The following is a 274,115-nucleotide window of genomic DNA, read 5'->3' on the forward strand; positions in this document are numbered from 1 at the left end:
CCTGAACCTATAGGGGAGTGTCCGGGTGGGCATCTACCTATGGTGGCGGCTCTGCTTCGGGGCGTAGCTCCCACTCCGCCCGCTGATCCCTCCGCTTTTGTGTCGCTGGAGGAACCAGACAGTGGATCTTTGCCGGAAGCTCCGAACCGTGGATCGTCATTGAAGGAACCGGACCGAAGATCATCGCCAGAGGTTCTGTACTGCAGGCCGCCGCTGGAGACTCTGGGCTGCAGGCCGTCGCTGGAGGCTCTGGACTGCAGACCGTCGCTGAAGGCTCCGGCCTGTAGGCCGTCTCAGGAGGCTCCGGACTGTAGGCCGTCTCAGGAGGCTCCGGACTGTAGGCCGTCTCAGGAGGCTCCGGACTGTAGGCCGTCTCAGGAGGCTCCGGACTGTAGGCCGTCTCAGGAGGCTCCGGACTGTAGGCCGTCTCAGGAGGCTCCGGACTGTAGGCCGTCTCAGGAGGTTCCGGACTGTAGGCCATCTCAGGAGGTTCCGAACCGGGGACTGTCACTGCAGGCTCCGTGCCATGGATCATCACTACAGGCTCCGCACCATGGATTATCACTGGAGGCTTTGTGCCATGGATCATCCCTACAGGCTCCGGGCCATGGATTATCACTGGAGGCTTCGTGCCATGGATCATCCCTACAGGCTCTGGGCCATGGATCATCACTGGAGGCTTCGTGCCATGGATCATCACTGGAGGCTTCATACGTGGAGCCGGAACAGGTCTCATCGGACTAGGGAACGTCGCTGGAGTCTCCGGACTGGGGAACGTCACTGGGAGCTCTGGACTAGGGAACGTCGCTGGTGGCTGGGTGCGCAGAGCAGGCACAGGGTATACTGGGCCGCGGAGGTGCACTGGAGGTCTGGATTTGAACATTTGAACATCTTGGCCATGTTCTGTTATAATCTCCACCCGGCACAGCCAGAAGAGGACCGGCCACCCCTCATAGCCTGGTTCCTCTCTAGGTTTATTCCTAGGTTTTGTCCTTTCTATGGAGTTTTTCCTAGCCATTGTGCTTTTACACCTGCATTGCTTGCTGTTTGGGGTTTTAGGCTTTGGAGCTTATGGCTGGCACAACCCGTCCTGGCTGGATGCTTACTTTAGTCTGGCAAGGGCGGGTCACTGGCACAGGATGAACTGGGCTGTGCAGGCGCACTGGCGACACAGTGCGTAAAACTGGCACAGGATATACTGGCCTTGGAGGCGCACTGGAGGTCTGGAGCTTATGACTGGCACAACCCGTCCTGGCTGGCCGCCCAGTCTAGCCCGGCAAGTGCGGGGCATCGGAACAGGTCGCACTGGTTTGTGCTGGCGAACTGGGGGTACCGTGCGTAGAGCTGGTGCAGGATAACCTGGGCCGAAGAGACGCACCGGAGACCAGGAACGGTGAGCCGGCACAATCCTTCCTGGCTGAATGCCAAGTCTAGCACGGCCACTGCGGGGAGCTTGCACAGAGCGCAAGCTCTGCGCACTGGAGACACCGTGCGCATTACCGCATAACCCGGTGCCTGACCAGTCCTATTCTCCCCATAGTAAGCACGGGGAGTTGGCTTAGGTCTCCACCCTGACTCTGCCAATCTCCCCGTGTGCCCCCCCCAAAAATTGTGCTTGCCTCGTTGCCAGGCTAGTTCCTCTTCTCGTCGCCGCTCTGCTCTCGCTGCCTCCAACTGTTCCCATGGGAGGCGATCCCATCCAGCCTGGATCTCCTCCCACGTCCAGGATCCCTTGCCGTTCAGAATGTCCTCCCAGGTCCACTCCTGATCACGCTGCTTGATCCTTTGGAGGTAGGATATTCTGTCACGATTGTCGAAAGGAGAAAACCAAAGTGCAGCGTGTGTGTCATTCCACATTTTTATTTATACTGTGAAACTATGCAATATATAAATACACTGAAATGAAAAAAAAAAAACAACCGTGATGCAGAGATGAACACATACACAACTCAAAATTATCTCCCACAAACCCAGGTGGAAAAAACCCTACTTAAGTATGATCTCCAATTAGAGACAACGAGGACCAGCTGCCTCTAATTGGAGATCATCCCAAACAAACCAACATAGAAATACAAAACTAGAACCTAACAACATAGAAATAGAAAACATAGAATACAACAAAGAACTACAAACCTCGAATGCCCACCCAAATCATACCCTGACCTAACCAAAATAGAGAAACAAAACGTCTCTCTCAGGTCAGGGCGTGACACCGCGATAAAAAAAAATAAAAAAAATAAAAAATATATATGTTTTAAATACTCTGCTTTAGCCAACTCTTTATCTGTCCCTCATTTTCATGCCTTATATTGTGGGTAGAGGCTAGGGTCCCTCTAGTCCTGTGCCATACTATATGTGTTGTAACTGACTCCTATATTTCTCGCTGTCATGCCATACAGTAAATTTTTTGGATCAAAGCCGAGTTTCCCTCTTGGTCCTGGCGATTGGGTCAAAGCCTAGTTTCCCTCCGGGTCCTGGGGAAGAATCAGAACATAGCATTTGAATGAGTCCAAACATTCTAATATATGGCATTATTGACTTACTATATATTTGAATTATATGAATCAGATCCCAGTGGCAGTGTTCCCTCAGCAGTGACTTAACTCAGTGACTTACTTGACATATTCCCATTAGCTCCTAATGTGACACAATGTGCCTCAGCAGTGTAAGGTCTCAATACCAACCCTAATCACTGGCAATAATGATCCTAACCAGTACACTGGCATTTTATCATTAACCTTTTAACAGTTAATAAAACAACAGTACCAAGCACCCTGGCTGAAACCCAAGAACTGAGTTAAAGGTCCAACGGTGTGGTAGTTAGAAGTATTCTGAATGATCTATATGTCTATATTATGTATACATATATTATATATAGCTACCAATGGTCTGGTACAGTAGTTATAACTATTCTGAGTAATATATATGTCTATTTTATCTATACATATATTATATATAGCTACCAATGGTCTGGTACAGTAGTTATAACTATTCTGAGTAATATATATGTCTATTTTATCTATACATATATTATATATAGCTACCAATGGTCTGGTACAGTAGTTATAACTATTCTGAGTAATATATATGTCTATTTTATCTATACATATATTATATATTGTCACGGTTGTCGTAAGATGAAGGAGTGGACCATTCCCTTTAGAGTACACTACTATTCCCTTTATAGTACACTACTGTTCCCTTTACAGTGCACTACTGTTCCCTTTACAGTGCACTACTATTCTTTTTATAGTGCACTAATATTCCCTATATAGTGCACTACTATTCCCTCTTTGTACGTGGGTGACGTGTACGTGGGTGACGTTTAAGTAGGTGACGTGTACGTGGGTGGCGTGTAAGTGGGTGATGTGTACGTGAATGGCGTTACGTGTACGTGGGTGATGTGTAGACGGGTGATGTGTAGGTCGGTGACGTGTACGTTGACACGCTCTTGTGAGAGAACATTACTACTCCATCCCTAGAGTTATACATTCTCCAATCCCGAAAATATTTTTATTTCTCTGTCACACAGAAGCGTTATTTGATTGTGAAGTGAGCATCCAACCCAATCTCTACCTGTGCCCTGGCTGTATCCAACCCAATCTCTGCCTGTGCCCTGGCTGTATCCAACCCAATCTCTGCCTGTGCCTTGGCTGTATCCAACCCAATCTCTGCCTGTGCCCTGGCTGTATCCAACCCAATCTCTGCCTGTGCCTTGGCTGTATCCAACCCAATCTCTGCCTGTGCCTTGGCTGTATCCAACCCAATCTCTGCCTGTGCCCTGGGAGTATATTTTCTAGCAGGCTCTATCTCATTGTCGGCAGACAGGACGGGACAGGGTGAAACAGGATGGGACAAGACAGGATGGGACAGGACAAGACAGGACGGGACAGCATTGCCTGCATTGTTATTGTCACTTCATGAGGCACAGTTGGCGGAGTGCAGTACTTGGCGGAGTGCAGTACTTGGCAGAGTGCAATACTTGGCAGAGTGCAGTACTTGCCAGAGACAGCAGAGAGAGAGGAGAGGAGTGCCGCTGAATTAACTAACAGAACAGGAATGTAAAGTTTGCCTCTGTCATTTTTAGCATCTTGAGTTGACACCTAGATGTCCAGGGCACAGAGACTGAGAGGACTATCTTTGTTGATGGGCTGTTTTGACAGTTTAAAGTCCAGCTTTTCACTCAAACATGTCTGCAGTCTTGAGCAGCTACGTCTCTCTTGCAAAGATATTATTTTGTCAACGAGACTAACTTGTGTATAAATAAAGTTTAAATGAAAAAAGGAAAACAACTGCATGTTTTTTTATAAATGTTTTCGAATGCATACAAAATGGATGCATTGCACCTTGCACTCTAGCATAAAGCAGTAACACATTGGGTTCTCGTTCTTAATCTACCAACAAAAAAAAGACACTTTCGCAAAACAGATTTGGTTTCTATCGATTTTAGCCAGGAAAATCGAAAAACAATGTGAAAGTGAAGAAAATGAGCTCTAAAACCAATCATAGTATAAGGCCAGGCCACTTGGAGGACTGGGTATAAAATGGGGGTGTGAGAATGAGAACCTATGACATCAGTAATGCTTACCAACAGATGTAACAATTATCTCTCCTGGTGTCCAAAACCCTGATAGCAAGCTAGCACCGGCCCATCGACAGTAAAGACAGCACCCCACTTCTCATTTGTCTCATTGGCTTTAGAGTGGATAACAGCTGTGGGGCAACACGAAAGCAGCATACCGACTGTTGGACTGCTGCCGGAATAACACCACATTGGCTGCAGACACTGGTCTGATATCAGCTAGCCGAATGTTGAGTTGCATCATATGGCCAGCAGTGGTCTGATTAGTGCTTGCTAACTAGAGTAGCAAGGCTACATAAGCACAACTATGGTTTATTCCAACAGACAAGTAAAAGTGAGGAGTTGGAAGCAAACAGGGAAACAGAGATGACTTTGAATTTGTAGAGACTGTTGTGTGAAAGCTCCGGGGCAACTTATTCAAATATGCAGCAGAGATAAATCTCACTCTGTGGCTGACTGGCTGAGTTGTGCTGAACGTTCTGCTCTCTTTGGTTTACCAATGTCAGTCAGATATAACACACACACACACATACACACACACATACACACACACATTGAACCAATATAAGAGTGATGCTGTAATTAAGGTCTGTGAGAAATCAGCTCACCAGGGAGGAGAGCAGTGTGTGTGTGTGTGTGTGAAGAATCTGTCCACCACGAATGACTCAGCTTCTTGTATGGCTCTGCTCCGTCTTTATTGTATTGCTGTAGCGTTACAGATTTAGCAATCTAAATGTAATGGTAATTTCTGATGAGACAACATGTGCTGCGTTTTCAGTGAATGCAGTCTCCACTAACGCGGGAACATTGCCTTTAAATTATGATCACGCTGCAACTCTGAACTTCAGCGATACAGATTGAATCGAGCCCTTAGTCTAATCACAGCTCTACTTTGACTGTAATGTTTTCCTTCAGGCCAGACTGGACACATGCTGTCTAATGGCCCTCTAGGTAGACCTAATAAGGTATATTAAATACACCTGTCTCTCTGCTTAAGATAAGTGCTCTCACAGCCAAGCAATTTGCTAAGACTTTCTTTGCTAGAGCTTTCTTTCGATTCTGTCTCTAATAGCCCTCAAGATATAATAAGGTAAATGAAATGTGTCTGCCTGCCAGCTGATTAAAGCTACTTCAGTTGCCATAGCCAAGCACTTTGCTCTTTGCTAAAACCAGGCTTTCATGTGTAACTTTCTGGTTTCAAATTGCTGTCGAAACATACACAGAGGTCAGCCAGTGGGACTAGACCTGAGATTGCCCATAACCACAATAACCTTGAAGATCCTTTTAATTTTGTGCGTCGTATAGATTCCTTGAGTGAAATGATAAGAATCTGACCTCTCTTCAACTATTGATCGTGGGAATGAAAGACGCAACTTGATAGTCAGCAATGTCCCCCATCCTCCCCTCGGCCCAGACTGAAAACACTGACGGTGACCGTGTACTGATAGAGCAGCTATTGCTAGCAATCATTCATTATTCATCTTTATACAATGGGTGGGTCTAATTCTGAATGCTGATTGGTTAAAACAGCCTTCCAGCCGGTGTCTATTCCACAAGTTACCCCAGGCTAAATTTATGACGTTAAAATGCCTATTTGCTCTACCTTTTGTTCATTACTGGATATTGAATTTGAATATTGAAACAACATTTTATTTACCTTTTCTCAATTGACATTTCTTTGTATAAAGCCATAAAAATTATGCCAGCTGATGCATGATTTTGACTGGCTGAGAAACGCTGCCTGCCTCTCTCTCTCATCCCAACTCCCAACAGGTTCATTACTGGAGATTGAATTTGAATATTGAAAATGTTTTTATGGATATATACAAAGAAATGTCAATTGAGAAAAGGTAAACAAAACATGGGAAATGAACCCACAACCCTGGCATTGCACACACCATGCTGGCATTGCAAACACCATGCTCTACCAACTGAGCCACAGGGAATAAAAAAATATAACTAGAAAACAGCTTAAACAAATGCGAATGCCAATATATCATTCAAACACTGGCTTCTCCGGCATTATCACTTAAAACCTCTTAAGGATCCACCCCTTTTTTCCCATTTTTGCCTAAATGACATACCCAAATCTGCCTGTAGCTCAGGACCTGAAACAAGGATATGCATATTCTTGATACCATTTCAAAGGAAACACTTTGAAGGTTGTGGAAATGTGAAATGAATGTAGGAGAATTACATTAGATCTGGTACAAGATAATACAAAGAAAAAAACTACCTTTTTTCTATTTTATTTGTCCCATCATCTTCCAAATGCAAGAGAAAGGCCATAATGTATTATTCCAGCCCAGGCGCAATTTAGATTTTGGCCACTAGATGGCAGCAGTGTATGTGCAACGTTTTAGACTGATCCAATGAACCATTGTATTTCTGTTCAAACTGTTGTATCAAGACTGCCCAAATGTTCCTAATTGGTTTATCAATAACTTTTCAAGTTCATAACTGTGCATTCTCCTCAAACAATAGCATGGTATTATTTTACTGTAATAGCTACTGTAAATTGGACAGTGCAGTTAGATTAACAATAATTTAATATTTCTGCCAATATCGGATATGTCTATGTCCTGGGAAACATTCTTGTTACTTACAAACTCATGCTACTCGCATTAGCGCACATTAGCTCAACCGTCCCGTAGGTGGGACACCGATCTGTAGAGATCTTTAAGAGGTTTTTAAAATGAAGTGAGCAGAACACACATTGCATAGAGTTATTGCGCTTTTTCCCTGTCTAATGGCCTGTCTGACTAGTAGACTGACTGACTAGTAGCCTGACTGACAAGTAGCCTCTGACTAGTAGCCTGACTGACTAGTAGCCTGACTGCATTGTAGCATGATCTGTTCAGTTCTGTGATCTCAACTGCTGTAGCTACGGTCATAGCTAGTCATGCAGATTTAACACTGTAGTTGGTAAACACAATCCTGGAACTGTTATTTTGTCTTGATAAAACAGGACTTTGAATGTTACCACATCAGTGTTACACAGTATATCAATACCATGCAGGAGCTATCTGTGAAACCTTCACAATAAATCAACCAAACAGTCACTTAGTCTAGTCAGGCGTAAATTGAGTTGGCGAGGTGAACAGACAACAAGGTCTCACAGTCTCACTGCAGAATTAGACGTTTTTCCATGTTCCTCCAAACATCACATTTCAGAGTGTTTTTGACACCCTGGGTTGCTCCTGCTGCTCTGTTCCATTTCTCCAAACGTCACATTTCAAAGTGTTTTTGACACCCTGGGTTGCTTCTGCTGCTCTGTTCCATTTCTCCAAACGTCACATTTCAATGTGTTTTTGACACCCTGGGTTGCTCCTGCTGCTCTGTTCCGTTTCTCCAAATGTCAAATTTCGAAGAAAAGGGTTAAGTCTAGGCACTCATTCCGAATGGATAAAGGGGAACTTCACCCTGGGGGAATCTGGCTTGTTTTCATAATGTCTGAGGCATTTCTAGGACAGTGAGATGTGTTTCACACATAATTGCCCAGGAGGAAGGCAGGTCAGGGCTTCAGGGCTTATTTTTAGTTGTAGATATGGCTAGCTATTAAACAGCAAGCTACAACGTTACAAACAGCCACCTAAAGCTAGGTTTACCAGCAAACATTAGCAAATGACTGGTGTTGGCCAGCTAGTTAGCCTGGCGGCTGCTAAATTCTTATGTGCCACACTTCGCATTTGTAACTTGTTTGCAAACATGTGTAACATCAGCAACTGTAAATAATTTTACTAGCTAGCTATGTAACACAACTGACGAGGGTTGACATCGGTTATGATTATGACCGTGAATGCATTTCAATCTCACAAAATAATAGGCACAACGCAAGACAACATTCCAAACAGATGTATATAACAAGTATTGCACATCCAGCGAGCTAGCTAGCTAAGTTTACTAGCTAACAGTAAGGAGAAACAATAATACAGCAATTTACTGTTGTAAATCTCTAAAACTGAAGCTGGTTTTACATTTTCTTTTTATAGTTGTCTAAGCATGCCTGATAGACATGGCTCTAGGTAGATACTGTCTGCCTACCTACCTACCTACCTAGGTACATTTGTACAGTCTAGGTAACTGTGGAAAGTTTGAGGGTTATGCCAGGCAGATATTGTTGTAAATGTCATCTCTGTGCCTGTGCACATGTATGCATGTTCAACTAGTGTACCATAATGTTAATGTTGTGCTGACATGGTTCAACTGTGGTTCAAACTGTACAATAGAGTATATATTTTTTGTGTGTGGTGCCTGGGCTTCTTCCTGGAGTGGATTCTAGATATAGAAACTGAATTATTTTGCCTGCGTGTGACATTGTAGCAGAACTGTATCCCGTGAACTTTATCCCTCTAGAGGGATTAGACATTATGTTGGATTTCAAGCAGATGACTCATGAGGAGACAAATGGCAGTTTGATGATGACAACAGGACTTTACAAGTATTCCCTGAACTTATTGTATGTTCCTTTAGAATGGCAATTTCATCAGGACCATCTCTCCCATCATCTGCTGATCACCAGTTAAGTTAGCTACAGACTGTTACACCAGATAATGTGATTTAATCAAATACTTTTGGTTTCCATTACTGGGAGTTACAGGATACCTACGGGTGTAACGCAGAGAATCTTGAGAATTTCATCCTCGGTGCTGTCTTCGTCCTCGATTCGGGGAAATAGGAGTCTCATAAAACATCCCTGTCCAGTTGCAGGGGGACATTTTGAATTTAGAAAATGCTTTGGTTATTAAAATATGTACTTTTTTCTTGTTTCTTAAAGTTACCCACCTGTCTCAATCAATGAGTGAAGACTTGAAATAGACAAGATGGCGTCAAATATCTTTGGGTAAATCACATTATCTGGTGTAACAATCTGTAGCCACATTTCTCTGCACTTGTGTGTCTCTACACCTGAGACACACTCGGACACACTAAACTACACTATTTGTCACGTCCTGACCAGTAGAGGGTGTAGTTGGGTCAGGACGTGGCAGAAGGGAGTGAGTGTTTTATTGTTCATTGATTTTTGGCAGTGTGACTTCCAATCAGGCACAGCTGTAGAGGGTTGTGGTTGATTGGGAGTCACACATAAGTTGCCTACGTTTCCTTTGTGTGGTGTGGGTAATTGTGCTTGTCAATGTGGTTGCACCTGACAGGACTGTGTTGGCTGTCAGTTTTTGTTGTTTTTGTAAATGCATAGTGTTCGTGACATTAAATATGACGAACCCTAACTCCGCCGCATTTTGGTCCACTTCTTCCATAGACAGCCGTTACACTATTCATACAATTTATTTGGTATGTTACTTTTACCATTCTTGCAGAATACCCAGTTCTCTTGAGCATTAAATAGCATTAAATATTCTTTGGATATCTGAATGTCTCACATCTGTTTGATTAAGACCAATAAGTGGAAACCTACAGGAGGGTAGCTCTCCAGGAACAGGGTTGGAGACCCCTGTTCTACCACAGGAGGTTGGTGGTACCTTAATTGGGGAGGACTGGCTCGTGGTAATGGCTGGAAGCGGAATAAGTGGTTTCCATGTGCTTGACGCTCCGTTCCAGTCATTTATTTGAGCCGTCCTCCCCTCAGCAGCCTCCTGTGTGTTCTATATAGTCCTATCCTGAGTCACACAGTCAGCCCAATTCTGATATTTTTTTCAGTAATTGGTCTTAATCACATCAGATATTTTTCAGAATTTATCTGATTGGTCAAAAGACCAATTAGTGAGAAAAAAAGATCAGAATTGGGCAGCCTGTGTAAACTTCATCCTGCATCGGTACACTGGCAATTGTGTTCAGCATGGTGGGCTGGGGAATCTGAGACTCTTTGTGCTTATGGCGATGGGCTTGTCCTGTCTGGATAAGCTGGATAAGACTCTGCCAAAAGTGATATAGGGCTTATTAACCACCAACTGTTTGGTCTTCTAGCAGAAGATTTGCTGGGACGTAGGGCAACATGCCTTTGTTGGTAAAGATATCAACCGAATAGGACCGGCTAGCGTATTGTTTAGGCACAATGAGGGGACATTGGGAGCTGCTTTTGAGAGGGAAGAGCTGTCAACAAAGTGAATGGCCTGGGGCTCTAAAGACGCTGCGAAAGGTCTTAGGAATGCAGTTCTTACACAGTATGAAATGTTGTTTATGGGAGATTGAGGAGAAATGTCATCTCAATCGATCTCATGCACAACAATACATTTACTTTCTAAGCACAACCCTGCACAACCAAAACCCCCCCCCAAAACCCTCCTTGGTTTTGTCTTGTTTTCCTACACACCTGTTTCCAATCCCATTCATTACATGTTGTGTATTTAACCCTCTGTTTTCCCTCATGTCCTTGTCCGAGATTGTTTTGTTTGTTATTGATTTCGTGTATTTTTGTATTGGTGAGCTACGGGTATTTTTACCCATGTTATTTTTATGGATGTTGGTTTTGGAGTTCGTGTTTGTTTATTATTTATTAAAGAACTCCAGTTATACAAAGTTGGTTTCTCCTGCGCCTGACTTCCTTGCCACCTACACACACGACGATGACAGAATCTCGGACCAAAATAGGAAGTCAGCAGGAGAGGGTACCCCGGACATGGAGGTGGAGGAGCGCGTCCAGGAGAATGAGGAGAAGCTTCACTATCTATGCGCCGCCATGGTTCGCGTTGTCCAGAATATGGACCGCTGGGAGAGACAGGGAGTTTTTCCAGCGCCTCCACCAGCCCAACTGGGGTCTATCCTGAGCGCCCCTTCTCAACCTGAACACGGTGGCATCCGTCTATCCATGCCTCAGGGGTACGACGGAAGTGCTGCCACCTGCCGGGGTTTCCTACTACAATTAGACCTTTTCCTGGCCACGGTCCACCCAGGTCCGTCTGACCGTGAGAAGAGTTTCGCCCTTGTCTGGTGCCTCACCGGGAGAGCCCTGGAGTGGGCCAGCGCTGTGTTTGGAGGAGGAGATGCGGCGTTGGACCATTATGAGGAGTTCACCTGCCGTTTTCAGGCAGTCTTTGACCATCCACCCGAGGGCAGAGCGGTGGGTGAGCGCCTCTACCATCTGAGGCAGGAGACGAGGAGCGTCCAGGATTTTGCCCTGGAGTTTAGGACCCTGGCAGCCGGTGCGGGATGGAATCACAGGGCCCTGATCGACCATTACCATTGTAGTCTGCGTGAGGACGTCTGTCTGGAGCTGGCCTGCAGAGACACCACCCTCACCTTCGACCAGCTGGTGGATCTGTCCATCCGGCTGGACAACCTGCTGGCTGCTCGCGGACGTCCAGATCGGGGTCTGGTGGTTCCATCTCCTCCCGCACCCCCTCTCCTATACCCAGGGAACTGGGAGAGGGGGTGCACAGGGAGACCGGAGGGGTTCCCGCTCGCGCACCATCTATGGCCGCAGAGGTCACGCTGCTGGTCGGTGCCAGGTAGGTTCCCCTGGGAATCGAGGTAACAGGCAGGGCGCTCTGGCACCACCCCAGGTGGGTAGGCACCATTCTCATCCAGAGCCCTCTGTTGCACTTATGTTTGTCTGTTACTTTTCCTGATTTTTCCCCGGGTTCCCAGCATAAGGCGCTAGTAGATTCAGGCGCGGCTGGGAATTTCATTGATCAAGCTTTTGCTCATAGTTTAGGGATCCCCATTGTACCCGTGGATGTGCTTTTCCCCGTTCACACCTTAGATAGTTGACCATTAGGGTCAGGGTTAATCAGGGAGGCCACAGCTCCTTTGAGTAAGGTGACGCAGGGGGGTCACAAGGAAAAAATGTGTATTTTCCTTATGGACACTCCAGCTTATCCCGTGATGCTGGGTCTACCTTAGTTAATTTGTCAACCCCACTTTTTCTTGGCCACAGAGGGCTCTCAAGGGGTGGTCGCGAGAGTGCTCAGGTAGGTGTGTAGGGGTTTCCGTTGGTGCTACTACGGTGGAAAGTCCAGACTAGGTCTCCACCGTGCGTATTACCCCCGAATATGCCGATTTGGCTCTCGCCTTCTGTAAAAATAAGGCGAATCAATTACTACCCCATCGACAGGGGGATTGTGCGATAAATCTCATGGTAGACGCTGCACTTCCCAGGAGTCACGTGTATCTCCTATCGCAAGCGGAGACGGTGGCTACGGAGACATATGTCTCCGAATCCCTGCGTCAGGGGTACATTCGGCCCTCCATTTCACCCGTCTCCTCGAGTTTCTTTTTTGTGAAGAAGAAGGATGGAGGTCTGCGCCCGTGCATTGATTATCGAGGTCTCAATAAAATCACAGTGGGGTACAGTTACCCGCTACCTCTGATCGCCACGGCGATTGAGTTAATGCACGGGGCGCGCTTCTTCACTAAACTGGACCTCAGGAGTGCGTACAACCTGGTGCGTGTCCGAGATGGAGACGAGTGGAAGACAGCATTTAGTACCACCTCAGGGCATTATGAGTACCTCGTCATGCCTTACGGTTTGAAGAATGCTCCATCAGTCTTCCAATCTTTTGTAGACGAGATTTTCAGGGACCTGCATGGGCAGGCTGTAGTGGTGTATATTGATGACATTCTGATTTACTCCGCTACACGCGCCGAGCATGTGTCCCTGGTGCGCAGAGTGCTTGGTCGCCTGTTGGAGCGTGACCTGTATGTCAAGGCTGAGAAATGCCTGTTCTTTCAACAGTCTGTCTCCTTCTTAGGGTATCGCCTATCTACGTCAGGAGAGGAGATTGAGTGTGACCGCATTGCAGCCATGCGTAATTGGCCGACTCCCACCACGGTAAAGGAGGTGCAGCGATTGAGGGGGCCCCGGCGTACTCCGTTCGATCCATCCTGGATTCGAGACGTCGGGCGAGAGGCCTTCAGTACCTCATGGACTGGGAGGGGTACGGTCCGGAGCAGAGATGCTGGGTTCCGGTGGAGGATGTTAGATTCTTCCCTGCTGCGAGAGTTCCATCGTCTCCATCCGGATCGCCATGCACCTCGTCCTCCAGGTCGTCCCCGAGGCCGGTGTTGACGCGCGGGTCGGGGGGGGGGGGGGGATTGTTTCAACTTCTACCGAAGTCGATGCCCCTCCTTGTTCGGGTGGTGCTCGGCGGTCGACGTCACCAGTCTTCTAGCCATCACTGATCCATTTTTCATTTTCCATTGGCTTTGTCTGGTTTTCCTACACACCTGTTTCCAATCCCATTCATTACATGTTGTGTATTTAACCCTCTGTTTTCCCTCATGTCCTTGTCTGAGATTGTTTTGTTTGTTATTGATTTCGTGTATTTTTGTATTGGTGCGCTACAGGTATTTTTACCCATGTTATTTTTATGGACGTTGGTTTTGGAGTTCGTTTGTTTATTATTTATTAAACAACTCCAGTTATACCAAGTTGGTTTCTCCTGCACCTGACTTCCTTGCCACCTACACACACAATGATGACAAGCTAGCTACACTTTTAGATATAACACATTTCTAATTTTGTCAGAAAGTTGTGTTCATTTCAAGTTAAAATATACTGTGAGCTAGCTAGCTAACATTAGCTGGCTGGCTAGCTAGCTAACATTACATGTATGGTCTGTGTAGTAATATTATTTGTATCTCACAGCCATGTGCATTGCTAGTTATAGCCTAATGTTAGCTAGCTAACATTGAACCTGCTTGGTTAGCTACCTGCAGATTCATGCAGGGTAGTAACCTTGAGATTATGGTTCATTGTTTCGCTAGCTAACTACATGTCTAAACAAAATACTCCACTATGCAACAAACTATTTCAGTAGAATGTTTATGATGTCACTGTGACAACTGTCGATAGACGTAGCTGGTAAATTCGCTCTGGCTATCTACTCCGATTTCAGAGCACTCTGGTCTGAGTGTGCCAGAGCGCAGAATAACTGACAAATTGACTTACCCTCAACACCTATTGAATATGGCCGGTGTCAGTAAACTTTGGTAAAAAAAAATAATTAATTGTTGCCAGCAGCACAGTTGAAGTCACCAATGCTCTGGATAACATAAAAACAGCGTAACCAGCTCTGACATGGCGAGTAAAATGCTCAGAGTGAGCTGTTCTCTCATTTGTGTTTGGAAGTAGCTAGCAAAGGTAGCCAACGTTGGCCAGTTAGCTTGGATGCTTGACTGCTGTTGTTAGGTCGGAACGCTCGTATCAACCCTACTCCTCGGCCAGAGTGTCCTGTGTGTACTCTGAACACTCCGAGAGCGAAACGCTCTGAATTTACGAACGAACAATCTGACAACTCTCTGAGTTTACAAATGCCCAGAGCACACTCAGGCGCTCCGGATTATATTTACGAACACACCTGTAGTATAAGCCAGCCTTTAGTCTTGAAATCTTTGGTTGTTTAGTACATAGCCTCACATGTGAATCCTTAAAGAGATGGGTGGGGCTAAACCTTAAGAGGGTGTGAACAATGCTGAATGGGTGTAGACAATGAGGAGCTCTCCAGTAGATACCAAAACATTCAGTTTATCAACTTTCAAAGCAGAATTTTCTAGCTCTGAGTCTCTACATTTATCCAACGTAAAAAACATAATTTCAAATGTTGCTTCATTTATTTAACCTTTATTTAAACAGAAGGTCACATTGAGATTAAACATCTCTTTTACAAGAGAGCCCTGTATACATTACAATAAAAACAGAATATTTAAACAACATACACATATGTATATAAAACAAAATAATTAAACAAAATTAAACATATTTAATAAAAGCAATCACATTCAACTACATGGCACCAGCACATCTAGCTGCAGTGAACTCTGTATATTGTTCCAGAAATTAGGGGCAAAAAAACAAAATGCAGATTTTCATAAATTTGTGGAGACTGGAGTGATCTCTAGTGTTATCCATTCCTGTGAACGGGTTTGGTAATTTATGATTCTTATCTTAATTAATGATGTTACATTAGAGGACATTTCTGGAAGATTTCTTTGTAAATAAATAAAAGAGAATGCAGCTCTCTTCTTACAGACAGAGAGGTCCATCCCACACTACAATGATGAGTCCTAAAATGGTCCCCTGTGATAAAACGTATTGCTGTATGGTAGACTGCATCCAAGGGTTTCAAAACAGAGGTTGCCACATGCATGTAAACAATATCACCAAAATCCAATACAAGGAGAAGTGTTGTTTGAACAATCTTTCTCCTATTTTTAATGCTAAGGCATGATTTATTTTCGATATAAAAAAAGTATCTTGGATCTTAGCTTCTTAGTCAGATTTTCAATATCCGTTACGAAGGACAACTTGTCATCAATCCAGACACCCAGATACTTATACTGAGAAACAAGCTCAATTTGGGCTCCATTTGTAGTGCAAATATGCAGGGCCTCAGGGTGAACATTTCATGACCTAGAGAACAGCATGAGCTTGGTTTTACTTGTATTTACCACTAATTTAAGATCTGTACGTGATTTCTGAATTTAATCAAAGTCATGCTGAAGTTCACGAATGGCCTGCTGCACTGAGGTCGCACAGGAATACAAAATCTGCATAGAGATGAATGTTAAAAGTATTAACAGTGTTTCCAATGTCATTAATATACAAAGTGAACAATAATGGACCCAAAATCGAACCCTGAGGAACACCTTTTTGAATCTCAAGAAATTCAGATTTAACCCCATCTATCAAGATGGCCTGAGTTCTGTTGCTAAGATAATTCTGAAACCATATCCCAGGCCTACTCTTGATAATTTCTTCAGCAAAACAGAATGATCAATGGTGTCGAACGCCTTTGACAGTTCAATTAACAAGGCAGCACAGCTCTTTTTAGCATCCAAGGCATTGACAAGATCATTAACAACTAGCGTGGTTGTTGTGGTAGTACTATGCCCAGGCCTAAACCTTGATTGGTTTATATTAAGAATACAATTATCAGATAAAAAGGAACGAAATTGTACATTAACCAAGGATTCAAGAATCTTAGCTAAACAAGGTAGTCTTGAAATGGGGCGATAGTTGTCAAGATCATTCATATCCCCACCCTTATGGAGTGGCAGCACATACACGGATTTCCATGCTTTTGGAATACTTCCTGATAACAATGTGAAATAAAAAATGTGGGCTACTGAGCCAGTATTAAGGGGTGCTGCACACTTAAGCAGACCAGGCTCCAAATGATCAGCACCTGTGGATTTTTTTGTTGTCTAATGTTAGCAAAGCATCCAGGACTTCTTCATCAGTGAATTTCCAAAAAGAAAACTCCTGATCAGCATTTTCAGTATCATTCAATAGATTTTCCCCATCTACATCCAAACTTCTCTTTTCAAGAGTTGGCTTTGAAATACATTCAAATATAAAGCCCGCAGAGATAAAATGGTGATTAAATGCATTAATGATATCAATTTTGTCAGTAATAGGGCCAGAATCTGCATTAATTTATTGGGGGAGAGAAGAGGAGACACAAACCCTTCAGTGATTTAACAGCGTTCCATAATTTAGCTGGGTTCCCTGTACATTCAGATAGTGTTTCAACATAATAATCCGATTTTGCTTTTTCAACTAGTTTTACCCACAGATTTCTCAATCGCCTGAAATACCGAATCGAGTCAGTCGGTCATATATGATATGTGTAGTTTGAATAATATTGACCAACTGACTAAATTATGAATGTATAGTAAATCAAATAATTATTCTTTAAAACGAAGAATGCATTTACTCAATTCAATTAATAGGATTTATTAGTCTCAAAATATTTGACACTCAAAACAATTACAATGTACATGGAATACATGAAACATTACAGAATAACACAGAGTAAATTACTATCAACTAACTAAGACTTAATATGGTTACACGTGTCTTCAGATCAGAATCATCTCTAAGAGAAAAAACAAATGTGTCTGCACATGCTTTCTAACAAGTCTTCAAAGTATGAGCGAATTCCCTGCCCTTTTAACCAAATTCAAACGGGAACTCATTTTGCTAGTGAAAACAAAAAGTCAAGAACAACACACTCAGATTCCAATCTAATCAACTCAATTTGAATGACTGGACAACAGGAATGTGCCTGATAACCCGTCAACAAAACCTTTCATTTCAATTCAGTCACTTTAAAATACATCAACCAGAAAACATACAATGCAATAAGACATATCAACATTTTGCAGCTCTTTATGAACTCTTGAAACAATCCAAACAGGACAATTTAATTCACAGTAATATGAATTTTGTCGGTTCATGTTTCCTCAGTCTTCACATCTAAGGTATTCGTGCTCCCAGGATTCTGTGGGAACGTCACACCCCGGAGAAAGCCATAGATAAGGTGTGTTTGACTCTTGTGACAGCTCACATATGTTCAGCCATCCAAACAATGTCCTAAATCGTGATTGAGTCATCACGCTGGGCCTCGGCCCATGCAAGTCGCTAGACGCGATTATTACCTTATGTAATTTTTCACACCACAACTGAGATGTCATATCTCTATCGCCCTAGAGCTTGCTGGTTTTTAACACTTGGTTTCTCCCCGCATGTGAGACAAGCGCTGTAGAGAGCCGGTCAGCAGGCAGGCAGGCACCTCAGAGCTGCACAGAACCAGTCATAAGCACCTCAGAGAGCTGGAACTGAAGGGTCTTAGACAGCCAGGACAGGGTCTCTGAGGAATACTTTAAACACACCCTCTTCCTTCCCATCCTTCTATGAGGAAATTACTGATCACAAGGTTTGATTGGTGGAAGCAATGGGGTAGAAATCATGTTTTACCCTGTCAACACATTTATAGATCAGTGATTACCTGAACGAAGGCAGGATGGAAGGAAGAGAGGGGCCAGAGTCTCTGAAGAGTACTGCCAGTTAGAACTGCCGCTGCTTCTCTCTAAATCTCACTGAGTCAGAATGGAATAATGCCAGCCTACATTATCTGACAGCTATTACCAGACCCACTGTCATGGTAAGACAAGCAAACAAACAAACTGACTACGACATGCAGGGATGATTCCAAAGAAATATGAAGAAGATAAATTCCAGCGTCAGCATTAAATTGGAATTGTGTGACCATATGACGGGACGGGACGGATTATGTAGGACCTCTTGTTCTCATTTGCTTTGAGATTGTAATTACTTTTTTTTTCTCAGTAAGAATAATCGTCACTGTTCTACTCAGTGGTTGTGTCTGAAATGACACCATATACCCTATATAGTGCACTACTTCTGACCTGAGCCCTATGGAACCCTATGCCCTATATAGTGCACTACTTTTTTTCCTGAGCCGTATGGAACCCTATGTCCTTTATAGTGCACTACTTTTGACCTGAGACCATATGAGAATAGGGTGTAATTTCAGACCCAGCAGCCTGTGTCTCAGTGGCCTTCAGCCTAATTAATAACACTCATGTCACAGGGTCAAGTTAATGCTTAGGCTGCAGGAATGTGTCTGAAGAGAGATGGAGGGAGAAGATATATTAGGGACAGAAAAGGAGCGAAAGAGAAAGAGAGAGAGAGAGAGAGAGACTGACGCAGACAGGCAGCATGATAGACAGTTGGAGAGAGACACAGAGAGCAAGGCTAGAGAAAGAGACTTAAATCCTTCCTGATCTAAACTCTAAAATTGTCCGTCTGCCTGTCAGTAAGCGCTGACTTATCATGCTGTCATGCTGCCACATCTGAAAGCAAGCGTGACCTCTGATTGGTCTCTGCAGAGGTGTGTGTGTGTATTTGTGTGTGTGGAGAGAGTCAGTGCAGAAACCAGTTGAACCAATGTTGTTTACAAATAATTTCAACAAAAACTTTCAATGTGATGATGTTGAATCAACACGGAAAACGGATTCGATTTGAAAAAAAGTAATCAAGGTGCACACGCACACGCACACACACACACACACACACACACACACACACACACACACACACACACACACACACACACACACACACACACACACACACACACACACACACACACACACACACACACACACACACACACGCCGCAGATGAAGAAGAAGACAGGTGTTCATCTCCTCTCCTCTGTTCCCTCGCTCTCTCATTCCTCCTTGTCAGAGTGACTCAAAGTGATTAAAAATGTATCTCTATCCTGCTGTTACTTCCTCTCTCAAAATATTTATCTTTCTCACTTTCACTCTCTCCCTCTGTCTCTTTCTCACGCTCTCTAGAATAATTCTCCCTCCATCTTTTTCTCTCTCTCTTTCTTCCAAACCTTCTCTCTCTCTGCCTTTCTCTCTCTCTGTCTCTCTTTCTTCAGTCTCTCTCACACTCTAAAATAACTCCCCCTCCATCTGTCTCTCTGCCTCTCTTTCTATCCCCGTCGCAGCTTTGCTTAAAAAAAAGTTAGCCATTAAGAGTGCCTTCATGCACTTCAAGTTGTCCGAGTCATATTTTATTTAGTGATAGTATGTCCCATTGAGCATCATGGTAGATTTGTGTGGGACCGACTCCGGCGGAAGTCGTGACATACTACTAATAATAACATAGTAAGAACAATAACATTTATAATAATAATACTAAAATGGTAATAATAACATCTAATAATAATAACAACATTTATGTGTCATTTGGTTGTCTATTTGTAGCACAAAACACTGAATTTAAAGTATGATAGGTGTCGTCACGGTTGTTGTATGAAAGAGACCAAGGCGCAGCGACCAAGGCGCAGCGTGCTTATCGTTCCACATCTTTATTTCTATGTGAAACTATGCAAGACAGACAAACTATAAACAAAAACAACAAACCGTGACGAAGAGGTGCTACATGCATAAACTCTAAATAATCTCCCACAAACACTAGTGGGAAAAACAACAACTTAAATATGATCCCCAATTAGAGACAATGATGACCAGCTGCCTCTAATTGGGAATCATACGAAAATCCCAACCTAGGAAAAAGAACCTAGAATACAACATAGAAAATTTAAAGTAGACAAAAACCCAACATAGAAAAAAGAAACTAGAACCAAACATAGAAATAAATAATCTAGACAAAACCCCCAGTCACGACAAGACCTACTCTACCATAGAAAAATACGAGCTCTCTATGGTCAGGACGTGACAGGTGTAGTGAAATGTGGTGTTTAACAGGGTGTGAGAGCAAAATTGCAAGATTATGTTATAATATTGCATCAAATGGAATACAGAATATAGGGTTCTTATAACTATTGTGTCTGTGTAAACTGAAAGTGGGCCTCTAGGAGATAACACTGACAGGAGATTTGCAATGTCTTTTGGGTGATAAAATTGAAAGAGCGTTCCAGAGCATGAGATAACGTTTCTGTTCTATATAGTGCCAGGAAGAGATGATCCCAGGGTCAGACCTTGGTCTCTACACAAAGAGAATGGTTGTTACAGCAGATACTGTCTGGTGTGAATTATAAGTATCTTTCATACAAATCTTAACCTTGCGACCCATTCCATACAGCTGTTGTTCGTCATGTAGACTGAGAGGGGTGTATCTTAGCTATAAAAGACCTTTCTACTTTTGTCTCGTGGCTCTCAACGAATCGTAGAGCACTCAATCGATTCACTTGATATGTGTGCGTTGTATTGACCTGCTCCCTTATTAACAAAGTGAATAAAGATTTAGTTTAAGTATATCTCTGACTTGTGTGATAAGTTTGTCTCTCCTCATTTGATAGTAAAGAAATTAGCCACCACAAGCGTCAGCCATAGTAGTATGATAGGTGCAGTGAAATGTGTTGTTTAACAGGGTCAGCCATAGTAGTATGATAGGTGCAGTGAAATGTGTTGTTTAACAGGGTCAGCTATAGCAGTACAGCACCCCTGGAGCAAATTAGGGTTAGATGTCTTGATCAAAGGCACATTGACAGATTTTTCACCTTGGGTAGTCAAACCAGCGACCATTCGGTTACTGGCCCAACGCTTTAACCACTAGGCTACCTGCCACCCTATCAGTAGAAGCATATGAACATCATAATCCGTGATTATAATGTAAAAAGTATGTACATTGGTCAGAAGATCAGTCAAATTATTCCAAATTTTGCCCTGCACCATGCAGTTGCTTTAGGATGTGCATTTTGCCATTTTTGATGAGGCAATAGAATGACAACTTTATGGGTGACCAGTCAGGGCCAGTGATTGGTTGGTATGCATGAGAGCTAGTCTTTCAGTTCCCTGCCCTTGTCTCCTGTTTCACTCATACAATGGGATTGATTAAAATGGATTGTATAGGAAACCTTGGCGATGACTGGTGGGAGTCTAAGAGATTTTATTGTCGGCAGTGTGGGTGCCATACTCCTACATCTAACAGTATACCTATAAGTTATATGACTGTAGTACTACAGTATAAGTAGTAGTGGAATAGTGGTTATCATCAGTGTGGATGGTGTGTAAATATGCTGTAGAAATGTTCCCATGAGCTCAGAAACATTGTCTATTTCAGCAGAAAGTAAACATTGTCGGCATACAATATTTCAAAAATCGCTGTGACATTCACTTGATTCCAGCCATCCCATTTGAATTGAGTGAATATAAGATTATGGAGTCCGGAAACCCCAGATGATTTTGATTCAAGTCTGTCATTACGCAATGGGTTTATCATGAGGAGGATCTGAGGACCGAGACAGATGACATAATCCAGACGTGACCAGACCAAATCAGACTCGCTCTCATCAGATATTTCACCAACAACAGATTACCGCATTATCCTCAGATTAGGAGATCTGTGTTAGGATATCTGCCTCGGAGAGATCCAGCCTCGTACTACTGTTATCCATAGATAACCTTACAGCAGTGTGTGTGTGTGTGTGTGTGTGTGTGTGTGTGTGTGTGTGTGTGTGTGTGTGTGTGTGTGTGTGTGTGTGTGTGTGTGTGTGTGTGTGTGTGTGTGTGTGTGTGTGTGTGTGTGTGTGTGTGTGTGTGTGTGTGTCACCAGAGAATATCTCTTCGGCACCTGAACAAAGAAAATCGACCAAAGCAATGTACAGCTATGTTTCCCAGATAAGTGATACCCTATGTTGCGAAGAGTATTACACTCAAAGTGAGCTCTCATACATAAAGTGATTATTTCCCCGGAATGACTTGAACCCTTTCAAGATGAATAATTTGAACCAGCTCAAGATGAATGACTTGAACCCTCTGAAGATGAACAACAGAAGTTCATGTTTCTGACTCAGATCACACATTATGTGTTTCTTCTCTAAATGAAAAGATGAGAAGTGGTTTGATTAAGAAATCAGGCACCCGTACTGTGTCAGTTGGAAACAGTCATACTGTAATAGTCTCAAGATTGTCGTCTGATGCCTCAGCTCGGGGATGGGTCAGTCACTTTCTAAATGTAATCTGTTACAGTTACTGTCCAAAATTGTAATCAGTAACGTAACTTTTGGATAACACAAACTCAGTAAAGTAGTCTGATTACTTTTTTGTTACTTTTGGATTTCTTTCCCTTTAAGAGGCATTAGAAGAAGACAAAAAGGATCCGTCAAACACATTTGGTGTGTCATCATAGTGGTCTCTGACTTGTGGTCAGACTCGCTCAGGTGGAACGAACTTAAACTTGCGCCTATGTTCAGTGCTGAATTGAATCCCATTGTGAAAACAGAAAGGTTGTGTAGTTTGGTCAGGACGTGGCAGGGGGTGTTTGTTTAAAGTGTTTCAGGGTTTGTTGGGCTATGTTCTTTGTTAGTCTATTTCTATGTTAGTTCTAGAATGTCTATTTCTATGTGATGTTTATTGGGTGGACCTTCAATTGGAAGCAGCTGCTCCTCGTTGCTTCTAATTGAAGGTCCTATTTAAGAGGGGTGTTTTTTCTATGGGATTTGTGGGTAGCTGTTCCTTGTTTAGTGTTTGTTGCACCTGACAGGACTGTTTAGTTTTTGTTCTTCTTTTGTATACATATTTAGTTGTTTCTCCTTCTTCAAAATAAAAAGAAGATGAGTATACATATTCCCGCTGCATTTTGGTCCAATCCTTACGACAACCGTGACAAAGGTATCAATGTATTTTTTTCCACAAACGTCCTTTCTGAAGTTAATAGTAATCCAAGCAGTAATAATCTAGTTTTTCAAAAGTATTTGTAATTTGATTACACTTTTTTTTTTTTTGCTGGTAACTCAATAGTTTATTTTAATTTTTTATCAGATTACATGTAAGTGATTACACATGAATGTTTGTTCGACCACATGCTGCTAAGTCTCTTATCCTGGTAACCAATCAATCAATCAATCAAATGTATTTATAAAGCCCTTTTTACATCAGCCGATGTCAGAAAGTGCTGTACAGAAACCCAGCCTAAAACCCCAAACAGCAAGCAATGCAGATGTAGAAGCACTGGGAACCAATAGAAGATAACCTGTATATGGGTATTTCTATAAACTAAAGTTCCAGTGAGGATTTACTACACTGGACAACTTGTTACAGCTGTTGAGAAGTCATTGATAATAATCTGCAAAAAAAATGTATGTCATTAAGCATTTTTCTACGGCTGGCCATGCTTTCCACCTGGCTACTCCTACCCCGGCCAACATCTCAGCACCCCCTGCAGCAACTTGCCCAAGCCCCTCCCGCTTCTCGTTCACCCTACTCCAGACAGCTGATTTTCTGAAAGAGCAGCAAAATCGGGAACCCTAAAAATCAGCTGGGCTAGAGAATCTGGACCCCCCCCCTTTCTAAAATGATCTGCCGAAATTGTTGCAACCCCTATTACTAGCCTGTAGCCCCTATTACTAGCCCCCTCTTTCGTATCGTCTGAGATACCCAAAGATTCGAAAGCTGCCGCGGTCATCTCTCTCTTCAAGGGGGGATACACTCTAGCCCCAAACTGCTACAGACCTAAATCCATCCTGCCCTGCCTTTCTAAGGTCTTCGAAAGCCAAGTTAACAAACAGATCACTGACCATTTCGAATCCCACCGTACCTTCTCCACTATGCAATCTGGTTTCCAAGCTGGTCATGGGTGCACCTCAGCCAAGCTCAAGGTCCTAAACGATATCATAACCGCCATCGATAAAAGAGAGTACTGTCTTCATCAACCTGGCCAAGGCTTTCGACTCTGTCAATCACTGCATTCTTATTGGCAGACTCAAAAGCCTTGGCTTCTATAATGATTGCCTCGCCTGGTTCATCAACTACTTCTCAGATAGAGTTCACTGTGTCAAATCGGAGGGCCTGTTGTCCGGACCTCTGACAGTCTGTATGGGGGTGCCACAGGGTTCAATTCTCGGGCTGACTCTTTTCTCTGTATATATAAATGATGTCGCTCTTGCTGCTGGTGATTCTCTGATCCACCTCTACGCAGACGACACCATTCTGTATACATCTGGCCCTTCTTTGGACACTATGCTAACAAACCTCTAAACGAGCTTCGATGCCATACAACACTCCTTCCGAGGCCTCCAACTGTTTTTAAATGCAAGTAAAACTAAGTGCACGCTCTTCAACCGATTGCTGCCCGTACCCTCCCGCCCGACTTGCATCACTACTCTGGACGGTTCTGACTGAGAATATGTGGACAACTACAAATACCTAGGTGTATGGTTAGACTGAAAACTCTCCTTCCAGACTCACATTAAGCATTTCCAATTCAAAATTAAATCTAGAATCGGCTTCCTATTTTGCAACAAATCCTCCTTCACTCATACTGCCAAACATACCCTCCTAAAACTGACCATTCTACCAATCCTTGACTTTGGTGAAGCCATTTACAAAATAGCCTCCAACACTCTACTCAGCAAATTGGATGTAATCTATCATAGTTGCCACTGCAACCTGTATGCTCTCGTTGGCTGGCCCTCACTACGTATTCATCGCCAATCCAACTGGCTCCAGGTCATCTATAAATCTATGCTAGGTAAAGCCCCGCCTTATCTCAGCTCACTAGTCACCATAGCAACACCCACCCGTAGCATGCACTCCAGCAGGTATATTCCACTGGTCACCCCCAAAGCCAACACTTTCTTTGGCCGCCTTTCCTTCCAGTTCCCTGCTGCCAATGACTGGAATGAATTGCAAAAATCACTGAAGCTGGAGTCTTGTATCTCCCTCTCTAACTTTAAGCATCAGCTGTCAGAGCAGCTTACCGATCACAGCCAATCTGTAAAAAGCACACCCAACTACCTCATCCCCATATTGTTACTTACCCTCTTGCTCTTTTGCACCCCAGTATCTCTACTTGCACATCATCATCTGCACATCTATCACTCAGTGCTAAATTGTAATTATTTTGCCTCGTTGGCCTATTTATTGCCTTACCTTCCTACTCTTCTACATTTCCACACACTGTACATAGATTTTTATATTGTGTTACTGACTGTACGTTTGTTTGTGTAATTCTGTGTTGTTGTTTTGTCACACTGCTTTGCTTTATCTTGGCCAAGTCACAGTTGTAAATGAGAACTTGTTCTCAACTGGCCTAGCTGGTTAAATAAAGGTGAAATATATATATTTTTAGATAAACAGTGCATTCAGAAAGTTTTCAGACCCATTGACTTTTTTCACATTTTGTTACGTTACAGCCTTATTCTAAAATTGATTGAATAATTTTTTACCTCATCAATCTACACACAATACCCATAATGACAAAGCAAAAACAGGATTTTAGACATTTTTGCAAATGTATTAAAAATAAAAAACAGAAATAGCGCTTTTGCATGAGACCCTTTAATCAGTACTTTGTCGAAGCACCTTTTGCACTGATTACAGCCTCGAGTCTTCTTGGATAGGACGTAAAAAAGTTGGCACACCTGTATTTGGGGAGTTTCTCCCATTTTTCTCTGCAGATCCTCTCAAGCTCTGTCAGGTAGGATGGGGAGCGTTACTGCACAGCTATTTTCTGGTCTCTCCAGAGATGTTCGATCTGGTTCAAGTCCGGGCTCTGGCTGGGTCACTCAAGGACATTCAGAAGCCACTCTTGCTTTGTCTTGGCTGTGTGCTTAGGGTTGTGTTCCTGTTGGAACGTGAACCTTCACCCAAGTCTGTGGTCCTGAGCATTCTGGAGCAGTTTTTCATCAAGGATCTCTTTGCACATTGCTCCATTCAACTTTGCCTAGATACTGAGTAGTTTCCCAGTCCGTGCCGCTGAAAAACATCCCCACAGCATGATGATACCACCACCATGCTTCACCGTAGGGATGGTACCAGGTTTCCTCCAGACGTGACACTTGGCATTCAGGCCAAAGAGTTCAATCTTAGTTTCTTCAGACCAGAGAATCTGGTTTCTCATGGTCTGAGAGTCTTTAGGTGCCTTTTGGCAAACTCCAAGCGGGCTGTCATGTGCCTTTTACTGAGGCGTGGCTTCCATCTGGCCACTCTACCATAAAGGCCTGATTGGTAGTGCTGCAGAGATGGTTGTCCTTCTGGAAGGTTCTCCCATCTCCACAGAGGAACTCAAGAGCTCTGTCAGAGTGACAATTGGCTTCTTAGTCACCTCCCTGACCAAGGCCTTTCTCCCCCGATTGCTCAGTTTGGCCCGGTGGCTAGCTCTAGGAAAAGTCCTGGTGGTTCCAAATTTCTTTCATTTGAGAATGATGGAGGACACTGTGTTCTTGGGGACCTTCAATGCTGCAGAAATGTTTTGGTACCCTTACCCAGATCTGTGCCTCGACACAATCATGTCTCGGAGCTCTATGGACAATTCCTTCGACCTCATGGCTTGGTTTTTGCTCTGACATGCACTGTGAACTGTGGGACCTTATATAGACAGGTGTGTACCTTTCCAAATCATGTCCAATTAATTGAATTTACCACTGGTGGACTCCAACCAAGTGGTAGAAACATCTCAAGGATGATCAATGGAAGCAGGATGCATCTGAGCTGAATTTCGAGTCTCATAGAAAAGGGTCTGAATACTTACATAATTAAAGTATTTCTGTTTTTTATTTTTAATATATTTGCTAAAATGTTGCTTTGTCATTATGAGGTATTGTGTGTAGATTTCTGAGGGAAACAAATATTTAATACATTTTAGAATAAGGCTGTAACGTAGCAATGTAACGCAGACGCTGGGAGTCGAAAAGCAGGTGCAGGTGGTAAGTTTAATATAACAAATAATATGGTACGATACAACGTAGGATTAGCATCTAGACATGAACAACAGAAACAAGACTGCCTGGGGAAGGAGCCTATTTTCTGTAATCTATATAAAGTGTAATATTGGGATGGAAACTCAAAATGGAATACATTTCAACTCTATATGTGACATGGTACTTTTGTCTTCTTTTCTTAAGCCCATAACCATGTGTGTGAGGTGTATACTTTTGTTTCATAGTAGATTTGTTTAAGACTACCAAGAAACACTGTGTGACCCTGATTTAGCCCACTACAGTAAAAGGTTAACCCTTTCTCATGGTTTGTGTCTTGACGGATTTGTCCAAAATTGTGTGACTTATCGCATTAATCAGTTAAATTAGACATTGAAATTGAACCCTGTAAGAAACATGGATCTAGCTGTTGAACAGTTTTTTGTATATGTAACATTTTGTGTCTCATTATGTTACGTGGTGAAAACGGTTTTCATGGGCACACAAATCCAAAATAATAAATGCAATTGCACAATCGAATGCTTCTGACCGAAATAGTCACCTTACCTTGATACTTCAAATCAAAATTGATACTGTCGTTAATGTGGTTCTTCAACAATTATGCGCATTTGGTGTCCAGCTGATTAGTTACGCTGTGATATTTTAACACATCATCATCTGATCCAGGAAATAATTTACCGAATGACATCTTTTGTGATAGCGCATGCAATAAAACAATAGCCCAAGTGCTGGAAAAAAAGGTGTTGGCAAAGAATGCCTAGAAAATTTTGGTGTCTCATTTGTTACACTGGTGAAGACAGTTGTGCCATTGGATCTAATATCCCTTTTATTTAACCAGACAAGTCAGCTAAGAACAAATTCCTATTGACAATGACAGCCTACCCCGGCCAAACCCTAAACCGGACGATGCTGGGCCAATTGTGCTCCGTCCTATGGGACTCCCATCACGGCTGGTTGTGATACAGTGGAATTCAACCAGGGTCTGTAGTGACACCTTCTAGCACTGAGATGCAGTGCCTTTGACCGCTGCGCCAATCGGGATCCCCCTAGTGAATTGAGGTCGATCATCTGTTGTTGTCTGCTTGATTTACAGCAGGGTCTTGTTAGATTTAACAGAGAAAGCATCAAGGTACACTTCAATTTGCTTACCGCCCCAATAGATCCACAGACGATGCAATCGCCATCACTCTGCACACTGCCCTATCCCATCTGGACAAGAGGAATACCTATGTAAGAATGCTGTTTATTGACTATCGGTCAGCATTCATTTACATTTTACATTTACGTCATTTAGCGGACGCTCTTATCCAGAGCGACTTACAAATTGGTGCATTCACCTTATGATATCCAGTGGAACAACCACTTTAAAGTAGTACATCTATATCTTTTTTTTTGTGGGGGGGGGGGGGGTAGAAGGATTACTTTATCCTATCCCAGGTATTCCTTAAAGAGGTGGGGTTTCAGGTGTCTCCGGAAGGTGGTGATTGACTCCGCTGTCCTGGCATCGTGAGGGAGCTTGTTCCACCATTGGGGTGCCAGAGCAGCGAACAGTTTTGACTGGGCTGAGCGGGAATTGTGCTTCCGCAGAGCTAGGGAAGCGAGCAGGCCAGAGGTGGATGAACGCAGTGCCCTTCTTTGGGTGTAGGGACTGATCAGAGCCTGAAGGAACGGAGGTGCCGTTCCCCTCATAGCTCCGTAGGCAAGCACCATGGTCTTGTAGCAGATGCGAGCTTCAACTGGAAGCCAGTGGAGTGTGCGGAGGAGCGGGGTGACGTGCGAGAACTTGGGAAGGTTGAACACCAGACGGGCAGCGGCGTTCTGGATGAGTTGTAAGGGTTTAATGGCACAGGCAGGGAGCCCTGCCAGCAGCGAATTGCAGTAATCCAGACGTGAGATGACAAGTGCCTGGATTAGGACCTGTGCCGCTTCCTGTGTAAGGCAAGGTCGTACTCTGCGAATGTTGTAGAGCATGAACCTACAGGATCGGGTCACCGCCTTGATGTTAGCTGAGAACGACAGGGTGTTGTCCAGGGTCACGCCAAGGCTCTTAGCACTGTGGGAGGAGGACACAATGGAGTTGTCAACAGTGATGGCGAGATCATGGAACGGGCAGTCCTTCCCCGGGAGGAAGAGCAGCTCCGTCTTGCCGAGGTTCAGCTTGAGGTGGTGATCCGTCATTCACACTGATATGTCTGCCAGACATGCAGAGATGCGATTCGCCACCTGGTTATCAGAAGGGGGAAAGGAGAAGATGAATTGTGTGTCGTCTGCGTAGCAATGATAGGAGAGACCATGTGAGGATATGACAGAGCCATAGTACCCTCCAAGCTTATCATTAAGGTTGAAAGCCCTGGGTCTGAACCCCGCCCTGTGCAACTGGGTCCTGGACTTCCTGATGGGCCGCCCCCAGGTGGTGAAGGTAAAAAACATCACCTCCACTCTGCTGATCCTCAACACTGGGGCCCCACAAGTCTGCGTTCTCAGCCCCCTCCTGTACTCCCTGTTCACCCATGACTGCGTGGCCAAGCACGCCTCCAACTCAATCATCAAGTTTGCAGATGACACAACAGTAGTAGGCTTGATTACCAAAGATGACGAGATAGCCTACAGGGAGGAGGTGAGGGCTCTGAGAGTGTGGTGCCTGGAAAACTACCTCTCACTCAAAGTCAACAAAGCGAAGGAGATGATCGTGGACTTCAGTAAACAGCATAGGGTGCACTCCCCTATCTACATCAACAGGACCACAGAGGAGAAGGTGGAAAGCTTCAAGTTCCTTGGTTACACATCACTGACAAAATGAAATGCACCACCAACACAGATCATGTGGTGAAGAAGGTGCAACAAAGCCTCTTCAACCTCAGCAGGCTAAAGAAATTCACCTAATACCCTCACAATCTTTTACAGATGCACAATTGAAAGCATCCTGTCGGGCTGTATCACCGCCTGGTACAGCAACTGCACCGTCTGCAACAGCAAGACTCTCCAGAGGGTGGTGCGGTCTGCCCAACTCATTACCGGGGGCAAACTACCCGCCCTCCAGGACACCTACAGCACCCAATGTCACAGGAAGGCCAAAAAGATCATCAAGGACAACAACCACCCGAGCCACTGCCTGTTCACCACGTTATCATCCAGAAGGCGAGGTCAGTATAGGTGCATCAAAGCTGGGACCGAGAGACTGAAAAACAGCTTCTATCTCAAGGCCATCAGACTGTTAAACAGCCATCACTAGAACATTAGAGGCTGCTGCCTATAGGCATAGACTAGAAATCACTGGCCACTTTAAGGAATGGAACACTAGTCACTTTAATAATGTTTACATATCTTGCATTACTCATCTCATATGTATATCCTGTATTCTATACTATTCTACTGTATCTTAGTAGGTTCTGCTCTGACATCACTCGTCCATATGTATAGTCTCAATTCATTCCTACTTAGATTTGTGTGTATTGGGTATATGTTTTGTAATTTGTTAGATATTACTTGTTAGATATTACTGCACTGTCAGAGCTAGAAGCATAAGCATTTCTCTACACCCGCAATAACATCTGCTAATCACGTGTATGTGACCAATAAAATTGGATTTGATTTGGTAATGAGTTCATGTTTTCATATGTTTTTGTGCCTCGTATTGGACACCGAGTCCACTGTGCGCAATTGTGTAGGATAGACTATTGCGCAACACCCAAGCTATTCCTATTAATTATTCTGGATATAATGAAATGACATAGTCTAGTGGGCTTATCAATATGATCTGGTAATGAAATAAGATGACAGATGTTAAACATTTCAAGGAGCTCAAAGTAGAATACTTGATCTTGAATTTGGAGTACTGGAATGTGCCTATCTTGAAAAGGACATTTCCTTAATTTGGTGCTTGAAAAGTCCTTGCAATTTATTTTAGCCAATTTATAAGTTCTCCTGCTCCCTTACAATTATCTGTGATTACATTTGTTATCTGTTTTTGTGAGAGATGTGGCCACTTTCGTTTGTTTTCCGCCTCTTCAATTGAACGGTGTTGCGCTACTCTGTTGCAGTAAATCCATATTCGGTTATTATGAGGACCACAGCATCTAATTATGGCTTCAACTTGGCTTTCCATAAGAAACCCTTCACTTAAAAAAGGAACCTGTTTTTTGGTCCCTTTCTCATTATAAAAACAGTGACAGTGAGATTAAAATGGTGAGATTAATGCATGAATCCAATCTATTTTGTCAGGTAATGGCCACATTATTCTCACATATTTTAGAATGTAAGAAAATATCAGTGCATTGGCAAGGCCAAACATTTTTACTATTCTTAAAGTGGCAACATATAATTTATATAAATTATACAATTGTATAACATTGAGGCCATTGAAAATGACTATTAAGTGCTTGAATTTGACCTGCCAATGTCTGTAAAAACCCTAAAACCCTTTAAAGAATGTACAGTATAGTCCTATGCCATGGTGTTGTATAGGTGTAGTTATGAGTCAATTTTCATATATTAGCTTTTATTCCACTAAGTACACATATGGAACTGCATGAAAATCCTTTTTCGTTTTTTCAAAACATTTTGAAATGTTGATCTCAATGTCACACATTGGCTCCATTATTTATAAGTGCTGCCACTCTTGAAAAAAATGACCTGCTTAGAGGAAATGCTGAGCTTGTTGTTGCATTATTATTGCTAACCTCCACATCTATTGGACAATGTCTGAAAACTCTCTAAACACCATTGGTAAAGTAAGAGAGAGACATTAGTCATTGTGTCCATCGTTACATTCATCACAGGCTGAATTGCAGGGGAGAAAACAGAAGCCAGGGGTAAAACAAACTGTGTTGTCACTGTGTGATCGTTAGATTCCTCATTAGACTCTCAGTCCATTACCTCAATTACCTCGACTAACCTGTACCCCCGCACTTTGAGTCGGTACCGGTATCCCCTGTATATAGCCTCGTTATTGTTATTTTACTGTGTTACTTTTTTAACTTTAGTTTATTTTTCTTAAAACTGCATTGTTGGTTAAGGGCTTGTAAGTAAGCATTTCACGGTAAGGTCTACTACACCTGTTGAATTCGGTGCATGTGACAAATACTATTTGATTTGATCCTTTATCTACCCTAAAAAAAAGCAAAGTTATCAAAACCACCCTTTGAGAAAATATCTTCAACCATTGTTGTACAGATCCAACAGACTTTAACCACTTTAACCTGCTGCTTTTTCAACTGTAACATCAGTGTTCCACGCAGGGGTGGGCAACTCCAGTCCTCGAGGGCATGATTGGTCTCACACTTTTTCTCCATCCCTAGCAAAAACAGCTGATTAATCAAATTACATTCTATACTGAAGATCATGATTAGGTGATTATTGGAGTCAGATGTGTTAGCTGGGCCTGGGGCAAAACTGTGACCCCAATCAGGCCCCAAGGACTGGAATTGCCCACCCCTGTGACTAGTGTATACACCCTGATGTTATGCTAGGGAAATGTTGTTTCCAAAGCTAGGGATGATAGTGAGTATTTGGGAAAAGCACAATCAACAACCTCTGCATAATCAAACAGTTGCTTTGCGGGACACAAAGGTGTAAACCCATGTTCACAGTTAGTCATTGTTATGTTAATACCACCCGGAAAGCCCCAGAGCAGGTCCATTGAGGCCATGGCCCAGTATGTCCCAGGAGCCAGGCCGTGTAAGTGGAAACCCAAGACTCTGAGGCTTTCAGGTCAAATACTGGGGGAACTCCTCAGTGGAAATGCATCAAAACCCGGACTCCGGCCCTGGGAGTTATTTCACACCTCTGGGCCTGGCCACACTGTTGCTAAGGGGGTGTGCTACGGGTCCCTATCACATTGTGGGGTCAGCTAATCACAGGCAGTCATCTGGAGTTACAGATCCCCAATTCCTGCTTCCCTCGCTCAGTCTTCAGCAACAGCGGCAGAGTGAGAAGATCTCTCATAAACCTCTGCCCAGCACACCAACAGCTGGGCTACAACCTCTGGACTCTTTTCCAGCAGCCCTGGACTCTCACAACACATGCTAGTATCAGTGCGTCACTGACCTACAGACCACTATCACTTCCAGTAGTCCCTTCTGTTTGTAATGCAGTGTGTGTGTCTGTTTGGTATGTGCAATGAACGTGTGAATTGGATCCCCTGTCTCCTGCTGGTCATACATGTCCTCTGGGACAGGACGCTGGAACAGTTGTACCTATATTTAAACCTGCACCTCTTTTGAGACCACCACCCATGTGGCTCAGTTGGTAGAGCATGGTGTTTGCAATGCCAGGGTTGTGGGTTTGATTCCCACGGGGGACCAGTACGGGGGGGAAAAAAAATAAAAATGTATGAAATGTATGCATTCACTACTGTAAGTCGCTCTGGATAAGAGCGTCTGCTAAATGACTAAAAATGTAAAAAATGTGGTGCTCTTGTTCAGCATCACTGGCTGTATCTGTAGTTGATGTCTGGTAGATATCTACGTAATTGATTGGTTATGCGTGTCATTGTTATAACTGGATATTAACAATGAGGACTAGCAGATAGTAGCTTGGTGGACTGCATGTTAATTGTCTGATTTAGGAGTTAAACATAACTGAACTGGATAATTCACTGCCTGATCTCCATCAGAATTAAAGAACTAACAGAGGAAAATGTCGAAATTCAACGCACCAGTGCCGTTCAATTTCTCGCAGCCGTTGGCGCTCCGGATCTAGAGACAATGTTTTTCCCATTTTCGAGTGGTATCGAATCTGGATAAGGAGACCTGTTGCAGGTGAATTCATTACTTTATACAATTGGGAAAGAAGCAGAGATTGTCTATAATGCATTCTCCTTTGATCAAATCAAAATCAAATCAAATTTATTTTTATATAGCCCTTCGTACATCAGCTGATATTCTCAAAGTGCTGTACAGAAACCCAGCCTAAAACCCCAAACAGCAAGCAAAGCATGTGAAAGAAGCACGGTGGCTAGGAAAAACTCCCTAGGAAAAACTCCCTAGAAAGGCCAAAAACCTAGGAAGAAACCTAGAGAGGAACCAGGCTATGAGGGGTGGCCAGTCCTCTTCTGGCTGTGCAGGGTGGATATTAAAACAGAACATGGTCAAAATGTTAAAATGTTAAAATGTTCATAAATGACCAGCATGGTCAAATAATAATAATCATAGTAGTTGTCGAGGGTGCAACAAGCACGTCCGGTGAACAGGTCAGGGTTCCATAGCCGCAGGCAGAACAGTTGAAACTGGAGCAGCAGCACGGCCAGGTGGACTGGGGACAGCAAGGAGTCATCATACCAGGTAGTCCTGAGGCATGGTCCTAGGGCTCAGGTCCTCCGAGAGAAAGACAGAAAGAGAGAAAGAGAGAATTAGAGAGAGCATATTTAAATACACACAGGACACCGGATAAGACAAGAGAAATACTCCAGATGTAACAGACTGACCCTAGCCCCCGACACATAAACTACTGCAGCATAAATACTGGAGGCTGAGACAGGAGGGATCAGAAGACACTGTGGCCCCATCCGATGATACCCCGGACAGGGCCAAACAGGCAGGATATAACCCCACCCACTTTGCCAAAGCACAGCCCCCCACACCACTAGAGGGATGTCTCCAACCACCAACTTACCGTCCTAAGACAAGGCCGAGTATAGCCCACAACGATCTCCGCCATGGCACAACCCAAGGGGGGGGGGCGCCAACCCAGACAGGAAGACCACGTCAGTGACTCAACCCACTCAAGTGACGCACCCCTCCCATGGACGGCATGGAAGAACACCAGTAGGCCAGTGACTCAGCCTCTGTAAAAGGGTTAGAGGCAGAGAATCCCAGTGGAAAGAGGGGAACCGGCAAGGCAGAGACAGCAAGGGCGGTTCGTTGCTCCAGCCTTTCCGTTCACCTTCACACTCCTGGGCCAGACTATACTTAATCATAGGACCTACTGAAGAGATAAGTCTTCAGTAAAGACTTAAAGGTTGAGACTGAGTCTGCGTCTCTCACATTGGTAGGCAGACCATTCCATAAAAATGGAGCTCTATAGGAGAAAGCCCTACCTCCAGCCGTTTGCTTAGAAATTCTAGGGACAATTAGGAGGCCTGCGTCTTGTGACCGTAGCGTACGTGTAGGTATGTACGCTACGCTACTTTAATGATGAGTTCAACTATGATGTGGTGATTGAAAAAATGAATGAACATTTTGTGCCACAGCTAGGGGTGACAGTGAGCCAAGTTGTGATTCACGAACGAGCATGTTTCCATAAAGGGGACAGACAGTGGAATCTGCATGAGCTGGCTGAACACTGTGAGTTTGGAACTACAAAGGATGAACAAATAATGGACAGGATTGTGATTGGCAGTATGAACAACAGGGATGTTTCACAAAAGCTACAGCTCGAGCCAGACTTGACACTGGAGAAGGCGATACAAATGGTGTGCCAGTAGATAAAGAAGCAGCATGCTCCAGTCAGAGCAGATATAGAAGTAGCACGAGGACATGAGTGCAGGAGCTGAGAACTACGTTGATGAGGTGAGACGCCAACCACAGCATCACAAAAATCATTCTAAGTAGACTGCAGGTGGCCAGAACAAACAGTTCTCAGCAAAGAAACAGTCAGTCAAAACAGGGAAGTTTGCCCACGTTGTAACCGCAGCCATGATGACAGTGAAAATTGTCCAGCACGCAACAAAGGATGCATGAAGTGTAACAAAATTGGGCATTTTGAGATTGCATGCAAAACAAAAATGGCCAAATAAGTTACAGCTGAGGATGAAGAGGAAATGCAAGGGGTGTTATTTTTAGGATCAGTTACTAAGCAGTCTGATTCTGAAGAACAGTGGCATGTTGAGCTCCCAGTGAATGGCACGTGTAAAGTTCAAGGTTGACACTGGTGCTGATAATATAGTGATGTCTCAGAGCACTTAACAGAGGTTGCCACAGAGCCGCCTGCTGGTTAACATTGAAACTGACGTTCACAGCCAAGGTGGCAGGATTGATTGTATGGGGAAATTCCTAGCAACAAGTAAAAGAAAAGTATATGCTAATAGCCTACTTAGCAGAACCGTTGCATGAAATATGGGTTTGGTCCTCAGAGCAGATGAGATCAGCACAGATGTGTTTGGAGAGATAAGGCTACTGAACTTTGAACCAGTCAAGTGAGCTTAGGCCTGATGCAGTCCCCTATTCTCTGACTTCGCCACGCAGAATTCCTTTTCCACTCCTTCCAAAAGCGGAGGAAGAACTGGACAGAATGAGAAAAAATTGCCTCATCGAGGGAGTAACCAAGCCTACAGACCGGTGTGCTCCCATGATGCTGGTGTTGAAGAAAAATGGCAAAGTGAGAACATGTGTAGACTTAAAACAACTCAACGAAGCACCGAAACAGGATAGGTTCACTTTATCCACCTTGGAGGATATAGCACCAAACCTATCTGGGGCGAGAGTCTTCACCCCATTCGATGCATCTAGCGGTTTTTGGCAGATACCGCTTGAACAGAGCTTCAGAGAACTGACGACTTTCATTACTGCTATGGGGAGATTCTGCTTCAAGCGCCTTCCTTTTGGAATAACCAACGCGCCAGAGAATCTTTCAGAGGGAGATGAGCAAGCTCCTGAGAGGACACAAGGGCACAGTCGTTGTGATGGATGACATTCTGGTCTACGGTGCAAACAAGGAAGAACCCAACAGGAATCTGAGCAAAGTGCTACAGACCATCAAAGAGTTATGACTAAAGCTGAACAAAGACAAGTGTCACTTTGGGAAGTCGGAGATCCAGTACTTCGCTCATGTGATCGGAGCGGATGGGATAAAGCCGGATGACAGCAAAGTGAAAGCCGTCTCCGAGATGCCCAGTCCAATTAACATCACTGAGCTTTGCCAAATACTGGGACTGCTGAACTACTTGCGCAAATTCTTGCTGGTTCTGTCATCAGTGCTACACCCCATCACTGAGCTGTTGAAAAAAAGAGACAGAGTGGATGTGGGGAGACCGATAGGAGCAGGCATTCCACAAGGTCAAGGCTATGGTAGTGTCAACACAGGTATTAGATAGTAACCTGCTGGTACCACTGATGTCATCAAGGCAAAGGGTGGCAACTTTGAAGAAATATATTTTGATTTGTTCGGTTACTACATGATTCCATATGTGTTATTTCATAGTTTTGATGTCTTCACTACTATTCTACAATGTTAGAAAACAGTAAAAATAAAGAAAAACCCTTGAATGAGTACGTGTGTCCAAACTTTTGACTGGTATTGGACATACATCACATCACTGCGTATTCATCACCCCCTGTGCTTTCTCCATGCACACATCCAACCCTAGCAGGAATAATGCATTTCACACATCCTAATGACTTCCTCTCCATTAATTATGTATAGCTCCCTCCCACATAGAGAGAGAGCGAGCGAGAGAAAGTCATATTTCACATTACCCATAGTTCACTGATGATCAATAAGAGGTGATAGCAGCTGAAGAATAAAACCATGATGGGTCCAATTGTTCTAATTTATGAAGGGGAAGAGTAATTACAAAATATGAACAAGAGTTGCAAAACAGTCTATTCATCATCACACCAGTGAGCATGATTTTCAACAGGATAAAGTTTTCAGCTACTTTCTCAGTGCTCAAAGCACTGAAGCGTTAAAACATGTAAACACAAGAGAAAATTGAGTTCAGGTAGGACGCAGCGCTCCGGCAAACAACAGAAAGTGCTCAAAATGAGGGGTGCTCAACAACAATGACAGGAATCCAACAATATCTTACCCAGGGAAAAAAATAAAAAATGACGACTTCATGGTAAACAGTAAACAGGTGTTGGAGCAGTCAAAAAACAGCCAGATATATATATATATAAAGATACAGTATGGACAGAAATACAGTGAGATATATACAGAGATAATGTACAGCTCCAACAGTATTGGGACAGTGACACTTTGTTGTTGTTTTGGCTCTGTACTCCAGCACTTTGAGGTTAAAGTGCAAACTGTCAGCTTTAATTTTAGGTTTTCGTCATCTATGAACCATTTACAAATTACAGAACATTTTGTACATAGTCCAACCATTTTAGGGAAACAAAATTATTGGGACAAATTCACTTTTATGCATATTAAAGTAATCAGTCAAAAGTTTAGTATTTGGTCCCCATATTCCTAACATGTAATGATTACATCAAGATGGTGACGTTACGAATTTGTTGGATGCATATGCTGTTTGTTTTGGTTGTGTTTCAGATTATTTTGTGCCCAATAGAAATGAATGGTAAATAATGTATTGAAGCTGACAGTTTGCACTTCAACCTCACTGTCACAACCTGATCTGTTTCACCCTGTCTTGTGACTGTCTCCACCCCCTCCAGGTGTCACTTATTATCCCTGGTGTATATATCCCTGTGTTTCTTGTCTCTCTGTGCCAGTTTGTCTTGTATGTTTTTCAAGTCAACCAGTGTTTTTCCCGTACTTCTGCATCTATTCTCTTTTGCTAGTCCTCCTGGTTTTTGACCCTTGCCTGTTTTCTGGACTCCGTACCCGCCTGCCTGACCTTTCTGCCTGCCTTGACCTCGAGCCTGCCTGCCACTCTGTATCTCCTGGACTCTGAACTGGTTTTGACCTTTTGCCTGTCCACGAACATCTCTTGCCTACCCCTTTTGGATTGTTTAATAAATATCAAGACTCAAACCATCTGCCTCTCATGTCTGTATCTGGGTCTCCCCTTGTGCCCTTATACTCATAGTCATTGTATTGTTTCAAATCCAAAGTGCTGTAGTACAGAGCCAAAACAATAAAAATGTGTTACTGTCCCAATACTTTTGGAGCTCACTGTATAAACAAGAGAACAGTTTTCAGGGCTCAAAATGTGTGAGAAGTCAAATCACCACTTTCAGCCAGGCTGTGCTTTGTGTGGAGTACCTGTTGCATCTGTATCTGTTTTGTATCTTTTATCTCTGTCATGTCAATGGATATGTAGCGCTGTCAGGTCAAAGTCAATGGATCTGTTAGCGCTGTCAGGTCAAAGTCAATGGATCTGTTAGCGCTGTCAGGTCAAGTCAATGGATCTGTTAGCGCTGGCAGGTCAAAGTCAATGGATCTGTTAGCGCTGTCAGGTCAAAGTCAATGGATCTGTTAGCGCTGTCATGTCAAAGTCAATGGATCTGTTAGCGCTGTCATGTCAAAGTCAATGGATCTGTTAGCGCTGTCATGTCAAAGTCAATGGATAAGTAGCGCGGTCAGGTCAAAGTCAATGGATCTGTTAGCGCTGTCATGTCAAAGTCAATGGATCTGTTAGCGCTGTCAGGTCAAAGTCAATGAATCTGTTAGTGCTGTCAGGTCAAAGTCAATGGATCTGTTAGCGCTGTCATGTCAAAGTCAATGGATCTGTTAGCGCTGTCAGGTCAAAGTCAATGGATCTGTTAGCGCTGTCAGGTCAAAGTCAATGGATCTGTTAGCGCTGGCAGGTCAAAGTCAATGGATCTGTTAGCGCTGTCAGGTCAAAGTCAATGGATCTGTTAGCGCTGTCAGGTCAAAGTCAATGGATCTGTTAGCGCTGTCATGTCAAAGTCAATGGATCTGTTAGCGCTGTCATGTCAAAGTCAATGGATCTGTTAGCGCTGTCAGGTCAAAGTCAATGGATCTGTTAGCGCTGTCATGTCAAAGTCAATGGATCTGTTAGCGCTGTCATGTCAAAGTCAATGGATCTGTTAGCGCTGTCATGTCAAAGTCAATGGATCTGTTAGCCCTGTCATGTCAAAGTCAATGGATCTGTTAGCGCTGTCAGGTCAAAGTCAATGGATCTGTTAGCGCTGTCAGGTCAAAGTCAATGGATCTGTTAGCGCTGGCAGGTCAAAGTCAATGGATCTGTTAGCGCTGTCAGGTCAAAGTCAATGGATCTGTTAGCGCTGTCAGGTCAAAGTCAATGGATCTGTTAGCGCTGTCATGTCAAAGTCAATGGATCTGTTAGCGCTGTCATGTCAAAGTCAATGGATCTGTTAGCGCTGTCAGGTCAAAGTCAATGGATCTGTTAGCGCTGTCATGTCAAAGTCAATGGATCTGTTAGCGCTGTCATGTCAAAGTCAATGGATCTGTTAGCGCTGTCATGTCAAAGTCAATGGATCTGTTAGCCCTGTCATGTCAAAGTCAATGGATATGTTAGCGCTGTCAGGTCAAAGTCAATGGCTCTGTTAGCGCTGTCAGGTCAAAGTCAATGGATCTGTTAGCGCTTTCATGTCAAAGTCAATGGATCTGTTAGCGCTGTCAGGTCAAAGTCAATGGATCTGTTAGCGCTGTCATGTCAAAGTCAATGGATCTGTTAGCGCTTTCATGTCAAAGTCAATGGATCTGTTAGCGCTTTCATGTCAAAGTCGATGGATCTGTTAGCGCTGTCAGGTCAAAGTCAATGGATCTGTTAGCGCTGTCAGGTCAAAGTCAATGGATCTGTTAGAGCTGTCAGGTCAAAGTCAATGGATCTGTTAGCGCTGTCATGTCAAAGTCAATGAATCTGTTAGCGCTGTCAGGTCAAAGTCAATGGATCTGTAGCACTGTCATGTCAAAGTCAATGGATTTGTTAGCGCTGTCATGTCAAAGTCAATGGATCTGTTAGCGCTGTCAGGTCAAAGTCAATGGATCTGTTAGCGCTGTCATGTCAAAGTCAATGGATCTGTTAGCGCTGTCATGTCAAAGTCAATGGATAAGTAGCGCTGTCATGTCAAAGTCAATGGATCTGTTAGCGCTGTCATGTCAAAGTCAATGGATCTGTTAGCGCTGTCATGTCAAAGTCAATGAATCTGTTAGCGCTGTCAGGTCAAAGTCAATGGATCTGTAGCGCTGTCATGTCAAAGTCAATGGATCTGTTAGCGGTGTCATGTCAATGTCAATGGATCTGTTAGCGCTGTCAGGTCAAAGTCAATGGCCTTCTGGCTTGCACACCTTCATAACCTTTGTCTCTGTGTCTTTTCTACCATTTTGTTGTTTTAGTTGCTAAACACCAAGGAAAAGGCTGTACTCACCTCAACAATCTTCATGTCAAACTAAACAGTTACATAATTGTCGGTGTGTTATTTTGGGCTTCGGCATTGCTCACATCAGTGAGATGACTCCTGAGCTTTGGTTCACTCTGACACACAAAACATATCAGCTTTCAATAATACTAATACAATAATAATAATATTTCTATCCACACTTATAGCATTATGGGATGAATACCTTGCCTGTGGTAGACGTAAGAGCTCTCTTTTAAGTTTGTCTTTCAACTTCCCTGGCCGGTCGTTTGATTCGGATCAATATTTCTTCCCTTTGAAGGAGCTCCAACCTCCATCCCTCCTTGCTTTACAATTCCCTTCATCCCTGCCCATTTGAAGGAGATCCAACATCCCTCCATCCACCCCTTCATCCTACCAGGATAACATGCCCTGTGCTGGACAGGATGAAGTGAAAATTCATGCCATAATATTAATGCACCACTAAATTGGTTTAGGAGCTAGTCTGATCTACCTCAGTAAGGCCTTTGATTTGGTCCGGAGGAGTCATAAATAAAGCATAGAGCGTGTCCTGACCCAGGTGTGTGTGTATGTGTATATTCTGCCCCTGCTGCTTCAGCCACAGGAAACACTGCTGGGCCCTAACCTCATCTCCATAGGACAGTACTGATTTGGTCTAGAACTGCTTTACCAAAAGTACATGACAGCCTCACTGACCGAGACAGAGAGACAGAGAAAGAGAGAGAGACATGTGAAGTGTTGAATAGAGCACATTGACATGTTCACTCCTTTCCGCACATGCACACACACAAATTCACAGCTGCTAAACAGGAGAAGTCCAACAGAGCACAAAACAGCAAGATCAGCCAACCAAGTGTACACCATAACACATATGGCTCTGTTCAACAGTAGTGCAATAGGGAACAGGGTCGCATTTGTGATTCTTTGTATTTGTTGTGTCTGTTCTGTCTGTTTGTTGGTGTATTCATGTTGTGTGTGTGTGTAAAAAATCTAAACAACTGTTCAAGTAATCATGTTTTTTTATTTTTTTTACATGGGCTGATTGATGATCCTCATAATAAGCAACAGTCAACATTTCAAGCCTCTTGTATTGTTGTTGAACCCATAGGCCTTTTCTAATCTGGGCAAAAGTCCTTCTTCTCTCCTCCGGGACCTGGAAACCAATAAGTGGTCGAGGAGATGTCACTTCGTTAGTAGAAGAGTGTCCTCAATTAGCCACCTTTCATCCTTTGTGGAAGAGTTTGGAAAACTGCCACACCCTCTTTGAATCAGCGTTTGTTTGTCGTTGGAGAAAGGAATGCACACATTTAAAAACAATATGTTACTTATCATTTTTTATCTATAAAACATCTCGCACAGCTAACTTCATTTGTTTTTATAACTTTACACATTTATTTTGGGATCCACCCCTGTAAATGTCATTTGCCTGATAACGCTCGAGTGGAGAAGGAGACTCTCATTTCATATAAGTGCATTTTCGTCCACATTCCCGCTCCTCGCCACCTCTTGACATTTTTCAAAAGGAGGCGAGAGAGGATGGAAGACAGAGGACGCAGGAGTTGAACAAATTCAATTTGTATTCATTATGTCTCCTCAATAGTTCCTGCCAAGGCAGCAGCTACTCTTCCTGGGGTTTATTAAGGATCGCCATTAGTTCCTGCCAAGGCAGCAGCTACTGTTCCTGCAGTTTATTATGGATCCCCATTAGTTCCTGGCAAGGCAGCCACTACTGTTCCTGCAGTTTATTATGGATCCCCATTAGTTCCTGCCAAGGCAGCAGCTACTCTTCCTGAGGTTTATTATGGATCCCCATTAGTTCCTGCCAAGGCAGCAGCTACTCTTCCTGGGGTTTATTATGGATCTCCATTAGTTCCTGCCAAGGCAGCAGCTACTCTTCCTGAGGTTTATTATGGATCCCCATTAGTTCCTGCCAAGACAGCAGCTACTGTTCCTGGGGTCCAGCAAACATTTAAGCTAATGAGCAAAGGCCATAGAGATACAATATGATACATGTCATAGCCTAATATAATTTCTGTTTTGTTTAATTCAGTAGTGGGACTCTTGTGAAATAACAACAGATGACAGTCAAAGCAGCATGTGAATCTGTTCTCCAATAAAGGGAACAGTTGGATGCTGAAAATACGTATTTCCCACGTACCCCAAAACAATCAATTATTCACTGCAGTGCCATACAAAATCAGGGCAACATCAATATTTCATGGCCTGTTATATCTTTAAGAAATATTTTTCTTCTACTCTGAAAGAGTGTTGTGAAAACATGTCAGCCCAGTAGCAGGGACTTGAAACGCAGGCCGCTATTGGTTGTTTCAGTTCAAACACTTTATTTCAAATTCCGTGTGAAATGCATTATATTTAGTTGAAATATGAATGTCTGCTAAACAAAGGAATTGAACACATTATCAAAGTGTGACAAAGCTGACCGATACCTTGTCAACATAAAAGGCTTCTCAAAAACTACTGAGAAATAATAGGCATAAAGTATTTTACTTTAAAACTGCATATTTACTGGATATTTTTATTGGGTTTGACAAGTAAATGAAATTTCTCAAAATCTAAAAAGGCACAACCTAGATTTGAGCCAATATCTTAACCCTTGTGTGGTGTTCGGTTCTGTGGGACCCATTTTCAATATTTACAAACAGAAAAATGAAAAAAGAAATTCAACCTGAGACTCATTGGCCTTGGCTCATTTTCTGTGAAGAACATGTAAAATAACACATTTTCATTGAATGCACACTGTGCACGCCCCTATACATTTATATTACATATGTGGTGTTCAGGTCCGCTGGACCTGAGGGTAATAAAAGTGTGGAAAAGTGTGTGTGTGTAGGTGAAAACAAGTAAAAATGAAACAAAAAGGTTTGTTGTGTGCCTTATCTCTGTCTTCCTTCTCCCTGAGCCTGCTGTTTCAACATAGCAGCAAAAACCTGTCTGTCTCCGTGCCTGTCTGCCTGTCCCGCTTTTCTCGCACTCTTTACCCTTTGTTGTGTGAAACTACACAATGTCTTGCGGGAACCTGCACAATGTTATTACAATACATTATTTTGAAACATTATTTCGATACATTGAAAAAAATACATTTTTTCCCCAACACTCTACCCCAGCCAGGTGAAAATTGGGGGAGGGACACAACAAATAAATAGCTTTGCATGTGTGGCTCCTTACCACAATCAATCAGTATGGCAAAAATGATCTCTGCTCACAGGGCAGCTTGGACGATGAAGATATTTCTGAATATGAGGGTCATTTCTCTCTCTCGGAGGACCTGAGCCCTAGGACCATGCCTCAGGACTACCTGGCTTGATGACTCCTTGCTGTCCCCAGTTCACCTGGCCGTGCTGCTGCTCCAGTTCCAACTGTTCTGCCTGCAGCTATGGAACCCTGACCTGTTCACCGGACGTGCTACCTGTCCCAGACCTGTTGTCTCAGACCTGCTGGAACCCTGACCTATTCACCGGACGTGCTACCTGTCCCAGACCTGCTGTTTACAACTCTCTAGAGACAGCAGGAGCGGTAGAGTTACTCTCACAGATCGGCTATGAAAAAGCCAACTGACTCTTACTCTTGTGTTACTGACTTGTTGCACCCTCGACAACTACTATGATTATTATTATTTGACAATGCTGGTCATTTATAAACATTTGAAAATCTAGGCCATGTGCTGTTATCCTGTTAGGGCTAGGGGGCAGTATTGACACGGCCGGATAAAAAACGTACCCGTTTTAATCTGGTTACTACTCCTGCCCAGTAACTAGAATATGCATATAATTATTGGCTTTGGATAGAAAACACCCTAATGTTTCTAAAACTGTTTGAATGGTGTCTGTGAGTATAACAGAACTCATATGGCAGGCAAAAACCTGAGAAGATTCTGAACAGGAAGTGGCCTGTCTGACAAGTTGTTGTTCATCTTGGCTCTTTTTATTGAAGAGTGAGGATCTTTTATTTTCTCTCTCTTTGTACGTATACACGCTTTCCCGGTCGGAATATTATCGCTTTTTTACGAGAAAAATGGCATAAAAATTGAATTTAAACAGCGGTTGACATGCTTCGAAGTACGGTAATGGAATATTTAGAAAATTTTGGTCACGAAATGCGCCATGCTCGTCACCCTTATTTACCCTTTCGGATAGTGTCTTGAACGCACGAACAAAACGCCGCTGTTTGGATATAACTATGGATTATTTGGGACCAAACCAACATTTGTTATTGAAGTAGAAGTCCTGGGAGTGCATTCTGACGAAGAACAGCAAAGGTAATAACATTTTTCTTATAGTAAATCTGACTTTGGTGAGTGCTAAACTTGCTGGGTGTCTAGATAGCTAGCCCTGTGATGCCGGGCTATCTACTTAGAATATTTCAAAATGTGCTTTCACCGAAAAGCTATTTTAAAATCGGACATATCGAGTGCATAGAGGAGTTCTGTATCTATAATTCTTAAAATAATTGTTATGTTTTTTGTGAACGTTTATCGTGAGTAATTTAGTAAATTCACCGGCAGTGTTCGGTCGGAATGCTAGTCACATGCTAGTCACATGCTAATGTAAAAAGCTGGTTTTTGATATAAATATGAACTTGATTGAACAAAACATGCATGTATTGTATAACATAATGTCCTAGGGTTGTCATCTGATGAAGATCATCAAAGGTTAGTGCTGCATTTAGCTGTGGTTTGGGTTTTTGTGACATTATATGCTAGCTTGAAAAATGGGTGTCTGATTATTTCTGGCTGGGTACTCTGCTGACATAATCTAATGTTTTGCTTTCGTTGTAAAGCCTTTTTGAAATCGGACAGTGTGGTTAGATTAACGAGAGTCTTGTCTTTAAAATGCTGTAAAATAGTCATATGTTTGAAAAATTGAAGTTTTTGCATTTTTGAGGTATTTGAATATCGTGCCACGGGATTACACTGGCTGTTGAGTAGGTGGGACGCAAGCGTCCCACCTAGCCCATAGAGGTTAAAATCTCCACCCGGCACAGCCAGAAGAGGACTGGCCACCCCTCATAGCCTGGTTCCTCTCTAGGTTTCTTCCCAGGTTTTGGCCTTTCTAGGGAGTTTTTCCTAGCCACCGTGCTTCTACACCTGCATTGCTTGCTGTTTGGGGTTTTAGGCTGGGTTTCTGTACAGCACATTGAGATATCAGCTGATGTAAGAAGGGCTATATTTGATTTGATTTTGATTTGATGTCTCTGTGAATTCGGAGTCTGACAGTGAGTTGGAAGAAGAGGATGAGATTGACCCTCAGCCAGCCACAGGACCAGGCCGTCAGCAGCCAGTCCCAGGACCCGCCCATCAGCAACCAAGCTCATCAGCAGCCTGCAGGAGGAGAAATATAGATGTAAAGAAATTGTGAAATTGAATAATCTTCTTGCCCAAGGAATGAGCCACCCCGCATGGCTGCCAATGTGATAAGGATGCAACCAGGGCCGATACGGATGGCTGTTACTCATGTGCAGGACATAAAGTCTTTTTTTCAACTGTTCATCCCAGACACCATCCAGAAAATCATTCTGGACTGCACTAATTTGGAGGTAAGGCGTGTTTTTGGAGAGAGATATTACTCATTTTCATGCATACTTCTGGGTTCTTATCCTTGCTGGTGTTTTCAGATCCAATGGCGAATCCACAGGATCCCTGCAGGATGCAGACACTGGCAGAGAACTTTTCCGTGCAACAATGTCTCCAGGATTATCCGCTTCGATAACCGAGACACCAGACCAGCTCGGCGGCAGAGAGACAAGCTAGCTGCAATCAGGTCAGTGTGTGACAAGTGGGTGGACCGCCTTCTCCTGTTTTACAACCCTGGGCCCAACGTTACTGTTGATGAGCAGCTTATGCCATTTAGGGGCCTCTGCCCCTTCAGGCAATACATACCGTCTAAACCCACAAAATATGGAATCAAGATCTGGGCTGCCTGTGATGCTTCTTCATTATATGTGTGGAACTTGCAAGTGTATATGGGGAAGCCAGATGGAGTGGTCCCTGAGAAGAACCAACGTGACACAGGGACTCCGTGGCCACAACTTCATATGCAATAACTTTTTTACTTTGCACAAGCTGGGACAGAAACTCCTCAAGGGGAAGTTGCCTATTGTAGGAACAATACGAAAAAAACAAGCCAGAGCTCCCACCTCAGCAGTTGAATATTGGGGGCTTCTGAGGCTCCCGAGTGGCGCAGTGGTCTATGGCACTGCATCTCAGTGTAAGAGGTGTCACTACAGTCCCTGGTTTGTTCCCAGGCTGTATATCACATCCGGCTGTGATTGGGAGTCCCATAGGGCAGCTCACAATTGGCCCAGTGTTATCCGTGTTTGGCTGGGGTAGGCCGTCATTGTAACTAAGAATGAGCTCTTAAATGACTTGCCTTGTTAAATAATGGATAGTTTAAAAAATACACAGAACAGGCCTATCAATTCCTTTTAGTTTGTGTTCATGGCCAACACGTCCCTAATGTCCTACTTGCCAAAGAAAACCACAAATGAGTACGCTGAATAGAGATGGGAGAATCTCTGGCCAGGAATATCAAAAAACAGAAATCGTAATGGATTACAATGCCACAAAAGGAGGGGTGGACTATTTAGACAAGCTGGTGACAGCTGCAAAAGAAGAACCCTACGCTGGCCACTTGTGATATTCTTCAACATCTTGGACATCTTGGCACATAACTCTTTTGTCATCTGGATGGCGTTAAACCCAGATTGGAACAGATGGAAGCTCCAGAGGAGACGACTCTTTCTCGAGGAGCTGGGCAAGGCATTGGAAAGACCTCAAATCCAGAGGAGGCAACATATCCCAAGGACCCCAGCTTCTGCAGCCATTGTGAGGAGGATTCAGGAGGAGGATGCTGGTGCCCCATTTGCCTGACCCACAGAACCAACAACTTCAATACCGGAGGTAAGTGTGAGTGAAGCTGTTGCATGTGTGTGTGTGTCTGACTCTCCTACCTTGGCCTGCTGTAACTATATATGTGAGTGAGTGAGAGACATGTTAGTAAAATTCCTGAACTAAGTTTTTCCATCATTCTAGATTGCAGCCGGTAGAAACAAGAAGAAGCGTTGCGATGTGTGTGGACCCAAGAAGGACAGGAAGACACAGTACACATGCATCAAGTGCAAGAAATACATTTGCAACACACACAGTAAAACTCTATTCCTCATGTGGTGTCTAGACCAGCCTTAATTTGTGTTCAATTTGGGTCATTTATCATTTGCGTAAAATACTGTATATAAAATGTGTCCTTCCAATTTTTTCAGTTCAAGCAATAAACATCAATAGTGATGAAAACCTTGTTTCATTTATATTTGTTCAAGATAAACATGATTCATTCCACCGATGTCTTGATTAGCCCATCCAACTACTTCATCCCCAAACTGCATTTATTTATCTTGCTCCTTTGCACCCCTGTATCTCTACTTGCACATTCATCTTCTGCACATCAATCACTCTAGTGTCTAATTGGTATATTGTAATTACTTCGCCACCATGGCCTATTTATTGCCTTACTTCCCTTTCTTTACCTCATTTGCACACACTGTATATAGATTTTCTTCAACTGTATTATTGACTGTATGTTTTGTTTATTCCATGTGTAACTCTGTGTTGTTGTATGTGTCGAACTGTTTTGCTTTATTCTTGGCCAGGTCGCAGTTGTAAATGAGAACTTGTTCTCAACTTGCCTACCTGGCTAAATAAAGGTGAAGTAAAAAAATATATAAAAAATTATAATAGATTGTTGTTCATAAAAATCACCTTTTGGTTTTTAAACAAATAGCACTTTTATTGATAAATGTGATCAAGCAGAGGTAAATGGCAAATATTAACCATGCATGCCGTCTATATTGCTTGTAATTGATATAAGTCAACTTCTCAGTATTAAGTATTTTTACATAAATTGTTATGGCTGTATTAAAAACAAAATAATGTTGTGGGTCCATTAGACCCGCAAACATTGGGTGAATTACAAAAAACATGAACACCACACAAGGGTTAAGTAGTTCACCACGTTACTGACACGTTTTCATTTTCGTCAAAAACGACTTTATATCAAAGGAGTGCATTTGAAGGCCTGCAGATGTACAGTTTGGCTTGAGATTAACATTGGATCCAATGACATGCTTCTACGCATGAGCTCTGCCTAGGAATGTACACTGTAAGTTCCTATGATCTTTGCTAGCCAATGTCGCCATGACATGGCCTACAAATGTGATCAGGGAATTCTATTGGCGAAGCAGTTTTAGGCTATCTTCATACTATACCATCTTTGGTAGTATGCTAAGCTCACTATTGTGTTAAATGTATACACGGAGACACAAGGACAGCTGTTGAGGGCAGAGGTCAGAAAACTCAGATCAACATTACTTGTATCCTGAGGCACGTTTGGTAGGGAAACGTTATGAAACGTTGCAGACAGAAATATCATCAATAGATGTGATTCCTTACTTAAAATGTCAGAGAAGCATGCTTGTTTTACATAATATATTTCTGTCTCAACATTTCACAATGTCATGCTGAATGTGGCCTGGTCAGTTGGAACGTGTTAAATACTGCCTAGGCTGAGCAAAGCAATAGGTTTGTCACTAGGAATATTACACTTCTTAGTGATTACTATGGGTCCAGAAAATCCTGTTTTGTGTGTTTCTTGATTTTTAATATCACTTGCAGTGTACAGTGAAATCTTGCCAGCGCCAGCTTCTTGCCAGCTCCAAACCCAACAATGCAGCAATCAATATCAACGTAGAACTAAAAATAACACACTGAGAAATAAAAATAAGAAAGTAAGAAGCTGTACAGGGTCAGTTCCAATACCATATTTACAACGTCCAGAGATACTGGAGTGATCAAGGTAGATATGTATATGGGTCAGCTGACTAGGCATCAGGATACACGATAAACAGAGTAAATGTGTGCATGTTGGAGTGTCAGTGTTTTGTTTTTTTTACATTTAACTAGGCAAGTCAGTCAAGAACAAATTCTTTTTGACAATGACAGCCTACCCCCAGATGACTCTAGACCAAATGTGCGTCGTCCTCCAGGACTCCCAATCACAGCCTGATGTGATACAGCCTTGTTTCAAATCAAGGACTGTAGTGATGCCTCTTGCACTGAGATGCTGTGCCTTAGGCCGCAGCGCCACTCGGGAGCCCCGAGTCAACTCAGATAGTCCATTTAGCCATTCTGTTAGCTATTTAGCAGTCTTATGGCTTGGGGATAGAAGATGTTCTGTATGTGTGTGTGTGTGTGTGTGTGTGTGTGTGTGTGTGTGTGTGTGTGTGTGTGTGTGTGTGTGTGTGTGTGTGTGTGTGTAAGAGAGAGAGAGAGAGAGAGAGAGAGAATTGTCAGGGGATGTATCTTCACAGCTGCTATAGGGGGAGGTGATATTGTAGTGTTTTCCATTGCCATGGACCGTTTTATAGGATAATGAGATATTTTCCTGTCGTATATTGACATCTAGTGGACAATTTGGGTTAGTGGACATATTTATCAAAATATTATGAAGGAGTCATTTTCATTACAAAATGTATTTCCCTTCCTGCCTTGTCCTCCTGTAATTTCTATAGATTATATATATAGATAGAGATTATATTGGGACTGTTTTCTTTTTTTGTGCGTATTGTTCTTTTTTGAGTATTAAAACAGACAATTTACTTGCATTGACGCTGCTCAACATTTCCATGACATTCAGTCATCTAACAGACTCCCATCCAGAGCGACCCACAGAAGAAACCAGGGTCAACGCCCTGCTCAAGGGCACGTCGACAGATCTCCCACAAGGTCAAAAACAGGGAACCGAATCAGCAACCAATCAGCTACTTACCCGAGCTCCCAACCACCAGGGCACCAGCCCTCCAAGATCCCCAAGTGCTGCTCCTCAACCATCCAACACTTTTTCGGTTACTACATGATTCCATATGTGTTATTTCGTAGTTTTGATATCTTCACTATTATTCTACAATGTAGAAAATAGTACAAATAAAGAAAAACCATGGAATGAGTAGATGTGTCCAAACCTTTCAATGGTAATGTGGCTGAAGCCATTTAGCTCCACTGTCCATCACAGAACTCTAGACTGTCATTGAACTCTCATGGTGCAAAGCTTTTACTTCCTGTTTTTTTAAATTCCGTTTCTCTCCCCAATTTACTAATATCCAATCACAATCTTGTCTCATTGCTGCAACTCCCCAACGGGCTGAGGTGAGGCAAAGGTCGAGTCACGCAACCTCCGAATCATGATCTACCAAACCACACTGCTTAACAACCGCCCGCTTAACCCGGAAGCCAGCCGCACGAATTTGTCAGAGGAAACACCGTTCACATGACGAACAAAGTCAGCCTGCAGGCAACCAGCCTGCAACAAAAGCCAAGTAAAGCACCCCCGGCCAAACCCTCCCCTAACCCAGACGACACTGGGCCAATTGTGCACAGCCCAATGGGACTCACAGTCACAGCTGGTTCTGACACAGCCTGGGATGGAATTCAGGTCTGCAGTGACACCTACAAGCACTGAACCACTTGGGAGGCCCTACTTCCTGGTTCTTTATACATCAGTGGCCACACTGGGTGCAGCGAAAATAGATACATACAGTGCATTAGGAAAGTATTCAGACCCCTTGATTTTTTCAACATTTTGTCACGTTGCAGCCTTATTCTAAAATTGATTACATTGCCCCCCCCCCCTTTTTTTGCAAATTTAATGAAAACCAAGCTTCCAGAGATGGCTTGTGGAGGCTAATCATGCTGGCCAGTGATGTGTACAAGCTGGCTAAACACTTGAATTGTTAGCCAGTTCAGCTTTACACAGTTAATCTTTACAGTTGGTATGTTTGAACTCATTCAAAAAATTTCCTTTTTCCGTGACATCGGAATATCTCAATTGCATACTGCTCACGTCCTCTCTCCTCTCACCTCGCCTACTTCTCAAAACCCATTGGATGAGAAAACCAGAGGTCCCTCCTCTCTGACTTTCTCCACCAATGGTGCAATGAAATGCCTGAAAAAGGTACTTTTGAGAGTCAAACTCAGGATCTCCTGTTCATAAGACAGGAGGTTTAACCAACTTAGCCACAGCACGCTGCTCAACTATTCGTTTTGTGATTAGGCTGCGGGACTTAGAGGTAATTTGAGTTTTAGTACGGTACCCTGCATCACTCCTTCATTGCTCCAGACCAGCGTGGGGGAGTTAGAGCACTGATTATGCTTTTGGGTCCTAAGGCGCTACTGTGTCTCTAACTGACAATGAATGGGCGACATAAACCAAATAGAAACTGAGAATTGTGCACTTACTTACTAAAACGGTTGTTACACTATGGTTTTTATTCTAAGAGAAACTTAGACTACAATTAGAGTGAGGAAATGTTAGGATTATTTTGCTCTTACTGTAGTACTGTAGGCTTCTCCCGACTAGTGAGGTTGTACAGAGCCTGAGTGGCGCAGCGGTCTAAGACTGTGTTTCTACGGTTTAATATCTGAGCAGAGCAGACACAAAAGACTGACCTAGCCCATTGGGAAGGGAGGAGGAAGAGGGGGGTAGCTACCCAGTGCTACCCCACTGGGTAGCAAGGGGGAGGACCCCCACCCCGCCCCACTGGGTAGCACAGAGTAACACTTTAAGGGGCATTGCACGAATAATGGCGCTGACTAGGGAAACGTTCCAACTGTTCTTTGTGCCTGTCTGCACGTTCAAACTAAAACAATGTAACTAATAATGGCACGAAGAATGCCTCTTAGATATGAATTTGGAGGGCAGAAATGATTAAATATTAAAGCAATAGACCTCTCACTAAAGGCGTCAGTCAAAAGTTATACTTAAATCAGAACTGGAGTTAACGAAAAATGACATGAAAAGTGCACATTTGTAAATCCCAAACTCTAAAAGTAATTGGAAAGGTAGATACAAATTATTTGTGACATTGTGGTTACAATAAAGAATGTAAACAAGATGTAAACAAGATGCTGCACTTTTATTTACAGTAGTGATGGACAGCTGGAGGCATTTTGAAAATGTGTTTTTAACAAGTATACTGTAATACTGTAGCAGGTGGAGCCCTATTAGTAGCATAATAGACTCATTATAGCCCGGCTATTGAATGTAAGAAAATCCCCCAACTTCAAATCAAAAATCAAATCAAATCAAATGTGATTAGTCACATGCGCTGAATACAACAGGTCCTTACAGTGAAATGCTTACTTCCAAGCACCTAACCAACAATGTGGTTTAAATACAAATAAGAAAAATAAATAAAAGTAACAAGTAGCTAAAGAGAAGCAGTAAAATAACAATAGCGAGACTATATACAGGGGTACCGGTACAGAGTCAATGTGCGGGAGCACCGGTTGTCGAGGTCATTGAGGTAATATGTACATGTAGGTAGAGTTATTAAAATGACTATGCATAGATAATAACAGAGAGTAGCAGCGGCGTAAAAGAGGTGGGGGGCAATGCAAATAGTCTGGGTAGCCATTTGATTAGATGTTCAGGAGTCTTATAGCTTGGGGGTAGAAGCTGTTTAGAAGCCTCTTGGACCTAGAGTTGGCGCTCCGGTACCGCTTGCTGTGCGGTAGCAGAGAGAACAGTCTATGACTAGGGTGGCTGGAATCTTTGACAAATTTTAGGGCTTTTCTCTGACACTGCCTGGTATAGAGGTCCTGAACGGCAGGAAGCTTGGCCCCAGTGATGTACTGGGCCGTACGCACTACCCTCTGTAGTGCCTTGCGGTCGGAGGCCGAGCAATTACCATACCAGGCAGTTATTCAACCAGCTCTCGATGGTGCAGTTGTAGAACCTTTTGAGGATCTGAGGACCAATATTAGTAAATAACAACTGTTTTGTGTTGTGATTTCAATATTAGTAAATAACAACTGTTTTGTGTTGTGATTTCAATATTAGTAAATAACAACTGTTTTGTGATGTGATTTTGCAAGACAGCGCTTTGGGTTAAAGGAATGAGACTGGTTTGATTTAAATACGTGTGGCAGTGACCTTACCTGCATCAGAAATGATGTCAATGGGCGCTGTGGCTTAGTTGGTTAAAGCGCCTGTCTAGTAAACAGGAGATCCTGAGTTTGAATCTCAGCAGAGCCTTTTCAAGCAGTTCATTGAACACATAGATGGAAAAGGTCAGAGTGGAGGGCACTCTGCTTTTCTCAACCAATGGTTAACAGAATTATGAGTGTTGAGAGGAGAGAAAACTTGAGGAGGGTGCAATTGAGATATTCCAAATTCACGGAAAAAGAGAACTTTTTGAATGAATTACAACGTACCAACTGTCTGAAGTTCAACTGGTTCTTCAGTTTATTCATTTCGAGCGCTAAATGAAAAGAGTTTAGCCAGCTTGTACAACTCTCTGTCAGAGCATGAGTAGGCTCTACAAGCAATCTCTGTTAGCTTGCTGTGATCGTATAGTGGTTGGTACTCTGCGTTGTGGCTGCAGCAACCCCGGATCGAATCCGGGTCACGGCACTTCATTGCTATTTTGTAAGGGTTGTAATTTTGATTGAGTTGAAACTTACTCTCTGAGCTAAGAAACTCCCCGAAACGACTAAAATGATGAAGAAATAGTGTATGATTCTGAATGTTTACTCATATCTCGTGACACACCTATCACATGTTAATGCCCACTTTGGGTCCCAAACCGTAGTTTAAGAATCCATGTCAGAGGATCTTGAGTTTATTCAGCTCGAGACCCAAATGAAAAATGTACTGTCCTCGAATGACCCAAATTAAGAAGAAAAACGTATGTGACTACAAATGTTTACTGATATCTCACTGCCCACCTCTCACATACTCAGGCCCACTTTGGGTCCCAAAACATAGCATAAGAAACCCTGTTGCTAGACAATTGTAGGTGTCCATATCGATTCCAAAATTAGTAAATAACATCTGTTTTGTGATGTGATTTTGCAAGACAGAGATATGGGTTAAATGAACGAGACTGGTTTGACTTAAATACGTGTGGCGGTGACCTTACCTGCATCAGACGTGATGTCTATGGGCGCTGTGGCTTAGTTGTTTAAAGCACCTGTCTAGTAAACAGGAGATCCTGAGTTCGAATCTCAGCAGAGCCTTTTAAAGCAGTTCATTGAACACATTGATGGAAAAGGTCAGAGTGGAGGGCACTCTCCTTTTCTCAACCAATTGGTTAACAGAATTAGGAGTGTTGAGAGGAGACTTGAGGAGGGTGCAATTGAGATATTCCAAATTCACGGAAAAAGAGAGCTTTTTGAATGAATTACAACGTACCAACTGTCTGAAGTTCAACTGGTTCTTCAGTTTATTCATTTCGAGCGCTAAATGAAAAGAGTTTAGCCAGCTTGTACAACTCTCTGTCAGAGCATGAGTAGGCTCTACAAGCAATCTCTGTTAGCTTGCCGTGATCGTATAGTGGTTGGTACTCTGCGTTGTGTCTGAAGCAACCCCGGATCGAATCCGGGTCACGGCACTTCATTGCTATTTCGAAAGGGTTATAATTTTGATTGAGTTGAAACTTACTCTCTGAGCTAAGAAACTGCCCGAAACGACCAAAATGATGAAGAAATAGTGTATGATTCTGAATGTTTACTCATATCTCGTGACACACCTATCACATGTTAATGCCCACTTTGGGTCCCAAACCGAAGTTTAAGAATCCATGTCAGAGGATCTTGAGTTTATTCAGCTCGAGACCCAAATGAAAAATGCACTGTCCTCGAATGACCCAAATTAAGAAGAAAAACGTATGTGACTACAAATGTTTACTGATATCTCGCTGCCCACCTCTCACATACTCAGGCCCACTTTGGGTCCCAAAACATAGCATAAGAAACCCTGTTGCTAGACAATTGAAGGTGTCCATATCGATTCCAAAATTAGTAAATAACATCTGTTTTGTGATGTGATTTTGCAAGACAGAGATATGGGTTAAATGAACGAGACTGGTTTGACTTAAATACGTGTGGCGGTGACCTTACCTGCATCAGACGTGATGTCTATGGGCGCTGTGGCTTAGTTGGTTAAAGCGCCTGTCTAGTAAACAGGAGATCCTGAGTTCGAATCTCAGCAGAGCCTTTTAAAGCAGTTCATTGAACACATTGATGGAAAAGGCCAGAGTGGAGGGCACTCTCCTTTTCTCAACCAATTGGTTAACAGAATTAGGAGTGTTGAGAGGAGACTTGAGGAGGGTGCAATTGAGATATTCCAAATTCACGGAGAAAGAGAGCTTTTTGAATGAATTACAACGTACCAACTGTCTGAAGTTCAACTGGTTCTTCAGTTTATTCATTTCGAGCGCTAAATGAAAAGAGTTTAGCCAGCTTGTACAACTCTCTGTCAGAGCATGAGTAGGCTCTACAAGCAATCTCTGTTAGCTTGCCGTGATCGTATAGTGGTTGGTACTCTGCGTTGTGTCTGAAGCAACCCCGGATCGAATCCGGGTCACGGCACTTCATTGCTATTTCGAAAGGGTTGTAATTTTGATTGAGTTGAAACTTACTCTCTGAGCTAAGAAACTCCCCGAAACGACCAAAATGATGAAGAAATAGTGTATGATTCTGAATGTTTACTCATATCTCGTGACACACCTATCACATGTTAATGCCCACTTTGGGTCCCAAACCGAAGTTTAAGAATCCATGTCAGAGGATCTTGAGTTTATTCAGCTCGAGACCCAAATGAAAAATGTACTGTCCTCGAATGACCCAAATTAAGAAGAAAAACGTATGTGACTACAAATGTTTACTGATATCTCGCTGCCCACCTCTCACATACTCAGGCCCACTTTGGGTCCCAAAACATAGCATAAGAAACCCTGTTGCTAGACAATTGAAGGTGTCCATATCGATTCCAAAATCAGTAAATAACATCTGTTTTGTGATGTGATTTTGCAAGACAGAGATATGGGTTAAATGAACGAGACTGGTTTGACTTAAATACGTGTGGCGGTGACCTCACCTGCATCAGACGTGATGTCTATGGGCGCTGTGGCTTAGTTGGTTAAAGCGCCTGTCTAGTAAACAGGAGATCCTGAGTTCGAATCTTAGCAGAGCCCTTTCAAGCAGTTCATTGAACACATTGATGGAAAAGGTCAGAGTGGAGGGCACTCTGCTTTTCTCAACCAATGGGTTAACAAAATTATGAGTGTTGAGAGGAGAGAAAACTTGAGGAGGGTGCAATTGAGATATTCCAAATTCACGGAAAAAGAGAACTCTTGAATGAATTACAACGTACCAACTGTCTGAAGTTCAACTGGTTCTTCAGTTTATTCATTTCGAGCGCTAAATGAAAAGAGTTTAGCCAGCTTGTACAACTCTCTGTCAGAGCATGAGTAGGCTCTACAAGCAATCTCTGTTAGCTTGCCGTGATCGTATAGTGGTTAGTACTCTGCGTTGTGGCCGCAGCAACCCCGGTTCGAATCCGGGTCACGGCACTTCATTGCCATTTCGAAAGGGTTGTAATTTTGATTGAGTTGAAACTTACTCTGTGAGCTAAGAAACTCCCCGAAACGACCAAAATGATGAAGAAATAGTGTATGATTCTGAATGTTTACTCATATCTCGTGACACACCTATCACATGTTAATGCCAACTTTGGGTCCCAAACCGTAGTTTAAGAATCCATGTCAGAGGATCTTGAGTTTATTCAGCTCGAGACCCAAATGAAAAATGTACTGTCCTAAAATGACCCAAATTAAGAAGAAATAGTATGTGACTTCAAAAGTTTACTGATATCTCGCTGCCCACCTCTCACATACTCAGGCCCACTTTGGGTCCCAAAACATAGCATAAGAAACCCTGTTGCTAGACAATTGTAGGTATCCATATCGATTCCAAAATTAGTAAATAACATCTGTTTTGTGATGTGATTTTGCAAGACAGAGATATGGGTTAAATGAACGAGACTGGTTTGACTTAAATACGTGTGGCGGTGACCTTACCTGCATCAGACGTGATGTCTATGGGCGCTGTGGCTTAGTTGGTTAAAGCGCCTGTCTAGTAAACAGGAGATCCTGAGTTTGAATCTCAGCAGAGCCTTTTCAAGCAGTTCATTGAACACATTGATGGAAAAGGTCAGAGTGGAGGGCACTCAGCTATTCTCAACCAATTGGTTAACAGAATTATGAGTGTTGAGAGGAGAGAAAACTTGAGGAGGGTGCAATTGAGATATTCCAAATTCACGGAAAAAGAGAGCTTTTTGAATGAATTACAACGTACCAACTGTCTGAAGTTCAACTGGTTCTTCAGTTTATTCATTTCGAGCGCTAAATGAAAAGAGTTTAGCCAGCTTGTACAACTCTCTGTCAGAGCATGAGTAGGCTCTACAAGCAATCTCTGTTAGCTTGCCGTGATCGTATAGTGGTTAGTACTCTGCGTTGTGGCCGCAGCAACCCCGGTTCGAATCCGGGTCACGGCACTTCATTGCCATTTCGAAAGGGTTGTAATTTTGATTGAGTTGAAACTTACTCTGTGAGCTAAGAAACTCCCCGAAACGACCAAAATGATGAAGAAATAGTGTATGATTCTGAATGTTTACTCATATCTCGTGACACACCTATCACATGTTAATGCCAACTTTGGGTCCCAAACCGTAGTTTAAGAATCCATGTCAGAGGATCTTGAGTTTATTCAGCTCGAGACCCAAATGAAAAATGTACTGTCCTCGAATGACCCAAATTAAGAAGAAATAGTATGTGACTTCAAAAGTTTACTGATATCTCGCTGCCCACCTCTCACATACTCAGGCCCACTTTGGGTCCCAAAACATAGCATAAGAAACCCTGTTGCTAGACAATTGTAGGTATCCATATCGATTCCAAAATTAGTAAATAACATCTGTTTTGTGATGTGATTTTGCAAGACAGAGATATGGGTTAAATGAACGAGACTGGTTTGACTTAAATACGTGTGGCGGTGACCTTACCTGCATCAGACGTGATGTCTATGGGCGCTGTGGCTTAGTTGGTTAAAGCGCCTGTCTAGTAAACAGGAGATCCTGAGTTCGAATCTCAGCAGAGCCTTTTCAAGCAGTTCATTGAACACATTGATGGAAAAGGTCAGAGTGGAGGGCACTCAGCTATTCTCAACCAATTGGTTAACAGAATTATGAGTGTTGAGAGGAGAGAAAACTTGAGGAGGGTGCAATTGAGATATTCCAAATTCACGGAAAAAGAGAGCTTTTTGAATGAATTACAACGTACCAACTGTCTGAAGTTCAACTGGTTCTTCAGTTTATTCATTTCGAGCGCTAAATGAAAAGAGTTTAGCCAGCTTGTACAACTCTCTGTCAGAGCATGAGTAGGCTCTACAAGCAATCTCTGTTAGCTTGCCGTGATCGTATAGTGGTTAGTACTCTGCGTTGTGGCCGCAGCAACCCCGGTTCGAATCCGGGTCACGGCACTTCATTGCCATTTCGAAAGGGTTGTAATTTTGATTGAGTTGAAACTTACTCTGTGAGCTAAGAAACTCCCCGAAACGACCAAAATGATGAAGAAATAGTGTATGATTCTGAATGTTTACTCATATCTCGTGACACACCTATCACATGTTAATGCCAACTTTGGGTCCCAAACCGTAGTTTAAGAATCCATGTCAGAGGATCTTGAGTTTATTCAGCTCGAGACCCAAATGAAAAATGTACTGTCCTCGAATGACCCAAATTAAGAAGAAATAGTATGTGACTTCAAAAGTTTACTGATATCTCGCTGCCCACCTCTCACATACTCAGGCCCACTTTGGGTCCCAAAACATAGCATAAGAAACCCTGTTGCTAGACAATTGTAGGTATCCATATCGATTCCAAAATTAGTAAATAACATCTGTTTTGTGATGTGATTTTGCAAGACAGAGATATGGGTTAAATGAACGAGACTGGTTTGACTTAAATACGTGTGGCGGTGACCTTACCTGCATCAGACATGATGTCTATGGGCGCTGTGGCTTAGTTGGTTAAAGCGCCTGTCTAGTAAACAGGAGATCCTGAGTTCGAATCTCAGCAGAGCCTTTTCAAGCAGTTCATTGAACACATTGATGGAAAAGGTCAGAGTGGAGGGCACTCAGCTATTCTCAACCAATTGGTTAACAGAATTATGAGTGTTGAGAGGAGAGAAAACTTGAGGAGGGTGCAATTGAGATATTCCAAATTCACGGAAAAAGAGAGCTTTTTGAATGAATTACAACGTACCAACACTCTGAAGTTCAACTGGTTCTTCAGTTTATTCATTTCGAGCGCTAAATGAAAAGAGTTTAGCCAGCTTGTACAACTCTCTGTCAGAGCATGAGTAGGCTCTACAAGCAATCTCTGTTAGCTTGCCGTGATCGTATAGTGGTTAGTACTCTGCGTTGTGGCCGCAGCAACCTCGGTTCGAATCTGGGTCACGGCACTTCATTGCCATTTCGAAAGGGTTGTAATTTTGATTGAGTTGAAACTTACTCTGTGAGCTAAGAAAATCCCCGAATCGACCAAAATGATGAAGAAATAGTGTATGATTCTGAATGTTTACTCATATCTCGTGACACACCTATCACATGTTAATGCCAACTTTGGGTCACAAACCGTAGTTTAAGAATCCATGTCAGAGGATCTTGAGTTTATTCAGCTCGAGACCCAAATGAAAAATGTACTGTCCTCGAATGACCCAAATTAAGAAGAAATAGTATGTGACTTCAAAAGTTTACTGATATCTCGCTGCCCACCTCTCACATACTCAGGCCCACTTTGGGTCCCAAAACATAGCATAAGAAACCCTGTTGCTAGACAATTGTAGGTATCCATATCGATTCCAAAATTAGTAAATAACATCTGTTTTGTGATGTGATTTTGCAAGACAGAGATATGGGTTAAATGAACGAGACTGGTTTGACTTAAATACGTGTGGCGGTGACCTTTCCTGCATCAGACATGAGGTCTATGGGCGCTGTGGCTTAGTTGGTTAAAGCGCCTGTCTAGTAAACAGGAGATCCTGAGTTTGAATCTCAGCAGAGCCTTTTCAAGCAGTTCATAGAACACATTAATGGAAAAGGTCAGAGTGGAGGGCACTCTGCTATTCTCAACCAATGGGTTAACAGAATTAGGAGTGTTGAGAGGAGAGAAAACTTGAGGAGGGAGCAATTGAGATATTCCAAATTCACGGAAAAAGAGAGCTTTTTGAATGAATTACAACGTACCAACTGTCTGAAGTTCAACTGGTTCTTCAGTTTATTCATTTCGAGCGCTAAATGAAAAGAGTTTAGCCAGCTTGTACAACTCTCTGTCAGAGCATGAGTAGGCTCTACAAGCAATCTCTGTTAGCTTGCCGTGATCGTATAGTGGTTAGTACTCTGCGTTGTGGCCGCAGCAACCCCGGTTCGAATCCGGGTCACGGCACTTCATTGCCATTTCGAAAGGGTTGTAATTTTGATTGAGTTGAAACTTACTCTGTGAGCTAAGAAACTCCCCGAAACGACCAAAATGATGAAGAAATAGTGTATGATTCTGAATGTTTACTCATATCTCGTGACACACCTATCACATGTTAATGCCAACTTTGGGTCCCAAACCGTAGTTTAAGAATCCATGTCAGAGGATCTTGAGTTTATTCAGCTCGAGACCCAAATGAAAAATGTACTGTCCTCGAATGACCCAAATTAAGAAGAAATAGTATGTGACTTCAAAAGTTTACTGATATCTCGCTGCCCACCTCTCACATACTCAGGCCCACTTTGGGTCCCAAAACATAGCATAAGAAACCCTGTTGCTAGACAATTGTAGGTATCCATATCGATTCCAAAATTAGTAAATAACATCTGTTTTGTGATGTGATTTTGCAAGACAGAGATATGGGTTAAATGAACGAGACTGGTTTGACTTAAATACGTGTGGCGGTGACCTTACCTGCATCAGACGTGATGTCTATGGGCTCTGTGGCTTAGTTGGTTAAAGCGCCTGTCTAGTAAACAGGAGATCCTGAGTTCGAATCTCAGCAGAGCCTTTTCAAGCAGTTCATTGAACACATTGATGGAAAAGCTCAGAGTGGAGGGCACTCTGCTATTCTCAACCAATGGGTTAACAGAATTAGGAGTTTTGAGAGGAGAGAAAACTTGAGGAGGGTGCAATTGAGATATTCCAAATTCACGGAAAAAGAGAGCTTTTTGAATGAATTACAACGTACCAACTGTCTGAAGTTCAACTGGTTCTTCAGTTTATTCATTTCGAGCGCTAAATGAAAAGAGTTTAGCCAGCTTGTACAACTCTCTGTCAGAGCATGAGTAGGCTCTACAAGCAATCTCTGTTAGCTTGCCGTGATCGTATAGTGGTTAGTACTCTGCGTTGTGGCCGCAGCAACCCCGGTTCGAATCCGGGTCACGGCACTTCATTGCCATTTCGAAAGGGTTGTAATTTTGATTGAGTTGAAACTTACTCTGTGAGCTAAGAAACTCCCCGAAACGACCAAAATGATGAAGAAATAGTGTATGATTCTGAATGTTTACTCATATCTCGTGACACACCTATCACATGTTAATGCCAACTTTGGGTCCCAAACCGTAGTTTAAGAATCCATGTCAGAGGATCTTGAGTTTATTCAGCTCGAGACCCAAATGAAAAATGTACTGTCCTCGAATGACCCAAATTAAGAAGAAATAGTATGTGACTTCAAAAGTTTACTGATATCTCGCTGCCCACCTCTCACATACTCAGGCCCACTTTGGGTCCCAAAACATAGCATAAGAAACCCTGTTGCTAGACAATTGTAGGTATCCATATCGATTCCAAAATTAGTAAATAACATCTGTTTTGTGATGTGATTTTGCAAGACAGAGATATGGGTTAAATGAACGAGACTGGTTTGACTTAAATACGTGTGGCGGTGACCTTACCTGCATCAGACGTGATGTCTATGGGCGCTGTGGCTTAGTTGGTTAAAGCGCCTGTCTAGTAAACAGGAGATCCTGAGTTCGAATCTCAGCAGAGCCTTTTCAAGCAGTTCATTGAACACATTGATGGAAAAGGTCAGAGTGGAGGGCACTCAGCTATTCTCAACCAATTGGTTAACAGAATTATGAGTGTTGAGAGGAGAGAAAACTTGAGGAGGGTGCAATTGAGATATTCCAAATTCACGGAAAAAGAGAGCTTTTTGAATGAATTACAACGTACCAACTGTCTGAAGTTCAACTGGTTCTTCAGTTTATTCATTTCGAGCGCTAAATGAAAAGAGTTTAGCCAGCTTGTACAACTCTCTGTCAGAGCATGAGTAGGCTCTACAAGCAATCTCTGTTAGCTTGCCGTGATCGTATAGTGGTTAGTACTCTGCGTTGTGGCCGCAGCAACCCCGGTTCGAATCCGGGTCACGGCACTTCATTGCTATTTCGAAAGGGTTGTAATTTTGATTGAGTTGAAACTTACTCTGTGAGCTTAGAAACTCCCCGAAACGACCAAAATGATGAAGAAATAGTGTATGATTCTGAATGTTTACTCATATCTCGTGACACACCTATCACATGTTAATGCCAACTTTGGGTCCCAAACCGTAGTTTAAGAATCCATGTCAGAGGATCTTGAGTTTATTCAGCTCGAGACCCAAATGAAAAATGTACTGTCCTCGAATGACCCAAATTAAGAAGAAATAGTATGTGACTTCAAAAGTTTACTGATATCTCGCTGCCCACCTCTCACATACTCAGGCCCACTTTGGGTCCCAAAACATAGCATAAGAAACCCTGTTGCTAGACAATTGTAGGTATCCATATCGATTCCAAAATTAGTAAATAACATCTGTTTTGTGATGTGATTTTGCAAGACAGAGATATGGGTTAAATGAACGAGACTGGTTTGACTTAAATACGTGTGGCGGTGACCTTACCTGCATCAGACGTGATGTCTATGGGCGCTGTGGCTTAGTTGGTTAAAGCGCCTGTCTAGTAAACAGGAGAGCCTGAGTTCGAATCTCAGCAGAGCCTTTTCAAGCAGTTCATTGAACACATTGATGGAAAAGCTCAGAGTGGAGGGCACTCTGCTATTCTCAACCAATGGGTTAACAGAATTAGGAGTGTTGAGAGGAGAGAAAACTTGAGGAGGGAGCAATTGAGATATTCCAAATTCATGGAAAAAGAGAGCTTTTTGAATGAATTACAACGTACCAACTGTCTGAAGTTCAACTGGTTCTTCAGTTTATTCATTTCGAGCGCTAAATGAAAAGAGTTTAGCCAGCTTGTACAACTCTCTGTCAGAGCATGAGTAGGCTCTACAAGCAATCTCTGTTAGCTTGCCGTGATCGTATAGTGGTTAGTACTCTGCGTTGTGGCCGCAGCAACCTCGGTTCGAATCTGGGTCACGGCACTTCATTGCCATTTCGAAAGGGTTGTAATTTTGATTGAGTTGAAACTTACTCTGTGAGCTAAGAAAATCCCCGAATCGACCAAAATGATGAAGAAATAGTGTATGATTCTGAATGTTTACTCATATCTCGTGACACACCTATCACATGTTAATGCCAACTTTGGGTCCCAAACCGTAGTTTAAGAATCCATGTCAGAGGATCTTGAGTTTATTCAGCTCGAGACCCAAATGAAAAATGTACTGTCCTCGAATGACCCAAATTAAGAAGAAATAGCATGTGACTTCAAAAGTTTACTGATATCTCGCTGCCCACCTCTCACATACTCAGGCCCACTTTGGGTCCCAAAACATAGCATAAGAAACCCTGTTGCTAGACAATTGTAGGTATCCATATCGATTCCAAAATTAGTAAATAACATCTGTTTTGTGATGTGATTTTGCAAGACAGAGATATGGGTTAAATGAACGAGACTGGTTTGACTTAAACACGTGTGGCGGTGACCTTACCTGGATCAGACGTGATGTCTAAGGGCGCTGTGGCTTAGTTGGTTAAAGCGCCTGTCTAGTAAACAGGAGATCCTGAGTTCGAATCTCAGCAGAGCCTTTTCAAGCAGTTCATTGAACACATTGATGGAAAAGGTCAGAGTGGAGGGCACTCAGCTATTCTCAACCAATTGGTTAACAGAATTAGGAGTGTTGAGAGGAGAGAAAACTTGAGGAGGGTGCAATTGAGATATTCCAAATTCATGGAAAAAGAGAGCTTTTTGAATGAATTACAACGTACCAACTGTCTGAAGTTCAACTGGTTCTTCAGTTTATTCATTTCGAGCGCTAAATGAAAAGAGTTTAGCCAGCTTGTACACCTCTCTGTCAGAGCATGAGTAGGCTCTAGAAGCAGTCTCTGTTAGCTTGCCGTGATCGTATAGTGGTTAGTACTCTGCGTTGTGGCCGCAGCAACCCCGGTTCGAATCCGGGTCACGGCACTTCATTGCCATTTCGAAAGGGTTGTAATTTTGATTGAGTTGAAACTTACTCTGTGAGCTAAGAAACTCCCCGAAACGACCAAAATGATGAAGAAATAGTGTATGATTCTGAATGTTTACTCATATCTCGTGACACACCTATCACATGTTAATGCCAACTTTGGGTCCCAAACCGTAGTTTAAGAATCCATGTCAGAGGATCTTGAGTTTATTCAGCTCGAGACCCAAATGAAAAATGTACTGTCCTCGAATGACCCAAATTAAGAAGAAATAGTATGTGACTTCAAAAGTTTACTGATATCTCGCTGCCCACCTCTCACATACTCAGGCCCACTTTGGGTCCCAAAACATAGCATAAGAAACCCTGTTGCTAGACAATTGTAGGTATCCATATCGATTCCAAAATTAGTAAATAACATCTGTTTTGTGATGTGATTTTGCAAGACAGAGATATGGGTTAAATGAACGAGACTGGTTTGACTTAAATACGTGTGGCGGTGACCTTACCTGCATCAGACGTGATGTCTATGGGCGCTGTGGCTTAGTTGGTTAAAGCGCCTGTCTAGTAAACAGGAGATCCTGAGTTCGAATCTCAGCAGAGCCTTTTCGAGCAGTTCATTGAACACATTGATGGAAAAGCTCAGAGTGGAGGGCACTCTGCTATTCTCAACCAATGGGTTAACAGAATTAGGAGTGTTGAGAGGAGAGAAAACTTGAGGAGGGTGCAATTGAGATATTCCAAATTCACGGAAAAAGAGAGCTTTTTGAATGAATTACAACGTACCAACTGTCTGAAGTTCAACTGGTTCTTCAGTTTATTCATTTCGAGCGCTAAATGAAAAGAGTTTAGCCAGCTTGTACACCTCTCTGTCAGAGCATGAGTAGGCTCTACAAGCAATCTCTGTTAGCTTGCCGTGATCGTATAGTGGTTAGTACTCTGCGTTGTGGCCGCAGCAACCCCGGTTCGAATCCGGGTCACGGCACTTCATTGCCATTTCGAAAGGGTTGTAATTTTGATTGAGTTGAAACTTACTCTGTGAGCTAAGAAACTCCCCGAAACGACCAAAATGATGAAGAAATAGTGTATGATTCTGAATGTTTACTCATATCTCGTGACACACCTATCACATGTTAATGCCAACTTTGGGTCCCAAACCGTAGTTTAAGAATCCATGTCAGAGGATCTTGAGTTTATTCAGCTCGAGACCCAAATGAAAAATGTACTGTCCTCGAATGACCCAAATTAAGAAGAAATAGTATGTGACTTCAAAAGTTTACTGATATCTCGCTGCCCACCTCTCACATACTCAGGCCCACTTTGGGTCCCAAAACATAGCATAAGAAACCCTGTTGCTAGACAATTGTAGGTATCCATATCGATTCCAAAATTAGTAAATAACATCTGTTTTGTGATGTGATTTTGCAAGACAGAGATATGGGTTAAATGAACGAGACTGGTTTGACTTAAATACGTGTGGCGGTGACCTTACCTGCATCAGACGTGATGTCTATGGGCGCTGTGGCTTAGTTGGTTAAAGCGCCTGTCTAGTAAACAGGAGATCCTGAGTTCGAATCTCAGCAGAGCCTTTTCAAGCAGTTCATTGAACACATTGATGGAAAAGCTCAGAGTGGAGGGCACTCTGCTATTCTCAACCAATTGGTTAACAGAATTATGAGTGTTGAGAGGAGAGAAAACTTGAGGAGGGTGCAATTGAGATATTCCAAATTCACGGAAAAAGAGAGCTTTTTGAATGAATTACAACGTACCAACTGTCTGAAGTTCAACTGGTTCTTCAGTTTATTCATTTCGAGCGCTAAATGAAAAGAGTTTAGCCAGCTTGTACAACTCTCTGTCAGAGCATGAGTAGGCTCTACAAGCAATCTCTGTTAGCTTGCCGTGATCGTATAGTGGTTAGTACTCTGCGTTGTGGCCGCAGCAACCCCGGTTCGAATCCGGGTCACGGCACTTCATTGCCATTTCGAAAGGGTTGTAATTTTGATTGAGTTGAAACTTACTCTGTGAGCTAAGAAACTCCCCGAAACGACCAAAATGATGAAGAAATAGTGTATGATTCTGAATGTTTACTCATATCTCGTGACACACCTATCACATGTTAATGCCAACTTTGGGTCCCAAACCGTAGTTTAAGAATCCATGTCAGAGGATCTTGAGTTTATTCAGCTCGAGACCCAAATGAAAAATGTACTGTCCTCGAATGACCCAAATTAAGAAGAAATAGTATGTGACTTCAAAAGTTTACTGATATCTCGCTGCCCACCTCTCACATACTCAGGCCCACTTTGGGTCCCAAAACATAGCATAAGAAACCCTGTTGCTAGACAATTGTAGGTATCCATATCGATTCCAAAATTAGTAAATAACATCTGTTTTGTGATGTGATTTTGCAAGACAGAGATATGGGTTAAATGAACGAGACTGGTTTGACTTAAATACGTGTGGCGGTGACCTTACCTGCATCAGACGTGATGTCTATGGGCGCTGTGGCTTAGTTGGTTAAAGCGCCTGTCTAGTAAACAGGAGATCCTGAGTTCGAATCTCAGCAGAGCCTTTTCAAGCAGTTCATTGAACACATTGATGGAAAAGCTCAGAGTGGAGGGCACTCTGCTATTCTCAACCAATGGGTTAACAGAATTAGGAGTGTTGAGAGGAGAGAAAACTTGAGGAGGGTGCAATTGAGATATTCCAAATTCACGGAAAAAGAGAGCTTTTTGAATGAATTACAACGTACCAACTGTCTGAAGTTCAACTGGTTCTTCAGTTTATTCATTTCGAGCGCTAAATGAAAAGAGTTTAGCCAGCTTGTACAACTCTCTGTCAGAGCATGAGTAGGCTCTACAAGCAATCTCTGTTAGCTTGCCGTGATCGTATAGTGGTTAGTACTCTGCGTTGTGGCCGTAGCAACCCCGGTTCGAATCCGGGTCACGGCACTTCATTGCCATTTCGAAAGGGTTGTAATTTTGATTGAGTTGAAACTTACTCTGTGAGCTAAGAAACTCCCCGAAACGACCAAAATGATGAAGAAATAGTGTATGATTCTGAATGTTTACTCATATCTCGTGACACACCTATCACATGTTAATGCCAACTTTGGGTCCCAAACCGTAGTTTAAGAATCCATGTCAGAGGATCTTGAGTTTATTCAGCTCGAGACCCAAATGAAAAATGTACTGTCCTCGAATGACCCAAATTAAGAAGAAATAGTATGTGACTTCAAAAGTTTACTGATATCTCGCTGCCCACCTCTCACATACTCAGGCCCACTTTGGGTCCCAAAACATAGCATAAGAAACCCTGTTGCTAGACAATTGTAGGTATCCATATCGATTCCAAAATTAGTAAATAACATCTGTTTTGTGATGTGATTTTGCAAGACAGAGATATGGGTTAAATGAACGAGACTGGTTTGACTTAAATACGTGTGGCGGTGACCTTACCTGCATCAGACGTGATGTCTACGGGCGCTGTGGCTTAGTTGGTTAAAGCGCCTGTCTAGTAAACAGGAGATCCTGAGTTCGAATCTCAGCAGAGCCTTTTCAAGCAGTTCATTGAACACATTGATGGAAAAGCTCAGAGTGGAGGGCACTCTGCTATTCTCAACCAATGGGTTAACAGAATTAGGAGTGTTGAGAGGAGAGAAAACTTGAGGAGGGTGCAATTGAGATATTCCAAATTCACGGAAAAAGAGAGCTTTTTGAATGAATTACAACGTACCAACTGTCTGAAGTTCAACTGGTTCTTCAGTTTATTCATTTCGAGCGCTAAATGAAAAGAGTTTAGCCAGCTTGTACAACTCTCTGTCAGAGCATGAGTAGGCTCTACAAGCAATCTCTGTTAGCTTGCCGTGATCGTATAGTGGTTAGTACTCTGCGTTGTGGCCGCAGCAACCCCGGTTCGAATCCGGGTCACGGCACTTCATTGCCATTTCGAAAGGGTTGTAATTTTGATTGAGTTGAAACTTACTCTGTGAGCTAAGAAACTCCCCGAAACGACCAAAATGATGAAGAAATAGTGTATGATTCTGAATGTTTACTCATATCTCGTGACACACCTATCACATGTTAATGCCAACTTTGGGTCCCAAACCGTAGTTTAAGAATCCATGTCAGAGGATCTTGAGTTTATTCAGCTCGAGACCCAAATGAAAAATGTACTGTCCTCGAATGACCCAAATTAAGAAGAAATAGTATGTGACTTCAAAAGTTTACTGATATCTCGCTGCCCACCTCTCACATACTCAGGCCCACTTTGGGTCCCAAAACATAGCATAAGAAACCCTGTTGCTAGACAATTGTAGGTATCCATATCGATTCCAAAATTAGTAAATAACATCTGTTTTGTGATGTGATTTTGCAAGACAGAGATATGGGTTAAATGAACGAGACTGGTTTGACTTAAATACGTGTGGCGGTGACCTTACCTGCATCAGACGTGATGTCTACGGGCGCTGTGGCTTAGTTGGTTAAAGCGCCTGTCTAGTAAACAGGAGATCCTGAGTTCGAATCTCAGCAGAGCCTTTTCAAGCAGTTCATTGAACACATTGATGGAAAAGCTCAGAGTGGAGGGCACTCTGCTATTCTCAACCAATGGGTTAACAGAATTAGGAGTGTTGAGAGGAGAGAAAACTTGAGGAGGGTGCAATTGAGATATTCCAAATTCACGGAAAAAGAGAGCTTTTTGAATGAATTACAACGTACCAACTGTCTGAAGTTCAACTGGTTCTTCAGTTTATTCATTTCGAGCGCTAAATGAAAAGAGTTTAGCCAGCTTGTACAACTCTCTGTCAGAGCATGAGTAGACTCTACAAGCGATCTCTGTTAGCTTGCCGTGATCGTATAGTGGTTAGTACTCTGCGTTGTGGCCGCAGCAACCTCGGTTCGAATCCGGGTCACGGCACTTCATTGCCATTTCGAAAGGGTTGTAATTTTGATTGAGTTGAAACTTACTCTGTGAGCTAAGAAACTCCCCGAAACGACCAAAATGATGAAGAAATAGTGTATGATTCTGAATGTTTACTCATATCTCGTGACACACCTATCACATGTTAATGCCAACTTTGGGTCCCAAACCGTAGTTTAAGAATCCATGTCAGAGGATCTTGAGTTTATTCAGCTCGAGACCCAAATGAAAAATGTACTGTCCTCGAATGACCCAAATTAAGAAGAAATAGTATGTGACTTCAAAAGTTTACTGATATCTCGCTGCCCACCTCTCACATACTCAGGCCCACTTTGGGTCCCAAAACATAGCATAAGAAACCCTGTTGCTAGACAATTGTAGGTATCCATATCGATTCCAAAATTAGTAAATAACATCTGTTTTGTGATGTGATTTTGCAAGACAGAGATATGGGTTAAATGAACGAGACTGGTTTGACTTAAATACGTGTGGCGGTGACCTTACCTGCATCAGACGTGATGTCTATGGGCGCTGTGGCTTAGTTGGTTAAAGCGCCTGTCTAGTAAACAGGAGATCCTGAGTTCGAATCTCAGCAGAGCCTTTTCAAGCAGTTCATTGAACACATTGATGGAAAAGCTCAGAGTGGAGGGCACTCAGCTATTCTCAACCAATTGGTTAACAGAATTATGAGTGTTGAGAGGAGAGAAAACTTGAGGAGGGTGCAATTGAGATATTCCAAATTCACGGAAAAAGAGAGCTTTTTGAATGAATTACAACGTACCAACTGTCTGAAGTTCAACTGGTTCTTCAGTTTATTCATTTCGAGCGCTAAATGAAAAGAGTTTAGCCAGCTTGTACAACTCTCTGTCAGAGCATGAGTAGGCTCTACAAGCAATCTCTGTTAGCTTGCCGTGATCGTATAGTGGTTAGTACTCTGCGTTGTGGCCGCAGCAACCCCGGTTCGAATCCGGGTCACGGCACTTCATTGCCATTTCGAAAGGGTTGTAATTTTGATTGAGTTGAAACTTACTCTGTGAGCTAAGAAACTCCCCGAAACGACCAAAATGATGAAGAAATAGTGTATGATTCTGAATGTTTACTCATATCTCGTGACACACCTATCACATGTTAATGCCAACTTTGGGTCCCAAACCGTAGTTTAAGAATCCATGTCAGAGGATCTTGAGTTTATTCAGCTCGAGACCCAAATGAAAAATGTACTGTCCTCGAATGACCCAAATTAAGAAGAAATAGTATGTGACTTCAAAAGTTTACTGATATCTCGCTGCCCACCTCTCACATACTCAGGCCCACTTTGGGTCCCAAAACATAGCATAAGAAACCCTGTTGCTAGACAATTGTAGGTATCCATATCGATTCCAAAATTAGTAAATAACATCTGTTTTGTGATGTGATTTTGCAAGACAGAGATATGGGTTAAATGAACGAGACTGGTTTGACTTAAATACGTGTGGCGGTGACCTTACCTGCATCAGACGTGATGTCTATGGGCGCTGTGGCTTAGTTGGTTAAAGCGCCTGTCTAGTAAACAGGAGATCCTGAGTTCGAATCTCAGCAGAGCCTTTTCAAGCAGTTCATTGAACACATTGATGGAAAAGCTCAGAGTGGAGGGCACTCTGCTATTCTCAACCAATTGGTTAACAGAATTATGAGTGTTGAGAGGAGAGAAAACTTGAGGAGGGTGCAATTGAGATATTCCAAATTCACGGAAAAAGAGAGCTTTTTGAATGAATTACAACGTACCAACTGTCTGAAGTTCAACTGGTTCTTCAGTTTATTCATTTCGAGCGCTAAATGAAAAGAGTTTAGCCAGCTTGTACAACTCTCTGTCAGAGCATGAGTAGGCTCTACAAGCAATCTCTGTTAGCTTGCCGTGATCGTATAGTGGTTAGTACTCTGCGTTGTGGCCGCAGCAACCCCGGTTCGAATCCGGGTCACGGCACTTCATTGCCATTTCGAAAGGGTTGTAATTTTGATTGAGTTGAAACTTACTCTGTGAGCTAAGAAACTCCCCGAAACGACCAAAATGATGAAGAAATAGTGTATGATTCTGAATGTTTACTCATATCTCGTGACACACCTATCACATGTTAATGCCAACTTTGGGTCCCAAACCGTAGTTTAAGAATCCATGTCAGAGGATCTTGAGTTTATTCAGCTCGAGACCCAAATGAAAAATGTACTGTCCTCGAATGACCCAAATTAAGAAGAAATAGTATGTGACTTCAAAAGTTTACTGATATCTCGCTGCCCACCTCTCACATACTCAGGCCCACTTTGGGTCCCAAAACATAGCATAAGAAACCCTGTTGCTAGACAATTGTAGGTATCCATATCGATTCCAAAATTAGTAAATAACATCTGTTTTGTGATGTGATTTTGCAAGACAGAGATATGGGTTAAATGAACGAGACTGGTTTGACTTAAATACGTGTGGCGGTGACCTTACCTGCATCAGACGTGATGTCTATGGGCGCTGTGGCTTAGTTGGTTAAAGCGCCTGTCTAGTAAACAGGAGATCCTGAGTTCGAATCTCAGCAGAGCCTTTTCAAGCAGTTCATTGAACACATTGATGGAAAAGCTCAGAGTGGAGGGCACTCTGCTATTCTCAACCAATTGGTTAACAGAATTATGAGTGTTGAGAGGAGAGAAAACTTGAGGAGGGTGCAATTGAGATATTCCAAATTCACGGAAAAAGAGAGCTTTTTGAATGAATTACAACGTACCAACTGTCTGAAGTTCAACTGGTTCTTCAGTTTATTCATTTCGAGCGCTAAATGAAAAGAGTTTAGCCAGCTTGTACACCTCTCTGTCAGAGCATGAGTAGGCTCTACAAGCAATCTCTGTTAGCTTGCCGTGATCGTATAGTGGTTAGTACTCTGCGTTGTGGCCGCAGCAACCCCGGTTCGAATCCGGGTCACGGCACTTCATTGCCATTTCGAAAGGGTTGTAATTTTGATTGAGTTGAAACTTACTCTGTGAGCTAAGAAACTCCCCGAAACGACCAAAATGATGAAGAAATAGTGTATGATTCTGAATGTTTACTCATATCTCGTGACACACCTATCACATGTTAATGCCAACTTTGGGTCCCAAACCGTAGTTTAAGAATCCATGTCAGAGGATCTTGAGTTTATTCAGCTCGAGACCCAAATGAAAAATGTACTGTCCTCGAATGACCCAAATTAAGAAGAAATAGTATGTGACTTCAAAAGTTTACTGATATCTCGCTGCCCACCTCTCACATACTCAGGCCCACTTTGGGTCCCAAAACATAGCATAAGAAACCCTGTTGCTAGACAATTGTAGGTATCCATATCGATTCCAAAATTAGTAAATAACATCTGTTTTGTGATGTGATTTTGCAAGACAGAGATATGGGTTAAATGAACGAGACTGGTTTGACTTAAATACGTGTGGCGGTGACCTTACCTGCATCAGACGTGATGTCTATGGGCGCTGTGGCTTAGTTGGTTAAAGCGCCTGTCTAGTAAACAGGAGATCCTGAGTTCGAATCTCAGCAGAGCCTTTTCAAGCAGTTCATTGAACACATTGATGGAAAAGCTCAGAGTGGAGGGCACTCAGCTATTCTCAACCAATGGGTTAACAGAATTATGAGTGTTGAGAGGAGAGAAAACTTGAGGAGGGTGCAATTGAGATATTCCAAATTCACGGAAAAAGAGAGCTTTTTGAATGAATTACAACGTACCAACTGTCTGAAGTTCAACTGGTTCTTCAGTTTATTCATTTCGAGCGCTAAATGAAAAGAGTTTAGCCAGCTTGTACAACTCTCTGTCAGAGCATGAGTAGGCTCTACAAGCAATCTCTGTTAGCTTGCCGTGATCGTATAGTGGTTAGTACTCTGCGTTGTGGCCGCAGCAACCCCGGTTCGAATCCGGGTCACGGCACTTCATTGCCATTTCGAAAGGGTTGTAATTTTGATTGAGTTGAAACTTACTCTGTGAGCTAAGAAACTCCCCGAAACGACCAAAATGATGAAGAAATAGTGTATGATTCTGAATGTTTACTCATATCTCGTGACACACCTATCACATGTTAATGCCAACTTTGGGTCCCAAACCGTAGTTTAAGAATCCATGTCAGAGGATCTTGAGTTTATTCAGCTCGAGACCCAAATGAAAAATGTACTGTCCTCGAATGACCCAAATTAAGAAGAAATAGTATGTGACTTCAAAAGTTTACTGATATCTCGCTGCCCACCTCTCACATACTCAGGCCCACTTTGGGTCCCAAAACATAGCATAAGAAACCCTGTTGCTAGACAATTGTAGGTATCCATATCGATTCCAAAATTAGTAAATAACATCTGTTTTGTGATGTGATTTTGCAAGACAGAGATATGGGTTAAATGAACGAGACTGGTTTGACTTAAATACGTGTGGCGGTGACCTTACCTGCATCAGACGTGATGTCTATGGGCGCTGTGGCTTAGTTGGTTAAAGCGCCTGTCTAGTAAACAGGAGATCCTGAGTTCGAATCTCAGCAGAGCCTTTTCAAGCAGTTCATTGAACACATTGATGGAAAAGGTCAGAGTGGAGGGCACTCAGCTATTCTCAACCAATTGGTTAACAGAATTATGAGTGTTGAGAGGAGAGAAAACTTGAGGAGGGTGCAATTGAGATATTCCAAATTCACGGAAAAAGAGAGCTTTTTGAATGAATTACAACGTACCAACTGTCTGAAGTTCAACTGGTTCTTCAGTTTATTCATTTCGAGCGCTAAATGAAAAGAGTTTAGCCAGCTTGTACAACTCTCTGTCAGAGCATGAGTAGGCTCTACAAGCAATCTCTGTTAGCTTGCCGTGATCGTATAGTGGTTAGTACTCTGCGTTGTGGCCGCAGCAACCCCGGTTCGAATCCGGGTCACGGCACTTCATTGCCATTTCGAAAGGGTTGTAATTTTGATTGAGTTGAAACTTACTCTGTGAGCTAAGAAACTCCCCGAAACGACCAAAATGATGAAGAAATAGTGTATGATTCTGAATGTTTACTCATATCTCGTGACACACCTATCACATGTTAATGCCAACTTTGGGTCCCAAACCGTAGTTTAAGAATCCATGTCAGAGGATCTTGAGTTTATTCAGCTCGAGACCCAAATGAAAAATGTACTGTCCTCGAATGACCCAAATTAAGAAGAAATAGTATGTGACTTCAAAAGTTTACTGATATCTCGCTGCCCACCTCTCACATACTCAGGCCCACTTTGGGTCCCAAAACATAGCATAAGAAACCCTGTTGCTAGACAATTGTAGGTATCCATATCGATTCCAAAATTAGTAAATAACATCTGTTTTGTGATGTGATTTTGCAAGACAGAGATATGGGTTAAATGAACGAGACTGGTTTGACTTAAATACGTGTGGCGGTGACCTTACCTGCATCAGACGTGATGTCTATGGGCGCTGTGGCTTAGTTGGTTAAAGCGCCTGTCTAGTAAACAGGAGATCCTGAGTTCGAATCTCAGCAGAGCCTTTTCAAGCAGTTCATTGAACACATTGATGGAAAAGCTCAGAGTGGAGGGCACTCAGCTATTCTCAACCAATTGGTTAACAGAATTAGGAGTGTTGAGAGGAGAGAAAACTTGAGGAGGGTGCAATTGAGATATTCCAAATTCACGGAAAAAGAGAGCTTTTTGAATGAATTACAACGTACCAACTGTCTGAAGTTCAACTGGTTCTTCAGTTTATTCATTTCGAGCGCTAAATGAAAAGAGTTTAGCCAGCTTGTACACCTCTCTGTCAGAGCATGAGTAGGCTCTACAAGCAATCTCTGTTAGCTTGCCGTGATCGTATAGTGGTTAGTACTCTGCGTTGTGGCCGCAGCAACCCCGGTTCGAATCCGGGTCACGGCACTTCATTGCCATTTCGAAAGGGTTGTAATTTTGATTGAGTTGAAACTTACTCTGTGAGCTAAGAAACTCCCCGAAACGACCAAAATGATGAAGAAATAGTGTATGATTCTGAATGTTTACTCATATCTCGTGACACACCTATCACATGTTAATGCCAACTTTGGGTCCCAAACCGTAGTTTAAGAATCCATGTCAGAGGATCTTGAGTTTATTCAGCTCGAGACCCAAATGAAAAATGTACTGTCCTCGAATGACCCAAATTAAGAAGAAATAGTATGTGACTTCAAAAGTTTACTGATATCTCGCTGCCCACCTCTCACATACTCAGGCCCACTTTGGGTCCCAAAACATAGCATAAGAAACCCTGTTGCTAGACAATTGTAGGTATCCATATCGATTCCAAAATTAGTAAATAACATCTGTTTTGTGATGTGATTTTGCAAGACAGAGATATGGGTTAAATGAACGAGACTGGTTTGACTTAAATACGTGTGGCGGTGACCTTACCTGCATCAGACGTGATGTCTATGGGCGCTGTGGCTTAGTTGGTTAAAGCGCCTGTCTAGTAAACAGGAGATCCTGAGTTCGAATCTCAGCAGAGCCTTTTCAAGCAGTTCATTGAACACATTGATGGAAAAGCTCAGAGTGGAGGGCACTCAGCTATTCTCAACCAATTGGTTAACAGAATTATGAGTGTTGAGAGGAGAGAAAACTTGAGGAGGGTGCAATTGAGATATTCCAAATTCACGGAAAAAGAGAGCTTTTTGAATGAATTACAACGTACCAACTGTCTGAAGTTCAACTGGTTCTTCAGTTTATTCATTTCGAGCGCTAAATGAAAAGAGTTTAGCCAGCTTGTACAACTCTCTGTCAGAGCATGAGTAGGCTCTACAAGCAATCTCTGTTAGCTTGCCGTGATCGTATAGTGGTTAGTACTCTGCGTTGTGGCCGCAGCAACCCCGGTTCGAATCCGGGTCACGGCACTTCATTGCCATTTCGAAAGGGTTGTAATTTTGATTGAGTTGAAACTTACTCTGTGAGCTAAGAAACTCCCCGAAACGACCAAAATGATGAAGAAATAGTGTATGATTCTGAATGTTTACTCATATCTCGTGACACACCTATCACATGTTAATGCCAACTTTGGGTCCCAAACCGTAGTTTAAGAATCCATGTCAGAGGATCTTGAGTTTATTCAGCTCGAGACCCAAATGAAAAATGTACTGTCCTCGAATGACCCAAATTAAGAAGAAATAGTATGTGACTTCAAAAGTTTACTGATATCTCGCTGCCCACCTCTCACATACTCAGGCCCACTTTGGGTCCCAAAACATAGCATAAGAAACCCTGTTGCTAGACAATTGTAGGTATCCATATCGATTCCAAAATTAGTAAATAACATCTGTTTTGTGATGTGATTTTGCAAGACAGAGATATGGGTTAAATGAACGAGACTGGTTTGACTTAAATACGTGTGGCGGTGACCTTACCTGCATCAGACGTGATGTCTATGGGCGCTGTGGCTTAGTTGGTTAAAGCGCCTGTCTAGTAAACAGGAGATCCTGAGTTCGAATCTCAGCAGAGCCTTTTCAAGCAGTTCATTGAACACATTGATGGAAAAGGTCAGAGTGGAGGGCACTCAGCTATTCTCAACCAATGGGTTAACAGAATTATGAGTGTTGAGAGGAGAGAAAACTTGAGGAGGGTGCAATTGAGATATTCCAAATTCACGGAAAAAGAGAGCTTTTTGAATGAATTACAACGTACCAACTGTCTGAAGTTCAACTGGTTCTTCAGTTTATTCATTTCGAGCGCTAAATGAAAAGAGTTTAGCCAGCTTGTACAACTCTCTGTCAGAGCATGAGTAGGCTCTACAAGCAATCTCTGTTAGCTTGCCGTGATCGTATAGTGGTTAGTACTCTGCGTTGTGGCCGCAGCAACCCCGGTTCGAATCCGGGTCACGGCACTTCATTGCCATTTCGAAAGGGTTGTAATTTTGATTGAGTTGAAACTTACTCTGTGAGCTAAGAAACTCCCCGAAACGACCAAAATGATGAAGAAATAGTGTATGATTCTGAATGTTTACTCATATCTCGTGACACACCTATCACATGTTAATGCCAACTTTGGGTCCCAAACCGTAGTTTAAGAATCCATGTCAGAGGATCTTGAGTTTATTCAGCTCGAGACCCAAATGAAAAATGTACTGTCCTCGAATGACCCAAATTAAGAAGAAATAGTATGTGACTTCAAAAGTTTACTGATATCTCGCTGCCCACCTCTCACATACTCAGGCCCACTTTGGGTCCCAAAACATAGCATAAGAAACCCTGTTGCTAGACAATTGTAGGTATCCATATCGATTCCAAAATTAGTAAATAACATCTGTTTTGTGATGTGATTTTGCAAGACAGAGATATGGGTTAAATGAACGAGACTGGTTTGACTTAAATACGTGTGGCGGTGACCTTACCTGCATCAGACGTGATGTCTATGGGCGCTGTGGCTTAGTTGGTTAAAGCGCCTGTCTAGTAAACAGGAGATCCTGAGTTCGAATCTCAGCAGAGCCTTTTCAAGCAGTTCATTGAACACATTGATGGAAAAGCTCAGAGTGGAGGGCACTCAGCTATTCTCAACCAATTGGTTAACAGAATTATGAGTGTTGAGAGGAGAGAAAACTTGAGGAGGGTGCAATTGAGATATTCCAAATTCACGGAAAAAGAGAGCTTTTTGAATGAATTACAACGTACCAACTGTCTGAAGTTCAACTGGTTCTTCAGTTTATTCATTTCGAGCGCTAAATGAAAAGAGTTTAGCCAGCTTGTACAACTCTCTGTCAGAGCATGAGTAGGCTCTACAAGCAATCTCTGTTAGCTTGCCGTGATCGTATAGTGGTTAGTACTCTGCGTTGTGGCCGCAGCAACCCCGGTTCGAATCCGGGTCACGGCACTTCATTGCCATTTCGAAAGGGTTGTAATTTTGATTGAGTTGAAACTTACTCTGTGAGCTAAGAAACTCCCCGAAACGACCAAAATGATGAAGAAATAGTGTATGATTCTGAATGTTTACTCATATCTCGTGACACACCTATCACATGTTAATGCCAACTTTGGGTCCCAAACCGTAGTTTAAGAATCCATGTCAGAGGATCTTGAGTTTATTCAGCTCGAGACCCAAATGAAAAATGTACTGTCCTCGAATGACCCAAATTAAGAAGAAATAGTATGTGACTTCAAAAGTTTACTGATATCTCGCTGCCCACCTCTCACATACTCAGGCCCACTTTGGGTCCCAAAACATAGCATAAGAAACCCTGTTGCTAGACAATTGTAGGTATCCATATCGATTCCAAAATTAGTAAATAACATCTGTTTTGTGATGTGATTTTGCAAGACAGAGATATGGGTTAAATGAACGAGACTGGTTTGACTTAAATACGTGTGGCGGTGACCTTACCTGCATCAGACGTGATGTCTATGGGCGCTGTGGCTTAGTTGGTTAAAGCGCCTGTCTAGTAAACAGGAGATCCTGAGTTCGAATCTCAGCAGAGCCTTTTCAAGCAGTTCATTGAACACATTGATGGAAAAGCTCAGAGTGGAGGGCACTCAGCTATTCTCAACCAATTGGTTAACAGAATTATGAGTGTTGAGAGGAGAGAAAACTTGAGGAGGGTGCAATTGAGATATTCCAAATTCACGGAAAAAGAGAGCTTTTTGAATGAATTACAACGTACCAACTGTCTGAAGTTCAACTGGTTCTTCAGTTTATTCATTTCGAGCGCTAAATGAAAAGAGTTTAGCCAGCTTGTACAACTCTCTGTCAGAGCATGAGTAGGCTCTAGAAGCAATCTCTGTTAGCTTGCCGTGATCGTATAGTGGTTAGTACTCTGCGTTGTGGCCGCAGCAACCCCGGTTCGAATCCGGGTCACGGCACTTCATTGCCATTTCGAAAGGGTTGTAATTTTGATTGAGTTGAAACTTACTCTGTGAGCTAAGAAACTCCCCGAAACGACCAAAATGATGAAGAAATAGTGTATGATTCTGAATGTTTACTCATATCTCGTGACACACCTATCACATGTTAATGCCAACTTTGGGTCCCAAACCGTAGTTTAAGAATCCATGTCAGAGGATCTTGAGTTTATTCAGCTCGAGACCCAAATGAAAAATGTACTGTCCTCAAATGACCCAAATTAAGAAGAAATAGTATGTGACTTCAAAAGTTTACTGATATCTCGCTGCCCACCTCTCACATACTCAGGCCCACTTTGGGTCCCAAAACATAGCATAAGAAACCCTGTTGCTAGACAATTGTAGGTATCCATATCGATTCCAAAATTAGTAAATAACATCTGTTTTGTGATGTGATTTTGCAAGACAGAGATATGGGTTAAATGAACGAGACTGGTTTGACTTAAATACGTGTGGCGGTGACCTTACCTGCATCAGACGTGATGTCTATGGGCGCTGTGGCTTAGTTGGTTAAAGCGCCTGTCTAGTAAACAGGAGATCCTGAGTTCGAATCTCAGCAGAGCCTTTTCAAGCAGTTCATTGAACACATTGATGGAAAAGCTCAGAGTGGAGGGCACTCAGCTATTCTCAACCAATTGGTTAACAGAATTATGAGTGTTGAGAGGAGAGAAAACTTGAGGAGGGTGCAATTGAGATATTCCAAATTCACGGAAAAAGAGAGCTTTTTGAATGAATTACAACGTACCAACTGTCTGAAGTTCAACTGGTTCTTCAGTTTATTCATTTCGAGCGCTAAATGAAAAGAGTTTAGCCAGCTTGTACAACTCTCTGTCAGAGCATGAGTAGGTTCTACAAGCAGTCTCTGTTAGCTTGCCGTGATCGTATAGTGGTTAGTACTCTGCGTTGTGGCCGCAGCAACCCCGGTTCGAATCCGGGTCACGGCACTTCATTGCCATTTCGAAAGGGTTGTAATTTTGATTGAGTTGAAACTTACTCTGTGAGCTAAGAAACTCCCCGAAACGACCAAAATGATGAAGAAATAGTGTATGATTCTGAATGTTTACTCATATCTCGTGACACACCTATCACATGTTAATGCCAACTTTGGGTCCCAAACCGTAGTTTAAGAATCCATGTCAGAGGATCTTGAGTTTATTCAGCTCGAGACCCAAATGAAAAATGTACTGTTCTCGAATGACCCAAATTAAGAAGAAATAGTATGTGACTTCAAAAGTTTACTGATATCTCGCTGCCCACCTCTCACATACTCTGTCCCACTTTGGGTCCCAAAACATAGCATAAGAAACCCTGTTGCTAGACAATTGTAGGTATCCATATCGATTCCAAAATTAGTAAATAACATCTGTTTTGTGATGTGATTTTGCAAGACAGAGATATGGGTTAAATGAACGAGACTGGTTTGACTTAAATACGTGTGGCGGTGACCTTACCTGCATCAGACGTGATGTCTATGGGCGCTGTGGCTTAGTTGGTTAAAGCGCCTGTCTAGTAAACAGGAGATCCTGAGTTCGAATCTCAGCAGAGCCTTTTCAAGCAGTTCATTGAACACATTGATGGAAAAGGTCAGAGTGGATGGCACTCAGCTATTCTCAACCAATTGGTTAACAGAATTATGAGTGTTGAGAGGAGAGAAAACTTGAGGAGGGTGCAATTGAGATATTCCAAATTCACGGAAAAAGAGAGCTTTTTGAATGAATTACAACGTACCAACTGTCTGAAGTTCAACTGGTTCTTCAGTTTATTCATTTCGAGCGCTAAATGAAAAGAGTTTAGCCAGCTTGTACAACTCTCTGTCAGAGCATGAGTAGGCTCTACAAGCAATCTCTGTTAGCTCGCCGTGATCGTATAGTGGTTAGTACTCTGCGTTGTGGCCGCAGCAACCCCGGTTCGAATCCGGGTCACGGCACTTCATTGCCATTTCGAAAGGGTTGTAATTTTGATTGAGTTGAAACTTACTCTGTGAGCTAAGAAACTCCCCGAAACGACCAAAATGATGAAGAAATAGTGTATGATTCTGAATGTTTACTCATATCTCGTGACACACCTATCACATGTTAATGCCAACTTTGGGTCCCAAACCGTAGTTTAAGAATCCATGTCAGAGGATCTTGAGTTTATTCAGCTCGAGACCCAAATGAAAAATGTACTGTCCTCGAATGACCCAAATTAAGAAGAAATAGTATGTGACTTCAAAAGTTTACTGATATCTCGCTGCCCACCTCTCACATACTCAGGCCCACTTTGGGTCCCAAAACATAGCATAAGAAACCCTGTTGCTAGACAATTGTAGGTATCCATATCGATTCCAAAATTAGTAAATAACATCTGTTTTGTGATGTGATTTTGCAAGACAGAGATATGGGTTAAATGAACGAGACTGGTTTGACTTAAATACGTGTGGCGGTGACCTTACCTGCATCAGACGTGATGTCTATGGGCGCTGTGGCTTAGTTGGTTAAAGCGCCTGTCTAGTAAACAGGAGATCCTGAGTTCGAATCTCAGCAGAGCCTTTTCAAGCAGTTCATTGAACACATTGATGGAAAAGCTCAGAGTGGAGGGCACTCAGCTATTCTCAACCAATTGGTTAACAGAATTATGAGTGTTGAGAGGAGAGAAAACTTGAGGAGGGTGCAATTGAGATATTCCAAATTCACGGAAAAAGAGAGCTTTTTGAATGAATTACAACGTACCAACTGTCTGAAGTTCAACTGGTTCTTCAGTTTATTCATTTCGAGCGCTAAATGAAAAGAGTTTAGCCAGCTTGTACAACTCTCTGTCAGAGCATGAGTAGGCTCTAGAAGCAATCTCTGTTAGCTTGCCGTGATCGTATAGTGGTTAGTACTCTGCGTTGTGGCCGCAGCAACCCCGGTTCGAATCCGGGTCACGGCACTTCATTGCCATTTCGAAAGGGTTGTAATTTTGATTGAGTTGAAACTTACTCTGTGAGCTAAGAAACTCCCCGAAACGACCAAAATGATGAAGAAATAGTGTATGATTCTGAATGTTTACTCATATCTCGTGACACACCTATCACATGTTAATGCCAACTTTGGGTCCCAAACCGTAGTTTAAGAATCCATGTCAGAGGATCTTGAGTTTATTCAGCTCGAGACCCAAATGAAAAATGTACTGTTCTCGAATGACCCAAATTAAGAAGAAATAGTATGTGACTTCAAAAGTTTACTGATATCTCGCTGCCCACCTCTCACATACTCTGTCCCACTTTGGGTCCCAAAACATAGCATAAGAAACCCTGTTGCTAGACAATTGTAGGTATCCATATCGATTCCAAAATTAGTAAATAACATCTGTTTTGTGATGTGATTTTGCAAGACAGAGATATGGGTTAAATGAACGAGACTGGTTTGACTTAAATACGTGTGGCGGTGACCTTACCTGCATCAGACGTGATGTCTATGGGCGCTGTGGCTTAGTTGGTTAAAGCGCCTGTCTAGTAAACAGGAGATCCTGAGTTCGAATCTCAGCAGAGCCTTTTCAAGCAGTTCATTGAACACATTGATGGAAAAGGTCAGAGTGGATGGCACTCAGCTATTCTCAACCAATTGGTTAACAGAATTATGAGTGTTGAGAGGAGAGAAAACTTGAGGAGGGTGCAATTGAGATATTCCAAATTCACGGAAAAAGAGAGCTTTTTGAATGAATTACAACGTACCAACTGTCTGAAGTTCAACTGGTTCTTCAGTTTATTCATTTCGAGCGCTAAATGAAAAGAGTTTAGCCAGCTTGTACAACTCTCTGTCAGAGCATGAGTAGGCTCTACAAGCAATCTCTGTTAGCTTGCCGTGATCGTATACTGGTTAGTACTCTGCGTTGTGGCCGCAGCAACCCCGGTTCGAATCCGGGTCACGGCACTTCATTGCCATTTCGAAAGGGTTGTAATTTTGATTGAGTTGAAACTTACTCTGTGAGCTAAGAAACTCCCCGAAACGACCAAAATGATGAAGAAATAGTGTATGATTCTGAATGTTTACTCATATCTCGTGACACACCTATCACATGTTAATGCCAACTTTGGGTCCCAAACCGTAGTTTAAGAATCCATGTCAGAGGATCTTGAGTTTATTCAGCTCGAGACCCAAATGAAAAATGTACTGTCCTCGAATGACCCAAATTAAGAAGAAATAGTATGTGACTTCAAAAGTTTACTGATATCTCGCTGCCCACCTCTCACATACTCAGGCCCACTTTGTGTCCCAAAACATAGCATAAGAAACCCTGTTGCTAGACAATTGAAGGTGTCCATATCGATTCCAAAATTAGTAAATAACATCTGTTTTGTTATGTGATTTTGCAAGACAGAGATATGGGTTAAATGAACGAGACTGGTTTGACTTAAACACGTGTGGCGGTGACCTTACCTGCATCAGACGTGATGTCTATGGGCGCTGTGGCTTAGTTGTTTAAAGCGCCTGTCTAGTAAACAGGAGATCCTGAGTTCGAATCTCAGCAGAGCCTTTTCAAGCAGTTCATTGAACACATTGATGGAAAAGGTCAGAGTGGAGGGCACTCAGCTATTCTCAACCAATTGGTTAACAGAATTATGAGTGTTGAGAGGAGAGAAAACTTGAGGAGGGTGCAATTGAGATATTCCAAATTCACGGAAAAAGAGAGCTTTTTGAATGAATTACAACGTACCAACTGTCTGAAGCTCAACTGGTTCTTCAGTTTATTCATTTCGAGCGCTAAATGAAAAGAGTTTAGCCAGCTTGTACAACTCTCTGTCAGAGCATGAGTAGACTCTACAAGCGATCTCTGTTAGCTTGCCGTGATCGTATAGTGGTTAGTACTCTGCGTTGTGGCCGCAGCAACCTCGGTTCGAATCCGGGTCACGGCACTTCATTGCCATTTCGAAAGGGTTGTAATTTTGATTGAGTTGAAACTTACTCTGTGAGCTAAGAAACTCCCCGAAACGACCAAAATGATGAAGAAATAGTGTATGATTCTGAATGTTTACTCATATCTCGTGACACACCTATCACATGTTAATGCCAACTTTGGGTCCCAAACCGTAGTTTAAGAATCCATGTCAGAGGATCTTGAGTTTATTCAGCTCGAGACCCAAATGAAAAATGTACTGTCCTCGAATGACCCAAATTAAGAAGAAATAGTATGTGACTTCAAAAGTTTACTGATATCTCGCTGCCCACCTCTCACATACTCAGGCCCACTTTGGGTCCCAAAACATAGCATAAGAAACCCTGTTGCTAGACAATTGTAGGTATCCATATCGATTCCAAAATTAGTAAATAACATCTGTTTTGTTATGTGATTTTGCAAGACAGAGATATGGGTTAAATGAACGAGACTGGTTTGACTTAAATACGTGTGGCGGTGACCTTTCCTGCATCAGACATGAGGTCTATGGGCGCTGTGGCTTAGTTGGTTAAAGCGCCTGTCTAGTAAACAGGAGATCCTGAGTTCGAATCTCAGCAGAGCCTTTTCAAGCAGTTCATAGAACACATTAATGGAAAAGGTCAGAGTGGAGGGCACTCTGCTATTCTCAACCAATGGGTTAACAGAATTATGAGTGTTGAGAGGAGAGAAAACTTGAGGAGGGTGCAATTGAGATATTCCAAATTCACGGAAAAAGAGAGCTTTTTGAATGAATTACAACGTACCAACTGTCTGAAGTTCAACTGGTTCTTCAGTTTATTCATTTCGAGCGCTAAATGAAAAGAGTTTAGCCAGCTTGTACAACTCTCTGTCAGAGCATGAGTAGGCTCTACAAGCAATCTCTGTTAGCTTGCCGTGATCGTATAGTGGTTAGTACTCTGCGTTGTGGCCGCAGCAACCCCGGTTCGAATCCGGGTCACGGCACTTCATTGCCATTTCGAAAGGGTTGTAATTTTGATTGAGTTGAAACTTACTCTGTGAGCTAAGAAACTCCCCCAAAATGATGAAGAAATAGTGTATGATTCTGAATGTTTACTCATATCTCGTGACACACCTATCACATGTTAATGCCAACTTTGGGTCCCAAACCGTAGTTTAAGAATCCATGTCAGAGGATCTTGAGTTTATTCAGCTCGAGACCCAAATGAAAAATGTACTGTCCTCGAATGACCCAAATTAAGAAGAAATAGTATGTGACTTCAAAAGTTTACTGATATCTCGCTGCCCACCTCTCACATACTCAGGCCCACTTTGGGTCCCAAAACATAGCATAAGAAACCCTGTTGCTAGACAATTGTAGGTATCCATATCGATTCCAAAATTAGTAAATAACATCTGTTTTGTGATGTGATTTTGCAAGACAGAGATATGGGTTAAATGAACGAGACTGGTTTGACTTAAATACGTGTGGCGGTGACCTTACCTGCATCAGACGTGATGTCTATGGGCGCTGTGGCTTAGTTGGTTAAAGCGCCTGTCTAGTAAACAGGAGATCCTGAGTTCGAATCTCAGCAGAGCCTTTTCAAGCAGTTCATTGAACACATTGATGGAAAAGGTCAGAGTGGAGGGCACTCAGCTATTCTCAACCAATGGGTTAACAGAATTATGAGTGTTGAGAGGAGAGAAAACTTGAGGAGGGTGCAATTGAGATATTCCAAATTCACGGAAAAAGAGAGCTTTTTGAATGAATTACAACGTACCAACTGTCTGAAGTTCAACTGGTTCTTCAGTTTATTCATTTCGAGCGCTAAATGAAAAGAGTTTAGCCAGCTTGTACAACTCTCTGTCAGAGCATGAGTAGGCTCTACAAGCAATCTCTGTTAGCTTGCCGTGATCGTATAGTGGTTAGTACTCTGCGTTGTGGCCGCAGCAACCCCGGTTCGAATCCGGGTCACGGCACTTCATTGCCATTTCGAAAGGGTTGTAATTTTGATTGAGTTGAAACTTACTCTGTGAGCTAAGAAACTCCCCGAAACGACCAAAATGATGAAGAAATAGTGTATGATTCTAAATGTTTACTCATATCTCGTGACACACCTATCACATGTTAATGCCAACTTTGGGTCCCAAACCGTAGTTTAAGAATCCATGTCAGAGGATCTTGAGTTTATTCAGCTCGAGACCCAAATGAAAAATGTACTGTCCTCGAATGACCCAAATTAAGAAGAAATAGTATGTGACTTCAAAAGTTTACTGATATCTCGCTGCCCACCTCTCACATACTCAGGCCCACTTTGGGTCCCAAAACATAGCATAAGAAACCCTGTTGCTAGACAATTGTAGGTATCCATATCGATTCCAAAATTAGTAAATAACATCTGTTTTGTGATGTGATTTTGCAAGACAGAGATATGGGTTAAATGAACGAGACTGGTTTGACTTAAATACGTGTGGCGGTGACCTTACCTGCATCAGACGTGATGTCTATGGGCGCTGTGGCTTAGTTGGTTAAAGCGCCTGTCTAGTAAACAGGAGATCCTGAGTTCGAATCTCAGCAGAGCCTTTTCAAGCAGTTCATTGAACACATTGATGGAAAAGGTCAGAGTGGAGGGCACTCAGCTATTCTCAACCAATGGGTTAACAGAATTATGAGTGTTGAGAGGAGAGAAAACTTGAGGAGGGTGCAATTGAGATATTCCAAATTCACGGAAAAAGAGGGCTTTTTGAATGAATTACAACGTACCAACTGTCTGAAGTTCAACTGGTTCTTCAGTTTATTCATTTCGAGCGCTAAATGAAAAGAGTTTAGCCAGCTTGTACAACTCTCTGTCAGAGCATGAGTAGGCTCTACAAGCAATCTCTGTTAGATTGCCGTGATCGTATAGTGGTTAGTACTCTGCGATGTGGCCGCAGCAACTCCGGTTCGAATCCGGGTCACGGCACTTCATTGCCATTTCGAAAGGGTTGTAATTTTGATTGAGTTGAAACTTACTCTGTGAGCTAAGAAACTCCCCGAAACGACCAAAATGATGAAGAAATAGTGTATGATTCTGAATGTTTACTCATATCTCGTGACACACCTATCACATGTTAATGCCAACTTTGGGTCCCAAACCGTAGTTTAAGAATCCATGTCAGAGGATCTTGAGTTTATTCAGCTCGAGACCCAAATGAAAAATGTACTGTCCTCGAATGACCCAAATTAAGAAGAAATAGTATGTGACTTCAAAAGTTTACTGATATCTCGCTGCCCACCTCTCACATACTCAGGCCCACTTTGGGTCCCAAAACATAGCATAAGAAACCCTGTTGCTAGACAATTGTAGGTATCCATATCGATTCCAAAATTAGTAAATAACATCTGTTTTGTGATGTGATTTTGCAAGACAGAGATATGGGTTAAATGAACGAGACTGGTTTGACTTAAATACGTGTGGCGGTGACCTTACCTGCATCAGACGTGATGTCTATGGGCGCTGTGGCTTAGTTGGTTAAAGCGCCTGTCTAGTAAACAGGAGATCCTGAGTTCGAATCTCAGCAGAGCCTTTTCAAGCAGTTCATTGAACACATTGATGGAAAAGCTCAGAGTGGAGGGCACTCAGCTATTCTCAACCAATTGGTTAACAGAATTATGAGTGTTGAGAGGAGAGAAAACTTGAGGAGGGTGCAATTGAGATATTCCAAATTCACGGAAAAAGAGAGCTTTTTGAATGAATTACAACGTACCAACTGTCTGAAGTTCAACTGGTTCTTCAGTTTATTCATTTCGAGCGCTAAATGAAAAGAGTTTAGCCAGCTTGTACAACTCTCTGTCAGAGCATGAGTAGGCTCTACAAGCAATCTCTGTTAGCTTGCCGTGATCGTATAGTGGTTAGTACTCTGCGTTGTGGCCGCAGCAACCCCGGTTCGAATCCGGGTCACGGCACTTCATTGCCATTTCGAAAGGGTTGTAATTTTGATTGAGTTGAAACTTACTCTGTGAGCTAAGAAACTCCCCGAAACGACCAAAATGATGAAGAAATAGTGTATGATTCTGAATGTTTACTCATATCTCGTGACACACCTATCACATGTTAATGCCAACTTTGGGTCCCAAACCGTAGTTTAAGAATCCATGTCAGAGGATCTTGAGTTTATTCAGCTCGAGACCCAAATGAAAAATGTACTGTCCTCGAATGACCCAAATTAAGAAGAAATAGTATGTGACTTCAAAAGTTTACTGATATCTCGCTGCCCACCTCTCACATACTCAGGCCCACTTTGGGTCCCAAAACATAGCATAAGAAACCCTGTTGCTAGACAATTGTAGGTATCCATATCGATTCCAAAATTAGTAAATAACATCTGTTTTGTGATGTGATTTTGCAAGACAGAGATATGGGTTAAATGAACGAGACTGGTTTGACTTAAACACGTGTGGCGGTGACCTTACCTGCATCAGACGTGATGTCTATGGGCGCTGTGGCTTAGTTGGTTAAAGCGCCTGTCTAGTAAACAGGAGATCCTGAGTTCGAATCTCAGCAGAGCCTTTTCAAGCAGTTCATTGAACACATTGATGGAAAAGGTCAGAGTGGAGGGCACTCAGCTATTCTCAACCAATTGGTTAACAGAATTATGAGTGTTGAGAGGAGAGAAAACTTGAGGAGGGTGCAATTGAGATATTCCAAATTCACGGAAAAAGAGAGCTTTTTGAATGAATTACAACGTACCAACTGTCTGAAGTTCAACTGGTTCTTCAGTTTATTCATTTCGAGCGCTAAATGAAAAGAGTTTAGCCAGCTTGTACAACTCTCTGTCAGAGCATGAGTAGGCTCTACAAGCAATCTCTGTTAGCTTGCCGTGATCGTATAGTGGTTAGTACTCTGCGTTGTGGCCGCAGCAACCCCGGTTCGAATCCGGGTCACGGCACTTCATTGCCATTTCGAAAGGGTTGTAATTTTGATTGAGTTGAAACTTACTCTGTGAGCTAAGAAACTCCCCGAAACGACCAAAATGATGAAGAAATAGTGTATGATTCTGAATGTTTACTCATATCTCGTGACACACCTATCACATGTTAATGCCAACTTTGGGTCCCAAACCGTAGTTTAAGAATCCATGTCAGAGGATCTTGAGTTTATTCAGCTCGAGACCCAAATGAAAAATGTACTGTCCTCGAATGACCCAAATTAAGAAGAAATAGTATGTGACTTCAAAAGTTTACTGATATCTCGCTGCCCACCTCTCACATACTCAGGCCCACTTTGGGTCCCAAAACATAGCATAAGAAACCCTGTTGCTAGACAATTGTAGGTATCCATATCGATTCCAAAATTAGTAAATAACATCTGTTTTGTGATGTGATTTTGCAAGACAGAGATATGGGTTAAATGAACGAGACTGGTTTGACTTAAATACGTGTGGCGGTGACCTTACCTGCATCAGACGTGATGTCTATGGGCGCTGTGGCTTAGTTGGTTAAAGCGCCTGTCTAGTAAACAGGAGATCCTGAGTTCGAATCTCAGCAGAGCCTTTTCAAGCAGTTCATTGAACACATTGATGGAAAAGCTCAGAGTGGAGGGCACTCAGCTATTCTCAACCAATTGGTTAACAGAATTATGAGTGTTGAGAGGAGAGAAAACTTGAGGAGGGTGCAATTGAGATATTCCAAATTCACGGAAAAAGAGAGCTTTTTGAATGAATTACAACGTACCAACTGTCTGAAGTTCAACTGGTTCTTCAGTTTATTCATTTCGAGCGCTAAATGAAAAGAGTTTAGCCAGCTTGTACAACTCTCTGTCAGAGCATGAGTAGACTCTACAAGCGATCTCTGTTAGCTTGCCGTGATCGTATAGTGGTTAGTACTCTGCGTTGTGGCCGCAGCAACCTCGGTTCGAATCCGGGTCACGGCACTTCATTGCCATTTCGAAAGGGTTGTAATTTTGATTGAGTTGAAACTTTGTGAGCTAAGAAACTCCCCGAAACGACCAAAATGATGAAGAAATAGTGTATGATTCTGAATGTTTACTCATATCTCGTGACACACCTATCACATGTTAATGCCAACTTTGGGTCCCAAACCGTAGTTTAAGAAACCATGTCAGAGGATCTTGAGTTTATTCAGCTCGAGACCCAAATGAAAAATGTACTGTCCTCGAATGACCCAAATTAAGAAGAAATAGTATGTGACTTCAAAACTTTACTGATATCTCGCTGCCCACCTCTCACATACTCAGGCCCTCTTTGGGTCCCAAAACATAGCATAAGAAACCCTGTTGCTAGACAATTGAAGGTGTCCATATCGATTCCAAAATTAGTAAATAACATCTGTTTTGTGATGTGATTTTGCAAGACAGAGATATGGGTTAAATGAACGAGACTGGTTTGACTTAAATACGTGTGGCGGTGACCTTACCTGCATCAGACGTGATGTCTATGGGCGCTGTGGCTTAGTTGGTTAAAGCGCCTGTCTAGTAAACAGGAGATCCTGAGTTCGAATCTCAGCAGAGCCTTTTCAAGCAGTTCATTGAACACATTGATGGAAAAGGTCAGAGTGGAGGGCACTCAGCTATTCTCAACCAATTGGTTAACAGAATTATGAGTGTTGAGAGGAGAGAAAACTTGAGGAGGGTGCAATTGAGATATTCCAAATTCACGGAAAAAGAGAGCTTTTTGAATGAATTACAACGTACCAACTGTCTGAAGTTCAACTGGTTCTTCAGTTTATTCATTTCGAGCGCTAAATGAAAAGAGTTTAGCCAGCTTGTACAACTCTCTGTCAGAGCATGAGTAGGCTCTACAAGCAATCTCTGTTAGCTTGCCGTGATCGTATAGTGGTTAGTACTCTGCGTTGTGGCCGCAGCAACCCCGGTTCGAATCCGGGTCACGGCACTTCATTGCCATTTCGAAAGGGTTGTAATTTTGATTGAGTTGAAACTTACTCTGTGAGCTAAGAAACTCCCCGAAACGACCAAAATGATGAAGAAATAGTGTATGATTCTGAATGTTTACTCATATCTCGTGACACACCTATCACATGTTAATGCCAACTTTGGGTCCCAAACCGTAGTTTAAGAATCCATGTCAGAGGATCTTGAGTTTATTCAGCTCGAGACCCAAATGAAAAATGTACTGTCCTCGAATGACCCAAATTAAGAAGAAATAGTATGTGACTTCAAAAGTTTACTGATATCTCGCTGCCCACCTCTCACATACTCAGGCCCACTTTGGGTCCCAAAACATAGCATAAGAAACCCTGTTGCTAGACAATTGTAGGTATCCATATCGATTCCAAAATTAGTAAATAACATCTGTTTTGTGATGTGATTTTGCAAGACAGAGATATGGGTTAAATGAACGAGACTGGTTTGACTTAAATACGTGTGGCGGTGACCTTACCTGCATCAGACGTGATGTCTATGGGCGCTGTGGCTTAGTTGGTTAAAGCGCCTGTCTAGTAAACAGGAGATCCTGAGTTCGAATCTCAGCAGAGCCTTTTCAAGCAGTTCATTGAACACATTGATGGAAAAGGTCAGAGTGGAGGGCACTCTGCTATTCTCAACCAATTGGTTAACAGAATTATGAGTGTTGAGAGGAGAGAAAACTTGAGGAGGGTGCAATTGAGATATTCCAAATTCACGGAAAAAGAGAGCTTTTTGAATGAATTACAACGTACCAACTGTCTGAAGTTCAACTGGTTCTTCAGTTTATTCATTTCGAGCGCTAAATGAAAAGAGTTTAGCCAGCTTGTACAACTCTCTGTCAGAGCATGAGTAGGCTCTACAAGCAATCTCTGTTAGCTTGCCGTGATCGTATAGTGGTTAGTACTCTGCGTTGTGGCCGCAGCAACCCCGGTTCGAATCCGGGTCACGGCACTTCATTGCCATTTCGAAAGGGTTGTAATTTTGATTGAGTTGAAACTTACTCTGTGAGCTAAGAAACTCCCCGAAACGACCAAAATGATGAAGAAATAGTGTATGATTCTGAATGTTTACTCATATCTCGTGACACACCTATCACATGTTAATGCCAACTTTGGGTCCCAAACCGTAGTTTAAGAATCCATGTCAGAGGATCTTGAGTTTATTCAGCTCGAGACCCAAATGAAAAATGTACTGTCCTCGAATGACCCAAATTAAGAAGAAATAGTATGTGACTTCAAAAGTTTACTGATATCTCGCTGCCCACCTCTCACATACTCAGGCCCACTTTGGGTCCCAAAACATAGCATAAGAAACCCTGTTGCTAGACAATTGTAGGTATCCATATCGATTCCAAAATTAGTAAATAACATCTGTTTTGTGATGTGATTTTGCAAGACAGAGATATGGGTTAAATGAACGAGACTGGTTTGACTTAAACACGTGTGGCGGTGACCTTACCTGCATCAGACGTGATGTCTATGGGCGCTGTGGCTTAGTTGGTTAAAGCGCCTGTCTAGTAAACAGGAGATCCTGAGTTCGAATCTCAGCAGAGCCTTTTCAAGCAGTTCATTGAACACATTGATGGAAAAGCTCAGAGTGGAGGGCACTCTGCTATTCTCAACCAATTGGTTAACAGAATTATGAGTGTTGAGAGGAGAGAAAACTTGAGGAGGGTGCAATTGAGATATTCCAAATTCACGGAAAAAGAGAGCTTTTTGAATGAATTACAACGTACCAACTGTCTGAAGTTCAACTGGTTCTTCAGTTTATTCATTTCGAGCGCTAAATGAAAAGAGTTTAGCCAGCTTGTACAACTCTCTGTCAGAGCATGAGTAGGCTCTACAAGCAATCTCTGTTAGCTTGCCGTGATCGTATAGTGGTTAGTACTCTGCGTTGTGGCCGCAGCAACCCCGGTTCGAATCCGGGTCACGGCACTTCATTGCCATTTCGAAAGGGTTGTAATTTTGATTGAGTTGAAACTTACTCTGTGAGCTAAGAAACTCCCCGAAACGACCAAAATGATGAAGAAATAGTGTATGATTCTGAATGTTTACTCATATCTCGTGACACACCTATCACATGTTAATGCCAACTTTGGGTCCCAAACCGTAGTTTAAGAATCCATGTCAGAGGATCTTGAGTTTATTCAGCTCGAGACCCAAATGAAAAATGTACTGTCCTCGAATGACCCAAATTAAGAAGAAATAGTATGTGACTTCAAAAGTTTACTGATATCTCGCTGCCCACCTCTCACATACTCAGGCCCACTTTGGGTCCCAAAACATAGCATAAGAAACCCTGTTGCTAGACAATTGTAGGTATCCATATCGATTCCAAAATTAGTAAATAACATCTGTTTTGTGATGTGATTTTGCAAGACAGAGATATGGGTTAAATGAACGAGACTGGTTTGACTTAAATACGTGTGGCGGTGACCTTACCTGCATCAGACGTGATGTCTATGGGCGCTGTGGCTTAGTTGGTTAAAGCGCCTGTCTAGTAAACAGGAGATCCTGAGTTCGAATCTCAGCAGAGCCTTTTCAAGCAGTTCATTGAACACATTGATGGAAAAGCTCAGAGTGGAGGGCACTCTGCTATTCTCAACCAATTGGTTAACAGAATTATGAGTGTTGAGAGGAGAGAAAACTTGAGGAGGGTGCAATTGAGATATTCCAAATTCACGGAAAAAGAGAGCTTTTTGAATGAATTACAACGTACCAACTGTCTGAAGTTCAACTGGTTCTTCAGTTTATTCATTTCGAGCGCTAAATGAAAAGAGTTTAGCCAGCTTGTACAACTCTCTGTCAGAGCATGAGTAGGCTCTACAAGCAATCTCTGTTAGCTTGCCGTGATCGTATAGTGGTTAGTACTCTGCGTTGTGGCCGCAGCAACCCCGGTTCGAATCCGGGTCACGGCACTTCATTGCCATTTCGAAAGGGTTGTAATTTTGATTGAGTTGAAACTTACTCTGTGAGCTAAGAAACTCCCCGAAACGACCAAAATGATGAAGAAATAGTGTATGATTCTGAATGTTTACTCATATCTCGTGACACACCTATCACATGTTAATGCCAACTTTGGGTCCCAAACCGTAGTTTAAGAATCCATGTCAGAGGATCTTGAGTTTATTCAGCTCGAGACCCAAATGAAAAATGTACTGTCCTCGAATGACCCAAATTAAGAAGAAATAGTATGTGACTTCAAAAGTTTACTGATATCTCGCTGCCCACCTCTCACATACTCAGGCCCACTTTGGGTCCCAAAACATAGCATAAGAAACCCTGTTGCTAGACAATTGTAGGTATCCATATCGATTCCAAAATTAGTAAATAACATCTGTTTTGTGATGTGATTTTGCAAGACAGAGATATGGGTTAAATGAACGAGACTGGTTTGACTTAAATACGTGTGGCGGTGACCTTACCTGCATCAGACGTGATGTCTATGGGCGCTGTGGCTTAGTTGGTTAAAGCGCCTGTCTAGTAAACAGGAGATCCTGAGTTCGAATCTCAGCAGAGCCTTTTCAAGCAGTTCATTGAACACATTGATGGAAAAGCTCAGAGTGGAGGGCACTCTGCTATTCTCAACCAATTGGTTAACAGAATTATGAGTGTTGAGAGGAGAGAAAACTTGAGGAGGGTGCAATTGAGATATTCCAAATTCACGGAAAAAGAGAGCTTTTTGAATGAATTACAACGTACCAACTGTCTGAAGTTCAACTGGTTCTTCAGTTTATTCATTTCGAGCGCTAAATGAAAAGAGTTTAGCCAGCTTGTACAACTCTCTGTCAGAGCATGAGTAGGCTCTACAAGCAATCTCTGTTAGCTTGCCGTGATCGTATAGTGGTTAGTACTCTGCGTTGTGGCCGCAGCAACCCCGGTTCGAATCCGGGTCACGGCACTTCATTGCCATTTCGAAAGGGTTGTAATTTTGATTGAGTTGAAACTTACTCTGTGAGCTAAGAAACTCCCCGAAACGACCAAAATGATGAAGAAATAGTGTATGATTCTGAATGTTTACTCATATCTCGTGACACACCTATCACATGTTAATGCCAACTTTGGGTCCCAAACCGTAGTTTAAGAATCCATGTCAGAGGATCTTGAGTTTATTCAGCTCGAGACCCAAATGAAAAATGTACTGTCCTCGAATGACCCAAATTAAGAAGAAATAGTATGTGACTTCAAAAGTTTACTGATATCTCGCTGCCCACCTCTCACATACTCAGGCCCACTTTGGGTCCCAAAACATAGCATAAGAAACCCTGTTGCTAGACAATTGAAGGTGTCCATATCGATTCCAAAATTAGTAAATAACATCTGTTTTGTGATGTGATTTTGCAAGACAGAGATATGGGTTAAATGAACGAGACTGGTTTGACTTAAATACGTGTGGCGGTGACCTTACCTGCATCAGACGTGATGTCTATGGGCGCTGTGGCTTAGTTGGTTAAAGCGCCTGTCTAGTAAACAGGAGATCCTGAGTTCGAATCTCAGCAGAGCCTTTTCAAGCAGTTCATTGAACACATTGATGGAAAAGCTCAGAGTGGAGGGCACTCAGCTATTCTCAACCAATTGGTTAACAGAATTATGAGTGTTGAGAGGAGAGAAAACTTGAGGAGGGTGCAATTGAGATATTCCAAATTCACGGAAAAAGAGAGCTTTTTGAATGAATTACAACGTACCAACTGTCTGAAGTTCAACTGGTTCTTCAGTTTATTCATTTCGAGCGCTAAATGAAAAGAGTTTAGCCAGCTTGTACAACTCTCTGTCAGAGCATGAGTAGGCTCTACAAGCAATCTCTGTTAGCTTGCCGTGATCGTATAGTGGTTAGTACTCTGCGTTGTGGCCGCAGCAACCCCGGTTCGAATCCGGGTCACGGCACTTCATTGCCATTTCGAAAGGGTTGTAATTTTGATTGAGTTGAAACTTACTCTGTGAGCTAAGAAACTCCCCGAAACGACCAAAATGATGAAGAAATAGTGTATGATTCTGAATGTTTACTCATATCTCGTGACACACCTATCACATGTTAATGCCAACTTTGGGTCCCAAACCGTAGTTTAAGAATCCATGTCAGAGGATCTTGAGTTTATTCAGCTCGAGACCCAAATGAAAAATGTACTGTCCTCGAATGACCCAAATTAAGAAGAAATAGTATGTGACTTCAAAAGTTTACTGATATCTCGCTGCCCACCTCTCACATACTCAGGCCCACTTTGGGTCCCAAAACATAGCATAAGAAACCCTGTTGCTAGACAATTGTAGGTATCCATATCGATTCCAAAATTAGTAAATAACATCTGTTTTGTGATGTGATTTTGCAAGACAGAGATATGGGTTAAATGAACGAGACTGGTTTGACTTAAACACGTGTGGCGGTGACCTTACCTGCATCAGACGTGATGTCTATGGGCGCTGTGGCTTAGTTGGTTAAAGCGCCTGTCTAGTAAACAGGAGATCCTGAGTTCGAATCTCAGCAGAGCCTTTTCAAGCAGTTCATTGAACACATTGATGGAAAAGCTCAGAGTGGAGGGCACTCTGCTATTCTCAACCAATTGGTTAACAGAATTAGGAGTGTTGAGAGGAGAGAAAACTTGAGGAGGGTGCAATTGAGATATTCCAAATTCACGGAAAAAGAGAGCTTTTTGAATGAATTACAACGTACCAACTGTCTGAAGTTCAACTGGTTCTTCAGTTTATTCATTTCGAGCGCTAAATGAAAAGAGTTTAGCCAGCTTGTACAACTCTCTGTCAGAGCATGAGTAGGCTCTACAAGCAATCTCTGTTAGCTTGCCGTGATCGTATAGTGGTTAGTACTCTGCGTTGTGGCCGCAGCAACCCCGGTTCGAATCCGGGTCACGGCACTTCATTGCCATTTCGAAAGGGTTGTAATTTTGATTGAGTTGAAACTTACTCTGTGAGCTAAGAAACTCCCCGAAACGACCAAAATGATGAAGAAATAGTGTATGATTCTGAATGTTTACTCATATCTCGTGACACACCTATCACATGTTAATGCCAACTTTGGGTCCCAAACCGTAGTTTAAGAATCCATGTCAGAGGATCTTGAGTTTATTCAGCTCGAGACCCAAATGAAAAATGTACTGTCCTCGAATGACCCAAATTAAGAAGAAATAGTATGTGACTTCAAAAGTTTACTGATATCTCGCTGCCCACCTCTCACATACTCAGGCCCACTTTGGGTCCCAAAACATAGCATAAGAAACCCTGTTGCTAGACAATTGTAGGTATCCATATCGATTCCAAAATTAGTAAATAACATCTGTTTTGTGATGTGATTTTGCAAGACAGAGATATGGGTTAAATGAACGAGACTGGTTTGACTTAAATACGTGTGGCGGTGACCTTACCTGCATCAGACGTGATGTCTATGGGCGCTGTGGCTTAGTTGGTTAAAGCGCCTGTCTAGTAAACAGGAGATCCTGAGTTCGAATCTCAGCAGAGCCTTTTCAAGCAGTTCATTGAACACATTGATGGAAAAGCTCAGAGTGGAGGGCACTCTGCTATTCTCAACCAATTGGTTAACAGAATTATGAGTGTTGAGAGGAGAGAAAACTTGAGGAGGGTGCAATTGAGATATTCCAAATTCACGGAAAAAGAGAGCTTTTTGAATGAATTACAACGTACCAACTGTCTGAAGTTCAACTGGTTCTTCAGTTTATTCATTTCGAGCGCTAAATGAAAAGAGTTTAGCCAGCTTGTACAACTCTCTGTCAGAGCATGAGTAGGCTCTACAAGCAATCTCTGTTAGCTTGCCGTGATCGTATAGTGGTTAGTACTCTGCGTTGTGGCCGCAGCAACCCCGGTTCGAATCCGGGTCACGGCACTTCATTGCCATTTCGAAAGGGTTGTAATTTTGATTGAGTTGAAACTTACTCTGTGAGCTAAGAAACTCCCCGAAACGACCAAAATGATGAAGAAATAGTGTATGATTCTGAATGTTTACTCATATCTCGTGACACACCTATCACATGTTAATGCCAACTTTGGGTCCCAAACCGTAGTTTAAGAATCCATGTCAGAGGATCTTGAGTTTATTCAGCTCGAGACCCAAATGAAAAATGTACTGTCCTCGAATGACCCAAATTAAGAAGAAATAGTATGTGACTTCAAAAGTTTACTGATATCTCGCTGCCCACCTCTCACATACTCAGGCCCACTTTGGGTCCCAAAACATAGCATAAGAAACCCTGTTGCTAGACAATTGAAGGTGTCCATATCGATTCCAAAATTAGTAAATAACATCTGTTTTGTGATGTGATTTTGCAAGACAGAGATATGGGTTAAATGAACGAGACTGGTTTGACTTAAATACGTGTGGCGGTGACCTTACCTGCATCAGACGTGATGTCTATGGGCGCTGTGGCTTAGTTGGTTAAAGCGCCTGTCTAGTAAACAGGAGATCCTGAGTTCGAATCTCAGCAGAGCCTTTTCAAGCAGTTCATTGAACACATTGATGGAAAAGCTCAGAGTGGAGGGCACTCTGCTATTCTCAACCAATTGGTTAACAGAATTAGGAGTGTTGAGAGGAGAGAAAACTTGAGGAGGGTGCAATTGAGATATTCCAAATTCACGGAAAAAGAGAGCTTTTTGAATGAATTACAACGTACCAACTGTCTGAAGTTCAACTGGTTCTTCAGTTTATTCATTTCGAGCGCTAAATGAAAAGAGTTTAGCCAGCTTGTACAACTCTCTGTCAGAGCATGAGTAGGCTCTACAAGCAATCTCTGTTAGCTTGCCGTGATCGTATAGTGGTTAGTACTCTGCGTTGTGGCCGCAGCAACCCCGGTTCGAATCCGGGTCACGGCACTTCATTGCCATTTCGAAAGGGTTGTAATTTTGATTGAGTTGAAACTTACTCTGTGAGCTAAGAAACTCCCCGAAACGACCAAAATGATGAAGAAATAGTGTATGATTCTGAATGTTTACTCATATCTCGTGACACACCTATCACATGTTAATGCCAACTTTGGGTCCCAAACCGTAGTTTAAGAATCCATGTCAGAGGATCTTGAGTTTATTCAGCTCGAGACCCAAATGAAAAATGTACTGTCCTCGAATGACCCAAATTAAGAAGAAATAGTATGTGACTTCAAAAGTTTACTGATATCTCGCTGCCCACCTCTCACATACTCAGGCCCACTTTGGGTCCCAAAACATAGCATAAGAAACCCTGTTGCTAGACAATTGAAGGTGTCCATATCGATTCCAAAATTAGTAAATAACATCTGTTTTGTGATGTGATTTTGCAAGACAGAGATATGGGTTAAATGAACGAGACTGGTTTGACTTAAATACGTGTGGCGGTGACCTTACCTGCATCAGACGTGAGGTCTATGGGCGCTGTGGCTTAGTTGGTTAAAGCGCCTGTCTAGTAAACAGGAGATCCTGAGTTCGAATCTCAGCAGAGCCTTTTCAAGCAGTTCATTGAACACATTGATGGAAAAGGTCAGAGTGGAGGGCACTCTGCTATTCTCAACCAATGGGTTAACAGAATTAGGAGTGTTGAGAGGAGAGAAAACTTGAGGAGGGTGCAATTGAGATATTCCAAATTCACGGAAAAAGAGAGCTTTTTGAATGAATTACAACGTACCAACTGTCTGAAGTTCAACTGGTTCTTCAGTTTATTCATTTCGAGCGCTAAATGAAAAGAGTTTAGCCAGCTTGTACAACTCTCTGTCAGAGCATGAGTAGGCTCTACAAGCAATCTCTGTTAGCTTGCCGTGATCGTATAGTGGTTAGTACTCTGCGTTGTGGCCGCAGCAACCCCGGTTCGAATCCGGGTCACGGCACTTCATTGCCATTTCGAAAGGGTTGTAATTTTGATTGAGTTGAAACTTACTCTGTGAGCTAAGAAACTCCCCGAAACGACCAAAATGATGAAGAAATAGTGTATGATTCTGAATGTTTACTCATATCTCGTGACACACCTATCACATGTTAATGCCAACTTTGGGTCCCAAACCGTAGTTTAAGAATCCATGTCAGAGGATCTTGAGTTTATTCAGCTCGAGACCCAAATGAAAAATGTACTGTCCTCGAATGACCCAAATTAAGAAGAAATAGTATGTGACTTCAAAAGTTTACTGATATCTCGCTGCCCACCTCTCACATACTCAGGCCCACTTTGGGTCCCAAAACATAGCATAAGAAACCCTGTTGCTAGACAATTGTAGGTATCCATATCGATTCCAAAATTAGTAAATAACATCTGTTTTGTGATGTGATTTTGCAAGACAGAGATATGGGTTAAATGAACGAGACTGGTTTGACTTAAATACGTGTGGCGGTGACCTTACCTGCATCAGACGTGATGTCTATGGGCGCTGTGGCTTAGTTGGTTAAAGCGCCTGTCTAGTAAACAGGAGATCCTGAGTTCGAATCTCAGCAGAGCCTTTTCAAGCAGTTCATTGAACACATTGATGGAAAAGCTCAGAGTGGAGGGCACTCTGCTATTCTCAACCAATGGGTTAACAGAATTATGAGTGTTGAGAGGAGAGAAAACTTGAGGAGGGTGCAATTGAGATATTCCAAATTCACGGAAAAAGAGAGCTTTTTGAATGAATTACAACGTACCAACTGTCTGAAGTTCAACTGGTTCTTCAGTTTATTCATTTCGAGCGCTAAATGAAAAGAGTTTAGCCAGCTTGTACAACTCTCTGTCAGAGCATGAGTAGGCTCTAGAAGCAATCTCTGTTAGCTTGCCGTGATCGTATAGTGGTTAGTACTCTGCGTTGTGGCCGCAGCCCCCGGTTCGAATCCGGGTCACGGCACTTCATTGCCATTTCGAAAGGGTTGTAATTTTGATTGAGTTGAAACTTACTCTGTGAGCTAAGAAACTCCCCGAAACGACCAAAATGATGAAGAAATAGTGTATGATTCTGAATGTTTACTCATATCTCGTGACACACCTATCACATGTTAATGCCAACTTTGGGTCCCAAACCGTAGTTTAAGAATCCATGTCAGAGGATCTTGAGTTTATTCAGCTCGAGACCCAAATGAAAAATGTACTGTCCTCGAATGACCCAAATTAAGAAGAAATAGTATGTGACTTCAAAAGTTTACTGATATCTCGCTGCCCACCTCTCACATACTCAGGCCCACTTTGGGTCCCAAAACATAGCATAAGAAACCCTGTTGCTAGACAATTGTAGGTATCCATATCGATTCCAAAATTAGTAAATAACATCTGTTTTGTGATGTGATTTTGCAAGACAGAGATATGGGTTAAATGAACGAGACTGGTTTGACTTAAATACGTGTGGCGGTGACCTTACCTGCATCAGACGTGATGTCTATGGGCGCTGTGGCTTAGTTGGTTAAAGCGCCTGTCTAGTAAACAGGAGATCCTGAGTTCGAATCTCAGCAGAGCCTTTTCAAGCAGTTCATTGAACACATTGATGGAAAAGCTCAGAGTGGAGGGCACTCAGCTATTCTCAACCAATTGGTTAACAGAATTAGGAGTGTTGAGAGGAGAGAAAACTTGAGGAGGGTGCAATTGAGATATTCCAAATTCACGGAAAAAGAGAGCTTTTTGAATGAATTACAACGTACCAACTGTCTGAAGTTCAACTGGTTCTTCAGTTTATTCATTTCGAGCGCTAAATGAAAAGAGTTTAGCCAGCTTGTACAACTCTCTGTCAGAGCATGAGTAGGCTCTACAAGCAACCTCTGTTAGCTTGCCGTGATCGTATAGTGGTTAGTACTCTGCGTTGTGGCGGAGCAACCCCGGTTCGAATCCGGGTCACGGCACTTCATTGCCATTTCGAAAGGGTTGTAATTTTGATTGAGTTGAAACTTACTCTGTGAGCTAAGAAACTCCCCGAAACGACCAAAATGATGAAGAAATAGTGTATGATTCTGAATGTTTACTCATATCTCGTGACACACCTATCACATGTTAATGCCAACTTTGGGTCCCAAACCGTAGTTTAAGAATCCATGTCAGAGGATCTTGAGTTTATTCAGCTCGAGACCCAAATGAAAAATGTACTGTCCTCGAATGACCCAAATTAAGAAGAAATAGTATGTGACTTCAAAAGTTTACTGATATCTCGCTGCCCACCTCTCACATACTCAGGCCCACTTTGGGTCCCAAAACATAGCATAAGAAACCCTGTTGCTAGACAATTGTAGGTGTCCATATCGATTCCAAAATTAGTAAATAACATCTGTTTTGTGATGTGATTTTGCAAGACAGAGATATGGGTTAAATGAACGAGACTGGTTTGACTTAAATACGTGTGGCGGTGACCTTACCTGCATCAGACGTGATGTCTATGGGCGCTGTGGCTTAGTTGGTTAAAGCGCCTGTCTAGTAAACAGGAGATCCTGAGTTCGAATCTCAGCAGAGCCTTTTCAAGCAGTTCATTGAACACATTGATGGAAAAGCTCAGAGTGGAGGGCACTCTGCTATTCTCAACCAATGGGTTAACAGAATTAGGAGTGTTGAGAGGAGAGAAAACTTGAGGAGGGTGCAATTGAGATATTCCAAATTCACGGAAAAAGAGAGCTTTTTGAATGAATTACAACGTACCAACTGTCTGAAGTTCAACTGGTTCTTCAGTTTATTCATTTCGAGCGCTAAATGAAAAGAGTTTAGCCAGCTTGTACAACTCTCTGTCAGAGCATGAGTAGACTCTACAAGCGATCTCTGTTAGCTTGCCGTGATCGTATAGTGGTTAGTACTCTGCGTTGTGGCCGCAGCAACCTCGGTTCGAATCCGGGTCACGGCACTTCATTGCCATTTCGAAAGGGTTGTAATTTTGATTGAGTTGAAACTTACTCTGTGAGCTAAGAAACTCCCCGAAACGACCAAAATGATGAAGAAATAGTGTATGATTCTGAATGTTTACTCATATCTCGTGACACACCTATCACATGTTAATGCCAACTTTGGGTCCCAAACCGTAGTTTAAGAATCCATGTCAGAGGATCTTGAGTTTATTCAGCTCGAGACCCAAATGAAAAATGTACTGTCCTCGAATGACCCAAATTAAGAAGAAATAGTATGTGACTTCAAAAGTTTACTGATATCTCGCTGCCCACCTCTCACATACTCAGGCCCACTTTGGGTCCCAAAACATAGCATAAGAAACCCTGTTGCTAGACAATTGTAGGTATCCATATCGATTCCAAAATTAGTAAATAACATCTGTTTTGTGATGTGATTTTGCAAGACAGAGATATGGGTTAAATGAACGAGACTGGTTTGACTTAAATACGTGTGGCGGTGACCTTACCTGCATCAGACGTGATGTCTACGGGCGCTGTGGCTTAGTTGGTTAAAGCGCCTGTCTAGTAAACAGGAGATCCTGAGTTCGAATCTCAGCAGAGCCTTTTCAAGCAGTTCATTGAACACATTGATGGAAAAGCTCAGAGTGGAGGGCACTCTGCTATTCTCAACCAATGGGTTAACAGAATTAGGAGTGTTGAGAGGAGAGAAAACTTGAGGAGGGTGCAATTGAGATATTCCAAATTCACGGAAAAAGAGAGCTTTTGAATGAATTACAAACGTACCAACTGTCTGAAGTTCAACTGGTTCTTCAGTTTATTCATTTCGAGCGCTAAATGAAAAGAGTTTAGCCAGCTTGTACAACTCTCTGTCAGAGCATGAGTAGGCTCTAGAAGCAATCTCTGTTAGCTTGCCGTGATCGTATAGTGGTTAGTACTCTGCGTTGTGGCCGCAGCAACCCCGGTTCGAATCCGGGTCACGGCACTTCATTGCCATTTCGAAAGGGTTGTAATTTTGATTGAGTTGAAACTTACTCTGTGAGCTAAGAAACTCCCCGAAACGACCAAAATGATGAAGAAATAGTGTATGATTCTGAATGTTTACTCATATCTCGTGACACACCTATCACATGTTAATGCCAACTTTGGGTCCCAAACCGTAGTTTAAGAATCCATGTCAGAGGATCTTGAGTTTATTCAGCTCGAGACCCAAATGAAAAATGTACTGTCCTCGAATGACCCAAATTAAGAAGAAATAGTATGTGACTTCAAAAGTTTACTGATATCTCGCTGCCCACCTCTCACATACTCAGGCCCACTTTGGGTCCCAAAACATAGCATAAGAAACCCTGTTGCTAGACAATTGTAGGTATCCATATCGATTCCAAAATTAGTAAATAACATCTGTTTTGTGATGTGATTTTGCAAGACAGAGATATGGGTTAAATGAACGAGACTGGTTTGACTTAAATACGTGTGGCGGTGACCTTACCTGCATCAGACGTGATGTCTATGGGCGCTGTGGCTTAGTTGGTTAAAGCGCCTGTCTAGTAAACAGGAGATCCTGAGTTCGAATCTCAGCAGAGCCTTTTCAAGCAGTTCATTGAACACATTGATGGAAAAGCTCAGAGTGGAGGGCACTCTGCTATTCTCAACCAATGGGTTAACAGAATTAGGAGTGTTGAGAGGAGAGAAAACTTGAGGAGGGTGCAATTGAGATATTCCAAATTCACGGAAAAAGAGAGCTTTTTGAATGAATTACAACGTACCAACTGTCTGAAGTTCAACTGGTTCTTCAGTTTATTCATTTCGAGCGCTAAATGAAAAGAGTTTAGCCAGCTTGTACACCTCTCTGTCAGAGCATGAGTAGGCTCTAGAAGCAATCTCTGTTAGCTTGCCGTGATCGTATAGTGGTTAGTACTCTGCGTTGTGGCCGCAGCAACCCCGGTTCGAATCCGGGTCACGGCACTTCATTGCCATTTCGAAAGGGTTGTAATTTTGATTGAGTTGAAACTTACTCTGTGAGCTAAGAAACTCCCCGAAACGACCAAAATGATGAAGAAATAGTGTATGATTCTGAATGTTTACTCATATCTCGTGACACACCTATCACATGTTAATGCCAACTTTGGGTCCCAAACCGTAGTTTAAGAATCCATGTCAGAGGATCTTGAGTTTATTCAGCTCGAGACCCAAATGAAAAATGTACTGTCCTCGAATGACCCAAATTAAGAAGAAATAGTATGTGACTTCAAAAGTTTACTGATATCTCGCTGCCCACCTCTCACATACTCAGGCCCACTTTGGGTCCCAAAACATAGCATAAGAAACCCTGTTGCTAGACAATTGTAGGTATCCATATCGATTCCAAAATTAGTAAATAACATCTGTTTTGTGATGTGATTTTGCAAGACAGAGATATGGGTTAAATGAACGAGACTGGTTTGACTTAAATACGTGTGGCGGTGACCTTACCTGCATCAGACGTGATGTCTATGGGCGCTGTGGCTTAGTTGGTTAAAGCGCCTGTCTAGTAAACAGGAGATCCTGAGTTCGAATCTCAGCAGAGCCTTTTCAAGCAGTTCATTGAACACATTGATGGAAAAGGTCAGAGTGGAGGGCACTCAGCTATTCTCAACCAATTGGTTAAAAGAATTATGAGTGTTGAGAGGAGAGAAAACTTGAGGAGGGTGCAATTGAGATATACCAAATTCACGGAAAAAGAGAGCTTTTTGAATGAATTACAACGTACCAACTGTCTGAAGTTCAACTGGTTCTTCAGTTTATTCATTTCGAGCGCTAAATGAAAAGAGTTTAGCCAGCTTGTACAACTCTCTGTCAGAGCATGAGTATGCTCTACAAGCAATCTCTGTTAGCTTGCCGTGATCGTATAGTGGTTAGTACTCTGCGTTGTGGCCGCAGCAACCCCGGTTCGAATCCGGGTCACGGCACTTCATTGCCATTTCGAAAGGGTTGTAATTTTGATTGAGTTGAAACTTACTCTGTGAGCTAAGAAACTCCCCGAAACGACCAAAATGATGAAGAAATAGTGTATGATTCTGAATGTTTACTCATATCTCGTGACACACCTATCACATGTTAATGCCAACTTTGGGTCCCAAACCGTAGTTTAAGAATCCATGTCAGAGGATCTTGAGTTTATTCAGCTCGAGACCCAAATGAAAAATGTACTGTCCTCGAATGACCCAAATTAAGAAGAAATAGTATGTGACTTCAAAAGTTTACTGATATCTCGCTGCCCACCTCTCACATACTCAGGCCCACTTTGGGTCCCAAAACATAGCATAAGAAACCCTGTTGCTAGACAATTGTAGGTATCCATATCGATTCCAAAATTAGTAAATAACATCTGTTTTGTGATGTGATTTTGCAAGACAGAGATATGGGTTAAATGAACGAGACTGGTTTGACTTAAATACGTGTGGCGGTGACCTTACCTGCATCAGACATGATGTCTATGGGCGCTGTGGCTTAGTTGGTTAAAGCGCCTGTCTAGTAAACAGGAGATCCTGAGTTCGAATCTCAGCAGAGCCTCTTCAAGCAGTTCATTGAACACATTGATGGAAAAGCTCAGAGTGGAGGGCACTCTGCTATTCTCAACCAATGGGTTAACAGAATTACGAGTGTTGAGAGGAGAGAAAACTTGAGGAGTGTCCAATTGAGATATTCCAAATTCACGGAAAAAGAGAGCTTTTGAATGAATTACAACGTACCAACTGTCTGAAGTTCAACTGGTTCTTCAGTTTATTCATTTCGAGCGCTAAATGAAAAGAGTTTAGCCAGCTTGTACACCTCTCTGTCAGAGCATGAGTAGGCTCTAGAAGCAGTCTCTGTTAGCTTGCCGTGATCGTATAGTGGTTAGTACTCTGCGTTGTGGCCGCAGCAACCCCCGGTTCGAATCCGGGTCACGGACTTCATTGCCATTTCGAAAGGGTTGTAATTTTGATTGAGTTGAAACTTACTCTGTGAGCTAAGAAACTCCCCGAAACGACCAAAATGATGAAGAAATAGTGTATGATTCTGAATGTTTACTCATATCTCGTGACACACCTATCACATGTTAATGCCAACTTTGGGTCCCAAACCGTAGTTTAAGAATCCATGTCAGAGGATCTTGAGTTTATTCAGCTCGAGACCCAAATGAAAAATGTACTGTCCTCGAATGACCCAAATTAAGAAGAAATAGTATGTGACTTCAAAAGTTTACTGATATCTCGCTGCCCACCTCTCACATACTCAGGCCCACTTTGGGTCCCAAAACATAGCATAAGAAACCCTGTTGCTAGACAATTGTAGGTATCCATATCGATTCCAAAATTAGTAAATAACATCTGTTTTGTGATGTGATTTTGCAAGACAGAGATATGGGTTAAATGAACGAGACTGGTTTGACTTAAATACGTGTGGCGGTGACCTTACCTGCATCAGACGTGATGTCTATGGGCGCTGTTGCTTAGTTGGTTAAAGCGCCTGTATAGTAAACAGGAGATCCTGAGTTCGAATCTCAGCAGAGCCTTTTCAAGCAGTTCATTGAACACATTGATGGAAAAGGTCAGAGTGGAGGGCACTCAGCTATTCTCAACCAATTGGTTAACAGAATTATGAGTGTTGAGAGGAGAGAAAACTTGAGGAGGGTGCAATTGAGATATTCCAAATTCACGGAAAAAGAGAGCTTTTTGAATGAATTACAACGTACCAACTGTCTGAAGTTCAACTGGTTCTTCAGTTTATTCATTTCGAGCGCTAAATGAAAAGAGTTTAGCCAGCTTGTACAACTCTCTGTCAGAGCATGAGTAGGCTCTACAAGCAATCTCTGTTAGCTTGCCGTGATCGTATAGTGGTTAGTACTCTGCGTTGTGGCCGCAGCAACCCCGGTTCGAATCCGGGTCACGGCACTTCATTGCCATTTCGAAAGGGTTGTAATTTTGATTGAGTTGAAACTTACTCTGTGAGCTAAGAAACTCCCCGAAACGACCAAAATGATGAAGAAATAGTGTATGATTCTGAACGTTTACTCATATCTCGTGACACACCTATCACATGTTAATGCCAACTTTGGGTCCCAAACCGTAGTTTAAGAATCCATGTCAGAGGATCTTGAGTTTATTCAGCTCGAGACCCAAATGAAAAATGTACTGTCCTCGAATGACCCAAATTAAGAAGAAATAGTATGTGACTTCAAAAGTTTACTGATATCTCGCTGCCCACCTCTCACATACTCAGGCCCACTTTGGGTCCCAAAACATAGCATAAGAAACCCTGTTGCTAGACAATTGTAGGTATCCATATCGATTCCAAAATTAGTAAATAACATCTGTTTTGTGATGTGATTTTGCAAGACAGAGATATGGGTTAAATGAACGAGACTGGTTTGACTTAAATACGTGTGGCGGTGACCTTACCTGCATCAGACGTGATGTCTATGGGCGCTGTGGCTTAGTTGGTTAAAGCGCCTGTCTAGTAAACAGGAGATCCTGAGTTCGAATCTCAGCAGAGCCTTTTCAAGCAGTTCATTGAACACATTGATGGAAAAGCTCAGAGTGGAGGGCACTCTGCTATTCTCAACCAATGGGTTAACAGAATTATGAGTGTTGAGAGGAGAGAAAACTTGAGGAGGGTGCAATTGAGATATTCCAAATTCACGGAAAAAGAGAGCTTTTTGAATGAATTACAACGTACCAACTGTCTGAAGTTCAACTGGTTCTTCAGTTTATTCATTTCGAGCGCTAAATGAAAAGAGTTTAGCCAGCTTGTACACCTCTCTGTCAGAGCATGAGTAGGCTCTACAAGCAATCTCTGTTAGCTTGCCGTGATCGTATAGTGGTTAGTACTCTGCGTTGTGGCCGCAGCAACCCCGGTTCGAATCCGGGTCACGGCACTTCATTGCCATTTCGAAAGGGTTGTAATTTTGATTGAGTTGAAACTTACTCTGTGAGCTAAGAAACTCCCCGAAACGACCAAAATGATGAAGAAATAGTGTATGATTCTGAATGTTTACTCATATCTCGTGACACACCTATCACATGTTAATGCCAACTTTGGGTCCCAAACCGTAGTTTAAGAATCCATGTCAGAGGATCTTGAGTTTATTCAGCTCGAGACCCAAATGAAAAATGTACTGTCCTCGAATGACCCAAATTAAGAAGAAATAGTATGTGACTTCAAAAGTTTACTGATATCTCGCTGCCCACCTCTCACATACTCAGGCCCACTTTGGGTCCCAAAACATAGCATAAGAAACCCTGTTGCTAGACAATTGTAGGTATCTATATCGATTCCAAAATTAGTAAATAACATCTGTTTTGTGATGTGATTTTGCAAGACAGAGATATGGGTTAAATGAACCAGACTGGTTTGACTTAAACACGTGTGGCGGTGACCTTACCTGCATCAGACGTGATGTCTATGGGCGCTGTGGCTTAGTTGGTTAAAGCGCCTGTCTAGTAAACAGGAGATCCTGAGTTCGAATCTCAGCAGAGCTTTTTCATGCAGTTCATTGAACACATTGATGGAAAAGGTCAGAGTGGAGGGCACTCAGCTATTCTCAACCAATTGGTTAACAGAATTATGAGTGTTGAGAGGAGAGAAAACTTGAGGAGGGTGCAATTGAGATATTCCAAATTCACGGAAAAAGAGAGCTTTTTGAATGAATTACAACGTACCAACTGTCTGAAGTTCAACTGGTTCTTCAGTTTATTCATTTCGAGCGCTAAATGAAAAGAGTTTAGCCAGCTTGTACAACTCTCTGTCAGAGCATGAGTAGGCTCTACAAGCGATCTCTGTTAGCTTGCCGTGATCGTATAGTGGTTAGTACTCTGCGTTGTGGCCGCAGCAACCTCGGTTCGAATCCGGGTCACGGCACTTCATTGCCATTTCGAAAGGGTTGTAATTTTGATTGAGTTGAAACTTACTCTGTGAGCTTAAGAAACTCCCCGAAACGACCAAAATGATGAAGAAATAGTGTATGATTCTGAATGTTTACTCATATCTCGTGACACACCTATCACATGTTAATGCCAACTTTGGGTCCCAAACCGTAGTTTAAGAATCCATGTCAGAGGATCTTGAGTTTATTCAGCTCGAGACCCAAATGAAAAATGTACTGTCCTCGAATGACCCAAATTAAGAAGAAATAGTATGTGACTTCAAAAGTTTACTGATATCTCGCTGCCCCTCCTCCCACCCAATACTCAAATACCCCACTTTGGGTCCCAAAACATAGCATAAGAAACCTGGCCTTGCTAGACAATCGTTGGTATCCATATTGCATTCCAAAATTATAAATGTTCAAATGTTGATTTTTTTGCAAGACAGACATGATGAAGAAATAGTGTATGATTCTGAATGTTTACTCATATCTCGTGACACACCTATCACATGTTAATGCCAACTTTGGGTCCCAAACCGTAGTTTAACCTGTTAGGGCTAGGGGGCAGTATTGACACAGCTGGATAAAAAAACATACCCGATTTAATCTGGTTACTAATCCTACCCAGTAACTAGAATATGCATATACTTATTATATATGGATAGAAAACACTCTAAAGTTTCTAAAACTGTTTGAATGGTGTCTGTGAGTATAACAGAACTCATTTGGCAGGCAAAACCCTGAGACATTTTCTGACAGGAAGTGGATACCTGATGTGTTGTATTGCCTTTAAACCTATCCCATTGAAAAACACAGGGGCTGAGGAATATTTTGGCACTTCCTATTGCTTCCACTAGATGTCACCAGCCTTTACAAAGTGTTTTGAGTCTTCTGGAGGGAGATCTGACCGAACAAGAGCCATGGAACGATGATGTCCCATTAGACACCTGGCGCGAGTTCATGTTGGGTACCCTCGTTCCAATACGTTATAAAAGAGTATGCATTCGTCCACCTTGAATATTATTCATGTTCTGGTTAAAAAAGGCCCTAATGATTTATGCTATACAACGTTTGACATGTTTGAACGAACGTAAATATTTTTTTCCCCTCGTTCATGACGAAGTCCGGCTGGCTTAGATCATGTGCTAACAAGACGGAGATTTTTGGACATAAATGATGAGCTTTTTTGAACAAAACTACATTCATTATGGACCTGTGATACCTGGAAGTGACATCTGATGAAGAGAATCAAAGGTAATGGATTATTTACATAGTATTTTCGATTTTAGATCTCCCCAACATGACGTCTAGTCTGTATCGCAACGCGTATTTTTCTGGGCGCAGTTCTCAGATTATTGCAAAGTGTGATTTCCCAGTAAGGTTATTTTTAAATCTGGCAAGTTGATTGCGTTCAAGAGATGTAAATCTATAATTCTTTAAATGACAATATAATATTTTACCAATGTTTTCTAATTTTAATTATTTAATTTGTGACGCTGACTTGACTGCCGGTTATTGGAGGGAAACGATTTCCTCAACATCAATGCCATAGTAAAACGCTGTTTTTGGATATAAATATGAACTTGATAGAACTAAAAATGCATGCATTGTCTAACATAATGTCCTAGGAGTGTCATCTGATGGAGATTGTAAAAGGTTAGTGCATCATTTTAGCTGGTTTTATGGTTTTGGTGACCCTGTCTTTGAATTGACAAAACATTACACACAACTCTTGTAAATGTACTGTCCTAACATACTCTAAATTTCTGCTTTCGCCGTAAAACCTTTTTGAAATCGTAAAACGTGGTTAGATTAAGGAGATGTTTATCTTTCAAATGGTGTAAAATAGTTGTATTTTTGAAAAATGTGAATTTTGACATTTATTTGGATTCAAATTTGCCGCTCTTGAAATGCACCTGCTGTTGATGGAGTGCACCACGTGTGGCACGCTAGCGTCCCACCTAGCCCATAGAGGTTAACCTGTTAGGGCTAGGGGGCAGCATTTGCACGTCTGGATAAAAAAAATGTACCCGATTTAATCTGGTTACTAATCCTACCCAGTAACTAGAATATGCATATACTTATTATATATGGATAGAAAACACTCTAAAGTTTCTAAAACTGTTTGAATGGTGTCTGTGAGTATAACAGAACTCATTTGGCAGGCAAAACCCTGAGACATTTTCTGACAGGAAGTGGATACCTGATGTGTTGTATTGACTTTAAACCTATCCCATTGAAAAACACAGGGGCTGAGGAATATTTTGGCACTTCCTATTGCTTCCACTAGATGTCACCAGCCTTTACAAAGTGTTTTGAGTCTTCTGGAGGGAGATCTGACCGAACAAGAGCCATGGAACGATGATGTCCCATTAGACACCTGGCGCGCGAGTTCATGTTGGGTACCCTCGTTCCAATACGTTATAAAAGAGTATGCATTCGTCCACCTTGAATATTATTCATGTTCTGGTTAAAAAGGCCCTAATGATTTATGCTATACAACGTTTGACATGTTTGAACGAACGTAAATATATTTTTTCCCCTCGTTCATGACGAGAAGTCCGGCTGGCTTAGATCATGTGCTAACAAGACGGAGATTTTTGGACATAAATGATGAGCTTTTTTGAACAAAACTACATTCGTTATGGACCTGTGATACCTGGAAGTGACATCTGATGAAGAGAATCAAAGGTAATGGATTATTTACATAGTATTTTCGATTTTAGATCTCCCCAACATGACGTCTAGTCTGTATCGCAACGCGTATTTTTCTGGGCGCAGTGCTCAGATTATTGCAAAGTGTGATTTCCCAGTAAGGTTATTTTTAAATCTGGCAAGTTGATTGCGTTCAAGAGATGTAAATCTATAATTCTTTAAATGACAATATAATATTTTACCAATGTTTTCTAATTTTAATTATTTAATTTGTGACGCTGACTTGACTGCCGGTTATTGGAGGGAAACGATTTCCTCAACATCAATGCCATAGTAAAACGCTGTTTTTGGATATAAATATGAACTTGATAGAACTAAAAATGCATGCATTGTCTAACATAATGTCCTAGGAGTGTCATCTGATGGAGATTGTAAAAGGTTAGTGCATCATTTTAGCTGGTTTTATGGTTTTGGTGACCCTGTCTTTGACTTGACAAAACATTACACACAACTCTTGTAAATGTACTGTCCTAACATACTCTAAATTTATGCTTTCGCCGTAAAACCTTTTTGAAATCGTAAAACGTGGTTAGATTAAGGAGATGTTTATCTTTCAAATGGTGTAAAATAGTTGTATTTTTGAAAAATTTGAATTTTGACATTTATTTGGATTCAAATTTGCCGCTCTTGAAATGCACCTGCTGTTGATGGAGTGCACCACGGGTGGCACGCTAGCGTCCCACCTAGCCCATAGAGGTTAACCAACTAAGCCACAGCACCCATAGACATCATGTCTGATGCAGGTAAGGTCACCGCCACACGTATTTAAGTCAAACCAGTCTCGTTCATTTAACCCATATCTCTGTCTTGCAAAATCACATCACAAAACAGATGTTATTTACTAATTTTGGAATCGATATGGACACCTTCAATTGTCTAGCAACAGGGTTTCTTATGCTATGTTTTGGGACCCAAAGTGGGCCTGAGTATGTTAGAGGTGGGCAGCGAGATATCAGTAAACATTTGTAGTCACATACTATTTCTTCTTAATTTGGGTCATTCGAGGACAGTACATTTTTCATTTGGGTCTCGAGCTGAATAAACTCAAGATCCTCTGACATGGATTCTTAAACTACGGTTTGGGACCCAAAGTGGGCATTAACATGTGATAGGTGTGTCACGAGATATGAGTAAACATTCAGAATCATACACTATTTCTTCATCATTTTGGTCGTTTCGGGGAGTTTCTTAGCTCACAGAGTAAGTTTCAACTCAATCAAAATTACAACCCTTTCGAAATAGCAATGAAGTGCAGTGACCCGGATTCGAACCGGGGTTGCTGCGGCCACAACGCAGAGTACTAACCACTATACGATCACGGCAAGCTAACAGAGATTGCTTGTAGAGCCTACTCATGCTCTGACAGAGAGTTGTACAAGCTGGCTAAACTCTTTTCATTTAGCGCTCGAAAATGAATAAACTGAAGAACCAGTTGAACTTCAGACAGTTGGTACGTTGTAATTCATTCAAAAACGTATCTTTTTCTGTGAATTTGGAACATCTCAATTGCACCCTCCTCAAGTTTTCTCTCCTATCAACACTCCTAATTCTGTTAACCCATTCGTTGAGAATAGCAGAGTGCCCTCCACTCTGACCTTTTCCATCAATGTATTCAATGAACTGCTTGAAAAGGCTCTGCTGAGATTCGAACTCAGGATCTCCTGTTTACTAGACAGGCGCTTTAACCAACTAAGCCACAGCGCCCATAGACATCATGTCTGATGCAGGTAAGGTCACCGCCACACGTATTTAAGTCAAACCAGTCTCGTTCATTTAACCCATATCTCTGTCTTGCAAAATCACATCACAAAACAGATGTTATTTACTAATTTTGGAATCGATATGGACACCTTCAATTGTCTAGCAACAGGGTTTCTTATGCTATGTTTTGGGACCCAAAGTGGGCCTGAGTATGTTAGAGGTCGGCAGCGAGATATCAGTAAACATTTGTAGTCACATACTATTTCTTCTTAATTTGGGTCATTCGAGGACAGTACATTTTTCATTTGGGTCTCGAGCTGAATAAACTCAAGATCCTCTGACATGGATTCTTAAACTACGGTTTGGGACCCAAAGTGGGCATTAACATGTGATAGGTGTGTCACGAGATATGAGTAAACATTCAGAATCATACACTATTTCTTCATCATTTTGGTCGTTTCGAGGAGTTTCTTAGCTCACAGAGTAAGTTTGAACTCAATCAAAATTACAACCCTTTCGAAATGGCAATGAAGTGCAGTGACCCGGATTCGAACCAGGGTTGCTGCGGCCACAACGCAGAGTACTAACCACTATACGATCACGGCAAGCTAACAGAGATTGCTTGTAGAGCCTACTCATGCTCTGATAGAGAGTTGTACAAGCTTGCTAAACTCTTTTCATTTAGCGCTCGAAATGAATAAACTGAAGAAGCAGTTGAACTTCAGACAGTTGGAACGTTGTAATTCATTCAAAAAGTAATCTTTTTCTGTGAATTTGGAACATCTCAATTGCACCCTCCTCAAGTTTACTCTCCTCTCAACACTCCTAATTCTGTTAACCCATTGGTTGAGAATAGCAGAGTGCACTCCACTCTGACCTTTTCCATCAATGTGTTCAATGAACTGCTTGAAAAAGCTCTGCTGAGATTCGAACTCAGGATCTCCTGTTTACTAGACAGGCGCTTTAACCAACTAAGCCACAGCGCCCGTAGACATCATGTCTGATGCAGGTAAGGTCACCGCCACATGTATTTAAGTCAAACCAGTCTCGTTCATTTAACCCATATCTCTGTCTTGCAAAATCACATCACAAAACAGATGTTATTTACTAATTTTGGAATCGATATGGACACCTTCAATTGTCTAGCAACAGGGTTTCTTATGCTATGTTTTGGGACCCAAAGTGGGCCTGAGTATGTGAGAGGTGGGCAGCGAGATATCAGTAAACATTTGTAGTCACATACTATTTCTTCATAATTTGGGTGATTCGAGGACAGTACATTTTTCATTTGGGTCTCGAGCTGAATAAACTCAAGATCCTCTGACATGGATTCTTAAACTACGGTTTGGGACCCAAAGTGGGCATTAACATGTGATAGGTGTGTCGCGAGATATGAGTAAACATTCAGAATCATACACTATTTCTTCATCATTTTGGTCGTTTCGGGGAGTTTCTTAGCTCACAGAGTAAGTTTCAACTCAATCAAAATTACAACCTTTTCGAAATAGCAATGAAGTGCCGTGACCCGGATCCGAACCGGGGTTACTGCGGCCACAACGCAGAGTACTAACCACTATACTATCACGGCAAGATAACAGAGATTGCTTGTAAAGCCTACTCATGCTCTGACAGAGAGTTGTACAAGCTGGCTAAACTCTTTTCATTTAGCGCTCGAAATGAATAAACTGAAGAACCAGTTGAACTTCAGACAGTTGGTACGTTGTAATTCATTCAAAAAGTTATATTTTTCCGTGAATTTGGAACATCTCAATTGCACCCTCCTCAAGTTTCCTCTCCTCTCAACACTCCTAATTCTGTTAACCAATTGGTTGAGAATAGAAGTGTGCCCTCCACTCTGACCTTTTCCATCAATGTGTTCAATGAACTGCTTGAAAAGGCTCTGCTGAGATTTGAACTCAGGATCTCCTGTTTACTAGACATGTGCTTTAACCAACTAAGCCACAGCGCCCATAGACATCACATCTGATGCAGGTAAGGTCACCGCCACACGTATTGAAGTCAAACCAGTCTCGTTCATTTAACCCATATCTCTGTCTTGCAAAATCACATCACAAAACAGATGTTATTCACTAATTTTGGAATCGATATGGACACCTTCAATTGTCTAGCAACAGGGTTTCTTATGCTATATTTTGGGACCCAAAGTGGGCCTGAGTATGTGAGAGGTGGGCAGCGAGATATCAGTAAACATTTGTAGTCACATACTATTTCTTCTTAATTTGGGTCATTCGAGGACAGTACATTTTTCATTTGGGTCTCGAGCTGAATAAACTCAAGATCCTCTGACATGGATTCTTAAACTACGGTTTGGGACCCAAAGTGGGCATTAACATGTGATAGGTGTGTCACGAGATATGAGTAAACATTCAGAATCATACACTATTTCTTCATCATTTTGGTCGTTTCGGGGAGTTTCTTAGCTCACAGAGTAAGTTTGAACTCAATCAAAATTACAACCTTTTCGAAATAGCAATGAAGTGCCGTGACCCGGATTCGAACCGGGGTTGCTGCGGCCACAACGCAGAGTACTAACCACTATACGATCACGGCAAGCTAACAGAGATTGCTTGTAGAGCCTACTCATGCTCTGACAGAGAGGTGTACAAGCTGGCTAAACTCTTTTCATTTAGCGCTCGAAAATGAATAAACTGAAGAACCAGTTGAACTTCAGACAGTTGGAACGTTGTAATTCATTCAAAAAGTTATATTTTTCAGTGAATTTGGAACATCTCAATTGCACCCTCCTCAAGTTTTCTCTCCTCTCAACACTCCTAATTCTGTTAACCCATTGGTTGAGAATAGCAGAGTGCACTCCACTCTGACCTTTTCCATCAATGTGTTCAATGAACTAACTGCTTGAAAAAGCTCTGCTGAGATTCGAACTCAGGATCTCCTGTTTACTAGACAGGCGCTTTAACCAACTAAACCACAGCGCCCATAGACATCGTGTCTGATGCAGGTAATGTCACCGCCACACGTATTTAAGTCAAACCAGTCTCGTTCATTTAACCCATATCTCTGTCTTGCAAAATCACATCACAAAACAGATGTTATTTACTAATTTTGGAATCGATATGGACACCTTCAATTGTCTAGCAACAGGGTTTCTTATGCTATGTTTTGGGACCCAAAGTGGGCCTGAGTATGTGAGAGGTGGGCAGCGAGATATCAGTAAACATTTGTAGTCACATACTATTTCTTCATAATTTGGGTCATTCGAGGACAGTACATTTTTCATTTGGGTCTCGAGCTGAATAAACTCAAGATCCTCTGACATGGATTCTTAAACTACGGTTTGGGACCCAAAGTGGGCATTAACATGTGATAGGTGTGTCGCGAGATATGAGGAAACATTCAGAATCATACACTATTTCTTCATCATTTTGGTCGTTTCGAGGAGTTTCTTAGCTCACAGAGTAAGTTTGAACTCAATCAAAATTACAACCTTTTCGAAATAGCAATGAAGTGCCGTGACCCGGATTCGAACCGGGGTTGCTGCGGCCACAACGCAGAGTACTAACCACTATACGATCACGGCAAGCTAACAGAGATTGCTTGTAGAGCCTACTCATGCTCTGACAGAGAGGTGTACAAGCTGGCTAAACTCTTTTCATTTAGCGCTCGAAATGAATAAACTGAAGAACCAGTTGAACTTCAGACAGTTGGAACGTTGTAATTCATTCAAAAAGTTATATTTTTCAGTGAATTTGGAACATCTCAATTGCACCCTCTTCAAGTTTTCTCTCCTCTCAACACTCCTAATTCTGTTAACCCATTGGTTGATAATAGCAGAGTGCACTCCACTCTGACCTTTTCCATCAATGTGTTCAATGAACTGCTTGAAAAAGCTCTGCTGAGATTCGAACTCAGGATCTCCTGTTTACTAGACAGGCGCTTTAACCAACTAAGCCACAGCGCCCGTAGACATCATGTCTGATGCAGGTAAGGTCACCGCCACATGTATTTAAGTCAAACCAGTCTCGTTCATTTTACCCATATCTCTGTCTTGCAAAATCACATCACAAAACAGATGTTATTTACTAATTTTGGAATCGATATGGACACCTTCAATTGTCTAGCAACAGGGTTTCTTATGCTATGTTTTGGGACCCAAAGTGGGCCTGAGTATGTGAGAGGTGGGCAGCGAGATATCAGTAAACATTTGTAGTCACATACTATTTCTTCATAATTTGGGTCATTCGAGGACAGTACATTTTTCATTTGGGTCTCGAGCTGAATAAACTCAAGATCCTCTGACATGGATTCTTAAACTACGGTTTGGGACCCAAAGTGGGCATTAACATGTGATAGGTGTGTCGCGAGATATGAGTAAACATTCAGAATCATACACTATTTCTTCATCATTTTGGTCGTTTCGAGGAGTTTCTTAGCTCACAGAGTAAGTTTGAACTCAATCAAAATTACAACCTTTTCGAAATAGCAATGAAGTGCCGTGACCCGGATTCGAACCGGGTTGCTGCGGCCACAACGCAGAGTACTAACCACTATACGATCACGGCAAGCTAACAGAGATTGCTTGCAGAGCCTACTCATGCTCTGACAGAGAGTTGTACAAGCTGGCTAAACTCTTTTCATTTAGCGCTCGAAAATGAATAAAGTGAAGAACCACTTGAACTTCAGACAGTTGGTACGTTGTAATTCATTCAAAAACAATCTTTTTCTGTGAATTTGGAACATCTCAATTGCACCCTCCTCAAGTTTTCTCTCCTCTTAACACTCCTAATTCTGTTAACCCATTGGTTGAGAATAGCAGAGTGCCCTCCACTCTGACCTTTTCCATCAATGTGTTCAATGAACTGCTTGAAAAGGCTCTGCTGAGATTCGAACTCAGGATCTCCTGTTTATTAGAGAAGCGCTTTAACCAACTAAGCCACAGCGCCCGTAGACATCATGTCTGATGCAGGTAAGGTCACCGCCACACGTATTTAAGTCAAACCAGTCTCGTTCATTTAACCCATATCTCTGTCTTGCAAAATCACATCACATAACAGATGTTATTTACTAATTTTGGAATCGATATGGACACCTTCAATTGTCTAGCAACAGGGTTTCTTATGCTATGTTTTGGGACCCAAAGTGGGCCTGAGTATGTGAGAGGTGGGCAGCGAGATATCAGTAAACATTTGTAGTCACATACTATTTCTTCATAATTTGGGTCATTCGAGGACAGTACATTTTTCATTTGGGTCTCGAGCTGAATAAACTCAAGATCCTCTGACATGGATTCTTAAACTACGGTTTGGGACCCAAAGTGGGCATTAACATGTGATAGGTGTGTCACGAGATATGAGTAAACATTCAGAATCATACACTATTTCTTCATCATTTTGGTCGTTTCGAGGAGTTTCTTAGCTCACAGAGTAAGTTTGAACTCAATCAAAATTAAAACCTTTTCGAAATAGCAATGAAGTGCCGTGACCCGGATTCGAACAGGGGTTGCTGCGGCCACAACGCAGAGTACTAACCACTATACGATCACGGCAAGCTAACAGAGATTGCTTGTAGTGCCTACTCATGCTCTGACAGAGTTGTACAAGCTGGCTAAACTCTTTTCAGATGGCGCTCGAAAATGAATAAACTGAAGAACCAGTTGAACTTCAGACAGTTGGTACGTTGTAATTCATTCAAAAACGTATATTTTTCTGTGAATTTGGAACATCTCAATTGCAACCTCCTCAAGTTTTCTCTCCTCTCAACACTCCTAATTCTGTTAACCCATTCGTTGAGAATAGCAGAGTGCCCTCCACTCTGACCTTTTCCATCAATGTGTTCAATGAACTGCTTGAAAAGGCTCTTCTGAGATTCAAACTCAGGATCTCCTGTTTACTAGACAGTCGCTTTAACCAACTAAGCCACAGCGCCCGTAGACATCGTGTCTGATGCAGGTAATGTCACCGCCACACGTATTTAAGTCAAACCAGTCTCGTTCATTTAACCCATATCTCTGTCTTGCAAAATCACATCACAAAACAGATGTTATTTACTAATTTTGGAATCGATATGGACACCTTCAATTGTCTAGCAACAGGGTTTCTTATGCTATGTTTTGGGACCCAAAGTGGGCCTGAGTATGTGAGAGGTGGGCAGCGAGATATCAGTAAACATTTGTAGTCACATACTATTTCTTCATAATTTGGGTCATTCGAGGACAGTACATTTTTCATTTGGGTCTCGAGCTGAATAAACTCAAGATCCTCTGACATGGATTCTTAAACTACGGTTTGGGACCCAAAGTGGGCATTAACATGTGATAGGTGTGTCGCGAGATATGAGGAAACATTCAGAATCATACACTATTTCTTCATCATTTTGGTCGTTTCGAGGAGTTTCTTAGCTCACAGAGTAAGTTTGAACTCAATCAAAATTACAACCTTTTCGAAATAGCAATGAAGTGCCGTGACCCGGTTCGAACGGGGTTGCTGCGGCCACAACGCAGAGTACTAACCACTATACGATCACGGCAAGCTAACAGAGATTGCTTGCAGAGCCTACTCATGCTCTGACAGAGAGGTGTACAAGCTGGCTAAACTCTTTTCATTTAGCGCTCGAAATGAATAAAGTGAAGAACCACTTGAACTTCAGACAGTTGGTACGTTGTAATTCATTCAAAAACGTATATTTTTCTGTGAATTTGGAACATCTCAATTGCACCCTCCTCAAGTTTTCTCTCCTCTCAACACTCCTAATTCTGTTAACCCATTGGTTGAGAATAGCAGAGTGCCCTCCACTCTGACCTTTTCCATCAATGTGTTCAATGAACTGCTTGAAAAGGCTCTGCTGAGATTCGAACTCAGGATCTCCTGTTTACTAGACAGGCGCTTTAACCAACTAAGCCACAGCGCCCGTAGACATCATGTCTGATGCAGGTAAGGTCACCGCCACACGTATTTAAGTCAAACCAGTCTCGTTCATTTAACCCATATCTCTGTCTTGCAAAATCACATCACATAACAGATGTTATTTACTAATTTTGGAATCGATATGGACACCTTCAATTGTCTAGCAACAGGGTTTCTTATGCTATGTTTTGGGACCCAAAGTGGGCCTGAGTATGTGAGAGGTGGGCAGCGAGATATCAGTAAACATTTGTAGTCACATACTATTTCTTCATAATTTGGGTCATTCGAGGACAGTACATTTTTCATTTGGGTCTCGAGCTGAATAAACTCAAGATCCTCTGACATGGATTCTTAAACTACGGTTTGGGACCCAAAGTGGGCATTAACATGTGATAGGTGTGTCGCGAGATATGAGTAAACATTCAGAATCATACACTATTTCTTCATCATTTTGGTCGTTTCGGGGAGTTTCTTAGCTCACAGAGTAAGTTTGAACTCAATCAAAATTACAACCTTTTCGAAATAGCAATGAAGTGCCGTGACCCGGATTCGAACAGGGGTTGCTGCGGCCACAACGCAGAGTACTAACCACTATACGATCACGGCAAGCTAACAGAGATTGCTTGTAGTGCCTACTCATGCTCTGACAGAGTTGTACAAGCTGGCTAAACTCTTTTCAGATGGCGCTCGAAAATGAATAAACTGAAGAACCAGTTGAACTTCAGACAGTTGGTACGTTGTAATTCATTCAAAAAGGTATATTTTTCTGTGAATTTGGAACATCTCAATTGCACCCTCTTCAAGTTTTCTCTCCTCTCAACACTCCTAATTCTGTTAACCCATTGGTTGAGAATAGCAGAGTGCACTCCACTCTGACCTTTTCCATCAATGTGTTCAATGAACTGCTTGAAAAAGCTCTGCTGAGATTCGAACTCAGGATCTCCTGTTTACTAGACAGGCGCTTTAACCAACTAAGCCACAGCGCCCGTAGACATCATGTCTGATGCAGGTAAGGTCACCGCCACATGTATTTAAGTCAAACCAGTCTCGTTCATTTAACCCATATCTCTGTCTTGCAAAATCACATCACAAAACAGATGTTATTTACTAATTTTGGAATCGATATGGATACCTACAATTGTCTAGCAACAGGGTTTCTTATGCTATGTTTTGGGACCCAAAGTGGGCCTGAGTATGTGAGAGGTGGGCAGCGAGATATCAGTAAACATTTGTAGTCACATACTATTTCTTCATAATTTGGGTCATTCGAGGACAGTACATTTTTCATTTGGGTCTCGAGCTGAATAAACTCAAGATCCTCTGACATGGATTCTTAAACTACGGTTTGGGACCCAAAGTGGGCATTAACATGTGATAGGTGTGTCGCGAGATATGAGTAAACATTCAGAATCATACACTATTTCTTCATCATTTTGGTCGTTTCGGGGAGTTTCTTAGCTCACAGAGTAAGTTTGAACTCAATCAAAATTACAACCTTTTCGAAATAGCAATGAAGTGCCGTGACCCGGATTCGAACCGGGGTTGCTGCGGCCACAACGCAGAGTACTAACCACTATACGATCACGGCAAGCTAACAGAGATTGCTTGTAGAGCCTACTCATGCTCTGACAGAGAGGTGTACAAGCTGGCTAAACTCTTTTCATTTAGCGCTCGAAATGAATAAACTGAAGAACCAGTTGAACTTCAGACAGTTGGAACGTTGTAATTCATTCAAAAAGTTATATTTTTCAGTGAATTTGGAACATCTCAATTGCACCCTCCTCAAGTTTTCTCTCCTCTCAACACTCCTAATTCTGTTAACCCATTGGTTGAGAATAGCAGAGTGCACTCCACTCTGACCTTTTCCATCAATGTGTTCAATGAACTGCTTGAAAAAGCTCTGCTGAGATTCAAACTCAGGATCTCCTGTTTACTAGACAGTCGCTTTAACCAACTAAGCCACAGCGCCCATAGACATCGTGTCTGATGCAGGTAATGTCACCGCCACACGTATTTAAGTCAAACCAGTCTCGTTCATTTTACCCATATCTCTGTCTTGCAAAATCACATCACAAAACAGATGTTATTTACTAATTTTGGAATCGATATGGACACCTTCAATTGTCTAGCAACAGGGTTTCTTATGCTATGTTTTGGGACCCAAAGTGGGCCTGAGTATGTGAGAGGTGGGCAGCGAGATATCAGTAAACATTTGTAGTCACATACTATTTCTTCATAATTTGGGTCATTCGAGGACAGTACATTTTTCATTTGGGTCTCGAGCTGAATAAACTCAAGATCCTCTGACATGGATTCTTAAACTACGGTTTGGGACCCAAAGTGGGCATTAACATGTGATAGGTGTGTCGCGAGATATGAGGAAACATTCAGAATCATACACTATTTCTTCATCATTTTGGTCGTTTCGAGGAGTTTCTTAGCTCACCGAGTAAGTTTGAACTCAATCAAAATTACAACCTTTTCGAAATAGCAATGAAGTGCCGTGACCCGGAGTTGCTGCGGCCACAACGCAGAGTACTAACCACTATACGATCACGGCAAGCTAACAGAGATTGCTTGCAGAGCCTACTCATGCTCTGACAGAGAGTTGTACAAGCTGGCTAAACTCTTTTCATTTAGCGCTCGAAAATGAATAAAGTGAAGAACCACTTGAACTTCAGACAGTTGGTACGTTGTAATTCATTCAAAAACAATCTTTTTCTGTGAATTTGGAACATCTCAATTGCACCCTCCTCAAGTTTTCTCTCCTCTCAACACTCCTAATTCTGTTAACCCATTCGTTGAGAATAGCAGAGTGCCCTCCACTCTGACCTTTTCCATCAATGTGTTCAATGAACTGCTTGAAAAGGCTCTGCTGAGATTCGAACTCAGGATCTCCTGTTTACTAGACAGGCGTTTTAACCAACTAAGCCACAGCGCCCATAGACATCATGTCTGATGCAGGTAAGGTCACCGCCACACGTATTTAAGTCAAACCAGTCTGGTTCATTTAACCCATATCTCTGTCTTGCAAAATCACATCACAAAACAGATGTTATTTACTAATTTTGGAAAGGATATGGACACCTTCAATTGTCTAGCAACAGGGTTTCTTATGCTATATTTTGGGACCCAAAGTGGGCCTGAGTATGTGAGAGGTGGGCAGCAAGATATCAGTAAACATTTGTAGTCACATACTATTTCTTCTTAATTTGGGTCATTCGAGGACAGTGCATTTTTCATTTGGGTCTCTAGCTGAATAAACTCAAGATCCTCTGACATGGATTCTTAAACTACGGTTTGGGACCCAAAAAGGGGATTAACATGTGATAGGTGTGTCACGAGATATGAGTAAACATTCAGAATCATACACTATTTCTTCATCATTTTGGTCGTTTCGGGGAGTTTCTTAGCTCACAGAGTATGTTTCAACTCAATCAAAATTACAACCCTTTCGAAATGGCAATGAAGTGCCGTGACCCGGATTCGAACCGGGGTTGCTGCGGCATCAACGCAGAGTCCTAACCACTATACGATCACGGCAAGCGAACAGAGAATGCTTGTAGAGCCTACTCATGCTCTGACAGAGAGGTGTACAAGCTGGCTAAACTCTTTTCATTTAGCGCTCGAAATGAATAAACTGAAGAACCAGTTGAACTTCAGACAGTTGGTACGTTGTAATTCATTCAAAAAGTTATCTTTCTCCGTGAATTTGGAACATCTCAATTGCACCGTCCTCAAGTTTTCTCTCCTCTCAACACTCCTAATTCTGTTAACCCATTGGTTGAGAATAGCAGAGTGCCCTCCACTCTGAACTTTTCCATCAATGTGTTCAATGAACTGCTTGAAAAGGCTCAGCTGAGATTCAAACTTAGGATCTCCTGTTTACTAGACAGGCGCTTTAACCAACTAAGCCACAGCACCCATAGACATCATGTCTGATGCAGGTAAGGTCACCGCCACACGTATTTAAGTCAAACCAGTCTCGTTCATTTAACCCATATCTCTGTCTTGCAAAATCACATCACAAAACAGATGTTATTTACTAATTTTGGAATCGATATGGACACCTTCAATTGTCTAGCAACAGGGTTTCTTATGCTATGTTTTGGGACCCAAAGTGGGCCTGAGTATGTGAGAGGTGGGCAGCGAGATATCAGTAAACATTTGTAGTCACATACTATTTCATCTTAATTTGGGTCATTCGAGGACAGTACATTTTTCATTTGGGTCTCGAGCTGAATAAACTCAAGATCCTCTGACATGGATTCTAAACTACGGTTTGGGACCCAAAGTGGGCATTAACATGTGATAGGTGTGTCACGAGATATGAGTAAACATTCAGAATCATACACCATTTCTTCATCATTTTAGTCGTTTCGGGGAGTTTCTTAGCTCACAGAGTAAGTTTCAACTCAATCAAAATTACAACCCTTTCGAAATAGCAATGAAGTGCCGTGACCCGGATTCGTACCGGGGTTGCTGCGGCCACAACGCAGAGTACTAACCACTATACGATCACGGCAAGCTAACAGAGATTGCTTGTAGAGGCTACCCATGCTCTGACAGAGAGTTGTACAAGCTTGCTAAACTCTTTTCATTTAGCACTCGAAATGAATAAACTGAAGAACCAGTTGAACTTCAGACAGTTGGTACGTAGTAATTCATTCAAAAAGTTATCTTTTTCCGTGAATTTGGAATATCTCAATTGCACCCTCCTCAAGTCTTCTCTCCTCTCAACACTCGTAATTCTGTTAACCATTGGTTGAGAAAAGCAGAGTGCCTACCACTCTGACCTTTTCCATCAATTTGTTACATGAACTGCTTGAAAAGGCTCTGCTGAGATTCGAACTCAGGATCTCCTGTTTACTAGACAGGCGCTTTAACCAACTAAGCCACAGCGCCCATAGACATCACATCTGATACAGGTAAGGTCACCGCCACACGTATTTAAGTCAAACCAGTCTGGTTCATTTAACCCATATCTCTGTCTTGCAAAATCACATCACAAAACAGATGTTATTTAATAATTTTGGAATCGATATGGACACCTTCAATTGTCTTGCAACAGGGTTTCTTATGCTATGTTTTGGGACCCAAAGTGGGCCTGAGTATGTGAGAGGTGGGCAGCGAGATATCAGTAAACATTTGTAGTCACATACTATTTCTTCTTAATTTGGGTCATTCGAGGACAGTACATTTTTCATTTGGGTCTAAAGCTGAATAAACTCAAGATCCTCTGACATAGATTCTTAAACTACGGTTTGGGACCCAAAGTGGGCATTAACATGTGATAGGTGTGTCACGAGATATGAGTAGACATTCAGAATCATACACTATTTCTTCATCATTTTGGTCGTTTCGGGGAGTTTCTTAGGTCACAGAGTAAGTTTCAACTCAATCAAAATTACAACCCTTTCAAAATAGCAATCTAGTGCCGTGACCCGGATTCAAACCGGGGTTGCTGCGGCCACAACGCAGAGTACTAACCACTATACGATCACGGCAAGCTAACAGAGATTGCTTGTAGAGGCTACCCATGCTCTGACAGAGAGTTGTACAAGCTTGCTAAACTCTTTTCATTTAGCACTCGAAATGAATAAACTGAAGAACCAGTTGAACTTCAGACAGTTGGTACGTAGTAATTCATTCAAAAAGGTATATTTTTCCGTGAATTTGGAACATCTCAATTGCACCCTCCTCAAGTTTTCTCTCCTCTCAACACTCCTAATTCTGTTAACCCATTGGTTGAGAATAGCAGAGTGCCCTTTTCCATCAATGTGTTCAATGAACTGCTTGAAAAGGCTCTGCTGAGATTCGAACTCAGGATCTCCTGTTTACTAGACAGGCGCTTTAACCAACTAAGCCACAGCGCCCATAGACATCATGTCTGATGCAGGTAATGTCACCGCCACACGTATTTAAGTCAAACCAGTCTCGTTCATTTAACCCATATCTCTGTCTTGCAAAATCACATCACAAAACAGATGTTATTTACTAATTTTGGAATCGATATGGACACCTTCAATTGTCTAGCAACAGGGTTTCTTATGCTATGTTTTGGGACCCAAAGTGGGCCTGAGTATGTGAGAGTTGGGCAGCGAGATATCAGTAAACATTTGTAGTCACATACTATTTCTTCATAATTTGGGTCATTCGAGGACAGTACATTTTTCATTTGGGTCTCGAGCTGAATACACTCAAGATCCTCTGACATGGATTCTTAAACTACGGTTTGGGACACAAAGTGGGCATTAACATGTGATAGGTGTGTCGCGAGATATGAGTAAACATTCAGAATCATACAGTATTTCTTCATCATTTTGGTCGTTTCGAGGAGTTTCTTAGCTCACAGAGTAAGTTTGAACTCAATCAAAATTACAACCCTTTCGAAATGGCAATGAAGTGCCGTGACCCGGATACGAACCGGGGTTGCTGCGGTCACAACGCAGAGTACTAACCACTATACGATCACGGCAAGCTAACAGAGATTGCTTGTAGAGCCTACCCATGCTCTGACAGAGAGTTGTACAAGCTTGCTAAACTCTTTTCATTTAGCGCTCGAAATGAATAAACTGAAGAACCAGTTGAACTTCAGACAGTTGGTACGTAGTAATTCATTCAAAAAGGTATATTTTTCCGTGAATTTGGAACATCTCAATTGCACCCTCCTCAAGTTTTCTCTCCTCTCAACACTCCTAATTCTGTTAACCCATTGGTTGAGAATAGCAGAGTGCCCTTTTCCATCAATGTGTTCAATGAACTGCTTGAAAAGGCTCTGCTGAGATTCGAACTCAGGATCTCCTGTTTACTAGACAGGCGCTTTAACCAACTAAGCCACAGCGCCCATAGACATCATGTCTGATGCAGGTAATGTCACCGCCACACGTATTTAAGTCAAACCAGTCTCGTTCATTTAACCCATATCTCTGTCTTGCAAAATCACATCACAAAACAGATGTTATTTACTAATTTTGGAATCGATATGGACACCTTCAATTGTCTAGCAACAGGGTTTCTTATGCTATGTTTTGGGACCCAAAGTGGGCCTGAGTATGTGAGAGTTGGGCAGCGAGATATCAGTAAACATTTGTAGTCACATACTATTTCTTCATAATTTGGGTCATTCGAGGACAGTACATTTTTCATTTGGGTCTCGAGCTGAATACACTCAAGATCCTCTGACATGGATTCTTAAACTACGGTTTGGGACACAAAGTGGGCATTAACATGTGATAGGTGTGTCGCGAGATATGAGTAAACATTCAGAATCATACAGTATTTCTTCATCATTTTGGTCGTTTCGAGGAGTTTCTTAGCTCACAGAGTAAGTTTGAACTCAATCAAAATTACAACCCTTTCGAAATGGCAATGAAGTGCCGTGACCCGGATACGAACCGGGGTTGCTGCGGTCACAACGCAGAGTACTAACCACTATACGATCACGGCAAGCTAACAGAGATTGCTTGTAGAGCCTACCCATGCTCTGACAGAGAGTTGTACAAGCTTGCTAAACTCTTTTCATTTAGCGCTCGAAATGAATAAACTGAAGAAGCAGTTGAACTTCAGACAGTTGGTACGTTGTAATTCATTCAAAAACGTATCTTTCTCTGTGAATTTGGAACATCTCAATTGCACCCTCCTCAAGTTTTCTCTCCTCTCAACACTCCTAATTCTGTTAACCATTGGTTGAGAAAAGCAGAGTGCCTTCCACTCTGACCATTTCCATCAATTTGTTACATGAACTGCTTGAAAAGGCTCTGCTGAGATTCGAACTCAGGATCTCCTGTTTACTAGACAGGCGCTTTAACCAACTAAGCCACAGCGCCCATAGACATCACATCTGATACAGGTAAGGTCACCGCCACACGTGTTTAAGTCAAACCAGTCTCGTTCATTTAACCCATATCTCTGTCTTGAAAAATCACATCACAAAACAGATGTTATTTACTAATTTTGGAATCGATATGGACACCTTCAATTGTCTTGCAACAGGGTTTCTTATGCTATGTTTTGGGACCCAAAGTGGGCCTGAGTATGTGAGAGGTGGGCAGCGAGATATCAGTAAACATTTGTAGTCACATACTATTTCTTCTTAATTTGGGTCATTCGAGGACAGTACATTTTTCATTTGGGTCTCGAGCTGAATAAACTCAAGATCCTCTGACATGGATTCTTAAACTACGGTTTGGGACCCAAAGTGGGCATTAACATGTGATAGGTGTGTCGCGAGATATGAGTAAACATTCAGAATCATACACTATTTCTTCATCATTTTGGTCGTTTCGAGGAGTTTCTTAGCTCACAGAGTAAATTTCAATTCAATCAAAATTACAACCCTTTCAAAATGGCAATCTAGTGCCGTGACCCGGATTCGAACCGGGGTTTCTGCGGCCACAACACAGAGTACTAAGCACTATACGATCACGGCAAGCTAACAGAGATTGCTTGTAGAGCCTACTCAAGCTCTGACAGAGAGTTGTACAAGCTTGCTAAACTCTTTTCATTTAGCGCTCGAAATGAATAAACTGAAGAACCAGTTGAACTTCAGACAGTTGGTACGTTGTAATTCATTCAAAAAGGTATCTTTTTCCGTGAATTTGGAACATCTCAATTGCACCCTCCTCAAGTTCTCTCCTCTCAACACTCCTAATTCTGTTAACCATTGGTTGAGAAAAGCAGAGTGCCTTCCACTCTGACCATTTCCATCAATTTGTTACATGAACTGCTTGAAAAGGCTCTGTTGAGATTCGAACTCAGGATCTCCTGTTTACTAGACAGGCGCTTTAACCAACTAAGCCACAGCGCCCCTAGACATCACATCTGATACAGGTAAGGTCACCGCCACACGTGTTTAAGTCAAACCAGTCTGGTTCATTTAACCCATATCTCTGTCTTGCAAAATCACATCACAAAACAGATGTTATTTACTAATTTTGGAATCGATATGGACACCTTCAATTGTCTTGCAACAGGGTTTCTTATGCTATGTTTTGGGACCCAAAGTGGGCCTGAGTATGTGAGAGGTGGGCAGCGAGATATCAGTAAACATTTGTAGTCACATACTATTTCTTCTTAATTTGGGTCATTCGAGGACAGTACATTTTTCATTTGGGTCTCGAGCTGAATAAACTCAAGATCCTCTGACATGGATTCTTAAACTACGGTTTGGGACCCAAAGTGGGCATTAACATGTGATAGGTGTGTCGCGAGATATGAGTAAACATTCAGAATCATACACTATTTCTTCATCATTTTGGTCGTTTCGAGGAGTTTCTTAGCTCACAGAGTAAATTTCAATTCAATCAAAATTACAACCCTTTCAAAATGGCAATCTAGTGCCGTGACCCGGATTCGAACCGGGGTTTCTGCGGCCACAACACAGAGTACTAAGCACTATACGATCACGGCAAGCTAACAGAGATTGCTTGTAGAGCCTACTCAAGCTCTGACAGAGAGTTGTACAAGCTTGCTAAACTCTTTTCATTTAGCGCTCGAAATGAATAAACTGAAGAACCAGTTGAACTTCAGACAGTTGGTACGTTGTAATTCATTCAAAAAGCTCTCTTTTTCCGTGAATTTGGAATATCTCAATTGCTCCCTCCTCAAGTTTTCTCTCCTCTCAACACTCCTAATTCTGTTAACCCATTGGTTGAGAATAGCAGAGTGCCCTCCACTCTGACCTTTTCCATCAATGTGTTCAATGAACTGCTTGAAAAGGCTCTGCTGAGATTCAAACTCAGGATCTCCTGTTTACTAGACAGGCGCTTTAACCAACTAAGCCACAGCGCCCATAGACCTCACGTCTAATGCAGGTATGGTCACCGCCACACGTATTTAAGTCAAACCAGTCTCGTTCATTTAACCCATATCTCTGTCTTGCAAAATCACATCACAAAACAGATGTTATTTGCTCATTTTGGAATCGATATGGACACCTTCAATTGTCTAGCAACAGGGTTTCTTATGCTATGTTTTGGGACCCAAAGTGGGCCTGAGTATGTGAGAGGTGGGCAGCGAGATATCAGTAAACTTTTGAAGTCACATACTATTTCTTCTTAATTTGGGTCATTCGAGGACAGTACATTTTTCATTTGGGTCTCGAGCTGAATAAACTCAAGATCCTCTGACATGGATTCTTAAACTACGGTTTGGGACCCAAAGTTGGCATTAACATGTGATAGGTGTGTCACGAGATATGAGTAAACATTCAGAATCATACACTATTTCTTCATCATTTTGGTCGTTTCGGGGAGTTTCTTAGCTCACAGAGTAAGTTTCAACTCAATCAAAATTACAACCCTTTCGAAATGGCAATGAAGTGCCGTGACCCAGATTCGAACCAGGGTTGCTGCGGCCACAACACAGAGTCCTAACCACTATACGATCACGGCAAGCTAACAGATATGGCTTATAGAGCCTACTCATGCTCTGACAGAGAGTTGTACAAGCTGGCTAAACTCTTTTCATTTAGAGCTCGAAATGAATAAACTGAAGAACCAGTTGAACTTCAGACAGTTGGTACGTTGTAATTCATTCAAAAAGCTCTCTTTTTCCGTGAATTTGGAATATCTTAATTGCACCCTCCTCAAGTTTTCGCTCCTCTCAACACTCATAATTCTGTTAACCAATTGGTTGAGAATAGCTGAGTGCCCTCCACTCTGACCTTTTCCATCAATGTGTTCAATGAACTGCTTGAAAATGCTCCGCTGAGATTCGAATTCAGGATCTCCTGTTTACTAGACTGGTGCTTTAACCAACTAAGCCACAGCGCCCATAGACCTCACGTCTAATGCAGGTATGGTCACCGCCACACGTATTTAAGTCAAACCAGTCTCGTTCATTTAACCCATATCTCTGTCTTGCAAAATCACATCACAAAACAGATGTTACTTACTAATTTTGGAATCGATATGGACACCTTCAATTGTCTAGCAACAGGGTTTGTTATGCTATGTTTTGGGACCCAAAGTGGGCCTGAGTATGTGAGAGGTGGGCAGCGAGATATCAGTAAACTTTTGAAGTCACATACTATTTCTTCTTAATTTGGGTCATTCGAGGACAGTACATTTTTCATTTGGGTCTCGAGCTGAATAAACTCAAGATCCTCTGACATGGATTCTTAAACTACGGTTTGGGACCCAAAGTTGGCATTAACATGTGATAGGTGTGTCACGAGATATGAGTAAACATTCAGAATCATACACTATTTCTTCATCATTTTGGTCGTTTCGGGGAGTTTCTTAGCTCACAGAGTAAGTTTCAACTCAATCAAAATTACAACCCTTTCGAAATGGCAATGAAGTGCCGTGACCCGGATTCGAACCGGGGTTGCTGCGGCCACAACGCAGAGTACTAAACACTATACGATCACTGCAAGCTAACAGAGACTGCTTCTAGAGCCTACTCATGCTCTGACAGACAGGTGTACAAGCTGGCTAAACTCTTTTCATTTAGCGCTCGAAATGAATAAACTGAAGAACCAGTTGAACTTCAGACAGTTGGTACGTTGTAATTCATTCAAAAAGCTCTCTTTTTCCGTGAATTTGGAATATCTCAATTGCACCCTCCTCAAGTTCTCTCCTCTCAACACTCCTAATTCTGTTAACCCATTGGTTGAGAATAGCAGAGTGCCCTCCATTCTGAGCTTTTCCATCAATGTGTTCAATGAACTGCTTGAAAAGGCTCTGCTGAGATTCGAACTCAGGATCTCCCATCTCTCCCAAAACATAGCATAAGAAACCCTGTTGCTAGACAATTGAAGGTGTCCATAGGCTCTGAGCGCCTATGGACGACGTGGGAAGTGTCACGTTAGAGCAGACATCCTTAGTAAATGATAGAGATGGAAAAGAAGTTCAAGAAATGGTCAGACAGGCCACTTCCTGTAAAGGAATCTCTCAGGTTTTGACCTGCCATTTGAGTTCTGTTATACTCACAGACACCATTCAAACAGTTTTAGAAAATTTAGGGTGTTTTCTATCCATATGTAATAAGTATATGCATATTCTAGTTACTGGGTAGGAGTGGTAACCAGATTAAATCGGGTATGTTTTTTATCCAGCCGTGTCAATACTGCCCCCTAGCCCTAACAGGTTAACTTCTTGGGGCTATGTGGGACGCTAGCGTGCCACCCGTGGTGCACCCTATCAACAGCAGGTGCATTTCAAGAGCGGCAAATTTGAAACCAAATAAATGTCAAAATTCAAATTTTTCAAACATACAACTATCTTACACCCTTTGAAAGATAAACATCTCCTTAATCTAACAACGTTGTCCGATTTCAAAAAGGTTTTACGGCGAAAGCATAAAGTTAGATTATGTTAGGAGAGTACATTGACAATAGCTGTGTGTAATGTTTTGTCAATTCAAAGCCAGGGTCACCAAAACCATAAAACCAGCTAAAATGATGCACTAACCTTTTACAATCTCCATCAGATGACACTCCTAGGACATTATGTTAGACAATGCATGCATTTTTAGTTCTATCAAGTTCATATTTATATCCAAAAACAGCGTTTTTGCTATGGCATTGATGTTGAGGAAATCGTTTCCCTCCAATAACCGGCAGTCAAGTCAGCACCACAAATTAAATAATTAAAATTAGAAAACATTGGTAAAATATTATATTGTCATTTAAAGAATTATAGATTTACATCTCTTGAACGCAATCAACTTGCCAGATTTAAAAATAACCTTACTGGGAAATCACACTTTGCAATAATCTGAGCACTGCGCCCAGAAAAATATGCTTTGCTATACAGACAAACAGCCATGTTGGAGAGATCTAAAATCGAAAATACTATGTAAATAATCCATTACCTTTGATTCTCTTCATCAGATGTCACTTCCCGGATTCCCAGGTCCATAACGAATGTAGTTTTGTTCAAAAAAGCTCATCATTTATATCCAAAAAGATCCGTGTTGTTAGCACATGATCTAAGCCAGCCGGACTTCTCGTCATGAAAAAATATATTTACGTTCGTTCAAACATGTCAAACGTTGTATAGCATAAATCATTAGTGCCTTTTTTAACCAGAACATGAATAATATTCAAGGTGGACGAATGCATTCTCTTTTATAACGTATTGGAACGAGGGTACCCAACATGAACTCGCGCGCCAGAGTCTAATAGGCCATCACCGTTCCATGGCTCTTGTTCGGTCAGATCTCACAGTAAAAGACTCAAAACACTTTGTAAAGGCTGGTGACATCTAGTGGAAGCAATAGGAAGTGCCAAAACATTAATCAACCCCTGTGTGTTTCAATGGCATAGGCTTAAAGGTAATTCAACACATCAGGTATCCACTTCCTGTCAGAAAATGTCTCAGGGTTTTGCCTGCCAAATGAGTTCTGTTATACTCACAGACACCATTCAAACAGTTTTAGAAACTTTAGGGTGTTTTCTATCCATATATAATAAGTATATGCATATTCTAGTTACTGGGTAGGATTAGTAACCAGATTAAATCGGGTACGTTTTTTTATCCAGCCGTGAAAATACTGCCCCCTAGCCCCAACAGGTTAAATGAACGAGACTGTTATGACTTAAATACGTGTGGCGGTGACCTTACCTGCATCAGATGTGATGTCTATGGGCACTGTGGCTTAGTTGGTTAAAGCGCCTGTCTAGTAAACAGGAGATCCTGAGTTCGAATCTCAGCAGAGCCTTTTCAAGCAGTTCATTGAACACATTGATGGAAAAGGTTAGAGTGGAGGGCACTCTGCTTTTCTCAAACAATGGGTTAACAGAATTAGGAGTGTTGAGAGTAGAGAAAACTTGAGGAGGGTGCAATTGAGATGTTCCAAATTCACGGAAAAGATCACTTTTTGAATGAATTACAACGTACCAACTGTCTGAAGTTCAACTGATTCTTCAGTTTATTCATTTCGAGTGCTAAATGAAAAGAGTTTGGCCAGCTTGTACAACTCTCTGTCAGAGCATGAGTAGGGTCTACAAGCAATTTCTGTTAGCTTGCCGTGATCGTATAGTGGTTAGTACTCTGCGTTGTGGCTGCAGCAACCCCGGTTCGAATCCGGGTCACGGCACTTCATTGCCATTTTGAAAGGGTTGTAATTTTGATTGAGTTGAAACTTACTCTGTGAGCCAAGAAACTCCCCGAAACGACCAAAATGATGAAGAAATAGTGTATGATTCTGAATGTTTACTCATATCTCGTGACACACCTATCACATGTTAACTTCTTGGGGCTATGTGGGGACGCTAGCGTGCCACCCGTGGTGCACCCTATCAACAGCAGGTGCATTTCAAGAGCGGCAAATTTGAAACCAAATAAATGTCAAAATTAAAATGTTTCAAACATACAACTATCTTACACCCTTTGAAAGATAAACATCTCCTTAATCTAACCACGTTGTCCGATTTCAAAAAGGTTTTACGGCGAAAGCATAAAGTTAGATTATGTTAGGAGAGTACATTGACAATAGCTGTGTGTAATGTTTTGTCAATTCAAAGACAGGCGTCACCAAAACCATAAAACCAGCTAAAATGATGCACTAACCTTTTACAATCTCCATCAGATGACACTCCTAGGACATTATGTTAGACAATGCATGCATTTTTAGTTCAATCAAGTTCATATTTATATCCAAAAACAGCGTTTTACTATGGCATTGATGTTGAGGAAATCGTTTCCCTCCAATAACCGGCAGTCAAGTCAGCACCACAAATTAAATAATTAAAATTAGAAAACATTGGTAAAATATTATATTGTCATTTAAAGAATTATAGATTTACATCTCTTGAACGCAATCAACTTGCCAGATTTAAAAATAACCTTACTGGGAAATCAAACTTTGCAATAATCTGAGCACTGCGCCCAGAAAAATATGCTTTGCCTGTATAGCAAACGGCCATGTTGGAGAGATCTAAAATCGAAAATACTATGTAAATAATCCATTACCTTTGATTCTCTTCATCAGATGTCACTTCCAGGAATCCCAGGTCCATAACGAATGTAGTTTTGTTCAAAAAAGCTCATCATTTATATCCAAAAAGCTCTTTGTTGTTAGCACATGATCTAAGCCAGCCGGACTTCTCGTCATGAACGAGGTGAAAAAATATATTTACGTTCGTTCAAACATGTCAAACGTTGTATAGCATAAATCATTAGTGCCTTTTTTAACCAGAACATGAATAATATTCAAGGTGGACGAATGCATTCTCTTTTATAACGTATTGGAACGAGGGTACCCAACATGAACTCGCGCGCCAGAGTCTAATCGGCCATCACCGTTCCATGGCTCTTGTTCGGTCAGATCTCACAGTAAAAGACTCAAAACACTTTGTAAAGGCTGGTGACATCTAGTGGAAGCAATAGGAAGTGCCAAAACATTAATCAACCCCTGTGTGTTTCAATGGCATAGGCTTAAAGGTAATTCAACACATCAGGTATCCACTTCCTGACAGAAAATGTCTCAGGGTTTTGCCTGCCAAATGAGTTCTGTTATACTCACAGACACCATTCAAACAGTTTTAGAAACTTTAGGGTGTTTTCTATCCATATATAATAAGTATATGCATATTCTAGTTACTGGGTAGGATTAGTAAACAGATTAAATCGGGTACGTTTTTTTATCTAGCCGTGAAAATACTGCCCCCTAGCCCCAACAGGTTAATGCCCACTTTGGGTCCCAAACCGTAGTTTAAGATTCCATGTCAGAGGATCTTGAGTTTATTCAGCTCGAGACCCAAATGAAAAATGTACTGTCCTCGAATGACCCAAATTAAGAAGAAATAGTATGTGACTACAAATGTTTACTGATATCTCGCTGCCCACCTCTCACATACTCAGGCCCACTTTGTGTCCCAAAACATAGCATAAGAAACCCTGTTGCTAGACAATTGAAGGTGTCCATATCGATTCCAAAATTAGTAAATAACATCTGTTTTGTGATGTGATTTTGCAAGACAGAGATATGGGTTAAATGAACGAGACTGGTTTGACATAAATACGTGTGGCGGTGACCTTACCTGCATCAGATGTGCTGTCTATGGGCGCTGTGGCTTAGTTGGTTAAAGCGCCTGTCTAGTAAACAGGAGATCCTGAGTTCGAATCTCAGCAGAGCCTTTTTAAGGAGTTCATTGAACACATTGATGGAAAAGGTCAGAGTTGAGGGCACTCTGCTATTCTCAACCAATGGGTTAACAAAATTAGGTGTTGAGAGGAGAGAAGACTTGAGGAGGGTGCAACTGAGATGTTCCAAATTCACGGAAAAAGTTAACTTTTTGAATGAATTACAACGTACCAACTGTCTGAAGTTCAACTGGTTCTTCAGTTTATTCATTTAGAGCGCTAAATGAAAAGAGTTTAGCCAGCTTGTGTAACTCTCTGTCAGAGCATGAGTAGGCTCTACAAGCAATCTCTGTTAGCTTGCCGTGATCGTATAGTGGTTAGTACTCTGCGTTGTGGCCGCAGGAACCACGGTTCGAATCCGGGTCACGGCACTTCATTGCCATTTCGAAAGGGTTGTACTTTTGATTGAGTTGAAACTTACTCTGTGAGCTAAGAAAATCCCTGAAATGACCAAAATCATGAAGAAATAGTGTATGATTCTGAATGTTTACTCATATCTCGTGACACACCTATCACATGTTAATGCCCACTTTGGGTCCAAAACTGTAGTTTAAGAATCCATGTCAGAGGATCTTGAGTTTATTCAGCTCGAGACCCAAATGAAAAATGTACTGTCCTCGAATGACCCAAATTAAGAAGAAATAGTATGTGACTACAAATGTTTACTGATATCTCGCTGCCCACCTCTCACATACTCAGGCCCACTTTGGGTCCCAAAACATAGCATAAGAAACCCTGTTGCTAGACAATTGAAGGTGTCCATATCGATTCCAAAATTAGTAAATAACTTCTGTTTTGTGATGTGATTTTGCAAGACAGAGATATGGGTTAAATGAACGAGACTGGTTTGACATAAATACGTGTGGCGGTGACCTTACCTGCATCAGATGTGTTGTCTATGGGCGCTGTGGCTTAGTTGGTTAAAGCGCCTGTCTAGTAAACAGGAGATCCTGAGTTCGAATCTCAGCAGATCCTTTTTAAGGAGTTCATTGAACACATTGATGGAAAAGGTCAGAGTGGAGGGCACTCTGCTATTATCAACCAATGGGTAAACAAAATTAGGAGTGTTGAGAGGAGAGAAGACTTGAGGAGGGTGCAACTGAGATGTTCCAAATTCACGGAAAAAGATAACTTTTTGAATGAATTACAACGTACCAACTGTCTGAAGTTCAACTGGTTCTTCAGTTTATTCATTTAGAGCGCTAAATGAAAAGAGTTTAGCCAGCTTGTACAACTCTCTGTCAGAGCATGAATAGGCTCTACAAGCAATCTCTGTTAGCTTGCCGTGATCGTATAGTGGTTAGTACTCTGCGTTGTGGCCGCAGGACCCCCGGTTTAATCCGGGTCATGGCACTTCATTGCCATTTTGAAAGGGTTGTACTTTTGATTGAGTTGAAACATACTCTGTGAGCTAAGAAACTCCCCGAAACGACCAAAATGATGAAGAAATAGTGTATGATTATGAATGTTTACTCATATCTCGTGACACACCTATCACATGTTAATGCCCACTTTGGGTTCCAAACTGTAGTTTAAGAATCCATGTCAGAGGATCTTGAGTTTATTCAGCTCGAGACCCAAATGAAAAATGTACTGTCCTCGAATGACCCAAATTAAGAAGAAATAGTATGTGACTACAAATGTTTACTGATATCTCGCTGCCCACCTCTCACATACTCAGGCCCACTTTGTGTCCCAAAACATAGCATAAGAAACCCTGTTGCTAGACAATTGAAGGTGTCCATATGGATTCCAAAATTAGTAAATAACATCTGTTTTGTGATGTGATTTTGCAAGACAGAGATATGGGTTAAATGAACGAGACTGGTTTGACATAAATACGTGTGGCGGTGACCTTACCTGCATCAGATGTGCTGTCTATGGGCGCTGTGGCTTAGTTGGTTAAAGCGCCTGTCTAGTAAACAGGAGATCCTGAGTTCGAATCTCAGCAGAGCCTTTTTAAGGAGTTCATTGAACACATTGATGGAAAAGGTCAGAGTTGAGGGCACTCTGCTATTCTCAACCAATGGGTTAACAAAATTAGGTGTTGAGAGGAGAGAAGACTTGAGGAGGGTGCAACTGAGATGTTCCAAATTCACGGAAAAAGTTAACTTTTTGAATGAATTACAACGTACCAACTGTCTGAAGTTCAACTGGTTCTTCAGTTTATTCATTTAGAGCGCTAAATGAAAAGAGTTTAGCCAGCTTGTGTAACTCTCTGTCAGAGCATGAGTAGGCTCTACAAGCAATCTCTGTTAGCTTGCCGTGATCGTATAGTGGTTAGTACTCTGCGTTGTGGCCGCAGGAACCCCGGTTCGAATCCGGGTCACGGCACTTCATTGCTATTTCGAAAGGGTTCTACTTTTGATTGAGTTGAAACTTACTCTGTGAGCTAAGAAAATCCCTGAAATGACCAAAATCATGAAGAAATAGTGTATGATTCTGAATGTTTACTCATATCTCGTGACACACCTATCACATGTTAATGCCCACTTTGGGTCCCAAACTGTAGTTTAAGAATCCATGTCAGAGGATCTTGAGTTTATTCAGCTCGAGACCCAAATGAAAAATGTACTGTCCTCGAATGACCCAAATTAAGAAGAAATAGTATGTGACTACAAATGTTTACTGATATCTCGCTGCCCACCTCTCACATACTCAGGCCAACTTTGGGTCCCAAAACATAGCATAAGAAACCCTGTTGCTAGACAATTGAAGGTGTCCATATCGATTCCAAAATTAGTAAATAACATCTGTTTTGTGATGTGATTTTGCAAGACAGAGATATGGGTTAAATGAACGAGACTGGTTTGACATAAATACGTGTGGCGGTGACCTTACCTGCATCAGATGTGTTGTCTATGGGCGCTGTGGCTTAGTTGGTTAAAGCGCCTGTCTAGTAAACAGGAGATCCTGAGTTCGAATCTCAGCAGATCCTTTTTAAGGAGTTCATTGAACACATTGATGGAAAAGCTCAGAGTGGAGGGCACTCTGCTATTATCAACCAATGGGTAAACAAAATTAGGAGTGTTGAGAGGAGAGAAGACTTGAGGAGGGTGCAACTGAGATGTTCCAAATTCACGGAAAAAGATAACTTTTTGAATGAATTACAACGTACCAACTGTCTGAAGTTCAACTGGTTCTTCAGTTTATTCATTTAGAGCGCTAAATGAAAAGAGTTTAGCCAGCTTGTACAACTCTCTGTCAGAGCATGAGTAGGCTCTAAAAGCAATCTCTGTTAGCTTGCCGTGATCGTATAGTGGTTAGTACTCTGCGTTGTGGCCGCAGGACCCCCGGTTTAATCCGGGTCACGGCACTTCATTGCCATTTCGAAAGGGTTGTACTTTTGATTGAGTTGAAACTTACTCTGTGAGCTAAGAAACTCCCCGAAACGACCAAAATGATGAAGAAATAGTGTATGATTCTGAATGTTTACTCATATCTCGTGACACACCTATCACATGTTAATGCCCACTTTGGGTCCCAAACTGTAGTTTAAGAATCCATGTCAGAGGATCTTGAGTTTATTCAGCTCGAGACCCAAATGAAAAATGTACTGTCCTCGAATGACCCAAATTAAGAAGAAATAGTATGTGACTACAAATGTTTACTGATATCTCGCTGCCCACCTCTCACATACTCAGGCCCACTTTGTGTCCCAAAACATAGCATAAGAAACCCTGTTGCTAGACAATTGAAGGTGTCCATATCGATTCCAAAATTAGTAAATAACATCTGTTTTGTGATGTGATTTTGCAAGACAGAGATATGGGTTAAATGAACGAGACTGGTTTGACATAAATACGTGTGGCGGTGACCTTACCTGCATCAGATGTGCTGTCTATGGGCGCTGTGGCTTAGTTGGTTAAAGCGCCTGTCTAGTAAACAGGAGATCCTGAGTTCGAATCTCAGCAGAGCCTTTTTAAGGAGTTCATTGAACACATTGATGGAAAAGGTCAGAGTTGAGGGCACTCTGCTATTCTCAACCAATGGGTTAACAAAATTAGGTGTTGAGAGGAGAGAAGACTTGAGGAGGGTGCAACTGAGATGTTCCAAATTCACGGAAAAAGTTAACTTTTTGAATGAATTACAACGTACCAACTGTCTGAAGTTCAACTGGTTCTTCAGTTTATTCATTTAGAGCGCTAAATGAAAAGAGTTTAGCCAGCTTGTGTAACTCTCTGTCAGAGCATGAGTAGGCTCTACAAGCAATCTCTGTTAGCTTGCCGTGATCGTATAGTGGTTAGTACTCTGCGTTGTGGCCGCAGGACCCCCGGTTTAATCCGGGTCATGGCACTTCATTGCCATTTTGAAAGGGTTGTACTTTTGATTGAGTTGAAACATACTCTGTGAGCTAAGAAACTCCCCGAAACGACCAAAATGATGAAGAAATAGTGTATGATTATGAATGTTTACTCATATCTCGTGACACACCTATCACATGTTAATGCCCACTTTGGGTTCCAAACTGTAGTTTAAGAATCCATGTCAGAGGATCTTGAGTTTATTCAGCTCGAGACCCAAATGAAAAATGTACTGTCCTCGAATGACCCAAATTAAGAAGAAATAGTATGTGACTACAAATGTTTACTGATATCTCGCTGCCCACCTCTCACATACTCAGGCCCACTTTGTGTCCCAAAACATAGCATAAGAAACCCTGTTGCTAGACAATTGAAGGTGTCCATATCGATTCCAAAATTAGTAAATAACATCTGTTTTGTGATGTGATTTTGCAAGACAGAGATATGGGTTAAATGAACGAGACTGGTTTGACATAAATACGTGTGGCGGTGACCTTACCTGCATCAGATGTGCTGTCTATGGGCGCTGTGGCTTAGTTGGTTAAAGCGCCTGTCTAGTAAACAGGAGATCCTGAGTTCGAATCTCAGCAGAGCCTTTTTAAGGAGTTCATTGAACACATTGATGGAAAAGGTCAGAGTTGAGGGCACTCTGCTATTCTCAACCAATGGGTTAACAGAATTAGGAGTGTTGAGAGGAGAGAAGACTTGAGGAGGGTGCAACTGAGATGTTCCAAATTCACGGAAAAAGTTAACTTTTTGAATGAATTACAACGTACCAACTGTCTGAAGTTCAACTGGTTCTTCAGTTTATTCATTTAGAGCGCTAAATGAAAAGAGTTTAGCCAGCTTGTGTAACTCTCTGTCAGAGCATGAGTAGGCTCTACAAGCAATCTCTGTTAGCTTGCCGTGATCGTATAGTGGTTAGTACTCTGCGTTGTGGCCGCAGGAACCCCGGTTCGAATCCGGGTCACGGCACTTCATTGCTATTTCGAAAGGGTTCTACTTTTGATTGAGTTGAAACTTACTCTGTGAGCTAAGAAAATCCCTGAAATGACCAAAATCATGAAGAAATAGTGTATGATTCTGAATGTTTACTCATATCTCGTGACACACCTATCACATGTTAATGCCCACTTTGGGTCCCAAACTGTAGTTTAAGAATCCATGTCAGAGGATCTTGAGTTTATTCAGCTCGAGACCCAAATGAAAAATGTACTGTCCTCGAATGACCCAAATTAAGAAGAAATAGTATGTGACTACAAATGTTTACTGATATCTCGCTGCCCACCTCTCACATACTCAGGCCCACTTTGGGTCCCAAAACATAGCATAAGAAACCCTGTTGCTAGACAATTGAAGGTGTCCATATCGATTCCAAAATTAGTAAATAACATCTGTTTTGTGATGTGATTTTGCAAGACAGAGATATGGGTTAAATGAACGAGACTGGTTTGACATAAATACGTGTGGCGGTGACCTTACCTGCATCAGATGTGATGTCTATGGGCGCTGTGGCTTAGTTGGTTAAAGCGCCTGTCTAGTAAACAGGAGATCCTGAGTTCGAATCTCAGCAGAGCCTTTTCAAGCAGTTCATTGAACACATTGATGGAAAAGGTCAGAGTGGAGGGCACTCTGCTATTCTCAACCAATTGGTTAACAGAATTAGGAGTGTTGAGAGGAGAGAAGACTAGACGAGGGTGCAACTGAGATATTCCAAATACACGGAAAAAGAGACCTTTTTGAATGAATTACAACGTACCAACTGTCTGAAGTTCAACTGGTTCTTCAGTTTATTCATTTAGAGCGCTTAATGAAAAGAGTTTAGCCAGCTTGTACAACTCTCTGTCAGAGCATGAGTAGGCTCTACAAAGCAATCTCTGTTAGCTTGCCGTGATCGTATAGTGGTTAGTACTCTGCGTTGTGGCTGCAGGAACCCCGGTTCGAATCCGGGTCACGGCACTTCATTGCCATTTCGAAAGGGTTGTACTTTTGATTGAGTTGAAACTTACTCTGTGAGCTAAGAAAATCCCTGAAATGACCAAAATGATGAAGAAATAGTGTATGATTCTGAATGTTTACTCATATCTCGTGACACACCTATCACATGTTAATGCCCACTTTGGGTCCCAAACTGTAGTTTAAGAATCCATGTCAGAGGATCTTGAGTTTATTCAGCTCGAGACCCAAATGAAAAATGTACTGTCCTCGAATGACCCAAATTAAGAAGAAATAGTATGTGACTACAAATGTTTATCTCGCTGCCCACCTCTCACATACTCAGGCCCACTTTGGATCCCAAAACATAGCATAAGAAACCCTGTTGCTAGACAATTGAAGGTGTCCATATCGATTCCAAAATTAGTAAATAACATCTGTTTTGTGATGTGATTCTGCAAGACAGAGATATGGGTTAAATGAACGAGACTGGTTTGACTTAAATACGTGTGGCGGTGACCTTACCTGCATCAGATGTGATCTCTATGGGCGCTGTGGCTTAGTTGGTTAAAGCGCCTGTCTAGTAAACAGAAGATCCTGAGTTCGAATCTCAGCAGAGCCTCTTTAAGGAGTTCATTGAACACACTGATGGAAAAGGTCAGAGTGGAGGGCGCTCTGCTATTCTCAACCAATGGGTTAACAAAATTAGGAGTGTTGTGAGGATAGAAGACTTGAGGAGGGTGAAACTGAGATGTTCCAAATTCACGGAAAAAGATAACTTTTTGAATGAATTACAACGTACCAACTGTCTGAAGTTCAACTGGTTCTTCAGTTTATTCATTTAGAGCGCTAAATGAAAAGAGTTTAGCCAGCTTGTACAACTCTCTGTCAGAGCATGAGTAGGCTCTACAAGCAATCTCTGTTAGCTTGCCGTGATCGTATAGTGGTTAGTACTCTGCGTTGTGGCCGCAGGAACCCCGGTTTGAATCCGGGTCACGGCACTTCATTGCCATTTTGAAAGGGTTGTACTTTTGATTGAGTTGAAACTTACTCTGTGAGCTAAGAAAATCCCTGAAATGACCAAAATGATGAAGAAATAGTGTATGATTCTGAATGTTTACTCATATCTCGTGACACACCTATCACATGTTAATGCCCACTTTGGGTCCCAAACTGTAGTTTAAGAATCCATGTCAGAGGATCTTGAGTTTATTCAGCTCGAGACCCAAATGAAAAATGTACTGTCCTCGAATGACCCAAATTAAGAAGAAATAGTATGTGACTTCAAATGTTTACTGATATCTCGCTGCCCACCTCTCACATACTCAGGCCCACTTTGGATCCCAAAACATAGCATAAGAAACCCTGTTGCTAGACAATTGAAGGTGTCCATATCGATTCCAAAATTAGTAAATAACATCTGTTTTGTGATGTGATTCTGCAAGACAGAGATATGGGTTAAATGAACGAGACTGGTTTGACTTAAAAACGTGTGGCGGTGACCTTACCTGCATCAGATGTGATGTCTATGGGCGCTGTGGCTTAGTTGGTTAAAGCGCCTGTCTAGTAAACAGAAGATCCTGAGTTCGAATCTCAGCAGAGCCTCTTTAAGGAGTTCATTGAACACACTGATGGAAAAGGTCAGAGTGGAGGGCGCTCTGCTATTCTCAACCAATGGGTTAACAAAATTAGGAGTGTTGTGAGGATAGAAGACTTGAGGAGGGTGAAACTGAGATGTTCCAAATTCACGGAAAAAGATAACTTTTTGAATGAATTACAACGTACCAACTGTCTGAAGTTCAACTGGTTCTTCAGTTTATTCATTTAGAGCGCTAAATGAAAAGAGTTTAGCCAGCTTGTACAACTCTCTGTCAGAGCATGAGTAGGCTCTACAAGCAATCTCTGTTAGCTTGCCGTGATCGTATAGTGGTTAGTACTCTGCGTTGTGGCCGCAGGAACCCCGGTTCGAATCCGGGTTACGTCACTTCATTGCCATTTCGAAAGGGTTGTACTTTTGATTGAGTTGAAACTTACTCTGTGAGCTAAGAAAATCCCTGAAATGACCAAAATGATGAAGAAATAGTGTATGATTCTGAATGTTTACTCATATCTCGTGACACACCTATCACATGTTAATGCCCACTTTGGGTCCCAAACTGTAGTTTAAGAATCCATGTCAGAGGATCTTGAGTTTATTCAGCTCGAGACCCAAATGAAAAATGTACTGTCCTCGAATGACCCAAATTAAGAAGAAATAGTATGTGACTACAAATGTTTACTGATATCTCGCTGCCCACCTCTCACATACTCAGGCCCACTTTGGGTCCCAAAACATAGCATAAGAAACCCTGTTGCTAGACAATTGTAGGTATCCATATCGATTACAAAATTAGTAAATAACATCTGTTTTGTGATGTGATTTTGCAAGACAGAGATATGGGTTAAATGAACAAGACTGGTTTGACATAAATACGTGTGGCGGTGACCTTACCTGCATCAGATGTGATGTCTATGGGCGCTGTGGCTTAGTTGGTTAAAGCGCCTGTCTAGTAAACAGGAGATCCTGAGTTCGAATCTCAGCAGAGCCTTTTCAAGCAGTTCATTGAACACATTGATGGAAAAGGTCAGAGTGGAGGGCACTCTGCTATTCTCAACCAATTGGTTAACAGAATTAGGAGTGTTGAGAGGAGAGAAGACTAGACGAGGGTGCAATTGAGATATTCCAAATACACGGAAAAAGAGACCTTTTTGAATGAATTACAACGTACCAACTGTCTGAGGTTCAACTGGTTCTTCAGTTTATTCATTTAGAGCGCTTAATGAAAAGAGTTTAGCCAGCTTGTACAACTCTCTGTCAGAGCATGAGTAGGCTCTACAAAGCAATCTCTGTTAGCTTGCCGTGATCGTATAGTGGTTAGTACTCTGCGTTGTGGCCGCAGGAACCCCGGTTCGAATCCGGGTCACGGCACTTCATTGCCTTTTCGAAAGGGTTGTACTTTTGATTGAGTTGAAACTTACTCTGTGAGCTAAGAAAATCCCTGAAATGACCAAAATGATGAAGAAATAGTGTATGATTCTGAATGTTTACTCATATCTCGTGACACACCTATCACATGTTAATGCCCACTTTGGGTCCCAAACTGTAGTTTAAGAATCCATGTCAGAGGATCTTGAGTTTATTCAGCTCGAGACCCAAATGAAAAATGTGCTGTCCTCGAATGACCCAAATTAAGAAGAAATAGTATGTGACTACAAATGTTTATCTCGCTGCCCACCTCTCACATACTCAGGCCCACTTTGGATCCCAAAACATAGCATAAGAAACCCTGTTGCTAGACAATTGAAGGTGTCCATATCGATTCCAAAATTAGTAAATAACATCTGTTTTGTGATGTGATTCTGCAAGACAGAGATATGGGTTAAATGAACGAGACTGGTTTGACTTAAATACGTGTGGCGGTGACCTTACCTGCATCAGATGTGATGTCTATGGGCGCTGTGGCTTAGTTGGTTAAAGCGCCTGTCTAGTAAACAGGAGATCCTGAGTTCGAATCTCAGCAGAGCCTTTTCAAGCAGTTCATTGAACACATTGATGGAAAAGGTCAGAGTGGAGGGCACTCTGCTATTCTCAACCAATTGGTTAACAGAATTAGGAGTGTTGAGAGGAGAGAAGACTAGACGAGGGTGCAACTGAGATGTTCCAAATACACGGAAAAAGAGACCTTTTTGAATGAATTACAACGTACCAACTGTCTGAAGTTCAACTGGTTCTTCAGTTTATTCATTTAGAGCGCTTAATGAAAAGAGTTTAGCCAGCTTGTACAACTCTCTGTCAGAGCATGAGTAGGCTCTACAAAGCAATCTCTGTTAGCTTGCCGTGATCGTATAGTGGTTAGTACTCTGCGTTGTGGCTGCAGGAACCCCGGTTCGAATCCGGGTCACGGCACTTCATTGCCATTTCGAAAGGGTTGTACTTTTGATTGAGTTGAAACTTACTCTGTGAGCTAAGAAAATCCCTGAAATGACCAAAATGATGAAGAAATAGTGTATGATTCTGAATGTTTACTCATATCTCGTGACACACCTATCACATGTTAATGCCCACTTTGGGTCCCAAACTGTAGTTTAAGAATCCATGTCAGAGGATCTTGAGTTTATTCAGCTCGAGACCCAAATGAAAAATGTACTGTCCTCGAATGACCCAAATTAAGAAGAAATAGTATGTGACTTCAAAAGTTTACTGATATCTCGCTGCCCACCTCTCACATACTCAGGCCCACTTTGGGTCCCAAAACATAGCATAAGAAACCCTGTTGCTAGACAATTGAAGGTGTCCATATCGATTCCAAAATTAGTAAATAACATCTGTTTTGTGATGTGATTTTGCAAGACAGAGATATGGGTTAAATGAACGAGACTGGTTTGACTTAAATACGTGTGGCGGTGACCTTTCCTGCATCAGACATGAGGTCTATGGGCGCTGTGGCTTAGTTGGTTAAAGCGCCTGTCTAGTAAACAGGAGATCCTGAGTTCGAATCTCAGCAGAGCCTTTTCAAGCAGTTCATAGAACACATTAATGGAAAAGGTCAGAGTGTAGGGCACTCTGCTATTCTCAACCAATGGGTTAACAGAATTAGGAGTGTTGAGAGGAGAGAAAACTTGAGGAGGGTGCAATTGAGATATTCCAAATTCACGGAAAAAGAGAGCTTTTTGAATGAATTACAACGTACCAACTGTCTGAAGTTCAACTGGTTCTTCAGTTTATTCATTTCGAGCGCTAAATGAAAAGAGTTTAGCCAGCTTGTACAACTCTCTGTCAGAGCATGAGTAGGCTCTACAAGCAATCTCTGTTAGCTTGCCGTGATCGTATAGTGGTTAGTACTCTGCGTTGTGGCCGCAGCAACCCCGGTTCGAATCCGGTTCACGGCACTTCATTGCCATTTCGAAAGGGTTGTAATTTTGATTGAGTTGAAACTTACTCTGTGAGCTAAGAAACTCCCCGAAACGACCAAAATGATGAAGAAATAGTGTATGATTCTGAATGTTTACTCATATCTCGTGACACACCTATCACATGTTAATGCCCACTTTGGGTCCCAAACCGTAGTTTAAGAATCCATGTCAGAGGATCTTGAGTTTATTCAGCTCGAGACCCAAATGAAAAATGTACTGTCCTCGAATGACCCAAATTAAGAAGAAATAGTATGTGACTTCAAATGTTTACTTATCTCGCTGCCCACCTCTCACATACTCAGGCCCACTTTGGGTCCCAAAACATAGCATAAGAAACCCTGTTGCTAGACAATTGAAGGTGTCCATATCGATTCCAAAATTAGTAAATAACATCTGTTTTGTGATGTGATTTTGCAAGACAGAGATATGGGTTAAATGAACGAGACTGGTTTGACTTAAATACGTGTGGCGGTGACCTTTCCTGCATCAGACATGAGGTCTATGGGCGCTGTGGCTTAGTTGGTTAAAGCGCCTGTCTAGTAAACAGGAGATCCTGAGTTCGAATCTCAGCAGAGCCTTTTCAAGCACTTCATAGAACACATTAATGGAAAAGGTCAGAGTGGAGGGCACTCTGCTATTCTCAACCAATGGGTTAACAGAATTAGGAGTGTTGAGAGGAGAGAAGACTTGAGGAGGGTGCAACTGAGATGTTCCAAATTCACGGAAAAAGATAACTTTTTGAATGAATTACAACGTACCAACTGTCTGAAGTTCAACTGGTTCTTCAGTTTATTCATTTAGAGCGCTAAATGAAAAGAGTTTAGCCAGCTTGTACAACTCTCTGTCAGAGCATGAATAGGCTCTACAAGCAATCTCTGTTAGCTTGCCGTGATCGTATAGTGGTTAGTACTCTGCGTTGTGGCCGCAGGAACCCCGGTTTAATCCGGGTCACGGCACTTCATTGCCATTTTGAAAGGGTTGTACTTTTGATTGAGTTGAAACTTACTCTGTGAGCTAAGAAAATCCCCGAAATGACCAAAATGATGAAGAAATAGTGTATGATTATGAATGTTTACTCATATCTCGTGACACACCTATCACATGTTAATGCCCACTTTGGGTTCCCAAACTGTAGTTTAAGAATCCATGTCAGAGGATCTTGAGTTTATTCAGCTCGAGACCCAAATGAAAAATGTACTGTCCTCGAATGACCCAAATTAAGAAGAAATAGTATGTGACTACAAATGTTTACTATCTCGCTGCCCACCTCTCACATACTCAGGCCCACTTTGTGTCCCAAAACATAGCATAAGAAACCCTGTTGCTAGACAATTGAAGGTGTCCATATCGATTCCAAAATTAGTAAATAACATCTGTTTTGTGATGTGATTCTGCAAGACAGATATATGGGTTCAATGAACGAGACTGGTTTGACTTAAATACGTGTGGCGGTGACCTTACCTGCATCAGATGTGCTGTCTATGGGCGCTGTGGCTTAGTTGGTTAAAGCGCCTGTCTAGTAAACAGGAGATCCTGAGTTCGAATCTCAGCAGAGCCTTTTTAAGGAGTTCATTGAACACACTGATGGAAAAGGTCAGAGTTGAGGGCGCTCTGCTATTCTCAACCAATGGGTTAACAAAATTAGGAGTGTTGTGAGGAGAGAAGACTTGAGGAGGGTGCAACTGAGATGTTCCAAATTCACGGAAAAAGATAACTTTTTGAATGAATTACAACGTACCAACTGTCTGAAGTTCAACTGGTTCTTCAGTTTATTCATTTAGAGCGCTAAATGAAAAGAGTTTAGCCAGCTTGTGTAACTCTCTGTCAGAGCATGAGTAGGCTCTACAAGCAATCTCTGTTAGCTTGCCGTGATCGTATAGTGGTTAGTACTCTGCGTTGTGGCCGCAGGACCCCCGGTTTGAATCCGGGTCACGGCACTTCATTGCCATTTCGAAAGGGTTGTACTTTTGATTGAGTTGAAACTTACTCTGTGAGCTAAGAAACTCCCCGAAACGACCAAAATGATGAAGAAATAGTGTATGATTATGAATGTTTACTCATATCTCGTGACACACCTATCACATGTTAATGCCCACTTTGGGTTCCAAACTGTAGTTTAAGAATCCATGTCAGAGGATCTTGAGTTTATTCAGCTCGAGACCCAAATGAAAAATGTACTGTCCTCGAATGACCCAAATTAAGAAGAAATAGTATGTGACTACAAATGTTTACTGATATCTCGCTGCCCACCTCTCACATACTCAGGCCCACTTTGTGTCCCAAAACATAGCATAAGAAACCCTGTTGCTAGACAATTGTAGGTGTCCATATCGATTCCAAAATTAGTAAATAACATCTGTTTTGTGATGTGATTTTGCAAGACAGAGATATGGGTTAAATGAACGAGACTGGTTTGACATAAATACGTGTGGCGGTGACCTTACCTGCATCAGATGTGCTGTCTATGGGCGCTGTGGCTTAGTTGGTTAAAGCGCCTGTCTAGTAAACAGGAGATCCTGAGTTCGAATCTCAGCAGAGCCTTTTTAAGGAGTTCATTGAACACATTGATGGAAAAGGTCAGAGTGGAGGGCACTCTGCTATTCTCAACCAATTGGTTAACAAAATTAGGAGTGTTGAGAGGAGAGAAGACTTGACGAGGGTGCAACTGAGATGTTCCAAATACACGGAAAAAGAGACCTTTTTGAATGAATTACAACGTACCAACTGTCTGAAGTTCAACTGGTTCTTCAGTTTATTCATTTAGAGCGCTAAATGAAAAGAGTTTAGCCAGCTTGTGCAACTCTCTGTCAGAGCATGAGTAGGCTCTACAAGCAATCTCTGTTAGCTTGCCGTGATCGTATAGTGGTTAGTACTCTGCGTTGTGGCTGCAGGAACCCCGGTTCGAATCCGGGTCACGGCACTTCATTGCCATTTCGAAAGGGTTCTACTTTTGATTGAGTTGAAACTTACTCTGTGAGCTAAGAAAATCCCTGAAATGACCAAAATCATGAAGAAATAGTGTATGATTCTGAATGTTTACTCATATCTCGTGACACACCTATCACATGTTAATGCCCACTTTGGGTCCCAAACTGTAGTTTAAGAATCCATGTCAGAGGATCTTGAGTTTATTCAGCTCGAGACCCAAATGAAAAATGTACTGTCCTCGAATGACCCAAATTAAGAAGAAATAGTATGTGACTACAAATGTTTAGTTCTCGCTGCCCACCTCTCACATACTCAGGCCCACTTTGGGTCCCAAAACATAGCATAAGAAACCCTGTTGCTAGACAATTGAAGGTGTCCATATCGATTCCAAAATTAGTAAATAACATCTGTTTTGTGATGTGATTCTGCAAGACAGAGATATGGGTTAAATGAAAGAGACTGGTTTGACTTAAATACGTGTGGCGGTGACCTTACCTGCATCAGATGTGTTGTCTATGGGCGCTGTGGCTTAGTTGGTTAAAGCGCCTGTCTAGTAAACAGGAGATCCTGAGTTCGAATCTCAGCAGATCCTTTTTAAGGAGTTCATTGAACACACTGATGGAAAAGGTCAGAGTGGAGGGCGCTCTGCTATTCTCAACCAATGGGTTAACAAAATTAGGAGTGTTGTGAGGAGAGAAGACTTGAGGAGGGTGCAACTGAGATGTTCCAAATTCACGGAAAAAGATAACTTTTTGAATGAATTACAACGTACCAACTGTCTGAAGTTCAACTGGTTCTTCAGTTTATTCATTTAGAGCGCTAAATGAAAAGAGTTTAGCCAGCTTGTACAACTCTCTGTCAGAGCATGAGTAGGCTCTAAAAGCAATCTCTGTTAACTTGCCGTGATCGTATAGTGGTTAGTACTCTGCGTTGTGGCTGCAGCAACCCCGGTTCGAATCCGGGTCACGGCACTTCATTGCCATTTCGAAAGGGTTGTACTTCTGATTGAGTTGAAACTTACTCTGTGAGCTAAGAAAATCCCTGAAATGACCAAAATGATGAAGAAATAGTGTATGATTCTGAATGTTTACTCATATCTCGTGACACACCTATCACATGTTAATGCCCACTTTGGGTCCCAAACTGTAGTTTAAGAATCCATGTCAGAGGATCTTGAGTTTATTCAGCTCGAGACCCAAATGAAAAATGTACTGTCCTCGAATGACCCAAATTAAGAAGAAATAGTATGTGACTACAAATGTTTACTATTCTCGCTGCCCACCTCTCACATACTCAGGCCCACTTTGGGTCCCAAAACATAGCATAAGAAACCCTGTTGCTAGACAATTGAAGGTGTCCATATCGATTCCAAAATTAGTAAATAACATCTGTTTTGTGATGTGATTCTGCAAGACAGAGATATGGGTTAAATGAACGAGACTGGTTTGACTTAAATACGTGTGGCGGTGACCTTACCTGCATCAGATGTGATGTCTATGGGCGCTGTGGCTTAGTTGGTTAAAGCGCCTGTCTAGTAAACAGGAGATCCTGAGTTCGAATCTCAGCAGAGCCTCTTTAAGCAGTTCATTGAACACACTGATGGAAAAGGTCAGAGTGGAGGGCGCTCTGCTATTCTCAACCAATTGGTTAACAAAATTAGGAGTGTTGTGAGGAGAGAAGACTAGACGAGGGTGCAACTGAGATATTCCAAATACACGGAAAAAGATAACTTTTTGAATGAATTACAACGTACCAACTGTCTGAAGTTCAACTGGTTCTTCAGTTTATTCATTTAGAGCGCTAAATGAAAAGAGTTTAGCCAGCTTGTACAACTCTCTGTCAGAGCATGAGTAGGCTCTACAAGCAATCTCTGTTAGCTTGCCGTGATCGTATAGTGGTTAGTACTCTGCGTTGTGGCCGCAGGAACCCCGGTTCGAATCCGGGTTACGTCACTTCATTGCCATTTCGAAAGGGTTGTACTTTTGATTGAGTTGAAACTTACTCTGTGAGCTAAGAAAATCCCTGAAATGACCAAAATGATGAAGAAATAGTGTATGATTCTGAATGTTTACTCATATCTCGTGACACACCTATCACATGTTAATGCCCACTTTGGGTCCCAAACTGTAGTTTAAGAATCCATGTCAGAGGATCTTGAGTTTATTCAGCTCGAGACCCAAATGAAAAATGTACTGTCCTCGAATGACCCAAATTAAGAAGAAATAGTATGTGACTACAAATGTTTACTGATATCTCGCTGCCCACCTCTCACATACTCAGGCCCACTTTGGGTCCCAAAACATAGCATAAGAAACCCTGTTGCTAGACAATTGTAGGTGTCCATATCGATTCCAAAATTAGTAAATAACATCTGTTTTGTGATGTGATTCTGCAAGACAGAGATATGGGTTAAATGAACGAGACTGGTTTGACATAAATACGTGTGGCGGTGACCTTACCTGCATCAGATGTGATGTCTATGGGCGCTGTGGCTTAGTTGGTTAAAGCGCCTGTCTAGTAAACAGGAGATCCTGAGTTCGAATCTCAGCAGAGCCTCTTTAAGCAGTTCATTGAACACATTGATGGAAAAGGTCAGAGTGGAGGGCGCTCTGCTATTCTCAACCAATTGGTTAACAGAATTAGGAGTGTTGTGAGGAGAGAAGACTAGACGAGGGTGCAACTGAGATGTTCCAAATACACGGAAAAAGATACCTTTTTGAATGAATTACAACGTACCAACTGTCTGAAGTTCAACTGGTTCTTCAGTTTATTCATTTAGAGCGCTTAATGAAAAGAGTTTAGCCAGCTTGTACAACTCTCTGTCAGAGCATGAGTAGGCTCTACAAAGCAATCTCTGTTAGCTTGCCGTGATCGTATAGTGGTTAGTACTCTGCGTTGTGGCCGCAGGAACCCCGGTTCGAATCCGGGTCACGGCACTTCATTGCCTTTTCCAAAGGGTTGTACTTTTGATTGAGTTGAAACTTACTCTGTGAGCTAAGAAAATCCCTGAAATGACCAAAATGATGAAGAAATAGTGTATGATTCTGAATGTTTACTCATATCTCGTGACACACCTATCACATGTTAATGCCCACTTTGGGTCCCAAACTGTAGTTTAAGAATCCATGTCAGAGGATCTTGAGTTTATTCAGCTCGAGACCCAAATGAAAAATGTGCTGTCCTCGAATGACCCAAATTAAGAAGAAATAGTATGTGACTACAAATGTTTATCTCGCTGCCCACCTCTCACATACTCAGGCCCACTTTGGATCCCAAAACATAGCATAAGAAACCCTGTTGCTAGACAATTGTAGGTATCCATATCGATTCCAAAATTAGTAAATAACATCTGTTTTGTGATGTGATTCTGCAAGACAGAGATATGGGTTAAATGAACGAGACTGGTTTGACTTAAATACGTGTGGCGGTGACCTTACCTGCATCAGATGTGATGTCTATGGGCGCTGTGGCTTAGTTGGTTAAAGCGCCTGTCTAGTAAACAGGAGATCCTGAGTTCGAATCTCAGCAGAGCCTTTTCAAGCAGTTCATTGAACACATTGATGGAAAAGGTCAGAGTGGAGGGCACTCTGCTATTCTCAACCAATTGGTTAACAGAATTAGGAGTGTTGAGAGGAGAGAAGACTAGACGAGGGTGCAACTGAGATATTCCAAATACACGGAAAAAGAGACCTTTTTGAATGAATTACAACGTACCAACTGTCTGAAGTTCAACTGGTTCTTCAGTTTATTCATTTAGAGCGCTTAATGAAAAGAGTTTAGCCAGCTTGTACAACTCTCTGTCAGAGCATGAGTAGGCTCTACAAAGCAATCTCTGTTAGCTTGCCGTGATCGTATAGTGGTTAGTACTCTGCGTTGTGGCTGCAGGAACCCCGGTTCGAATCCGGGTCACGGCACTTCATTGCCATTTCGAAAGGGTTGTACTTTTGATTGAGTTGAAACTTACTCTGTGAGCTAAGAAAATCCCTGAAATGACCAAAATGATGAAGAAATAGTGTATGATTCTGAATGTTTACTCATATCTCGTGACACACCTATCACATGTTAATGCCCACTTTGGGTCCCAAACTGTAGTTTAAGAATCCATGTCAGAGGATCTTGAGTTTATTCAGCTCGAGACCCAAATGAAAAATGTACTGTCCTCGAATGACCCAAATTAAGAAGAAATAGTATGTGACTACAAATGTTTATCTCGCTGCCCACCTCTCACATACTCAGGCCCACTTTGGATCCCAAAACATAGCATAAGAAACCCTGTTGCTAGACAATTGAAGGTGTCCATATCGATTCCAAAATTAGTAAATAACATCTGTTTTGTGATGTGATTCTGCAAGACAGAGATATGGGTTAAATGAACAAGACTGGTTTGACATAAATACGTGTGGCGGTGACCTTACCTGCATCAGATGTGATGTCTATGGGCGCTGTGGCTTAGTTGGTTAAAGCGCCTGTCTAGTAAACAGGAGATCCTGAGTTCGAATCTCAGCAGAGCCTTTTCAAGCAGTTCATTGAACACATTGATGGAAAAGGTCAGAGTGGAGGGCACTCTGCTATTCTCAACCAATTGGTTAACAGAATTAGGAGTGTTGAGAGGAGAGAAGACTTGACGAGGGTGCAACTGAGATGTTCCAAATACACGGAAAAAGAGACCTTTTTGAATGAATTACAACGTACCAACTGTCTGAGGTTCAACTGGTTCTTCAGTTTATTCATTTAGAGCGCTTAATGAAAAGAGTTTAGCCAGCTTGTACAACTCTCTGTCAGAGCATGAGTAGGCTCTACAAAGCAATCTCTGTTAGCTTGCCGTGATCGTATAGTGGTTAGTACTCTGCGTTGTGGCCGCAGGAACCCCGGTTCGAATCCGGGTCACGGCACTTCATTGCCTTTTCGAAAGGGTTGTACTTTTGATTGAGTTGAAACTTACACTGTGAGCTAAGAAAATCCCTGAAATGACCAAAATGATGAAGAAATAGTGTATGATTCTGAATGTTTACTCATATCTCGTGACACACCTATCACATGTTAATGCCCACTTTGGGTCCCAAACTGTAGTTTAAGAATCCATGTCAGAGGATCTTGAGTTTATTCAGCTCGAGACCCAAATGAAAAATGTACTGTCCTCGAATGACCCAAATTAAGAAGAAATAGTATGTGACTACAAATGTTTACTTATCTCGCTGCCCACCTCTCACATACTCAGGCCCACTTTGGGTCCCAAAACATAGCATAAGAAACCCTGTTGCTAGACAATTGAAGGTGTCCATATCGATTCCAAAATTAGTAAATAACATCTGTTTTGTGATGTGATTTTGCAAGACAGAGATATGGGTTAAATGAACGAGACTGGTTTGACTTAAATACGTGTGGCGGTGACCTTACCTGCATCAGATGTGATGTCTATGGGCGCTGTGGCTTAGTTGGTTAAAGCGCCTGTCTAGTAAACAGGAGATCCTGAGTTCGAATCTCAGCAGAGCCTTTTCAAGCAGTTCATTGAACACATTGATGGAAAAGGTCAGAGTGGAGGGCACTCTGCTATTCTCAACCAATTGGTTAACAGAATTAGGAGTGTTGAGAGGAGAGAAGACTAGACGAGGGTGCAATTGAGATATTCCAAATACACGGAAAAAGAGACCTTTTTGAATGAATTACAACGTACCAACTGTCTGAAGTTCAACTGGTTCTTCAGTTTATTCATTTAGAGCGCTTAATGAAAAGAGTTTAGCCAGCTTGTACAACTCTCTGTCAGAGCATGAGTAGGCTCTACAAAGCAATCTCTGTTAGCTTGCCGTGATCGTATAGTGGTTAGTACTCTGCGTTGTGGCCGCAGGAACCCCGGTTCGAATCCGGGTCACGGCACTTCATTGCCATTTCGAAAGGGTTGTACTTTTGATTGAGTTGAAACTTACTCTGTGAGCTAAGAAAATCCCTGAAATGACCAAAATGATGAAGAAATAGTGTATGATTCTGAATGTTTACTCATATCTCGTGACACACCTATCACATGTTAATGCCCACTTTGGGTCCCAAACTGTAGTTTAAGAATCCATGTCAGAGGATCTTGAGTTTATTCAGCTCGAGACCCAAATGAAAAATGTACTGTCCTCGAATGACCCAAATTAATCAGAAATAGTATGTGACTACAAATGTTTATCTCGCTGCCCACCTCTCACATACTCAGGCCCACTTTGGATCCCAAAACATAGCATAAGAAACCCTGTTGCTAGACAATTGAAGGTGTCCATATCGATTCCAAAATTAGTAAATAACATCTGTTTTGTGATGTGATTCTGCAAGACAGAGATATGGGTTAAATGAACGAGACTGGTTTGACTTAAATAAGTGTGGCGGTGACCTTACCTGCATCAGATGTGATGTCTTTGGGCGCTGTGGCTTAGTTGGTTAAAGCGCCTGTCTAGTAAACAGGAGATCCTGAGTTCAAATCTCAGCAGAGCCTCTTTAAGGAGTTCATTGAACACACTGATGGAAAAGGTCAGAGTGGAGGGCGCTCTGCTATTCTCAACCAATGGGTTAACAAAATTAGGAGTGTTGAGAGGATAGAAGACTTGAGGAGGGTGAAACTGAGATGTTCCAAATTCACGGAAAAAGAGACCTTTTTGATTGAATTACAACGTACCAACTGTCTGAAGTTCAAACGGTTCTTCAGTTTATTCATTTGGAGCGCTAAATGAAAAGAGTTTAGCCAGCTTGTACACCTCTCTGTCAGAGCATGAGTAGGCTCTACAAGCAATCTCTGTTAGCTTGCCGTGATCGTATAGTGGTTAGTACTCTGCGTTGTGGCCGCAGGATCCCCGGTTCGAATCCGGGTCACGGCACTTCATTGCCATTTCGAAAGGGTTGTACTTTTGATTGAGTTGAAACTTACTCTGTGAGCTAAGAAAATCCCTGAAATGACCAAAATGATGAAGAAATAGTGTATGATTCTGAATGTTTACTCATATCTCGTGACACACCTATCACATGTAACCTCTTGGGGCTAGGTGGGACGCTAGCGTGCCACCCGTGGTGCACTCCATCAACAGCAGGTGCTTTTCAAGAGCGGCAAATTTGAATCCAAATAAATGCCAAAATTCAAATTTTTCAAAAATACAACTATTTTACACCATTTGAAAGATAAACATCTCCTTAATCTAACCACGTTTTACGATTTCAAAAAGGTTTTACGGCGAAAGCATACATTTAGAGTATGTTAGGACAGTACATTCACAAGAGTTGTGTGTAATGTTTTGTCAAGTCAAAGACAGGGTCACCAAAACCATAAAACCAGCTAAAATGATGCACTAACCTTTTACAATCTCCATCAGATGACACTCCTAGGACATTATGTTAGACAATGCATGCATTTTTAGTTCTATCAAGTTCATATTTATATCCAAAAACAGCGTTTTACTATGGCATTGATGTTGAGGAAATCGTTTCCCTCCAATAACCGGCAGTCAAGTCAGCGTAACAAATTAAATAATTAAAATTAGAAAACATTAGTAAAATATTATATTGTCATTTAAAGAATTATAGATTTACATCTCTTGAACTCAATCAACTTGCCAGATTTAAAAATAACCTTACTGGGAAATCACACTTTGCAATAATCTGAGCACTGCGCCCAGAAAAATACGCGTTGCGATACAGACTAGACGTCATGTTGGGGAGATCTAAAATCGAAAATACTATGTAAATAATCTATTACCTTTGATTCTCTTCATCAGATGTCACTTCCAGGTATCACAGGTCCATAACGAATGTAGTTTTGTTCAAAAAAGCTCATCATTTATGTCCAAAAATCTCCGTCTCGTTAGCACATGATGTAAGCCAGCCGGACTTCTCGTCATGAACGAGGGGAAAAAATATATTTCCGTTCGTTCAAACATGTCAAACGTTGTATAGCATAAATCATTAGGGCCTTTTTTAACCAGAACATGAATAATATTCAAGGTGGACGAATGCATACTCTTTTATAACGTATTGGAACGAGGGTACCCAACATGAACACGCGCGCCAGGTGTCTAATGGGACATCATCGTTCCATGGCTCTTGTTCGGTCAGATCTCCCTCCAGAAGACTCAAAACACTTTGTAAAGGCTGGTGACATCTAGTGGAAGCAATAGGAAGTGCCAAAATATTCCTAAGCCCCTGTGTTTTTCAATGGGATAGGTTTAAAGTCAATACAACACATCAGGTATCCACTTCCTGTCAGAAAATGTCTCAGGGTTTTGCCTGCCAAATGAGTTCTGTTATACTCACAGACACCATTCAAACAGTTTTAGAAACTTTAGAGTGTTTTCTATCCATATATAATAAGTATATGCATATTCTAGTTACTGGGTAGGATTAGTAACCAGATTAAATCGGGTACATTTTTTTTATCCAGACGTGCAAATGCTGTCCCCTAGACCCAACAGGTTAAGAATCCATGTCAGAGGATCTTGAGTTTATTCAGCTCGAGACCCAAATGAAAAATGTACTGTCCTCGAATGACCCAAATTAAGAAGAAATAGTATGTGACTACAAATGTTTACTGATATCTCGCTGCCCACCTCTCACATACTCAGGCCCACTTTGGGTCCCAAAACATAGCATAAGAAACCCTGTTGCTAGACAATTGAAGGTGTCCATATCGATTCCAAAATTAGTAAATAACATCTGTTTTGTGATGTGATTTTGCAAGACAGAGATATGGGTTAAATGAACGAGACTGGTTTGACATAAATACGTGTGGCGGTGACCTTACCTGCATCAGATGTGTTGTCTATGGGCGCTGTGGCTTAGTTGGTTAAAGCGCCTGTCTAGTAAACAGGAGATCCTGAGTTCGAATCTCAGCAGAGCCTTTTCAAGCAGTTCATTGAACACATTGATGGAAAAGGTCAGAGTGGAGGGCACTCTGCTATTCTCAACCAATTGGTTAACAGAATTAGGAGTGTTGAGAGGAGAGAAGACTAGACGAGGGTGCAATTGAGATATTCCAAATACACGGAAAAAGAGACCTTTTTGAATGAATTACAAAGTACCAACTGTCTGAAGTTCAACTGGTTCTTCAGTTTATTCATTTAGAGCGCTTAATGAAAAGAGTTTAGCCAGCTTGTACAACTCTCTGTCAGAGCATGAGTAGGCTCTACAAAGCAATCTCTGTTAGCTTGCCGTGATCGTATAGTGGTTAGTACTCTGCGTTGTGGCCGCAGGAACCCCGGTTCGAATCCGGGACACGGCACTTCATTGCCATTTCGAAAGGGTTGTACTTTTGATTGAGTTGAAACTTACTCTGTGAGCTAAGAAAATCCCTGAAATGACCAAAATGATGAAGAAATAATGTATGATTCTGAATGTTTACTCATATCTCGTGACACACCTATCACATGTTAATGCCCACTTTGGGTCCCAAACTGTAGTTTAAGAATCCATGTCAGAGGATCTTGAGTTTATTCAGCTCGAGACCCAAATGAAAAATGTACTGTCCTCGAATGACCCAAATTAAGAAGAAATAGTATGTGACTACAAATGTTTACTGATATCTCGCTGCCCACCTCTCACATACTCAGGCCCACTTTGGGTCCCAAAACATAGCATAAGAAACCCTGTTGCTAGACAATTGAAGGTGTCCATATCGATTCCAAAATTAGTAAATAACATCTGTTTTGTGATGTGATTTTGCAAGACAGAGATATGGGTTAAATGAACGAGACTGGTTTGACATAAATACGTGTGGCGGTGACCTTACCTGCATCAGATGTGATGTCTATGGGCGCTGTGGCTTAGTTGGTTAAAGCGCCTGTCTAGTAAACAGGAGATCCTGAGTTCGAATCTCAGCAGAGCCTTTTCAAGCAGTTCATTGAACACATTGATGGAAAAGGTCAGAGTGGAGGGCACTCTGCTATTCTCAACCAATTGGTTAACAGAATTAGGAGTGTTGAGAGGAGAGAAGACTAGATGAGGGTGCAATTGAGATATTCCAAATACACGGAAAAAGAGACCTTTTTGAAAGAATTACAACGTACCAACTGTCTGAAGTTCAACTGGTTCTTCAGTTTATTCATTTAGAGCGCTTAATGAAAAGAGTTTAGCCAGCTTGTACAACTCTCTGTCAGAGCATGAGTAGGCTCTACAAAACAATCTCTGTTAGCTTGCCGTGATCGTATAGTGGTTAGTACTCTGCGTTGTGGCCGCAGGAACCCCGGTTCGAATCCGGGGCACGGCACTTCATTGCCATTTCGAAAGGGTTGTACTTTTGATTGAGTTGAAACTTACTCTGTGAGCTAAGAAAATCCCTGAAATGACCAAAATGATGAAGAAATAGTGTATGATTCTGAATGTTTACTCATATCTCGTGACACACCTATCACATGTTAATGCCAACTTTGGGTCCCAAACTGTAGTTTAAGAATCCATGTCAGAGGATCTTGAGTTTATTCAGCTCGAGACCCAAATGAAAAATGTACTGTCCTCGAATGACCCAAATTAAGAAGAAATAGTATGTGACTACAAATGTTTACTGATATCTCGCTGCCCACCTCTCACATACTCAGGCCCACTTTGGGTCCCAAAACATAGCATAAGAAACCCTGTTGCTAGACAATTGAAGGTGTCCATATCGATTCCAAAATTAGTAAATAACATCTGTTTTGTGATGTGATTCTGCAAGACAGAGATATGGGTTAAATGAACGAGACTGGTTTGACATAAATACGTATGGCGGTGACCTTACCTGCATCAGATGTGAGGTCTATGGGCGCTGTGGCTTAGTTGGTTAAAGCGCCTGTCTAGTAAACAGGAGATCCTGAGTTCTAATCTCAGCAGAGCCTTTTCAAGCAGTTCATTGAACACATTGACGGAAAAGGTCAGAGTGGAGGGCACTCTGCTATTCTCAACCAATGGGTTAACAAAATTAGGAGTGTTGAGAGGATAGAAGACTTGAGGAGGGTGCAACTCAGATATTCCAAATACACGGAAAAAGAGACCTTTTTGATTGAATTACAACGTACCAACTGTCTGAAGTTCAAACGGTTCTTCAGTTTATTCATTTGGAGCGCTAAATGAAAAGAGTTTAGCCAGCTTGTACACCTCTCTGTCAGAGCATGAGTAGGCTCTACAAGCAATCTCTGTTAGCTTGCCGTGATCGTATAGTGGTTAGTACTCTGCGTTGTGGCCGCAGGATCCCCGGTTCGAATCCGGGTCACGGCACTTCATTGCCATTTCGAAAGGGTTGTACTTTTGATTGAGTTGAAACTTACTCTGTGAGCTAAGAAAATCCCTGAAATGACCAAAATGATGAAGAAATAGTGTATGATTCTGAATGTTTACTCATATCTCGTGACACACCTATCACATGTAACCTCTTGGGGCTAGGTGGGACGCTAGCGTGCCACCCGTGGTGCACTCCATCAACAGCAGGTGCATTTCAAGAGCGGCAAATTTGAATCCAAATAAATGCCAAAATTCACATTTTTCAAAAATACAACTATTTTACACCATTTGAAAGATAAACATCTCCTTAATCTAACCACGTTTTACGATTTCAAAAAGGTTTTACGGCGAAAGCATACATTTAGAGTATGTTAGGACAGTACATTCACAAGAGTTGTGTGTAATGTTTTGTCAAGTCAAAGACAGGGTCACCAAAACCATAAAACCAGCTAACATGATGCACTAACCTTTTACAATCTCCATCAGATGACACTCCTAGGACATTATGTTAGACAATGCATGCATTTTTAGTTCTATCAAGTTCATATTTATATCCAAAAACAGCGTTTTACTATGGCATTGATGTTGAGGAAATCGTTTCCCTCCAATAACCGGCAGTCAAGTCAGCGTAACAAATTAAATAATTAAAATTAGAAAACATTAGTAAAATATTATATTGTCATTTAAAGAATTATAGATTTACATCTCTTGAACTCAATCAACTTGCCAGATTTAAAAATAACCTTACTGGGAAATCACACTTTGCAATAATCTGAGCACTGCGCCCAGAAAAATACGCGTTGCGATACAGACTAGACGTCATGTTGGGGAGATCTAAAATCGAAAATACTATGTAAATAATCCATTACCTTTGATTCTCTTCATCAGATGTCACTTCCAGGTATCACAGGTCCATAACGAATGTAGTTTTGTTCAAAAAAGCTCATCATTTATGTCCAAAAATCTCCGTCTCGTTAGCACATGATGTAAGCCAGCCGGACTTCTCGTCATGAACGAGGGGAAAAAATATATTTCCGTTCGTTCAAACATGTCAAACGTTGTATAGCATAAATCATTAGGGCCTTTTTTAACCAGAACATGAATAATATTCAAGGTGGACGAATGCATACTCTTTTATAACGTATTGGAACGAGGGTACCCAACATGAACACGCGCGCCAGGTGTCTAATGGGACATCATCGTTCCATGGCTCTTGTTCGGTCAGATCTCCCTCCAGAAGACTCAAAACACTTTGTAAAGGCTGGTGACATCTAGTGGAAGCAATAGGAAGTGCCAAAATATTCCTAAGCCCCTGTGTTTTTCAATGGGATAGGTTTAAAGTCAATACAACACATCAGGTATCCACTTCCTGTCAGAAAATGTCTCAGGGTTTTGCCTGCCAAATGAGTTCTGTTATACTCACAGACACCATTCAAACAGTTTTAGAAACTTTAGAGTGTTTTCTATCCATATATAATAAGTATATGCATATTCTAGTTACTGGGTAGGATTAGTAACCAGATTAAATCGGGTACATTTTTTTTATCCAGACGTGCAAATGCTGTCCCCTAGACCCAACAGGTTAATGCCCACTTTGGGTCCCAAACTGTAGTTTAAGAATCCATGTCAGAGGATCTTGAGTTTATTCAGCTCGAGACCCAAATGAAAAATGTACTGTCCTCGAATGACCCAAATTAAGAAGAAATAGTATGTGACTACAAATGTTTACTGATATCTCGCTGCCCACCTCTCACATACTCAGGCCCACTTTGGGTCCCAAAACATAGCATAAGAAACCCTGTTGCTAGACAATTGAACGTGTCCATATCGATTCCAAAATTTGTAAATAACATCTGTTTTGTGGTATGATTTTGCAAGACAGAGATATGGGTTAAATGAACGAGACTGGTTTGACTTAAATACGTGTGGCGGTGACCTTACCTGCATCAGATGTGATGTCTATGGGCGCTGTGGCTTAGTTGGTTAAAGCGCCTGTCTAGTAAACAGGAGATCCTGAGTTCGAATCTCAGCAGAGCCTTTTTAAGGAGTTCATTGAACACATTGATGGAAAAGGTCAGAGTGGAGGGCGCTCTGCTATTCTCAACCAATGGGTTAACAAAATTAGCAGTGTTGAGAGGATAGAAGACTTGAGGAGGGTGCAACTGAGATGTTCCAAATTCACGGAAAAAGATAACTTTTTTAATGAATTACAACGTACCAACTGTCTGAAGTTCAACTGGTTCTTCAGTTTATTCATTTAGAGCGCTAAATGAAAAGAGTTTAGCCAGCTTGTACAACTCTCTGTCAGAGCATGAGTAGGCTCTACAAGCAATCTCTGTTAGCTTGCCGTGATCGTATAGTGGTTAGTACTCTGCGTTGTGGCCGCAGGAACCCCGGTTCGAATCCGGGTCACGGCACTTCATTGCCATTTCGAAAGGGTTGTACTTTTGATTGAGTTGAAACTTACTCTGTGAGCTAAGAAAATCCCTGAAATGACCAAAATGATGAAGAAATAGTGTATGATTCTGAATGTTTACTCATATCTCGTGACACACCTATCACATGTTAATGCCCACTTTGGGTCCCAAACTGTAGTTTAAGAATCCATGTCAGAGGATCTTGAGTTTATTCAGCTCGAGACCCAAATGAAAAATGTACTGTCCTCGAATGACCCAAATTAAGAAGAAATAGTATGTGACTACAAATGTTTACTGATATCTCGCTGCCCACCTCTCACATACTCAGGCCCACTTTGGGTCCCAAAACATAGCATAAGAAACCCTGTTGCTAGACAATTGAAGGTGTCCATATCGATTCCAAAATTAGTAAATAACATCTGTTTTGTGATGTGATTTTGCAAGACAGAGATATGGGTTAAATGAACGAGACTGGTTTGACATAAATACGTGAGGCGGTGACCTTACCTGCATCAGATGTGATGTCTATGGGCGCTGTGGCTTAGTTGGTTAAAGCGCCTGTCTAGTAAACAGGAGATCTTGAGTTCGAATCTCAGCGGAGCCTTTTCAAGCAGTTCATTGAACACATTGATGGAAAAGGTCAGAGTGGAGGGCACTCTGCTATTCTCAACCAATTGGTTAACAGAATTAGGAGTGTTGAGAGGAGAGAAGACTAGACGAGGGTGCAATTGAGATATTCCAAATACACGGAAAAAGAGACCTTTTTGAATGAATTACAACGTACCAACTGTCTGAAGTTCAACTGGTTCTTCAGTTTATTCATTTAGAGCGCTAAATGAAAAGAGTTTAGCCAGCTTGTACAACTCTCTGTCAGAGCATGAGTAGGCTCTACAAGCAATCTCTGTTAGCTTGCCGTGATCGTATAGTGGTTAGTACTCTGCGTTGTGGCCGCAGGAACCCCGGTTCGAATCCGGTTCACGGCACTTCATTGCCATTTCGAAAGGGTTGTACTTTTGATTGAGTTGAAACTTACTCTGTGAGCTAAGAAAATCCCTGAAATGACCAAAATGATGAAGAAATAGTGTATGATTCTGAATGTTTACTCATATCTCGTGACACACCTATCACATGTTAATGCCCACTTTGGGTCCCAAACTGTAGTTTAAGAATCCATGTCAGAGGATCTTGAGTTTATTCAGCTCGAGACCCAAATGAAAAATGTACTGTCCTCGAATGACCCAAATTAAGAAGAAATAGTATGTGACTACAAATGTTTACTGATATCTCGCTGCCCACCTCTCACATACTCAGGCCCACTTTGGGTCCCAAAACATAGCATAAGAAACCCTGTTGCTAGACAATTGAAGGTGTCCATATCGATTCCAAAATTAGTAAATAACATCTGTTTTGTGATGTGATTTTGCAAGACAGAGATATGGGTTAAATGAACGAGACTGGTTTGACATAAATACGTGTGGCGGTGACCTTACCTGCATCAGATGTGATGTCTATGGGCGCTGTGGCTTAGTTGGTTAACTTCTCTAGGGCCGGCGGGACGAAATCGTCTCACCTACGTAACAGCCAGTGGAATCCTGTGGCGCGTTATTCAAATACCTTAGAAATGCTATTACTTCAATTTCTCAAACATATGACTATTTTACACCATTTTAAAGACAAGACTCTCGTTAATCTAACCACACTGTCCGATTTCAAAAAGGCTTTACAACGAAAGCAAAACATTAGATTATGTCAGCAGAGTACCCAGCCAGAAATAATCAGACACCCATTTTTCAAGCTAGCATATAATGTCACAAAAACCCAGAAGACAGCTAAAATGCAGCACTAACCTTTGATGATCTTCATCAGATGACAACCCTAGGACATTATGTTATACAATGCATGCATGTTTTGTTCAATCAAGTTCATATTTATATCAAAAAACAGCTTTTTTAAATTAGCATGTGACGTTCAGAACTAGCATACCTCCGGTGAATTTACTAAATTACTCACGATAAACGTTCACAAAAAACATAACAATTATTTTAAGAATTATAGATACAGAACTCCTCTATGCACTCGATATGTCCGATTTTAAAATAGCTTTTCGGTGAAAGCACATTTTACAATATTCTCAGTAGATAGCCCGGCATCACAGGGCTAGCTATTTAGACACCCACCAAGTTTAGCCTACACCAAAATCAGATTTACTGCAAGAAAAATATTATTACCTTTGCTGTCTTCGTCAGAATGCACTCCCAGGACTTCTACTTCAATATGTGGTTTGGTTTGGTCCAAAATAATCCATAGTTATGTTCCAACAGCGGCGTTTTGTTCGTGCGTTCTAGACACTATCCGAATGGTAAATAAGGGTCACGCGCATGGCGCATTTCGTGACAAAAAAATTCTAAATATTCCATTACCGTATTCCATTTTTATGCCATTTTTCTCGTAAAAAAGCGATAATATTCCGACCGGGAATCTGCATTTAGGTAAACAGACGAAAGAAAATAAAGCATGGGGTCGACTCGGGCACGCGCCTAAGCTCATAGTACTTTTCTCGTAAAAAAGCGATAATATTCCGACCGGGAGTCGTTGAATCCGTTCAGAGACGATAGAATAAAAACATGGTGTCGTCTCGTGCACGAGCATGAAGCCCTTTGTCCTCTGATAGACCACTTAGCAAAAGCGCTTGTGTGTTTCAGCCCATGTTTTTCCCGGGCTCTGAGAGCCCATGGGAGCCGTAGGAAGTGTCACGTAACAGCAGAGATCCTTTGTAATGGATAGAGATGACAAAGAAGGCCAAGAAATGGTCAGACAGGGTACTTCCTGTACAGAATCTTCTCAGGTTTTGGCCTGCCAAATGAGTTCTGTTATACTCACAGACACCATTCAAACAGTTTTAGAAACTTTGGAGTGTTTTCTATCCAAAGCTAATAATTATATGCATATTCTAGTTTCTGGGCAGGAGTAATAATCATATTAAATCGGGTACGTTTTTTATCCGGATGTGAAAATACTGCCCCCTATCCATAACAGGTTAAGAAATACAACTTTTACATTACCCTGCAGTTTACCTATAAAGTGGGCTGATGGTGAAGTAGACATACTCGGTACTCATATCACAAAATATATAAATAAGCTCTCCACAATGAATTTCAATAGAAAACTTGTAAAAATAGACTAGATCCTGCAACCATGAAGAGGTAAATACCTGTCTATTTATGGAAAAATTGCCCTGATTAACTCCTTAGTCATATCTCAGTTTACGCACTTACTTATGGCGCTACCTACTCCTGATGATTCATTTTTCAAATCAAATGTGTAAAAAATATTTTGCTTTATCTGGGACGCTAAACCAGACAAAATAAAATGTGCCTATCTATATAATGAATATGAATTGGGTGGTTTGAGATTATTAAATATAAAAGCACTAAACCTCTCTCTAAAAGCTTCACTCATTCAAAAGTTTTATTTGAACCCTAAATGGTTCTCAAGTAGATTACTAAGAAAAGCTCATCCATTGTTTAAAAATTGCCTTTTTGCCTTAGTGCAGATTGCCATGTCTCATTTTCAATTAATTGAAAATTATACTTTTTAAAAAGTATCTCTCTTTTTCAAACAAGCATTGCAGAACTGGCTACAACTTCAATTTCATCCCCCTGAAAAGATAGAACAAATATTACAACAAATATTATGGCTGAACTCAAATGTGCTGGTTGATAAAATACCTGTATTTATGGGAAAGATGTTTGAAAAGGATATTTTATTCTTAAATGAAATTGTAAATTGGAATGGCAGAGTTATGTCCTTCATGATGTTATCAGAATTGTATGGAAAGGTCTGCTCAATCCAAGAGTACAACCAATTGATTACAGCATTGCCCCAAAAAATGGAGGAGGCGGGTGGCGTTGGGAGTAGGTAGGGAACTGGTCTGTCTGCCCAATATAAAGGATCAAAACTGGCGGTGGAATAAAAATAGCATAAATAGGAAAGTATACTAGTTTCATTTGAGGACCAGGATGTTGACAACTGTGCCATACAGATTGCAAAATAGTTGGGAAGAGATTTTTGATGTACCGATTCCATGGTACAGGGTGTATGAGTTGATATATAAAACAACGCAAGATTCAAGACTTTGTGCTTTTCAGCTAAAATTATAATATAGAATTCTTGCCACCAACAAAAGGTTGAATACTTGGGGCATAAAATCATCGAAGCTCTGCAGATTTTGTTCTAAGGATACAGAATCAATAGACCATTTATTTTGGTATTGCCCTCAGGTAGCCTGTTTCTGGTCTCAGGTTCAGGAATGGCTGAAAATGCATAGCATTGATCTAAAATTGACCCTAGAAATAGTACTGTTGGGAGATCTGGAGAGACCGGGTCAGTCAATTACTAATATACTAATACTTTTAGTAAAAGTATTTATCTTCAACTCACAATCTGTGGATTCTATTCGATTTGATAGATTGAAATTGTACATTAACCTGTTGGGGCTAGGGGGCAGTATTTTCACGGCTGGATAAAAAAACGTACCCGATTTAATCTGGTTACTAATCCTACCCAGTAACTAGAATATGCATATACTTATTATATATGGATAGAAAACACCCTAAAGTTTCTAAAACTGTTTGAATGGTGTCTGTGAGTATAACAGAACTCATTTGGCAGGCAAAACCCTGAGACAGATTCTGACAGGAAGTGGATATCTGATGTGTTGTATTACCTTTAAACCTATGCCATTGAAAAACACAGGGGCTGAGGAATATTTTGGCACTTCCTATTGCTTCCACTAGATGTCACCAGCCTTTACAAAGTGTTTTGAGTCTTTTACTGTGAGATCTGACCGAACAAGAGCCATGGAACGGTGATGGCCGATTAGACTCTGGCGCGCGAGTTCATGTTGGGTACCCTCGTTTCAATACGTTATAAAAGAGAATGCATTCGTCCACCTTGAATATTATTCATGTTCTGGTTAAAAAAGGCCCTAATGATTTATGCTATACAACGTTTGACATGTTTGAACGAACGTAAATATATTTTTTCCCCTCGTTCATGAAGTGAAGTCCGGCGGGCTTAGATCATGTGCTAACAAGACGGAGATTTTTGGACATAAATGATGAGCTTTTTTGAACAAAACTACATTCGTTATGGACCTGTGATACCTGGAAGTGACATCTGATGAAGAGAATCAAAGGTAATGGATTATTTACATAGTATTTTCGATTTTAGATCTCCCCAACATGGCGGCTAGTCTGTATCGCAACGCGTATTTTTCTGGGCGCAGTTCTCAGATTATTTCAAAGTGTGATTTCCCAGTAAGGTTATTTTTAAATCTGGCAAGTTGATTGCGTTCAAGAGATGTAAATCTATAATTCTTTAAATGACAATATAATATTTTACCAATGTTTTCTAATTTTAATTATTTAATTTGTGGTGCTGACTTGACTGCCGGTTATTGGAGGGAAACGATTTCCTCAACATCAATGCCATAGTAAAATGCTGTTTTTGGATATAAATATGAACTTGATAGAACTAAAAATGCATGCATTGTCTAACATAATGTCCTAGGAGTGTCATCTGATGGAGATTGTAAAAGGTTAGTGCATCATTTTAGCTGGTTTTATGGTTTTGGTGACCCTGTCTTTGAATTGACAAAACATTACACACAGCTATTGTCAATGTACTCTCCTAACATAATCTAACTTTATGCTTTCGCCGTAAAACCTTTTTGAAATCGGACAACGTGGTTAGATTAAGGAGATGTTTATCTTTCAAAGGGTGTAAGATAGTTGTATGTTTTAAAAATTTGAATTTTGACATTTATTTGGTTTCAAATTTGCCGCTCTTGAAATGCACCTGCTGTTGATGGAGTGCACCACGGGGGGGACGCTAGCGTCCCACCTAGCCCATAGAGCTTAAACATCACAGTATAGTTGAAAGATATGTGTTGCATACAAACCCAAAGTGGGTGGCCAGCAGAGATAGATGGAATGGGCTGAGGGAAGCTGAGGGTTGGTATGTGGAATTGGAGACAAGTGGGAGTGGAGATGCTGGGTGTGAGATAGAATGATGGACAAAGATAAAAGTTCAAAAACATATTTAAAAAGTAAAAATAAATCATAATAAAAAGTACATTTCAATGACACTAAGTGGCAGTGTTTTTACAACTAATGTCGGTTTGCCTGAGGCTGATGCCGTGCAGGTGTTTGTACACATGCATATACACACACTCTCATTCAAATAAACACATACAAGAACACACATGTAATAGTGCCAGACATGCACACAAACATATACAGTTGGCATTGCTGTTATGATTTTAGTTGTCCTTGATGTCCTTTGTTTAAATTATTATAATAATTTTTTTGAATAGTTGTTTGCTATTTTCTTCTGTCTTTTCCTTTTTTCTCTTTAATTCAGTCTCTTGGTTGTTGGTGCATTGGGGGTTTCTTGTGGATGGGGAATCAAATCAAATCAAATGTATTTATATAGCCCTTCTTACATCAGCTGATATCTCAAAGTGCTGTACAGAAACCCAGCCTAAAACCCCAAACAGCAAGCAATGCAGGTGTAGAAGCACGGTGGCTAGGAAAAACTCCCTAGAAAGGCCAAAACCTAGGAAGAAACCTAGAGAGGAACCAGGCTATGAGGGGTGGCCAGTCCTCTTCTGGCTGTGACGGGTGGAGATTATAACAGCACATGGCCAAGATGTTCAAATGTTCATAAATGACCAGCATGGTCAAATACTAATAATCATAGTAGTTGTCGAGGGTGCAACAAGTCAGTAACACAAGAGTAAGTGTCAGTTGGCTATTTCATAGCCGATCTTTGAGAGTATCTCTATCGCTCCTGCTTTCTCTAGAGAGTTGAAAATAGCAGGTCTGGGACAGGTAGCACATCCGGTGAACAGGTCAGGGTTCCAGCAGGTCTGGGACAGGTAGCACGTCCGGTGAACAGGTCAGGGTTCCATAGCTGCAGGCAGAACAGTTGGAACTGGAGCAGCAGCACGGCCAGGTGAACTGGGAACAGCAAGGAGTCATCAAGCCAGGTAGTCATGAGGCATGGTCCTAGGGCTCAGGTCCTCCGAGAGAGAGAAAGAAAGAAAGAGAGAAAGAGAGAATTAGAGAGAGCATATTTAAATTCACACAGGACACCGGAAAAGACAAGATAAATACTCCAGATGTGACAGACAGACCCTAGCCCCCCGACACAAACTACTGCAGCATAAATACTGGAGGCTGAGACAGGAGGGGTCAGGAGACACTGTGGCCCCATCCGATGACACCCCCGGACAGGGCCAAACAGGTAGGATATAACCCCACCCACTTTGCCAAAGCACAGCCCCCACACCACTGGAGGGATATCTCCAACCACCAACATACCATCCCGGGACAAGGAAGAGTATAGCCCACAAAGATCTCCGCCACGGCACAACCCAAGGGGGGGCGCCAACCCAGACAGGAAGACCACGTCAGTGACTCAACCCACTCAAGTGATGCACCCCTCCCAGGGACGGCATGGAAGAACACCAGTAAGCCAGTGACTCAGCCCCTGTAATAGGGATAGAGGCAGAGAATCCCAGTGGAAAGAAGGGAAACCGGCCAGGAATGGAATTAATTGTATTTTTTTTTTTTTCATCCTGACTGTGGGAGGGGTCTTGAATGGTTGAGGGACAGCTATTGGGGAACTATGGGGGGGATCTTGGAGGGTTCGGGTTCACGATTTTTGGCCTGGTGGTAGATCGGTCAACGTGCCTTTGAGCAGGGCATTGACCCTGGATGCTTCTGTGTGTCGCTCTGAATGGGAATCTGTTGGATGACTGGTATGATGTAGTTATTGAGCGGCTTCACTGCAAGTATATTGTATGTTTCGAATATTCAATAAATAATAAAAAAAATTAATAAATAAATGGTATACTCCTCACGTCCTCTCACCTCGCCTACTTCTAAAAACCCATTGGAAGAGAAAACCTGAGGTCCCGCCCCCCTGACCTTCTCCAGTGTCATAACGTTGCCCTCTTTGGGTTTTCTATGCACCATTCCCCTACCTCTGTCTCCCACACCCAGGCTCTGTGAGAGCGGTCGTAAATTCCTAATGAGAATGTCCTGCCTCATGGCCACAGTATGGAGACAGAGTGGGTTTCATAGAAAGAACCAAGGAGTTCTTCCACCTCACAGGACTGGAGAACCGAATTACATTTATGTTCTGGAGAAGGTATAAAAGATCGGTGAAGATTCCACCTACGAACTGGTCCGTTTGGTACAATTTTGTGAAACTCATGAGAGACAATACGGCCACATTACCATGGCGCTGTTTATATAATAGCCTCAGTTGTGAGACTTACATCTAATGGTTGTATAAAAATGAATGAATAAGGATAAAGCAATTGGGAATATGTTGGCATGCTTGTAAGATGTTAATGTGAGAGAATTGTATTTCTGTTTAAAGTTTCAACAAGTCATTGGCACGTCCCCATGAACAGACGGGACCTGGCGTCATGAGACAGCCTTTTTCTGTTATCCGAATATAACCCCCACCCAGTGTTTCTATCACCAGACCATCTTACCTCAATAACGAGAGGGCCAAGGTTTGACCATGCATTCCGTTTTCTGAACTTTAACCATACAACATGATTAACCTCTATCGGCTAGGTGGGACGCTTGCGTCCCACCTACGTAACAGCCACTGGCAGCCTGTGGTGCGATTTTCAAAACCTTAAAAATCCTATTACTTCAATTTCTCAAACATATGACTATTTTACAGCTATTTAAAGACAAGACTCTCGTTAACCTGTTAGGGCTAGGGGGCAGTATTGACACGGCTGGATAAAAAAACATACCCGATTTAATCTGGTTACCACTCCTACCCAGTAACTAGAATATGCATATACTTATTACATATGGATAGAAAACACCCTAAATTTTCTAAAACTGTTTGAATGGTGTCTGTGAGTATAACAGAACTCATTTGGCAGGCAAAACCCTGAGACATTTTCTGACAGGAAGTGGATACCTGATGTGTTGTATTACCTTTAAACCTATCCCATTGAAAAACACAGGGGCTGAGGAATATTTTGGCACTTCCTATTGCTTCCACTAGATGTCACCAGCCTTTACAAAGTGTTTTGAGTCTTCTGGAGGGAGATCTGACCGAACAAGAGCCGTGGAACGATGATGGCCCATTAGACACCTGGCGCGCGAGTTCATGTTGGGTACCCTCGTTCCAATACGTTATAAAAGAGTATGCATTCGTCCACCTTGAATATTATTCATGTTCTGGTTAAAAAGGCCCTAATGATTTATGCTATACAACGTTTGACATGTTTGAACGAACGTAAATATATTTTTTCCCCTCGTTCATGACGAGAAGTCCGGCTGGCTTAGATCATGTGCTAACAAGACGGAGATTTTTGGACATAAATGATGAGCTTTTTTGAACAAAACTACATTCGTTATGGACCTGTGATACCTGGAAGTGACATCTGATGAAGAGAATCAAAGGTAATGGATTATTTACATAGTATTTTCGATTTTAGATCTCCCCAACATGACGTCTAGTCTGTATCGCAATGCGTATTTTTCTGGGCGCAGTGCTCAGATTATTGCAAAGTGTGATTTCCCAGTAAGGTTATTTTTAAATCTGGCAAGTTGATTGCGTTCAAGAGATGTAAATCTATAATTCTTTAAATGACAATATAATATTTTACCAATGTTTTCTAATTTTAATTATTTAATTTGTGACGCTGACTTGACTGCCGGTTATTGGAGGGAAACGATTTCCTCAACATCAATGCCATAGTAAAACGCTGTTTTTGGATATAAATATGAACTTGATTGAACTAAAAATGCATGCATTGTCTAACATAATGTCCTAGGAGTGTCATCTGATGGAGATTGTAAAAGGTTAGTGCATCATTTTAGCTGGTTTTATGGTTTTGGTGACCCTGTCTTTGAATTGACAAAACATTACACACAACTCTTGTAAATGTACTGTCCTAACATACTCTAAATTTATGCTTTCGCCGTAAAACCTTTTTGAAATCGTAAAACGTGGTTAGATTAAGGAGATGTTTATCTTTCAAAGGGTGTAAAATAGTTGTATGTTTGAAAAATTTGAATTTTGACATTTATTTGGATTCAAATTTGCCGCTCTTGAAATGCACCTGCTGTTGATGGAGTGCACCACGGGTGGCACGCTAGCGTCCCACCTAGCCCATAGAGGTTAATCTAACCACACTGTCCGATTTCAAAAAGGCTTTACAACGAAAGCAAAACATTAGATTATGTCAGCAGAGTACCAAGCCAGAAATAATCAGACACCCATTTTTCAAGCCAGCATATAATGTCACCAAAACCCAGAAGACAGCTAAATGCAGCACTCACCTTTGATGATCTTCATCAGATGACAACCCTAGGACATTATGTTATACAATACATGCATGTTTTGTTCAATCAAGTTCATATTTATATCAAAAACCAGCTTTTTACATTAGCATGTGACGTTCAGAACTAGCATACCCCCGCAAACTTCCGGGGAATTCGCTAACATTTTACTAAATTACTCACGATAAACGTTCACAAAAAGCATAACAATTATTTTAAGAATTATAGATACAGACCTCCTCTATGCACTCGATATGTCCGATTTTAAAATAGCTTTTTGGTGAAAGCACATTTTGCAATATTCTAAGTACATAGCCCAGGCATCACGGGCTCGCTATTTAGACACCCGGCAAGTTTAGCACTCACCATAATCATATTTACTATTATAAAAGTTTGATTACCTTTTGTTGTCTTCGTCAGAATGCACACCCAGGACTGCTACTTCAATAACAAATGTTGGTTTGGTCCAAAATAATCCATCGTTATATCCAAATAGCGGCGTTTTGTTCGTGCGTTCCAGACACCATCCGAAATAGTAAAGAAGTGTCGCGCGCATGGCGCAATTCGTGACAATAAAATTCTAAATATTCCATTACCGTACTTCGAAGCATGTCAACCGCTGTTTAAAATCAATTTTTACGCCATTTTTCTCGTAGAAAAGCGATAATATTCCGACAGGGAATCTCCTTTTCGGCAAACAGAGGAAAAAATCCCAAAGGCGGGGGCGGTCGGGTCATGCGCATAAGCCCAGTGTCCCTTGATCGGCCACTTGAGATAGGCGATAATGTGTTTCAGCCTGGGGCTGGAATGACGACATTCTGTTTTTTCCCGGGCTCTGAGCGCCTATGGACGACGTGGGAAGTGTCACGTTAGAGCAGAGATCCTTAGTAAATGATAGAGATGGAAAAGAAGTTCAAGAAATGGTCAGACAAGCCACTTCCTGTAAAGGAATCTCTCAGGTTTTGACCTGCCATTTGAGTTCTGTTATACTCACAGACACCATTCAAACAGTTTTAGAAAATTTAGGGTGTTTTCTATCCATATGTAATAAGTATATGCATATTCTAGTTACTGGGTAGGAGTGGTAACCAGATTAAATCGGGTATGTTTTTTATCCAGCCGTGTCAATACTGCCCCCTAGCCCTAACAGGTTAAACTCTTAGACTATCGATACCGACAGAAAAAGAACAAGTCTTTGATATTAATTACTAGTCTGCAGCTAGGAATTTGGTATCATTGAATGCAAAGACCGTTGAAACTGCCATTCTATAACAACATGAATGAATGTCACTCTGAATGATCCATTCTAACCACGACAGAGAGAGAGAGAGAGAGAGAGAGAGAGAGAGAGAGAGTGCTGACAAACTCTCCAACAGAAACAAACTTTTCAACAAAGATCCCGACGACACACTGAGCGTAAATATATATATTGATTGCAATTATTCCCGAATGAGTGAGCGTTCATGTGCAAAGGGTTAGCATTTCAATTGTTATAATTATCAACTCTGTAGTGTCTTCTCAGCCTCCCCCACTCCCCTTTTGTTTAACAAGCTGCCATGCCGGTTTAGCCCACTAGGGCACATTCCTCTAACATTTCTTGTAACAATATCTACTGTTTGTTATGCATTTCTGTGAATTACTTAGTTAGTAAATAAATGATGTTAAGACAATTGATCTATGGATGACTCCTAGTGAAGACCGGGTTCGTGCAGATAACCAACAATTTACGACGTTTGGAATGAGACTGACGAGGTAACTAATACGTCATTAATCAGAAGACTAATAGATCAGATATTATAATATCTGAAAGTTATATTAGGAAAATTATAACTTTGTAATCTGAATATTTTCCTTGGTGCCCCGACCTCCTAGTTAATTACAGTTACACGATTTATCAGTTTAATCGCGTAATAATAATTATAGAGAGTTATTTGATAAACATGTCTTCAGTTTTAATGATGACAAAGACACGACACCACCAATCGGTACAATGAAATGCTTGAAAAGGTTCTGCTGTGATTTGAACTCAGGAACTCCTGTTTGCCAGACAGGTGCTTTAACCAACTAAGCCACAGAACCCATAGATGTGAGGTCTGTTGCAGAACACCCACATCTATTTGAATCAAACCAGTCTCATTCATTTAACCCATATCTCTGTCTCGCAAAATGAGATGTCACAAAACAGCTGTAATTTCTTGATATTGGACTCGATACGGACACCTTCAATTGTCTAGCAACAGGGTTTCTTAAGGTATGGTTTGGGACCCAAAGTGGGCCCTGAGAATGTGAGAGGCGGGTCGCGAGATATGAGTAAATATTTATAGTCACACACTATTTCGGTCACTATGTCGGTCGTTCGAGGAGAGTACATTTCTCATCTGGGTCTCAAGCTGAATAAGCTGAAGAAACTCTGTTCTACTAATTCTAATTGGTGTCTTCTCTGAACAACTATCTCCCTATAGAGACCATTCTAATAGGTGTCTTCTCTGAACAACTACCTCCCTATAGAGACCATTCTAATTGGTGTCTTCTCTGAACAACTACCTCTCTCTAGAGACCAGATTCACACGGAATTGTTGTGCAATTTAAATGTTTGAATATGAAACTATTTGTGAAAAGATTAAGTGTAATTTTAGCTTCCAAATGAGAGAATTGGGTTTTCATAAGGTTAGAGCCCTGCTCAATCAGTGGCCCGCTGCAGGCAGAACAGTTGGAACTGGAGCAGCAGCACGGCCAGGTGAACTGGGGACAGCAAGGAGTCATCAAGCCAGGTAGTCCTGAGGCATGGTCCTCGCTCTTTCATTCAAGCCCAACCCCCTCTCTTTGTGTAACAAGCCATCATACAGGTTCCGTCCACCAAGGACGTTTTCTGTATGACATCATTTGCATTCTGTGTATATGTAATTCTGTGTGATTAGTTAGGTATTTAGTAAATAAATCATTAAACCCAATTTTGTATTGCTGATTCAACTTGTTAGTCAGGGTTCGTGAAGATAACCAAGAATTTACAACTTTCAGATGAGACTGAAATAAGGTGACGATTAATATTGACTGCTATTGATGTAAAATATTACTAGGTCTTTAAGAGTTTATTCGGAAGATAACAGCTCTATAAACATTATTTTGTGGTGCTCCAACTTTCTAGTTAATTACATTTACATGATTAGCTTAATCAGGTAATATTAATTACAGAGAAAGGATTTTATAGAATAGCATGTCATAACACTTAATCCGGCATACCCAAAGACACGACAGACCATTCTAATTGGTGTCTTCTTTGAACAACTACTACTCTGTCTAGAGACGATTCTAATTGGTGTCTTCTCTGAACAACTACCTCTCTCTAGAGACCATTCAAATCAAATGAAATGTATTTATATAGCCCTTCTTACATCAGCTGATATCTCAAAGTGCTGTACAGAAACCCAGCCTAAAACCCCAGCAAGCAATGCAGGTGTAGAAGCACGGTGGCTAGGAAAAACTCCCTAGAAAGGCCAAAACCTAGAAAGAAACCTAGAGAGGAACCAGGCTATGAGGGGTGGCCAGTCCTCTTCTGGCTGTGCCGGGTGGAGATTATAATAGAACATGGCCAAGATGTTCAAATGTTCATAAATGACCAGCATGGTCAAATACTAATAATCACAGTAGTTGTTGAGGGTGCAACAAGTCAGCACCTCAAGAGTAAATGTCAGTTGGCTTTTCATAGCTGATCATTGAGAGTATCTCTTCCGCACCTGCTGTGTCTAGAGAGTTGAAAACAGCAGGTCTGGGACAGGTAGCACGTCCGGTGAACAGGTCAGGGTTCCATAGCCGCAGGCAGAACAGTTGAAACTGGAGCAGCAGCACGGCCAGGTGGACTGGGGACAGCAAGGAGCCATCATGCCAGGTAGTCCTGAGGAATGGTCCTAGGACTCAGGTCCTCCGAGAGAGAGAAAGAAAGAGAGAAAGAGAGAATTAGAGAGAGCATACTTAAATTCACACAGGACACCAGATAAGACAAGAGAAATACTCCAGATATAACCATTCTAATTGGTGTCTTCTCTGAACAATTACCTCTCTCTAGAGACCATTCTAATAGGTGTCTTCTCTGAACAACTGCTTCTCTCTCTAGAGACCATTCTAATAAGTGTCTATAGCCAATGATCTTTAGTAAAGCTAGTCTCAGAATTTGGTAGAAAAGTTCCTCTTCACGCAACAAACACATTTTCATCTAGGACCGATGACCTTGATGGATCATCCACCTTTTTAAGAAGTGACTCAAGATCTCCTCCTGGACCCCTGAACTGATTTCCACAAAACTTGGTGTACAGCATCTATAAACCAAGGTCTTTACTAATCCCATCAATTAAGTTGATATCTTAAAAAGCATGACCACAGTAAGCCAATGAATTTGAGTGTGGGCGTGGCCTGACTTCAACATCTCCTCCTCGACTGCTAAACTGATTTCTGCAAAACATGGTGTACAGCATCTACAGACAAAGACATTTAATAACAAACAAACAAATTTAAAATGTAAATCTTAAATGGCATGGCTACTGTGTGCCAATGAATTTGAGTGGCCTGACACATGACACATGGCCTGGTGGCTGAGATCATGTTTAAATATCTATCAATGAAACAGTGTACCAATAGCGCATTGCCACAACTCTTTGAATACTAAGGATGTGGCAGTACTATAACATACATATGTTCTGACATGAATACTTACAGTTATGGTCTTGGAGTGTTGGAGCCCCCCCCCACCCCCCTTGCTTTGCTATGCATCTCAATACTCTACACTTTTCCCTGCAGTCTGAACTTGTCCATTACCCAACATGGATACAACAGTATAAGATTGGTGTAAAGGCCAGAATGTCGTTTTTGCCAATCCCTGTTCATACTGAGGAACCGTCTTCTGTAGCTCAACCATGTTATTTATGGTAATTGGTTCAATTTAGTTACTGTGCGATGGCCATTTTAGCAGGAATTTCGATCAACCTTGTGTGTCCTTGCGGCAGTGTCTATTGAAAGTGACGTCCACACCAATAACTACTGACCATATCATTTTATGGGCGTGGGGGGAGTTTTGCTGCTATATAAGAGAGTCCAAATTATTGAACTGCAGGGAAAGGTGAACTGAGACAGGAAGTTCTTCATGCCAGCCCTTTTGCTCACTTAAAGCTGCAGTAGGTACTTCTGGAGAAAGCAGACTTTGCTAGCAATAGTGCAAAGTTAGCTGGAAAGTTGGCCATTTTATGTAGGTGACTGGTGCTTTCTTGGCAAAAAAACAGGCTTTGTTCAGTCACTTTACCAACTTTATTATCCATAATGTAAAGTGAATGCATAAACAGGAATGTTACCAACAAACAGACACTTATCTGGTAGGTAGGAAACAACACCTCCACTTTGCTAATCCTCAACACAGGGGCCCCACAAGGGTGCGTGCTCAGCCCCCTTCTGTACTCCAAGTTCACCCATGACTGCGTGGCCACGTACGCTTCCAACTCAATCATCAAGTTTGCAGACAACACAACAGTAGTAGGCCTGATTACCAACAATGACGAGACAGCCACAGGAGGTGAAGGCCCTGGGAGAGTGGTGCCAGAAAAATAACCACTCACTCAACGTCAACAAAGCAAAGGAGCTGATTGTGGACTTCAGGAAACAGCAGAGGGAGCATGCCCCTATCCACATCAACGGGACTGCAGTGGAGGTGAAAAGCTTCAAGTTCCTTGGCATACTGTGATGGAAATTCTAACCAAGTGAGAGAGTCTTTGTTATTTCTTCAAACAATCAATATTTATTATTGATTAAGAATTGTAATAATGGAGGTGAATTGCTGAGAACCCAACGAGCAGATTTGGGTTACAGCTTTTTATAGTAAAGTACATCATCCTGAATGTTCATGACAAACAACAGATGCGTAGAATTATACAAAGGTACATTGTGCTATCAAGCAACAAAAGATTTACATTGCGCCAGGTTTCTGTCTCTAGGTCATTTACTGCTTGTTTATACAGGGTTCTCTTCTAAGTTTTGCACTCCTTAACACACAGATACTAATGCAACAAGTCCAGTGTCCAGCATTTCATAGACACTAATCATTCAATGGAATGCAGGCTGTAGGTTGTATCACCAAGCCATCATAAATCAATTGCCAGAGGCCCAACTCAGTCCCACAGACACAGATGAGAGAGTACTGAAAAACCTTATTTGACGCATAAACAGTATTATAACAAAGTCTTGTCATTTTTCTGCCATAGTTCACATCACTGAAATGGTCCACCCACACAGACTGTGTGGTGAAGAAGACGCAACACAGACTATACACAGACTTGAAATCACTGGCCACTTTAACAATGCAACACTAGTCACTTTAATAATTTTTTTATAATGTTTACATACTGCTTTACTGCTCATATGTACATACTGTATTCTATTCTACTGTATTTTAGTCAATGCCACTCCGACATTGCTCGATCTAATATTATTATATTTCCTAATATCAAATCAAATGCGCCGAATACAACAGGTGTAGACCTTACAATAAAATGCTTACTTACAAGCCCTTAACCAACAATGTAGTTTTAAGAAAAATACATAAAGAAATAAGAAATAAAGTAACAAATAATTAAAGAGCAGCAGTAAAATAACAGTAGCGAGGCTATATACAGGGGGTACCGTTACAGAGTCAATGTGTGGGTAGAGTTATTAAAGTGACTTATGCATAGATAATAACAGAGAGTAGCAGCAGCGTAAAAGAGGGTGGGGGGGAAATGCAAGTAGTCTGGGTAGCCATTTGATTAGATGTTCAATAGTCTTATGGATTGGGGGTAGGAGCTGTCACAGGCCGGCTCATAGCCTGTGGCAAAAATGAGGGGACATGAACAACAGGTATAGGCCAATCAAAAGGAGCTTTATTGTAAACCAAAAACTATTAACTTTAAACAAAGAAAAAGGAATGAGGTGTGGAAATGTCATAATGTAGGGTGTATGTAAAGTGCATGGATGCATGAATCTGTGTGTGTGAACATGACTGAGTGGAAACTAAGTAAACCTACAAAGGAACAAACAAAACAGGATCATACCTGGAGGAGCAGAGAGAGAGAGAGAGAGAGAGAGAGAGAGAGAGAGAGAGAGAGAGAGAGAGAGAGAGAGAGGCAACGGTACCGCTGGCTCTTAGGTAGCAGAGAGAACAGTCTGGGACGAGGGTGGCAGGAGTCTTTGACAATTTTTAGGGCCTTCCTCTGACACCGCCTGGTATAGAGGTCCTGGATGGCAGGAAGCTTGGAAACAGTGATGTACTGGGCCGTACGCACCACCCCCTGTAGTGTCTTTACCGGTCAGAGGCTGAGCAGTTGCCATACCAGGCAGTGATGCAACCAGTCAGGATGCTCTCGATGGTGCAGCTGTAGAACCTGTTGAGGATCTGAGGACCCATGCCAAATCTTTTCAGTCTCCTGAGTTTGAGTTGGAGTTTATTTTATTTTTACAGGGACAGTGCACATTAATCAACGTTTCAGTAAAAGTGCAGGTTTTAGCCAGCCGGCTAATTTTCAACTGCAGTCCCTGGGCAGGTTATTATTAAAAGCAATTACAATATAGACAATCATTGAGCAGTGAGCACACACAGAGCAACATAGTACAAGCAAAACGTAGCATACAGACAGAGCAACATAGAACAAAAAGCAACAAGACAAAATCCATAAAAGCAACAAAGTGTTTCCACACCTCACAAGCTACAGACAACAGACGACATGGAAAGCGGCAATACAGAGCTAGGGATTATGTTCACAAATCTGATTGACCTTTAGCCATGTCTTCATGCATTTTGTGAAAGTGTGATAGGTGGTGCAATTATGTGTGTCTGATGGCAGTGTATTCTAGACATGGGAAGCTCTCACAGAGAAAGCGGATTTACTAAATGTGCTTTTCCTTAAGGGAACTAACTATACAGTCACCTCTCATGGCAGACGTTGTGGATCTGCTGCCATATGTTTGGGTTTTCTGTTTAACAAAAATACTGTGTGGAGGGGGAGCCAGGCCATTTAGGATCTTGAATACAAGACATGCGTCGGTGTATTGCACAAGATTTTCCCAACTCAGAAGCTCATGCTTTTTGAGGATGTAACAGTGATGATGGCTATTGGGCTTCCTATCAAGAACTTTGAGAGCCTGTTTGTAGACAGACTGAATAGGTTTTAATGTTGTTCAGTTATCTTGGGCCCAACTAGTCAATCAGTATGTTAAGTGGGGAAGTATCATAGATTTGAAGTACAGTTTTGCTACCTTGGTAGTCAAACAATTTCGTATAAATCGTAAATTAGCTAGGTTGAATTTGGTTATTTGAATTAACTTTTCACATGCTTTTTAAAAGAGAGGTTGGAATCAAGTATGATGCCAAGGTACTTAAAATCAGATACCACCTGGAGCTTCTCCCCTGACACATAGACATCTGGCTCAGTAGCATCTGTTGCCCTCTTTGTGAAGAACATGCAAACAGTTTTTTTCACATTGAGATGCAAAGTCACTGAGCCACTTTGTAACCTGGATCATTACAGTAGTGAGTTCTTGTGCAGATTGTTGTTGGTCTTTGCATGCACATACAGTGAGGGAAAAAAGTATTTGATCCCCTGCTGATTTTGTACATTTGCCCACTGACAAAGAAATGATCAGTCTATGAATGGTAGGTTTATTTGAACAGTGAGAGAAAGAATAACAAAAAAATCCAGAAAAACGCATGTCAAAAATGTTGTAAAATGATTTGCATTTTAATGAGGGAAATAAGTATTTGACCCCCTCTCAATCAGAAAGATTTCTGGCTCCCAGGTGTCTTTTATACAGGTAACGAGCTGAGATTAGGAGCACACTCTTAAAGGGAGTGCTCCTAATCTCAGCTTGTTACCTGTATTAAAGACACCTGTCCACAGAAGCAATCAATCAATCAGATTCCAAACTCTCCACCATGGCCAAGACCAAAGAGCTCTCCAAGGATATCAGGGACAAGATTGTAGACATACACAAGGCTGGAATGGGCTACAAGACCATCGCCAAGCAGCTTGGTGAGAAGGTGACAACAGTTGGTGCGATTATTCGCAAATGGAAGAAACACAAAAGAACTGTCAATCTCCCTCGGCCTGGGGCTCCATGCAAGATCTCACCTCGTGGAGTTGCAATGATCATGAGAACGGTGAGGAATCAGCCCAGAACTACACGGGAGGATCTTGTCAATGATCAAGGCAGCTGGGACCATGTCACCAAGAAAACAATTGGTAACACACTACGCCGTGAAGGACTGAAATCCTGCAGCGCCCGCAAGGTCCTCCTGCTCAAGAATGCACATATACATGTCCGTCTGAAGTTTGCCAATGAACATCTGAATGATTCAGACGACAACTGGGTGAAAGTGTTGTGGTCAGATGAGACCAAAATGGAGCTCTTTGGCATCAACTCATCTTGCTTGGAGGAGGAGGAATGCTGCCTATGACCTCAAGAACACCATCCCCAACGTCAAACATGGAGGTGGAAACATTATGCTTTGGGGGTGTTTTTCTGCTAAGGGGACAGGACAACTTCACCGCATCAAAGGGACGATGGACGGGGCCATGTACCGTCAAATCTTGGGTGAGAACCTCCTTCCCTCAGCCAGGGCATTGAAAATGGGTCGTGGATGGGTATTCCAGCATGACAATGACCCAAAACACATGGCCAAGGCAACAAAGGAGTGGCTCAAGAAGAGGCACATTAAGGTCCTAGAGTGGCCTAGCCAGTCTCCAGACCATAATCCCATAGAAAATCTGTGGAGGGAGCTGAAGTTTCGAGTTGCCAAACGTCAGCCTCGAAACGTTAATGACTTGGAGAAGATCTGCAAAGAGGAGTGGGACAAAAACCCTCCTGAGATGTGTACAAACCTGGTAGTCAACTAAAAGAAACGTCTGACCTCTGTGATTGCCATCAAGGGTATTGCCACCAAGTACTTGTTTTGCAGAGGGGTCAAATACTTATTTCCCTCATTAAAATGCAAATCATTTTAGAACATTTTTGACATGCATTTTTCTGGATTTTTTTGTTGTTCTTCTGTCTCTCACTGTTCAAATAAACCTACCATTAAAATTATAGACTGATCATTTCTTTGTCAGTGGGCAAATGTACAAAATCAGCAGGGGATCAAATACTTTTTTCCCTCAACGTATATCACTGTATCATCTGCATATATTTGAACTTCAGACCCAGTACAGACAGAAGGCAGATCATTAATGTACAAGCTGAACAGGAGGGGCCCCAGTATTGACCCTTGGGGCACGCCCACATCATAGCTAAGAGTGAGCGACAGCTCATTGCTCACTCTGACACACTGAGTTCTGCCTTCAAGGTATGATTTCATCCATCTCAAGGCATCTGGGGAAAAGTTGAACTTGGACAATTTTGTGATGAGAATCTCATGGTTAATCTCATGGTCAAAAGCCTTTCTTAGGTCCAGAAACACAGCCCCAACAATGCCCCCTTTGTCCATCTTGGACTTCACATTTTCCAGAAGAAAGCAGTTGGCCGTTTCTGTGGAATGTTTCGCTCTGAAGCCAAACTGCATGGAGTGTAACGTGAAGGGGCTGTTGTTGAGGTGGGCAATCAGTTGTTCTGCTACACACTTTTCAAATACCTTCGACACCACAGGTAGTATACTAATGGGCCTGTAGTTACTCACGTCAGCAGGGTCGCCCGATTTAAAGATGGCCGTTATTATGGCCGACTTCCATACCCTTGGAAACACCCCCAGACAAATAGATGTGTTGGTGACCTTAGTAATGGGGCCAATGAGTCGTTTTTAAGAACAGAAGGTAGAGTCCAGCCCAAACACATCTTTAGCTTTAGAGTTCTTTAGTGAGCTAATCACCTTGTTCACCTTTGACTCAGAAACCTCCCTTATGATGAAGACAGGTAGGGTGTCATTTATTAGCACTGAGCCCAAGAAACCAGTGGAGTGGTTCTGTGTCAGTACCCAGACAGAGTCAATAAAGTAGGAATTGAAGGCTATTGCTATTTCGACTGCATCCTGTGTTAGATTGTTATTCACCATGATTTCTGGTCTTTTTGCAGTGTTACTATGGTCTTTCTCTTTGAGTGGGAATAGGTTTTGCTGTGCCCTCCTCATGACTGTCTTGGTGTGCTTGGACCATGTTAGTTTGTTGGTGATGTGGACACCAAGGAACTTGAAGCTCTCAACCTGCTCCACTACAGCCCCGTCGATGAGAATGGAGGTGTGCTCTGTCCTCCTTTTCCTGTAGTTCACAATCATCTCCTTAGTCTTGATCACGTTGAGAGAGAGTTTGTTGTTCTGGCACCACACAGCCAGGTATCTGACCTCTTCCCTATATATTGTCTTGTCATTGTTGGTGATCAGGCCTACCACTGTTGTGTCATTGGCAAATTGAATGATGGTGCTGGAGTCGTACCTGGCCGTGAAGTCATGAGTGAACAGGGAGTACAGGAGGGGACTGAGCACGCACCCCTGATGGGCCCCCGTGTTAAGGATCAGCGTGAAAAATGTGTTGCTACCTACCCTTACCACCTGGTGGAGGCCCGTCAGGAAGTCCAGGATCTAGTTGCAGAGGGAGGTGGTGAGTCCCAGGGTCCTTAGCTTAGTGATGAGCTTTGAGGGCTCTATGGTGTTGAACGCTGAGCTGTAGTCAATGAATAGCATGCTCACATAGGTGTTCCTTTTGTCCAGGTGTGAAAGGGCAGTGTGGAGTGCAATAGAGATTGCATCATCTGTGGATCTGTTGGGGCAGTTATCCCAGGGTGTCTGGGATAATAGTGTTGATGTGAGACATGACCAGCCTTTCAAAGCACTTCATGGCTACAGACGTGAGTGCTACTGGTCGATAGTCATTTAGGCAGGTTAGCTTAGTGTTCTTGGCCACAGGGACTATGGTAGTCTGCTTGAAACATGTTGGTATTACAGACTCCGACAGGGAGAGGTTGAAAATGTCAGTGAAGACACTTGCCAGTTGGTCAGCGCATGCTCGGAGTACACGTCCTGGTAATCTGTCTGGCCCTGCGGCCTTGTGAATGTTGACCTGTTTAAAGGTCTTCCTTACATCAGCTGCGGAGTGTGTGAACACACAGTCATCCGGAACAGCTGGTGCTCCTCTCATGCATGTTTCAGTGTTACTTGCCTTGAAGCGTGCATAGAAGTAATTTAGCTTGCCTGGTAGGCTTGTGTCACTGGACAGCTCTCGGCTGTGCTTCCCTTTGTAGTCTGTAATAGTTTGCATGCAACATCCGACGAGCGCCGGAGCCGGTGTAGTATGATTTGATCTTAGTCCTGTATTGATGCTTTGCCTGTTTGATGGTTCGTCGAAGGGCATAGCGGGATTTTATATAAGCTTCCGGGTTAGAGTCCTGCTCCTTGAAAGTGGCAGCTCTACCCTTTAGCTTAGTGCGGATGTTGCCTGTAATCCATGGCTTCAGTCACTGTGGGGAAGACGTCATCGATGCACTTATTGACGAAGCCAGTGACTGATGTGGTGTACTCCTCAATGCCATCTGATGAATCTGGAACATATCAAATGAGATTTTGTTTTACTACAATGTAAAAAACTATTTAAACTGAGCCATGTTGGTTTAAAAAGCTGACTCTTCCAAATGAAAAATGTATTACTAGCAAAACGTCCTGTAGCTTAGCATCTGCTTCATCTGACCACTTTTTTATTGATTGAGTCACTGGTGATTCCTGCTTTAATTTTTGCTTGTAAGCAGGAGTCAGGAGGATAGAATTATGGTCAGATTTGCCAAATGGAGGGCGAGGGAGCGATTTGTACGCATCTCTGTGTGTGGAATAAAGGTGGTCTAGAGTTTTTTTTTCCCTCTGTTTGTACATTTAACATGCTGATACAAATGAGGTAAAACGGATTTAAGATTTCCTGCATTAAAGTCCCCGGAAACTAGGAGCGCCGTCTTTGGATGAGCTTTTTCCTTTTTGCTTATGGCGGTATACAGCTCATTGAGTGCAGTCTTAGTACCAGCATCGGTCTGTGGTGGTAGACAGCTACATAAAATACAGATGAAAACTCTCCAGGTACAGTTGAAGTCGGAAGTTTACATACACCTTAGCCAAATATATTTAAACTCAGTTTTTCACAATTCCTGACATTTTATCCTCGTAAAAAATTCCCTTTCTTAGGTCAGTTAGGATCACCACTTCATTTTAAGAATGTGAAATGTCAGAATAATAGTAGCTAGAATGATTTATTTCAGCTTTTATTTCTTTAATCACATTCCCAGTAGGTCAGAAGTTTACATACACTCAATTAGTATTTGGTAGCATTGCCTTTAAATTGTTTAACTTGGGTCAAACGTTTTGGGTAGCCTTCCACAAGCTTCCCACAATAAATTGGGTGAATTTTGGCCCATTCCTCCTGACAGAGCTGGTGTAACTCAGTCAGATTTGTAGGCCTCCTTGCTCGCACACACTTTTTCAGTTCTGCCCACAAATTTTCTATAGGATTGAGGTCAGGGCGTTGTGTTGGTCACTCCAATACCTTGACTTTGTTGTCCTTAAGCCATTTTGCCACAACTTTGGAAGTATGTTTGGGGTCATTGTCCATTTGGAAGACCCATTTTTTAAATTGTTTTATTTATTTAACCTTTATTTAACCAGGAAGGGCTCATTTAGATTTAAAATCTCTTTTTCAAGAGCATCCTGGCCAAGATAGGCAGCGCCAAGTCATTACAAAAATTACAGACAAACAACATGAAAAACTACAAGTAATCTAGTAAAAACCATAGAATTCACAAGAGTATAACAAAATCAAAAACAGCAAATTAAAAACATTGACAGGTCAGGGAATCAGACTCAAGATCATTCATCAGTGATTTAAAAATGCCAATCGGGACAAGTTCTTCCAGTTTAAAAGTATTTTGTAAGGCGTTCCAAGACGATGGCGCAGAGTACATAAAAGACCTTTTACCAAATTCAGTTCAGACATTTGGAACAGTTAGCAGGATAAAGTCCAGCGAACGAAGAGAGTACCCACCACATTTCAGAACAATAAAAATGCCCGAATAAAAAGGTAGTAAACCCAAAATGGCTTTGTAAATAAAAGTATACCAGTGACTGAGCCTACGAGTGACTAGAGAAGGCCAGCCAACCCTGGTATACAAAGTGCAGTGGTGCGTAAGGGTTTTGCAGTTTAAAATAAATCTCAAAGTGCCATGGTAAAGGGTGTCAATTGATCTCAAACACTGAGCGGAAGCATTCATATATAAAATATCCCCATAGTCTAGTAAAGGCATAAATGTAGCTGATACTAGCCTCCTTCTGGCTTCAAAATAATAAAATCCTAATTTCAGCTTCAATTTTGTTGAATATGCATTTTAAAAGAGAGGCCATCATCAATCAAAATTCCAAGATATTTGTATGAGGTTACAACCTCAATCTCTTTGCTCTGACAGGTAGTAATAGGTGAAAGGTTCAGAGGTCTATTTCTTGCTTTAGAAAACACCATTAGTTTAGTTTTGTCAGTATTGAGGATAAGCTTCAATTGACACAAGGTATGTTGAACAGTATAAAAAGCAGTTTGCAAGTTCTGGAAAGCTTTTGTAAGAGATGAGGCACAACAGTAAATAACAGTATCATCAGCATAAAAATTAAGTTGCGCATTTTGGAAATTTGTCTAAATTATTTATATAAATAGTGAATAAGATAGGACCAAGTACAGAGTCTTGGGGCACACCACTACAGACAGACAATTTAACAGACCTAAGCCCATCAAATTGAGTGCACTGAGTTCTATCAGACAGATAGTTAACAAACCATGCAACTGCATGCTCTGAAAGACCTACACTCGACAATCTCCGCCTTAGTATAGCATGATCAACTGTATCAAAAGCCTTAGAGAGATCAATAAAAAGTGAGACACAATGCTGTTTTTTGTCAAGAGCTTCAGTGATATCATTTAAAACCTTCATGGCTGCTGTAATTGTGCTATGCTTCTTCCTGAAACCCGATTGGTACATTGATAAAATAGAGTTAGTAAATAAAAACGTTTAGCTGTTCACTCACAAGGGTTTCAAGTATTTTCACGAGGGGTGACAGCTTTGAGATTGGCCTATAATTATTTAAAAGAGTTGGATCTCCCCCTTTTAAAAGTGGCAGGACAAATACTGATTTCCAGATCTTTGGAATTTCATTACATTCCAGGGTTAAATTGAACAGATATGTAAGTGGTTCAGCTATGAAATCCGCTGCCAGATTTAAAAAGCAGGGATCCAAAAGATCAGGACCTGCAGGCTTTCTCTGATCTAAGGATTTCAGGGCTTTATGTACCACCTGCACTGAGAATGGCAAAAAGCTAAAAGTTTGACCAGCTCTCACTGGTTCATCCACACAAGGTTGTAATGAGACAGAGGACACTGAATCAAACAGCCTACCAGATGATAAAAAGTACTCATTGAAACAATTCAGCATTTCAGTTTTGTCATATACAGCAACAGAGTCCTTCAATACACATGACGGTAATTCATTAACATTACTGTTACCAGACATAGACTTAATAGCCTTCCAAAACTTTCTAGGGTCATTCAGGTTATCAGTGGTAACAGACATAAAATATTCAGACTTGGCCTTCCTAAGAAGAAAAGAACACTTGTTTCGTAACTGCCTAAAAACAAGCCAATCAGCCTCAGAACACGATTTCCTTGCTTTAGCCCAGGCTAGATTACGGTCGTGAACAATGCAAGACACCTTAGAAGAAAACCATGGATTATCCCTCCCTTTAACCCTGAACCTGCGGAATGGATCATGTCTGTTTACTATTTGGAGAAAACCATCATGAAAGAATTTCCAGGCAGTTTCCACATCAGGGATAAGCTCAATCTTGCTCCAGTCAAAATAAAACAAATCATGAAAGAAAGCCTGCTCTTCAGATTTCTCTTACGAATAAAACACGGGTTAGTCTTAGGAATCTTAGTATTTCTAATAGCAACAACAGCACAATGGTCACTTAAATCATTACAAAAAACACCAACCGCAGAATATTTATGTGGAAGATTTGTCATTATCAAATCAATCAGGGTAGATATATCTGGGCATTTTAGATTTGGGCGAGTGGGTGAGTTAATCAACTGTGTAAGATTCATAGAATTACAAAACATTTTTAAATCATCAGACACCGGCATTAACCAACACCAGTTGAGATCACCAATCAAGATCATTTCACTGTAAAGAAGTTTAGACATAAGGTGCGTCAAAGAAGAAAATGCATCACCGAGAGCAGAGGGGGGTCTATAACAGCCAATCACAGTTATAGAAAGACCCTTTGAAACATCAATATTTAAAGCAAGAAATTCCAACTGTTTACAAATAGTTTCAGGCTTTGCCACACTTACAGGGAATTTCGTTTTTACATATATAGCCACACCCCCACCTTTCTTAACCCGATCAGTGCGATAAACATTGTAACCACTTATCCTTATCAAAAACAGACTTGCTGAGCCAGGTTTCAGAAAACACAATTACATCAGCATCAGTTGATTTAGCCCAAATCCTAACCCCATCCATTTTTGACAACAGGCTGCGTACATTCAAATGAAAAATACCAAGACCAGATCTAGATTTAAGGGGGTTTGGAGACATTGCATATCAGGGCCAGGGTTAGGTTGCACGTTACCTGATATCAACAAAAGAAGAATAACTAGGCGCCTCTGTTTAATAACTTTGCACAGCTTCTCTTTTTTAAGAGACCTACTGCAAGCGAAGTCTACAAGTGAGTTTCCAGACAATACAAAACAGTCATTTAAAACCAATAGACTTTGGTAGTGACACAAATTCGTACTGTTCACATCATGCCACAAATACATCGGCACTTGGACGAGTGGAACGAGTGAAAAAGAGCGAGTTCCTGCAGACAAAATGTCCAATGGACGGGAGAGCACATTGTCAGATGTACTCACCCAGCGACAATGTTCGTTTTCTCCAGAGCTCAGTAAAGTCAGTGCACAAAGTAATACAACGAAAATTGTCATTTTCTCTGACAAATGTAAATAATAGAGCCCAACGAAGGTAAGGGGAGAGAGGGACAGCGTATATGTAAGTCTGAATGTGAGTATTTGCATGTGTAAGTAGATTGGGTATTGAGGTCGATTGAGAGAGCGGGTTGGGGATTGTTGAGCTGCCACTGACAGCCAGGCGAAGAGCAAAAAGGAGCGGCTTGGACGAGACAGTCCGTGGACGAAGAAGGAATTCAGGCCAGCCAGAGATAGGGTTACTTTGGTAAACTTCAAGTAATGAAGTGCCGAGTTGAGGAAGACCCATGATCTTTACACCAGCAAAAACAAAATAGTTTGCACTACACAACAAGGAAGTTACTCAGCCATAAATAAATAGGTTATTAGTAGGTTAAAATGTACTAGTCACAGACAAACGATTTGACATGCTACCATCTTGGATTTGGATCTTGGGGTTATTATAAACTTAGACAACTCATACGTAGACAACCCATTTGCGACCAAGCTTTAAACATTCATGAAAATACAAGTGTTATACATCAGTTAAAAGCTTAACTTCTTGTTAATCCAGCCGCTTCGTCAGATTTTAAAAAGGCTTTACGGCGAAAGCACACCATGCGATTACTGAGGACAGCGCCCCGCACACAAAAGCATTACATACATTTCCAACAAAGCAGAGGCGTCACGAAAGTCATAAATAGCGATAAAATAAATCACTTACTTTTGAAGATCTTCATCTGGTTGCAATCACAAGGGTCCCAGCTACATAACAAATGGTCCTTTTGTTCGATAAAGTCCTTCTTTATATCCCAAAAAAGTCAGTTTCATTGGCGCGCTTGACTCAGTAATCCACCGGTTTCCCTCGTTCAAAATGCATACAAATGATTCCCGTAAGTTACCAATAAACTTCTTCCAAACATATCAAACAACATTCCTAATCAATCGTCAGGTACCCTAATATGTAAATATACACTAAAATTTAAGACGGAGAATACCAGAGACCATTACCGGAGATAAGTAACAAAGTGCGCGCCCTCACCGGAACGCGCAACAAACACTACAGCCAAAATGGGAGCCACTTAGAAAAACTACAAATTCTAGCTAATTTCTCAAAAAACAAGCCTGAAACTCTTTCTAAAGAATGTTGATATCTAGTGGAAGCCCTAGGAACTGCAATCTGGGAGGTATTTATTTTATATTCCCATTCCCAGCCAAAATATTTCTGGATGGATTGTCCTTGGGTTTTCTTTCGCCTGCCATATCAGTTCTGTTATACTCACAGTGTCACGACCGTCATAATAGATGGACCAAGGTGCAGCGGGTACTTGAATGCTCATTTTATTTAACACGAAACAAAAACAAGAAAACGATGAACGGACGACAAACAGCCTTGTAGGCTCACACACAGCAATACAATAAACAATCTCCCACAAACCCCAAAACAAATATACTCCTAATTATAGGACCTTCAATCAGAGGCAACGATAGACAGCTGCCTCCAACTGAAGGCCCCAACACCAATTAGCAAAACATAGAAATACAAACGACTAGACAGAACATAGAAATCAACTAACATAGAACAATAACCAAAAACCCCGGAAAACATAAATCTAACACAACTCTACATACACAACCACCCCGAACCATATAAAACAAATACCCCCTGCCACGTCCTGACCAGACTCAAATAACAAATAACCCCTTTACTGGTCAGGACGTGACACACAGACATTATTCTAACAGTTTTGGAAACTTTAGAGTGTTTTCTATCCAATACTACCAATTATATGCATATCCTAGCTTCTGGGCCTGAGTAACAGGCAGTTTACTTTGGGCACCTCATTCATCCAAACTTCCGAATACTGCCCCCTTGCCCGAAGAAGTTAATTCCAAGACTTTGGAAAGCACTGGGTCTTTCCTCTGCTATGTCTGAAGCAGATATGGGCAGTTCGTCGATGAGAGAGATCTGGAAGACTGCTCTATCATCTTCACTGTCGGAGTCACTATTGCATGTAGTCTTGATAGTGCATCTGCATTTACGTGATCACTGGATCGTCTGTACTCGATCTCGTAGTCGTAGGCTAGCAATATCAGAGCCCAACTTTGCATTCGAAGTGCAGCAAGGGTTGGTATGGCTGATTTTGGTCCAAGGATGGCCAACAAAGGCTTGTGATCTGTCAGCAGTTGGAACTTCCTTCCCTAGAAGTATTTGTGAAACTTCTTCACTCCGAATATTATGCTCAGGGCTTGGAGCAGTGGAAATGCGTTCTCTGGAGTGATGAATCACACTTCACCATCTGGCAGTCCGAAGGACAAATCTGGGTTTGGCGGATGCCTGGAGAATCCTACTTGCCCGAATACATAGTGCCAACTGTAAAGTTTGGTGAAGGAGGAATAATGGTCTGGGGCTCTTTATGGTCTAGGCCCCTCGAGGGAAAGGACATTTTTACGCTACAGTATACAATGACATTCTAGATGATTCTGTGCTTCCAACTTTGTGGCAACAGTTTGGGGAAGGCCCTTTCCTGTTTCAGCATGACAATGCCCCTGTGCACGAAGCGAGGTCCATACAGCAATGGTTTGTCGAATTCGGCGTGGAAGAACTTCACTGGCCTGCACAGAGCCCTGACTTCTAACCCATCGAACACCTTCGGGATGAATTGGAACGCCGACTGTGAGCCAGGCCTAAATGCCCAACATCAGTGCCCAACCTCACTAATGCTCTTGTGGCTAAATGGGAGCAAGTCCATGCAGTAATGTTCCAACATCTAGTGGAAAGCCTTTCCAGAAGAGGGGAGGCTGCTATTATCACGACTCAGGATATGACCAAGATGCAGACACAGGAAGCGGATAGTACAGTTCGAAATAATTTATTATTACACGGGGCAAAGGGAAGGTCGAGGACAGGCAGAGGTTCGTAATCAGGTCAGAGTCAGGCAGGTACCGGACGTCAGTCAGGCTCGGGGTCAGGGCAGGCAGAATGGTCAGAACTGGGAAAACTAGGAAACAAACACTTGAGAAACAGGAACGCACGCTGGTAAGACCTGACAAGACGCACTGGTAACAGACAAAAAGAGAATACAGGTATAAATACTCAGGGGATAATGGGGAAGATGGGCAACAGACACCTGGAGGGGGGGTGGAGACAAGCACAAAGACATGTGAAACCGATCAGGGTGTGACAGCTATAGCAGCAAAGGGGGGACCACCTCCATATTAATGCCCATGATTTTGGAATGAGATGTTCGACAAGCAGGTGTCCACATGCTTTTGGTCATGCAGTGTAGCTATATTCAACAAAATTCATGAGTTGATTTAAAACCTACAGTATGTTTAATATTTTCTCATGGTTGGTGTCATGACGAATTTGTCCAAAATCGTGTGACATAAAACATTACTTTTGTGGCAGTGTAAGTTGTTGTTATATTATAGATTAATAAATTAAATTAGACATTAAACTTGAACACTGTAAGAATGCTTGATCTAGCTGTTGGAATGTTTGAAATGAGTGAAATGCAGTGTATATTTCATGCCTCTTTATGTTACTGGGTGAAAGTAGTTTTCATGGGCACACAAATGAGATGTTCCCCCCAAAAATGTTATCGCAAAATCAAACCTTCTAACAGAAAGAGTATAACCTAAATCGATAGTGCCATTAAAACCTGTTGGGGCTAGGGGGCAGTATTGAGAATTTTGAAACAAATATGTGCCCATTTTTAACGGCCTCCTACACCAACTCAGAAGCTAGGATATGCATATTATTAACAGATTTGGATAGAAAACACTCTGAATTTTCTAAAACTGTTTGAATGGTGTCTGTAAATATAACAAAACTCATATGGCAGGCAAAAACCTGAGAAAAATACAAGCAGGAAATGAGAATTTTGTGGCTGTACTATTTTCGAGTCATTGCTAATAGATCACACAGTGACAAAGGATTCATTTTGCACTTCCTACGGCTTCCACTAGATGTCAACGATCTTTATAAAGTTGTTTGAAGCGTCTATGATGAACAGAGACCGGATGACAAGGAAGGGAAGTTGATGTCCCTGGGATGTCGTCACTTCATTATTGCGCGCACATGCGCGTTCATATGAGGCGAGACATTTTTCAAAACGTTTTTCAAGACACAGGAGAGGTCGGGTTGAAATATTACTGATGTTTCACGTTAACTGTTAATCTGATGGATTGTGGATGTCCTTGGTTTAATTTATTTGTTCGAGGGCCTATACTATCTGTCACTTCCTGACCAGTGAAAAGGGTCATTTCCCATAGTAGAATGGTCAGGGCGTGGCAGGGGGGTTGTTTTGTGTGTTTTGGGGTTTTTGTTTCTAGGGGAATGTGTTCTTGTTTTCATTTTCTATGTTTCGTTTTCCAGGTTTGGCCGAGTATGGTTTCCAATCAGAGGCAGGTGTCTATCGTTGTCTCTGATTGGACGCCATACTTAGGCAGCCTGTTTTCCTTTGGGTTTTGTGGGTGGTTGTTTTCCGTATGGTCTGTGTACCTTAGGGAACTGTTTGCCGTTTGGTTATTTTTGTTCAAGTGTTCTCTTAAAATAAATGAAGATGAGCACTATACACGCTGCGCCTTGGTCTAATCCTTTCGACGCCTGTGACAGAACCACCCACCAAAAGAAGACCAAGCAGCGTGGGAGGAGGAGCAGGACCGAGCACTATGGCTTGGAATCATGGACCTGGGAGGAAATCCTGGATGGGGCAGGACCGTGGACAAGGCCGGGAGAGTATTGCCGCCCGCCGGAGGAGATAGAGTCAGCGAAGGCGGAACGGCGATACTGGGAGGAACGGCTGGGTCCATGGAATCATGGACCTGGGAGGAAATCCTGGATGGGGCAGGACCGAGTATCGCCACCCACCGGAGAAGATAGAGGCAGCGAAGGCGGAACGGCGATACTGGGAGGAACGGCTGGGTCCATGGAATCATGGACCTGGGAGGAAATCCTGGATGGGGCAGGACCGAGTATCGCCGCCCGCCGGAGAAGATAGAGGCAGCGAAGGCGGAACAGCGATACTGGGAGGAACGGCTGGGTCCATGGAATCATGGACCTGGGAGGAAATCCTGGATGGGGCAGGACCGTGGACAAGGCTGGGAGAGTATCGCCGCCCGCCGGAGGAGTTAGAGGCGACGGCACTGTGCTACACCCCCCCTCCCCAACCCACCTATATTGGAGGCGGCTCAGGTGCGGGACGTGGACCCCGCTCCACCCTCAGCGTCGCCCACTTAGGTGGCGCCCCTGGCTGCTCCGGAGAACTAGTGGGTGCCCCTGACTGCGCCTGACTGGCGGGCAACCCTGGCTGCGCCCGGCTGGCGGGCGACCCTGGCTGCGCTCGCCTGGCTGCTGACCCTGGCTCCGGCCTGGCTGGCGGCTCCAGACTGGCTGGCGGCTCCAGAATGGCTGGCGGCTCTGGCGGCTCCAGACTGGCTGGCGGCTCTGGCGGCTCCAGACTGGCTGGCGGCTCTGGCGGCTCCAGACTGGCAAGGCTGGGCTGACGCACTAGAAGCCTGATGCGTGGGGCTGGTACTGGACGTGCCAGCCTGGAGACACGCACCTCAAGGCTAGTGCGTGTAGCGGGAAACACTGGACCGTAGAGGCGCACTGGCGGTCTCGAGCGCAGGGCTGGCCTCACCCCTACTGGCTGGATGCCCACTTTCCCCTGGCACATGCGGGGCGCTGGTACTGCGCATACCGGCCTGAAAATACCAGGCCTCACCACAGCACCCACCCCAAAGCACGGGACCTGTCCAGTATGTCTCTGCACAAAAAGGGTACGGGGAGTTGGCCTGGGGCTCCATTCTCGCCCCGCCAAACTGCCCTTGTGCCCCCCCAAAAAAGATTCTTGGGGCTGCCTCTCGGGCTCCCTTACCAGCCGTGTTCCCCGGTCCTCGCCAGATTTCCTCCGCTGCTTGGTCCTGTTGTGGTGGGTAGTTCTGTCACAGGTGTCGTAATGTAGAGACCAAGGCGCAGCGGGTTGCGTGCTCATAATTATATTTATTATAACGAACACGGAAAAACAATAAACAAAGAACGACCGCTAACAGATTTGCAGGCTATGACTACAAGCAGTGCAAAGACAACTACCCACAAAATAACCAACCAAACACACACCTCTATATAGGACTCTCAATCAGAGGCAACTAGAAACACCTGCCTCTAATTGAGAGTCCAACACCCAATCCTAAACATAGAAAACTAGACAGACCATAGAAATGCATACACAACACAAACCCTCTGCCACGCCCTGACCAAAACTAATACAATTACTCCCTCTGCTGGTCAGGACGTGACAAGAGCACAGGCACCGTCGTAGACGGTGGCCACCCTCCCTTCCCTCCCTTTAGGTTTGGGGTTGTTTTTGTGAGGTTTTGTTTGAGGTGCTGTTGGGGTCTGCACCTTCGGGGGGGGGGGGGGTACTGTCACATCCTGACCAGTGAAAAGGGTCATTTGCCATAGTAGAATGGTAAGGGCGTGGCAGGGGGGTTGTTTTGTGTGTTTTGGGGTTTGTTTGTTTCTAGGGGAATGTGTTCTAGTTTTCTATTTCTATGTTTCGTTTTCCAGGTTTGGCCGAGTATGGTTTCCAATCAGAGGCAGGTGTCTTTCATTGTCTCTGATTGGAAGCCATACTTAGGCAGCCTGTTTTCCTTTGGGTTTTGTGGGTGGTTGGTTTCCGTTTAGTCTTGTGTACCTGACAGGACTGTTATCAATCGTTTGTTGTTTTTTGGTTGAGGTGTATTCATTAAAGAAAAGAATGAGCACTTTACACGCTGCGCCTTGGTCTCCATATCATGACCCCTGTGACACTATCTTCATGATACACGAGGCCAACTTTACCATATTATCCCAGAGGCATACTTATACACCCAGTTCCAATACTTTGCGTGAATATGCCTCAACTTTAAACAATGCCAAATTAGAATATAAAATAATTTGTTTAGTTTCTATTCTCTGTGACTACCTGAAATAGTAAACATAACGTGAATTCAGTGATGACATTTGTTTACTTCATCTTTATGGCTCCTTGATGAAACGGTAACATCTATTGCTGTCGTTCGGCTTAGATAACCTTACTCTAGGTAATCTATGATTTACTTTAGCAGGGACAACTCAAATCAAATTTTATTGGTCAAACACACATATTTAGCTGATGTTATTGCAGGTGTAGCAAATTGCTTGTGTTTCTAGCTCCAACAATGCAGTTGTATCTAACAATTCACAACAATATACACATCTAAAAGAAAAATAATGGAATTAAGAAATATATAAATATTAGGATGAGCAATGTCGGAGTGGCATTGACTAAAATACAGTAGAATAGAATAGAGTATATAAAGAATACAGTATCTTTTCACGCCACTTCAATACAAAGGGATTTTCGTAGTAAGTTAGGATTGCATTTTCATTAACCCTAACCATTTTCCTAACCTTAACCATGGTTTAGCTGTGTTTTGAATAGATTCCACGATCCGGATTTGAGCTAGTGCTCGATCGTCTCGTTCTCGACAGCGTGCACCCGCGCTGAAATCTATACCCACCATGACGTATAGAAATTTATTGAAAAGTGTCCCAAAACTACACAACCCTGCAGACAACCACAGTCATCTGGCTGCCACAGGGGTTGCTAGTGCCCTGCGTTATTCACCTGGCGGTGCTCAACCAATGAATGCCCCACCCACAGGAAACTCCCTGCCATGGCAAGGTGTTGATTCAAACCCAGTCCAAAGGGCACCTCCTGCACACGCCTTAGCTGGATGCGCCACCCGAGAAACCCTGCTTTTAACTTTTAATTGTATTCTACTTTGATTGTATGTTGTATTGCCCCTGCCTTCAAACAAAGTTTCACCTTGGGATAATAAAGATGGGCTTGAACTTGATTCTAGGCTATGAAACATACTGTATATTTGAAATATATATTTTGAAAAAAGACTGAAATCCTTAATTCTTTGTGTGTTTTATTATTTGTAATAGTGCGTGTGAATGACCTGTAATTTTAGGTCATGGCATTATAAAACAGATTACCTGAGTAAAAAAACTAAGAAAAATGTAACGTTGAAATAAGTGCCTATCATAGCGCACATAGTGGAACAAAAGTAGAAATGATCAATAAGACAGCAACAGATATAACTCCCTGTCTGTTTGACAGGAGAAAAGACAGAGCACGAGAGCTTTTGATTGGAGCAACTCTAAACACTAATTACACAAGTAAACACTTCCATGTGCTCTCTCTGTCATCCACAGGCTTTCATCGCTCTCTTCACACATAAAGAACAAGCGCACCATCCCTTGTTCCCAATGAAGTCGGGGCTGTCGGAGATGCTGAAGAAAAGACAGAGTGTGTTACGTTGAGTTAATGAGGCTTGGAGTAGGAAAAAAAACGGTGTGTTGTCAAGTCGAACGAAGATGATTCGGTGGTGACACAGTCTATGCGTGCAGAAAAAGCTTCCTAGCTGTTTCTGTCTGGTTGAATATCCACCACACAGAGACACATTATGGAAAAAGAAGAATAGAGAAACATAACATAGGCTACAGCATAAAAGCCCTTGATAATAAATGTTTCCTCATTGCATACATGTACGACATATACACAACAGATTTCCATAAAAAGTAAAGAGTATGCATCTACATTTAAAATCTTAGTGCAAGTAACGGTAGCTAAAAGTATCAATAATGATAACACATCACAATAATGTCTCCTCTTTCAACATTCTCACAGTCATCTCTACCACAAAACAGAGCAGAAATATAAAAATTACCATTATCTTCTTGCATACCAACATATTCTTCCCTTTTCTCTAAATCTGATACTTTATCCTTGAACAAACCTAAAGGCAAAATACTGTACACACCAAAACTCCCACAATGCATCTACATTTCACCACAGTCACAGAACAGATTCAGTACTAACATCCTTAATTTTGGTCTTCATGGTTTCCATCTTTCTTCACATGTTCCCATTGTTCTAGACAGTTGTTCAATCGTTCTAGGGGTAGATACTGTAACCTAGGTGACCCAGGTGTAGGATTCAGTCCTGTGCAGTAGGAGTTATGGGTGAGGGGTCAGTTGACCCAGGCGTAGGGGTAGAAGCCGTTCTTCTCCCACAGTTGGCAGCGCTCAGCAGAGTAATCATGGACCACAGAGAGGGTATGGTTCAGGAGAGCAGTGGCTGCTGGGTACTCTGACCACTGCTCCGGCATCTTACCTGCAGTAGAGGAGGAGAGAGGGATGGAAAGAACAGAAGAAGAGATGGGGGGGTGGAGAGAACAGAAAGAGAGATGAGGGATAGAGCGAACAGAAGAGAGGAGAGGGATAGAGATATGAGGAAAAGAGATGAGGGATGGAGAAAACAGAAGAGAGGAGGTGAGGGATAGAGAGATGAGGAAAGGTATGTGGTAAATGTCTAATTCCAATGGTCTGAGCTGAATGAACACTGAGTTCAACCAATCTAGAAGAGGTGTTTGTGTTCCTGCCCCTGCCCCTCTCTCACCCTCCTTAGCGAAGTGGACGAGGTGCTCTGTGAGGAGCTTCTGGAAGGCAGTGTCCTGGGCGGAGAGCGGTCCCCCCAACAGTTTCTCTAGACCCCCGAAGAAGGCGAAAGAGTCCAGGCCGTGGAAAGAGAACCGGCTGGGGAACGACCACAGACCCTCTGAGGAGTTGACGGCACGAGATGGAGTGTGTGTCACCACGTACCGATACACAGGACTGTGGAGGGCCGCTGGGAACAAACACACACACACAAAACAAACACACGCACACACACAAGCAGTTCAAAACTCTATCCTATCACTACTGTTCACTAACAGATGAGTGATTACATCAGTGAAGGGTGGACAGGAGGCACTTCCAAAGCATTCTAATAGGTGTTTTCTCTGAACAACTACCTCTCTCTAGAGACCATTCTAATAGGTGTTTTCTCTGAACAACTACCTCTCTCTAGAGACCATTCTAATAGGTGTTTTCTCTGAACAACTACCTCTCTCTAGAGACCATTCTAATTGGTGTCTTCTCTGAACAACTACCTCTCTCTAGAGACCATTCTAATTGGTGTCTTCTCTGAACAACTACCTCTCTCTAGAGACCATTCTAATAGGTGTTTTCTCTGAACAACTACCTCTCTCTAGAGACCATTCTAATAGGTGTCTTCTCTGAACAACTACCTCTCTCTAGAGACCATTCTAATTGGTGTCTTCTCTGAACAACTACCTCGCTCGAGACCATTCTAATAGGTGTCTTCTCTGAACAACTACCTCTCTCTAGAGACCATTCTAATAGGTGTCTTCTCTGAACAACTACCTCTCTCTAGAGACCATTCTAATTGGTGTCTTCTCTGAACAACTACCTCGCTCTAGAGACCATTCTAATAGGTGTCTTCTCTGAACAACTACCTCTCTCTAGAGACCATTCTAATAGGTGTCTTCTCTGAACAACTACCTCGCTCTAGAGACCATTCTAATAGGTGTCTTCTCTGAACAACTACCTCTCTCTAGAGACCATTCTAATAGGTGTCTTCTCTGAACAACTACCTCTCTCTAGAGACCATTCTAATCGCTGTCTTCTCTGAACAACTACCTCTCTCTCTAAAGAGACCATTCAACAACAAAAAAATGCTGTCCATTATCATAGAGTGAATGCTAACCCATTGGCTCACGTGAATCTCCTGGCTGTCAGCGTAGCCTACCTGCAGCCCTCTTGGCCAGGTCATTGTTTGGGCAGGTGACCCTCATGTCCGACACCATCGTGGTGTAGGCCCTCTCTGGGCAGCGGTCAGGAGTGGGGCACAGGGCCGAGCTTGGGTACAGATCCAACGCCTCCTTAGGAAGACCCTCGCTGAAGGGGCTCAGTTTATCTGTGTGGGACACAGACGAGAGGCTTTGGGAAAAGGGCAATATGGTAGCAGGAATAGACTGTAAAAAGCGGCAGGGTTGAAAATATGAGAGACGGGTTTTGGAGAAAAGAGTTGATGCTGGGTTTCAGTGGCCACAAGTGATGAGGGAGATAAGAAGGCCCAGTTTAGCTGGAGCTACTTTCCCATAGCCATAAACTTCCTCAACAGCTCAATGGACTATGATGTAATCACTGTTTTATGTTCGGTCTTAGTTTTCTGTCTGTCTACCTGTTAATGTCTGTTTTTTTTTGTTGTGTGTTTAAAAAAAAATCTCTTACAGGTCTGCGATGTTTGATAATGTGGAGATGAATTTCCTCCTTGGAGAACAATAAAATCAAATCTAAATAAGGCATTTTACAGATTGATCGATATTGACCCCGAGGTTACCGTATTCTTATTCTCACCTGTCACAAACCACCCGTAGTCTCCCCATGTCCACATGGAGATATTCTCATACGGTGGGCTAAAGTGCACACACACAAACACGCACACACACGCGCACGCGCACGCGCACGCACACACACACACACACACACACACACACACACACACACACACGATTACAAAATGAATTGTGTATTTCTAGGACAGCTTCTGTAGATAATAATTTTTTTCAGACCACGCATAATACTTACAAAAAGTCAGTCTCCTGCTCAGTGGTCCCTATGAGGAATGGAACATCGTTGAAGACTCCTCCTTTCTCCCACATCTCAAAGGGAGGGGCTGGGAGGACATGCCCGTCCACCACTGCTACGGGACCCACGAAGCTGTCCTTAGTGGGCAGGTCCATCAGATCATCTGCCCCCCACGACGGGTACTCCTTCCATGGGATGGCCTGGAGCGGAGTGGAGAGAGATAAAGAGAGAGACCCACATGAAGCCCATATCTCCCTAAGGCAGATTTGACAGTTTACGTTGTCGTACTGTCTGTACCCGTAGTATCAGTGTGGTGGAGAGCTTCCGGAGGCAGGCCAGGTCATTGCAGCCAGTCTTGTTCAGGAATAGCAGGTTGTCTGCCTCTGCCTTCTCCAGTGATGCGTTATACTCATAGGAGCCGCTCATATCCACCGCTGCACGAAACAGACCCTTTGCCAGCGGAGACATCATCAGAGTCCACACCGACGTCCCACCTGTGTGTGTGTGTGTGTGTTGAAAGGTGATGGGAAGAGAGTAGACAATGAGGGGAAATTCTAAAAGCAGTTAAGGAAGCTGTGTTCATTCCTTCAGCCAACTATACTGCTACAAGCACATGCTAACATAAAGTAGCATATTTTGTTTTCATCCTTTTAAATGTTCGGTAAAAATGGTTGTATTATAACAAAAAGAAAAAGGTGCACACTAATTAAATGTTCAATCATACTTCATTGACAGTACACTCATGTAGCCCATAGAGGCTTATAATAGCTGGTATTTATTACCTGAGCTTTGACCAAATATGGTGACTTTACTGGGGTCTCCTCCAAACACCTTGATGTTCCTCTGGACCCACTGCAGAGCAGCGATCTGGTCCATGAAGCCATAGTTTCCTGGGGGGGAAACCAATTAGAGATCAAATTCACGTCGAAATACCGCTTTGATGTGGCCTCGTTTTCATATGTCCTAGTTCCTATTTTCAGAAGTTCCATCTAGCCTAGTGTACCTAAAGGTTCCTGGTGTCAATACCCTGAACCCTTTCAGATCAGAAGGGAAATAGGAGGTATTCAGATATAGAACCTTTCTGTTCTCGCCAATGACTGTGCGTGAATGTGAGTGTTGAAAACAATGGCTTTATGCGATTTTATGGGTTGTTCCATATCAAGCTGTATGTGTGTGTGTGTGTGTGTGTGTGTGTGTGTGTGTGTGTGTGTGTGTGTGTGTGTGTGTGTGTGTGTGTGTGTAAAGCATAAATGGTGTAGTGACCATGAGAAAGAAAAATATAAACTTTTTACCAAGCAGCGGAGATAAGACAAATAGATTGCATTGGGAAAGTATTCAGACACCTTCACTTTTCCCCCATTTAATTACGTTATAGCCTTTATTCTAAAATGGATTAAATCTTTTTTTTCTCTCTTCAATCTCCAGGCAATACCCCATAATGACAAAGCAAAAACAGGTTTTTAGACATTTTTGCTAATTTATTATAAATAAAAACAGAAATAACTTATTTTCATAAGTATTCAGACCTTTAGCTATGAGAGTCGAAATTTAGCTCAGGTGCATCCTGTTTCCATTGATCATCCCTGAGATGTTTCTACAGCTTGATTGGAGTCCACCTGTGGTAAATTCAATTGATTGGACATGATTTGGAAAGGCACACAACTGTCTATATAAGGTCCCACAGTTGACAGTGCAAGTCAGAGCGAAAAACAAGCCATGAGGTCGAAGGAATTGTCCGTAGAGCTCCGAGACAGGATTGTGTCAAGGCACAGATCTGGGGAAAGGTACCAAAAAATGTCTGCAGCATTGAAGATCCCCAAGAACACAGTGGCCTCCATCATTCTTACATGGAAGAAGTTTGGAACCACCAAGGCTCTTCCTAGCGCTGGCCGTCGGCCAAACTGAGCAATCGGGGGAGAAGGGCCTTGGTCAGGGAGGTGACCAAGAACCCAAAGGTCACTCTAACAGAGCTCCTCTGTGGAGATGGGAGAACCTTCCAGAAAGACAACCATCTCTGCAGCACTCCACCAATCAGGCTTTATGGTAGAGTGGCCAGACAGAAGCCACTCCTCAGTAAAAGGCACATGACAGCACATTTGGAGTTTGCCAAAAAGCGCCTAAAGGACTCTCACACCATAAGAAACAAGATTCTCTGGTCTGATGAAACCAAGATTGAACTCTTTGGCCTGAATGCCTAGCGTCATGTCTGGAGGAAACCAGACACCGTTCATCACCTGGTCAATATCATCCCTACAGTGAAGCATTGTGGTGGCAGCATCATGCTGTGTGGATGTTTTTCAGCGTCAGGATCGAGGGAAAGATGAACGGAGAAAAGTACAGAGAGAGCCTCGATGAAAACCTGCTCCAGAGCGCTAAGGACCTCAGACTGGGGTGAAGGTTCACCTTCCAACATGACAACGACCCTAAGCACACAGCCAAGACAATGCAGGAATGGCTTTGGGTCTGAATGTCTCTGAATGTCCTTGAGTGGCCCAGCCAGAGCCCGATTGAACATCTCTGGAGAGACCTGAAAATAGCTGCGCAACGACGCTCCCCATCAAACCTGACAGAGCTTGAGAAGATCTGCAGAGAAGAATGGGAGAAACTCCCCAAATACAGGTGTGCCAAGCTTGTAACGTCATACCCAAGAAGACTCGAGGCTGTAATCGCTTCAAAAAAGTACTGAGTAAAGGGTCTGAATCCTTATGTAAATGTGATATTTCACAGAAATGTAAAAAAAATGTTTTTCCTTTGTCATTATGGGGTATTGTGTGTAGATTGATGGAAAATAAAACAATTTAATACATTTTAGAAGAAGGCCGTAACGTAACAAAATGTAGAAAAAGTCCAGGGGTCTGAAAACTTTTCGAATGCACTGTATATCACCTCCAGTTATCCAAATCACATTAAAGCTCATTAAATAGATACACAATTTTAAACAACGTCACTGAGAGAGCAAACATAAACATCATGAATATTTCATCACTCTGTTGGTGTTAGAAATAGCTTGTTAAAAGATTAAAACCTTCCTATTATCATATCTTAAATACAACATGATCTATGTCGTGTGAAACTGCTTGAGACATCAAGATCTCGTTTGGCAGTACTGTAAAAACTTTGATGTGCCAACTGCTAGAGACTGACCAGAGGTATTGGTGGGGGAGCCCTCCCTCAGTAGCTCCAGGGCCATGAACCCAAATGCGTTGAGCCTGTAGTTAAAGCTGACATAGACCATCCCTGTCTGGGCTGCCAGCTCCTCTGTGGGCGAGTAGCCCTCCTCTCCTCCACTAAGCATGTGAAGGTAGCCCCCATGGATCCAGACCATGACAGGTAGGGCAGCGTCGGGGCACAGGGTGGGGGTCCACACGTTCAGGAAGAGGCAGCTCTCCTGGCCCATCACCTTCCCCGTGTCGGAGAGCGGCTGCACCTGGGGACACTTGCTGCGGAAGCGGGTGGCATCCCCCACCCCGTTCCCACACCAGGGTTTGGCTGGCGGGGCCCAGCGACGTTCCCCAATGGGGGGAGCAGCGTAGGGGAGGCCCTTGAACGAGTAGGCCCCATTCCTCTGCAATGATAAAGACGACCAATAGTATTTCATTAACTATGAGTGTTCACTGGAGGTAATTCCGTATAAGCCCACATGGTCAAGGCACATGTTACTGAAACATTCCACTCCTTAACCAACTAAGTCACAGCGCCCATAGACATCACATCTGATGCAGGTAAGGTCACCGCCACACGTATTTAAGTCAAACCAGTCTCGTTCATTTATCCCATATCTCTGTCTTGCAAAATCACATCACAAAACAGATGTTATTTACTAATTTTGGAATCGATATGGACACCTTCAATTGTCTAGCAACAGGGTTTCTTATGCTATGTTTTGGGACCCAAAGTGGGCCTGAGTATGTGAGAGGTGGGCAGCGAGATATCAGTAAACATTTGTAGTCACATACTATTTATTCTTAATTTGGGTCATTCGAGGACAGTACATTTTTCATTTGGGTCTCGAGCTGAATAAACTCAAGATCCTCTGACATGGATTCTTAAACTATCGTTTGGGACCCAAAGTGGGCATTAATTTCTTTGGGAAAGGGGGCAGTATTTTCACGGCCGGATAAAAAAACGTACCCGATTTAATCTGGTTACTACTCCTGCATAGAAACTAGAATATGCATATAATTAATAGATTTGGATAGAAAATACTCTAAAGTTTCTAAAACTGTTTGAATGGTGTCTGTGAGTATAACAGAACTCATATGGCAGGCCAAAACCTGAGAAGATTCCATACAGGAAGTGCCCTGTCTGACAATTTGTTGTCCTTCTGTTGCATCTCTATCGAAAATACAGCATCTGTGCTGTAACGTGACATTTTCTAAGGCTTCCATTGGCTCTCTAAAGCCGCCAGAAAGTGGAATGGGGTGTCTGCTGTCTCTGGGCAAAGAACAGCAGCAGAATTTGTATGTGGTCAGCCTGGGCACAGTGACACTGGAGATGCGCGGTCACAAGTCTACTCCATTTTTTTCTTTCAGCCGTTGAATGAATACAACGTTGCCCGGTTGGAATATTATCGCTATTTTACGAGAGAAATAGCATAAAAATTGATTTTAAACAGCGTTTGACATGCTTCTAAGTACGGTAATGGAATATTTTGAAATTTTATGTCACGAAATGCGCTCGCGCGTCACCCTTCGGATAGTGACCTGAACGCACGAACAAAACAGAGCTATTTGAATATAACTATGGATTGTTTGGAACCAAAACAACATTTGTTGTTGAAGTAGAAGTCCTGGGAGTGCATTCTGATGAAGAACAGCAAAGGTAATCCAATTTTTCTAATAGTAATTCTGAGTTTAGGTTGTGCCAAACTTGGTGGGTGTCAAAATAGCTAGCCGTGATGGCCGAGCTATGTACTCAGAATATTGCAAAATGTGCTTTCGCCGAAAAGCTATTTTAAAATCTGACACCGCGATTGCATAAAGGAGTTCTGAATCTATAATTCTTAAAATAATTGTTATGTATTTTGTGAACGTTTATCATGAGTAATTTAGTAAATTCACCGGAAGTTTGCGGTGGGTATGCTAGTTCTGAACATCACATACTAATGTAAAAAGCTGTTTTTTTTATATAAATATGAACTTGATTGAACAAAACATGCATGTATTGTATAACATAATGTCCTAGGAGTGTCATCTGATGAAGATCTTCAAAGGTTAGTGCTGCATTTAGCTGTGGTTTGGGTTTATGTGACATATATGCTTGCTTGGAAAATGGCTGTGTGATTATTTGTGACTATGTACTCTCCTAACATAATCTAATGTTTTGCTTTTGCTGTAAAGCCTTTTTGAAATCTGACAATGTGGTTAGATTAACGAGAGTCTTATCTTTAAAATGGTGTAAAATAGTTGATTGTTTGAGAAAATTTTATTGTGGTAATTGAGTTGGTTTTGTATTTCGCGCCGTGCGATGCTGTTGGCTAGGGGTTCCGCTAGCGGAACGTCTGTCCTCAACAGGTTAACATGTGATAGGTGTGTCGCGAGATATAAGTAAACATTCAGAATCATACACTATTTCTTCATCATTTTGGTCGTTTCGTAGAGTTTCTTAGCTCACACAGTCAGTTTCAACTCAATCAAAATTACAACCTTTTCGAAATAGCAATGAGGTGCCATGCCCCGGATTCGAACCGGGGTTGCTGCAGCCACAACGCAGAGTACTAACCACTATACAATCACGGCAAGTTAACAGAGATTGCTTGTAGAGCCTACTCATGCTCTGACAGAGAGGTGTACAAGCTGGCTAAACTCTTTTCATTTAGCGCTCAAAATGAATAAACTGAAAAACCAGTTGAACTTCAGACAGTTGGTACGTTGTAATTCATTCAAAAAGTTATCCTTTTCCGTGAATTTGGAATATCTAAATTGCACCCTCCTCAAGTCTTCTCTCCTCTCAACACTCCTAATTCTGTTAACCATTGGTTGAGAATAGCTGAGTGCCCTCCACTCTGACCTTTTCCATCAATGTGTTCAATGAACTGCTTGAAAAGGCTCTGCTGAGATTCGAACTCAGGATCTCCTGTTTACTAGACAGGCGCTTTAACCAACTAAGCCACAGCGCCCATAGACATCACATCTGATGCAGGTAAGGTCACCGCCACACGTATTTATGTCAAACCAGTCTCGTTCATTTAACCCATATCTCTGTCTTGCAAAATCACATCACAAAACAGATGTTATTTACTAATTTTGGAATCGATATGGACACCTTCAATTGTCTAGCAACAGGGTTTCTTATGCTATGTTTTGGGACCCAAAGTGGGCCTGAGTATGTGAGAGGTGGGCAGCGAGATATCAGTAAACATTTGTAGTCACATACTATTTCTTCTTAATTTGGGTCATTCGAGGACAGTACATTTTTTATTTGGGTCTCGAGCTGAATAAACTCATGATCCTCTGACATTGATTCTTAAACTACGGTTTGGGACCCAAAGTGGGCATTAACATGTGATAGGTGTGTCGCGAGATATGAGTAAACATTCAGAATCATACACTATTTCTTCATAATTTTGGTCGTTTCGGGGAGTTTCTTAGCTCACACAGTAAGTTCCAACTCAATCAAAATACAACCCTTTCGAAAAGGCAACAAAGTGCCGTGACCCGGATTCGAACTGGGGTTGCTGCGGCCACAACACAGAGTACTAACCACTATACGATCACGGCAAGCTAACAGAGATTGCTTGTTGAGACTACTCATGCTCTGACAGAGAGGTGTACAAGCTGGCTAAACTCTTTTCATTTAGTGCTCGAAATGAATAAACTGAAGAACCTGTTGAACTTCAGACAGTTGGTACGTTGTAATTCTTTCAAATAGTTGTCTTATTCCGTGAATTTGGAATATCTCAATTGCATCCTCCTCACGTCTTCTCTCCTCTCAACACTCCTAATTCTGTTAACCAATTGGTTGACAAAAACAGAGAGCCCTCCACTCTGACCTTTTCCATCAATGTGTTCAATGAACTGCTTGAAAAGGCTCTGCTGAGATTCGAACTCAGGATCTCCTGTTTACTAGACAAGCGCATTAATCCTTTACCATCTTCTATTACAGGGTTCCCCAACTGGCAGTGATCTTGCTTATTCTAATTTTATTGTTGGACATAAATGACTGTAAAAAAATACCAGCAAATCAGCTCCAATTGATTTTAATTTTGGAAATCTGTTTCAAAGTATTCCCATGCATAATAGAGATATACACTCAGTGGACCGTTTATTAGGTACACCCATCTCGGGTCAGACCCCCCTTTTCCTCCAGAACAGCCTGACATCTTCGGGGCGTGGATTATACAAGGTGTCGGAAATGTTCTTTGGTCAATTGGTATCAAGGGACCTAACATGTGCCAGGAAAACATTCCCCACATCAATACACCACCGCAACCAGCCTGTACCGTTGACACCAGGATGGATGGGGCCATGGACTCATGCTGCTTACACCAAATCCTGACTCTGCCATCATTACGACGCAACAGGAATCCGGGATTCGTCGGACCAGGCAATGTTTTTCCATTCCTTAATTGTCCAGTGCCTCCCCACTGGAGATGCTTCTTCTTGTTTTTAGCTGGTAGGAGTGGAACACAGTGTGGCTGTCTTCCGCAATAGCCCAAGCGTGACAGGAACTGGCGAGTTGTGCGTTCCGAGATGCCGTTCTGCTCCGTTATTTGCCTGTTTGTGGCCCGCTTGTTATCTTGCATGATCTTGCCATTCTCCTTTGACCTCTCATCAACGCGCTGTTTTCGCCTACAGGACTGCCACTGACTGTTTTTTTGTTTGTCGTACTATTCTCGGTAAACCCTAGACACTGTCGTGCTTGAAAAGCCCAGGAGGCCGGCCGTTTCTGAGATACTGGATCCGACGCGCCTGGCACCGACGATCATATCACGCTCAAAGTTGCTTAAGTCACTAGTTTTGCCCATTCTAACGGTCAATCGGACCACTGAGTGTACTGTATATGTTGCATAGGATTGAAGCTAAACATCTGTGGCCTTGCTGCAGCTGGATCAGATGACCCTGTGCGTTCTGAGTTGCTGTTCTGCACACTATTTTTGTATGGTGCCGTTATTTGCCTGTTTGTGGCCCGCTTCGACTTCTCTCATCAACAAGCTGTTTTCGCACACATGACTGCCACTGACTAGATGTTTTTAGTTTTTCGCACCATTCTCTGCGTTACCCTAGACACTGTGGTGCGTGACAAGCCCAGGAGGCCGGGCCATTTCTGAGATACTGGAACCGGTGTGCCTGGCATCCTTCACTCGTTTTACCCATTCTAATGCTCAACCGAACAGTAACTGAATGCCTCGATGCCTGTCTGCCTGCTTCATATAGTAAGCCACGGCCACGAGACTCACTGTCTGTAGGAGCTAACCATTATCGTGAACGGGGTGGTGTACCTAATAACCTGGCCACTGAGTGTATGTGATCGTATACAAATGTAAGCAAGGTTTGAAATAATTATGTTTTAGTCAAATATTATATCCGTTTGGGCTTCTTGCGGTCAATTTGCAGTTTACAAATGATTTGTAATTATATTCCAGCCCTGTGACCATCTGCTGAATAAAAAAAATAAACAGCCTGCGGCTGAATCTAATTGATGATCCCTGTTCTATTAGGTCTCGATGCTCTTTACATTGTAGGCATATGGAGGAGAAACCATACAGTACAGTTGGTTCAAAATGTTCAATATGGCTGAACATAGTTTTTTTTTTTTTTGTAAAGCTGAATATTGTTGTTTTTATAAATAAAGTTTGATTTGATCGTTGTTCTATTTGTACTCTTTCCACCAACAATGTGCAGACATCAACCCACCTGTCTCCCCTGGAACTCTCCACAGTCAGTAGTGACCTGGGCAGAGCCAGGGGGCAGAGTCTGGGCCACGTAGGCCAGGTACCCAGCCAAGGTGAGCAGGGATAGCACTCCCAGGCAGACGAGGAAGATGCAGCGTCTGGACAGGACCAGGAATGGGCTGACGTAGTGTCTGCGACGCACATACTGCACCTCCTCCTCTCCTTCCTCTTGTACCAGATAACGGTACTCTGTCCCCTCAGGGACCTCAAACACGTCCTCATTCATCTTGACTCTATGAGGGAAGCACACAGGGGAGATCAGTGCAGAGCAGGGACTTGCACAGTAGATTAGGACAATAAGGCAGTTTTAGGACAACATGCAGGATTAGGGTCAATTCCAATTCAGTTTTATTTAACCTTTATCCAGGTTAGTGTCATTGAGATACAATCTATTTTTCAAGAACTCTCTTCATGGGACAAATAATGGAGTAACTCATGAAGTGAAGAATTTGCCATTCATTTGAATTACACACCATCCCAAACGAACCCCTAGCCCCCATAAACTAATATGGCTAGCCCCCTACCAAAACACTCTTTTTTATGGCCTCTTGTCATCTGAGAGTATCCAAGATACACAATAATAACGCTATCACTAGTGTACTTGACAAGTAGCAGACGGTTTATAATGTGTTTTTAATGGGTTAATAGGTAGCATAGTAAATTGATGATAAATAATCTATAACTGTATGGCTAATTGATATGTCAAAGCCAATGTAAATTAGATGAAGAATAGTATTTAGAACAATCGAGACAATGTATGAGTGTACTGGATTTCCTTATTAGGGAATGTCCCTTTTCATCCAGAAAGCTACATTAGAAATGGAGTGTAAGGTTCATCCACAATAGCTAAGACTTCAGGTGACGCCTATGAGAGCGAATTTCCTTATTGCATTGTTAGAGGATGAAGCGCGCAGTTAATAGCAGAAATGCTGGTTTCCCACGTCCTGTGAAACAATGTTGCAATCGTTCATCGCCACACCATACTCCCAAAGAAGGAAAAACTAAAATCACCTCATTACAAAATTGGGTTATTTATTTAAAGATGATAGTAGTTTCATGCATGGCAATGATGATAAACAATATTATTATTAAGGCAGGATTTCGAACTGCTTTTAAAGGCTCATTTGACTTGTCTCATGAATGCCTACCGTTAAACTCCACGAAACAATGTAAACAAACTTGATAAGCATCAACTTCTATTGTAGTCTAGAAAAACACTACAAGTCTAAAATACCGTTTATAGAAATGTTGCCATAACGTATACAATGATCACTTACAATATTCAATCCAGTTGTTCAAAAACAACTTTTGACGCAGCTACTGTGTGTGATCCCTCAACTAAAAATGGCTGCTGGGTAACAACTTGTTTTTTCTTCTCATTTAAAGGGGCAGCTTACATTATAAGGGGATGTCTATAGCACATTTATGACTTCATAAATGGAACACATTCAGAGGTTAAAAAAAGTGCACAATTGTCATACTTGAGTAAAAGTAAAAATAACCTTAATAGAAAACGACTAAAATAAAGTACAAATAAAGTAAAGTACAGATACCGGCCAAAAATTACTTAAATAGTACTTTTACTTTACAGTTAACCTTTTTTAAACTAAGAAAGTCAGTTAAGAACAAATTCTTATTTTCAACGACCAGTCAAAACTAGACAACGCTGGGCCAATTGTGCACTGCCCTATGGGAGTCCCAATCATTGTTTTGAAACAGAGTGTCTGTAGTGACACCTCAAGCACTGAGATGCAGTGCCTTAGACCTCTGCGCCACTCGGGAGCCCAAATTTACTAATGTACTTTACACCACTGAACACATTCCTTATAATTTCTCAATCTGTGTGAAAGGCGTGAAGAATCAGCTGGGACTAAATGGTCTGATTTCCCCCCAACAATTACCAAATAGTTCGCCCCTCATATAATTTGCTACTGTATACAAGTCTGCTATGAATTTCTGTCACGTATACTCCAAGTCTTAGTCACATATCAATCCATTTCAATCATTAATCAACACATTAAACAATATTCTCCGTAACATAGACACCTCCTACAGCAGGGCTCTCCAACCCTGTTCCTAGAGCGTTACCGTCCTGTAGGTCTTTTACTCCAACACTAATCCAGCGCACCTGATTCTAATAATTAGCTGGTTGATGAGCTGAATCGGGTTAGTTACAACTGGAGATGAAGTGAATACCTAAAGGAGGGTTGCTCTCCAGGAACAAGGTTGGAGAGCTTGTCCTACAGTGTCTCTACCACAGCCAGCATTACAGGAAATATAGTGAGATCAATACAGATCAATAGCGTAGGCAGCCAACTTCTTGGTTGATTGATTTACAATCAGGGTCGGCTCCAAGCGGTCGCTTAAAGGGCCCCGTCTGGAGGTGCCCAGTCGGGGTCTCAACTTACTACTGAGAGTTAGAATAGTAAAATACACAAGGTGCAATTTCGAAATGTGGTTGTGCAATAGTAGTTTCTCTCTTTTTATGCCAGTCACTCAATTAGCTGACAATTAGCCATGTACATTTTTTAATTCGTAGTTAGTATAGCCAGCTATCTAAACTTGTAGTTATCAGGGTCCGAATACCGACAGGGCAGGCGGGGGCCCTGACCTCAAGGGGGCCCCCATTGATTTTGTTAGTCATTCTCACTTAGATATCATATTAACATGGCATAAGTTATGGTGAAATGTGTAGAATTGTAGGAATTTTGCCTTAAAGGCCCCCACCAGAGTGCAATGCCGCCCCTATTTCAACTTAATCCCTGTCCTATAGCGGAAATTCTTGTTTAGGTTCCACCTCCGAAAAATGACACAGGCAGCTAATACATATTCCCAAATTGGGGGTGGGAACGTTGTGGTGATTTCCACGTGGAGTGGAGAAATAACAACATGCAGGGCACTGACTGCTGTCAGTGTAGCTAGCTAGCATGCTAATCTTTTTCTAGCTATGTTATCTGTTGTTGCTACCCCGTATTTAAAAGATTAGCCAACTGGCTAGGCTATGGCTGGTTATGGAGCTGGAGTTGTCATAAGAATTTAGGGAAACCTTTGGTAGTCTGCTGACAGGATATTCAGCTGTGCTACAGCAATGCCAAGTCAGTCCATGAACATGACATGGTTCTCACAGCTAGGGGAAGTGAAATTATATGCTACAATCACTTTGCTCGTGATGCACGCCGCAAACAATTTGTAACAACACCCTGAGTGCATCGGACACAAAATAAAACTCCAGTTAAAATGTAACAAAAGCACAAAATAGATAAACAAGTTTGTGGAATTTTCTTTCGCGGGCGCCTTTTCATTATAGGACAGACACTTCATAGAATAGAGATAATCAAAGCAGTGGAATGTGGTCAAAAGCATTCATCTTGGGGTTACAGGGGGAGCGGAGTTCCAAAATGCAATCATATCACACGCAGTGGTGATTTAAACATGTAAATCTTGGTGGGGCAAACTCATCAAATATTTTTAGATGCATGCCAGCAAAGCCACTACACAACACTAAACAATACATTAATTCGCTATAATGGTGATAAACGGTGCCCACAAACTGTTAGGGCCTACATAAAGCTGTCTCAACAGCAGAGCTTTCTTTTCAGCACCATAGAGTGAATCCTTACCATCGCTACACCTGGTTATCAGCGGAGCCTTGTCTGGCAGCAACACAGTTCATTCAGCCTCATTTACTGCCTTTTTAAAAACATAGCTGATATGGCTGACTTACTTAAACAAATTTGGTTTCTACTGACAATTGAGATGTTAGCAAGCTAGTACGGACGTAGTCAATATAACTATTTGTTCAGCACTTTTGAAATGTACAGCGACAGAATTCAGAACACGGGCTGTTCTTACAGTATTTTCCCTGTACACCAAGTCAGAACCGTAGGACAAATAAAGGTGGCATATAAGCAGCCAATGAAAGCTCTTACAATATTCAATGATTATATTTCTCTAAAACAGTCTACAGGCTACAGGCTACATGTGTACCATTAAGTCAGAACGGTAGCCTAAGTTAAGAGGGGAAATGGGGCCAAATTATTATGGTGAGGCACATTGGCTACTAACAGCTCACTACACAACATACACTTAGTATTACTTTTTTACATGCTGACCACACCGTTCAAGTCGTGTGAGCGAGCGTTGCAAAATAAATGTATTCATACATGTTATTCAATCATTGTACCCACACGGCTGCAGGCGTCTGCATGGCCAGGCGCCCGCAGCCGGCCTCTCCCATCCCCTCATTGGTTTTGAGGAGCATATACCCACGTGCCATCTACTCATTGGTTTTTACGAGCATATACCCACATGGGTGATTGAAAGATGAACTTAGGTCCACACTCTGGTCGGGTGTAGTAATGCTGTAAAGTTGGTTGCCAACTGCCATATAAAGTCCAAAGAAGAAAAAGAAGCCTGAAGGAAGAGAGATGATGATAATTGAATTTGGTTTTTATCTGTGAATTAATTGTCAGAGTAGAGGACCTTGCGCATTTCAGGTAAAATAACAACCCAGTGTTTATATACCAGGACGAACTAGCTAGCAACAGCAAACTAGCTAGCTAAATTGCCATAAATGTTTCATGCTTTTTGACCTGTCCCCAAATTAATATAATTGGTTCAGAGTTTGTTTTGATATTTCAACCTGCGTGTCCTGATCGCTTCTGGTGTGGGTGAACAAAATCAACCTGTGTGGGTGCGGTTTGGTCAGCATGTTAGCTACATTATACATATCTTATCGGTATATTACATCATTATGCAGCAACATACAAGACATTTTTGGACTCACCTTGTTGTTCTGTGCTCACTTGAACAGGAAGGTGGTGTGGCGGTCTTTCTTGTGTGCAAATTTTGTCATCAAACTTTGTAATCAAAGTCTGGCATTCTCTGGATTTATGGTGCATTCAAGACAACTGGGAACTCAGAAAAAATCAAAGGTTGAATCATGATGTCAGTAATCTTCAGGTAGGAGCTCTAGAAAGAGGCCAGAGTTCCCAACTTGCAATTTTGAGTTGGATGACTGTTCAAAACTTGTTTTCCCAGTCTGAGCTAATTCTTTTCTGAGTTCCCAGTTGTCTTGAACTCACTGAAGTCTGAGATTCCCCAGTTCTGAGTTTCCAGGTGTTTTATTATTTATTATTTTTTCTACCCCTTTTTCATGGTTTTCAAACTGGAGTTACAGTCTTGTCCCATTGTTGCAACTCCCATACGGACTCGGGAGAGGCAAAGGTCAAGATCCATGCGTCCTCCGAAACACAACCCAGCTTCTTGACACAATGCCTGCTTAACCCAGAAGCCAGCCACACCAATGTGTCAGAGGAAACACCGTATACCTGGCGACTGTGTCAGCATGCATTGCGCCCGGCCCACTAGAACACAATGGGACAAGAACATCCATGCCGACCAAACCCAGACAACACTGGGCGAATTGTGTGCAACCCCATGGGGTCTCCCAGTCACAGCCAGCTGCGACAGAGCCTGGCCTTGAACCAGGATCTCTAGTGGCACAGCTAACAATGCAATGCAGTGCCTTAGACCACGGCACCACTCGGGAGTATGATGTTGATAGTATGATGTTGATAGTATGATGTTGAAATGATTAGTCCAATCAAAGCTATAGTAGATTTAATGTGATTAGATGTCATTTTATCTGTGGCCTATGACTTTGAGCCTTCTTGGATGGGCACAGCACCCAAGAGGCTTGCATTTTCAAGCTCTCCCCATAGATTTTGCGGTGAAGTAGTGTGACAGAAGTGACAGAACACTGAGCCAATCACCGCGCAACTAGAGAACATTACTCCTTGCTGTCCCCAGTCCACCTGGCTGTGCTGCTGCTCCAGCTTCAACTGTTCTGCCTGCGGCTATGGAACCCTGATCTGTTCACCGGATGTGCTACCTGTCCCAGACCTGCTGTTTTCAACTCTCTAGAGACAGCAGGAGTGGTAGACTCTGAATGATCGGCTATAAAAAGCAAACTGACATTTACTCCTGAGGTGCTGACCTGTTGCACCCTCGACAACCACTGTGATGATTATTACTTGACCCTGTTGGTGATATATGAACATTTGAACATCTTGACCATGTCCTGTTATAATCTCCACCCCTCATAGCCTGGTTCCTCTCTAGGTTTCTTCCTAGGTTCTGGCCTTTCTATGGAGTTTTTCTTAGCCACCGTGCTTCTACACCTGCATTGCTTGCTGTTTGGGGTTTTAGGCTGGGTTTCTGTAAAGCACTTTGTAACATCAGCTGATGTAAGAATGGCTTTATAAATACATTCGATTGATTGATTACCACCCCCTACACTCCATATTTTCCACTGTCTGCCCCACCACCACAGAAAGCACTGAGCTATGCTGAAACACCTGCATTTTGTAGCTGCCTTACTAAAGAAAGCAAAAAAGAGACCATATTTGTATGCAGCTTTATTAACTCAATGGTTTATGATTGTTTTGTTTTTTTTACATTGTTTGCAAACTGATATGTGACACGTATTAATGCCAATAACAAACAAAACAAGTGCACTGAATGAGGAGTCGCCACTGATCACTAACAATTTTACCATTTATAAAATGGTCATATTTTTATTTATTTATAGAGACTAGCTAAAAAATAAGTTATATTTTGTTGGTAAAAAAGTGGAGGTGAAAAAACAAGTGTGCACTTTTTATTTTAATTTGCTCCATGGATCAGGCAGCCAAGTGTAGGACAAGGCAAAAAGCTGTGACTCAGCCAAAGATGATCTATTATATTGCTCAGCTAAGTGGCGACTCGTGAGAAGGAAGGACTTCGCAGGTGTTTCTGATTATCAAACAAACCCATGCTGGTGGGTAGTAGCGTTCAAATAAAACGTAGATTGAAAAGTAGTAGCATGTCATATCATAGGGGAAACATACGGCATTGGCACGGATTTCCCACTTCAACCCCAAATATATCATACCTTGACTAAAAGGAAAACTTGTTGATTTAAATCATTGTGTAGCATCATGGGTAAGCTATGGACATTGTCTTTCAGCTGGTAAAATTTACATTTCCGCCCTTGTGAGCATTAAAACAGCAGAAGGGTTTTGACTAGATTGGATACATTTTTTTTTGTCAGATTTGACTTTTCGTAGCAGGTTAGAATTTATGTAGCAGTTTAGGATAATTAACGTAGCAGGTTAGGAGAATTGGGTTAAGGTGCTTTCTAGTCGTTCAGCTTGTCATTATTTTTTTATTTTATATTATGTTTGTGTAGTAAATATTTTAGCTTTTATATATATATATATATAAAAAATTCCTGTTAATTAAGTACGTTGCGTTGCATTCCATGTCTGAAATGTGCTGTATAAATGAAGCTTGATTTGATTTGAAACTGGAAAATTAGCTGAACGCCTTCATGACTGACAGTCCATACTGTATATTTTGCATTGCATCGACCTAACTTTTTCAATCCATTTCTCCTTATGTATGTTCAAAAAAAATTTGAGTACCCACACGGTTATCTGGGCTAAAGATGGGTACATAGCCTGCATATTAGCTAGCTGTTCCCCCACACTTGTTGTTACTAATTTAGTTAATTTACAGGTTTGTCTGTCATTCTTTGTCCACTGCTATCTTATGTGATAATGTTCGCTGGTTAGTCAACCCCCAAAAGGGATAAATATCAGAATTACATAATTAACCAGCCAGACAGTCAGTTTACCATCAATCAACGCTTCAAAAACAGAGCCCTTATGCCGTGACATTGTGTATTCGCAATGCCGTGACCCGGATTCGAACCGGGGTTGCTGCGGCCACAACGCAGAGTACTAACCACTATACGATCACGGCGAGCTACCAGGGCTTGTGTGATGGGCGGAGATTTGGGGCTATTCAAACCTGCACGCACAGCCATGCAACGACATAGGCATTATCGTGAAGCGCGATTACGGGTGGTTAGGAACCGGTATCTCGAGTTTACCTAACGGGGGAAAAAATAGAAATAGACCTACTTATAATGTAGTTAGCAAGGTACCTCTAATAATGAAAAAGAACCCTTATGCCGTGACATTGTGTATTCGCAATGCCGTGACCCGGATTCGAACCGGGGTTGCTGCGGCCACAACGCAGAGTACTAACCACTATACGATCACGGCGAGCTACCAGGGCCATGCCCCGTTAGGGAGACGTAGGGATCTTAAATGAAACCTACAGTGACGTGGAGTAGCGTTCAAGCAGAGATATCTTAGTTTATGTTTTGTCTCTCACATGACATGTAACGCAAGTAATCATAATATTATCTGTCCAAGTCTTTGTAAGATGTATTTTTGTTAAATTCATTCTCTTTTGAAATATATATTCTGCTACTATACAAACAGTATAGCTTATCGACAAACTACTGTTTTTATAGCAAGCAAGCTATTGCAGCAAGTAGGTCTAACGTTACTGATGTTAGCAGAATGTATCTTTCCACGCAACATAAATGAATATATATATAACGTACCCACCATGTTTGCTATATGCCAAATAGCTGTTTTATAGTAGTTTGACTGGCTAACCATTGCTCTCTCTTCTCCGTCATTTTCCCAGGATGATTCTCCAGAGCTGTGAATAATGAATCGTAAACTTAACCCTATACTCTGCTGCCAGTGGACGTCTGGCAGGTTAGGAAATGCCAGTATGTTTGCCTGTTCTTCCTGTCCCATATGCACAGTGACTATACTGTGGGCCTGAACTAGACCTGGACCAACAGACCCATCTTTCTCTTCTCTTTTCCCTGTGTTCAGGTCAGAGACTGATAGATCCATCCTCTGGAGTTGGGGGAACCCAATATGTTGCCCCTGGATGATATAAACAAGGAGAGGTTGACCGTCACCCTCATGGATGCTAATCATTGTCCAGGGGAGGGCATGTTCCTATTCCAAGGATACTTCGGAACCATACTCTACACTAGCAGAACACTGTATTCCACTGTACCACACAATACTCTACAGGGGTCAGTACTAACTCTATTCTACTACACCATACACAATACACTGTTGAGTCTCTCTCTAGTCTTAACTAGTCAACAATGGTATTTAGCCACATTTTCTACATCAAGGCAACGGCATGCTTGAGTAGTCTAATATCTACCCCTCACACACAAGCCCTGGTAGCTTGCCGTGATCGTATAATGGTTAGTACTGCTCATGGCATTGCGATTCACGGCATGAGGGTGCTTTTTGATTGAGTTAAACTGAGACTCAGCCATATGATGTTACCATGAGCAGCTCTGCAGATCAGCACAAGGGCAGGCTATCACAGAGTATCAGCCCATGCGTAGCTTCGGGACGTAGCGGAGAAGTTTTCGTTTTGTGCTTCAATGCTCTTAGTTGTTGCCAAAATTGACCCGATATAGCTGTTCACTTTGTGACTCTGCCTTTAAACTGTAGCCAACGAAACGAAATGTATAGTATGGTACCCTACACTGGTATCAATCTCTGCTTATTTAATGTTATAATGACAGAGGTATAATAATATTTTTTTCACCATTACAATCTCTGCTAAATTCACTCTAGTTCACTCTAGTTATTCAGTTTAGTTCACCCTGCTTATTCAAAAAGAGCCCTTATGCCATGACATTGTGAATTTCAATGCCGTGACCCGGATTCGAACCGGGGTTGCTGCGGCCACAACGCAGAGTACTAACCTCTATACGATCACGGCGAGCTACCAGGGCTTATATATGTGGAGGTGAAATCGATCTACTCAAGCAGGCCTTCACTGTGACGTGGCTAAGGTAGCTAAATTCCAAAGTCTAACGTTACACTTTGATGCCAGTTAGATTACAGTTAGTGCTTGTGTGTCTGTGGGAGATATTGGGTTATTCAAGCATGCAGTGACGTGGACAGGCAGAGTTGACTTTTTGGCTTTCCGCTCAAGGGGTCTCCACAAGCCCTGGTAACTCGCCATGATCGTACAGTGGTTAGTGCTCTGTGTTGTGGCCGCAGAATCCGGGTCACGCCAATTTGATACACAATGTTACGGCAAAAATTCCCCTTTTGAATGACTCAAAGTACTAACTGTGTAATCTAAAATATAAACACAACATGTAAAGTGTTGGTCCCATGTTTCATGAGCTGAAATAAAACATCCTGGTCTACAGTCTATGACTTAGGTGGCTGGAGTCTGACAATTCTTTGGGCCTTCCTCTGACACCGCCTGGTATAGAGATCCTGGATGTCAGGAAGCTCGGCCTCAGTGATGTACTGGGCCATACGCACTACCCTCTGTAGCAACTTGCAGTCGGATGCCGAGCAGTTGCCATACCAAGCGGTGATGCAGCCAGTCAAAATGCTCTCAATGGTGCAGCTTTAGATATTTTTGAGGATCTGAGGTCCAATGCCAAATCTTTTCAGCCTCCTGTGGGGAAATAGGCATTGCCGTGGCCTCTCCTGTTAACTAGACAGGTGCTTTAACCAACTAAGCCACAGCACCTCGTAGAGTGAAATCATTGTCTGAGCTAGAACACCCAAAAGGGCAGGAGCCTTGCTCCTATTTATGTAGCCTTTGGCAGCTTGATTTTCAAGTACACCCCTTGGACAAGATGCCTCTGTTGTATTTTTTCCCAAATTCCCTTTTCTATATTTTTTATGGACTTTCGAGGTTTCTGTTTTTTGAGGGTTTTTTTCAGGTTTTCGGGCCACAAAAGCACACTTAAAAAACAAAAGTAAAAACCAACTAAATTGGATGTTCTAAGTCCACACAACAATGCTTGAACCACATCAGGAGACCGCGGCAACACTTACAACATTTACATTTACATTTTTAGTCATTTAGCAGACGCTCCTATCCAGAGCGACTTACAGTAGTGAATACATACATTTCATTTCATGCATTTAAAAAAATAAATATTAATTTGTACTGGCCCCCCGTGGGAATCGAACCCACAACCCTGGCGTTGCACACACCATGCTAAGGTTCCATTTATAAAGAGTTTAGAGGGGTTATAATTACATTATTAACGATTGTTTAATCATTTGTAAATGCCGTATATACCATTAATAACATTTATATCGCATTGGTCAAAATAGTGCAATAACTGGTCAGTGTTTGCCAAATTGTGAGCTAATGTTTACCTCCAGGTATTAACCGTTTATAAATGCACTTACAAATGCTTATAAGATTAACCCTTATGTATCATCATGCAACCTTATTTTCAATAGTTGAACAATAGTTATTTTCTCACTTTGTGGGTGTATTGCGTTAGTGCTCTGTCACAGGAACAGAAGAGGTTGGTTTTCAATGATGTGTCTTGACCCACCTTTGAAACCCTGATGCCCAGTGGCCAAATTGACTTCCAGGACATTATTCAATCATCATTCCTAACATATGACCCCTTAACAGATTATAGCAACATTACTTCGCACTTCTCTGCGGTAGTCTAAGTATGCTGAACGCTCTGGTGTGAAAGGGTAACCGTAATACCTTTTGGTTGGTGAAAGAGTGGAGTAGGTATCCTCTCACAATGTTGAATGTTTTGGTCTTCATTCATTGACTGAACATGTTTAACAAAGTGTTGAATCTTCTCATGTATGTAGTGATTAGTACCAAATACTGCCTATAAGTCCAATCAAAAGTAATTGCTCACATACACATGGTTAGCAGATATTAATGTGAGTGTAGAGAAATGCTTGTGCTTCTAGTTCCGACACTGCAGTAATATCTAACAAGTAATCTAACAATTCCACAACAACTGCCTAATACACAACTACCTAATAAGTAAGGGATGGAATAACAATATATACATATGGATGCACGATGGCCGAGCGGCATTGGCAAGATGCAATAGATGTTATGAAATACAGTATATACATGTGAGATTAATAAATGGATCACTAGTCACTTTAATAATGCCACTTTAATAATGTTTACATATCATGCATTACTCAAGTGGCCAATGATTTCAAGTCTGTATGTAGGTAGCAGCCTCTCTGTGTTAGTGATGCTTGTTTAACAGTCTGATGGCCTTGAGATGGAAGCTGTTATTCAGTCGCTTGGTCCCAGCTTTGATTCACCTGTACCGACCTCGCCTTCTGGATGGTAGCGGGGTGAACAGGCAGTGGCTCAGGTGGTTGTTGTCCTTGATGATCTGGTATGTCTAAGCTCTTGAGTGAACTATCACATAATCAATAAATGATTTACCCACATGTATAACAGCATCATGCTGTGGGGATGTTTTTCAACGGCAGGGACGAGGGAAAGATGAATGAAGTAAAGTACAGTGAGATCCTTGATGAAACCTGCTCCAGAGCACTCAGGACCTCACAATGGGTTGAAGGTTCACCTGCCAACATGACAACAACCCTAAGCACAAAAAATCCTGCCAAGAGTGTGCAAAGCTGTGATCAATGCAACTTTGAAGTGTGGCTACTTTGAATGATCTAAAATATATTTTGATTTGTTTAATTCTTTTTTTGGTTACTACATGATTCCATATATGTTATTTAATAGTTTTGATCTATTATTCTACATTGTAGAAAATAGTAAAAATAAAGAAAAACCCTTAAATGAGTAGGTGTGTCCAAACTTTTGACTGGTACTGTATGTTTAAAAAAAAGGATTAAAGTGTTAATGTTGACATTGAATTGCTATTTATGGCTCCTGTACAAAGTTACTCAGTCAAATACTGTATTTTCCAGCGCTGATGGATAACGTCTCCCAATAGCTTGTAATTACAACACTTGGCCAGATGGAGGCAGTAGAGGGCTAATAGATTGAATATGTTCTGGTGTTTCCTCAGTAGCTTGTAATTGCAACACTTGACCAGAAGGTGGCAGTAGAGTCACACGAGTGAATATGTTCTGTTGTTTCCCCAGTAGCTTGTAATTACAACACTTGGCCAGAAGGAGGCAGTAGAGGGATGAGAGTGAATATGTTCTGGTGTTTCTCCAGTAGCTTGTAATTGCAACACTTGGCCAGAAGGAGGTGTGCTGTTAGAGTAAGGTATTTTCTGGTGTTTCAGTAAGGCAGCCAAGTCTCGAAGCTCCTCCAACATTGACTTGAATGAATTGAAAATGAATATGTTTCACAGAGTATGCATGGGTGGACAGATTAAGACATACAAACCATGAGTATGTCAAATGAATGGCACACCATACAGCAGAGATCTGCTGCTATTCATATCTGTTATATAACCTGAAGCTGTGTTATTTCTCCTTCCCCCCCACACACATGGCGACCATTTTGTATCTGTAGCTGTAAGCAGTACCTGAATCGGTACAATAATTTAAAGGGAAAATATGATACATATAAATCAATAACATAATCTCAATTCTAGTTCATACCTATTACCTACGGTATAACCTTCTACCTTGTGGCACAAGAGCTGATGATCATCTCATCTGAGATATGGCGATAGTGACGATGATAATGGATATACAGAGCTACAGTGGGTTCCAGAAGTATTCACCCCCTTTGGATTTGTTTACATTTTGTTATGTAACAAAGTGGGATTTAAATAGATTTAATTGTGATTTAAATAAAAAATCATTTATCTATACAAAATACTCTATAATGTCAAAATGAAATGACAATTCTATATATTATTTTTTACAAAGATAGTTGTTATTGATCAGTGCCATTAACCCCCATTTGGCTTAACTAATCACATAATAAGTTACATTGACTAACTCTGTGGGAAATAAATAGGCGTTGACATGATTCTTTTATCGAATACTCCTTCCACTATGCTTGGAATTACCACTGGTGACTTTCCCGGACGCGTTGGGTGTTCGAATCAAATGTCTATTCTGTTTGGGGGTGGGGTATGCGTTGGCTCCCCTTGCCCAACTCGGCTCCAGTGCGCTCTATCGCCGGTTAAGGGAGGCTAATCGGGCACGTTCGGTAGATACCACCACCACCTGTGTCTGCCTCTGTCAAGTACCACTTGCCTTTCTTCACAGACTTGTTGATCAAGGGTTCCGGTCCCACTTCTCTTGTTTAGTATTCGTAGCATCTAAATGGACTGTTTAGAAGAGGTTAGCTCACCTAGCTTAGGCTAAAGAGCCTCCTACAAATGTCAGCTGTTATGCTTAACTTCCAGCAAGTGAAACTTGCTAGCTTTGCCCCTGCATTATGGCAACCCTACTTCCTGGAGTTGGAGGGAGTGAAGGAAACAGGGTTTGTGTGCACCTCCGATGAAGAAGCAGCCCCCCGAGCACTTGGCTGGCTAACCCCTGGAGCGAGGGGCCTTGGCACGGGTCTGAGTGACCTGTGCGCCCCTCTGCAAAAACATTACTGTGCAAACGGTGCCCTCACGTTTGGCAAACGTGGTACTACGTCAGCCATTGCCAGAGCCCCTGTGTCGGTAAAGGGGCTGGGCTTCATGCAGTCTATACAGTCTCATGGAAGCACAACGAATATTGGAAGCTTGTCCATGTTTAATGCTGTCCCCTCTGTTACGCCGCCTTACACGGTGTTTACAGGGTTTAAGGGGTATATCAATCTCCCCAGGGTGAGTGATAAATTGAGTCACTGTCCACAAGGGGGCGCCCCTCCCCATAGGTGGCTCATTAGTGGGATTCATTGCTGATTCCTGCCTGTAGCACACTAGTCCCTATGAGATACGGGTTAAATCAAATCAAATTTTATTTGTCACATGCGCCGAATACAACAGGTGTAGACTTTACAGTGAAATGCTTACTTACAAGTCACTGTGGGGACGACGTCGTCGATGCACTTATTGATGAAGCCAGTGACTGATGTGGTGTACTCCTCAATGCCATCTGATGAATCTGGAACATATTCCAGTCTGTGCTAGCAAAACAGTCCTGTAGCTTAGCATCTGCTTCATCTTACCACTTTCTTACTGACTGAGTCACTGGTGCTTCCTGCTTTAGTTTTTGCTTGTAAGCAGGAATCCGGATAAAATAATTATGGTCAGATTTGCCAAATGGAGGGCGAGGGAGAGCTTTGTACGCATCTCTGTGTGTGGAGTAAAGGTGGTCTAGAGTTATTTTCCCTCTGGTTGCACATTTAACATGCTGATAGAAATGAGGTCAAACTGATTTGAGTTTCCCTGCATTAAAGTCCCCGGCCCCTAGGAGCGCCACCTCTGGATGAGCGTTGTCCTGTTTGCTTATGGCCGTATACTGCTCATTCAGTGTGGTGTTAGTGCCAGTGTCAGTCTGCGGTGGTATGTAGACAGCCACGAAAAATATAGATGTAAAATCTCTTGGTAAATAATGTGATCTACAGCTTATTATGAGATACTCCACCTCAGACGAGCAAAACCTCGAGACTTCCTTAAATTTTGCGCACCAGCTGTTGTTTACAAATATGCATAGTCCGCCGCCCCTTGTCTTACCAGAGGCCGCTGTTCTGTTAAACAAATCAAAATGTCACAGGCGTCGTGTTGAACAGACCAAAGCGCAGCGTGTATAGTGCTCATCATCTTTATTTTAAGAGAACACTTAAACAAAATAACCAAACGACAAAACAGTTCCGTCAGGTACAATAACTAAATGGAAAATAACCACCCACGAAACCCAAAGGAAAACAGGCTGCCTAAGTATGGCTTCCAATCAGAGACAACGAAAGACACCTGCCTCTGATTGGAAACCATACTCGGCCAAACATAAAAACGAAACATAGAAATAGAAAACTAGAACAAAATCCCCTAGAACCAAAAAACCCCAAGACACACAAAACAACCCCCCTGCCACACCCTGACCATTCTACCATGGCAAATGACCCCTTTTCACTGGTCAGGACATGACACAAAATATATTTTAGATTTTTCAAAGTAGCCACACTTCAAAGTTGCATTGATCACAGCTTTGCACACTCCTGCCGAAAAAGCTTAAAACCTGTCAGGTGTATGTTAATCATGTCGTCGTTCAGCCACGACTCTGAAATATAAGATATTACAGTTTTTAATGTCCCGTTGGTATGATATACGTACTCATAGTTCATCTATTTTATTATCGATTGATTGTACGTTGGCTAATAGGACCGATGGTAAAGGTAGATAACCATCTCTGTGACAGATCCTTACAAGGCACCCGGACCGTCGCCCACGATACCTCCGTCTTTTCATCCTGCGAATGACAGGGATGAGGGCCTTGTCGGGTGTCTGGAGGAAATCCTTCCCATCCGACTCGTTGAAGAAGAAGAATTCCTCCAGTATGGGGTGAGTAATCGCTGCCCTGATATCAAGAAGCTCTTTTCTGTCATAAGACACGGTGGCAGAAACATTGTGTACGAAATAAGTTACAAATAAAGCGAAAAAAAACCATATACAATAGCACAATTGGTTACGGGATCGTAAAACGGCAGCCATCTCCTACGGCGCAATTAGGGTAATAGAGCCATAGGCTCTTTAGTTGATTAGTTGTTGGTAGCAGAGTCGAGGGAATGAGCAGGGTTGGACACGACCATACTATTATCCCACACGCAGTCTCTATGGTTCATATAAGCCCCCAAATTAGCTGTCTGTCTCCAGCTCAACACTTTTAATTCCTGGAAATTAGATTCAATTACGAATCGCCCCTGTCTGTTACAACAAATGGGGTCAGTTTTTCAGAGCTGTCTGTCCCATTCCCAGCTAGGTTACTAGGCGCTTTGTCGCCAGTACCTATGACTGGTTGGTAGGGTAACCTCAATGATAATGTTTTTTCCCTGTCTCCCGCATGTAGGTTTGATGAAAAGTGTCCCTTCTCCATGTTCAGACACACAGTTTTCAAGAGTGGTGGAAAAGGAAGAAGAACCAATCTTTCCCAGTCCACAAGGTAGCTTCCGGCCCCTCAGATGGCACTGCAAAGTGCAGTGTCGACCTGGACCATGCGAACAGTGACGTTAGGGTACAGGCTACAATTTGTTGTGAGTCCCCCACGCTTCTGCAGCAACATCACGTAGACTGTTTCCGAGGTCTCAACGCTTGTTTTGACGAAGAGGAATTATCCTCCCGTCTCCAGGAGCAGGTCATCTGATGGGTTTCTATTTCGAAGATCCAAGAATGCTGGTACAGCCGGTATTTCTGGCTACGAAAAGGGAAGGGATTTTGTGTCCCATTCTAGACCTACGTGCACCACAGAAAGCTCACAAGCCGCCGACTAATACAGAGATTTTCTGGTGGCGGCAGAGTCGAGTAGGAAGCAGAGTTACACACATTTGTATTTGTATTTATTTGTATATATTATAGATCCCCATTAGCTGCTACCAAGGCAGCAGCTACTCTTCCTGGGGTTCAGCAAAATTAAGGCAGTTATATATATATACTGCTCAAAAAAATAAAGGGAACACTAAAATAACACATCCTAGATCTGAATGAATGAAATAATCTTATTAAATACTTTTTTCTTTACATAGTTGAATGTGCTGACAACAAAATCACACAAAAATAATCAATGGAAATCCAATTTATCAACCCATGAAGGTCTGGATTTGGAGTCACACTCAAAATTAAAGTGGAAAACCACACTACAGGCTGATCCAACTTTGATGTAATGTCCTTAAAAGAAGTCAAAATGAGGCTCAGTAGTGTGTGTGGCCTCCACGTGCCTGTATGACCTCCCTACAACGCCTGGGCATTCTCCTGATGAGGTGGGGGATGGTCTCCTGAGGGATCTCCTCCCAGACCTGGACTAAAGCATCCGCCAACTCCTGGACAGTCTGTGGTGCAACGTGGCGTTGGTGGATGGAGCGACACATGATGTCCCAGATGTGCTCAATTGGATTCAGGTCTGGGGAACGGGCGGACCAGTCCATAGCATCAATGCCTTCCTCTTGCAGGAACTGCTGACACACTCCAGCCACATGAGGTCTAGCATTGTCTTGCATTAGGAGGAACCCAGGGCCAACCGCACCAGCATATGGTCTCACAAGGGGTCTGAGGATCTCACCCCCCCCCCCAAGGAAATGCCACCCCACACCATGACTGACCCACCGCCAAACCGGTCATGCTGGAGGATGTTGCAGGCAGCAGAACGTTCTCCACGGCGTCTCCAGACTCTGTCACGTCTGTCACATGTGCTCAGTGTGAACCTGCTTCATCTGTGAAGAGCACAGGGCGCCAGTGGCAAATTTTCCAATCTTGGTGTTCTCTGGCAAATGCCAAACGTCCTGCACGGTGTTGGGCTGTAAGCACAACCCCCACCTGTGGATGTCGGGCCCTCATACCACCCTCATGGAGTCTGTTTCTGACCGTTTGAGCAGACACATGCACATTTGTGGCCTGCTGGAGGTCATTTTGCAGGGCTCTGGCAGTGCTCCTCCTGCTCCTCCTTGCACAAAGGCGGAGGTAGCGGTCCTGCTGCTGGGTTGTTGCCCTCCTATGGCCTCCTCCACGTCTCCTGATGTACTGGCCTGTCTCCTGGTAGCGCCTCCATGCTCTGGACACTACGCTGACAGACACAGCAAACCTTCTTGCCACAGCTCGCATTGATGTGCCATCCTGGATGAGCTGCACTACCTGAGCCACTGTGTGGGTTGTAGACTCCGTCTCATGCTACCACTAGAGTGAAAGCACCGCCAGCATTCAAAAGTCACCAAAACATCAGCCAGGAAGCATAAGAACTGAGAAGTGGTCTCTGGTCACCACCTGCCGAACCACTCCTTTATTGGGGGTGTCTTGCTAATTGCCTATAATTTCCACCGGTTGTCTATTCCATTTGCACAAAAGCATGTGAAATGTATTGTCAATCAGTGTTGCTTCCTAAGTGGACAGTTTGACTTCACAGAAGTGTGATTGACTTGGAGTTACATTGTGTTGTTTAAGTGTTCCCTTTATTTTTTTGAACAGTGTATATATATATACACTGCTCAAAAAAATAATTAAGAACATGACATTACATTTCACAACAGATTTCACAACATATTAAGTGTGTGCCCTCAGGCCACTACTCTCCTACCACATATCTACAACACAAAATCCATGTCTACGTGTGTGTATAGTGCATATGTTATCGTGTGTGTGTGTATGACACGTGTCTGTGCCTGTGTTTGTGTCTCTTCATAGTCCCTGCTGTTCCATAAGGTGTATTTTTAACTGTTTTTTGAAGAAGAAAAAAATACTGCTTGCATGAGTTACTTGATGTGGAATAGAGTTCCATGTAGTCATGGCTCTATGTAGAACTGTGCGCCTCCCATAGTCTGTTCTGGACTTGGGGACTGTGAAGATACCTCTGGTGGGAAAATGTCTCGATGAGAGACCCGCGTGCCCTGTTGGGAATGGACGCTCTGGCACACCAATGGCCTCCGAAGATCCTTAACACTATTCCGGCCAGTGGTTCTGATTCAGCCCACATTGGAGAGCATGAAGGGGAGGGCTTACCGTTGATTCTTGTGGCTCCCTATTGGCCCAGGCAGCCATGATACGAGGAGATCAATTCGCCTTTTAGGTAGGGACACGTGGCAACGGTGCAGGCCCCTGTTGTCCAAGGCTCACCGGCAAATTTGGCTAGCGGGGCCAAAAATGTTGTTCCTATGGGCTTGGCCCCTAAGAGAGTCAACCTAATGGTTAGAGGTTTACCTCCGAATGTTATTGCTATCATTCAGTCTGTCATTCCTGAAAGGTGTATATCATCTCAGACTGGTCTCTAAACCTATTACGCCCACATGGGACTCGCCGTTGGTTTTGGAGGCACTGTGTGCTGCCCCCTTTGAGCCTCTTGAGTTGTTGGATCTAAAGAGCCTCTCTTACAAAACATCCCTGCTCATGGCTTTGTCCTCAGCTAAACGTGTTGGTGACCTCCACGCATTATCCATACACCCTTCTTGTGCACAGTTTGCCCCGAGCGACTCTAAGGTGAAATTGCGTCCAAATAAGGCCTTCGCCCCGAAAGTCATGGCTATATCCTTTCAGGTTCTTAGCTTTTGAGCTATTTCCCTTTTCACCTCCTTTTTTTGCTTCTGAAGAGCAACAGAGGTCACATGACCTGTGTCTGGTGTGAGCTTGAACGGACCCGGGATATCCAGCTATGTGAGCAACTTTGTTTTGGTCTGTTTTGGTGAATCCAGTTTGCGGCAGGGCATTCTCTAAGCAGCGTCTATGGAGGCTATATACCTGGCATATAGCACCAAGGGGCAAGGGTTACCTGGTAGAGTGGGCGTGTACACCGGTAGGTAACCCTTTTGCCCCTTGATGGGTCTGGCAGCATCTTGGGGCATTGTTTAAAGGGTTGACTATAGGAGATATTTGTGCTGTGGTGAGTTTATCTGTTGGGATCTCGGCAAGAGGAGTGGTTATATTTCCCCATAGTATGTTGTACCGAAGTTGACTGACTGAAAGGGAACCTAACATTAGGACTATAACTACTGTTCCCTGAAGGAGGGAAACGAGGAAGAACACCTGTCTGCCGTTGGTCAAGAGCGGTATTATTAAATTGAAGGAATGAATCCGGGCCTCACTCTTTTCACCTGTGGAAGGAGGGGCTTCCAGCAAAGTGCAGATTTCATTGGCCTTGTCAGGGGTGATTGTAGATCCTTCAACAGAAGTTGCGAGAGTGCGACTCCTCATAGTATGTTGTACCTTGTTTCCCTCCTTCAGGGAACAGTAGTTATAACGTTATGTTTTTCAGGATAAAAAGAAATGGAGCTAAGCACAGTCAAAATCCTAGAGGAAAAACTGCTTCAGTTTGCTATACACCAGACACTGGGAGAGGAATTAATCTTTCAGCAGGCCAAATCTACATTGCAGTTGCTTACCAAGAAGACAGTGAATGTTCCTGAATGTCCTAGTTTCAGATTTGACTTAAATCTGCGTGAAAATCTATGGCAAGACTTAAAATTTGCTGTCTAGCCATGATTCCCAACACAATGACAAAGCTTGAAGAAATGTTTAAAAGAATAATGGGCAAATCTTGCACAATCCAGGGATGCAAACCTTAGATTTACCAAGAAGACTCACAGCTGTAATCGCAGACAATGGTGTTTCTAAAATGTATTGACTCAGGTGGGTGAATACTTATCTAATCAAGATATATTAGTGCTTTAAAAAATATATATATCTACAATCTACACAAGTATTTTGTGTAGATCATTTACAAAAAAATACAATTAGATCCACTGTAATCCCACTTTGTAACACTATAAAATGTGAAGAAATCCAAGAGGGGTGAATATTTATCATACCCACTGTACGAGAAGGGGGTTCCACAATCCCGCCCACGTACAGAAACAAACCTGGATCTTTCTTTAAAAAAATATCTGTATATGTATGTAATGTACCTGAAAGAAAACAAATACTATTTGAACCCAGGTCTGCTTCACTACAGAGCTGTGGATCTGTCTGTCACTGCAGCCTCAGCACCAGCAGGTTCACAACCCTCTGTGTCTTCCTCCCAAATGGCACCCTATTCCCTATTTAGTGCACTACTTTTGACCAGGGCCCTTTGCACCATATAGGGAATAGGGTGCTATTTGGAACTCAGGCAATGCTCCTTCTCTGTGCCCCAGTGGCTGCACCAGGGAAAACACAGAGAGAAGCTCATCCTCCAACCACTAATGAAACATGTGACCTTTACCTTTTACACTGTGAACTGCACTGAGCCAGATGGCATTAGCTGGAGAGGAGCCAGGAAGAGGTGGACTGGAGAATTAGAACCAGATTCAGAGAGACCAGGAAGTAACAGGTATACTGTATGGTTCTATGGATGTATTAGGAAAATGATCATAATTGATTGTCTAATATGAATATAATTTGCGCTATACTGTAACTCTGTAGTTGACTTTATGTTCATATCTGTATGGATCACTATTGAGAACAACAGATGGTCACAGCTTCACAGAAATACTGTATCCAGTCAAATCAAATCAAATCAAATGTATTTATATAGCCCTTCGTACATCAGCTGATATCTCAAAGTGCTGTACAGAAACCCAGCCTAAAACCCCAAACAGCAAGCAATGCAGGTGTAGAAGCACGGTGGCTAGGAAAAACTCCCTAGAAAGGCCAAAACCTAGGAAGAAGCCTAGAGAGGAACCAGGCTATGAGGGGTGGCCAGTCCTCTTCTGGCTGTGCCGGGTGGAGATTATAACAGCACATGGCCAAGATGTTCAAATGTTCATAAATGACCAGCATGGTCAAATAATAATAATCATAGTAGTTGTCGAGGGTGCAACAAGTCAGCAACTCAAGAGTAAGTGTCAGTTGGCTTTTTCATAGCCGATCTTTGAGAGTATCTCTACCGCTCCTGCTGTCTCTAGAGAGTTGAAAACAGCAGGTCTGGGACAGGTAGCACATCCGGTGAACAGGTCAGGGTTCCAGCAGGTCTGGGAAAGCAGGTCTGGGACAGGTAGCACGTCCGGTGAACAGGTCAGGGTTCCAGCAGGTCTGGGACAGCAGGTCTGGGACAGGTAGCATGTCCGGTGAACAGGTCAGGGTTCCATAGCCGCAGGCAGAACAGTTGAAAATGGAGCAGCAGCACGGCCAGGTGGACTGGGGACAGCAAGGAGTCATCATGCCAGGTAGTCCTGAGGCATGGTCCTAGGGCTCAGGTCCTCCGAGAGAGAGAAAGAAAGAAAGAGAGAAAGAGAGAATTAGAGAGAGCATATTTAAATTCACACAGGACACCGGATAAGACAAGAGAAATACTCCAGATGTAACAGACTGACCCTAGCCCCCCGACACATAAACTACTGCAGCATAAATACTGGAGGCTGAGACAGGAGGGGTCAGGAGAGACTGTGGCCCCATCCAATGAAACCCCCGGACAGGGCCAAATATCCAGTGTACTGTATATTATCTTCCATTCATTATGTCCCATCTTTGGTATTCAAACGTCTTCCTTCTGCCTTCCCAATCCCAGCTCCACAAATCTGGAAGGTTTCACGTCTGCACCGTATAGATTCTGTACAGTCTTTTCCATGTTTACTATGCTATATAAATGTTGAGATGCTGACAAATGTGCTCCAATTGGCAGGAGGAGGTGTACTGAAGAGCTGAAACCCGAGAGGTGCCAGGGAAACTGTATAGATTCTGGTCTTTTCCACATTCCACAGGATTCAACGTTCATCAAGGAAATGACAAACTGAAGCTTGCTTACATCTTCCTTCTGCCTATCTAGCTCCATCTAGACGGCACCATGCTGAGACATCACAATGTTGTCAGAGCAATGTTTAATGTGGTGCCAGTAGAAGCCTCTGAGAGGTCTCTCTCTGTGTTGTCTCCATACAGGATGAATGACTGGGCTGGCTCCACCAAGCTGGGGTACTGGGAAAGGATTGTGTCTTTCTCTGTTGTCTCAATATATAGGATGATTTAAATATATAAATATATATATTTAACTAGGCAAGTCAGTAAATAACAAATTCTTTTTTACAATGACAGCCTAGGAACAGGGGAAGAACAACAGATTTTTACCTTGTCAGCTTGGGGATTCAATCTAGAAACCATTTGGTTACTGGCCCAACGCTCTAATCACTAGGCTACCTGCCACCCAGAATGACTGGGCTGGCTCCACCAAGCTGGGGTACTGGGACAAGATTGTGTCCTTCTCTGTTGTCTCCATATAGGAAGAATGACTGGGCTGGCTCCACCAAGCTGGGGACTGGGACTGGATACACAGCCGCTGCATGATAAATAACTGAGGGATGAGGCAGAGAAAGGACTAGCAATCAACCAGGAGCTCAGTGTGTAAGTCCCAAATGGGCCCTATATGCCCTGGTCAAAAGTAGTGCACTATATAGGGATTAGTGTAGAGCCCTAGTCAAAAGTAGTGCACTACATAGGGAATAGGGTCATTGATCTCCTTAACGTAACAACAGTTGCCCATCCAAACAATAAGCTCACATTACTACCTTCATCCTATGCCAGATTTACACAGAAAACAGAAAACCGCAACTGGTCTGTTAGGCTTTAGATAGAGTGCCAAAGCCATAGGCTAAGTAGCTCTTAGTAGCCTCATCAGAGTCCCTTTGAACAGAATAGAGTCCCAGACATTGACTAGATCCCAAATTGCACCATACACATAGTGCACTATTTTTTGGGTCAAAAGTAGTGCACTGATCAGACAAAAGTGTTCCAATTGGGACACTTACTCAGAGTCCCTGATTCCCTTTGTGTGGGGCACAGTGGAGGTCCCATCGGATGCATTGACAATAGCTTCTGGATAGGGAGCAGATTGATACTCCACTTGACATTCAGCTCAGTCAGCTATCTGCTATCAGTATGATGAGGTGTTTTAACATGGGGCTAGTGCCTAGTTCTATCAGTATGTTGAGGTGTTTTAACATGGGGCTAGTGCCTAGTTCTATCAGTATGATGAGGTGTTTTAACATGGGGCTAGTGCCTAGTTCTATCAGTATGATGAGGTGTTTTAACATGGGGCTAGTGCCTAGTTATATCAGTATGATGAGGTGTTTTAACATGGGGCTAGTGCCTAGTTCTATCAGTATGATGAGGTGTTTTAACATGGGGCTAGTGCCTAGTTATATCAGTATGTTGAGGTGTTTTAACATGGGGCTAGTGCCTAGTTCTATCAGTATGATGAGGTGTTTTAACATGGGGCTAGTGCTTAGTTCTATCAGTATGATGAGGTGTTTTAACATGGGGCTAGTGCCTAGTTAATATGGCGCTGACAGATAGGGCCGCTCTGCTTCTAGCTCCAAAGCAACTTTGCAGTATTTTGGTTTTTCGATTTTAATTTCTTACATTATTAGCCCAAGAAATGGTCCTTAATTCCATTATTAATCTTTTAGGTTGTGTGTATTGTTGTGAATTGTTAAATATTACTGCACTGTTTGAGTTAGAAACACAAGCATTTCGCTACACCCACAATACTACCTGCTAAACATGTGTATGTGACCAAATATATTTGATTTGATTGGATTTAGTTCTATAAATATGATGAGGTGTTTTAACATGGGGCTAGCTGCCTAGTTCTATCAGTATGATGAGGTGTTTTAACATGTGGCTAGTGCCTACTTCTATCAGTATGATGAGGTGTTTTAACCTCTTGGCGTTCCCCTAGGATAGGGGGCGCTACAGCGATTTTTGAAAAACATTCGTGCCCATTTTAAACGGCCTCCTACTCAAACTCAGAAGCTAGGATATGCATATAATTAATAATTGTGGATAGAAAACACCCTAAAGTTTCTAAAACTGTTTGAATGGTGTCTGTGAGTATAACAGAACTCATATGGCAGTCAAAACCCCGAGACAGATTGAAACAGGAAGTGGAATTCTGAATTGCGAACTCAACTTCATCACGTTGCCTATTAATCACACCGTGAGCTATGGTTCATTGAGCACTTCCTATTGCTTCCACTAGATGTCCCCAGTCTTTACAAAGTGGTTTGAGTCTCCTACTGTTAAAACTGAATGAATGAGACGCTGTGGAACGTGGTCACACAGAGAGGGCCATCACCATTATGACGCCGGCGCCCCTGGTTACCCTCCCCTTTCAAAACGTTTTGAAACACAATGCAATCGTCCCCCTCGAATCTTATTGGCTCTCTTGTTGAAAAATGCCCTGAAGATTTATGTTATACTACGTTTGACATGATTGAACGAACCTAAATGGAAAAAAAATGCTTTTTCTCGAAATGGCTGTCCCGTGGCCGACGGAGCATTTGGATAAGCCTTCAGACGCGCTAACAAGAACAAGCTCTTGGAACATAAAGGAGTAATTTTTTCGAACGAAAATACATTTGTTGTGGACCTGGGATTCCTGGAAGTGCTTTCTGATGAAGACAACCAAAGGTAAGGGATTATTGACAATAGTATACAAGACTAGATGTGATATGCGATTGTTCCAAGATGGCGCTGACCTGTAACGTTAGCCTATTTATCAGAGTATCGCATCCCCTTTCATCGCAAAGTATGATTACCCAGTAAAGTTAATTTTAAATCTGGCATTACAGGTGCTTTCAAGAGATATTCATCTATAAATCTTAGAATGACAATATTACATTTTAAAAATGTTTTCGAATAGTAATTTAGTAAATTGTAGCTCTGTTTCATCGGATGCATTTGAGGGAAAATAGTTAGTCAACGTTACGCACCGATGTAAAATGCTGTTTTTATATATAAATATGAACTTTATCGAACAAAAAAATGCATGTATTGTGTAACATGATGTCCTAGGTGTGTCATCTGATGAAGATTGTCAAAGGTTAGTGCTGCATTTAGCTGTTTTCTGGTTATTTGTGATGCATGTGGTTGGTCGGAAAATGGCTATATGGCTACTTTTACGATAAACTCCTCTAACATAATCTAATGTTTTGCTTTTGCTGTAAAGCCTTTTTGAAATCGGACAACGTGGTTCGATTCAGGAGAGGTGTATCTATAAAACTATATAATTTGAAGAAAAAAAATGATTTTTTTTTTTTTTTAAATTTTGTTATGCTAATGGCGATATGATTTTTCGCTGGATGTCCATCCCGGAGGCCGCACAGGGGTTAACATGGGGCTAGTGCCTAGTTCTATCAGTATGATGAGGTGTTTCAACATGGGGCTAGTGCCTAGTTTTATCAGTATGATGAGGTGTTTTAGCATGGGGCTAGTGACTAGTCCTATCAGTATGATGAGGTGTTTTAACATGGGTCTAGTGCCTAGTTCTATCAGTATGATGAGGTGTTTTAACATGGGGCTAGTGCCTAGTTATATCAGTATGATGAGGTGTTTTAACATGGGGCTAGTACCTAGTTCTATCAGTATGATGAGGTGTTTTAACATGGGTCTAGTGCCTAGTTCTATCAGTATGATGAGGTGTTTTAACATGGGGCTAGTGCCTAGTTCTATCAGTATGATGAGGTGTTTTAACATGGGGCTAGTGCCTAGTTCTATCAGTATGATGAGGTTTTTTAACATGGGGCTAGGTGCTGCTTTATTGCATCACTGCTGCATTACTGGCACATATTGGAAGTGTCCCAATTGTCACCCTATTCCCTATATAGTGTATTAGTTTTGTTAAAACTAGTGCACAATATAGTAGTGCACTATCCAGGGAATAGGTTGCTATTTGGGATTCCACTTATATCCCCGACACCCTTTTATATATCCTAAGCCATTATTTATCCTAGTTGACCACCTGGGCCAAAGCTATGAATACAGATACTGTAACAAGCTAGTGAAAGCCTCTACACTCACACACACACACACACACACACACACACACACACACACACACACACACACACACACACTAATAATCTTGAAGTTGTAGCTAGCATTATTTATTATTTGTGTTTACTCCAGTTGCAGTGAAATTAATGATGAATATAATAAGGTCTGTGTGTTTGATTGCCAAAGGCTCTGTATGCTTTCCAAATTGCACCATGGGCCCTGGTCAAAAGTGGTGCACTACATAGGAAGCAGGGTGCTATTTGGGATGCAAGATCAGCAGTGGGAATAGCAGGCCTTGGGTTGGACTTAGCAATCAGAAAAAGATAGGCAGACACTAGTGTCTTATTAAAACTCTTTGGTGTCTAGAGATTTTCTCTCGCTCTCTCTCTCGCTCTCTCTCTCGCTCTCTCTCTCGCTCTCTCTCTCTAATTGAAAGGGCTTTATTGGCATGGGAAACGTATATTTACATTGCTAAAGCAAGTGAAATAGATAGTAAACAAAAGTGAAATAAACAATAAAAAAAATTCAAATTATGGCTATATGTGTTGTAACGATATGCAAATAGATAAAGTACAAAAGGGAAAATAAATAAATAAATATATATATATATATATATACTGCTCAAAAAACTAAAGGGAACACTTAAACAACACAATGTAACTCCAAGTCAATCACACTTCTGTGAAATCAAACTGTCCACTTAGGAAGCAACACTGATTGACAATAAATTTCACATGCTGTTGTGCAAATGGAATAGACAACAGGTGGAAATTATAGGCAATTAGCAAGACACCCCCAATAAAGGAGTGGTTCTGCAGGTGGTGACCACAGACCACTTCTCAGTTCCTATGCTTCCTGGCTGATGTTTTGGTCACTTTTGAATGCTGGCGGTGCTTTCACTCTAGTGGTAGCATGAGACGGAGTCTACAACCCACACAAGTGGCTCAGGTAGTGCAGTTCATCCAGGATGGCACATCAATGCGAGCTGTGGCAAGAAGGTTTGCTGTGTCTGTCAGCGTAGTGTCCAGAGCATGGAGGCGCTACCAGGAGACAGGCCAGTACATCAGGAGACGTGGAGGAGGCCGTAGGAGGGCAACAACCCAGCAGCAGGACCGCTACCTCCGCCTTTGTGCAAGGAGGAGCAGGAGGAGCACTGCCAGAGCCCTGCAAAATGACCTCAAGCAGGCCACAAATGTGCATGTGTCTGCTCAAACGGTCAGAAACAGACTCCATGAGGGTGGTATGAGGGTCCGACGTCCACAGGTGGGGGTTGTGCTTACAGCCCAACACCGTGCAGGACGTTTGGCATTTGCCAGAGAACACCAAGATTGGCAAATTCGCCACTGGCGCCCTGTGCTCTTCACAGATGAAAGCAGGTTCACACTGAGCACATGTGACAGACGTGACAGAGTCTGGAGACGCCGTGGAGAACGTTCTGCTGCCTGCAACATCCTCCAGCATGACCGGTTTGGCGGTGGGTCAGTCATGGTGTGGGGTGGCATTTCTTTGGGGGGCCGCACAGCCCTCCATGTGCTCGCCAGAGGTAGCCTGACTGCCATTAGGTACCGAGATGAGATCCTCAGACCCCTTGTGAGACCATATGCTGGTGCGGTTGGCCCTGGGTTCCTCCTAATGCAAGACAATGCTAGACCTCATGTGGCTGGAGTGTGTCAGCAGTTCCTGCAAGAGGAAGGCATTGATGCTATGGACTGGCCCGCCCGTTCCCCAGACCTGAATCCAATTGAGCACATCTGGGATATCATGTCTTGCTCCATCCACCAACGCCACGTTGCACCACAGACTGTCCAGGAGTTGGCGGATGCTTTAGTCCAGGTCTGGGAGGAGATCCCTCAGGAGACCATCCGCCACCTCATCAGGAGCATGCCCAGGCGTTGTAGGGAGGTCATACAGGCACGTGGAGGCCACACACACTACTGAGCCTCATTTTGACTTGTTTTAAGGACATTACATCAGTTGGATCAGCCTGTAGTGTGGTTTTCCACTTTAATTTTGAGTGTGACTCCAAATCCAGACCTCCATGGGTTGATAAATTGGATTTCCATTGATTATTTTTGTGTGATTTTGTTGTCAGCACATTCAACTATGTAAATAAAAAAGTATTTAATAAGATTATTTCTTTCATTCAGATCTAGGATGTGTTTTTTTAAGTGTTCCCTTTATTTTTTTGAGCAGTATATATATATATGGGTTGTATTCACTTACTCACTCACCTCATCTCCATCCCACTCTTTATTCTCTAAGCCCTGACCCCAGAACAGTATTATCTTCTCTAAGCCCTGACCCCAGATCAGTATTATCTTCTCTAAGCCCTGACCCCAGAACAGTATTAGTTTTTTACAATCAATTTGGCACTAATTTCAGAACCTTGATGTCATTTTTCAAAACTCCAGACACAAAACTCACAACCGATGATCAAAATGCACATTTTTCAAAACTCATAAAGTTAAGATCATTTGTTCATTGAACTAAAATCACCTGTTCAAAATGACACAACTTAACATCAAAGTATTACCATTTCAAAATGCAGTTCACACGTTACATCTGAGATGACTGTCTATTCATTTCATTACAATGATCTAACTATCAATTGATACAACTGCTCAAAATGATAAGTAATTGTTGCATTACCCTTAATGCATAGTTTTATGGAAACTGACAAACAATATTCCAGGTTTAGATCATGAAAGTTTCAGGATAATGAGATACATTGACACCAATTACCGTGGAACATGAACCAATTGGACTACATTATCTATGGATGTAATATTTCATCATCATTCTTTATCAGACACTGTTTCAATGGTCCCATGTACCACTTTTCCAGACCATGTTTTCAGATTTGACATTACTGTACACTCACTGGCCACTTTATTAGGCACACCTGTCTAGTACTGGGTAGGACCCCCTTTTCCCTCCACAACATCCTGAATTATTCACGGTTTTGTACGTTAAGAGATGCCCTTCTGCACACCACTGTTTTAAACGGCTGTTATTTGAGCATTTGTTGCCTTTCTGTTAGCTTGAATGAGTCTGGACGTTGTCCTCTGACCTCTCTCATTAACAAGGTGTTTTTGCCCACAGAATGTGTTTCGTTTATCACACCATTCTCTGTAAACTCTAGAGACTGTAGTGTGTACAAATCCGTTTCTGAGATGCTGAAACCACCATGTGTGGCACCAACAATCATACCACGGTCAAAGTTGCTTAGATTACGCATCTTGCCCGTTCTAATGTTTTGTCGAACAACAACTAAAGCTCTCCACTCTATATACTCTATATATTGAGTTGCAGGCAGCCACATGATTCGCTGTTCGAAGGAGCAGGCTATTTGCATTAACATTCAGATGTACCTAATAAAGTGGCCCGTGTGTGAACGTATGCAGGCCCTTGTAATTGCTTTTCCAATACTGCCAACTCGTTAATGATGATTGATTTCACATTGTGGTATGAGTACATAGTGAAATGAGTCGTATCCACCTACAACAACATAGCAATGACATGGAGCCGGCAGGTGATCCAGGTCACAATAGAGGTCAAGCAGTGGGAGGAGGAAGACGAGGAAGACGTGGTGGTCAAAGGAATGACAGGGGACAAGCACCCCTTCTGAGAGGTGGTCGTGGGCCTCGTTTGAGAGGTGTGGGGGAACATGGTAGAGGACAAGGCCACGGACCAAGACAGCGGCAGCAACAGCAACAGCAAAGAGTGTCCAATGAAATCCGAGCAATAGTTGTAGACCGTGTCGTAAATCATGGCATGACAATGACTGAGGCAGCTACAATGATTCAACCAAACCTCAGAAGATCAACCGTGGCCTCAATCATCAGAACTTCCTCAATGAGAACCGGTAAGTCTTCAGCATGCACTAAACATTACGCTACTCTCAACTGTCAAATGACTGTATACTGCATGCCAATGCGTACCGCAGAGTAGGTGATGTGACTAAATGTGTTCTTACTGTCATTTTCCTTGCAGAATTGAGACTAGGCCAAATAGGGGAGGCAGAGGCAAAATTCTGACTGACCAACAAGAGTGGGCTGTGGTCAATTTGGTTTGGGCCAGAAATTATATTCGCCTTACAGAAATTTGGCAGCACATCTTGGACTATGACAACATGTTCAACAATGTGGCAGCCATAAGTTTGCCAACTATTGCACGCATGCTGAAAAGGCACCAGGTGTCTCTAAAACAGCTATACCGTGTGCCTTTTGAAAGAAATGCAGACAGAGTGAAGCAACTGAGGACTGAGTATGTTCAGGTATGTTCAGTTTTAAGATGCCTGTTGTGAAAAATTCCCCCCAAAATGTTACATCATTGTATTCATTAATTTTCTTTCCAAAATGTATTTTTACAAGGTGATGGAGATGGATGCTGACTAAAACCATCACAAATTCCTCTTTTTGGATGAGGCAGGCTTCAACCTGGCCAAGACAATGAGGAGAGTTCGGAATTTCAGTGGCCAGCGGGCAACCATTCAAGTACCTGGACAATGTGGGGCCAACATCACCATGTGTGGCAATATCGGAAGATGGTGTGGTGAGACGCAGACCTTGTCTGAGCAAAATCAGGTCTGTAGAGCTGATGGCGTGACCTATGTCATTGTGTGGGATAATGTTAGGTTCCACCATGCTCAAATGGTGCAAGCATGGTTTAAGGTCCATCCACAATTTACCACCCTGTACTTACCCCCATACTCTCCTTTCCTTAAGTCGATTGAGACATTTTTGGTGGAAGGTACAGTTGAAGTCGGAAGTTTACATACACTTAGATGACTGTGCCTTTAAACAGCTTGGAAAATTCCAGAAAATGATGGCATGGCTTTAGAAGCTTCTGATTGGCTAATTGACATAATTTGAGTCAATTGGAGGTGTACCTGTGGATGTGTTTCAAGGCCAACCTTCAAACTTTGCTTGACATGGGAAAATCAAAAGAAATCAGCCAAGACCTCAGAAAACAATTGTAGACCTCCACAAGTCTGGTTCATCCTTGGGAGCAATTTCCAGATGCCTGAAGGTACCACGTTCATCTGTACAAACAATAGTACGCAAGAATAAACACCATTAGGACCACGCACCCGCCATACCGCTCAGGAAGGAGACGTGTTCTGTCTCCTAGAGATGAACGTACTTTGCTGCAAAAAGTGCAAATCAATCCCAGAACAACAGCAAAGGACCTTGTGAAGATGCTGGAGAAAACAGGTACAAAAGTATCAATATTCACAGTGAAATGAGTCCTGTATCGATAAGGATCCTGTATCAGTAAGGAAGCCACTGCTCCAAAACCTCCATAAAAAAGCCAGACTACGGTTTGCAACTGCACATGGGGACAAAGATTGTACTTTTTGGAGAAATGTCCTCTGGTCTGATGAAACAAAAATAGAACTGTTTGGCCATAATGACCATCGTTATGTTAGGAGGAAGAAGAGGGATGCTTGCAAGACGAAGAACACCAGGATCATGTTGTTGGGGTGTTTTGCTGCAGGAGGGAGTGATGCACTTCGCAAAATAGATCATCATGAGGAAAGAAAATTATCTGGATATATTGAAGCAACATCTCAAGACATCAGTCAGGAAGTTAAAGCTTGGTCGCAAATGGGTCTTCCAAATGGACAATGACCCCAAGCATACTTCCAAAGTTGTGGAAAAATGGCTTAAGGACAACAAAGTCAAGGTATTGGATTGGACATCACAAAGCCCTGACCTCAATCCTATAGAAAATGTGTGGGCAGAACTGAAAAAGCGTGTGCGAGCAAGGAGGCCTACAAACCTGACTCAGTTACACCAGCTCTGTCAGGAGGAATGGGCCAAAATTCACCCAACTTATTGTGGGAAGCTTGTGGAAGGCTACCCAAAACGCTTGACCCAAGTTAAACAATTTAAAGGCAATGCTACCAAATACTAATTGAGTGTATGTAAACTTCTGACCCACTGGGAATGTGATGAAGAAATAAAAGCTGAAATTGATCATTCTCTCCACTATTATTCTGACATTTCACATTCTTAAAATAAAGTGGTGATCCTAACTGACCTAAAACAGGGAATTTTTACTGGGATTAAATGTCAGGAATTGTGAAAAGCTGAGTTTAAATGTATTTGGCTAAAGTGTATGTAAACTTCCGACTTCAACTGTATATATATGATAGGCGCCCTCACGAACATGCCACCCTTCTCCAGGCCATGGATGACGCATGCAATGGCATCACTGCAGACCAGAGTCAGGCCTGGATTCGGCATGCCTGAAGATTCTTCCCAAGATGTTTGGCTAATGAAAACATCCATTGTGATGTGGCCAAATCAAACAAGACAGGGTTGATGGAAATATAGGAGTAATCAAGCCTTTGTTTTGCTTTTTACAGTAAGCCAGGTGAGAAACTCTGCAGTTGACGTTTTACTGTAGTTTTTTCTTTTTTGTAGCTAATTATTTTTGCTTTGATTGAAAGAAACCTATGTTGTGATTTTATTGTATTTCGTCAATAAATTTCTGATTTTGTTGAATGATTCCACTGTGTCTGTAGTATTCTCTCTACTAGTCATTTTACAGTGATGTATTTACGTGTAGTACCATAAGGAAACATGTATCACATATTTTGTACTAAAATATTTAATGATTGTACGAACAGCTACACAGTGAAACTATTGGTATCTTGTGTGTGGGAGATCTACATTAATGTTGCTATGGTATTTCATGATAAATTAGTTATTTGAACCAATGATTCTGCAAGTGCAATGTTTCTTTAAAGATATGAATGCACAATGCAATGTTTTGAACATTGGACAGCATGTGTTACAAGTGATGACCGTTTTGAGTTTTGAAAAATGACCACAAGGTTCTGAAATTAGTGCCCAAGTGATTGTAAAAAACGGTATATTCTCTAAGCACTGACCCCAGAACAGTATTATCTCCTCTAAGCCCTGACACCAGAACAGTATTATCTTCTCTAAGCCCTGACACCAGAACAGTATTATCTTCTCTAAGCCCTGACCCCAGAACAGTATTATCTTCTCTAAGCCCTGTGTGTGTGTGTGTGTGTGTGTTTTCTTTCATCCAGTTTCCGTTTCTGTTTTTGTATTTATTATGCCAAGGCAGCAGCTACTCTTCCTGGGGTCCAGCACAATTAAGGCAGTTTATACAATTAAAAAAATATAATACATTCACAGATTTCACAACACACTGTGTGCTCTCAGGCCCCTACTCCACCACTACCACATACCTACAGTACAAAACCCATGTGTACGTATAGCACGTATGTTATCGTGTGTGTGTATATGCATGTGTCTGTGCCTATGTTTGCGTTGCTTCACAGTCCCCGCTATACCATAAGGTGTATTTTTATCTGTTTTTTACATTAACGTCATTTAGCAGACGCTCTTATCCAGAGCGACTTACAGTAGTGAATGCATACATTTCATACATTTCATTTCATGCATTTTGTTTTGTACTGGCCCCCCGTGGGAATCGAACCCACAACCCTGGCGTTGCACACACCATGCTGGCGTTGCAAACACCATGCTCTACCAACACCATGCTCTACCAACTGCTTGCATCAGTTACCTGATGTGGAATCAAGTTCCATGTAGTCATGGCTCTATGTAGTACTGTGCGCCTCCCATAGTCTGTTCTGGACTTGGGGACTGTGAAGAGACCTCTTGTGGCATGTCTTTTGGGTATGCATGGGCGTCTGAGCTGTGCGCCAGTAGTTCAAACAGACAGCTCGGTTCATTCAACATGTCAATACCTCTCATAAATACAAGAAGTGATGAAGTCAATCACTCCTCCACTTTTAGCCTCGAGAGATTGACATGCATGTTATTAATATTAGCTCTCAGTGTACATCGAAGGACCAGCTGTGCTGCACTGTTCTGAGCCAATTTCCTAATTCCCTTTTGTGGCACCTGACCACACGACTGAACGGTGCGACAAAACTAGGGCCTGTAGGACCTGCCTTGTTGATAGTGCTGTTTAGAAGGTAGAGCAACGCTTTATTATGGACATACTTCTCCCCATCTTAGTTACTGTTGTATCAATATGCATTGACCATGACAGTTTACAATCCAGGGTTACTCCAAGCAATTTCCACATTATTTATTACAACATTTATTTGAGGTTTAGGGTTTAGTAAATGATTTGTCCCAAATACAATGCTTTTTGTTTAAGAAATATTTAGGACTAACTTATTCCTTGCCACCCACTCTGAAACTAACTGCAACTCTTTGTTAATTGTTGCAGTCATTTCAGTCGCTGTATTAGCTGACATGTAAATTGTTGAGTCATCCGCATACATAGACACACTGGCATTACTCAAAGTCAGTGGCATGTCATTAGTAAAGATTGAAAAATGTAATGGGCCTAGACCGCTGCCCTGGGGAATTCCTAATTCTACCTGGATTATGTTGGAGAGGCTTCCATTAAAGAACACCCTCTGGGTTCTGTAAGACAGGTAACTCTTTATCCACAATATAGCAGGGGGTGTAAAGCCGTAACACATACGTTTTTCCAGCAGCAGACTATGATTGATAATGTCAAAAGCTGCACTGAAGTCTAACAAAACAGCCCCCACAATCTTTTTATCATCAATTTCTCTCAGCCAATCATCAGTCACAAGTGCTGTGCTTGTTGAATATCCTTCCCTGTAAGTATGCTGAAAGTTTGTTGTCAATTTGTTTACTGGAAAATAGCATTGTATCTGGTCAAACACACATTTTTCCAAAAGTTTACTAAGTTAGTAACAGGCTGATTGGTCAGCTATTTGAGCCAGTAAAGGGGACTTTACTATTCTTAGGTAGCAGAATGACTTTTGCTTCCCTCCAAGCCTGGGGGCACACACTTTCGATTAGGCTTAAATTGAAAATATGACAAATAGGATTGGCAATATCGTCTGCTATTATCCTCAGTAATTTTCCATCCAAGTTGTCAGGCCCCGGTGGCTTGTCATTGTTGATAGACAACAATAATCTTTTCACCTCTTCCACACTATACTTGGATGTGTAGTGTCAGCGTTTGTTGCTGGCATGTCATGCCTAAGTTTAATAATCTTGCCAATTTTTATTAAATTTTTTTAAGTAAACTCAGCAAAAAAAGAAACGTCCTCTCACTGTCAACTGCGTTTATGTTCAGCAAACTTAACATGTGTAAATATTTGTATGAACATAACAAGATTCAACAACTGAGACATAAACTGAACAAGTTCCACAGACATGTGACTAACAGAAATGGAATCATGTGTCCCTGAATAAAGGGGGGGTCAAAATCAAAAGTAACAGTCTGTATCTGGTGTGGCCACCAGCTGCATTAAGTACTGCAGTGCATCTCCTCCTCATGGACTGCACCAGATTTGCCCATTCTTGCAGTGAGATGTTACCCCACTCTTCCACCAAGGCACCTTCAAGTTCCCAGACATTTCTGGGGGGAATGGCCCCAGACGTGCTCATCGTAGGTTGACTGATAACCTGAACCAAGTTGCAGGGACTGGTTCAAGTTTGAAGCTTTTTATTGAGTGGGAAGCTTGATGAAAGCCAGTCAATATTTAAATCACCCAGAATATATACCTCTCTGTTGATTTCACATACATTATCAAGCATTTCACACGTTATCCAGATACTGACTGTTAGCACTTGGTGGTCTGTAGCGGCTTCCCACCAGAATGGGCTTTAGGTGAGGCAAATGAACCTGTAGCCATATTACTTCAACAGTATTTAACATGAGATCCTCTGTAATCTTTACAGGAATGTGGTTCTGAATATAAACAGCAACACCTCCACCACTGGCATTTCTATATTTTATGTAGTGTTATAACCTTGTATTTCAACCACTGTATCATCAAAGATATTATCTAAATGAGTTTCAGAGATAGTCAGAATATGAATGTCATCTGTTACTAGCAAAATATTGATTTCATGAACCTTTTTTCTTAAGCTACATATGTTAACGTGGGCTATTATGAGCACTTTTCTTCTGCGATGCTTATTTTTATTGCTTTACTGGGAAGCTTAGCAGAAGTAGATATGCTCATGTCATTTATGTTAGTGCAGGGTGAACTGCACACAGTGGACTTCCTCCTAGGGCACACCGGCTCAGTGCTAACAGCATAAATCTGGTTCATAGGCACATGATTACTGCATACAATAGCTGTAGGATCAGTGGAGGCATTCAAGGCTGTTAGAGGGACATAAATTAGGTTACTTACAATGTGTCTACCAACGCCCCTGGTGTAATGGGCATTTGCTGAAGCATTATGACAACTCTGCGTCACAATGGTAGGGATTAGCTGAGCTGGGCTTGGGTCATTGATAAGTCATTGTCTCAACGCAGCCTTATAATGCTGTGAAAGGATCCAGGATCCCAAATGATTTGGGTGGATCCCATCCTCCTTATAAAATGTGTTTTGTTTCCAAAAGGTATCGAAATTGTAAACAACAGTTACAACCATTGAGCTGCAATAATCACGGAGCCAGTTGTGAAGAGAAATAATCCTGTTAAAGCGTTCAATGCCACGATTCAGAGAGGGCACAGGGCCAGATATGATGGGCCTTTTATTAGTGTATAGCAGAGAGTCAATCAGCTCTTTAAAATCCAGTTTCAACTGTTCAGAGCTGCCCTTCATAATGTCATTAAAACCCACATAGACTACAATAGAATCGATTTCCATGTCCTGGTGTAGTACATTCAGGAGCAGCTTAGTAATGTCATTTACTCGAGCTCCGGTATAGGACATTGTTTTTGTCAGGCTCTTCAGCCTCTCTCCTCTAGTGGAGAACAGGTTCCCAAATAACACACCATTTACTCAATATTGCACTACTTTTGACAAGGGCCAATAGGGTAGTGGTAGTAGTGGTAGTAGTAGTGGTAGTAGTAGTAGTAGTGGTGATGGTAGTGGTAGTTGTAGTAGTAGTAGTAGTAGTGATAGTGTTAGTAGTGGTAGTGGTAGTAGTAGTGGTGGTAGTGGTAGTAGTAGTAGTAGGAGTGGTAGTAGTAGTAGTAGTAGTAGTGGTAGTGGTAGTAGTGGTAGTAGTAGTAGTAGCAGTAGTGGTAGAGTGGTTGTAGTAGTGCTAGTAGTAGTAGTGGTGGTAGTAGTAGTAGTAGTAGTAGTGATAGTGGTAGTGGTAGTATTGATAGTAGTAGTAGTGCTAGTAGTAGTGGTAGTGGTGGTAATAGTAGTATTAGGAGTGGTAGTAGTAGTAGTAGTAGTAGTAGTGGTAGTGGTAGTAGTAGTGGTGGTAGTATAAGTAGTATTAGTAGTAGCAGTAGTAGTAGTAGTAATAGTAGTAGTGGTAGTAGTAGTGGTAGTAGTAGTAGTGGTAGTAGTAGTAGTAGTAATAATAGTGGTAGTAGTAGTAGTAGTGGTAGTAGTAGTGGACGTAGTGGTAGTTGTAGTCATGGTAGTAGTAGTGGTAGTAGTAGTAATAGTGGTAGCAGTAGTCGTGGTAGTAGTAGTAGTAGTAGTGTTGGTAGTAGTAGTAGCAGTAGTAGTGGTAGTAGTAGTAGTGGTGGTAGTAGTAGTAATAGTAGTAGTGGTAGTAGTAGTGATAGTAGTAATAGTAGTAATAGTGGTAGTGGTAGTAGTAGTAGTAGTAGTAGCGGTAGTAATAGTATTAGTGGTAGTGGTAGTGGTAGTAGTAGTGGTGGTAGTAGTAGTAGTAGTAGTAGTTGTGGTAGTGGTAGTAATAGTGGTAGTAGTAGTTATAGTGGTATTAGTAGTATTAGTGGTAGTGGTAGTAGTCGTAATAGTGGTTGTGGTAGTGGTAGTAATAGCGGTAGTGGTAGTAGTAGTTGTAGTGGTATTAATAGTGCTAGTGGTAGTAGAAGTAATAGTTGTATTGGTAGTAATAGTAGTAGTAGTGGTGGTAGTAGTAGTGGTGGTGGTAGTAATATTGTATTGGTAGTAATAGTAGTAATAGTGGTAGTGGTAGTGGTAGTGATAGTTGTAGTCATGGTAGTAGTAGTGGTAGTAGTAGTAGTCGTAATAGTGGTTGTGGTAGTGGTAGTAGTAGTGGTAGTGGTAGTAATAGTTGTATTGGTAGTAATAGTAGTAGTTGTAGTGGTAGTAGTCGTATTAGTAGTGGTAGTAGTAGTAATAGTGGTAGTAGTAGTAATAGTGGTAGTGGTTTTAGTAGTCGTGGTAGTAGTGGTAGTGGTAGTGGGAGTAGTAGTGGTAGTGGTATTGTTAGTGGTACTGGTAGTAGTATTAATAGCTGTAGTGGTAGTCTAAGTGGTACTGGTAATAGTAGTAATAGTGGTAGTGGTAGTGGTAGTGATAGTGGTTGTGGTAGTGGTTGTGGTAGTATTATCGGTAGTGTAGTAGTAGTGGTAGTAGTAGTGATAGTGGTAGTAATATCGGTAGTGGTAGTTGTAGTAGTAGTAGTGGTAGTAGTGGTAGCAATAGTGGTAGTGGTAGTAGTAGTAGGGGTACTAATAGTGGTAGTGGTAGTGGTAGTAGTAGTGGTAGTGGTTGTAATGTTGGTAGTGGTAGTAGTGGTGGTAGTGGTAGTAGTGGTAGTAGTAGTAATAGTGGTAGTGATAGTAATGGTGGTAGTGGTAGTAGTGGTAGTGGTAGTAGTAGTGGTAGTGCTGGTAATAGTGTTAGTAGTTGTGGTAGTGGTTGTAATGTTGGTAGTGGGAGTAGTGGTGGTAGTGGTAGTAGTGGTAGTAGTAGTAATAGTGGTAGTGATAGTAATGGTGGTAGTGGTAGTAGTGGTAGTGGTAGTAGTAGTGGTAGTGTAGTAGTGGTAGTAGTAGTAGTGGTAGTAATAGTGGTATTTGTAGTAATTGTGGTAGTGATAGTAATGGTGGTAGTGGTAGTAGTGGTAGTGGTAGTGTTAGTAGTAGTGGTATTGGTAGTGTTAGTAGTAGTGGTATTGGTAGTGTTAGTAGTAGTGGTATTGGTAGCGGTAGTAGTAGTGGTAGTAGTGTAGTGGTCCAAGAGGGGGCATTTTTCCATTAAATGTAATGGGTGAAATAGAGAGGTAGGTTATTAGAGGGCACCAAGAGGGCACCACTTAGCAAAGGGGCAGAATAGCTATATTATTTTGTAGTTTTAGTAAAAGCAATTACTTCATTGGTTATTACAGTGTAATTATTGATTTACTATGTCATTTCTTAGGAAATAACTAGCCATTTATTTACCATAAAATTAAGTGCTACCACTCTCTCTCTCTCCTATTGACGGTGCAGTGAAGGTGTTTGTAGTCTGAGTGGCAGGCTGATTCATATGTCTCTTCGTTGTTGAATGGCGTAGTCACCTCTCTCTCTCTCTTTTTCTTTCTCTGTTTCTCTCTGTTTCTCTGCCTTCGCCCCATCTCTCTCCCTATCTCTCTCTGTCTCTCTCTGTCTTCTAAAACCACCAGCTCAGACAGATGTTTGCCCGCTAGTTCACTCTTAGAAAAAAGTGCTATCTAGAACCTAAAATGGTTATTCAGCTGTCCCCATAGGAGAACCTTTTGAAGAACCGTTTATGGTTCCAGGTAGAACCCTTTTGGGTTCCATTTAAAACCCTTTCCACAGAGGGTTCTACATGTCAAACCGAAAGAGTTCTACAGTACCTGGAACAAAAATGGGTTCTATCTGGAACCAAAAAGGGTTATCCTATGGGGACAGTTGAAGATCCCTTTTGGAACCCTGTTTTCTAAGAGTGTACTCACAGGAGAACAACTTCCTCTGAGGGCTACTAGGGAGCTAAATACAGTATGAAGTGGAAGCTGAGGCTTCAGCAGGGTTTCTGTAAGACAGGTCAATTATATAATTGGGGTGCTCATTATTATTCTTGTTCCCCACATAGCCTTTCCCCCGATCTGCCCTGTAGCATGTTAAGTTAAGCCCCGGGGCTCAATGGTCTGATTATGTCATTGTGATCTTCCTCAGTAAGGTTTGATTAGTTGAGATTTACATCTCATTAGGTAAGCCTCCAATGAGTTCCATTAAATGACCTCAGAGCCCCTTCAAATATGGGCATTCTGCCCTTTTGAAATGTCATTCCTGTACTTTGTCCATCATCGGTTCTGCACTTAAGAGTGTATAATGAGATACTATAGATACTCACCAGATATTGTAGATACACACCAGATACTGTAGATACTCACTAGATACTGTAAATACTGTAGATACTATAGCTACTCACCAGATATTGTAGATACCCACCAGATACTGTAGATACTGTAGATACTCACTAGATACTGTAGATACTGTAGATATTCACCAGATACTGTACATACTGTAGATACTCACTAGATACTGTAAATACTGTAGATATTCACTAGATACTGTAGATACTGTAGATACTCACTAGATACTGTAGATACTCACTAGATACTGTAGATACTGCAGATACTCACTAGATATTGTAGATACTGTAGATACTGTAGATACTCACCAGATACTGTAGATACTCACTAGATACTGTAGATACTGTAGATATTCACTAGATACTGTAGATACTGTAGATTCTCACCAGATACTGTAGATACTGTAGATATTCACTAAATACTGTAGATACTGTAGATATTCACTAAATACTGTAGATACTGTAGATACTGTAGATACTCACTAGATACTGTAGATACTGCAGACACTCACTAGATACTGTAGATACTGTAGATACTGCAGATATTCACTAGATACTGTAACTACTGTAAATACTGTAGATACTATAGATACTCACCAGATATTGTAGATACCCACCAGATACTGTAGATACTGTAGATACTCACTAGATACTGTAGATACTGCAGATTCTCACTAGATACATTAGATACACACCAGATACGCTGACTGCCGGGCAGAAGAAATATCAGCCCGCATGTGATTGAACTTCACTCAACTTTCTAGGTGACCCCCTTTAGTTAACACTGTCAACTTTTCACTCTACTGTGGAAATTGTCAATATTAGCCACTTTCAATGCAACATCCCGAAACAATTAACTATGCAAGACTCAGTATGCAAAACGAACTATGCAAGAGATTTTATTCTTGGCAGAATGCACCGGAATAGGATTCTATTGCAGTGACAGACACAAGCTGTACTCTAAAGACCAGTGCGGAATTCATATCCCTATTTGCAAATAGACTATTGCCATACAGGATAGGGATCTGTGCCATTCATTTTGAACTGGACTGTGTTTTACAGCATGAGTTTTCGCAATTAGATGCGCTTGTTTTGAGATTAAAGCGAGAGTTGCATGTAGCCATGTGTGTACATTTGTTAATATTGTTCATAGCCCAGTTATAACACATTTCTAGTCAGCAATGGGGGAGTCGTTGCTTCGTGCAAGAGCACAAAACGTGCACATTTCTAGCCATCTTTGACAAGGGAGTCAGGTAAAAAGCTTTTTTTCAGTCTTAAAGAGGAAGTGTTGTATTTTGAGACAGGCTTGAATAAGCTAAGGAGCTAATAGGCAGAGGGTAGCATAATTTATCTGATTCTCTGTAATTATGGTATGGGAATAATAATTAATTTTATTTCGTAAAGTTGTTTCTTGCATCAAACAACAGATTTTCAGTCACCTCCTTGTCTGAAGGACAAGTGGATAAACAGGTTAATGTCAAGCCCTGCAAACTTTTTCCAGAAGTCTCATGGCATGTAAGCCTACATTGAACACCACACATTGGCTGCTACTGTAGGCTGAAAGATAGAACAGCTGTTTCCATGTTAAAATGTTATGGGTTGCATTTTCTCCATTGTTTTTTATGGCAGGCCACTCTGATAGGCCCTACATTGAGATAAAATAGCCACAGTAGCCTACTTGGCATTGCTATAACTGTAACAATAAACACGTGCCAGATGTGGCACAGAATTTATCATAACTGTCACGTCCTAACCAGTAAAGAGGTTATTTGTTATTGTAGTTTGGTCAGGACGTGGCAGGGGGTGTTTGTTTTATGTGTTTCGGGGTTTTTTGGTTAATGTTCTATGTTAGTCTATTTATATGTCTGTGTCTAGTTATATTTATATGTTTAGTTATTGGGTTGACCTTCAATTGGAGGCAGCTGTTCCTCGTTGCCTCTAATTGAAGGTCCTATTTAGTAGGGGTGTTTTTTCATGGGTTTTTGTTGGAATTTGTTCCGTGTTTAGCGTTTTGCCTGACAGGACTGTCTTCGTCGTCATTGTTTGTTATTTTGTTTTGTGTTCACGTTCCTTCAATAAAAGAAGATGAGTTCACACATTCCCGCTGCGCCTTGGTCCCATCTTTACGACGAGCGTGACAGAACTACCCACCACCAACGGACCAAGCAGCGGAGGAAGGAGCAGCAGAGGAGCTCTTTGGATTTATGGACATGGGAGGAGATTTTGGATGGGGCAGGACCATGGCACCAGTCTGGGGAATACCGACGCCCTAAGGTGGAGCTGGAGGCAGCCAAGGCGGAGCGGCACCGTTACGAGGCATTATACGCGCCGATTGGCAAACCCGAGAGGCACCCCCAAGAAATGTTTTATGGGGGGGCACATGGGGAGTGTGGCTAGGTCAGGCAATAGACCTGAGCCAACTCCCCGTGCTTATTATGGGGAGAAGCGGATCAGAAGAGCGCCGGTCTATGCGGAAGTGCGCACGATCTCGCCCATGCGCACGCACAGTCCGGTGCGAGCGATTCCAGCCCCTCGCAAGTGTTGTGCTAGAGTGGGCATACAGCCAGGTAGGAGTATGCCTGCGCAGTACATCTGGCCACCAGTACGTCTCCTAGGCCCAGGCTACCCTATGCCTGCTCTACGCACGGCAGCCATCAGGCCTCTGCACAGCCCAGTTCGCCCTGTGCCAGCACTCCGCCCGTGCAGGGCTACTGTTACCACCCAGCCAGGATGGGTTGTGCAGGCTGTGCGCTCCAGATCTCCAGTGCTTGTTCATGGCCCGGTGTATCCAGTTCCTGCTCCTCGCACTAGCCCTGAGGTGCGTGTCTCTAGTCTGGTGCCTCCAAAACCAGCACCACGCACCAGGCCTCCAGTGCGTCAGCCCAGTCCAGTACGTCCTGTTCCTGCTCCTCGCACTAGCCTTGAGGTGCGCGTCTCCAGTCTGGTACCTCCAGTACCAGCCCCACGCACTAGGCCTTCAGTGTGTCAGCCCAGTCCAGTTTGTCCTGCTCCTGCTCCTCGCACTGGCCTAGAGGTGCGTGTTACCAGTCTGGCACCTCCAAAGCCAGCCCCACGCACTAGGCCTATAGTGCGCCTGTCCAGTCCAGAGCTTCCGGAGACAGTTCCCCGTCCAGAGGTTCCGGCGACAGTTCCCCGTCTAGAGCTTCCGGCGACAGTTCCCCGTCCAGAGCTTCCGGCGACAGTTCCCCGTCTAGAGCTTCTGGTGACAGTTCCCCGTCCAGTGCTTCCGGCGACGTCCTACAGTCCGGAGCCTGCAAAGACGGCCCACAGTCCGGAACCGACAGAGACGGCCCACAGTCCGGAAACGACAGTGATGGCCCACAGTCCAGAACCGACAGAGACGGCCCACAGTCCGGAACCTGCAGAGACGGCCCACAGTCCGGAGCCTGCAGAGATGGCCTACAGTCCGTAACTGGCACAGCCAGAGTCGCCCACAGTCTGGAATCGGCGCAGCCAGAGTCGCCCTACAGTCCGGAACCGGCGCAGCCAGTATCGCCCTCCAGTCCGGAGCTCCCAGAGTCGCCCTCCAGTCCGGAGCTCCCAGAGTCGCCCTCCAGTCAGGAGCTCCCAGAGTCGCCCTCCAGTCAGGAGCTCCCAGAGTCGCCCTCCAGTCCAGAGCTCACAGAGTCGCCCTCCAGTCCGGAGCTCACAGAGTCGCCCTCCAGTCCGAGCTCCCAGAGTCGCCCTCCAGTCCGGAGCTCCCAGAGTCGCCCTCCAGTCCGGAGCTCCCAGAGTCGCCCTCCAGTCCGGAGCTCCCAGAGTCGCCCTCCAGTCCGGAGCTCCCAGAGTCGCCCTCCAGTCTGGAGCTCCCAGAGTTGCCCTCCAGTCTGGAGCTCCCAGAGTCGCCCTCCAGTCCGAGGTCTCCAGCGACGCGCATCAGCCGGAGGTCTCCAGCGACGCGCATCAGCCTGAGGTCTCCAGCGACGCGCATCAGCCCGAGGTCTCCAGCGACGCACATCAGCCGGAGGTCACCAGCGACGCGCATCAGCCCGAGGTCTCAAGCGACGCGCATCAGCCCGAGGTCTCCAGCGGGGGTGGACAGGTTAGGTTGGGGACTAAGGCCAGAGCCTGAGCCACCTCCATAGTAGGAGGAAGGGGGAAGGGGGGTGTAGCACAAGAACCGTCGGTGACGGTAGCCACCCTCCCTTCCCTCCCTTTAGTTTGGGATTATTTTTGTTTTGGGGTTTATTTTTGTGTATATTTTTTTGTTTTTTTGTTTGAGGTGCTTCTGGGGTCTGCACATTTGGGGGGGTACTGTCACGTCCTGACCAGTAAAGAGGTTATTTGTTATTGTAGTTTGGTCAGGACGTGGCAGGGGGTGTTTGTTTTATATGTTTCGGTTTTTTTTGGTTAATGTTCTATGTTAGTCTATTTCTATGTCTGTGTCTAGTTATTCTATTTCTATGTTTAGTTATTGGGTTGACCTTCAATTGGAGGCAGCTGTTCCTCGTTGCCTCTAATTGAAGGTCCTATTTAGTTGGGGTGTTTTTTCATGGGTTTTTGTGGGTAGTTGTTCCGTGTTTAGTGTTTTGCCTGACAGAACTGTCTTCGCCGTCATTGTTTGTTATTTTGTTTTGTGTTCACGTTCCTTCAATAAAAGAAGATGAGTTCACACATTCCCGCTGCGCCTTGGTCCCATCTTTACGACGAGCGTGACAATAACGATTAAGTTTGTGCTCAGCAGACCTGAAATTTACTCAGTGCCGAAAAAGATTAGAGGGAACATTGCCCACCAGCTACTGTAGATATTCACCAGATACTGTAGATATTCACCAGATACTGTAGAAATACACCAGATACTGTTGATACCGTAGATATTCACCAGATACTGTAGATATTCACCAGATACTGTAGATACTGTAGACACTCACCAGATGCTGTAGATATTCACCAGATACTGTAGATATTCACCAGATATTGTAGATATTCACCAGATACTGTAGATACTGTAGATACTCACCAGATACTGTAGATACTGTAGATATTCACCAGATACTGTAGATACTGTAGACACTCACCAGATGCTGTAGATATTCACCAGATACTGTAGATATTCACCAGATATTGTAGATATTCACCAGATACTGTAGATACTGTAGATACTCACCAGATACTGTAGATACTGTAGATATTCACCAGATATTGTAGATACTGTAGATATTCACCAGATACAGTAGATACTGTAGATACTCACCAGATACTGTAGATACTGTAGATATTCACCAGATACAGTAGATACTGCAGATACTCTCCAGATACTGTAGATACTCACCAGATACTGTATATACTGTAGATATTCACCAGATACTGTAGATATTCACCAGATACTGTAGATACTGTAGATACTCACCAGATACTGTTGATACTGTAGATATTCACCAGATACTGTAGATACTGTAGATATTCACCAGATACAGTAGATACTGTAGATACTCACCAGATACTGTAGATACTGTAGATATTCACCAGATACAGTAGATACTGTAGATACTCACCAGATACTGTAGATACTGTAGATATTCACCAGATACAGTAGATACTGTAGATACTCACCAGATACTGTAGATATTCACCAGATACAGTAGATACTGTAGATACTCACCAGATACTGTAGATACTGTAGATATTCACCAGATACAGTAGATACTGTAGATACTCACCAGATACTGTAGATACTCACCAGATACTGTAGATACTGTAGATATTCACAAGATACTGTAGATATTCACCAGATACTGTAGATACTGTAGATACTCACCAGATACTGTTGATACTGTAGATATTCACCAGATACTGTAGATACTGTAGATATTCACCAGATACTGTAGATACTGTAGATATTCACCAGATACAGTAGATACTGTAGATACTCACCAGATACTGTAGATACTGTAGATACTCACCAGATACTGTAGATACTGTAGATATTCACCAGATACAGTAGATACTGTAGATACTCACCAGATACAGTAGATACTGTAGATACTCACCAGATACTGTAGATACTCACCAGATACTGTAGATACTGTAGATATTCAACAGATACAGTAGATACTGTAGATACTCACCAGATACTGTAGATATTCACCAGATACAGTAGATACTGTAGATACTCACCAGATACTGTAGATACTGTAGATATTCACCAGATACAGTAGATACTGTAGATACTCACCAGATACTGTAGATACTCACCAGATACTGTAGATACTGTAGATATTCACAATATACTTTAGATATTCACCAGATACTGTAGATACTGTAGATACTCACCAGATACTGTTGATACTGTAGATATTCACCAGATACTGTAGATACTGTAGATATTCACCAGATACAGTAGATACTGTAGATACTCACCAGATACTGTAGATACTGTAGATACTCACCAGATACAGTAGATACTGTAGATACTCACCAGATACAGTAGATACTGTAGATACTCACCAGATACTGTAGATACTCACCAGATACTGTAGATACTGTAGATATTCAACAGATACAGTAGATACTGTAGATACTCACCAGATACTGTAGATATTCACCAGATACAGTAGATACTGTAGATACTCACCAGATACTGTAGATATTCACCAGATACAGTACATACTGTAGATACTCACCAGATACTGTAGATACTCACCAGATACTGTAGATACTGTAGATATTCACAAGATACTGTAGATATTCACCAGATACTGTAGATACTGTAGATACTCACCAGATACTGTTGATACTGTAGATATTCACCAGATACTGTAGATACTGTAGATATTCACCAGATACAGTAGATACTGTAGATACTCACCAGATACTGTAGATACTGTAGATATTCACCAGATACAGTAGATATTGTAGATACTCACCAGATACTGTAGATACTGTAGATATTCACCAGATACAGTAGATACTGTAGATACTCACCAGATACTGTAGATACTCACCAGATATTGTAAATACTTTAGATATTCACCAGATACTGTAGATATTCACCAGATACTGTAGATACTGTAGATACTGTAGATACTCATCAGATGCTGTTGATACTGTAGATATTCACCAGATACTGTAGATACTGTAGATATTCACTAGATACTGTAGATATTGTAGATACTGTAGATATTCACCAGATACTGTAGATACTGTAGATATTCACTAGATACTGTAGATACTGTAGATATTGTAGATACTGTAGATTTTCACCAGATACTGTAGATACTGTAGATATTCACTAGATACTGTAGATACTGTAGATTCTGTAGATATTCACCAGATACTGTAGATACTGTAGATATTCACCAGATACTGTAGATACTGTAGATATTCACTAGATACTGTAGATATTGTAGATACTGTAGATATTCACCAGATACTGTAGATACTGTAGATATTCACCAGATACTGTAGATACTGTAGATATTCACCAGATACTGTAGATACTGTAGATACTCACCAGATACTGTAGATACTCAGCAGATACTGTTGATACTGTAGATATTCACCAGATACTGTAGAGACTGTAGATATTCACCAGATACAGTAGATACTGTAGATACTCACCAGATACTGTAGATACTGTAGATATTCACCAGATACAGTAGATATTGTAGATACTCACCAGATACTGTAGATACTGTAGATATTCACCAGATACAGTAGATACTGTAGATACTCACCAGATACTGTAGATACTCACCAGATACTGTAGATACTGTAGATATTCACCAGATACAGTAGATACTGTAGATACTCATCAGATGCTCTTGATACTGTAGATATTCACCAGATACTGTAGATACTGTAGATATTCACTAGATACTGTAGATACTGTAGATATTCACCAGATACTGTAGATACTGTAGATATTCACTAGATACTGTAGATATTGCAGATACTGTAGATATTCACCAGATACTGTAGATACTGTAGATATTCACCAGATACAGTAGATATTGTAGATACTCACCAGATACTGTAGATACTGTAGATATTCACCAGATACAGTAGATACTGTAGATACTCACCAGATACTGTAGATACTCACCAGATACTGTAGATACTGTAGATATTCACCAGATACAGTAGATACTGTAGATACTCATCAGATGCTCTTGATACTGTAGATATTCACTAGATACTGTAGATACTGTAGATACTGTAGATTCTGTAGATATTCACCAGATACTGTAGATACTGTAGATATTCACCAGATACTGTAGATACTGTAGATATTCACTAGATACTGTAGATATTGTAGATACTGTAGATATTCACCAGATACTGTAGATACTGTAGATATTCACCAGATACTGTAGATACTGTAGATACTCACCAGATACTGTAGATACTCACCAGATACTGTAGAAACTGTACATACTGTACATACTGTAGATATTCACTAGATACTGTAGATATTGTAGATACTGTAGATATTCACCAGATACTGTAGATACTGTAGATATTCACCAGATACTGTAGATACTGTAGCTATTCACCAGATACTGTAGATACTGTAGATACTGTAGATACTGTAGATTTTCACTAGATACTGTAGATACTCACCAGATACTGTAGAAACTGTACATACTATACATACTGTAGATATTCACTAGATACTGTAGATATTGTAGATACTGTAGATATTCACCAGATATTGTAGATACTGTAGATATTCACCAGATACTGTAGATACAGTAGATACCAGATACTGTAGATACTGTAGATACTGTAGATATTCACCAGATACTGCAGATATTGTAGATATTCACCAGATACTCTAGAGATTCACCAGATACAGTAGATACTGTAGATACTCACCAGATACTGTAGATACTCACCAGATACTGTTGATACTGTAGATATTCACCAGATACTGTAGATACTGTAGATACTCACCAGATACTGTAGATACTGTAGATACTGTAGATATTCACTAGATACTTTAGATATTGTAGATACTGTAGATATTCACCAGATACTGTAGATACTGTAGATATTCACCAGATACTGTAGATACTGTAGATATTCACCAGATACTGTAGATATTCACCAGATACAGTAGATACTGTAGATACTCACCAGACACTGTAGATATTCACAAGATACTGTAGATAATGTAGATACTCACCAGATTCTGTAGATACTCACCAGATACTGTAGATACTGTAGATATTCACTAGATACTGTAGATATTGTAGATACTGTAGATACTCACCAGATACTGTAGATATTCACCAGATACTGTAGATAATGTAGATACTCACCAGATACTGTAGATCCTGTACATACTTTACATACTGTAGATATTCACTAGATACTGTAGATATTGTAAATACTGTAGATATTCACCAGATACTGTAGATACTGTAGATACTGTAGATATTCACCAGATATTGTAGATACTGAAGATATTCACCAGATACTGTAGATACTGTAGATATTCACTAGATACTGTAGATATTGTAGATATTCACCAGATATTGTAGATACTGTAGATATTCACCAGATATTGTAGATACTGTAGATATTCACCAGATACTGTAGATACTGTAGATATTCACCAGATACTGTAGATACTGTAGATACTGTAGCTATTCACCAGATACTGTAGATACTCACTAGATACTGAAGATATTCACCAGATACTGTAGATATTGTAGATACCCACCTGATACTGTAGATACTGTAGATATTCACCAGATACTGTAGATACTCACCAGACACTGTAGATACACTCTAGATACTGTAGATACTCTTCTGTATATCATCATCATCCAGAGGGTAGGATTGTCCCCTGACAGCCAGGGAATATTGAGGGGGTTACTACAGTAGGAAGCTGTTAATTGGACGGTGAAAGGAAGATTCATAGGCAGTCTATTCTACACATCCACCACCCACTGTTCTTCACACCTATTGTAAGTCAATGGATTCACTCCTTTGTTTAAACCATCATATGCATGTCTACACAAACACATGCATGCATGTAGTGCGTACACACTTACTGTTTACAGATGTAGAATCTTAATTTGACCCAGTTTGCTACAGCAGGAAAGTAATCCTGTAGCAACAGGACATTTGAATTATTGTGTGGATTATAATGAATGGACATTTTTGTAGTTTCTTTATACATTGATACTTCAGAAGCCTTTTTCAACTTCAAAATACACAAGTTTTACATTTCATTCGTTGCAGGAAAGTTATACTGAAACACGGTGATCAAATTAAGATCCTACATCTGTATACACACACGGGGCGTGTGCAGGCTCATAGAACACAGCTTTCTCACACACACACACACACACACACACACACACACACACACACACACACACACACACACACACACACACACACACACACACACACACACACACACACACACACACACAGCGGTACCGGAGCGCCAAGTGTTTACCCCCAAGCCATAAGACTCCTGAGCAGCTAATCAAATGGCTACCCGGACTATGCACTGTTGGTTAATTAAAATTAAGGGCTAAGGGCTTGTAAGTAAGCATTTCACTGTAAGGTCTACACGTGTTATATTCGGCGCACACGACAAATAAACTTTGATTTGATTTGACATGATGATGATGCAATTTCGTATAAGCCCACAGTGAATTCAGAACGGACAGTGTGAGGAATAGCGTGAGGAACAGCCAACATTAGGGCTCCCAAGTGGCCCAGCATTGTCCGGGTTTGGCCCATCATTGCCTAGTTAATAATTAGAGAGAGAGAGAGAGAGAGAGACCCCCTCCCCCCACTGGATGGTAATAGAGGAGGAGAAATATACCTTAAAATCACTACTGGACATTTACCCATTAATTGCCTACATTTTACCTGCAGTGGAATTGGAAAGGCATTTTATCAACTGGCTAGCAGCACTATAGCTGGAGCTGTACAGCTGTAGTTGCCTTGGCATTGGAAAACACAATGATCTAAGAGGTTATTGCTTTCTTCATGGCCGAAAAGCTTTGATGAACAACCCAAGCCTCTCCCATAACAAAGGCTTGTACAGTATCGCCTGCACCTGTCAGTGTTAGTGTCTGTCAGTTCACAGTGAACATGAATGGGAGGCTGGGCTATTGATTTGGATCTATCTGTATCTATCTGTATCTATCTGTAGAGTTAAGGTTACAGTAGTTGTAGGTTACTCTAAATAAGATTCGTTTGGACTGGAACAAACACTTTGGATGTGTGTCTTTGGATCCATTCTTCAACTATCTATTTCTGGTTAACGTTACTATAGAAGGAAGCTACTCGCAATATGGATACTTTGGATCCATTCCTATCTGTTTACATATTTATCTATCTAACTATCTATCTATTTCCTTAGTCGATTGTGTACGTTATCGTATAGTGGTTTTAATGTAGTTACTTGGGTCTTGAATTGAGTGTTTGAAAACCGTCTAATTCCTCATCCTTGCTGTCACTCTATTCACTTGTCTGTGCTCTGTTGGTGAACACGTGTCTTGGTGACATCAGGTATTTGCTGACACTAGTTTCCTGATTTTTTTGTTTTGTTTAGTTGGATCCCCATTAGCTTTTGCAGAAGCAGCAGCTACTCTTTCTAGGGTCCACAAAAAAAAACACAAAACATGAAAGTAACAAAACACTGATAGCCAAGGAAAGTCACACAATTTTAAATTACAACGATATAAAAACAATGTGACAAAAAAGAAATATGACCATTACAACCAAAATTATTTGTGTGTTACTGTGTCTGTGTGTGCATATGTTTGTGTGTGTGTCCCCTTTAGAGGACATTTTGCTGTTCGCTTAAGTAATTGGAGTTGGAAGGGAGTTCCATGCGATCATGACTCTGTATAAAACTGTTCGTTGCCGTGAATTCGGTTTGGACTTGGGGACTGTGAAGTGACCCCTGGTGGCAGATCTTGTAGGGTATGGGTGTCTGAGATGAATGCTATTTGTTTATACAGACCATCTGGAATTTTCGTCACTGTAATATTTCTCATTAAAACTACAAGAGAAGCAGTTAATCTCTCATCAACCCTCAACCAGGAAATACTAGCATGCATGTTCCCGAGGGCTCCAGAGTGATACAGTGGTCTAAGGCATTGCATCTCAGTGCTAGAGGCGTCACTACAAACCCTGGTTTGATTCCAGGCTGTATCACAACTGTCTGTGATTGGGAGTCCCATAGGGTGGTGCACAATTGGCCCAGCATTGTTAGGGTTTAGCTGGTGTAGGCCGTCATTGTAAATAAGAATTTGTTCTTAATGGACTTGCCTAGTTAAATAAACGTTGATGTTAGTTCTATATGTGTGGTTACGGGCAAGGCATGCAGCTCTGTTTTTAGACATCTTTGCTAAGTCTTTCTTTGCTGCACTTGACCATATTACCAGACAGTAATCAAGTTGGGACAAGACCACAGCCTGAACAACTAGTACAGTTGATTTTTGTGTCAAAAACACAGAAAATCTTTTTATAAGACATACCTCTCTCATCTTCACAACAACTTTCTCAATATGACTTGACCATGATAATTTAACATCCACTGTTATATCACAAGGTAGTGTATCTACCGGCAATATTAAGTGTATCTACCGGCAATATGGATACTTAGGTGGTTGTAGAAGTTAATGGCTCTTTTCTGGATTTTATTAATTAGCGGGTATCGTACTAATTCTGCTCTGCATGCATTAGTTGGTATTTTATGTTGTACACGGAGGATGTTTTTGCAGAATTCTGCATGCAGATTTTCAATTTGGTGTTTGTCCTATTTAGGAAATTCTTGGTTGGTAAGTGGACCCCTGTCCTCACAACCGTAGAGGGCAATTGGTTCTATAACTGATTCAAGTATTTTTTGCGAAATCCTAATTGGGATGTCAAAGTTTATGTTCCTTTTGATGGCATAGAAGGCCTTTTTTGCCTTGTCTCTCAGATTGTTCACAGCTTTGTGAAAGTTACCTGTGGTGCTGAGGTTTTGGCCGAGGTATGAATAGTTTTTTGTGTGCTCTAGGGCAACGGTGTCTAGATAAAATTTGTATTTGCGGTCCTGTCTACTGGACCTTTTTTGGAACAATATAATTTTTTATCTTACTGAGATTCACTTTCAGGGCCCATGTCTAAAAGAATTTGTGCAGATGATCTAGGTGCTACAGTAGGCCCTCCTTGGTTGGGGACAGAAGTACCATATCAGTCATTTGACCTCAGAATCTAGAAGGGTGAGGCCAGGTGCTGCAGACTGTTCTAGTGCCCTTGCCAATTAATTTATATAAATGTTGAAGAGGGTGGGGCTCAAGCTGCATCCCTGTCTCACCCCACAGCTCTGAGGAAAGAAATCGGTGTGATGTTTTTGCCAATTTTACCAGCACACCAAATTTGACATTCGCTTAGGACATTGTTTCACTAAGGAAGTCTGCTGTTAATGATAATGCAGAGGATTTTCCCGATGTTGCTGTTGACGAATATCCCACAGTACTTATTGGGGTCGAATTTGACTCCACTTTTGTGGATTGGGGTAATCAGTCCTTGGTTCCAAATATTGGGGAAGATGCCAGAGCTGAGGATGATGTTAAAGAGTTTAAGTATAGCCAGTTGGAATTTGTGGTCTGTATATTTAATAATTTCTCTTAGGATAGCAACAACACCACCTGCCATTCGGGGTGGATGGTTTGTATTTTGACCTGAAATTCATTCAATGCAATTGGAGAATCTAGTGGGTTCTGGAAGTCTTTAATAGTTGATTCTAAGATTAATAATTGATCATGTACAGTTGAAGCCAGAAGTTTACATGCACCTTAGCCAAATACATTTAAACTCTGTTTTTTTTTTACAACTCCTGACATTTAATCTTAGTAAAAATTCCCTGTCTTAGGTCAGTTAGGATCACGACTTTAACTTAAGAATATGAAATGTTAGAATAGTAGTAGAGAGAGTGATTTATTTCAGCTTTTATTTCTTTCATCACATTCCCAGTAGGTCAGAAGTTTACATACACTCAATTAGTATTTGGTAGCATTGCCTTTAAATTGTTTAACTTGGGTCAAACGTTTTGGGTAGCCTTCCACAAGCTTCCCACAATAAGTTGGGTGAATTTTGGCCCATTCCTCCTGACAAAGCTGGTATAACTGAGTCAGGTTTGTAGGCCTCCTTGCTCGTACACACTTTTTCAGTTCTGCCCACAACTTTTCTATATGATTGAAGTCAGGGCTTTGTGATGGCCACTCCAATACCTTGACTTTGTTGTCCTTAAGCCATTTTCCCACAACTTTGGAAGTATGCTTGGAGTCATTGTCCATTTGGAACATCCATTTGCGACCAAGCTTTAACTTCCTGACTGATGTCTTGAGATGTTTCTTCAATATATCCACATAATTTTCCTGCCTCATGATGCCATCAATTTTGTGAAGTGCACCAGTCCCTCCTGCAGCAAAGCACTCCACAACATGATGATGCCACCCCGTGCTTCATGGTTGGGATGGTGTTCTTCGGCTTGCAAGCATCCCCCTTTTTCCTCCAAACATAACGATGTTCATAATGGCCAAACAGTTCTATTTTTGTTTCATCAGACCAGAGTACATTTATCCAAAAAGTAACATTTTTGTCCCCCATGTGCAGTTGCAAACCGTAGTCTGGCTTTATTATGGTGGTTTTGGAGCAGTGGCTTCTTCCTTGCTGAGTGGCCTTTCAGGTTATGTCGATTAAGGCCTCGTTTTACTGTGGATATAGATACTGTTGTACCTGTTTCCTCTAGCATCTTCTCAAGGTCCTTTGGTGTTGTTCTGGGATTGATTTGCACTTTTCGCACCAAAGTACGTTCATCTCTATGAGACAGAACACGTCTTCTTCTTGAATGGTATGACGGCTGCGTGGTCCCATGGTGTTTATACTTGCGTACTATTGTTTGTACAGATGAACGTGGTACCTTCAGGCATTTGGAAATTGCTCCCAAGGAGGAACCAGATTTGTGGAGGTCTACAAAATTTTTTCTGAGGTCTTGGCTGATTTATTTTTATTTTCCCATGATGTCAAGCGAAGAGGCACTGAGTTTGAAGGTAGGCCTTGAAATACATCCACAGGTACATCCCCAATTGACTCAAATGATGTCAATTAGCCTATCAGAAGCTTCTAAAGCTATGACATATTCTGGAATTTTCCAAGTCAACTTAGTGTATGTAAACTTCTGACCCACTGGAATTGTGATACAATGAATTATAAGTGAAATAATCTGTCTGCAAACAATTGTTGGAAAAATTACTTGTGTCATGTACAAAGTAGATGTCCTAACTGACTTACCAAAACTATAGTTTGTTATCAAGAAATTTGTGGAGTGGTTGAAAAACGAGTTTTAATGACTCCAACCTAAGTGTATGTAAACTTCCGACTTCAACTGTATATCTTTATTTGCTATTTGTTCTTTGTTATAGGGCAAAAAAGATTGTAGAAGTGGTTTATCCATACTTTTTCATTTTGGATAGATAACTCTATCCAAAATAAAAAATATATCAATAAAAATATCTAAATATTGCTGTTTGTTTAGTGTGTTTCAAATTTTCAAGAAGTGGTTCGATTCTATGAATTATTCCATTACGTTTAGCTCGTTTCTGACGTGCTTTTTAAAAATGTTTCCTTCGTTTATTTCTGTACTGTTTTAGTGTTCCACCATTATGAAGGCGTACATTCAGGTTTTCTTGGTCTCTGTGTTTTTGGATGGATAGGTTTCTCATTTCTCATAGGTTTCTTATTTCTTGGGTATTTGCATTTTTCTTTAAACCATTTGTCATTGCTGTAAATTTTTTGTAGGTTTCTTTTTGATTTGATAGGGAAGCTGAACGGCCAAATATACTGTTTAGGCATTCTACTGCCTAAACAGTATCGGATGGGGCCATAGTGTCTCCTGACCCCTCCTGTCTCAGCCTCCAGTATTTATGCTGCAATAGTTTATGTGTCGGGGGGCTAGGGTCAGTCTGTCACATCTGGAGTATTTCTCTTGTCTTATCCGGTGTCCTGTGTGAATTTAAATATGCTCTCTCTAATTCTCTCTTTCTCTCTCTCTCAGAGGACCTGAGCCCTAGGACCATGCCTCAGGACTACCTGCCATGATGACTCCTTGCTGCCCCAGTCCACCTGGCCGTGCTGCTGCTCCAGTTCCAACTGTTCTGCCTGCGGCTATGGAACCCTAACCTGTTCACCAGACATGCTACCTGTCCCAGACCTGCTGTCCCAGACCTGCTGGAACCCTGACCTGTTCACCAGACGTGCTACCTGTCCCAGACCTGCTGTTTTCAACTCTCTAGAGACAGCAGGAGCGGTAGAGATACTCTCAAAGATCGGCTATGAAAAAGCCAACTGACACTTACTCTTGTGTTGCTGACTTGTTGCACCCTTGACAACTACTATGATTATTAGTATTTGACCATGCTGGTCATTTATGAACATTTGAACATCTTGGCCATGTGCTGTTATAATCTCCACCTGGCACAGCCAGAAGAGGACTGGCCACCCCTCATAGCCTGGTTCCTCTCTAGGTTTCTTCCTAGGTTTTGGCCTTTCTAGGGAGTTTTTCCTAGCCACCGTGCTTCTACACCTGCATTGCTTGCTGTTTGGGGTTTTAGGCTGGGTTTCTCTACAGCACTTTGAGATATCAGCTGATGTAAGAAGGGCTATATAAATAAATTTGATTTGAAATTTGATTTGATACTGCGAAGTTTACACCTTCACTATTGCAGTGAAACATTTTGTCCATGAAGTTGTCTAAAAGTGATTGAATTTGTTATTGCCAAATAGTTTTTTGGTAGGTTTCTACACTACATTCCTTACCTCTAGGGCTTGTCTTAATAGTGTGCAGTTTGTTTGGCTTTGATCCCTCATGATTGAGAATTGCTCTGTTCAGGTAGACTGTGATTTTTCTGTGATCCGATAGGCGTATCAGTAGGCTGACTGTGAACGCTCTGAAAGACTCTGGGTTGAGCTCGGTGATAAAGTAATCTACAGTACAACTGCCAAGGGATGAGCTGTAGGTGTACCTACAGTAGGAGTCCCCTCAAATCTACCATTGACTAGTACAGACCCAGCGTGCGACAGAGCTGCAAGAGTTGTGACCCATTTTTGTTGGTTGTTTTGTCAAAGTTGTGTCTAGGGGGGCATATTGGGGAGGGAATGCTGTCACCTCCAGTTAGGTGTTTGTCCCCCTGTGTGCTGAGCGTGTCAGGTTGTCACAGATTAGTACATGTCCCTGGGCCTGGAAATTGTTTATCTCCCCCTCTAGGATGGAGAAGCTGTCATCGTTTAAGTATGGGATTCTATTGGGGGGATATAGGTAGCACACATGAGTAAATGTTTCTCTGTTGAGATCATTTCCTTATTAATTTCTTGCCAGATGTAAAATGTGCCTGTTTTGAATAATTTTATAGAGTGAGTTAGGTCTGCTCTATACCAAATTAGCATACCCTCTGTGTCTCTTCCCTGTTTCACACCAGGTAGTTTGGTGGATGGGACTACCAGCTCTATGTAAAAAAGAGGGCAACCAGTGGGTCCATCTCCTCTATACCATCGTTCTTGTAGAATAACAATGTCTGTATTTCTGATTTCTTTGGTGGAGTCCAGGTTCCTGCTCTTTAGACAAAAGGCATATTACCTCAGACCTTGTATATTCCAGCATGAGAGTAAAAGCGTTATATGTTCCTTAGTGTCCATAGTGTTGTGTGGTTTGGCCTCTCTCTCAATCACCCACCCACCGACCTAGCCTGCCGCTGTGCTCTGTGTGGTTCGGTGGCTCTCTCTAGAACAGGCAGGTTTATCAACTGCTGATTACCATCTCTGGGATGTCACAACATCTCTCTTCGCACACACACGCAATGGCACTTTCTATTATGCTTTGAGGACAGAGGAGACATCAAAGAATCTTTATCTCTGGTTTTATGCCTCCACATATAGAGCCTCCAACTCCAACCCCCATGCCCTGTGGCCCCCAATCCCCATGCCCTATGGCCCCCAACCCCCATGCCCTATGGCTCCCAACCCCCATGCCCTATGGCCCCCAACCCCTATGCCTCTGGCCCCCATGCCCTATGGCCCCCAAATCCCATGCCTTCTGGCCCCCAACCCCCATGCCTTCTGGCCCCCAAGGTCTGCTCTATACCTCCCAAGGTCTGCTCTATACCCCCCAAGGTCTGCTCTATACCCCATGCCCTCTGGCCCCTAACCCCCATGCCCTATGGCCCCCAAGCCACATGCCCTCGGGCCCCCAAACCCCATGCCCTTTGGCCCCCAACCCCCATGCCCTATGGCCTCCAAGCCATATGCCCTCGGGCCCCCAACCCCCATGCCCTATGCTGGCTCGGACCATTAGGTTTGCATGCTGAGCATCTGATGAATGCCTCTTAGGTCGCAGGATGGGGCTGAGGGCTGGTGTAGGAGTGGGGCTTGGGCAGGAGTCTTTCAGGTCTGGGCGGGAGTCTTTCAGGTCTGGGAGGGACTTTCAGGTCTGGGAGGGAGTCTTGCAGGTCTGGGCGGGAGTCTTGCAGGTCTGGGAAGGAGTCTTGCAGGTCTGGGCGGGAGTCTTGCAGGTCTGGGAGGGAGTCTTGCAGGTCTGGGAGGGAGTCTTGCTGGTCTGAGAGGGAGTCTTGCAGGTCTGGGAGGGAGTTTTTCAGTTCTGGGCGGGAGGTCTCGCAGGTCTGGGCGGGAGTCTTGCAGGTCTGGGCGGGAGTCTTGCAGGTCTGGGAGGGAGTCTCGCTGGTCTGGGAGGGAGTCTTGCAGATCTGGGAGGGAGTTTTGTAGGTCTGGGTGGGGTGTTCATTGCTCTTTTGCTCCTGTGTGAGGTGCTGGGGCTGCAGTTGAGTATGATGTCTTTCAGAGTCCTGGCAGGTTGGGACTGTCACCTTGTATAAGTGTATCTCTCTCTCTCTTTCTCTCTCTTTCGCCCTCTTCTCTGCTGTTCTCTCTCTCTCCCTTTTCTCTCGCTTGTTCTCTTCCTCTCTCTCTCCCTCTCCGTCCTCCTGCCTTATCCTCTCCTCTCCCACTTCACTACACCACTCTCTCTGTCTCTCTCTCTGTCTCTCTTTCTGACTCTCTCTCTCTCTCCCTCCCTCCCTTCCTGTATCCTCTCCTCCCCCACTCCATTTCATCTCATGATTGCAGGGAGAATTTAAAGAGCTGGAGTTGTCGTTACTATGGAAATTGACTA

At 42.2% G+C, this 274,115-nt stretch overlaps 1 protein-coding gene, 1 long non-coding RNA gene and 177 other non-coding genes across 181 annotated transcripts; 152 read left to right on the forward strand and 27 right to left on the reverse strand.

Moving 5' to 3' along the window:
* The first annotated feature begins 54,479 nt into the window (after positions 1–54,479).
* trnat-agu (transfer RNA threonine (anticodon AGU)) lies at positions 54,480–54,553 on the forward strand. The gene has a single exon. It is a non-coding gene; the product is annotated as a tRNA-Thr (tRNA).
* A 909-nt stretch (positions 54,554–55,462) lies between these two features.
* Positions 55,463–55,536, forward strand: trnat-agu (transfer RNA threonine (anticodon AGU)). The gene has a single exon. It is a non-coding gene; the product is annotated as a tRNA-Thr (tRNA).
* A 905-nt stretch (positions 55,537–56,441) lies between these two features.
* On the forward strand, positions 56,442–56,515 carry trnat-agu (transfer RNA threonine (anticodon AGU)). The gene has a single exon. It is a non-coding gene; the product is annotated as a tRNA-Thr (tRNA).
* A 905-nt stretch (positions 56,516–57,420) lies between these two features.
* Positions 57,421–57,494, forward strand: trnat-agu (transfer RNA threonine (anticodon AGU)). The gene has a single exon. It is a non-coding gene; the product is annotated as a tRNA-Thr (tRNA).
* A 306-nt stretch (positions 57,495–57,800) lies between these two features.
* On the forward strand, positions 57,801–57,872 carry trnah-gug (transfer RNA histidin (anticodon GUG)). The gene has a single exon. It is a non-coding gene; the product is annotated as a tRNA-His (tRNA).
* A 530-nt stretch (positions 57,873–58,402) lies between these two features.
* trnat-agu (transfer RNA threonine (anticodon AGU)) lies at positions 58,403–58,476 on the forward strand. The gene has a single exon. It is a non-coding gene; the product is annotated as a tRNA-Thr (tRNA).
* Positions 58,477–58,783: 307 nt separating this feature from the next.
* trnah-gug (transfer RNA histidin (anticodon GUG)) lies at positions 58,784–58,855 on the forward strand. Its single transcript has one exon. It is a non-coding gene; the product is annotated as a tRNA-His (tRNA).
* A 530-nt stretch (positions 58,856–59,385) lies between these two features.
* On the forward strand, positions 59,386–59,459 carry trnat-agu (transfer RNA threonine (anticodon AGU)). The gene has a single exon. It is a non-coding gene; the product is annotated as a tRNA-Thr (tRNA).
* A 307-nt stretch (positions 59,460–59,766) lies between these two features.
* On the forward strand, positions 59,767–59,838 carry trnah-gug (transfer RNA histidin (anticodon GUG)). The gene has a single exon. It is a non-coding gene; the product is annotated as a tRNA-His (tRNA).
* Positions 59,839–60,368: 530 nt separating this feature from the next.
* On the forward strand, positions 60,369–60,442 carry trnat-agu (transfer RNA threonine (anticodon AGU)). The gene has a single exon. It is a non-coding gene; the product is annotated as a tRNA-Thr (tRNA).
* Positions 60,443–61,351: 909 nt separating this feature from the next.
* Positions 61,352–61,425, forward strand: trnat-agu (transfer RNA threonine (anticodon AGU)). The gene has a single exon. It is a non-coding gene; the product is annotated as a tRNA-Thr (tRNA).
* Positions 61,426–61,732: 307 nt separating this feature from the next.
* trnah-gug (transfer RNA histidin (anticodon GUG)) lies at positions 61,733–61,804 on the forward strand. The gene has a single exon. It is a non-coding gene; the product is annotated as a tRNA-His (tRNA).
* Positions 61,805–62,334: 530 nt separating this feature from the next.
* trnat-agu (transfer RNA threonine (anticodon AGU)) lies at positions 62,335–62,408 on the forward strand. The gene has a single exon. It is a non-coding gene; the product is annotated as a tRNA-Thr (tRNA).
* Positions 62,409–62,715: 307 nt separating this feature from the next.
* trnah-gug (transfer RNA histidin (anticodon GUG)) lies at positions 62,716–62,787 on the forward strand. Its single transcript has one exon. It is a non-coding gene; the product is annotated as a tRNA-His (tRNA).
* A 530-nt stretch (positions 62,788–63,317) lies between these two features.
* On the forward strand, positions 63,318–63,391 carry trnat-agu (transfer RNA threonine (anticodon AGU)). Its single transcript has one exon. It is a non-coding gene; the product is annotated as a tRNA-Thr (tRNA).
* A 307-nt stretch (positions 63,392–63,698) lies between these two features.
* On the forward strand, positions 63,699–63,770 carry trnah-gug (transfer RNA histidin (anticodon GUG)). Its single transcript has one exon. It is a non-coding gene; the product is annotated as a tRNA-His (tRNA).
* A 530-nt stretch (positions 63,771–64,300) lies between these two features.
* Positions 64,301–64,374, forward strand: trnat-agu (transfer RNA threonine (anticodon AGU)). The gene has a single exon. It is a non-coding gene; the product is annotated as a tRNA-Thr (tRNA).
* Positions 64,375–65,283: 909 nt separating this feature from the next.
* Positions 65,284–65,357, forward strand: trnat-agu (transfer RNA threonine (anticodon AGU)). Its single transcript has one exon. It is a non-coding gene; the product is annotated as a tRNA-Thr (tRNA).
* A 307-nt stretch (positions 65,358–65,664) lies between these two features.
* Positions 65,665–65,736, forward strand: trnah-gug (transfer RNA histidin (anticodon GUG)). Its single transcript has one exon. It is a non-coding gene; the product is annotated as a tRNA-His (tRNA).
* Positions 65,737–66,266: 530 nt separating this feature from the next.
* trnat-agu (transfer RNA threonine (anticodon AGU)) lies at positions 66,267–66,340 on the forward strand. The gene has a single exon. It is a non-coding gene; the product is annotated as a tRNA-Thr (tRNA).
* A 307-nt stretch (positions 66,341–66,647) lies between these two features.
* Positions 66,648–66,719, forward strand: trnah-gug (transfer RNA histidin (anticodon GUG)). The gene has a single exon. It is a non-coding gene; the product is annotated as a tRNA-His (tRNA).
* A 530-nt stretch (positions 66,720–67,249) lies between these two features.
* Positions 67,250–67,323, forward strand: trnat-agu (transfer RNA threonine (anticodon AGU)). Its single transcript has one exon. It is a non-coding gene; the product is annotated as a tRNA-Thr (tRNA).
* A 307-nt stretch (positions 67,324–67,630) lies between these two features.
* Positions 67,631–67,702, forward strand: trnah-gug (transfer RNA histidin (anticodon GUG)). The gene has a single exon. It is a non-coding gene; the product is annotated as a tRNA-His (tRNA).
* Positions 67,703–68,232: 530 nt separating this feature from the next.
* On the forward strand, positions 68,233–68,306 carry trnat-agu (transfer RNA threonine (anticodon AGU)). Its single transcript has one exon. It is a non-coding gene; the product is annotated as a tRNA-Thr (tRNA).
* Positions 68,307–69,215: 909 nt separating this feature from the next.
* On the forward strand, positions 69,216–69,289 carry trnat-agu (transfer RNA threonine (anticodon AGU)). The gene has a single exon. It is a non-coding gene; the product is annotated as a tRNA-Thr (tRNA).
* A 307-nt stretch (positions 69,290–69,596) lies between these two features.
* Positions 69,597–69,668, forward strand: trnah-gug (transfer RNA histidin (anticodon GUG)). Its single transcript has one exon. It is a non-coding gene; the product is annotated as a tRNA-His (tRNA).
* Positions 69,669–70,198: 530 nt separating this feature from the next.
* On the forward strand, positions 70,199–70,272 carry trnat-agu (transfer RNA threonine (anticodon AGU)). Its single transcript has one exon. It is a non-coding gene; the product is annotated as a tRNA-Thr (tRNA).
* A 307-nt stretch (positions 70,273–70,579) lies between these two features.
* On the forward strand, positions 70,580–70,651 carry trnah-gug (transfer RNA histidin (anticodon GUG)). Its single transcript has one exon. It is a non-coding gene; the product is annotated as a tRNA-His (tRNA).
* A 530-nt stretch (positions 70,652–71,181) lies between these two features.
* trnat-agu (transfer RNA threonine (anticodon AGU)) lies at positions 71,182–71,255 on the forward strand. The gene has a single exon. It is a non-coding gene; the product is annotated as a tRNA-Thr (tRNA).
* Positions 71,256–71,562: 307 nt separating this feature from the next.
* Positions 71,563–71,634, forward strand: trnah-gug (transfer RNA histidin (anticodon GUG)). The gene has a single exon. It is a non-coding gene; the product is annotated as a tRNA-His (tRNA).
* Positions 71,635–72,164: 530 nt separating this feature from the next.
* Positions 72,165–72,238, forward strand: trnat-agu (transfer RNA threonine (anticodon AGU)). The gene has a single exon. It is a non-coding gene; the product is annotated as a tRNA-Thr (tRNA).
* Positions 72,239–72,545: 307 nt separating this feature from the next.
* Positions 72,546–72,617, forward strand: trnah-gug (transfer RNA histidin (anticodon GUG)). Its single transcript has one exon. It is a non-coding gene; the product is annotated as a tRNA-His (tRNA).
* A 530-nt stretch (positions 72,618–73,147) lies between these two features.
* trnat-agu (transfer RNA threonine (anticodon AGU)) lies at positions 73,148–73,221 on the forward strand. The gene has a single exon. It is a non-coding gene; the product is annotated as a tRNA-Thr (tRNA).
* Positions 73,222–73,528: 307 nt separating this feature from the next.
* trnah-gug (transfer RNA histidin (anticodon GUG)) lies at positions 73,529–73,600 on the forward strand. Its single transcript has one exon. It is a non-coding gene; the product is annotated as a tRNA-His (tRNA).
* A 530-nt stretch (positions 73,601–74,130) lies between these two features.
* trnat-agu (transfer RNA threonine (anticodon AGU)) lies at positions 74,131–74,204 on the forward strand. The gene has a single exon. It is a non-coding gene; the product is annotated as a tRNA-Thr (tRNA).
* Positions 74,205–74,511: 307 nt separating this feature from the next.
* trnah-gug (transfer RNA histidin (anticodon GUG)) lies at positions 74,512–74,583 on the forward strand. Its single transcript has one exon. It is a non-coding gene; the product is annotated as a tRNA-His (tRNA).
* A 530-nt stretch (positions 74,584–75,113) lies between these two features.
* trnat-agu (transfer RNA threonine (anticodon AGU)) lies at positions 75,114–75,187 on the forward strand. The gene has a single exon. It is a non-coding gene; the product is annotated as a tRNA-Thr (tRNA).
* A 307-nt stretch (positions 75,188–75,494) lies between these two features.
* Positions 75,495–75,566, forward strand: trnah-gug (transfer RNA histidin (anticodon GUG)). The gene has a single exon. It is a non-coding gene; the product is annotated as a tRNA-His (tRNA).
* Positions 75,567–76,096: 530 nt separating this feature from the next.
* Positions 76,097–76,170, forward strand: trnat-agu (transfer RNA threonine (anticodon AGU)). The gene has a single exon. It is a non-coding gene; the product is annotated as a tRNA-Thr (tRNA).
* Positions 76,171–76,477: 307 nt separating this feature from the next.
* trnah-gug (transfer RNA histidin (anticodon GUG)) lies at positions 76,478–76,549 on the forward strand. Its single transcript has one exon. It is a non-coding gene; the product is annotated as a tRNA-His (tRNA).
* A 530-nt stretch (positions 76,550–77,079) lies between these two features.
* On the forward strand, positions 77,080–77,153 carry trnat-agu (transfer RNA threonine (anticodon AGU)). Its single transcript has one exon. It is a non-coding gene; the product is annotated as a tRNA-Thr (tRNA).
* A 307-nt stretch (positions 77,154–77,460) lies between these two features.
* trnah-gug (transfer RNA histidin (anticodon GUG)) lies at positions 77,461–77,532 on the forward strand. The gene has a single exon. It is a non-coding gene; the product is annotated as a tRNA-His (tRNA).
* A 530-nt stretch (positions 77,533–78,062) lies between these two features.
* On the forward strand, positions 78,063–78,136 carry trnat-agu (transfer RNA threonine (anticodon AGU)). The gene has a single exon. It is a non-coding gene; the product is annotated as a tRNA-Thr (tRNA).
* Positions 78,137–78,443: 307 nt separating this feature from the next.
* trnah-gug (transfer RNA histidin (anticodon GUG)) lies at positions 78,444–78,515 on the forward strand. The gene has a single exon. It is a non-coding gene; the product is annotated as a tRNA-His (tRNA).
* A 530-nt stretch (positions 78,516–79,045) lies between these two features.
* trnat-agu (transfer RNA threonine (anticodon AGU)) lies at positions 79,046–79,119 on the forward strand. The gene has a single exon. It is a non-coding gene; the product is annotated as a tRNA-Thr (tRNA).
* Positions 79,120–79,426: 307 nt separating this feature from the next.
* trnah-gug (transfer RNA histidin (anticodon GUG)) lies at positions 79,427–79,498 on the forward strand. The gene has a single exon. It is a non-coding gene; the product is annotated as a tRNA-His (tRNA).
* A 530-nt stretch (positions 79,499–80,028) lies between these two features.
* On the forward strand, positions 80,029–80,102 carry trnat-agu (transfer RNA threonine (anticodon AGU)). The gene has a single exon. It is a non-coding gene; the product is annotated as a tRNA-Thr (tRNA).
* A 307-nt stretch (positions 80,103–80,409) lies between these two features.
* On the forward strand, positions 80,410–80,481 carry trnah-gug (transfer RNA histidin (anticodon GUG)). Its single transcript has one exon. It is a non-coding gene; the product is annotated as a tRNA-His (tRNA).
* A 530-nt stretch (positions 80,482–81,011) lies between these two features.
* On the forward strand, positions 81,012–81,085 carry trnat-agu (transfer RNA threonine (anticodon AGU)). The gene has a single exon. It is a non-coding gene; the product is annotated as a tRNA-Thr (tRNA).
* A 307-nt stretch (positions 81,086–81,392) lies between these two features.
* Positions 81,393–81,464, forward strand: trnah-gug (transfer RNA histidin (anticodon GUG)). Its single transcript has one exon. It is a non-coding gene; the product is annotated as a tRNA-His (tRNA).
* Positions 81,465–81,994: 530 nt separating this feature from the next.
* On the forward strand, positions 81,995–82,068 carry trnat-agu (transfer RNA threonine (anticodon AGU)). The gene has a single exon. It is a non-coding gene; the product is annotated as a tRNA-Thr (tRNA).
* Positions 82,069–82,375: 307 nt separating this feature from the next.
* trnah-gug (transfer RNA histidin (anticodon GUG)) lies at positions 82,376–82,447 on the forward strand. The gene has a single exon. It is a non-coding gene; the product is annotated as a tRNA-His (tRNA).
* Positions 82,448–82,977: 530 nt separating this feature from the next.
* trnat-agu (transfer RNA threonine (anticodon AGU)) lies at positions 82,978–83,051 on the forward strand. Its single transcript has one exon. It is a non-coding gene; the product is annotated as a tRNA-Thr (tRNA).
* Positions 83,052–83,358: 307 nt separating this feature from the next.
* On the forward strand, positions 83,359–83,430 carry trnah-gug (transfer RNA histidin (anticodon GUG)). Its single transcript has one exon. It is a non-coding gene; the product is annotated as a tRNA-His (tRNA).
* Positions 83,431–83,960: 530 nt separating this feature from the next.
* On the forward strand, positions 83,961–84,034 carry trnat-agu (transfer RNA threonine (anticodon AGU)). The gene has a single exon. It is a non-coding gene; the product is annotated as a tRNA-Thr (tRNA).
* Positions 84,035–84,943: 909 nt separating this feature from the next.
* trnat-agu (transfer RNA threonine (anticodon AGU)) lies at positions 84,944–85,017 on the forward strand. The gene has a single exon. It is a non-coding gene; the product is annotated as a tRNA-Thr (tRNA).
* A 307-nt stretch (positions 85,018–85,324) lies between these two features.
* Positions 85,325–85,396, forward strand: trnah-gug (transfer RNA histidin (anticodon GUG)). The gene has a single exon. It is a non-coding gene; the product is annotated as a tRNA-His (tRNA).
* Positions 85,397–85,926: 530 nt separating this feature from the next.
* On the forward strand, positions 85,927–86,000 carry trnat-agu (transfer RNA threonine (anticodon AGU)). The gene has a single exon. It is a non-coding gene; the product is annotated as a tRNA-Thr (tRNA).
* Positions 86,001–86,307: 307 nt separating this feature from the next.
* On the forward strand, positions 86,308–86,379 carry trnah-gug (transfer RNA histidin (anticodon GUG)). Its single transcript has one exon. It is a non-coding gene; the product is annotated as a tRNA-His (tRNA).
* Positions 86,380–86,901: 522 nt separating this feature from the next.
* Positions 86,902–86,975, forward strand: trnat-agu (transfer RNA threonine (anticodon AGU)). Its single transcript has one exon. It is a non-coding gene; the product is annotated as a tRNA-Thr (tRNA).
* A 307-nt stretch (positions 86,976–87,282) lies between these two features.
* Positions 87,283–87,354, forward strand: trnah-gug (transfer RNA histidin (anticodon GUG)). Its single transcript has one exon. It is a non-coding gene; the product is annotated as a tRNA-His (tRNA).
* A 530-nt stretch (positions 87,355–87,884) lies between these two features.
* On the forward strand, positions 87,885–87,958 carry trnat-agu (transfer RNA threonine (anticodon AGU)). Its single transcript has one exon. It is a non-coding gene; the product is annotated as a tRNA-Thr (tRNA).
* Positions 87,959–88,867: 909 nt separating this feature from the next.
* On the forward strand, positions 88,868–88,941 carry trnat-agu (transfer RNA threonine (anticodon AGU)). The gene has a single exon. It is a non-coding gene; the product is annotated as a tRNA-Thr (tRNA).
* Positions 88,942–89,248: 307 nt separating this feature from the next.
* trnah-gug (transfer RNA histidin (anticodon GUG)) lies at positions 89,249–89,320 on the forward strand. Its single transcript has one exon. It is a non-coding gene; the product is annotated as a tRNA-His (tRNA).
* A 530-nt stretch (positions 89,321–89,850) lies between these two features.
* trnat-agu (transfer RNA threonine (anticodon AGU)) lies at positions 89,851–89,924 on the forward strand. The gene has a single exon. It is a non-coding gene; the product is annotated as a tRNA-Thr (tRNA).
* Positions 89,925–90,231: 307 nt separating this feature from the next.
* On the forward strand, positions 90,232–90,303 carry trnah-gug (transfer RNA histidin (anticodon GUG)). Its single transcript has one exon. It is a non-coding gene; the product is annotated as a tRNA-His (tRNA).
* A 530-nt stretch (positions 90,304–90,833) lies between these two features.
* trnat-agu (transfer RNA threonine (anticodon AGU)) lies at positions 90,834–90,907 on the forward strand. The gene has a single exon. It is a non-coding gene; the product is annotated as a tRNA-Thr (tRNA).
* A 307-nt stretch (positions 90,908–91,214) lies between these two features.
* On the forward strand, positions 91,215–91,286 carry trnah-gug (transfer RNA histidin (anticodon GUG)). The gene has a single exon. It is a non-coding gene; the product is annotated as a tRNA-His (tRNA).
* A 526-nt stretch (positions 91,287–91,812) lies between these two features.
* trnat-agu (transfer RNA threonine (anticodon AGU)) lies at positions 91,813–91,886 on the forward strand. The gene has a single exon. It is a non-coding gene; the product is annotated as a tRNA-Thr (tRNA).
* A 307-nt stretch (positions 91,887–92,193) lies between these two features.
* trnah-gug (transfer RNA histidin (anticodon GUG)) lies at positions 92,194–92,265 on the forward strand. Its single transcript has one exon. It is a non-coding gene; the product is annotated as a tRNA-His (tRNA).
* A 530-nt stretch (positions 92,266–92,795) lies between these two features.
* trnat-agu (transfer RNA threonine (anticodon AGU)) lies at positions 92,796–92,869 on the forward strand. Its single transcript has one exon. It is a non-coding gene; the product is annotated as a tRNA-Thr (tRNA).
* Positions 92,870–93,176: 307 nt separating this feature from the next.
* Positions 93,177–93,248, forward strand: trnah-gug (transfer RNA histidin (anticodon GUG)). The gene has a single exon. It is a non-coding gene; the product is annotated as a tRNA-His (tRNA).
* A 530-nt stretch (positions 93,249–93,778) lies between these two features.
* On the forward strand, positions 93,779–93,852 carry trnat-agu (transfer RNA threonine (anticodon AGU)). Its single transcript has one exon. It is a non-coding gene; the product is annotated as a tRNA-Thr (tRNA).
* A 307-nt stretch (positions 93,853–94,159) lies between these two features.
* Positions 94,160–94,231, forward strand: trnah-gug (transfer RNA histidin (anticodon GUG)). The gene has a single exon. It is a non-coding gene; the product is annotated as a tRNA-His (tRNA).
* A 530-nt stretch (positions 94,232–94,761) lies between these two features.
* trnat-agu (transfer RNA threonine (anticodon AGU)) lies at positions 94,762–94,835 on the forward strand. Its single transcript has one exon. It is a non-coding gene; the product is annotated as a tRNA-Thr (tRNA).
* Positions 94,836–95,142: 307 nt separating this feature from the next.
* On the forward strand, positions 95,143–95,214 carry trnah-gug (transfer RNA histidin (anticodon GUG)). The gene has a single exon. It is a non-coding gene; the product is annotated as a tRNA-His (tRNA).
* A 530-nt stretch (positions 95,215–95,744) lies between these two features.
* On the forward strand, positions 95,745–95,818 carry trnat-agu (transfer RNA threonine (anticodon AGU)). The gene has a single exon. It is a non-coding gene; the product is annotated as a tRNA-Thr (tRNA).
* A 307-nt stretch (positions 95,819–96,125) lies between these two features.
* On the forward strand, positions 96,126–96,197 carry trnah-gug (transfer RNA histidin (anticodon GUG)). The gene has a single exon. It is a non-coding gene; the product is annotated as a tRNA-His (tRNA).
* Positions 96,198–96,727: 530 nt separating this feature from the next.
* Positions 96,728–96,801, forward strand: trnat-agu (transfer RNA threonine (anticodon AGU)). The gene has a single exon. It is a non-coding gene; the product is annotated as a tRNA-Thr (tRNA).
* Positions 96,802–97,108: 307 nt separating this feature from the next.
* On the forward strand, positions 97,109–97,180 carry trnah-gug (transfer RNA histidin (anticodon GUG)). Its single transcript has one exon. It is a non-coding gene; the product is annotated as a tRNA-His (tRNA).
* Positions 97,181–97,710: 530 nt separating this feature from the next.
* trnat-agu (transfer RNA threonine (anticodon AGU)) lies at positions 97,711–97,784 on the forward strand. The gene has a single exon. It is a non-coding gene; the product is annotated as a tRNA-Thr (tRNA).
* A 307-nt stretch (positions 97,785–98,091) lies between these two features.
* Positions 98,092–98,163, forward strand: trnah-gug (transfer RNA histidin (anticodon GUG)). Its single transcript has one exon. It is a non-coding gene; the product is annotated as a tRNA-His (tRNA).
* Positions 98,164–98,693: 530 nt separating this feature from the next.
* trnat-agu (transfer RNA threonine (anticodon AGU)) lies at positions 98,694–98,767 on the forward strand. The gene has a single exon. It is a non-coding gene; the product is annotated as a tRNA-Thr (tRNA).
* Positions 98,768–99,074: 307 nt separating this feature from the next.
* trnah-gug (transfer RNA histidin (anticodon GUG)) lies at positions 99,075–99,146 on the forward strand. The gene has a single exon. It is a non-coding gene; the product is annotated as a tRNA-His (tRNA).
* A 530-nt stretch (positions 99,147–99,676) lies between these two features.
* Positions 99,677–99,750, forward strand: trnat-agu (transfer RNA threonine (anticodon AGU)). The gene has a single exon. It is a non-coding gene; the product is annotated as a tRNA-Thr (tRNA).
* Positions 99,751–100,057: 307 nt separating this feature from the next.
* trnah-gug (transfer RNA histidin (anticodon GUG)) lies at positions 100,058–100,129 on the forward strand. Its single transcript has one exon. It is a non-coding gene; the product is annotated as a tRNA-His (tRNA).
* A 530-nt stretch (positions 100,130–100,659) lies between these two features.
* trnat-agu (transfer RNA threonine (anticodon AGU)) lies at positions 100,660–100,733 on the forward strand. The gene has a single exon. It is a non-coding gene; the product is annotated as a tRNA-Thr (tRNA).
* A 307-nt stretch (positions 100,734–101,040) lies between these two features.
* On the forward strand, positions 101,041–101,112 carry trnah-gug (transfer RNA histidin (anticodon GUG)). Its single transcript has one exon. It is a non-coding gene; the product is annotated as a tRNA-His (tRNA).
* A 530-nt stretch (positions 101,113–101,642) lies between these two features.
* Positions 101,643–101,716, forward strand: trnat-agu (transfer RNA threonine (anticodon AGU)). Its single transcript has one exon. It is a non-coding gene; the product is annotated as a tRNA-Thr (tRNA).
* A 307-nt stretch (positions 101,717–102,023) lies between these two features.
* trnah-gug (transfer RNA histidin (anticodon GUG)) lies at positions 102,024–102,093 on the forward strand. Its single transcript has one exon. It is a non-coding gene; the product is annotated as a tRNA-His (tRNA).
* A 530-nt stretch (positions 102,094–102,623) lies between these two features.
* On the forward strand, positions 102,624–102,697 carry trnat-agu (transfer RNA threonine (anticodon AGU)). The gene has a single exon. It is a non-coding gene; the product is annotated as a tRNA-Thr (tRNA).
* A 908-nt stretch (positions 102,698–103,605) lies between these two features.
* On the forward strand, positions 103,606–103,679 carry trnat-agu (transfer RNA threonine (anticodon AGU)). Its single transcript has one exon. It is a non-coding gene; the product is annotated as a tRNA-Thr (tRNA).
* A 307-nt stretch (positions 103,680–103,986) lies between these two features.
* Positions 103,987–104,058, forward strand: trnah-gug (transfer RNA histidin (anticodon GUG)). The gene has a single exon. It is a non-coding gene; the product is annotated as a tRNA-His (tRNA).
* A 530-nt stretch (positions 104,059–104,588) lies between these two features.
* trnat-agu (transfer RNA threonine (anticodon AGU)) lies at positions 104,589–104,662 on the forward strand. The gene has a single exon. It is a non-coding gene; the product is annotated as a tRNA-Thr (tRNA).
* A 307-nt stretch (positions 104,663–104,969) lies between these two features.
* On the forward strand, positions 104,970–105,041 carry trnah-gug (transfer RNA histidin (anticodon GUG)). Its single transcript has one exon. It is a non-coding gene; the product is annotated as a tRNA-His (tRNA).
* Positions 105,042–105,571: 530 nt separating this feature from the next.
* On the forward strand, positions 105,572–105,645 carry trnat-agu (transfer RNA threonine (anticodon AGU)). The gene has a single exon. It is a non-coding gene; the product is annotated as a tRNA-Thr (tRNA).
* A 307-nt stretch (positions 105,646–105,952) lies between these two features.
* On the forward strand, positions 105,953–106,024 carry trnah-gug (transfer RNA histidin (anticodon GUG)). Its single transcript has one exon. It is a non-coding gene; the product is annotated as a tRNA-His (tRNA).
* Positions 106,025–106,554: 530 nt separating this feature from the next.
* Positions 106,555–106,628, forward strand: trnat-agu (transfer RNA threonine (anticodon AGU)). Its single transcript has one exon. It is a non-coding gene; the product is annotated as a tRNA-Thr (tRNA).
* Positions 106,629–106,935: 307 nt separating this feature from the next.
* trnah-gug (transfer RNA histidin (anticodon GUG)) lies at positions 106,936–107,007 on the forward strand. The gene has a single exon. It is a non-coding gene; the product is annotated as a tRNA-His (tRNA).
* A 530-nt stretch (positions 107,008–107,537) lies between these two features.
* On the forward strand, positions 107,538–107,611 carry trnat-agu (transfer RNA threonine (anticodon AGU)). The gene has a single exon. It is a non-coding gene; the product is annotated as a tRNA-Thr (tRNA).
* A 1,289-nt stretch (positions 107,612–108,900) lies between these two features.
* trnah-gug (transfer RNA histidin (anticodon GUG)) lies at positions 108,901–108,972 on the forward strand. The gene has a single exon. It is a non-coding gene; the product is annotated as a tRNA-His (tRNA).
* A 530-nt stretch (positions 108,973–109,502) lies between these two features.
* On the forward strand, positions 109,503–109,576 carry trnat-agu (transfer RNA threonine (anticodon AGU)). Its single transcript has one exon. It is a non-coding gene; the product is annotated as a tRNA-Thr (tRNA).
* Positions 109,577–109,883: 307 nt separating this feature from the next.
* Positions 109,884–109,955, forward strand: trnah-gug (transfer RNA histidin (anticodon GUG)). Its single transcript has one exon. It is a non-coding gene; the product is annotated as a tRNA-His (tRNA).
* A 530-nt stretch (positions 109,956–110,485) lies between these two features.
* On the forward strand, positions 110,486–110,559 carry trnat-agu (transfer RNA threonine (anticodon AGU)). The gene has a single exon. It is a non-coding gene; the product is annotated as a tRNA-Thr (tRNA).
* Positions 110,560–110,866: 307 nt separating this feature from the next.
* trnah-gug (transfer RNA histidin (anticodon GUG)) lies at positions 110,867–110,938 on the forward strand. The gene has a single exon. It is a non-coding gene; the product is annotated as a tRNA-His (tRNA).
* A 4,352-nt stretch (positions 110,939–115,290) lies between these two features.
* trnat-agu (transfer RNA threonine (anticodon AGU)) lies at positions 115,291–115,364 on the reverse strand. The gene has a single exon. It is a non-coding gene; the product is annotated as a tRNA-Thr (tRNA).
* A 909-nt stretch (positions 115,365–116,273) lies between these two features.
* Positions 116,274–116,347, reverse strand: trnat-agu (transfer RNA threonine (anticodon AGU)). Its single transcript has one exon. It is a non-coding gene; the product is annotated as a tRNA-Thr (tRNA).
* A 530-nt stretch (positions 116,348–116,877) lies between these two features.
* On the reverse strand, positions 116,878–116,949 carry trnah-gug (transfer RNA histidin (anticodon GUG)). The gene has a single exon. It is a non-coding gene; the product is annotated as a tRNA-His (tRNA).
* A 307-nt stretch (positions 116,950–117,256) lies between these two features.
* Positions 117,257–117,330, reverse strand: trnat-agu (transfer RNA threonine (anticodon AGU)). Its single transcript has one exon. It is a non-coding gene; the product is annotated as a tRNA-Thr (tRNA).
* A 530-nt stretch (positions 117,331–117,860) lies between these two features.
* Positions 117,861–117,932, reverse strand: trnah-gug (transfer RNA histidin (anticodon GUG)). The gene has a single exon. It is a non-coding gene; the product is annotated as a tRNA-His (tRNA).
* A 312-nt stretch (positions 117,933–118,244) lies between these two features.
* Positions 118,245–118,318, reverse strand: trnat-agu (transfer RNA threonine (anticodon AGU)). The gene has a single exon. It is a non-coding gene; the product is annotated as a tRNA-Thr (tRNA).
* Positions 118,319–118,848: 530 nt separating this feature from the next.
* Positions 118,849–118,920, reverse strand: trnah-gug (transfer RNA histidin (anticodon GUG)). The gene has a single exon. It is a non-coding gene; the product is annotated as a tRNA-His (tRNA).
* Positions 118,921–119,227: 307 nt separating this feature from the next.
* trnat-agu (transfer RNA threonine (anticodon AGU)) lies at positions 119,228–119,301 on the reverse strand. The gene has a single exon. It is a non-coding gene; the product is annotated as a tRNA-Thr (tRNA).
* Positions 119,302–120,209: 908 nt separating this feature from the next.
* Positions 120,210–120,283, reverse strand: trnai-aau (transfer RNA isoleucine (anticodon AAU)). The gene has a single exon. It is a non-coding gene; the product is annotated as a tRNA-Ile (tRNA).
* A 1,889-nt stretch (positions 120,284–122,172) lies between these two features.
* Positions 122,173–122,246, reverse strand: trnat-agu (transfer RNA threonine (anticodon AGU)). The gene has a single exon. It is a non-coding gene; the product is annotated as a tRNA-Thr (tRNA).
* A 908-nt stretch (positions 122,247–123,154) lies between these two features.
* Positions 123,155–123,228, reverse strand: trnat-agu (transfer RNA threonine (anticodon AGU)). The gene has a single exon. It is a non-coding gene; the product is annotated as a tRNA-Thr (tRNA).
* Positions 123,229–123,758: 530 nt separating this feature from the next.
* trnah-gug (transfer RNA histidin (anticodon GUG)) lies at positions 123,759–123,830 on the reverse strand. The gene has a single exon. It is a non-coding gene; the product is annotated as a tRNA-His (tRNA).
* A 1,279-nt stretch (positions 123,831–125,109) lies between these two features.
* On the reverse strand, positions 125,110–125,183 carry trnat-agu (transfer RNA threonine (anticodon AGU)). Its single transcript has one exon. It is a non-coding gene; the product is annotated as a tRNA-Thr (tRNA).
* A 530-nt stretch (positions 125,184–125,713) lies between these two features.
* trnai-gau (transfer RNA isoleucine (anticodon GAU)) lies at positions 125,714–125,785 on the reverse strand. Its single transcript has one exon. It is a non-coding gene; the product is annotated as a tRNA-Ile (tRNA).
* Positions 125,786–127,073: 1,288 nt separating this feature from the next.
* Positions 127,074–127,147, reverse strand: trnat-agu (transfer RNA threonine (anticodon AGU)). The gene has a single exon. It is a non-coding gene; the product is annotated as a tRNA-Thr (tRNA).
* A 530-nt stretch (positions 127,148–127,677) lies between these two features.
* On the reverse strand, positions 127,678–127,749 carry trnah-gug (transfer RNA histidin (anticodon GUG)). The gene has a single exon. It is a non-coding gene; the product is annotated as a tRNA-His (tRNA).
* Positions 127,750–128,044: 295 nt separating this feature from the next.
* Positions 128,045–128,118, reverse strand: trnat-agu (transfer RNA threonine (anticodon AGU)). The gene has a single exon. It is a non-coding gene; the product is annotated as a tRNA-Thr (tRNA).
* Positions 128,119–129,015: 897 nt separating this feature from the next.
* trnat-agu (transfer RNA threonine (anticodon AGU)) lies at positions 129,016–129,089 on the reverse strand. The gene has a single exon. It is a non-coding gene; the product is annotated as a tRNA-Thr (tRNA).
* Positions 129,090–129,997: 908 nt separating this feature from the next.
* Positions 129,998–130,071, reverse strand: trnat-agu (transfer RNA threonine (anticodon AGU)). The gene has a single exon. It is a non-coding gene; the product is annotated as a tRNA-Thr (tRNA).
* A 906-nt stretch (positions 130,072–130,977) lies between these two features.
* Positions 130,978–131,051, reverse strand: trnat-agu (transfer RNA threonine (anticodon AGU)). Its single transcript has one exon. It is a non-coding gene; the product is annotated as a tRNA-Thr (tRNA).
* A 909-nt stretch (positions 131,052–131,960) lies between these two features.
* On the reverse strand, positions 131,961–132,034 carry trnat-agu (transfer RNA threonine (anticodon AGU)). The gene has a single exon. It is a non-coding gene; the product is annotated as a tRNA-Thr (tRNA).
* Positions 132,035–135,836: 3,802 nt separating this feature from the next.
* On the forward strand, positions 135,837–135,910 carry trnat-agu (transfer RNA threonine (anticodon AGU)). The gene has a single exon. It is a non-coding gene; the product is annotated as a tRNA-Thr (tRNA).
* A 306-nt stretch (positions 135,911–136,216) lies between these two features.
* trnah-gug (transfer RNA histidin (anticodon GUG)) lies at positions 136,217–136,288 on the forward strand. The gene has a single exon. It is a non-coding gene; the product is annotated as a tRNA-His (tRNA).
* A 1,968-nt stretch (positions 136,289–138,256) lies between these two features.
* trnat-agu (transfer RNA threonine (anticodon AGU)) lies at positions 138,257–138,330 on the forward strand. Its single transcript has one exon. It is a non-coding gene; the product is annotated as a tRNA-Thr (tRNA).
* A 305-nt stretch (positions 138,331–138,635) lies between these two features.
* Positions 138,636–138,707, forward strand: trnah-gug (transfer RNA histidin (anticodon GUG)). The gene has a single exon. It is a non-coding gene; the product is annotated as a tRNA-His (tRNA).
* A 529-nt stretch (positions 138,708–139,236) lies between these two features.
* trnat-agu (transfer RNA threonine (anticodon AGU)) lies at positions 139,237–139,311 on the forward strand. The gene has a single exon. It is a non-coding gene; the product is annotated as a tRNA-Thr (tRNA).
* Positions 139,312–140,219: 908 nt separating this feature from the next.
* Positions 140,220–140,293, forward strand: trnat-agu (transfer RNA threonine (anticodon AGU)). Its single transcript has one exon. It is a non-coding gene; the product is annotated as a tRNA-Thr (tRNA).
* A 305-nt stretch (positions 140,294–140,598) lies between these two features.
* Positions 140,599–140,670, forward strand: trnah-gug (transfer RNA histidin (anticodon GUG)). The gene has a single exon. It is a non-coding gene; the product is annotated as a tRNA-His (tRNA).
* Positions 140,671–141,199: 529 nt separating this feature from the next.
* On the forward strand, positions 141,200–141,274 carry trnat-agu (transfer RNA threonine (anticodon AGU)). Its single transcript has one exon. It is a non-coding gene; the product is annotated as a tRNA-Thr (tRNA).
* Positions 141,275–142,182: 908 nt separating this feature from the next.
* trnat-agu (transfer RNA threonine (anticodon AGU)) lies at positions 142,183–142,256 on the forward strand. Its single transcript has one exon. It is a non-coding gene; the product is annotated as a tRNA-Thr (tRNA).
* Positions 142,257–143,162: 906 nt separating this feature from the next.
* On the forward strand, positions 143,163–143,236 carry trnat-agu (transfer RNA threonine (anticodon AGU)). The gene has a single exon. It is a non-coding gene; the product is annotated as a tRNA-Thr (tRNA).
* A 307-nt stretch (positions 143,237–143,543) lies between these two features.
* Positions 143,544–143,615, forward strand: trnah-gug (transfer RNA histidin (anticodon GUG)). Its single transcript has one exon. It is a non-coding gene; the product is annotated as a tRNA-His (tRNA).
* Positions 143,616–144,145: 530 nt separating this feature from the next.
* Positions 144,146–144,219, forward strand: trnat-agu (transfer RNA threonine (anticodon AGU)). Its single transcript has one exon. It is a non-coding gene; the product is annotated as a tRNA-Thr (tRNA).
* A 308-nt stretch (positions 144,220–144,527) lies between these two features.
* On the forward strand, positions 144,528–144,599 carry trnah-gug (transfer RNA histidin (anticodon GUG)). Its single transcript has one exon. It is a non-coding gene; the product is annotated as a tRNA-His (tRNA).
* A 524-nt stretch (positions 144,600–145,123) lies between these two features.
* On the forward strand, positions 145,124–145,197 carry trnat-agu (transfer RNA threonine (anticodon AGU)). The gene has a single exon. It is a non-coding gene; the product is annotated as a tRNA-Thr (tRNA).
* A 307-nt stretch (positions 145,198–145,504) lies between these two features.
* Positions 145,505–145,576, forward strand: trnah-gug (transfer RNA histidin (anticodon GUG)). Its single transcript has one exon. It is a non-coding gene; the product is annotated as a tRNA-His (tRNA).
* A 530-nt stretch (positions 145,577–146,106) lies between these two features.
* trnat-agu (transfer RNA threonine (anticodon AGU)) lies at positions 146,107–146,180 on the forward strand. The gene has a single exon. It is a non-coding gene; the product is annotated as a tRNA-Thr (tRNA).
* Positions 146,181–147,089: 909 nt separating this feature from the next.
* trnat-agu (transfer RNA threonine (anticodon AGU)) lies at positions 147,090–147,163 on the forward strand. Its single transcript has one exon. It is a non-coding gene; the product is annotated as a tRNA-Thr (tRNA).
* A 308-nt stretch (positions 147,164–147,471) lies between these two features.
* On the forward strand, positions 147,472–147,543 carry trnah-gug (transfer RNA histidin (anticodon GUG)). Its single transcript has one exon. It is a non-coding gene; the product is annotated as a tRNA-His (tRNA).
* A 524-nt stretch (positions 147,544–148,067) lies between these two features.
* trnat-agu (transfer RNA threonine (anticodon AGU)) lies at positions 148,068–148,141 on the forward strand. The gene has a single exon. It is a non-coding gene; the product is annotated as a tRNA-Thr (tRNA).
* Positions 148,142–148,449: 308 nt separating this feature from the next.
* trnah-gug (transfer RNA histidin (anticodon GUG)) lies at positions 148,450–148,521 on the forward strand. Its single transcript has one exon. It is a non-coding gene; the product is annotated as a tRNA-His (tRNA).
* Positions 148,522–149,051: 530 nt separating this feature from the next.
* Positions 149,052–149,125, forward strand: trnat-agu (transfer RNA threonine (anticodon AGU)). The gene has a single exon. It is a non-coding gene; the product is annotated as a tRNA-Thr (tRNA).
* A 907-nt stretch (positions 149,126–150,032) lies between these two features.
* Positions 150,033–150,106, forward strand: trnat-agu (transfer RNA threonine (anticodon AGU)). The gene has a single exon. It is a non-coding gene; the product is annotated as a tRNA-Thr (tRNA).
* A 906-nt stretch (positions 150,107–151,012) lies between these two features.
* On the forward strand, positions 151,013–151,086 carry trnat-agu (transfer RNA threonine (anticodon AGU)). The gene has a single exon. It is a non-coding gene; the product is annotated as a tRNA-Thr (tRNA).
* A 307-nt stretch (positions 151,087–151,393) lies between these two features.
* On the forward strand, positions 151,394–151,465 carry trnah-gug (transfer RNA histidin (anticodon GUG)). The gene has a single exon. It is a non-coding gene; the product is annotated as a tRNA-His (tRNA).
* Positions 151,466–151,995: 530 nt separating this feature from the next.
* Positions 151,996–152,069, forward strand: trnat-agu (transfer RNA threonine (anticodon AGU)). Its single transcript has one exon. It is a non-coding gene; the product is annotated as a tRNA-Thr (tRNA).
* A 307-nt stretch (positions 152,070–152,376) lies between these two features.
* Positions 152,377–152,448, forward strand: trnah-gug (transfer RNA histidin (anticodon GUG)). Its single transcript has one exon. It is a non-coding gene; the product is annotated as a tRNA-His (tRNA).
* A 525-nt stretch (positions 152,449–152,973) lies between these two features.
* On the forward strand, positions 152,974–153,048 carry trnat-agu (transfer RNA threonine (anticodon AGU)). Its single transcript has one exon. It is a non-coding gene; the product is annotated as a tRNA-Thr (tRNA).
* A 307-nt stretch (positions 153,049–153,355) lies between these two features.
* trnah-gug (transfer RNA histidin (anticodon GUG)) lies at positions 153,356–153,427 on the forward strand. The gene has a single exon. It is a non-coding gene; the product is annotated as a tRNA-His (tRNA).
* A 528-nt stretch (positions 153,428–153,955) lies between these two features.
* Positions 153,956–154,029, forward strand: trnat-agu (transfer RNA threonine (anticodon AGU)). Its single transcript has one exon. It is a non-coding gene; the product is annotated as a tRNA-Thr (tRNA).
* Positions 154,030–154,938: 909 nt separating this feature from the next.
* Positions 154,939–155,012, forward strand: trnat-agu (transfer RNA threonine (anticodon AGU)). Its single transcript has one exon. It is a non-coding gene; the product is annotated as a tRNA-Thr (tRNA).
* A 308-nt stretch (positions 155,013–155,320) lies between these two features.
* trnah-gug (transfer RNA histidin (anticodon GUG)) lies at positions 155,321–155,392 on the forward strand. Its single transcript has one exon. It is a non-coding gene; the product is annotated as a tRNA-His (tRNA).
* Positions 155,393–155,916: 524 nt separating this feature from the next.
* Positions 155,917–155,990, forward strand: trnat-agu (transfer RNA threonine (anticodon AGU)). Its single transcript has one exon. It is a non-coding gene; the product is annotated as a tRNA-Thr (tRNA).
* A 308-nt stretch (positions 155,991–156,298) lies between these two features.
* On the forward strand, positions 156,299–156,370 carry trnah-gug (transfer RNA histidin (anticodon GUG)). Its single transcript has one exon. It is a non-coding gene; the product is annotated as a tRNA-His (tRNA).
* A 524-nt stretch (positions 156,371–156,894) lies between these two features.
* trnat-agu (transfer RNA threonine (anticodon AGU)) lies at positions 156,895–156,968 on the forward strand. The gene has a single exon. It is a non-coding gene; the product is annotated as a tRNA-Thr (tRNA).
* A 308-nt stretch (positions 156,969–157,276) lies between these two features.
* Positions 157,277–157,348, forward strand: trnah-gug (transfer RNA histidin (anticodon GUG)). The gene has a single exon. It is a non-coding gene; the product is annotated as a tRNA-His (tRNA).
* Positions 157,349–157,876: 528 nt separating this feature from the next.
* On the forward strand, positions 157,877–157,950 carry trnat-agu (transfer RNA threonine (anticodon AGU)). The gene has a single exon. It is a non-coding gene; the product is annotated as a tRNA-Thr (tRNA).
* A 308-nt stretch (positions 157,951–158,258) lies between these two features.
* On the forward strand, positions 158,259–158,330 carry trnah-gug (transfer RNA histidin (anticodon GUG)). Its single transcript has one exon. It is a non-coding gene; the product is annotated as a tRNA-His (tRNA).
* Positions 158,331–158,854: 524 nt separating this feature from the next.
* On the forward strand, positions 158,855–158,928 carry trnat-agu (transfer RNA threonine (anticodon AGU)). The gene has a single exon. It is a non-coding gene; the product is annotated as a tRNA-Thr (tRNA).
* A 307-nt stretch (positions 158,929–159,235) lies between these two features.
* On the forward strand, positions 159,236–159,307 carry trnah-gug (transfer RNA histidin (anticodon GUG)). The gene has a single exon. It is a non-coding gene; the product is annotated as a tRNA-His (tRNA).
* A 1,936-nt stretch (positions 159,308–161,243) lies between these two features.
* On the forward strand, positions 161,244–161,317 carry trnat-agu (transfer RNA threonine (anticodon AGU)). The gene has a single exon. It is a non-coding gene; the product is annotated as a tRNA-Thr (tRNA).
* Positions 161,318–162,227: 910 nt separating this feature from the next.
* trnat-agu (transfer RNA threonine (anticodon AGU)) lies at positions 162,228–162,301 on the forward strand. The gene has a single exon. It is a non-coding gene; the product is annotated as a tRNA-Thr (tRNA).
* Positions 162,302–163,211: 910 nt separating this feature from the next.
* Positions 163,212–163,285, forward strand: trnat-agu (transfer RNA threonine (anticodon AGU)). Its single transcript has one exon. It is a non-coding gene; the product is annotated as a tRNA-Thr (tRNA).
* A 307-nt stretch (positions 163,286–163,592) lies between these two features.
* On the forward strand, positions 163,593–163,664 carry trnah-gug (transfer RNA histidin (anticodon GUG)). The gene has a single exon. It is a non-coding gene; the product is annotated as a tRNA-His (tRNA).
* Positions 163,665–165,631: 1,967 nt separating this feature from the next.
* Positions 165,632–165,705, forward strand: trnat-agu (transfer RNA threonine (anticodon AGU)). The gene has a single exon. It is a non-coding gene; the product is annotated as a tRNA-Thr (tRNA).
* Positions 165,706–166,012: 307 nt separating this feature from the next.
* On the forward strand, positions 166,013–166,084 carry trnah-gug (transfer RNA histidin (anticodon GUG)). The gene has a single exon. It is a non-coding gene; the product is annotated as a tRNA-His (tRNA).
* A 530-nt stretch (positions 166,085–166,614) lies between these two features.
* trnat-agu (transfer RNA threonine (anticodon AGU)) lies at positions 166,615–166,688 on the forward strand. The gene has a single exon. It is a non-coding gene; the product is annotated as a tRNA-Thr (tRNA).
* An 11,786-nt stretch (positions 166,689–178,474) lies between these two features.
* On the reverse strand, positions 178,475–178,548 carry trnaa-ggc (transfer RNA alanine (anticodon GGC)). Its single transcript has one exon. It is a non-coding gene; the product is annotated as a tRNA-Ala (tRNA).
* A 22,849-nt stretch (positions 178,549–201,397) lies between these two features.
* On the reverse strand, positions 201,398–215,200 carry si:ch211-71n6.4 (Para-nitrobenzyl esterase). The gene is given in 10 exon segments (NM_001139992.1): positions 201,398–202,664; positions 202,950–203,177; positions 204,141–204,308; positions 204,752–204,810; positions 204,983–205,182; positions 205,280–205,476; positions 205,765–205,872; positions 208,127–208,547; positions 213,838–214,108; positions 215,153–215,200. Coding segments are annotated over 9 exon segments (1,788 nt in total). The 5' UTR covers positions 214,102–214,108; positions 215,153–215,200; the 3' UTR covers positions 201,398–202,521.
* On the reverse strand, positions 211,027–211,100 carry trnat-agu (transfer RNA threonine (anticodon AGU)). Its single transcript has one exon. It is a non-coding gene; the product is annotated as a tRNA-Thr (tRNA).
* Positions 215,201–221,609: 6,409 nt separating the features above from the next.
* trnah-gug (transfer RNA histidin (anticodon GUG)) lies at positions 221,610–221,681 on the reverse strand. The gene has a single exon. It is a non-coding gene; the product is annotated as a tRNA-His (tRNA).
* Positions 221,682–221,711: 30 nt separating this feature from the next.
* Positions 221,712–226,165, forward strand: LOC106566408 (uncharacterized). Of its 3 annotated transcripts, XR_001319869.2 has the most exons (4): positions 221,712–222,144; positions 222,420–222,493; positions 222,617–222,825; positions 226,029–226,117. It is a non-coding gene; the product is annotated as an uncharacterized lncRNA (long non-coding RNA). The 3 variants fall into 3 exon arrangements; XR_001319868.2 differs by having other exon boundaries at positions 222,617–226,165; XR_006758490.1 differs by having other exon boundaries at positions 221,712–222,114; positions 222,617–226,165.
* On the reverse strand, positions 221,915–221,986 carry trnah-gug (transfer RNA histidin (anticodon GUG)). The gene has a single exon. It is a non-coding gene; the product is annotated as a tRNA-His (tRNA).
* trnah-gug (transfer RNA histidin (anticodon GUG)) lies at positions 223,464–223,535 on the reverse strand. The gene has a single exon. It is a non-coding gene; the product is annotated as a tRNA-His (tRNA).
* Positions 226,166–274,115: the final 47,950 nt, after the last annotated feature.

This window comes from Salmo salar, chromosome ssa13 (assembly GCF_905237065.1).
Source record: "Salmo salar chromosome ssa13, Ssal_v3.1, whole genome shotgun sequence".
Lineage (NCBI taxonomy): Eukaryota > Metazoa > Chordata > Actinopteri > Salmoniformes > Salmonidae > Salmo > Salmo salar.